The 229,425-nt window shown below is 44.0% G+C and overlaps 4 protein-coding genes across 21 annotated transcripts; 1 reads left to right on the forward strand and 3 right to left on the reverse strand.

The window, feature by feature from the left end:
- Positions 1–241: 241 nt before the first annotated feature.
- Positions 242–37,815, reverse strand: hdc (histidine decarboxylase). Its single transcript, XM_078529903.1, has 12 exons — positions 37,788–37,815; positions 31,040–31,212; positions 24,783–24,896; positions 22,470–22,592; positions 21,422–21,556; positions 14,070–14,213; positions 12,185–12,251; positions 10,973–11,135; positions 6,722–6,812; positions 5,193–5,291; positions 2,881–2,982; positions 242–562 (listed from the first exon to the last, which is right to left on the reverse strand). The coding sequence occupies exons 1-12, from the start codon at positions 37,813–37,815 to the stop codon at positions 242–244; spliced, it is 1,560 nt and encodes a 519-aa protein (XP_078386029.1).
- A 10,804-nt stretch (positions 37,816–48,619) lies between these two features.
- gabpb1 (GA binding protein transcription factor subunit beta 1) lies at positions 48,620–140,106 on the reverse strand. 13 transcript variants are annotated; one of them, XR_013573471.1, is made up of 13 exons: positions 140,079–140,106; positions 129,963–130,070; positions 128,055–128,222; positions 126,225–126,419; positions 115,566–115,710; positions 107,764–107,877; positions 100,893–101,000; positions 97,369–97,551; positions 94,393–94,508; positions 61,297–61,353; positions 53,263–53,406; positions 51,591–52,318; positions 51,022–51,557 (listed from the first exon to the last, which is right to left on the reverse strand). XR_013573471.1 is itself a non-coding variant. In XM_078530162.1 (12 exons), the coding sequence occupies exons 2-12, from the start codon at positions 130,068–130,070 to the stop codon at positions 49,019–49,021; spliced, it is 1,398 nt and encodes a 465-aa protein (XP_078386288.1). In that variant the 5' UTR covers positions 140,079–140,106; the 3' UTR covers positions 48,620–49,018. The 13 variants fall into 13 exon arrangements, 12 of the variants coding, with proteins under 12 accessions (XP_078386288.1, XP_078386289.1, XP_078386290.1 ...); XM_078530162.1 differs by lacking the exons at positions 51,022–51,557; positions 51,591–52,318 and adding an exon at positions 48,620–49,078; XM_078530163.1 differs by lacking the exons at positions 51,022–51,557; positions 51,591–52,318; positions 140,079–140,106 and adding exons at positions 48,620–49,078; positions 134,795–136,879.
- Positions 140,107–140,249: 143 nt separating this feature from the next.
- On the forward strand, positions 140,250–195,495 carry usp8 (ubiquitin specific peptidase 8). 6 transcript variants are annotated; one of them, XM_078530179.1, is made up of 19 exons: positions 140,250–140,353; positions 155,483–155,679; positions 156,842–156,986; positions 169,585–169,670; positions 170,998–171,160; positions 171,479–171,527; positions 173,912–174,080; positions 174,232–174,394; positions 174,794–174,938; positions 176,787–176,998; positions 179,406–179,984; positions 182,681–182,761; positions 183,427–183,686; positions 184,272–184,484; positions 186,303–186,513; positions 188,133–188,366; positions 191,754–191,896; positions 192,482–192,614; positions 194,789–195,495. In XM_078530179.1, the coding sequence occupies exons 2-19, from the start codon at positions 155,576–155,578 to the stop codon at positions 194,972–194,974; spliced, it is 3,276 nt and encodes a 1,091-aa protein (XP_078386305.1). In that variant the 5' UTR covers positions 140,250–140,353; positions 155,483–155,575; the 3' UTR covers positions 194,975–195,495. The 6 variants fall into 6 exon arrangements, with proteins under 6 accessions (XP_078386305.1, XP_078386302.1, XP_078386304.1 ...); XM_078530176.1 differs by lacking the exon at positions 140,250–140,353 and adding an exon at positions 150,194–150,337; XM_078530178.1 differs by lacking the exon at positions 140,250–140,353 and adding an exon at positions 150,196–150,342.
- Positions 195,496–199,518: 4,023 nt separating this feature from the next.
- On the reverse strand, positions 199,519–226,493 carry LOC144668152 (ubiquitin carboxyl-terminal hydrolase 50-like). Its single transcript, XM_078529906.1, has 7 exons — positions 226,474–226,493; positions 210,624–210,845; positions 210,056–210,251; positions 206,066–206,230; positions 201,625–201,767; positions 200,351–200,483; positions 199,519–199,695 (listed from the first exon to the last, which is right to left on the reverse strand). Exons 1-7 carry the CDS (start codon positions 226,491–226,493, stop codon positions 199,519–199,521), a joined length of 1,056 nt encoding a protein of 351 aa, XP_078386032.1.
- Positions 226,494–229,425: the final 2,932 nt, after the last annotated feature.

Genomic DNA, 229,425 nt, shown 5'->3' on the forward strand with positions numbered 1-229,425 from the left:
GAGGTACTTAATCTACCGGGTGTGACCGCCTCCTGAAACAAAGCGCCCAGGTAACTCTCCCCCTCCCGGATGTGCCGCGGCGTCCGGAGCTCAGACTCCAGCTCATCAGTTCTGAGCCGGAGTTCCTCCAGCAACCAACACTTGCTGCAGATGTGGTCACTGCGGCGCGCAATGGGATCTGGCAGCTCCCACATCATACAGCTACAGCACATCACCTGCCCAGCCATCTCCACTTAGATAATTAATTTATTAATTGGCTTTGCAGTGCTTTTTTCACCAGAGCCTTAGCTCCAACACTGTTACAATTTGACTGCATTTTCTCCGGCAAACTTTCCCTCCTTTTGTTGAAAGGGCCATCCTGATTTTTGGAGTGATTCCGTAGAATTTTGACTGCACTTTGCTGAATTATCTCCCAGTCTCGCAGGATGTCTTCTCTGATTGTGAACTGAGAGGTGACAGTGAAACGAATGATGAACTTCTTGCAGATGATGGCTGGTACCAGGTACATGGTGCCCGATTGAGTGAGGTCTGTCAGCAGCTCTTCCGTCAGTCTGTTTGGTCCCTGTTTATTTTAATGATATGTGATTTAGCTCGGTCTCATTAATGAATTACATTTAAAAATACAACATTCTGATTGCATTTTTGACATTATGTATATCTCGAAACCTCAGCTCCCTTCTAAGCAATCCAGCTGGCTTTAAAAGTCATTTAACCTTCTCGATCATCTATCCCAAACCCATAATCACAGAAAGGGGAACAATGGCTTTGCAATCACAAGCATACCAACCCTCCTTTCCCAGTACAACATTTCATTCAATTCCTAATACAGTATCATTTCAAGGACCCAAGGTATTGGGAACAGAACAAGCAACAACCGGACTCAGCACCAATATCTACACATTCTTTTCATCTCTGATTACCAGAGAAAATTACACGTAAACCAACACCAGCCCTCAATTGATCTGTGAACAGATTTCGCATACAGCTTTAAAATAGGGAACGAGGGAGGATCTCATAGAAACCTATAAAACTCTAAGAGGGTCGATGCAGGAAGGATGTTCCCGATGGTGGGGGGAGTCCAGAACCAGGGGTCACAGTCTGAGGATACGGGGTAGACCAGTTAGGACTGAGATGAGGGGAAATTTCTTCACCCAGAGAGTGGTGAGCCTGTGGAATTCGCTACCACAGAAAGTAGTTGAGGCCAAAACATTGTATGTTTTCAAGAAGGAGTTGGATACAGCTCTTGGGGTGAAAGGGATCAAAGGATATGGGGAGAAAGCAGGAGCAGGCTATTGAGTTGGATGATCAGCCATGATCATAATGAATGGCGGAATAGGCTCGAAGGGCCGAATGGCCTACTCCTGCTCCTAGTTTCTATGTTTCTACGTCCCATAAGCAGCACAAAACTACATTAAATATTGCCTGGCAAAGTGCAACATCCTGAGTCAGTGCAGCAGTGCCCCAGAACATCTGCTGAGACAAGACTATCTCCCCAAAACTATCAGATTTGTTTTTATAAAGAGAGTGTCCCTTTTCTGCTGGATTCTTTCCAATATTCAGCAGAGCAGTAAAGCTGCTATGATGGTGCAAGGTAACCCCCCTAGCAACAGGAAAAGCCCCATCATTGGCGTCAGAATACGCCCAAGAGTAATCGACCTCAAGAGAGGTTAGGCCGGAGCCTGTGCAAGGACAACTCAATTAGCGACAATTTCACCTTAGCAACGGAATTGTTACACAGGCAGAGCAGAGAAAAGTCAGGGACTGACACTGAAATTTATACCGATAAACTGACAAAAGTCAGGAAAGATTTCAACGCCGTGCCAAGAAGAGGCTGAGATGCTGAAGTGTGATGGGTATTTCCTGGGCAGCGTGTTACTGGGCTGGGATGGCTGCCTGGCAAACCCACCCCCCTCACCCTCACCCACCAACCCCACTGGGAGCAACATCAGCACGGAGCTGACCCACTCCCCACGCCAGCCCCACAGCCATAGGGGGTTGCGGGCGGGTGAAATGGGGGCAGTATGGGACTTCACCCCTCACTGGGGGGGGGGCCCGGCCTCGGGTGCTACCAGCCAATCCGATTGGCTGGCAGCTCGAGCAATCCCAGCAGCACATTAATGGGCACTGCCGGGTCTGTCTGCAAACAGGTCCGAGGAGAAGGACCCTGGATCCCAGAGCAAGGTGTATCCGGGTAGGGTGGGTTTAGGCAGTTTGGGGAGGGGCGCGGAGGGGGGGGGGGCATGGGGAGTGGCGCGCTTTAAAGAGCAGATGGGTAGGAAGAAGGGGGATGGGGTACTGTCTTAGGGTGGCAGCCCCCCCCCACCCCCCACAAATCGCAAAGGGAACCACCCCCCTGAAGATAGTGCCCCACCTGCCCTCCTGCCTTTTTGAAGAAGTTTTTTCATTAAAGCGGCCTACGCACTCCCACCCGACTGCCCACGGCAACCATGGTACCCGTGTCAATTGGCTGGTTTATCAAGTTCAATGGACCCCTAATTGTTTATTTAAATATGGTGGGCGGGCTGCCAATTTCAGTGCCCACTCCCATTTATGGGGGTGAGCTCGGGGGTTGGCGAGAAGGTGGTGGGTTGGCCCTATTTTACCTGCCACCCTGCTGAAAACACGCCCACTGGGGGCGGGGGAGGGGCACATAAAATGCAGCCCCTTGTATCTATTAGATTTTAACTTGTGTCTTATTTTAATCTACTGTACACCTCTAGGTCTGCTCTCTCGTCGAAAGTAAAGCATCAATGACATGACCGCAGCCAAGTTAAACTGTGTGGACAATCCACAGCCAATTGCCAGGATTAGGACAGGAACCCATTCCTCTCACCAGCAGATGGAGTTCACTATGTGAAACTACTGAGATAATTTCCCCACCTTCAGACGGAAAGTTATCAGTCCGAGGTGTCTCTTCGCTGGGACTTCGAAATTAGAATCACTTTGAACCAAGGACTCGAAAATCTTGGCCATCTCCGTACCCTGTTCATGAAAACAGACACCAGTTAAATTTGGAATTAAACAAGGCAACAAACAGTCAAACTGAGTTCACATCTGGGAGTGAGGGTGTTGGATGTATAACATTGTCGAGCGTTATGCAGAACTGATGCATTTGGAAGGAGCAGATACAGCATAAACTAAATGGTACAATTTTAAAGAGGGTGCGGAAACAGAGAGAGCTGGGGTGTAAATAAAAAAGTTGAGACGGCTGTTGTAAGGCACGTGTGATTCTGGGCTTTTTGAATAGAGGAATAGAGTGAAAAAAGCGAGGGAGCTTATGTTAATCTTTAAAACATTGGTTAGGCATCAGCCGGCATATTGTGCCAATTTTGAGCACCACTCTTTAGGTGGAGGAGCCACATGTAGGCCAGACCAGGTAAGGACGGCAGATTTCCTTCCTTAAAAGACATTAGCGAACCAGATGGGTTTTTACAACAATCGATATCATTAGATTTTTAGTTACAGATTTTTTGTGTAGCTAAACGGGATAGATTTTGAACAGACTGGGCATCCATGAGGCGCTGTGGGCCATCAGCAGCAGCAGAATTGTACTCAAACACAATCTGTATCCTTATAACCTGGCATACACCCGACTCTACCATTACCAACAAGCTAGGGGATCAACCCTGGTTCAATGAAGAGTGCAGGGGGCCATGCCAGGAGCAGCACCAGGCATATCTAAAAATGAGGTGTCAACCTGGTGAAGCTATAACACAGGACTACTTGCATGCCAAACAGCAGAACCAGCAAGTGATAGACAGAGCTAAGCAATCCCACAGCCAATCAATCATATCTAAGCTCTGCAGTCCTGCCACATCCAGTCGTGAATAGTGGTGGACAATTAAACAACTCACTGGAGGAAGAGGCTCCACAAATATCCCCATCCTCAATGATGGAGGAGCCCAGCACATCAGTGCAAAAGATAAGGCTGAAGCATTTGTTACAATCTTCAGCCAGAAGTACCAAGTGGATGATCCATCTCAGCCTCCTCTGGAGGTCCCCAGCATCACAGATGCCAATCTTCAGCCAATTCGATTCACTCCATGTGATATCAAGAAAGGGCTAAAGGCACTGGATACTGCAAAGGCTATGGGCCCTGACAATATTCTGGCAATAGTACTGAAGACTTGTGCTCCAGAACTTGCTGCGCCCCTAGCCAAGCTGTTCCAGTACAGCTACAACACTGGCATCTGCCTGGCTATGTGGAAAATTGCCCAGGTATGTCCTGTACACAGAAAGCAGGACAAATCCAACCCGGCCAATTACTGCCCCATCGGTCTACTCTCGATCATCAGTAAAGTGATGGAAGGGATCATCAACAGTGCTATCAAGCGGCACTTGCTTAGCAAGTGGTTCAAGAGGGCAGCTCATCACTACATTCTCAAGGGCAATTAGCGATGGGTAATAAATTGTGGCCCAGCCAGCGATGCTCACATTCCACGAATGAATGAAAAATGGAGACTGAGAAGCGGGGATCTGGGAGGTTATCAAGAGATTTGTCAGGGGTATTTTGATAGAGTAAATAAGCAGAAACAGTTTCCAGTGTTGGAAGGGTTGATAACCAGAGGACACAGATTTATGAACCAAAGCAAGTTGTGGTCTGGAATGTGCCATCTGAAAGGGTAACATTCAATGGGGAATTGGATAAATACTTGAAGAGGAAATATTTACAGGGTTATGGGAAAAAGGGAAGAGTGGAACTAATTGAATAGCTCTACCAAAGAGCTGGCACACGCACAATGGGCCAAATGGCCTCGTTCTGTGTTGGATCATTCCAAGCTTCAGCTACTTTAATTACTTCCTCCAAAATTCAATTTCAAGGTTTTCAACTTAATCAATTGATTTTTGTGCAAATGAGCAGCACTTTCAACCACCTTGGGGTGGGGGGTGGGGGGGGGGGGGGGTGGGGGGGTGGTAGGGGGAAGGTGGGGAATGCGCAGGAGATTCATTTAAGTGTGTGGTCCCTTTAAGAATTTTGCACAGAGAGGAAACTTTGCTTTGAACTTGGATTTGAATCCAGCCCAGACTAATGGAGTGAAATGGGTTTTGGTGTAAAATGATTTCTAGCCAGTTGTAGTTGTTATTGGGTAATAATCCACATTGAATCTGCAGCTCTGTCTCCTACACAGAAACTGTGCCAGTTCCACTTAGAATCCAGAGCTGGTGTTTGAACAAAAACAGCCAACACTTACATATCTGACGTGTGCCTGGAGTTTCTCCACCCCAAAAGAGCGAATAACAAACCAGAGTTTTAAAGATCTAAACTTGCGGCTCAAAGGTATTTGCCAGTTCTGTGGAGAAAGAGAGACAATCCTTTCATCAGCAAAGTCACAGTCAAATATCTTCAAATAACCCCCTGCACTAAACTGCTGAAGGGAAACTATGTAAATTCCAACAAGTAGCAGAACTTGTCCCAGAATTATCCCCAGTCACTGACAAGAGCCTCGTAGATGTCCTGCTGTCCTGCTCAGTTTTCTGTTGAACGCAGTATTCACTGGGGGTCTGTCAGAGCTGTAACCATGTTACCTGAATAGGTGGGGGACGGGAAAATGATTCTAAAGTGCTGTCAGATGAAACTCAGGTGAGAGCGTTCGTGAGCACAGAAACATCTGAATCTCGGTCTTTAATTAGAAGTTCAATCCTTAAATTGTGCTGTTTGTTTTCTTTATTTGGATTCCTCTGAATCATTCACCTGCTCCTCCCTCCATCTCTCCCTCCATTCTTCCCTCTGTCTCTCCCTCCCTTCATCTCTCTTTCTCTCCCCCCCCCTCTCCCTCCCTCTCCCTCCCTCTCTCCCCCTCCCTCTCCCTCCCCCTCTCCCTCCCTCCATTCTTCCCTCCATCCTTCCCTCCATCTCTCTCTCCCCCTCTCCTGCCCTCTCTCTCTCTCTCTCTCTCCCTCTCTCTCTCTCTCTCTCTCCCTCCCTCTCTCTCTCTCCCTCTCTCTCCCTCTCTCCCTCTCTCTGTCTGACCTTCCTCAGGAAGTGTCTGCCTCCATTCACCGCCTGCTACCAGGCATCTTGCTGCTTGGTTATGCCAATAATCAATATCCTGACTGGATCAATCATTGACTCGCCCACCACTAAATCTCCATACACGTTGTGTCATGGGAATCAGTGACTGACGCTGTGCTGACAGCAAACAGAAAATGCTGAAAATACTCAGCAAGTCTGGCAGTACCTGTTTGGAGAGAAACAGAGTTAACATTTCAGGTTAATGACCTTTCAATAGAACCACCAGATTCACAAGTGAGAGTGAGAACTGGCAGGTGAGATGGAGATGTCTTGACAAAGGTGCTGGGCTGAAGAGTGTGTACAATTTGTATGAAGTGTTAGTGGATGAAACACCTCCCCAAATTGATTCCACTTCTGTAAGACATTCTGGGAAACCTGCCTCTTGAGCCAAGTTGGAGGTTAAAAGCCACCTGGTAACTTTGACCCTGTGTGAAATTTCACTTTCTCACCCAACTCTGAAGCATCCCGGGATGTTTTATTGGTTGATAATAGAGACCCAGAAATGATACCCAGTTGTGGTTTTTGATTTTGATTTTGGATTGCCCTGATTTTGTCAGCTTCCAAAAACATCTACTACCCCTGACCCTGACCTCATTAGCTGGGCAATTGGAATCTCAGCCAAGTTCTTGCCCCAAACCAAGTTCCCTTTCCCACACCCAACTCTACGTGGATGACTTGCAATGAAACTTTCTAAAAGAAGCACCTCACCATGAAGTCAATAGCTGCTCCTGAGTTGGCATGTTGGAGATACACAGGGTTTACACTGAAGGTTTGCTGTAATTTCCATTTATCTTTCACCCTGTGGAAGAGACAATCCTGTCAGATAAATTGCAAAACACACCTGGGGACTGAGTGAGCTGCGGGCATAGTAAACTGAATAAAGCTAAAGGACTGGGAGGAATTAGACTGGAAGGGAAACACAATATAAAGTTCTTAACATGCCTTAGTTCCAAAATCTTAATTCCAGTTCAATTAAATAGTGAATAAAGTCCTGTCGTTTGCAGGGGTTGCATTCCCGTGGGACCTCGCAGTGAAATCGTGAACGCTGAACATGACTCTCACTGGGAATCAATGAGAAAGGTTCCAGCCATGCAAGGACAGTATTGGTTTGTGCAGTTACTCTACAGCAAATTACGGTACAGTACCTGTGTACAACAGCTGGGGGGAGCCTCTGAGCTGAATCTCGTAACAAGAGAATCCAACTACAGACTCATCTGCACTTTTAACATCCAAACATGTGTTGAACATTTTTTAAAAGACTATCCCCATTTAAGAAAAACATGAATCACCTCAAAACTAGCAGACAAGCTAAAGACATAAGATTTAAAAATAGATCATTGCAAAATATTTTAATTTAAAAAATGACAAAGTAACATTCTCTTTGACTCTGGCTATTGCGCATTATCCCTCCTCTTATTCCCAACTGTTACTGAATCAGGTGTTGGTGCATTTACACAAAAGGACAAATAAATCGGTGAACATTTCAAAATTGAACAGAGGCGTTATTGGGCTCTGGACTGAGAGATTCGGACATTTCCAGGTTAATCTCTCCATTTGGGCTGCACTTCAGCTGCAACCATCCCAGGCGCCTCTTCTCACCACTTCAGAAAGGTGCTTAAAAAAAACGAGAAGTAAAATTCCCCGGCCGGGACTAATGGAAGGAATCCCCTTCCAGAGACTTCGACACCATCTCCCTGCTGAAACGTGCCAAGGTCTCGACTCCAACACGCTGCCATCTCCAGAGAAAGAAGATGCAGATTAGTGAACAACACAATGGGTGACCTGGTGTACGAAGGCCTTAGCATTGGCTAAGTGAATACGCAAACAAGGGAGTCACGAAAGGTGGAACTTTACTGTCCTCTATCATTGAGTATATTCAAGACAGAAGTTGATAGATTTAGGGGTGCGAAGAGGAAGTAACAAGGAGGATTGATGAGGATAGCGCAGTGGATGTTGTCTATATGGATTTCAGTGAGATATTTGACATATAGCGAGCAGGTCAGAAAAGTGAGATCCCATGGGATACAGAGGAAGGTGGCAGGTTGAATCCAAAATTGGCTCAGTGACAGGGAACAAAGGATAATGGTCGATGGATGTTTGGCAAATGGAAAACAGCTTCCAGTGGCATTCCACAGGGCTCAGTGTTGGGGCCCTTGCTGTTTGTTGTACATATTAATGATCTAGACATAAAAGTGGGAGGCATGATTGGGAAATTTGCAGATGACCACAAAAATTGGCCCTGTAGTTGATAGTGAAGAGGATAGCTGTCAACTCCAGAATTATATCAATGGTTTAGTTGAGTTGGTGGAGAAGTGGCAGACAGAATTCAATCCAGAAAAGTGTGAGGTGATGCATTTGGGATAGGCAAATAAAGCAAGGGAATGCTCAATAAACGGGAAGTCATTGAGAGAGGTTGAGGAAGTGAGAGACCTTTGAGTACATGTCCACATGTCCTTGAAGGTGATAGAACAGATGGACAAGGTGGTCAAGAAAGCCGATGGAATGCTTTTCCTTTATTGGACGAGGTATTGAATACAAAAGCAGGGATGTAATGCTGGAACTGTATTAAACGCTGGTTAGGCCACATCTGGAATATTGTGTACAGTTCTGGTCACCACATTACAGGAAGGACATAATTGCTCTGGAGAGAGTGCAGAGGAGATTTACAAAAATGCTGCCAGGGCTTGAAAATTACAGCTACGAGGAGAGGTTGGATAGGCTGGGGTTGTTTTCCTTAGAACAGAGGAGGCCGAGGGGTGACCTAATTGAGATGTACAAAATTATGAGGGGCCTAGATAGGGTGGACAGGAAAGACTTGGTTCCTCTACCTGAGGGGTCAATTACCAGGGGGCACAGATTTAAGGTGATTGGTAGAAGGATTAAAGGGGACATGAGGAAAAACTTTTTCACCCAGAAGGCGGTGGGTGTCTGGAATTCGCTGCCTAAATTGGTGGTTGAGGCTGAAACACTCAACTCATTTAAAAAGGTGCCTGGATCTGCATCTGAAGCGCTGTAACCTGTGAGGCTATGGACCAGGTGCTGGAAAGCTGGATTTAAGTGAGCGGCTAGATTCTGTTTTCTCTTTTTGGCTGGCACAGGCACAATGGGCTGAATGGCCTCTTTCTGCACCATAACTTTTCTGTGGTTCTATGGAATTAAAGGACATGAGGATAGTGGGAAGGTAGAGAGGAACATAGGAAGTAGGAGCAGGAATCGGCCATTTGGTCCTTTGGACCTGTTCCACCATTAGATAAGACCATGGCTGATCTGATTGTAACTTCAACTCCACATTCCACCTACCCCCGATAGATTCTGACTACCAAAGGAGTCAAAGGTTATCTACCTCTGCCTTAAAAATATTCATTGACCCTGCCTCCATCGCTCTCTGGGGAAGAGAGTTCCAAAGATTCACGATCCTGAGAGAAAAAATTCTTCTCATCTCCATCCTAAAATGAAGACCCCCTGTTTTTAATCTGCGTCCCCTTGTTCTAGTCTCTCCCGCAAGGGGAAACATTCTTTCAGCATCCATCCTATCAAGCCCCTTAAGGATTTTATATGTTTCAATAAGGTCACCCCTCAATCTTCTAAACTCCAATGGATACAGGCCCAGCCTGTCCAACCTTCCCTCGTAAGATAAACCCTCCTCATCCCAGGTATCAGTCAAGTGAACCTTCCCTGAACTGCTTTGAATGCATTTTATTTATTCGCTGGTGGGATTTATTGCCCATCCCTCATGGCCCTTGTTCAATGTGTCAACCACATGGCTGTGGGTCTGGAGTCACATGTAGGCCAGACCCAGGTAAGGACGGCAGATTTCCTTCCCTAAAGGACATTAGTGAACCAGGTGGGTTTTTAGAACAATCGACAATGGTTTCATGGTCATCATTAGACTTCTAATTCCAGATTTTTATTGAATTCAAATTCCACCATCTGCCGGGGTGAGATTTGAATCTGGGTCCCCGGAGCATTCCCCTGGGTCTGTGGATTACTGTTCCAGTGATAATACCACTATACCTCCCCTATATCCTATTTATATCCTTTCTTAAATAAGGAGACCAAAACTGGACACACTACTCCAGATGTGATCTTACCAACGCATTGTAAAACTGTGGCAAAACATCCTTACTTTTATATTCCATTCCCCTTGCAATAAACACATTCCATTGGCCTTCCTAATCACTTGCTGGACCTGTTTATTAATTTTTGTGATTCATGTACCGGGACAGTCAGTCCCTCCGTACCTCAGAGTTCTCCAATCTCTCTCAATAAATAATTGCTGCTTTTCTGTTCTTCCTGCCAATGTTTTCCCACATTGTACTTCATCTGCCAAATTTTTTCCCATTCACTTAACCTGTCTATGTCCCTTTGCAGACACCTTATGTCCTCTTCACAACTTACTTTCCTACCTATCTTTGTGTGATCAGCAAATTTAGCAACTGTACATTCAGTCCCTTCATCCAAGTCATTGATATAAATTGTAAATAGCAGAGGCCCCAGCACTGATCCCTCTGGCTCTCCACTCCTCACATCCTGCCAACCCGAAAATGACCCATTTATGCATACCCTCTGTTCCTGTCAACTAACCAATCTATCCATGCTAATACATTACCCTCTACACCGTGAGCTCTTATGTTGTGTAGTAATCTTTGATGGGCACCTTGTCAAATGCCATCGGGAAATCTAAGTACACCACATCCACAGGTCCCCCTTTATCCGCATTACTTGTTACTTCTCAAAGAATGCCAATAAATTAATCAAACATGATTCTCCTTTCACAAAACCATATTGACTCTGCCTGACAGCAGTGAGATTTTCTAAGTGCCCCACTATAACCTCCTTAATAATCGATTCCAGCAATTTCCCTACGACAGATGTTAAACTTGTAGTTTCCCCTCTTTCTCGAAGAGCAGCTCTGCCATCTGGTGGTGGCTCAGCAACATTGCCTTTGGTATCACTCACCAGAACGCTGTGCAGTCAAAGTGAACCATCATCCACTTGGAGGGGTTAAAGACGAAGGAATCGGAATATTCGATACCCTGAAGGAAATTTCGGAATTCAGGACACAGGAAAGCAGTTCCTGCATATGCCGCATCGATGTGAAGCCACAGCCCCTCACTGGCACCTAGGCAGTTAAATCCACAGCAATAAAATCATTTAGAATTATCCATTCAGAAACCATCCAACTGTTTTATACAACACCCAGGGCTTCAATGACGTGCTCAGGACTCTGGGCAGTAAACTTGTGAAGTAACCTTGAGGTCCTCATATCAGACATTTCATATCCCAAAAACTCAAACATTCAGAACTGCAAATGCAGTGCCTGTCTGAGCAGGATCCTTGCTTAGAATTCACCCCAGTCACACACATTCTTAAATTTCTTTCCAACCTATAGGCTCTAAACTCAGGATTCTGAGTCTTTCTCTGTTAAAATTCACCTGTGTCTCTAACTCTGAGAAATGTTACATGGTGGGATGTTAAAAAGTGCTTCTTAGGATATTTACTCTCTGCAAAATGTTTATTAACCTCTGTTTTTTGGTCAATGTACACTCTGGGCTGATGTTTAAACCCCAAAAACTGTCTGCTGGTCAAACCCACACTTTATTCTGATTGTTATAAATGTTACTGATAACCTGGGTACCATGATGTCTGTGTGAATATTGGAGTCTGGGTCCTGGGCTGGTCAAAAGGACAACCTTCTCCTTGTAGTCAGTTGCCGTCATGTAGCGAACCTGCTTCCAATCATTCTCCAATCACCAGGGAGACAGAGGGGGGAGGGGGATTCTCACAGACCTAGGGAATGGGGGTGGGGTCCTCACAGCCCTAGGGGGGGTCTTTAAAGTCCTGGGGGTTGGGTGGAGGGAGGGGATTCCTCAAAGCCCCATGTTGGATTGGGCATGGGTTGCCAGAGCCCTGGGCTGTGTCTGTGATACCACTTCCGTCGCTGTGGACTTCAGTCGATCTCTCTCCACAATAGCGAGCAGGAGAAGACTGAAGGAAAATCCATGGTACAGCCACCTCAGTTAAAGGGAACCCGCAGTCTCCTGGAAACATTCGTCTGACAGTCCGATTAAATTCATATTTCACATTGTGAAGAGAGAGGGAAGCCCCAAACTCCAGTCCCAGGACACGGGCAGCACGTCAACAGGAATAATTCAGTAAACAGCAACTCACAAACAGGTCCAAGCTCAGTCAAGCAATCAAAAGCGCACACAGCGGTGGTACCAAGTGTGGCACAGAGCTGAAAGACAAGGAAAGGATGGCATCAGGCAAGAAAAACTCCAAACTACAAACAAATTTTGCGGCAGCAGCAGGGCACTTTAAGAAAAACTGAACCATGAAGAGATGAATGAGCAATCCTTTCTTCTCCACCGATGCTGCCAGACCTGCTGAGTTTTTCCAGGTAATTCTGTTTTTGTTTTGGATTTCCAGCATCTGCAGTAGTTTTTTGTTTTTAAGCAATCCTTCCTGTCGGTGCTGCAAGGAGACAGTGAAGGAACCGCCTCACCGATAATCCCAGAAATTCTTTAATGTCTGTCTGGATCTCCAGGCTTGGTCACTGGACCCTGCGTGTAGTGTCTCATCTGAAGGATGCACCTTCACACCACGCTGCCCGGGAATCTGGGTCCAAGTGATAAACTCAAACTCTTGGTTTCAGACACTCTGACCCAGGGCTGAGAATGATGCCAAACTGGACCAACCTCCCCAGGGATACCCATCACCCCTCATGGACATGGCCTCTGGCACAATGATAGGCTTCAAACTTAGTTCCTATATATATTGCAAAGATCAATTTACCTCAGTATTTAATACACTTCAGCTTTTATTCACTCTTTTAAAAAAAGTACATTTGTGACCAATTAAAAACGCTTGGGTAAAATATTGGGAATCTTAAATAAAAACAGAAAATGCTGGAAATGCTCAACAGGCCAGACAGCCTCTGTGGAGAGAAAACCAGAGTCAACGTTTCAGGGCTGTGACCTTTCATCATTACAAATATTTTGTTGGTATGTCTTTGAGGCTAAACATGAGCATGAATTGTGCTCCTAAATACCGAAGAACACACATTTACTGAAAATGACTCCAGGTGTTCACTAAAGAACTGGAGAAGGAATTACTGGAAGCTGAAATCTGGCAGTTTTATTCAAGGTTAGATAGGTGAGAGACTCTAGAATGTGAGTGACTCTAGAATGTGAGTGATTCTAGAATGTGAGTGACTCTAGAATATGAGTGATTCTAGAAAGTGAGTGATTCTAGAATGTGAGTGACTCTAGAATATGAGTGATTCTAGAATGTGAGTGATTCTAGAATGTGAGTGATTCTAGAATGTGAGTGATTCTAGAATGTGAGTGATTCTAGAATGTGAGTGATTCTAGAATGTGAGCGATTCTAGAATGTGAGCGATCCTAGAATGTGAGTGATTCTAGAATGTGAGCGATTCTAGAAGAGTGAGATATTCCAGAATCACGAGAGAGACTCTCAGATGTGAGTGACTCTAGAATATGCATGACTCTGGAGGGTTGAGATATTCTAGAAGGCCAAGAGACTCTGTGGTGTGAGCGATTCTAGAATATGAGCGATTCTAGAATAGCGATCAATATCCTTTGATTTTGCTGATAAAAAACATTCAGATGGGGAGGTGGTGGTATAAGTGGTATTGTCACTGGGCTAGTAATCCAGACACTCAGGGTAATGCTCTGGGGACCCGGGTTCAAATCCCACCACGGCAGAGAGTGAAATTTGAATTCAATAAAAATCTGGAATTAAAAATCTGATGATGACCACGAAACCATTGTCGATTGTCATAAAAACCATTTGGTTCACTAATGCCCTTTAGGGAAGGAAATTTGAAGTCCTTACCCAGTCTGGCCTACATGTGACTCCAGACTCACAGCAATGTGGTTGACTCTTAAATACCCTCTGAACAAGGGCAATTAGGGGTGGGCAATAGATGCTGGCCTAGCCAGCGGCGCCTACATACCACGAATAAATGTAAAAAATAAGAGACAGAATGAAAATCTTTCCAACTCAGAAGAAATTTGTCCATTTTAAGACTTACAAAGAATGGAACAAGTCCTAATCTTCGATCTTCTTCCAAGGCTTGGCTCAGAGTCTCGCCTCGTAGGCTGAAATCCTCATCAGTCTCAAGGAACCGAATTTTCACCAATGTGATCAGTCCGCCTTTCTCTATCGAGGAATGAGCCTGAAAAGTAACATTCATAAGAACAGAAATAGGAGCAGGAGTGGACCATTCAGCCCTTCGAGCTCGCTCCGCCATTCAATGAGATTGATGGCTGATCCTCTACCTCTACACTGTTTTCCTGCACTATCCCAGTATTTGTTGATGTTTTTAATATGTATAAATCTATCGATCTCAGTCTTGAACATACTCAATAACTGAGCCTCCACAGCCCTCTGAGACAGAGAATTCTAAAGATTCGCCACCTTCTGAGTGAAGAAATTCCTCCTCATTTCACTCCTAAATGGCCTGCCCCTTATGCTGGGACTGTGCCCCCTGGTTTTAACCCCCTGCCCCAAGCCCAGCCAGGGGAAATATCCTTCCTGTATCTACCCTGTTGAGCCCTGTAAGAATTTTGTATGTCTGAATGAGATCACCTCTCATTCTTCTAAACTCCAGGGAATAAAGGCCCGGTCTATTTAATCTTTCCTCATAGGACAATCCCTCCATCCCAAGAATTAATTTAGTGAACCTCCACTGCACTCCCTCTATGACAACTATATCTTTCCTTAAGTAAGGAGACCAAAACTGCACACAATCCTCCAGCTGTGGTCTCACCAAGGTTCTATAGAATTGCAGTAAGACATTTTAACTCCTATACTCAAATCCTCTTGTAATAAAGACCAACATACCATCTGCCGCCTTAATTGCTTGATGTATCTGCACGTTAGCTTTCAGTGACTCATGAACAAGGACACCCAAGTCCATTTGAAGCTCAATATTTCCCAGCTTCTCACCATTTAAGAAATACTCTGTATTTCTGCTTTTGCTACCAAAGTGGATAACCTCACATTTCTCCACATTGTATTCCAATTGCCTGATTTTCACCCACTCGCTTAACCTCTCCAAATCCCCTTAAAACCTCTTTGCATCCTCCTCACAACTCTCACTTCCACCTAGCTCTGTGTCATCTGCAAACTTGGGAATATTACATTTAATCCCCACATCCAAATCATTGATATAGATCATGAATAGCTGGGACCCAAACACTGATCCTTGCAGTACCCACCCCTCCCCTAGTCACAGCCTGCCAACCTGAAAATGACCCATTTATTCCTACTGTTTTCTGTGTGTTAACCAGTTATCTATCCATGCCAGTATATTCCCCCAAATCCCACGTGTTCTAATTTTGTTTACTAACCTTTTGTGTGGGACCTTATCAAAAACTTCCTGAAAATCTAAATACCCCACATCCACCAGTTCCCCCTTATCTATTCTGCTACTTACACCCTCAAAAAACTCCAACAGGTTTGTTAAACATGATTTCCCTTTTACAAATCCACATTGACTCTGCCCAAACCTACCATTATTTTCCAAGTGTCCAGTTATCAGCTCACTATAGATTCTAGCATTTTCCCTTCGACTGGTGTCAGGCTAACATGTCTGTCATTCCGGTTTTCTTTCTCCCTCCTTCCTTAAATATTGGGGTTTACATTTGCCACCTTCCAAACACAGGAACTATTTCAGAATCTATAGAATTTTGGAAGATGATCACCATTACATCCACTATGTCCACAGCCGCCTCTTTCAACAGGGGACATGTCAGGGAATTTTTTGTTTTCTATTTTTAATATTTTTGACAGTGCAGCCGATCTCCCTGAGGCAGCGCTAAGCCTCAGGGAGATGAGTGCGTTCTTTAGTGCGCATGTGTGAAAGAGCGCACTCTCGGGTTTAGGGATTCCCCCCCTTGCCCACACAGGGAGCGCATTGCACTTCCATGCGGACGTTACACTGGGCGGGCCTTAACTGACCCGCCCACGTAAAAAGGTGGCGCGCCCCCAATCGGGGGCACCAATCGGAGGCGTGCCTGTGCGCACCCACACTTCAACTCCCCCCACAACAGGGGGGAAATCCTGCCCAAAGTCTTTGTTTTGTTTCTCTGCCATTTCCTTATTCCCCATTTAAAAATTCTCCTGACTCCACTTGTACTGGACCCACATTAGTTTTTTTGCTAATCTTTTCTTTTATGGAGCTTTCTATAAAAGGTTAAAAAGGAGTGTGTCCCAGGAGCTTGTGGGCAGGTTGTACCTGATTGGGAACAAGGACAAATCACTGGTTTGAAATGATTTGTAATCACCCCCTACGCTGCATTGAACAAGTTCCCCAAATAGACTCCACTCATAGGTAACGTTAATCTGGATTTCTGTTTGTCTGACAAATCAATAACCCCCCCGCCGCACCAGGAGGACTCCAATGCCCTGCCCTATGGTGAGTTTGGAGCCGTGCAGGACATTTAATTGGGCTGGGGGGTGGTGGATGGGGACCTACTGCCTTCTCTTCATTGTGCCAATTAGGTGTGTGGTGAGAAGCCCTATATAAGGCCAATAAATGCCCCCTTAAGGGCCTCACCCCACCACCGCTGAGATTCACTCACCGTGCAGGAAGCCGGAAAAGCAAAACTCGTCAGGGTTGCTTGTGGGCTCCGGAGGTGTGAGGGTGGTGATGGTGGGTGGGGGTCCCAAATTCAAAGTCACCCAGTGTCTGATTGAAGGACCCAACATCAGGAAGTGTAGGGGCTGCTGAGAGCCAGACCCTCATACCCATGTGGCTGACCCCCCCCCAGCCACCATCCCCCTCATACCCGTGTGGCTGACCCCCCCCAACCACCATCCCCCCTCAGCTCACTCCTTCCCTGTGATCCCCATCCAGTCATCACTCACCTGTGGGCCTGGGTCCCTTGGTGATCCCGGGCCATGGGTGGGTGTCATACTGGCAGCAGCCACAGGCCCCTGGTGGCACTGCTGAACAAGTCACAGCTGCTGGCCTCTGATTGGCTGGCAGTCTCAGGGGACAGGATCTGCCCCTGGGTTCTTGATCCTGGGGAAGACCCACAACTACCCAGGGACCAGCCCCCTCACCACCTGCCCCCCAAAAGGAGACGGCGCAAAGATCAGCACCGCCCCAGTCAGAGGGCGGGACCCCCATCACCTCCATTCAATACTGTCCTCTGTTTCCCATCGGAGAAGAGGAGGCAACCTCGATCCTCCACTCAGAGAGGAAGCAGCTCATCACCAAACACGTCACAGAGAAACTCCCTCGAAACGTCAAGAACTGACGTAGAAAATCACAAAAGACCAAGTAAGAAATCACAAACAGCAACGAGATCGACACAACAACTGAGAAATACTTTGTCCTGGACCCGCTCCTTGGTTCATCAGCAACACAGTGATAGACAACAGCATTAGAGCCAGAAACCCCTACTCCCCCGGCAACCCCTGCACCCCCGGCAACCCCGGCACCCCTGGCACCCCCGGCAACCCCGGCACCCCCGGCAACCCCGGCACCCCCGGCAACCCCGGCACCCCCGGCAACCCCTGCACCCCCGGCAACCCCTGCACCCCCGGCAACCCCGGCACCCCCGGCACCCCCGGCAACCCTGGCAACCCCGGCACCCCCAGCAACCCCGGCACCCCCGGCAACCCCTGCACCCCCGGCAACCCCTGCACCCCTGGCAACCCCTGCACCCCCGGCAACCCCTGCACCCCCGGCAACCCCTACTCCCCCGGCAACCCCTGCACCCTCGGCAACCCCTACTCCCCCGGCAACCCCAGCACCCTCGGCAACCCCTGCACCCCCGGCAACCCCTGCACCCCCGGCAAACCCTGCACACCCGGCAACCCCTGCACCCCCGGCAACCCCGACACCCCCGGCAACCCCGCCACCCCCGGCAGCCCCTACACTCCCGGCAACCCCTACACCCCCGGCAACCCCTGCACCCCCGGAAACCCCTACACCCCCAGCAGCCCCTAGACCCCCAGCAGCCCCTACACTCCCGGCAGCCCCTACACCCCCGGCAATGCCTACACCCCCGGCAACCCAAACACCCCCGGCAACCCAAACACCCCCGGCAACCCAAACACCCCCGGCAACCCAAACACCCCGGCAACCCCTACACCCCCGGCAACCCCTACACCCCCGGCAACTCCTACACCCCCGGCAACCCCTACTCCCCCGGCAACCCCTACTCCCCCGGCAACCCCAAGTCGATTTGGCCAACAGGTCTCATTGCTCAGTCTAAAACTTGCAACTTGAGGGAGTCCCCACACTGTCTCACCCACAGTAAACCTCACACAGTAAACATGCTCAAACACAGTAAACCTCAGCCACTGTTTTGCGTTTCTGTCACTCAGGTTGTCGCAAAATGCAGGGTTCCCCCTGTCCAGTGATGGTGCAGAAACTCCAAGGAGCAGAGTTTTACCTTCCAGTCAGCATGGGGCTGAATGTTGAGGTGTCCATGGTAGCAGGGAGGTTGGGGGGGTGGGGTTTGGGGGGGCTGGTAAAATGGGAGGGAAAACCCATTGGGATGCGTTCCCGGGATTCTGAAAGATTCTAAGTGGTGGTAGCACTGGGAGCAGAGCGGGTACTGTCCCCGTGCTGACTGGAGTTTGCAGTTGGTGAATGGGGAACCCATTGAAGCTGTGCAGGTCTGACATCCTCTACCGGGTAGAGCAAACACCCCATTCGGGGCAAGACACCAGGAACCAGCCACAAACCCAGGCAGTGCCTGTTACCAGGGGCACATGGGCTTTCCCCGATTGTCCAACAGCCCAAACACTTTTAACACTTTCTCATTTACCCCTATTTGTGGCTGAAAATGGAGCCCCTCCCAACCTGGAACGGCCAAAACTCCAACTGACCCCCAGAGACAGGAGCCCGCCCACTCTCCCCAGGCTCAGGAACCGCCCACTCTCCCCCAGAGACAGGACCCCGCCCACTCTCCCCCAGAGACAGGACCCTGCCCACTCTCCCCCAGAGACAGGAGCCCGCCCACTCTCCCTCAGAGACAGGACCCTGCCCACTCTCCCCCAGAGACAGGAGCCCGCCCACTCTCCCCCAGAGACAGGAACCCACCCACTCTCCCTCAGAGACAGGAGCCCGCCCACTCTCCCCAGGCTCAGGAACCGCCCACTCTCCCCCAGAGACAGGACCCTGCCCACTCTCCCCCAGAGACAGGACCCTGCCCACTCTCCCCCAGAGACAGGAGCCCGCCCACTCTCCCTCAGAGACAGGACCCTGCCCACTCTCCCCCAGAGACAGGAGCCCGCCCACTCTCCCCCAGAGACAGGAACCCGCCCACTCTCCCTCAGAGACAGGAGCCCACCCACTCTCCCCCAGAGACAGGAACCGCCCACTCTCCCCCAGAGACAGGAGCCCGCCCACTCTCCCCCAGAAACAGGAGCCCGCCCACTCTCCCTCAGAGACAGGAACCGCCCACTCTCCCCCAGAGACAGGAGCCCGCCCACTCTCCCTCAGAGACAGGAGCCCACCCACTCTCCCCCAGAGACAGGAACCGCCCACTCTCCCCCAGAGACAGGAGCCCGCCCACTCTCCCTCAGAGACAGGACCCCGCCCACTCTCCCCCAGAGACTGGAGCCCACCCACTCTCCCCAGGCTCAGGAACCGCCCACTCTCCCCCAGAGACAGGAGCCCACCCACTCTCCCCAGGCTCAGGAACCGTACACTCTCCCCCAGAGACAGGAGCCCACCCACTCTCCCCCAGAGACAGGAACCCGCCCACTCTCCCCCAGAGACAGGAACCGCCCACTCTCCCCAGGCTCAGGAACCGCCCACTCTCCCCCAGAGACAGGAGCCCACCCACTCTCCCCAGGCTCAGGAACCGTACACTCTCCCCCAGAGACAGGAGCCCGCCCACTCTCCCCCAGAGACAGGAGCCCGCCCACTCTCCCTCAGAGACAGGAGCCCGCCCACTCTCCCCCAGAGACAGGAGCCGCCCACTCTCCCCCAGAGACAGGAACCGCCCACTCTCCCCAGTTGGACAGGGCTCCTAGAAGTGGCCAATTAATTCATGTCTCCTCCAAATTCACCTCACGTTCCCACCACTGGTATTTCCAGCTTCCTGATCCGCCATTTATCCCATCATCAGGATGGAAAATTCCACTTGAACTCAGCAAACCCCACGCATTCCCCAAACCCCCAGGGAGAGGTGGGAGGTGGGAACGCTCCAGGCTGAGTTTTGGGAGTTTTCTGTTTTTCTCCCCTCAGAAGGTGAATGAGTGAGAATAATCTGGGGGGGGGGATGGGGGGGGGGAGGGGGGGCGGGGGGAGAGCATTGGGTGAGGTCAGGGTGCGGGTCCAAATCGGGCAAATCTCCGGAAGCCTGAAACCAAGGTATTCGGGGGTTCAGTGACTGTCCGGAGTAAAGGGCTGTGAACGAAGTGACAATAATTCCCCAGAACCGAAGCTGTGATTACACTGACTGCTCTCAATTTACTCCGGGTTTACATTGGGTTTACCTGCTGATGCGGAGCTGGGGTGAAGCTCTACAGAGTTTAAACAGATTCAGCAGGAGGGTCACAGCAGGCACTGCCCAACCTGCCAGTCCCTGCCCGGCCTGTCAGTCCCTGCCCAGCCTGTCATTCCCCGCCCGGCCTGTCAGTCCCTGCCCAACCTGTCAGTCCCTGCCCGGCCTGTCAGTCCCTGCCCAACCTGCCAGTCCCTGCCCGGCCTGTCAGTCCCCGCCCGGCCTGTCAGTCCCCGCCCAACCTGCCAGTCCCCGCCCAACCTGCCAGTCCCCGCCCGGCCTGTCAGTCCCCGCCCGGCCTGTCAGTCCCCGCCCAACCTGCCAGTCCCCGCCCGGCCTGCCAGTCCCCGCCCGGCCTGCCAGTCCCCGCCCGGCCTGTCAGTCCCCGCCCGGCCTGTCAGTCCCCGCCCGGCCTGTCAGTCCCCGCCCGGCCTGTCAGTCCCCGCCCGGCCTGTCAGTCCCCGCCCGGCCTGTCAGTCCCCGCCCGGCCTGTCAGTCCCCGCCCGGCCTGCCAGTCCCCGCCCGGCCTGTCAGTCCCCGCCCGGCCTGTCAGTCCCCGCCCAACCTGCCAGTCCCCGCCCAGCCTGTCAGTCCCCGCCCAGCCTGTCAGTCCCCGCCCAGCCTGTCAGTCCCCGCCCGGCCTGTCAGTCCCCGCCCAGCCTGTCAGTCCCCGCCCAACCTGTCAGCCCCTGCCCAGCCTGTCAATTCCTGCCCAGCCTGTTAATCCCTGCCCAGCCTGTTAGTCCCCGCTGGATTATGCAAATGCTGCAGATGCCATTGGAATTGATGGAGCAAAGGCTCCATCTACTGGAGGACATTATTGCAGCAATGAGGCAACTTCACCTGGACTGAGCTGACTCTACTACCCCCCCCCCCCCCACCCCCACCACCCCCCCCAACCCCCTCTCACCTGGTCAGAAGCATAAGCAACAAGTCGGGAGTTGAGGACAGAATCATCCAGGTTAGAGTCAGTGGATTTCATCTCCATGATCTTGGCTTTTCTTGCAGTCAATAAGGCGATTAATGTGGACTCACTGGCTGTGCTCTGCAACATTACAATGTCTGGGTCAAAATATTCTCTGTTCATTAGATTTATAACTGAATTCCAATAATAAGGTTTCAGATGGGGGATGAAATTCAGGGAACCTTTCTCTCATGTTCGATAGATTACTTTCTCTGAAGTAAATCAAAACTATCACTGGTCCAATTATAAACAATCTGGGATCATTTTTAAAACTGACCAGGTTTTGATTAGTGTCCATCCAGAGAGCACGATCCAGGTTTATGGGATGTCCCCATTTCTCATTCATGTTTTTAATTCTCTGTGTAAATGCAGCAAATTCTTTCCTCACCAAACTGATCAGTTCAGTTCCAGTCTGCCCCTGAGCTGACAACCCTGAAGCAGTTCAAGAGCATTAGACTGCACCGCCCAGGATTTAACTGTTCAGCCAACTCGCCCCACATCAGCCCGACACAGGACATGGCCATGAGGGACACAGGGGAGCCAACAGGTGGGGAATCTCCGACTGAGGCTGGAAACTGTGCTGGGACCAGAGCCCAGGTGTGCAGTGCAGAGATCTCTAGTTACCAAGCTCAACTCTGTTTGCGTATATCATCGTAATCTAAATTACAAAGAATCTCTGAGCACAGGGTTTGGAAACTCTTGCGTGTTGTGGAGCTGTGAGGAATTCAGAGGCTCGGACCTAATAATTAACAGAATGAGGATTTTCTGACAGTATTTGAACAGGATCAGTGCAGTACTTTCAATGACCATAACCCTAACCCTAAAGCTATAATTTCAATAACTGACTCCTGCCTTAGCAGTGACAAGTGTCACTACTAATCAGGGGCAAATGCTGCAATATTATTAAAATTAAAAGTATATTCTGAGACTGAAACGTTAAGAGGGATGCGTCAAAGCATTGCTGCCTGAACAAACTGTGCCCGTTGCTCTGTACCTGCAGGACTCCACCACCTTGGCTACCTGGGTGATGATGCAAGTAGTAATCAGGAAGGCCCAACATAGCTGCCAACCAATCCATCACATTCATCTCGAGCTCAGTGCAGGCTGGACTGGAAGCCTGGAATGGAAAACATGCAGATATAATCAGAATCCGGGATTCATTCGAAACCCCGAGAACCATCAGGTAACCACAAGTCAGACACTTTACAAAAGATGTTGAGGTTTCGGAGAGATTGCAATGGAGGTTTAACAGGATGATACCAGCAATGATGTTGGCATTTATTTCGAGAGGTCTAGAACATAAAAGCAGGGATGTGCTGCTGAGGCTTTATAAGGCTCTGGTCAGACCACATTTAGAATATTGTGAGCAATTTTGGGCCCCGAATCTCAGGAAGGATGTGCTGGCCCTGGAGAGGGTCCAGAGGAGGTTCACGAGAATGATCCCAGGAATGAAAGGCTTAACATATGAGGAATGTTTGAGGACTCTGGGTCTATACTCAATGGAGTTTAGAAGGATGAGGGGGGATCTGATTGAAACTTACAGAATACTGAAAGGCCTGGATAGAGTGGACATGGGGAAGATGTTTCCATTAGTAGGAGAGACTAGGACCCGAGGGCACAGCCTCCGGGTAAAGGGAAGACCTTTTAGAACAGAGATGAGGAGAAACTTCTTTAGCCAGAGAGTGGTGAATCTACGGAATTCATTGCCACAGAAGGCTGTGGAGGCCAGGTCATTGAGTGTATTTAAGACCGAGATAGATAGGTTCTGGATTGGTAAAGGGATTAAAGGTTACGGGGAGAAGGCGGGACAATGGGGTTGAGAAAATTATCAGCCATGATTGAATAGTGGAGCAGACTCAATGGGCCAAATGGCCTAATTTCTGCTCCTATGTCTTATGGTCTTATGGTCTAAAGAGGAGCTTCAGTTATACAGAGAGAATGCGGAGTCTGGGATTGTTCTCCTTAGAGCAGAGTCTGTTAAAGGGGCATTTAATTGAGGTGTTCAAAATCACAAAAGGCTTTGATGGAGGAAATAAGGAGAAACTGTTTCTTGTGGAAAGTGGGTTGTTGACCAGAGCTAAGATTTAAAATAACAAGTAAAATAACTAGAGGGAAATTAGGAGAATTTTTTCACAATAAGCATTTTTTTATTCTTTCACGGGACGTGGGCTTCACTGGTTTGGCCAACATTTATTGCCCATCCCTAATTGCCCTTGAGAAGGTGGTGGTGAGCTGCCTTCTTGAACCGCTGCAGTCCATGTGGTGTAGGTACACCCACAGTGCTGTTAGGGAGGGAGTTCCAGGATTTTGACCCAACGACAGTGAAGGAACGGCGATATATTTCCAAGTCAGGATGGTGAGTGGCTTGGAGGGGAACTTGCAGGTGGTGGTGTTCCCATCTATCTGCTGCCCTTGTCCTTCTAGATGGTAGTGGTTGTGGGTTTGAAGGTGCTGTGTAAGGAGTGTTGGTGAACTCCTGCAGTGCATCTTGTAGATGGTACACACACTGCTGCTGCTGTGCGTCAGTGGTGGAGGGAGCGAATGTTTGTGGATGTGGTACTGATCAAGTGGGCTGCTTTGTCCTAGATGGTGTTGAGTTTCTTGAGTGTTGTGGGAGCTGCACTCATCCAGGCAAGTGCAAAGTATTCCATCCAGGATTGGTATGATCTGGAGTGCACAATCTAATGTTCTGGGTTATGGGAACAAGTTGGGAAGTCAGATTAAATTGGACAGCTCCTTCAAGCAGGTAGTACAAGCATCATGGGCCAAATAGCCCTCTTTGTGTTGTAAGAACCTATGATTCCAGGATAATGAGCCGTGATTTTTCCTATCAGGATCCTACAGTTGATTATTAGGATTTTCATGTTATCCAGTGTTTTCTGCAGCTAGGCTGACTGACTGTCAAGAAATTCAGAGATCTTGTGAATAACATTCCTCAGTTTTGTCACTGGTAAATGAAGGGAGCAGCACTGATTTCAAAAGGACACAAAGGCAAATGAATCAGTGAAGAAGGAGACATTCAGAAAAAATTATAAACCAACACCACTAACTGTCCGAATCAGGCCAGGAAGAGTTTCGCACACGTAGTGGACCTTGGCCCAATTTAAAGAGAAACTGACTTTACCCAGTAGTGACCATGGGCTGACCATCCCAGACACTAGCGCTTTCAATCAGAACTAGACAAGCCACTTTTTGACTGTGGCAATTAGAAACTCACTGAATGTCTACAGATTCTCAACGTCATTCTCCCAGTTTATGGCTGTACATTATTACTGGCAGGTCTATGGTACAACTAGGCATTTCTTACCCAGGTGAATCCCAAACAGTTAATAGCATCTGCCAACATGTCCCCAAGTAGAGATGGCCATGAAGTGAGAGCGGGGAAATAGGCGTGCATGTGAGGGCTCTGCCAGTGAACTACCTGGAGGAACACAGAAAAAGACACATTAACATTTAAAACTGCCCTGACTGCTCAGAGCATCTCCCCTGGAACACAAGGCTCCAAAATACAGTTACAATAATTACCACCCACACCCCAACCTCACCCCCCGCCCCCCCACTCCAGGTGAGGTTCCCCAAAGTTGTTGATCTATACGAGACCTCTCAATTTGTCACCCAATGGCTGGGACACCCCCAAATTGTTATGCCCCAGGTGAGGAGGGATGAACTGGTCTTTATTCAGCCCCCACCCCCACCCCGCTCATTGGTCACAACAAGATTTAACCTAAAAAGGATCCCTTTTTCATTTTGCTCTGGTTTTGAAGAAGCCAATTTGATCAGACTTTCTTGAGTTAAAGGTAAGAGTAAGTTTATTAACTATTAAAGGCAAGAAAAGGATAAAGCACATGCATACACGGTCATACAGGCTAAAAGTAAGAATTTAGCTTGAAGTAAGTGAACATGTATAGACATTTCAAAAAGGGTATTTGAAATAGTCCTTGACTCAATAGAAGTAGGCGATTGAGCATTGCGGCCGTTGTGATTCGAGATTCCAGTAGAATTGACTACAGTAGACGAATAGTCAGATTCAAGGTTCCAGATTGGGATGAATAGTCAATTTCAAAGTTCCAGTAGAGTTGAATTCGGTAGAGAGGGAGAGAGATCGGGATACCTGCAAACTGGTGATTTGCAGGGGCACTGTGTGTGGCTGTTACTTCTGAGTCAAACTTCCAGCACTTGCTCTCTCTCAGAAGACCCACCAACAGACAGACACTGAACAGCTTTCAGCTCACGTTAAGCCCCTTCTTTGTACATTCCAAGTGGGAAGCAAATTCACAAATCTATCTGGGCATTGCTCACAGGATTTCTTGATGAGATGATGCTCATCTCCCATTGTCTCTACCAGAGGGAGCAATTAGTGTCAGGATGTCTTTAGAAGCACCTTGTCTGGCAGCAGAGTGGGGTTCCATTACCTCCTAGGGAGTTACCCTACAGCATTCCAGCCAGTGGCTTGTGTGTATTTTTAAAAACTCAAGTCTTATTTTTAAAGTCCCATATCTCTGGATGCAATTCGCTATTTTTCTTTCATTACCATGACACAATGGATGACCCAGACAAGAGGGTCAGCAATAAAAACAAGATGATCGCTTCAAGGGGTGTGCTGAAAACCTGAAGTTCAGCTTGTTTCTGCCCCATTGCCTTGGGTGTTCACTACATATTGAAGTAAGACAGAGACGGGGGCATAAAGAAAACCTTAAAAGAAAAGATCAATGTTCTCATGGAAGGGACTTAAATTAGAGTTTCTTTTCAATGTTGGGGTATTTTAAGTAAATGTGTAGTCATTCAGGCTTGCAGGAGTGATTGGATCTCCCTCATCCATAACAATCACCAAAATATTATATTTTCAATTAATTACCACCTGCTACCTTCCATTTCTGATGCACAGAGACAAGTTTAAATTGCAAAGAGGAAATGGAAAGAATGAGATTGCTGTGTAGGCATAGGGTTTACTAGATTCTTAGGCATTAGTTATACACTTGATCTTAATACATTTTCTGCTTTCCATTGGGTAGGTTAGTGGGTGTTTTTAATGAAGTGTAATTGTCAGCAATCTCACAGGATAATCTGGTCCAAAGAGTAATGTCTACTGTGAAGGTTTGTCTTATTGTCATGTCTAAATGTGTACCATTAAAATATCAGCTCTGTTAATGTCTGTTTGTATAAATTGTGATTACAGATGTCCTTGTAAAAGTTTGACCTTATATGAGATGAGGTTGTGCGAAAGGGCTTGCTGAATTGCACAGAAATTGGTATTTGACACAATTAAAACAGTCAAGTTAACGGACTTCCCGTTGAACTAGGACAACAGTTAGATTCTTGTAAACTAGATCTGTCTAGAATCCAGATCGAATAGACTGGAGAGACAGCTTGACAGTGAAGCAGGTTCCAGAGTAGTAAATGTTGTAATATGGGTTCTTTAGATGTCTCACTGATGAGATCTTGAGGCTTGCATAATTAAACAGAAACTATTTATTGTTAACCTTTAACTATTTACAGATCCCAGGTCCTGTCATGCATGATGCTGTTACCTCCATGCAGGCTGCTTCCAGAGTGTTCTCTCAGAGTATTACCATGTGACTCCATACATCATACCATGGGCGGTGCTATTCTCCAGTGACATATTAACACTAGCTCTGCCAAGCACCTTGCAGCCACATGCAACATCCCCCTTTCTTCTCCAAAGAAAAGTTTCCTTTCCAACAGAGTATTACTATTTGTAATACAATCTTCACTTGCTGTGCCTGCTCCCCCATCCGAGGTCTCTGACTTTATAAATTCAGACACTCTTGAGGGTTGACAGTTCTTCCAAATCTTGGTCTGTCACGTTTGAATGAATAGTGTTATTACTGTGTTTCTGGTACTTGGCTATCTCCATTTGATTCATTTTTTGCGCTCCTTTGAGTTGCATTTCTCTTTAGTAACAACCTGTCTGCTTTCTTCAGATACTGTTGATCTGTCCTGTTCCTTCCAAGGGGAATGTGTGCTCCATTCATTCCTAAAGTGGACTCCAGTTTTCTTTTTCCGTGGAATCTGCTATGTTCCTGCTGGACGTTCGCATTTCGCAAATGGAACCTTCATCTCCACTTGTTTCACAATCTCAGCCAAACACTTGTTTGCTGTTTTATTTTCAAATCCTTTTGCAAGCTTATGAATCTTTTCATTCAGCTCAGCTTTTCATTCTTCCAGTTCCTTGTGCTTCAGTGTCGGATTTACATTTTCCGATCTCACTTCTGTCTCTTCTTTCTCTGTCTGCAGCATAACTTTGTCCTCATGCTTTATTTTGTTTTCACTGCTGACCAGGTCTGTCTCTGGCAAAGTCTTAACTTGCCTCATTCTGTAATTGTGCTACTCATGGCTTCATTACCTCGTCACAGTTTGCAAAGTTCTATGGCTTTTCCGTTCAACGCCGCCTCTTTTCCATTCAGCTGCTTCTTCAGCTCTTCAGTCTGTTCCTTGTAGATTCTGGCTTCCTCCTGGAACATTGAACATTGCTGAGGTCTTCTCTGCCAACTGGTTCTTCAGTTTGTTCAGAGTAATGTTAAAGTCATTTTGCTTCTCTTCATAATCTTCCAGAGAAATAAACTTTGACCTGTGGGGAATTCTTGTAGCATGTGAAGGTCTGTCAACAGGTTTTCCTTTTCTTTGCGAAGCTTGCTTACTTCATCTTGAGTTTTTGTGTAACTCAGGAAGGTCTCCTCGAGTTTCGTTTGTTGTGCTTCCATTCTGCTGTTTAAGACAGTCTTTATTTTTTCATGTTGCTGGAAGGTTAAGCATTCCTTTTGCATTGAATCTTGAAGGACAATCAACTGCTCCTTCAACTGTTTATTTTCTTGTTGGCCTCCTTCTAACTTATTGGGTGTCAGTGCATCATCTCATTGGCTCAGCTTGAATCTCATTGGCTCAGTTTGAATCTCATTGGCTCAGCTTGAATCTCATGGGCTCAGCTTGAATCTCATGGGCTCAGCTTGAATCTCATGGGCTCAGCTTGAATCTCATGGGCTCAGCTTGAATCTCATTGGCTCAGCTTGAATCTTGTACTTCAAATCTGATGCGAACATTTTCCTGTAGAACAGCTTCATTTACTTCTTGCATGTTTTGCTTCTTTTGAGTTTCCTCAGATAGCTTTCCTTCATTCACAGCCATCTGCTCACTCCGCAGTGCTATCTGCTGTTGCAGTTTTGATACTGTGTCAGCATTTTCAAAAAACTCCATTTCTGAGCCTTTCAGCTGCTTCTCAGCCATTTCTTTCTTCTGCGCTAAACTGTTCAGCTCGTGCATTTGATTGCACTGACACGGTCAGCAACCATCTTGTGGCTTACTTGAGTATAGTCTCCCCCTCTCTGGGATCTTTTGTCCCTCTTATTCTGGGGTTGCTTGTTGCCCTTGGTGCTTTAGAGTACTTTTAAAACTAAGGTTTCAGCACTTCCAAGATGCTTGGAAGGGTTGTACTCGGAGCCTGTTGCATTTCATTGGTACTGCTGGTTGTTATCCTTTGGTCTTTAGAAAACTTTTAAAACTGCAGCAATTTTTTCCTTTGTTCTTTTTTTTAAACTCTGCAGGAACTTTTTTTTTTAAAACTGCAACTCGGCCACCTCCTGTCACATGGTGCCAGCTGGTGTTGCAACTTTCCCCCAGCTCTGCCCGCCTTTTTAACTCTTTTTTTAAAACTCTGCAGGAACTTTTAAAACAGCAGCCAGGGACCAGGCTGAAAAGGATTTCCTTTCTCTTAAACTCTAGGTTTTTCCCTTTTTATTTTAACTGTGCTCTGCAGGTTTCTCTCTTTTCTCTGCCAGCTGATTTCTTTTTAACTTTTTTTTTTAAACTTCAGTGCAGCAAGGCCACCTCTGCTGCAATCTTCTGAGCCCCGGGACTATAATGTAAGTACAGCTTCCTTTTTAAAACTTTGTGCATTGTCTCATAAACTGACCAGGTTCTTTAGCTCTATGGTACTCAGGGTCTTGAAATTTTTGTAGTTTTGTGAACCGTCTCGTGAACTGACCAGTATTCTTTACATTTCGTCACTCAGGGTCTTGCAAATTTTTGTATTTTTGCTCACCCATCTTTCTGATCTGACCAGATTTTTCTTTTTTACTCTGTGTCACTCAGGGGTCTTACAATGGACTTTCACTCACTCTGGTGGATTCCTCAACTTCTAGGTCTGTAGCAAAGCTTCTTCAACTTTTCCTTCTTAGGTGCACGTCTCTCTAGTCCGGCTTCAGCTGCTTTTAGTTTTTCATACCTTGGGATACTGTTCTGGGTCCATCATTCAAAATGCCACCTTTCATATCACCACTGATGTGATATCTTTTAGAAGCTCCCATCGCTGCCAACCATGTTGTAATGAATATGGGTTCTTTACATGTCTCAATGATGAGATCTTGAGACTTGTATATTTAAACATGAACCCTTTATTGTCATCCTTAATCTATTTACAGACCCCAGGTTACAGTCATGCAGTGCTATTACCTCCATACAGGCTGTTTCCAGAGTGTTCTCTCTAGACTGTTCTCTCAGTCTATTACCATGTGATTCTATACATCATACCATGGGCAGTGCTATTCGCCAGTCCCACATTAACCATTGCTCTGCCGAGCACCTTTACATTACAATGGCAAACAGGCACATACAACAGTAGCTACAACTTGCAGTTTAGGTAATGCTACTCCTTTTGTTTATTAATTTATGAGGTGTGAGCATCACTGACCAGCATTTATTGCCTATCCCTAATTGCCCTTGAGAAGGTGGTGGTGAGCTGCATTCTTGAACCGCTGCTGTGCCTGTGGTGTGGGTACACCCACAATGCTGTTAGGGAGGGAGTTCCAGGATGTTGACCCAGTGACAGTGAAGGAACGGAGATACATTTCCAAGTCTGGGCGGTGAGTGACTTGGAGGGGAACTTGGAGGTGTTGTTCCCATCTATCTGCTGCCCGTGTCCTTCTAGGTGGTAGTGGTGATGGGTTTGGAAGGTGCTCTCTAAGGAGGCTTAGTGAGTTCCTGCAGTGCATCTTGTAGATGGTACACACTGCTGCTAATGTACGTCGCTGGTGGAGGGAGTGAATGTTTGTGGATGGGCTACTAATCAATTGGGCTGCTTTGTCCTGGATTGTGTCGAGCTTCTTGAGTGTTGTTGGAGCTGCACTCATCCAGGCAAGTGGAGAGTATTCCATTATACTCCTGACTTATGCCTTGTAGATGGTGGGCAGGCTTAGGGGAGTCATGAGGTGAGTTACTCATCACATTACTTTCTGTGCTATTACCAAAAAGTCATTAAAAACATTTATTAATGTGAGCTTGATTGTCCGAGGTCCAGAACCACAGGATTTCTGCCTTTGCAGATAACAGATTAAAGTTAAATTAAAGGATGAAAATCCCAAAACTATGGCTAGAAAATCTGAAGCACTGAACAGATGAACAACTGTAACCTTCACCAGGATATCATCTGTTCCTGACAATAATATGGACCAATAGTGACCCTGTGACTCACATTAATCAGTTTACAGCCCAGGCTGTGGGCTCCACAGCTGGGAAAGTACAAGGAGGTAGGGGGAGGAAACGTGTCCCTACCCCAGGCATGATGACCCTTTCAATGTCCTCAAAGATGCTGCTCCAGCTCTCACCCTCCTGTGGGGGACTGACTGGGAGAAGGTCCCTCATGTATCCAGGTTTCACATCAGGGTAAATGTGACGTTCTCTCAGAGTACTGAGGTACTTGGCGATATAATCCACCAGTTCCTTCCCTAGGGGAGACAGATAGAACAGTTAATATTGAAATACATCAGACACTTGATACCATGAGACAGAGGCAGAAGAGAAAGTTCAGAAACAATGGTCAGCTACAAACAAGAAATCAAACATCATGCAGATGCTTTCCAACAACAGATGCAGCTGCAGAAATGGCACAGAGTGTGCATCACCTCCCGGACCTGAATCACTGCCTCAGGATTGGACAGTTGTTGCTAGGCACAGCCCCCTGGGGCCAGTGACAGATAAAGTACAAATGGACATACCAACATACAAATTAGGAGCAGGAGGAGGCCACTCGGCCCCTCGAGCCTGCCCCACTATTCAATAAGATCATGGCTGATCTGACTGCAATCTCAACACCACATTCCTGATTACCCCAAAAACCTCTCACCCCCTTGCTTACCAAGAATCTATCCACCTCTGCCTTAAAAATATTCAAAGGCTCTGCTTCCACAGCCTTTTCAGGAAGAGAGTTCCAAAGACTCACGACCCTCTGAGAGAAAAGATTCTCTTCATCTCGGTCTTAAAAGGGTGACCCCTTATTTTTAAACAGTAACCCCTAGTTCTAGATTCTCCCACAAGAGGAAACATCCTCTCCACATCCACCCTGTCAAGACCCCTCAGGATCTTGTATGTTTCAATCATGTCACCTCTTACTCTTCTAAACTCCAGTGGATACAAACCTCATCTGTCCAGCCTTCCCTCATAAGACAACCTGCCCATTCCTGGTATTAGTCTAATAAAACTTTTCTGAACTACTTCTAATGTTTTTACATCCTTCCTTAAATAAGGAGACCAATACTGTACACAATACTCCAGATGTGGCCTCATGAGTACTCTGTATAACTGAAGCATAACCTCCCTACTTTTGTATTCAATTCCCCTCGCGATAAATGATAATATTCTATTAGCTTTCCTAATGACTTGCTGTACCTGCACACGAACCTTTTGTGATTCATGCACCAGGACACCCAGATCCCTCTGCACCTCAGAGCTCTGCAATCTTTCACCATTTAGATAATAAACTTCTTTTTTATTCTTCCTGCCAAAATGAATGATTTCACATTTTCTCATGTTATTCTCAATTTACTGGATCTTTGCCCACTCACTTAATCTATCGATATCCCTTTGCAGACTTTTTGTGTCCTCTTCACAACTTACTTTCCTACCTATCTTTGTGTCATCCGCAAATTTAGAGCGAATCTGATGACACAGTTGTCTCTCACGACAGCCGTACTGAGCTTTCCTTTCTTGACCCCGTGTGTGTGGACACAAGGCTGCCCAGCTGCAACTGCACAGATGTTTTTCCTCAACTGGAGCATTGTGACCAATGCCGGGCCCCTGCCGCTAATGAATTAGTTAACTGGCTTAAACAGGTTTTCAGAAGCTAGATTCAGACAGCATAAAAGCAAGCCATCTACAGTGCTGCTTTTGTCTGCTTTGGGCTGCATTACTGTGCGTAAGTTGGAGTCTGGTGAGAGGGAGGAGAGATCCTTTCATTTTTTACCTTTCCTCAGTAAGAAGAACTGCGGCCTTGGTAAGTAGAACAACCTGGTAAGTATTTCTTCCATCTTTAATATTCTCTAAACTAGTAAAGGGAGTAGTTTAAGGGTAAGTCATGACAGGGCTCGGCCAAGTGGAATGCTCCTTCTGTGCGACGTGGGAAGTCAGGACAGTTACAGTGTCCAGGGCGACCGCGTGTGCAGGAAGTGTGTCCAGCTGCAGCTCCTCAAAATCTGTGTTTCAGAGCTGGAGCTATGGCTGGGGTCACTGTGGAGCATCTGCAAGGATAAGCTCTTCATGGATAATGTGGTCACATTAATGGGAGTGACTGCAATAGTGATAAGGGATTCTATTGTAAGGGGAACAGATAGATGTTTCTGCAGCCACAGACACCAGGACGTATGTTGCCTCCCTGGTGCCAGGGTCAAGGGTGTCACTGAGCGGCTGTAGGACATTCTGAAGTGGGGAGGGTGAACAGCCAGAAGTCGTGGTCCATATCGGTACCAACGACATAGGTAAAAAGGATGAGGTCCTGAAAGCAGAATTTAGGGAGCTAGGAAATAAATTAAAAAGCAGGACCTCAAAGGTAGTAAACTCCCAGTGCCAGGTGCTTGTGAGATCATAAGAACATAAGAACTAGGAGCAGGAGTAGGCAATTCAGCCCCTCGAGCCTGCCCCACCATTCATTACGATCATGGCTGATCTCATTTTGGCCTCAACTCCAATTTCCCGCCCTCTCCCCATAACCTTTCAACCCATTACTGATTAAAAATCTGTCTATCTCCTCCTTAAATTTATCTAGCGTCCTGGCATCCACTGCACTCTGAGGTAGTGAATTCCACAGGTTCACGACCCTTTGAGAGAAGTAATTCCTCCTCATCTCTGATTTAAATCTACCACCCCTTAGCCTAAAACTATGGCCTCTCGTTCTGGAATGAACATATCAGGAATAGGAGAATAGACCAGTTGAATGCGCGACTGGGTAGATGGTGTAGGAGGGGGGGGATTTAGATTCCTGAGGCATTGGGATTGATTCTGGGGAAGATGGAACCTGTACAAACTGGATGGGTTGCACCCCAGCAGGACCAGGACCAATATCCTCACAAGGGTATTTGCCAGGACTGTGGGGGGTTGGAGGGAGGTTAAACTAGATTGGCAGCAGAATGGGAACCTGACCGGGGAGCGACAAGAGAGGGAAACAAAGATAGAAATGAAAAACAGGAAAGTAGAAAGCAGAAGTGGAAGGCAGAGGAAACAAGGGTTAGCAGCAAATTGGGCCTTAGTACAACAAAATTGTATAAAAATGTTAAAAAGACAAGTCTAAAGGCACAGTATCTGAATGCACGGAACATTCACAGTAAGGTAGACGAATTACTGACTAGGGAACAGGCTATCCTAGATTTGGTTTTGTGCAATGAGAAGGGTTTAATCCGCAGTTTTTTGCTTTTAATGAGTAATCTTGTTGTGTCAGGTCCTTTAGTGAACAGTGACCATAATGTGATAGAATTTTTCATTCGGATGGAAAGTGAAATAGTCCGATTTCAAACTAGGGTCCTAAATCTTAACAAATGAAACTACGAAGGTATGAAGCAAGGGTTGGCTGAGATAGATTGGGGAACTCCATTCAAAGGCATGACGGTGGATAGACAATGGCTAATATTTAAGTAACGAATGTATGTATTGCAACAGTTATACATTCCTTTCTGGCGCAAAAAACCCCATAGGAAAAGCGGCCCAACCATGGCTAACAAAATAAATTAAAGAGAGTATTAGATCCAAAGAGGAGTCATAGAAACATAGAAAATAGGAGCAGGAGTAGGCCATTCGGCCCTTCAAGCCTGCTTCGCCATTCATTATGATCATGGCTGATCATCCAACTCAATAGCCTGCTCCCGCTTTCTCCCCATATCCTTTGATCCCTTTCACCCCAAGAGCTGTATCTAACTCCTTCTTGAAAACATACAATGTTTTGGCCTCAACTACTTTCTGTGGTAGCGAATTCCACAGGCTCACTGCTCTCTGGGTGAAGAAATTTCTCCTCATCTCAGTCCTAACTGGTCTACCCTGTATCCTCAGAGTGTGACCCCTGGTTCTGGACTCCCCCACCATCGGGAACATCCTTCCTGCATCTACCCTGTCTAGTCCTGTTAGAATTTTATAGTTTTTTATGAGATCCCCCCTCATTCTTCTGAGCTCCGGTGAATTTAATCCTAACCGACTCAATCTCTCCTCATATTTCAGCCCCACCATCCCAGGAATCAGTCTAGTAAACCTTCGCTGCACTCCCTCTATAGCAAGACCATCCTTCCTCAGATAAGGAGACTAAAAATGCACACACTATTCCAAGTGTGGTCTCACCAAGGCCCTGTATAAAATTGATAGAAAAAGTAGCAAGCCTGAGGATTGGGACTGAGGGAGAACTGCGCTGTCAGAGGGTCAGTACTGAGGGAGCGCCGCGCTGTCGGAGGGTCAGCACTGAGGGAGCGCCCCGCTGTCGGAGGGTCAGTACTGAGGGAGCGTCCCGCTGTCGGAGGTTCAGTGCTGAGGGAGTGCTGCACTGTCAGAGAGTCAGGACTGAGGGAGCGCCGCACTATTGGAGGGTCAGGACTGAGGGAGCACCGCACTGTCGGAGGGTCAGGACTGAGGGAGCACCGCACTGTCGGAGGGTCAGGACTGAGGGAGCGCCGCACTGTCGGAGGGTCAGGACTGAGGGAGTGCCGCACTGTGGGAGGGTCAGTACTGAGGGAGTGCCACACTGTGAGAAGGTCAGTACTGAGGGAGTGCTGCACTGTCGGAAGGTCAGTACTGAAGGAGTGCTGCACTGTCGGAAGGTCAGTACTGAGGGAGTGCTGCACTGTCGGACGGTCGGTACTGAGGGAGCACCGCACTGTCTGTTGCATGAGAGTTTAAGTTTAGGACCTATTTAGTTTCTCCTTCTGGGTGAGATGAGATGTTCCAAAGTGAGGTGACTGGTCACTCAGACAACAGGAGAAATTGCACATGGACCTGTTAACTTTTCTTAATCTTTGCTGAGCATAATATAATCACAACAGTTCAGCAAAAGTGCAAAGTGATTGGTTGTTACTGAAAACCTCAGGGCTTTGAGAAAGTCGTTGGATAAAAGAACTGATTTCAATTTTTTTGCTACAAATTGTTCGTTCCAATGATTTTAAAACAGAAACGCAGTTAACTGGACAAGGGCACATTAATTACCTGTGATCTTAAACTAAAGCCGCGGATCAGGGAATAAAGACGCAGAGTAAAAGTACAACAATGAATCTATAGAAATGAGGAAGATTTGCATTGATACTGCCTGCTGGTCTCAGTGCCTCAAAACATCCAGATCAGAGGGATGTCTGGAGTGAGAAATGGAAACTGATGAGAGATGGAAAGTCGGGCAGAGCCTCGGCCTCAGAGTGATTGATAAAGATACAGAGACTTGCAGCACTCTCTCTCTCTCTCTCTGGGGGTCTCTGGAACCCTGTTAGTCTTTATTTATCTGCTACCAGGCGCCAATCCAGGTGTTTCTGCACAGAAATTGCACCGATCGTTTGCAATCCTGAGGAAATTGAGAAAAGGATACAAAAGCAGAGAGAGAGAATTGTAGGAAGGAAGATGTGTAAATAACATGACTTTTGTCCAGAACAAAAACAAAAATAAAAATACCTGGAAAGACTCAGCAGGTCTGACAGCATCTGCGGAGAGGAACACAGTCAACGTTTCGAGTCCGTATGACTCTTCAACAGACTTATGTCCAGGATCATTCTGGCTGGAAGAATAGATTTCACCCCCACCGCCCCAACTCAAGCATGACAATTATTTTTCTTTGGAATCCGCAAATAAAGCGAGCGAATACTTACCAGCAACATGTTATACACACACAGAGAACATGTAATACACACACAGACATCTCATACACACAGAGAACATGTTATACACACAAAGACATCTCATACACACACAGAACATGTTATACACACAAAGACATCTCATACACACACAGAACATGTTATACACACAAAGACATCTCATACACAGAGAACATGTTATACACACAAAGACATCTCATACACACACAGAACATGTTATACACACAAAGACATCTCATACACAGAGAACATGTTATACACACAAAGACATCTCATACACACACAGAACATGTTATACACACACAGACATCTCATACACACACAGAACATGTTATACACACAAAGACATCTCATACACAGAGAACATGTTATACACACGCAGACATCTCATACACACACAGAACATGTTATACACACAGAGAACATGTTATACACACACAGACATCTCATAAACACAGAGAACATGCAAAACACACACACAGACACCCGACATTAAAAATAAAGGAAAATTCACTGTTTTAACCCATGTTACCTGTGTTCGGATTAAAGATTTACATCTTCGGGAAATTCATTCTGTAAAAAGCAACAAACATCAGAGAGACCCCCCACCCCACAACTCCACCCCCCCTAACCCCCCCCCCACTCCCCCCCCTCACTCCTCCCCTCACTCCCCCTCCCCCCCACAACTCCCCCCCCTCACTCTCCCCCATCACTCCCCCCCCGCCCCCAACTCCCCCCCCCACTTCCTCCCCTCACTCCCCACCCCAACTCCCACCCCCCCAACTCCCCCCCACTCCCCCCCCTCACTCCTCCCCTCACTCCCCCTCCCCCCCACAACTCCCCCCCTCACTCTCCCCCATCACTCCCCCCCCGCCCCCAACTCCCCCCCCCCACTTCCTCCCCTCACTCCCCACCCCAACTCCCACGCCCCCAACTCCCCCCCACCAACTCCACCCCCCCTCACTCCCCCCCGCCCCCAACTCCCCCCCCCTCACTCCCCCCCACCCCACAACTCCACCCCCCCTAACCCCCCCCCCACTCCCCCCCCCTCACTCCTCCCCTCACTCCCCCCCCGCCCCCAACTCCCCCCCCTCACTACCCCCCCCCCCGGCTGCAATCACTGGATTCTCAGAATCATTTTTTGAGCCTCCGCCGATTTCAATCCCAAGTTTTAAACTGAAACCCGTTGAACTCACCGCGTCTGCGATATTCCTCTCGGTCCATCTCCTCTCGCCGGGATCCCCGCTCGATTCAGCCGCTCCAGCGGGGACTTTACATACACTCACCTGGCCACGCCCACTGGCACAGACCCCGCCCAATGGCACAGATTCTATCCACTCGGTAAGTATATGGAGGATTGAGGGGGTGAGAGATGTCCCAGGGGGAGGGCGGGGGGGGGCGGTTAGTGATGTCCCGGGGTGGGAGGGGGGTAGTGAGTGATGTCCCGGGGGGGGGGGTGTGAGTGATGTCCGGGGGGCGGGGGGGGTTAGTGACGTCCCGGGGTGGGGGGGGGGGGGGGTGAGTGATGTCCCGGGGTGGGGGGGGTGGTGGGGTGAGTGATGTCCCGGGGTGGGGGGGGGGGGGGAGGTTAGTGATGTCCCGGGGTGGGGAGGGGGTGAGTGATGTCCGGGGGTGGGGAGGGGGTGAGTGATGTCCCGGGGTGGGGAGGGAGTGGGTGATGTCCCGGGGGGGCGGGGGGGGGTGGGAAGGGGGTGAGTGATGTGCGGGGGGGGTGAGTGATGTCCCGGGGTGGGGGGGGTGGTGAGTGATGTCCCAGGGTGGGGGGGGGTGTGAGTGATGTCCCGGGGTGGGGGGGGGAGGGGGTGAGTGATGTCCCGGGGTGGGGGGGGGGGGGGGGGGTGAGTGATGTCCCGGGGTGGGGAGGAGGTGAGTGATATCCCGGGGTGGGGGGGGTGAGTGATGTCCGGGGGGGGGGGGGGGCGGGGGGAGTGAGTGATGTCCCGGGGTGGGGGGGCTTTGTCTGGTGTCCCGGGGTGGGGGGAGGTTTGGGTGGTGTCCCGGGGTGGGGGGAGGTTGAGTGATGTCCCGGGGTGGGGGGAGGTTTGGGTGGTGTCCCGGGGTGGGGGGAGGTTTGGGTGGTGTCCCGGGGTGGGGGGAGGTTTGGGTGGTGTCCCGGGGTGGGGGGAGGTTTGGGTGGTGTCCCGGGGTGGGGGGAGGTTTGGGTGGTGTCCCGGGGTTGGGGGAGGTTTGGGTGGTGTCCCGGGGTGGGGGAGGTTTGGGTGGTGTCCCGGGGTGGGGAGGGGTTGAGTGATGTCCCGGGGTGGGGGGAGGTTTGGGTGGTGTCCCGGGGTGGGGGGAGGTTTGGGTGGTGTCCCGGGGTGGGGGGAGGTTTGGGTGGTGTCCCGGGGTGGGGGGAGGTTTGGGTGGTGTCCTGGGGTGGGGGGAGGTTTGGGTGGTGTCCCGGGGTGGGGGGAGGTTTAGGTGGTGTCCCGGGGTGGGGGAGGTTTGGGTGGTGTCCCGGGGTGGGGAGGGGTTGAGTGATGTCCCGGGGTGGGGGGAGGTTTGGGTGCTGCCCCGGGGTGGGGGGAGGTTTGGGTGGTGTCCCGGGGTGGGGGGAGGTTTGGGTGGTGTAAGGTACACTTGTTGAACACGGTGAAGTTTGACAATTTAGGTGCTGGAGCTGATAATGACTTTTGGTAAGATAAAAGCAGATTACGCACGATATTGTCGGATGTTACTGTGTCTCACATTGCTCAGTCCCATAGACAGGTGATATTGTGCACAGCTAGATTGAATTTATTAAGGAAAATAACCTGTTTGTTTCTAGAAATTGGCTTTTGTCCTGGTACATATTGAATGTAAATCAGTTTGCAATGGAAATGAGAAACATTTCACTACATTGCTGCCTTTCAGAATAAGGGGTTAAGAAGGACATGAGGTGTCGTTTCGCCTCTCAGACAATCATGAATCTCCGGAATTCTTCAGAACAGAGAGCTGCGGAGGCCGGATTATTACATATATTTACCACTGAGACAGAGTTTTGAACGTGCGGGAGTCAAAGGTTATGGGAAAAAAATGAGGAAAGTGGAGTTGAGACCAAGATCAGATTTGGCTGAGTGTGCAACTCAACAGAGTGTGAGAGTTTGTTGAGCTGAGGGAAGCTTAAATATCTCTCTAAGAATCTGATATTGCTTGTATTTAACATTTAACAGCAAGTACTGTTTAACTGCAAGTGCTGTTGAAATTCAAAGTCTCATCCAGGGGCCTAAGCAGGCAGATAGAAGCTATCCACTGGCAGCAGCTGAGATAGTTAATTAAGGAAACTAGCCTGAACTGGTCTTTCTGTACCTGGGCTCAGCTAGTCTCTTTGTTTAGAACTTATAAATTCAGACATTCTCAGTGCGACCAGCACTGAGTGTGTGACCTCAACAGAGTGTGAGAGTTTGGTGAGCTGAGGGAGTTTGGTGAGGAGGGGGGCGGTGCTCCTATGCTTTCTCTAACTTTTTCACCCTGTAGGAACTGCTTCTTGCTCTACTACAGGGGAAGAAGCTAGCTGTTTGTGAGTATTTGATATGTGGTCGAGGTCTATTCTATCCCTAAGGTTTAAAATTGTACAGGAATTTGTGATAAGAATAATAAATATATAAAAGAAAATAAATTATTGAATAAAATAATTGAATAAGTAAGTAAAGCACATAAGGATGTCAGGACAGGTGATGTGTCATTGTTGCAGCATGTGGGAGCTCCTGGATGCCAGTGTTCTCCTGGGTGAACACATCTGTGGTAAGTGTCTGCAGCTCGAGGAGCTTCAACTCAGAGTCATCGAGCTGGAGGCTGAGCTGCAGACACTGCGGAACATCAGCGAGGGGGAAGGTTACCTAGATGCTTTGTACCAGGAGGCAGTCACAACTATTAGGATAGCGTCTTCTGATTTGGAAGGTGACCAAGGAAAGGAGTGACTGTGAGTGAGGCAGGTAAGGGGACTCAGAGGGCAGGAGTGTCAGCCTCTGCAATTGTCCAACAAGTTTGAGGTACTCTCAGCTTGTTTGGATGGGAGTGGGAACTGCAGGGTGGATGCACTGACTGATCATGGCACTGTGGTACAGGAAGCCATTCAAGTGGGGGGAGCTGAAAGGAATGTAGTGCTAGTAGGGGATAGTGAGGGGGATTGACCCTGTTCTCTGTAGCAATGAGCGAGAGTCCAGGCGGTTGTGTTGCTTGCTCAGTGCCAGAGTTCAGGACATTTGCTCGGGACTGGAGAGGAACTTGCATTGGGAGTAGGAGGATCCAATGGTCGTGGTCCAATGACATAGGCAGGATGAGGAAGGAGGTTCAGCATAGTCAGTATGAAGAGCTAGATGCTAAATTAAGAAGCAGAACCTCAAATGCAATAACCTGTGGATTATTACCTGAGCCACATGCAAATTGGCATAGGTCAAATAAGATTAGTGAGATGAATGTGTGCCTTAAAGGCTGGTGTGGGAGAAGTGGGTTCCGGTTTGAGGGGCACTGGCATCAGTATTGGGGAAAATGGGATCTGTACCGTTGGGACGGTCTATACCCGAACTGTGCTGGGGCTGGTATCCTCGTGAGCGGCCTAACTAGAGAAGTAGAGAGGGCTTTAAATTAAATAATGGGGGCAAGGGATCAGATTTGGGAAGATGTGGTAAACCAAGGAGTAGGGACAGGGCAAGAGAGAAAGGTACTAATATGGGAAATGGTAAACAGACTGTGACACGAAGGGACAGGGAGTACAAATCTAAGAGTAAATCAGCACATAGGGCTAGATGCTACTAAAATAATAAAAACGCAAAACTAAAGGCTATGTATCTAAACGCACATAGCATTCGAAACAAAACAGATGAACTGATAGCGTAATTGGAATTAATAAGTACAATCTGATAGTCATCACAGACACATGGCTACATGTTGACATAGACTGGGACCTGAATATTGAAGGACAGGAAGTTAGGAAAAGGTGGAGGGATGGCTCTGTTAATTAATGAATATTTATTTATTTATTAATTAGCACATTAGAGAGGGATGACCTAAGTTCAGGAAATCAGGATGTAGAAACGGTTTGGGTTGAGATGAGGTAAGAAGTCACTTGTGGGAGTGGTGTACAGGCCCCTTAATTGTATCCACACTGTAGGACAGAGTATAAAAGAAAAGATAATGGGAGCTTGTCAGAAAGGTACAGCAATAATCATGGGGGATTTTAAATCAGATGGGCAAAGGTAGTGTAGATGAGGAGTTCATAGAATGTTTTCGGGATAGTTTCTTGGAACAGCACGTTCTGGAGTCAACCAGAGAGCAGGCTATTCTAGACCTGGTATTGTGCAACGAGATGGGATTAATTAATAATCTCATTGTGAAGGCACCCCTAGGTAGCAGCAATCAGAATATGATTGAATTTTACGTTCATTTTGAGGGAGAAACGAGTACGTCCAAGACTAGCATTTTAAACTTAAATGAGGACAATTATGAAAGCAGAACTAGCTAAAGTGAACTGGCAAATGAGGTTAGGGGATATGTCAATAGAAGTTCAGTAGCAGACATTTAAAGGGGATATTTTAAAATACACAGAAAAGAAGGTTGGGTAATGAATGGTAATGGAGTATGCAGCATTTGCACACAGCTTGTTTTCCATTGGACATGGGTTTCTCTCACATTTGAATTGTGATGTTTTTATTTAGCTAGCATTGAGGCGAGACTTTGGACATTCCGGGCAGACACAGTGGAATCCACAATGTATATCAATGCAAATCCTCTCTCTGGTACAGTTGTGTTGATTGCTTGTACACTCATTAATATCTTCAGAGGCCCGTGAATCCTCCAGTAAGTTGTATCCAGAGGGACATGAGTAATGGTATGAACCTGGCGCGTTCACACAAGAGTGTACACAGAGACGAGCCAATTGGCCGGTCTGAAACAGCTCACACTCATCCACATCTCGACACTGTCTAACATCCTTCCCATTGAGACTGGAAGCCTGACTTGCAGCTGCAGTGTTGTGGGTCTTGGATATCTGTGCACCGTGGCTGGAGACTGAAGGATGGGTCACTCTGCGATGCAGTCCACTGTGAGTTTAAGGCAAGGTGGCAGATATAGCCAGCCTAACCAGCATGGCAAAGACTGGCATATCGGTTTACATCATCCATGCAGATCCAATGAGAAAGAAAAATTCCAAGGAGTGGACCTACCATCATCGGTTAACTAAAAAAGTTAAAGACAATATCAAACTTAAAAGAAAACGCATATAATTACACAAAGACAGGCGGAAGGTCAGAAGATTGGACAGAATATAAAGGACAGCAAAGAATGACAAAAATATTAACAAGGAGGGAAATATTAGAGAATGAGAGAAAGCTGGCTCATAATATAAAGACAGATAGTAAGAGTTTCTATAGATATTTAAATAAGAGTTAACAAAGTGAGTGTTGGTTCTATAGAAAGTGCATCTGGAGAATTGATAATGGAAAGTAGGGAGATGGAGGATGAATTAAACAGGTAATTTGCTTCGGTCTTCAATGTAGAGGACACAAGTAACATCCCAGAAATCCATGGTGTAGGGGTAACATTTTAGTATGGATAGAGAATTCATTAGCTAACAGGAAGCAGAGATAAATGGGCCTCTCTCGGGTTGGCAAGATGTAAGTAGTGAGTGGAGTGCCACAGGGATCAGGTGTGGGGCCTCAGCTATTTACAATCTACATCAAATACTTGGGTTAATGGACGGAAGGTATGGTAGCTAAATTTGCTGATGACACAAAGATAGGCAGGAAGGTAAACTGCCAAGAGGAGGTAGAGTTTGCAAAAGGACATAACAGGTTAAGTGAGTGGGTAATAATTTGGTAGATGGAGTATAATGTGGGAAAATGTGAATTTGTTCACTTTGGCAGGAAGAATAGAAAAGCAGCAAATTATTTAAATGGAGAGAATTGCAAAACTCTGAGGTACAGAGGGATCTGGGTGTCCTGGTACATGAATCACAAGAAGTTAGTCTGCAGATACAGCAAGTGATTAGGAAGGCAAATGGAATGTTGGCATTTATTCCAAGAGAAATGGGGTATAAAAGTAGGGAAGTTTTTGCGGCAGCTGTACAGGGTCTTGATGAGACCACATCTGGAGTATTGTGTACAGTTTTGGTCTCCTTATTTGCAAATATATATAATTACATTAAAAGCTGTTCAGAGAAGGTTCACTTGACTAATTCCTGGTATGAAAGACATCTCTTATGAATAAAGGCTGAACAGGTTGGGCCTGTACCCATTGGAGTTTAGAAGAATGAGAGGTGATCTTATTGAAACATGCAAGATCCTGAGGGATGTGACAGAGTGGATACCGGGAGGATGTTTCCACTTGTGGGGAGACTAGAACCAGGGGACACAGTTTAAGAATAAGAGATCTCCCTTTTAAGATGGAGATTCGGAGAATTCTTTTCCCCAGAAAGCAGTGGAGGCTGGGTCATTGAATTTATTCAAGCCTGAGTTAGACAGATTTTTGATAGACAAGGGAGGCAAGGGTTATGGAGTTGAGACCACAACCAGATCAGCCATGATCTTATTGAATGGCGGAGCAGGTTCGAGGGGCTGAATGGCCTACTCCTGCTCCTAAGTCTTATGTTCCAATGCATTTGATAAAGACTCTCATATAAAACTGCTAGCTAAAGTTGAAGTTCATGGAATTGAAGGCAAATGATTGAGCTGGTTTGGAAATTGGCCAAGCGGCAGGAGACAGAGAGTAGGGATAATGGGCAGGTACTCTCATTGGCAGAATGTGACTAGTGTGTGTCCCACAAGGATCTGTGTTGTGGTCTCAATGATTCACCGTACATGTTAAGGGCTTAGATGATGGGATAAAAAAGCCGAATATCCAAATTTGCCAATGGCACAAAGATAAGTGGAGTTGTAAGCAGTTCAGGTGGAAACATAATCCATCAATATCTTTTTCTAATTTTAAGTAAATGGGCAAAAGTGTGGCAAATAGATTTCATTGTAGGCAAATGTGAGATCATCTACTTTGGACCAAAAAAAGAATAGAACAGGACACTTTCTAAATGGTGAAATGTTCAAAGCAGTGGAGATCCAAAGAGATGTGGAGGTCCAGGCACATAGATCAGTAAAATTCCAAGAACAGGTCGAGAAAATAATCAAAACGGTTAATGACATTCAGGCCTTTCTAACTCGAGGATTAGAATCCACGGGTGCTAGAGGTCATGCCTTGGTTATACAAAACCCTGGTTAGGCCACACGTGGAGTTACTGGGAGCAGTTCTGGGCACCACACATTAGGACAGGTACACTAGTTTTGGAGAGAGTACAGCGTAGATTTACGTAGAATGATATTTGGAGTCCAAGGGTTAAATTAAGAGGAGAGATTAAACAAACTAGGGCTGCATTCACTGGAACTTTGAAGCTTAAGGGGTGATCAGTTTTCAACATATTAACAGGATCAGAAAGGGTAAATATAAAGAAACTATTGGGGAGCTTAGAACGCGAGGCAGATTCAAAAATCAGAGCCAGAGCTTTCAAGAGTGAAATGAGGAAACAGTTCTTCACCCAAAGGGTGGTAGGAGTTTGGAACTCTCTTCAACAAACAGCAACTGATGCTAGGTCAATTGTAAATTTTAAACCAAGATTGATGGATTGATATGCCCTCCCAAAGTATATGGAGTTGGGCCATATCAGCCATGATCTCAATCGAATGACGGAACAGGTTTTAGGGGCTGAATGGCCTCCTCCTGGTCCTATGTTCCTGAAAAGCAAAACTACGTCAGACAACGGAGATCAAACACTCAGGAAGTTTTTTTTTGAATGAGTTGCCCTTTTCCCCATTAATTTCTGTTTGTCCAGGAGTTTGACTGACGCAGGGTGTGGGAATATTTTCAGGTGTCTGCCATAAGAATCAAAAAGGAATCTGTCAGTTTATTTGGAAATGGAAGTTTATTGTATGATGAACAGCGGATGTGTTCTTTCGTCAGCCGGGGGCTGAGATGAATGGAAACCTGTTCCTCTGTATAGGACACTCCAAACAACTGAGGAATAGAAACAACAGGAAATCAACAGCTTTCATTCACCTGGAGTGAGTCACATTCTGTCCCTTTTACCTGAAGTTCTTTTGGCACAAACCTGTAAAAACACAGTTTTTCAGCCCGGGGTAACCCTTCCCCACTTACCTGGGTAACACGGCCATCCAATTGATTAGGACATTGACCCAGGACTATCCAAAGCTGAGCATCCCAGACAGTTGTGCCCCTCTAGCCCCCTCACTGAACCAAATCTGATGGATTGAGCATTCTGAAGCCGTCTGACCTAGATTCAGTTGGACTCCTCCTTCTGGCATTACACCTAAACTCCAAAGAAACCTCACAATTCTTCACTCTCCCCAAAGCAGATGCTCACTCCATAATCATCCTCAAATGGCAAGTATAAGGCGGGAACCAATGCCAGGAAACCTGCAGTCAGTCAATGAGCAACATCTCACACCACAGGATGTGAATACCCTGTAACTGTCCCTCACTATGGGCTGATACATGGACACACATTATACCTGTCGATGAAAAAAGGAGAGGCTCACCTAGATAAGAAGGAATATGGCGCAAATTAACTGGGCAGGAATTTTGCAAACTGTTGACAGATCAGTAGTGAGGAATCTTCAACATGTCTCTGATTTGTCAGGTTGTTTGTGCAGCATCCAGTAATGGATATGGAGCAGGAATTCCCTCTAATTAAATATTGGGAAGGCTGAAGACATGTTCTTCAATCCCTGCCACAATTTCCATAGGGTAACTAGGAATGGGCAATTTATGCTGGCCCAGCCAGCAAAGCCCACATCCCGTGAATGAATAAAATTTTTTTTAAAGATTCCCTAATTCCGGCATCAAGGAGCCCTAGCAAAACTGGAGTCAATAGGAATCAGGGGGAAAACTCTCTGCTGGTTGGAGTCATACCTAGCACAAAGGAAGTTGGTTATGGTTGTTGGAGATCAGTCATCTCAGCTCCAGGACATTAGTGCAGGAGTTCCTCAGGGTAGTGTCCTCGGCCCAACCATCTTCAGCTGCTCTGACCTTCCTTTCATCATAAGATCAGAAGTGGGGATGTTCGCTGATGATTGCACAATGTTCAGCACCATTCACGACTCCTCAGATACTGAAGCAGTCCATGCCCAAATACGGCAAGACCTGGACAATATCCAGGCTCTGGTTGACAAGTGGCAAGTAACATTCGAGCCACATAAGTGCCAGGCAATGACTGTCTGCAGCTAGAGGGAATCTAACCATCGCCCCTTGACATTCAACAGCATTACTATCACTGAATCCCCCACTATTAACATCCTGGGGATTACCAATGACCAGAAAATGAAACGGACTCGCCCATTGAAATACTGTGGCTACAAAAGCAGGTCAGAGTCTAGGAATCCTGACTCCCCAAAGACTGTCCACCAAATACAAGGCACAAGTCAGGAGTGTGATGGAATACTCTCCATTTGCCTGGATCAGTACAGTTCCAACAACATTCAAGAAGTTTGACACCATCCAGGACAAAGCAGCCCGCTTGACTGCACCCCATCCACAAACATTCATTCCCTCCACCACCGACACACAGTAGCAGCAGTGTGGACCACCTACAAGATGCACTGCAGGAACTCACCAAGGCTCCTTAGACAGTACCTTCCAAAGCCACAATCGCTACTATCTTGAAGGACAAGAGCAGCAGTCACATGGGAACACCAGCAACTGGAAGTTCCCCTCCAAGTCACTCACTATCCTAACTTGGAAATATATCACCGTTCCTTCGCTGTCGCTGGGTCAAAATCCTGGAACTCCCTTCCTAACAGCACTGTGGGTGTACCTACACCACATGGACTGCAGCGGTTCAAGAAGGCAGCTCACCACCACCTTCTCAAGGGCAACTAGGGATGGGTAATAAATGCTGGCCCAGCCAGATATGCCCACATCCCATGAATGAATAAAAAAAATTATTGTATCCATCCCCATTGCCTGAGGTTATGAACCAGAAAGTTCTCAGTCTTGACATTCTGTTTGACTCCAGCGTGAGCTTCCAACTCATGTCTTCTCACTCATCAAGACTGCCTACTTCCTCCATAACATCATCGGTCTCCACTTCTACCTCAGCTTATCTGCTGCTGAAGCTTTCATCCATGGATTTGTTATCTCCAGACTTGACCATTCCAATGTTCTCCTGGCTGGTCTCCCACATTATACCTTCTGTTAGCTTGAGCTCATCCAAAACTCTGTTGCCCATGTCCTAACTCATAACAGTTCTGTTCGCCCATCAGTCCTGTGCTTTGACTCCCAGCCTAGTTATGTCTTGATATTAAATTCTCAGCCTTGTGTTCAAATTTCTCCATGGCCTTGTACCTCCATATTGTTGTAACCTTGTCCAATCATGCAACCCTCCAAGATCCTGGCCTCCTCCATTTCTAGTCTCTTGATTATCCCCAGTTCCCATCACAGCACCAATAGTGGTTGTTCCTTTAGCTGCCTTGGTCCTAAGTTCTGGAATTGTCTCCCTAAACCTCCCTGCCTCCTTTTCTTCTTAATTCCCTCCTTAAAAGCTCGCTGTTTGACCAAGTTTTTGGTCATCTGCTCTGATATCTCTTTATCTGACTCATTGTCATTTTATTTGACAATGCTGCTATAAAGGACCTTGGGGTGTTTGACTGTTTCAGACATGATATAGTTGAGATGCACAGTGTTCAAAAACATATATTGCTATATGGTGAAATGGGAATGGGTGAAGAAATAGTAGCATTAATGAACAGAGATATTAAAACTCAACTGAAGCTTAAAAGGAAGACATAGGATAAAATGAGGACTAATAATATTAATGTAGAAAGTATACAGGAAAGGAATGGGAGATGATAAGGTTAAAATAGATTATGCAAAAAGACTAGCAAATAATATAGAAGTAAATAATAAGGACTTTTCGAAGAATATACAAAGTAATAAAAAGGCTACGGGAGGAAAACCTGGCACTGAGATTAATTTTGGATTTCTCTTAACTTAGAACTGGTACAAGTGTGATTGACCAAACAGCCACCTTCTGTGGTGAACATTAATGATTATTTATGTTGACAGAGCATACTGATCAGTTTTGAGATCCTGTCAATTGACTTCTTTTTGTTGATTGATTCATCTTCTCCTGATTCATGCAACCAGCAGGTACAGGTTGCTTAGTATATACTGAATCTTTAGTAACTTTACAACTTCTATTCTTCACTCTTGTCTACATGGTTTGAATTCACTCTGTTGAACTGAGCTTGGAGTGACCAAGTACAGGCTGAGCAAAGAGACAGTTTTACAACCAATGTTTCAGCACTCATTCCTCAACACATTCGTTGGCCTGAGATTTTTTTTCTGTTTTTGTGTGTGATGCTGGATCTGGAATTCACTGTTAATCCTTCAGGGGTCCCAGAATGCACTCTCCTGGTTCACAGCTCTCCTACAACCCTTGAAAAAACTGTGAAAAGTCCATTTCATCAAAACCTTGCAGTCGCTTCACCTAAGTTGTAAAAGAACACAGAGTAGAATACAGGAAAGATACTGTAGCTATGCAATGGTCTTAAAATCCATGATCCATACAAGACCTTAAGTTAACCCAGAGTTTCAACTACCTAGTAAACAGAGCTTACCTTCAAACGTTACAAAGTTGTTCTGTCTGTTAGTTTGAAAAATCTTATGTTGGCAAAATTATATCAAATACAGCATTGGTGTGGTTCTGGGGTCCCATGTAGCCCAGACTGAATGAACACAGCAGATTTCCTCCCCTAAAGAACATTACAGAACCAGTTAGGCTTATATGGCAATTTAACTTCATGGGGTCCCTTTTACTGATAGGAGCATTTTACCTCCAGATTTTTAAAAACTTCAATGCTCAAATTGCTTTGGTGAGATTTGAACTTACATTCCCTGGATTAATAAGCAGTTGCTCAGGTTAGGGTCTGAAACAACCTCACTCTCTCTCACACACACACTCACTCGAAAACAACCTGTTCATGTTTCTTACACAAACATTGAATACTCCTAACATTCAGTTATATTTTTAAAACTTCACTAACGTGAGCGCCACAATTTTCATGAAAATTAAAATAAAACCCAAAGTCTTAAGTAGGAAGAATGGAGGGGGAAATTCCTAACAAATTACTTAGTTGCATTTCTTGACAGTTCAAACATGAATGGCATCGACAGTGTTCAGAGGCTTTAAACCCAGAATCTTGATGAGGAAAAGCAGGGGTGGAGAAGGAGGTAACAGGGAGAAACATTTGGAGAAAAGAGAATTGTGAGGGAATGTCGAAAAATATTGATGGAAGAGAAAAAGAGTTCCATTTTAACCGGGTGAAAAAGCAAACGGAGACTCATACACATAAACAAAGAGACACGGAGACTTCTTTTAACAACCATCTTGTTCATTGATTGATTCATCTTCTCATCCTGATTTATGCAACCAGCTGGTACAAGTTGCTCGGTCCTAATAGACATAAACAGAGACACAGACTCATAGACATAAACAAAGAGACACTGAGACTCATAGACAAAAAATAAAGAGACACTGAGACTCATAGACATAAACAAAGAGACACAGAGACTCATACACAATAAACAAAGAGACACTGAGACTCATACACAAAAAACAAAGAGACACTGAGACTCATAGACATAAACAAAGAGACACAGAGAGTCATAGACATAAACAAAGAGACACAGAGAGTCATAGACATAAACAAAGAGACACGGAGAGTCATAGACATAAAACAAAGAGACACAGAGAGTCATAGACATAAACAAAGAGACACGGAGAGTCATAGACATAAAACAAAGAGACACAGAGAGTCATAGACATAAACAAAGAGACACGGAGAGTCATCGACATAAACAGAGACTCAGAGTCATAGACATAAACAATGAGACACAGAGAGTCAGAGTCAGAGCCATAAACACAGAGACACAGAGCATCATAGACATAAACAGAGACACAGAGAGTCATAGACATAAACAATGAGACACAGAGAGTCAGAGACATAAACAAAGAGATACGGAGAGTCATACATGTAAACAAAGAAGCACAGAGAGTCATACATGTAAACAAAGAGACACGGAGGCACATGAAGAGACACATAAAGCTTTGAAGATGGCAGGAAAAGCTGATGCAGTGTTTTGGAAAGTGTACAGGATTGCAGGAGAAGGACATTTTGTGCCAGATTACTTTCTTTCACAAAATCAGCCTCACTCCTCAATAGCATGGTTTTTAATGGAATCTTGCTGTGCACAAAATGGCTGCTGTGTTTCTTAATCTAACAATCACTGAGTAATGCAGTGTGTGTGAAACTTTGAGAATTTCTCAGTAATGTGAGAAGTTGCTGGGTACAGAGCGGTAATAAGAAGGTGATAATACATGAATTAGTGCCACTATTTTAAACCATAAAATTTAAAAGCGAATCATTACCTAAGAAAGATTTTATTTGATAGAAAATTATACAGTGTACGTTTTGTCAACAACTTCATTTATATAATTACCAGATTAGCGTGAATGGAAAAAAAAACTATAAGGTAAGACTCTGAGTTCGCTGCAGTTTATAATGTAGCTAATTACATTTCAATTTACACAGATAAGTGGGGGAAATGAGTTGTTGGAGCACAGTCTTTCTCTTTCATGCTAACAAATGACAATGTTTAACATAAACAGTATGTCGGCACTATCAGTCCAGCAAATAATCTAATGCTCATTGTGACAACCTTCAATGAAAATGCCCCAACAAAACAGTAAATAAAATTACTGGATATGAATCTAAAGGACAATTGATATCATGTCAGGCAACAGAAGAATTCATGGCTCTTGAAGGTCAGTGAAATGCAATGATTGGCTGCACAAGTGGAATATAAACAGCATTTTTTTTACATTTACACTTCTTCAACAAGCTACAGTATAATGAATTAAGAAAATATACAAGCATGCCCTTCCAGCAGCCGTACAATGCCAAGACCTGCAGTCACCAGCAGCTGCGCAGTGCTGCAACCTGCCGACACCAGCAGCCATGTAGCGCCGAGACCTGCAGACACCAGCAGCTGCGCAGTGCTGCAACCTGCCGACACCAGCAGCCATGTAGCGCCAAGACCTGCGGTCACCAGCAGCTGCGCAATGCTGCAACCTGCCGACACCAGCAGCCATGCAGCGCCAAGACCTGCCGACACCAGCAGCCTGCACTGCAATTTCACATTCTGACGCAAAGAATTATTGTGTTTGGCTAAAACTAGAAGCAGAAATGCTGTTTCATACAGATGGAAAATTATCTAACTCCGCAATCTCAGAACCAAACATGAAGTTGCATTTCACAACGAGGCCCTTGGTTGAGTGATGGATCTTCCTCCACTTCTACTTTCGGCAATGAAGTGTAAACACTGGAAGATGAACCTCTTCCTGGTCTCACAGTATAATCAATACTTCTTAAAATTCTGAGTATAATTTGTTTAAAAAAAAAACTGCTGTAATACTCAGCACATTGGGTTGAAATACATCCTTGGTACGGAGGGGATGTGTCAATATTAGGAGCAACAATGTTGGTTAACGTAACCTATTGCCATTCCCTGGACATGGCATCGCCTCAACAGACCACAGACTTAAGAGATTTATATGGCAGTTGTGATGTTCTCATTAGCCAAGTCATTTCTTCCTGGAGCATTTCTAGCATTGTGCTGTTCCATGTTGAGATCTCTTCTGTTTGCTTGGATTCCTTTACCTGGATTCCTTCACTAACAGGTTTGGCAAAGGACAAGTCCAACCAACTCATTAAAAAAAAATCAGTTACAAGAATTACAAACACTGGTAACATCCTTTTTTTCCTGCATTTTGCTTTTGCTTAAATATATGAATGTTGATTATTTGATTTGGATTTAATATGACATTAACCAGCTTGGTGTCAGCTTCTACTCTTAAATTAGCTCTGGTGGCGAGATTTTGAGTTTTACTAGTCCCAGACTTATTACTGTCATTTCTGATCTTCGGTATCTGAACTTTCAGAACGATTTCAGGAATGTGAAAAGCTACTGGTTCATTCTGCACAGTTACATTTATATTTTGAAAGCTTCAATCCCTTCAGAAAGCACAGCCTGGTAATCCATTCTCAACGCACTGTGGAAAGGAGGTTCTATCTAAATTTTGCCTGTTCACCATCACAGATCAGAACGATTTGTGCTGAAGGTATTAGTCCGCAGGCTGCTTTCATTTTTTTTCTGCCTACACAATATTCTACTTTGCAGAATCTTATACGTCTGATCCAGTAATTAACAATAAAAAAAAATTCAAAGATAACCCCACAACAACCAGAACCTCTCACTATAGTGACAACAAAATGACCAAGATCAGCCAATTAGGAGACTGTGGATAATTGAGGATTTCTAGCTCTTGCAGCAGACTCAAACTTCAGCTGAAATATACAGAATACAGTCTCACCGACTCAGCTCGCCTCACCCTCCTAACCCATCCTTCTCTACATTATTTGACTGCAGTTGAGTCACTATCAGGATTTCAAGACCAGAAGCACGATTTTTCGATGTGTGCTTTAAATTGCAGATCTCAGCGCCCCTGGGGTTGTTTATCAGAGATGGTCATCCTTCCCATAGGCTTTGCAACCAAGGAATAGTTTGTGGTGTGAGTCTACCTTTTCATTTCCGCCTGACAACTTAATGCACCTTTTTGTTGGAGTGCAGATGGCCAAAAGCCTCCAGCTTCTGCCTGTAGGCTTCTGCCTCCTGCTCTTTCTCCAAGAGCTGCTGTCTGTATTTCTGGGCCTCCCGATTTGCTTCTTCCAGCTGTTTCTGCAGCACTTCTTTCTCCTGGAACCAAAACACAACAGTTAACACCAATGCTGGTTAGCAGCATTGGTCTGGGCTGAAGTTGCATTAGCATATCACACAATGACAATTAACCCCTTATACTACGTCCCCCCCCCCCCCCCCCCACCACTCCCCCACCCCCCCCCCCCCCCCCTCCCCCACCCAAAGTCTCTGATTTCAACTTATTTTTTCTAGCAACAACTGCTGTGTGGGTTTCACTAGTCTACCAGAATGGGTCTTCAACTCCTTTGGAGGAGTTTGGGGATTTGAGTCCTGCATGTGGTCCCTCAGATTCTGCTGGGGAGAAGGAGAATTTGTCAATGTATCAGCTTCACTGGTCCGGTAGTCATCTGGATTTCTCGTTGAACACAGCATCTTGGGTCTTTTCAATTGGTAGATGATTGCTCCAACTGTAGAAGGTTGCTTCTGTGACGGAACTCGTGCATGTCTGTTTGACCTCATCGTACTGTGCTCTGTTTGGTTGAGGTAGGCCCATGGATGTGGTGTCTGTTCAACCATTTGTCCGGAGTGAGATCAGTTTCAGATCCAAACTGGCTCTCCTGGTTGGAGGTCTGGTAGGTTGTGTGTTTTGTGATGCTTGTCGTAGTTCCACATCTGGCTGGATTGATACTCATCCTCTTTCTCCCTCACCTTGTCCAAGTCATCAGTGTGAGTGGGTGTGGGAGAGTAGGGAGTTGAGTTCTCAGTCTTCTTCCCATGAGGAGTTCACGTGGTGCTAACCCATTTTGTGGTGGCATTGAATGATAGCTCAGAAGTGCTAGTTAGATGTCACCGTTCTTCTACAGTAATGTTTTCACTCCTCTTTCAGCTTCACCGTTAGTTTGAGGGTGTCTTGGTGAGCTGGTAGTCTGGACAAATCCATATAATGCCACGAACTCTTTAAAGTATTAATTGGCAAACTTCAGTCCATTGTCTGAGATTACAATTTGCTGGGATTCCATGTGTTGCAAATATCGTCTTTAGTGATGTAATCACTGCTTCAGAAGTGTCACCCTGCAGCTACTGACTTCTATCCATCTGCAGTAGTTGCCTCCAATGATCAAAAACATCTCACTTCTGTGTTCAAGGGGGTTCATCGCAAGATGTTCCCATGGTCTTGATGGAAAGGGAGATGCCATCAACAGTTCTCTTGTCTCCTGATGATGAATAGCACAAATAATACAGTTTAATATCATCTCTTCCGATGACTTTGAGACACCTGGCCACTGAATGGAATATCTTGCTCTGGCTCCACATTTTGTTCTGGCCAAATGTCCTCAGTGCAATTGTTGCAGTATGTCGAGTCTCAGAACTCTCCAAATAACCTCTTCCTCATCATAGATGAGTAAATCATCCAAAACACTGAGGTGTCCTCTCTGTTTACAGTCCTGTCTGAGAATGGGATTGTGTGGGGTGTTTGCTGCCCATCCTTTGACACAGTTCTCTCTGATCGGAGCACGTTCTTCATCAGGTTTCTGTGTGTCTCTAATTTGAGTTGTTGCCGGTAGAGTTGTGCTTTTTGTCGAAGCAATGAGTTCTACATCTTTGACAAGGACGACATCACCTAGTCAGGCCTTTCCACTGGGAAATGGGGCAAAGTATCTGCGGTAGTCTGCTTTTCCCCCAGAACATACTTAGCCTTTGCATCAAACCTCAACATCCTCAGTCTGAATTGTTGTACTCGTGGGAGGCATTTTTGCTATCTCCTTAGAGTTTTAAAGGTGTCACTAAGGGATTGTGGTCTGTCTCTATCTTGAAGTGGAGACCAAGAACATTATGTGGAAACTTTTCACAAGCCCATGTAGCAGCTGATGCTTCTTTCTCTTTCACTGCAAATCTCCATTCAGTCTCTGTCAGTGCACGGGATGTGTAGTAAGCTGCTCTACACTTTCCATCCGTCTGTATCTGAAAGAGTATAGCTCCCAATCTGTAGAAGATGCATCTGCAGTGATGACAGTGGGTGGCTGAGTCATAGTGAGCCATAATGTCAGGTGATATCAGCATCTCTTTGATTTTCTCAAAAATCAGTTGTGTTTCTGCCCAGCACCATGTATTGTCCTGTAACAGCTGCTGTAGCGGCTCACTGGCAACAGGAACTTTCTGATTTGGTTTACCATACCCACGAACCTCTGGAGCTCAGTTACGTTCTGAGGAGCTGGAAACTCCTTGATTGCTCTTGCTGTTTGTGGATTGACTCTGACAGTGGATGCATCCACAATATGGCCAAGGAACTTTGGCTGTGAGAATTCCATTTGTTGTTGTTGTGTGTGTGAGTCCTGCTTCCTGTAGGCATCGCAGCACAGATCTCACTCTGGTGTCATGTTCTGTCTGAGTGGATCCATGGATCAGGGCATCGTCCATGTGACATACGACTCCATCCAGACCTTCCAGGGTTCTGGACATTGTCCTTTGGGGGGTTTCTGGTGCTGATGCCAAAGGGTAATCTGTTGAAACAAAACATCCTAAACGGAGTAATGAAGGTTGTGAGTAAAGTGGACTCTTCATCGAGGGGTAGTTGCCAAAAAGTACGAGTTGCATCCAGCTTTGTCTCTGGCCCAATTTTGCTAACTTTCGTCTGCAGATGATACAGGGTGAACTTCGTTCCATCTGCTTTGTTCAGCTGGGTAAGATCTATGCAAATTCTGATTGATCTGTTGGGTTTTGGTACTGGGACCACCCCTGAGCACCAGCTGGTTGGTTCTGTGACAGGTGAAGTAACCCCTTGCTTCAACATAGAGTCAATTTCCTTCTTGACCTTTGGCAAGAGTGGATGAGGAACTTTTCTGGGTGTAAAAAGACTCAGTCGTTTCTAGATGCAGAGTGACATGGTACACTGTCTTCAGCTTTCCTCGTCCTGTCAACAGCCGTGGAAATTCAGCTCTGGAGTTTTGAAGCTGATCTTCTTGGCATTCCCGTTCCTCTGCTCTGAAAATCAGATGCAAGTTGGTGCAGGTTTTCCTTCTTAAGAGTGAACAACTCTGGTTCAGGATCACAATTCAGGTTTCAGTGTTTTTTCCTCTCCCTTGAAGGGTTGCATTAATTGTCCTATGACTTTGAGTTCTACATCTCCCGGTGTAGTTTTTTGCAGAATGGCTGAAGAGAACTTTTCTACAGCCACAGTTCAGCATCAGAAAGAACCAAAACTGTTGCACCTGTGTCTGACTTAAAGCAATGTCCTGGGTCCCCCTACTAGGGCATCAGTACTCCAGTAATTTCTGCTTACTTTCTAGATATCCCCAAGCAAAGGCATCTCACTATCATTGATATCTTCTGTTTCAGGCTTGACCAACCTACAGCCCGTGGGCCAAGATCCAACCCGCCAGTGCCTCTCTATCCAGCCCGTGGAGCCAGTCTTCAAAGTACCAGTAAGTGAAGTGAAAGATTCGGCAAGGAGCTGCTCCTCCAATCACAGGCCATTTCTATCCTGCATTTGCTACTGATAGGTTCACTGGCAAACCTGTCAGCAACAAATGGAGGAGAGAAACAGTCTCTGATTGGAGGAGCAGCAGTGTGCTTCAATCAGCCTGAGACCTGATCACTGGCAGCGGCGACTCTGTTGGGGGGAAGAGAGGATTTCGGGGGAGGGGGGAGAGAGAGTGAGTGTGAACGTGTGAGAGTTTGTGTGCGTGTGTGAGAGAGTGCGTAAGAGAGAGTGAGTGAGTGAGTGTGTGAGAGAGATAGAGAGTGAGTGTGAGAGAGAGAGTGAATGTGTGAGAGAGATTGAGTGAGAGTGAGTGAGTGTGAGAGAAAGCGTGTGTGAGTGAGTCAGGTGTGTGAGAGAGAGAGAGTTGAGTGTTCGAGAGAGTGTGTGTGAGAGGAACGTATGTGTGTGTGAGTGTGAGAGAGTTAGTGAGTGAGTATGTGAGAGGGAGTGTGTGAGAGAGTGTGTGGAGAGTGAGTCAAGTGTGTGTGAGTTGAGTCAGTGATGTGAAAGAGTGAATGTCTGTAAGAGTTTGTGTGTGTGTGAGAGAGCGTGTAAGAGAGTGTGTGAAAGAGTGAGTGTGTGAGAGAGATTGAATGAGAGAGAGCATGTGTGTGAGTGAGAGAGTCAAGTGTGTGAGAGAGAGTTGAGCGTGCGAGAGTGTGTGAGAGGAGTGTGTGTGTGTGCGTAGGTGAGTGAGTGAGTGAGTGTGGGTGAGAGTGTGTGTGTATGAGAGAGTGAGTGAGTGTGTGAGAGTGTGAATATGTGAATGAGTGTGAGAGAGGTAGTGAGTGAGCATGTGACAGAGTGAGTGTGAGAGAGCGAGAGAGTGCGTGCACGAGAAAGAGTGAGTGAGTGAGTGTGGGAGAGAATATGAGAGAGAGTGTGTGTGAGAGTGAGTGTGTGTGTGAACCATAGAAATGTTATGGTACGGAAAGAGGCCATTCAACCCATCAAGTCTGTGCCAGCCATAAAAAGAGAAAAAGGAAGCTACCTGTTCAATTTAAACTCACTTTCCAGCACCTGGTCCATAGCCTCACAGGTTACAGCACTTCAGATGCAGATCCAGGTACCTTTTTAAATGAGTTGAGTGTTTCAGCCTCAACCACCAATTTAGGCAGCGAATTCCAGACACCAACCACCCTCTGGGTGAAAAAGTTTTTCCTCATGTCCCCTTTAATCCTTCTACCAATCACCTTAAATCTGTGCCCCCTGGTAATTGACCCTCAGCTATGGAGAACAGGTCTTTCCTGTCTACCCTATCTAGGCCCTTCATAATTTTTTACACCTCAATTAGGTCATCCCTTAGCCTCCTCTGTTCTAAGGAAAACAACCCCAGCCTGTCCAACCTCTCCTCGTAGCTGCAATTTTCAAGGCCTGGCAACATTCTTGTAAATTTCCTCTGTACTCTCTCCATAGCAATTATGTCCTTCCTGTAATGTAGTGACCAGAACTATACACTAAATTCCAGCTGTCATCTAACCAGCATTTTATTATATCTGTGTTTTTGTATTCAATACCTCATCCAATAAAGGAAAGCATTCCATATGCTTTCTTTACCACCCTATCCACCTGTTCTTGCACCTTCAGGGACCTGTGGACATGTACTCCAAGGTCTCTCACTTCCTCAGCCCCTCCTAATACCCTCCCGTTTATTGAGTATTCCCTTGCTTTTTTTGCCCTCCCCAAATGCATTACCTCACACTTTTCTGGATTGAATTCCACCTGCCACTCTTTCGCCCACTCAATCAAACCATTGATGTCATTCTGGAGTCAACAGCTATCCTCTTCACTATTAACTACACGGCCAATTTTTGTGTCATCTGCAAACTTCCCAATCATGCCTCCTGCATTTATGTCCAACAGGAAGGTCCCCAACACTGAGCCCTGTGGAAGGCCACTGGAAACCGTTTTCCATTCACAAAAACATCCATCGGCCATTACCCTTTGTTTCCTGTCACTGAGCCAATTTTGGATCCAACTCCCCAACTTCCTCTGTATCCCATGCGATCTCAATTTTCTGACCTGTCTGCCGTGTGGGTCCTTGTCAAAAGCCTTGCTAATATCCATGTAGACCACATCCACTGCACTACCCTCATCAATCCACCTTGTTACTTCCTCAAAAAATTCTATTAAGTTAGTAAGACACGATCTTCCCCTGACAAAACCATGCTGACTATCCCTGATCAATCTGTGCCTTTCTAAGTGACAGTTTATCCTGTCTCTCAGAATTGTTTCCAATCATTTGCCCACCACTGAAGTCAGGCTGACCAGCCTAGAATTTTCTGGCCTATCCCTCGTACCCTTTTTAAATAATGGTACAACGTTTGCAGACCACCAATCCTCTGGGACCTCACCTGTATCTTGTGAGGACCGGAAAGTGATCCTCAGAGCATCCACTATTTCCTTCCTGGTTTCCTCCAACAACCTGGGATACAATCCATCTGGCCCTGGTGATTTATCCACCTTCAAGGATGCCAGACCCTCCAGTACTTCCTCTCTCACTATGTTTATTGTAACTAATATTTCACACTCCTCCTCTTTAACTAGAATGTCTGCATCATCCCTCTCCTTAGTGAGGACAGAGACAAAGTATTCATTGAGAGCCCTACTTCTGCATCAACACATAAGTTATCATGTACATCTTTGATAGGCCCTACCCTTTCCTCTTGCTCTTAATGTACTAGTAAAATATCTTTGGGTTTTCTTTGATTTTACCTGCCAATACTTTTTCGTATCCTCTCTGTTTTCCTGACTTCATTTTTTACTTCACCGCTGAGAGGAGTGAGAGTATGAGAGGAATGTGTGTGTATGCGAGAGAGTGAGTATGTGAGAGAGTGAATGAGTGTGTGTGTGTGTGTATGCGAGAGTGAGTGAGCGAGTGTGAGATTGAGAGTGAGCGAGTGTGTGTGAGAGACATTGAGTGAGAGTGAGTGAGAGAGAGTGTGAGTATGTGAGAGTGAGTGTGTGTGAGGCAGAGTGTGAGAGAGTGAGTAAGTGCGTGTGTCTGGCTCACTCCCAGTCTCACGGTTCTCACTCATCCTCGCCCCCACACACCAACACATACTCATACAGCGGGAGTGGGTGAGGTGTGTAGCCCAAGACTGGGAGTGAGCCAGACATACCCAATCTGACCCCCTCCCATTCTGATGGTCATTTTTATTAATTACTCTTTTTTTAAAATTATCAATTTATTGTTTCAACTTTTTTTTTTGCTCAGCAAGTTGTTTCTTTTCTTCATAACTCAAATTTATTTTGAAATTCATGTTTAATGTTGCGCCAAACCTCATCTTTCTGAAATTTGCTCATCTGCCCCTTGAGTGAGAAAAAATATTGAAATGCGGCTTCCCCCACGCGAAAAGGTTAGACAAGACTGGTCTATTTCATGGATCTGGCCATCTTTCGATGGCTTCTCTTTTTGCTTATTCTGAACAGGCTTCTTGCTGTGACACTTAGACCCTTAGTGACCCTTTTTTTCTGCAGAAACGACATTCAACCTCTTTGGCGGGACTATTTTCACACCTGTGTTTTTTCCCACCACGTTGGCTACAGTTAACAGGGGTGATTGATGGACGCTCTTCCTGCCTTCCCTGCTTTTTATGGCCACCTCTCTGCTTTTAAATTTAACATACTCCACTGAGTCAGTTGTTTTTGGGATACGGTTCACCCTGTCACCCCGAATCACTGATCGATTTTGCTTCCTGACCTCAGCTTGTCAGCTCAGTTAAATTACCTTTGTTAATGTTAAATCATCCACTGACTGCAAGTGGTCAGACAATGCCTCATCCAAGACTCAGACAACAATTCTGTCCCTAATTAGTTCACCTTTTAAGCTGCCATATTCACAGTTCTCTGCCAGTCTATACAGATCGTTGATAAATGTATTGCCTTTGTACACTTTGTATGCTTGTTAAATTTAGCCCACTCAAAAATGGTATTCTTTCACAGGTTGAAGTGGGCAGCAAGTGTTTTTATTACTTCAGCATACGTAACTTTTTCTTCATCGATCCCTTGCCTCCCTAGGATATCATCTGTACGGCCACCAATCACAGTTACTGACCAGTTCTCCAAGAGGCCTGAGGTGGTGCAATAAGTGGCAAATTGTTGGTGCCATTTCACCATAAAGATTTACTAATGTTACAAAATTGTTAACTTTAAACATTAAGAAACAACTTCCTGTTGTTTTCTTGTCTACAAGAGAGAACAAGATCAGGAGAGATTGCATCATTCCCTGTGATGATGTATATTGAGCCTCATTGGCATATCACACCATTAGAACCCCTTATACTACAGGTTCCTGCTCCTGATCACTGTCCAGCGATCCCCGGGGTTAGGGAGAGAGGAAATCAGCCAGGGTTCCTGCTCCTGATCACTGGCCAGTGACCCCTGGGTTAGAGAGAGAGAGGGGAATTCAGCCAGGGTTCCTGCTCCTGATCACTGTCCCTGATAAATAAACATTGAGTCTTTACCTCTGAGAATTCCACCATGTGCAGAGTGCAGGTTTCCGGCCCAGAACCCTCTTGTATCTAAGGAGCAAGGAAAAGAAAAAAAAAACAATTCTAAACTGCTCTTTCACAAAATGACATACAAGAAAAAGACAAAAGCATTGGGAAAATAATGAGTTTAATTGCTTCTGTTAAAAGATTATTTCTACAAAACCGGTGTGTTTTGATTTAGCTCCTTCTCACAAATGAGTTAATATATCACCCATAAACGGTGCATTTATTGCAAGCCACTGGAATGAAATAAGATAAGATACGCTTTAGATGAAGTAAATAATATGGTGCTCCTTTACGGTATTATTTCTGTTCCCACACTCCTATCCTGTACCTTCACCTGCCAGATATCTTCAGCCTAGTTAGCAGCATCCAGACTTCATTAATCAATAGCTGGTTGCTGCATGAAGCCATAATCGGATTCACGAACTGTGCAGAAGCACTTAGGGTTGACTCAGACACCCACAGGTATACACCTGAATTTGAGAGCTCACCCTGTACAGAACCATTCTTACCGAACCAAATCCATCAGTCAGTCTTGAAAATTTCAATTCATCCCAGCATTTGCAGCCTTTTGAGGAAGAGGGTTCCTAATTTCTATTACCCTTGAAGAAACGCTGCTCATCTTCACTCCCAAATGACCCAGCTCTAATTTCAAAAGATGCCTCATTGCTCTCGATTCCTCCATCAAAGGGAATAGCTTCTCTGTGTCTATTCTATCAAATCTTTTTATCATTTTAAACAACTCGATCAGGTCACCCTTCAATCTTCTAAACACAAACCAAGTTTATGCAGTGAAAACAAAAATTCTGGAAATACTCAATAGGTCAAGCAGCATCTGTGGAGAGAAACAGAGTTAATGTTTCAAGTTGGTGATCTTTCACCTGAACGCACTTGTTTTTATTTCAGATTTCCATCATCCGCATTATATTACTTTTGCCAAGTTTAAGAAATCTGTCCTTATCAATTGTCCACTTGAAGCCCAGGTATCATTTTGCGAATCTGCATTGCAGCCTACCCCAGAGCCAATATTCCAATATATATATAGCCCACAACTGGACGCTGTTACTCTGGATGGGGTTTGACAAGATTCCTTGTAACTGAAACATCACTTCTTTACTATTCCAGATCTTAAAATAAAGGCAACATTTGCACTAGCTGTTTGGATTGCTTTCTGTACCTGGTGAATTAACTTTCAGTGATTAGTGCACATGGGCAGCTTCTCCACAGGTCTCAGTCTCTCACTATTAAGAAAATCTTCTAGTTAATCTTTCTCAGATCCCGAGTGAATGACCTCACATTGAACTCCATCTCTCCACTCGTTTAATCTGCAGCTATGCATTTTGGTTTGTCAGGGAAACACCCAAGTCATAACAAAACACATTGTTCATTCAAGCAGATATTCTTTGAACATCTGTCCAAAGTAATTTCTCATTTTTATCATCTTCAATTGCTTTCTGCTGATTGAAATTAATATTTAATTCATGAGCCATAAGAGTTGGCAGCCCAAAGCTGAATTCCTGGTAATGGTGAATCAATTGACCTCAGAGATGAGGGCAGGACAATTTAGCTCAGACAATTTAAGCCAAGAAAAACAAGAATTGTCAAAGATCCCTCTCCTGATTTCCATCCTGCCGATGTTGAATTTGCCTGGACTTCCAGGGAGAGAAACAATTAGCTGGGATTTGACTTTCCTCAGCCACTAACGAATTAACTGGCCATTCACTGTCCAAACTCACACCCCAGCACGAGTCCCACTTCAGGACACTAATTGCACTGGAACTTTTTTTGTTGTCGTGTGTGCTGATGATGTCAACGAACTAGATGCTGTCTAAGGAGCCACGGTGAGTCGCTACAGAGCATCTTGTAGATGGTACATACTGCTGCCAGTGTGCGTCGGTGCTGGAGGGAGTGAATGTTTAAAGTGGTGGATGGGGTGCGGATCAAGTGGGCCAGGGCAAAGCAGCCCACTTGATTGGCACCCCAGATTCACAATGCGCTATCTTGGGGGAAACGGTGGTGTAGTGGTAACGTCACTGGACAACTAATCCAGAGGCCCAGGCTGATGCTCTGGGGGCACAGGTTCACATCCCACTGTAGCAGTTGGTGGAATTTAAATTCAATTAATAAAATCTGGAATTGAAAGGTAGTCTCAGTCATGGTGACCATGAAACTATTATCGCATGCCATGAAGTAAAAACCCATCTGGTGCACTAATGTTCTTCAGGGAAGGAAATCTGCCATCCTTACCCAGTCTGGCCTACATGTGACTCTCAGTCCACAGCAATGTGGTTGACTCTTAACTGTCCTTTGAAATGGCCTAGCAAGCCACTCAGTTCAAGGGCAATTAGGGATGGGCGATAAATGCTGGCCTTGCCAGTGATGCCCACATCCCATCAAAACATTTTTAAATAGCTGATTGCTTATTGTGAGATTATGCCTCCTAGTTCGAGACTCTCCAGCCAGTGAAACCCTCTAAGCATCTACCCTGTCAAGCCTCTAAATTTTATATGTTTCAATGAGATAAAAAAGGAAAAATAATCTTTCAGTGATCAAGTGACAGTAAAGCCTGTTGCTAACTTGTAATATCCAATCTAACAGATTTCTATCCAGTCTCATTACCTTCAGGGTGTTTGCACAATCTAAGTAGATGTAAGCTTTTACTGACTCATTCCTGATATGAAGGGCTTATCTTATGAAGAACGGTTGGACAGGTTGGGCCTATATCCATTAGAGTTTAGAAGAATGAGAGGTGATCTTATTGAAACATCAAAAGGGGATTTGACAGGGTGGATGGTGGGAGGATGTTTCCACTTGTGGTGTCATCTAGAATGTGGAGGCACAAGTTTAAAAATTACGGATCTCCCATTTAAGACGGAGATAAAGAGCAATTTCTTCTCTCAGAGGGTCATTAGTTTGTGGAATTCTCTTCCCTAGAAAGCACTGGAGGCTGGGTCATTGCATATATTTAAGGCTGAGTTAGATAGTTTTTTGATCAACAAAGGAGCCAAGAACATGAACTTGAGGCCACAATCAGATCAGCCATGATTTTATAGAATAGCAGAGCAGGCTCGAGGGGTTGAATGGCCTACTCCCGCTCCTAATTCTTGTGTTTTCACAGATAATTTTCCTCAGTGCATGACGGACCAACAATTCTGTGGTCCAAATCTTCAAGCTTATGACGACTTTGAATGATGTTTCATAGCTTGGTTTTAAAATATATTCATATTTGGGTGGGGGAGATGCAGAATGAATGGGCAGGATGGGGGAGGGAACTGCAGAATGGATGGAAAGGCGATGCAGAATGGGTGGAGTGAGGGGAAGGTGACAAGGGTTTGATGATTTGTGTAATCTTATTATAACCTTTCTCTAGAAGCTCTCACTGATCACATTATGCTTGCCATATTTGTAGGTGTTTCCTTTCTCCCCATCCCCACACAGCCAAAGACAAAATATTGCCCTTTTTCAAGACATTCAAATATCCATATGCGCACGTAACTTGATGCAACCTCACTTTATAGGTTGCTTTCTTTCTTCTGTGGCTATGTGCATGTTTCTCCACAGAGGACCTAGCGTTATTGAAACATCTGATGGATTTTAGAGAATATGCTGAAGGAAATCTACACCTTGTGAGGATACTATTTTACATTGGCAGGTCACCCAACGGAGCTGACCACCTTTAACCTTGGTCTCAATTTAAAACCGGCAGTTTGAGTAACTGTATTGTAGCACATACAGAATCCAATCTCTTATCACCGCGGTAAATTCAAAGCCTGATGAAGAGTTGTGCTAACTAAAAATTGTAAGTCTCAGTATGGAACTGGAGGCTGCTGTTGAGGCAAATTCCAGCTTTGGGTGGTAGGTTTGAAGGTAAAAGTCTTTTTTTCTTTCTGCTGTAAGAACCATATTAAAGTTATTTTGATAAACACAAGTTGATCAGGGTCAGTATGGAATTGTGTTAGGTATATCACGCCTGACTAACGTACAGTATATGGATCTTCTGAGGTACTAGCATGGACTCCCAAAAGGCATTTGATAAAGTTCCACACAAAACAGGATAAACAAAAAAGAAAGTGCGTAAATTGGATTCTGATGACACTGGTTGGGAGGTAGGAGACAGGGTAGGAATAAAGAGGCTGTTCAGATTGGTGGGACATGGTAAGTGGTGTTCCCAGAGATCTATATCAAGGCTTCAGCTCTTCATCAAATATAGTGAGCTGGATGAAGGAAGACACAGTTGTACATCTAAGTTTGCAGATAAAAGAAACTTAGGAGGTTCAGGAAATTGGGTAGATAGGAGCATAAAGTTACAAAGGGAAACAGAAAGACTGAATGAATGGGCAAAACTAGCAGATATAGTTGAATATACGGAATTGTGAGGTCCACCCACTTTGGATCCAAAATAAACAAATTGGTGAAAGATTAGGAGCTGAAGGGAAATAAGAGGATGAGAGTGTTCAGATACAAAAATAACAATTATAAGAGCTAATGGAATGTTGCCCTTTATCTTAAGGAGTTTGGAATACAAATGAGGAAGCTATGTTTCATTTGTACAGTGTCTTGCTCAGGCCCCATTTATAGTATTGTGTTCAGTTTTGGGCACCACACCTCAGGAATCATATTTGCCTTGGAGGGAGTGCAGTGCTGATCGACTAGAATGGTTTTGGAGTTAAAAACATGAAATTTGAGGAAAAATTGCATAAATTTGATTTGCATTCCCTTGAGTTTAGAAGCTTGAAGGTGGGGGGGCGGGGGGGGGGGGGGGAGGGGGGGGGGTGTGTGTGTGTGATCGAATCAACGTAATTAAAATGATACAAAAAACATTTATCCTGGTGGGAAAATCTAGAACACAGGAACACAATCTTAAAATAACCAGACCATTTAGGAATGAAACCAGGACGCACTTTTTCCACACAAAGGTTAGTGGAAATCTAGAACTTTTTTCCCACCGGCCAAACAACTGAAACCTGCAAGGCTTGAGATCAATAGATTTTGAATAGGTATGGGTACCAATGAATATGCCACAAAGGTAGGTAAATGGAGTCAAGATACAGTTAAGCTATGATCTAACAGAATGCCAGATCAGGGGCAAGGGGCTGAATTGCCTACACTGCTGTCCTATATCCAAGCAGTCTGCCCAGTTTCTAGTTTGGATGGTCCCACTGTCTAAACTCCTGGCAATTGTATGGTTAGTGTTTGAACTTAAAATATTTACACTGAGTGACAATCAGGAGATGTTCTCATGGGTTAGAGTTATACCTAAAGAGAGACTGCTTGACCCCTGGACAGAAGCGGAGGTGCATCACACAGCCTGATCAAAATAATTTACATAGTAAAATATTCTGCAAATAAATCTCACCACAGTGTACATGAGTAGTTCTCAAGTTACAAAGAATATTTGGTTGTATGCTAGAGGGGGTCAATCCTAACTTTGAAGAGGCATCACTATTAACTTCCAGGCTCACCGCAAAAGGACACAGAGCCAGCAGAAGTTTTTAAAGATGGTTTTGGATTATTGATCATTAAGATACAAAACAGAGATTAAAGGAAAGTAATTTTCATAAGAGGGTAAAGTTACTTGTTGGTGGGGTGGAAACATAATTCAAGCTTTTATCATGGAGGATGAATAAACACTTCTGTTGGTGAGGGTGCAAGTCAGGAAACGATTTAAAAATCACTGATTTCTCCTGCTTGAGAGCCATTAAACCGTTGAACTAACTTTGTAATCTGCACATGAACAAGTTGATGAAGCATTTAAAAAAGGGGAATGGAGATTTCTGATTCAAGGGACATGAATGTAGAGAGAGACAAAAGTTTGTGGGACTCCTGAACACAGGCATAAAACAGGGTGGAGAGGAGGTGCATGATGCCGCATTTGCAGAAAAATCTGAAAATGTCTTCTCTTTAACCAATTTGAAATGTTGCTACAAATAACAAAAAGGTCAAATCTCATTCTCATTTGACTAAGTGGCTTTCTCTCATTCCTATGTTAAATTGAGAATTCCAAAATATTTTTCTAACCACACCTATTTTAGTCATTCCTGATAAACCAAACGCAGTACCTATAGCAGCAGCATTATTACTTTTCTCTTGAATCTTGTTTTCTCAAATTGTACAGTTTCATGTTTATGGCCAAGTCATGCAGACGGCTTCAGTGCAACAGGTTACATAACTGCTTCAACAAGCTACCAAAAATGCAGTGTGAAAGTCAGAATGGGGTGAAATTGTACTTTTAGTTCAGGCTATTTTCCAATTGCTCTCCTGGTGTCCTGGAAGAATCAACACACAATGAGCTGTAGAGCCAATTATAGAAGATGCCAGGTTCAATTCCTGGACAATTTGCTGATTCTCATGGCCTGGCAGTTCAGATTAATGTGGATGGCAAAGGTTAATCAGCCATCTAACAAGTCTATCTAGAAAGAATTAATTCTCCCTCATGATCTCCAGCTGTTTCAACTGTATTAGGGTCTTTAACCTCCAATATTCTACTTAAAAGCACATTCCATGTGTTGAATACGCTTCTTCAAATCAATCCCAAATTTGTCTTTTCCTGCATATTAGAGTTTAGCCAGAAGTAATGTTACAACTCTACAGTTTCTACTTTATAGATCTCCATAAGATCAACTTTGTCATCTTTATGTAAAAAAAAAGCTGTTAAACCCAAGTTTCTCCCATCTTTTCTCATAAAAAGTCTTTTGACTCAAGCAATTAACCCTGTTCTTCATCTCCAGGCTTGTATGTCTTCCTTGTGTCTTAATGATTAGCACTGGACACAGACCTCAAGGTGAGACACAGCCAGAGCTCTGTATCATGATAGAATGGCTTCCTCCCACATGTCCTCTACTGTGCTGCCAGTATAGCTCACCATTCAATAAGGATGCTAGAAATGGCCGAAGGGCTTTGGACTATAAAAAGGAATAAGGCTAATGTTTCCTGTTCTGGCAGGTCTGCATGTTAGGATAGGGTGAATGGCTGAATAGGCTGGCAACACTGACTGTTCAGCTTCACAGAGGACGAATGGCCAATTAGGTGAAGTGTTGGAAGGCTGTTGGCACCCATTAAACTATACCAAAACACCAAAGCAAGGACCAATGAGTTCAGGAGGGAAAGGGTGAAAAATTAACAAAACCGAAAACCCCAGTTAAAAGGACAGGAAATGAACGGCACAATACAAAAATAACAATCCGAATATACCTGATCAATAGAATATTCCAGTGAATTAAATTTGACATGATGATATATTGACTGCAATAGGCCTAGGTCACTAGAATCTAATTTGGTGAAAAAGTCTGCAATTAAGTATTATTTCCTGAACTGACAAATAATCACACATTACTGGCAGCTCTTCCTGCTGACTTGTTTGTGTCACTTTCAAAATTATTGGCAAGAGGTTCATTCATCCAGTATGTTTGACAGCAATCACATTGTCTGAAAGTCTCTTTGCCAAGACAACGCAAAGTTCCTCCCCCTGCTTGGCGATAGGGACATAGTGCTAAAGAGAAACTTCAAATGACAGAAAACCAGGTTCTTTACAAACAGCAATTTGAAATCAAAAACAATGAGAAATAAAGGGAGGACTGAGACAACGCAATAGAACAATTTCCCTTCGAGGTAGAGGTATTTGCAGTTCTATACAATCCTAATTCCTCCCATTTAAAAAAAAATAGGAATTTCAGGCACATCAGACACTAACTCAACAGCAGGACAGTCTTAACTAAAACCGCCCCCAAAGGCACTGAGATCCTGGGAGACAAAATCACCACCAATTAGTAATAATGAAAATCTAATAAAATTGTGGTCAATTTGGATGATCAAAACTGCATTTAGAATCTGTTGCAAATCTTTTTTTAGCCATTCAATCCTAAACTATGACCACAATCCATAATTTTTTTTCATTCAATCATGGGATGTGGACGTCGCTGGCTAGGCCAGCATTTATTGCCCATCCCTAATTGCCCTCGAGAAGGTGGTGGTGAGCAACCTTCTTGAACTGGTGCAGTCTACATGGTGTAGGGACACCCACAGTGCTGTTAGGGAGGGGGTTCCAAGATCTTGGCCCAAATTTTTAATCAGTAAGTGTATCAAGGGAAAAGGCAGGGAAGTGGAGTTGAGGATTATCAGTTCAGCCATGATCTCATTGAATGGCGGAGCAGACTCAATGGGCCAAATGGACTACTTCTGTTTCTACATCTTACGGACAATGAAGGAACAGTAATATATTTCCATGTCAGGATGGTGAGTGGGTTGGAGGGGAAATTCCAGGTGGTGTTGTTCCCACGTATCTGTCCTTGTCCTTCTAGATGGTAGTGGTCGTGGGTTTGGAAGGTGCTATCTAAGGAGCCTTGGTGAGTTCCTGCAGTACATCTTGTAGATGGTACGCACTGCTGCTACTGGTGGAGGGAGTGAACGTTTGTGGATGGGGTGTCAATCAAGCTTTGTCCTGCATGGTGTCAAGCTTCTTGAGTGTTGTTGAAGCTGCACTCATCCAGGCAAGTGGAGAGTATTCCATCACACTCGTGATTCGTGCCTTGTAGACAGTGGACAGGCTCTGTGGAGTCAGGACATTAGTTACTCCCTGCAGGATTCTCAGCCTCTGACCTACTCTTGTAGCCACAGTATATCCATGGCTAGTTCAGTTCAGTTTCTGGTCAATGGTAGCCTCCAGGATGTTGCTAGTGAGGGATTCAGCGATGGCAATGTCACTGAACATCAATGGGCGATAGTTAGATTCTCTCTTGTTGGAGATGGTCATTGACTGGCACTTGTGTGGCATGAATGTTACTTGCTACTTGTCAGCCTAAGCCTGGATTCTGTCCAGGTCTTGCTGCATTTAGACATGGACTGCTTCAGCATCTGAGGAGTTGCAAATGGTGCAATCATCAGCGAACATCCCCACTTCTGACCTTCTAATGGATGGAAGGTCATATAAAACGTGAAAATGGAACAGACCCCTTGGCATGAGAATATGTGGAATTTAATGTTGGAAATGCATAAGATTATAATACACATTGATGGAGTACATATTTTAAAAGCATGAGAAATCTGAAAACAATTAAGGGGTTTATTTACAGGGGTCAGCTTATGAAGGCTTCATAAAGAGAAAGAAGTTCTGGTGGTGAATATCTGCCTACTATAGATAAGCAAAGATCTTATTCTTCATATTTAAAGATGTCAAAAATAGAAAAAAAAGCAAGAGATTCCAAGGATGAAGAACTGTGGCTATGAGGGTAGGTTGGAGAGGTTGGGACTATTTTCCTTGGAGAAAAGAAGGCTGAGAGGAGACTTGATAGAGGTATTCAAGATCCTGAGCAGCATGGACAGAGTAAATAGTGAGAAACTGTTCCCACTCAAGGAAGCATCAAGAACTAGAGGGCACAGATTCAAAATAATTGGCAGGAGTAAAAGTGATGTGAAGAATACATTTTTCACCCAGAGGGTGGTTGGAGTCTGGAATGAACTTCCTGAAGGGCAGTGGAGGCAGATTCAATCGAGGTATTCCAAAGGGAATTGGATTGCTATCTGAAAAGAAAGGACGTGCAAGTTATGGGGATAAAGCAGGGGAGTAGGAGTAGGTAAAATACTCTTTCAGTGAGCCGGTGCAGACTTAATGGGCTGAATGGCCTCCCTCTGCAATGTGAAGATTCTGTGATATATTTATTGCATAAATGCTCCTAACAGAAACATATCAAGATCCTCCTCTTTGTAAACAATAGTAACATGGAAACCAGCTCCTTCCTGACGCAGAGACCACCTCAACATATCCTGGGTACATTATTTCAAACTCCTGAAGTGTCCTCTCAGCAGAGTGTAGTAAGATGCCATTTGTCACACTTCTTCTGCAGCCACCCCCTCCCCTCATTTATGTATTCAATATATTTAAAAAAACAATTGTTACTGATCATTAAATCTCTTGTCAGCTATTGAGAATTCAGGAGATAGCATCTTACTAAAATAACTCAAGGCCTTGCTTTGAAATGGAAAATAATTAGGTCACATGATTTCAGAGCAAATCTTGCGAAAAACAAATAGAAATTTTTTAAAGTTGCATTTTCATTTGTTTCACTTTGAAACAGAAGAGGGATCAGTGTTGAGGACATTTCCTGCTTCATCTCCCACAACTACAGGTGCAGAGCTCAGCCGATTTTGGAACCATTAATATTTGAAACGATCAAGTACAAGAAGTGAGTTTGATTTCAACAAAAGTATTATAAAATTTCTTTTTCCTTCATATTCAGTTACTAGGATAGTCTTTATGAGTATACACCCAAATAAAGTGGGAATTCTGGGCTAATATTGTGTTTATTAAAATAAAATTCAAGTTATTGTATTTTTATCCAGAGAAATAAAAATATAGATTTTTTTTTCCATTTTCAAATGGCATTATAGAGCAGCCTAGCAACTAGGACACTTCATATTTGAACATAATTTATCTTCGTGTTACACAAGCGCATAAATTGACGGGGCAGTTGAGAAACCAGTGTTACATATTTCAACTTTCCCAAATAAATTAGACTTCCTTTCATTGCACAACTTACTCCAAAATACATCAGAGATTTGAAATACTAATGCAAAAGGTCTAGTTTTTAATTCTAAAAAATATTTTATTAGCCTTCCTTTGCTCTGCTTCTTTTGGTAAATCTTGGCATTTAATTTCCTCCATTCTTCTAAGTACATCACTGTGTTTGCTCTAATTCATGCTCCTTTTCCATTAGATTAACCAGGAGTGTTTGTGTATTTAACATCTCACTGTGAACCTAAAACAACAACAAAATCACAAATTAACGTCACATATTTAGTTAGCTTTTACAAAAGCGTCACTGGGGCAAGATTGTGGTCACAGTGAATGCACCCATTTCTTGGTCCTTTCATTCAGAGCTTATTATATTGTGTCTCTAATATAATTTTAGATGGAAAGTTAATTCACTTTAACTGCTTGACAATGTAATGAGTTTAAAAATAAATAAATGTGTTCTAAATTATTTATGACCAGCAGAAAATGCACTAAACTCATCCAAACTGTAAATTTAAATAACACATTTCTGTTTAAAATTCAAGAGGTGCCATCGGAATTTAGTTCTGATAAAAACTATTTTTCATTGCTTTCCATACAGTGTAAACTAGATAAACGTCAACTTATTCAGCTTACCCGATAACTGCTTTGGGAAGATGGTTAAATAGCTTTTGTCCCAAGATGATTGGCTTGGAGGATATTTGCAGTCGGTTAGACTATAAACCGGTGACAATTGGAACAGCAAAGGAAGAGGTCACAACTGGCATGTGTGCTTGGGAAGGAAAGAACAGCCAAGATTCCTGTTCTGTGCCTCCTCTTGGGATATTTGCATGGGTGGGGAGAGGATTACGAAACCATGCTCTCCTCCCCAGTCCTCGCAGCCCAAACTCTCAGCTTGTGGGTGCTTCCAAAGTGCAATTGCCAGTTGTGGAAGCATATACAATGATACTCAGCATACTCAGGAAAAGCTGGTAGGAAAGGGAGGAAAACTGGAAGTAACTCAGAGACCAGGAATTGTGTGCATTTTCACCCTTCCCACCAGAAGGACAGTGATTAAACCCAAAAATCTACGTCTCCCACCTACCTTGCCCCACACCTTATAGCATTGGCTGGTAAGTATGAATGCCCAGTGTACTGGTAACTACAGTTCACTGCAGAAACCACACCAGAGAAAACCAGGCTGTGCATTATAAAGGGCCCTAGTTTGCAAAGAACAGGAGTTTGTTTTGACCTAATGCCTAAATCAAACTAAATAAGCCAATAAAAATTGTTGCCACTGCACGAGTCCAGTGGATAGCTGGCAGTGTGGGGAGCATATTTTCTGGAGGAAAAAGGATGAATATTGCCATCAATCTTTCTTTTACAGATTCCATCCCCTGCACACTGCTGCAGGTGAACCAAGTAGCACCTAAAACAAGGAGAGGTGTTCTTGAAGTTGGGAAGATACTAGCAGCCAGGATTGATTTACTAAAAGTATGGCTACCATATCTAAGTATTGCTTCATTACTCCCTGTGGTGAAAGTGCTGGTGGATGGAATCTACTTCAGAGGTTCTAAAGGGAGTCACTTTAAACACTAGATTTGATTACAATGTATGGTATATTCTATCTATTTGTCAGTTCATAGATCTAGGACGGTCTTGGACTCCAAGACCACATGAGATAAATATGTCACGTATACCAGAGAGATGTGGTCGGTATATTCAGTATATCCTGAACTTTACAAGCACCAATAGGAATAATATTCTATTTCCAATTTGTAAAACTCATAACTTAAATGAAAAAGACTCTCAGCATTCAGCAAAAATCATGCTGAGTATGGAGAACAGCTCAATCAAAACTTTAAACTAAACAAGGCTGAACGACAACCAGTCTGTGTTTCACCAAGTTGGCAATGTGAAGAAGGGCCAGCAGTACACTGGCTGTTCTCTTATGGCAATGCTCAAAGCTGCTGTGGAACATTGAGGGGAAATGGAATAAAAGGGACAATAGCAACGTGGATACAAAATTGGTTGAGGGATAGGAAACAGAGAATAATGGTTAATGGGTATTTTTCGGGCTGGAAGAAGGTTTGTCGTGGAGTCCCCAGGGGTCAGTATTGAGACCCTTGCTTTTCCTGATATATATATATGAATGTTCTAGATCTTGGTGTGCAGGGGACAATTTCAAAGTTTGCAGCCTACACAAAACTTGGGAGAATTGTAAACTGTGAGGAGGACAGTGTAGAACTTCAAAAGGGCATTGACACATTGGTGGAGTGGGTAGATAAGTGGCAGGTAAAGTTCAATGTAGAGAAGTGTGAGGTGATACACTTTGGTACAAAGAACACGGAGAGACAGTATAAAATAAAGGATACTATTCTAAAGGGTGTACAGGAGCAGAGAGACCTGGGTACATAAGTCATTAAAGGAGGCAGGACAGGTACAGAGAGCTGTTTCTAAAGCATACAGTATTCTAGGCTTCATTAATAGGGGCATGGAGTAGAAGAGCAGGAGTTTATGATGAACTTATACAAGACACTGGTTAGACCTCAGCTGGAATATTGTGTACAATACTGCCACACTATAGGAAGGATGTGATCGCACTGGGGAGAGTAGAAGAGGTTTACAAGAATGTTTCCAGGGGTGAGAAACTTCAGTTATGAGGAAAGATTGGAGAAGTTGGGACTGTTTTTCTTGGAGAGGAGAAGGCTGAGAGGAGACTTGATAGAAGTTTTCAAAATAATGAGGGGTCTGAACAGGGTAGATAATAAATGGATCGAGAACCAGAGGGCACAGTTTTAAAGTGTTTTGAAAAAGAAGCAATTGCGAGGTGAGAAAAAACTTTTTCACTCAGTGAGTAGTTAGGGTTTGGAATGCACTGCCTGAAAGTGTGGTGGAAGCAGGTTCAATTGAGGCACTCAAGAGGGCATTGGATGATTATCTAAATAGAAACAATGTGCAGGGTTACGATTACAGAGATGTAGTTGCAAGGAGGTCAAAGCTGGGAACTAAATATTCAGAGGTATGTAACTTTTCAAAAGGACAGGCAGGAAGTAAAGGGTGGTGGAGTAGCTTTGTTACTATGAGATGGAATAAGTACGGTAACAAGAAAGGATCTTGGATCGGAAGATGTAGAATCCATATGGGTGGAGGTAAGAAATAACAAGGGGAAGAAGGCAGCGGTGTGAAAAGTCTATAGGCCCCTGAACAGTAGCTACACTGTAGGACAGGGAATAAATCAGGGGACAATGAGGGCATGTAAGAAAGGCAGTACATTAATCATGGGTGACTTTAATCTTCATGTAGATTGGGAAAATCAAATTGGCAGAGGTAGCCACGAGCAAGAATTCATAGAGTATATTCGGGACAGTTTCCTAGAACAATATGTTGTGGATCCAACCGGGGATCAGTCTATTTTGGACCTGGTAATGTGTAATGAGGCAGGATTAATAAATGATCTCAGAGTAAAAGATACCCTAGGAAACAGTGACCATAATATGGTAGAATTTAGCATTCAGTTTGAGAGTGAGAAACTTGGGTCGGAAACAACTGTGCTAAACTTAAATAAGGGTAATTACAAAGGAATGATGGCACAGTTGGCAGGAGTGAACTGGGATGGGATCTTAGCAAAAAGAAAATGGTTGATGAACAATGGCAGACACTTAAGAAAATGGTTCATGATTCACAACAAAGATATATCCCAGTGATGAAGAAGGATTGTAGGAATAGGATGAACCAACCATGGTTAACCAAGGAAGTTAAAGATAGTATCAAATTGAAAGAAAAGACATCCAAATGTGGCAAAGATTAGTGGTAAGCCAGAGGATTGGGAAAGTTTTAAAAACCAACAAAAGATGACCAAAAAAAAATAAAGAGGGAGAAGATAAACTTTGAGGGTAAACTAGCAAGTAATATAAAAATGGACAGTAAGAGCTTCTTTAAATATATAAAAAGGAAGCGAGAGACCAAAGTGAACATAGGCCCCTTACAGAATGAGGTTGGGGAAATAATAATGGGGAACCAGAAAATGGCAGAGGAGTTGAATAAATACTTTGCTTCAGTCTTCAAGGTAGAAGACACTAATAGCATTCCAATAATAAATAATCAAGGGGCAAAAGAGGGGGAGGAAATAAATACAATAACTATCCCCAGAGAAAAAGTACTAGGGAAACTAATGGGGATAAAGGTCGATAAGGGTTGCATCCTGGGATATTAAAGGAAGTAGCTACAGAGATAGTGGATGCGCTGGTAGTAATATTCCAAGAATCCTTAGATTCTGGAGAAGTCCCAGAGGATTGGAAAACTGACAATGTAACACCCTTATTCAAAAAGGGAGGGAGACTAAAAACAGATAACTATAGGCCAGTTAGCTTAACGTCTGTCATTGGGAAAATGTTAGAGTTTATTATAAAGGATGTAATAGCAGAGCATTTAGAATTGCATAATCTAATCAAGCAGAGTCAGCATGGCTTCATGAAGGGGAAATCATGCCTAACAAATTTATTAGAATTCTTTGAGGAGGTAGCTAGCAGGATAGATAAAGGAGAACCAGTAGATGTAATATATTTGGATTTCCAAAAGGCGTTCGATAAGGTATTGCACGTAAGGCTACTTAATAAGATAAGAGCCCAAGGTGTTGCGGGTAGTATATTAGCATGGATGGAGGATTGGCTAACTAATAGAAGACAGAGTTGGCATAAGGGGGGCATTTTCAGGATGGCAACCTGTATCTAGTGGTTTGCCACAGGGATTGGTGCTGGGGTCTCAAATATTTACCATATATATTAATGACTTAGATGAGGGAAATGAATGCACCATCACTAAATTTGCAGATGATACAAAAATAGGTGGGAAGGCAAGTAATGAGGATGACACAAGGAGTCTACAGAGGGATACAGACAGGTTAAGTAAGCGGGCAAAAAAGTGGCAGATGGAATATAATGTGGGAAAATGAGAGGTTATGCACTTTGGCAGGAAGAATAGAGGAGCTGAATATTATTTAAATGGAGAAAGACTGCAGAAGGCTGCAGCACAGAGGGATTTGGGAGTCACAAACAAAAACAAAAATAGCTGGAAAAACCCAGCAGGTCTGACAGCATCTGCGGAGAGGAACACAGTCAACGTTTCGAGACCGTATGACTCTTCATCAGAAATTTGGGAGTCCTTGTGCACAAATCACAAAAAGCTAACCTATAAGTTCGACAGGTAATAGGGAAGGGATGTTGGCCTTTATTTCAAAGGGACTGGAGTATAAAAATAGGGAAGTCTTGCTAAAACTATACAAGGCACTACTTAGACCACACCTAGAGTACTGTGAACTGTTTGGGTCCCCTATCTGAGGAAAGGTATACTGGCAGTAGAGGCAGTCCAGAGAAGGTTCACTAGGTTGATCCCGGGCATGGAGGAATTTTCTTATGAGGAGGTTCTACCTGTACTCATTGGAGTTCAGAAGAATGAGAGGCGACCTTATTGAAACATATAAGGTTCTTAGGGGGCTCGACAGGGTAGATGCTGAGAGGTTGTTTCCCATTGTGGATGAATCTAGGACCAAAGGGCATAATCTCAGAGTGAGGGGGTGCCCATTTAAAACAGAGGTAAGGAGGAGTTTCTTCTCTTAGAGGGTAGTGAATCTGTGGAATTTGTTATCGCAGAGGGCTAAAGAGGCTGGGTCGTTAAGTATATTCAAGGCTCAGACAGACAGGTTTTTAATCAGTAAGAGAATCAAGGGTTATGGGGAAAAGGCAGGAAAGTGGCAGTGAGGATTACCAGATCAGCCATGATCTCATTGAATGGCAGAGCAGACACAATGGGCCAAATGGCCTACTTCTGCTCCCACATCTTATGGAGATTGGCATTAAGTTAAAATGCTCAGAGAGCTGGTGCAGACACGATGGGCTGAATGGCCTCCTACACCGTAACAACTGAGATTCATTGCATCAATGTTTAGTTTCTAACTTGGTTGGCACTGCTCTTACTGGTCAAAAAATGCACAAATTGGTAGCTACATACATTTCTGAGGGAAATCAATACAATTATTTGTAAATTTCAGGCTCCACATCAATTAATATCTTATACTTGTAAATTTTTTTTATTCTTTCAATGGCTTGCTAGGCCATTTGAGAGGGCAGTTAAGAGTCAACCACATTGCTGTGGCTCTGGAGTCACGTGTAGGCCAGACCAAGTAAGGACAACAGATTTCTTTCCCTAAAGGACATTAGTGAACCAGACGGGTTTTTACAACAATCAACAATGGTTTCTGAGTTACCATTACTGAGGCCAGCTTTCAATTCCAGATTATTAATTGAATTTAAATCCTATCATGGTGGAATCTGAACCCTTGTCTCCAGAACATGAGCCTGGGCCTCTGGATTACTAGTCCAGTGGCATTATCAATACATGTGATACTTTGAAATATGACATGGAATAGATGGATGGATCATGTGCAAGAATGGCTAAGATCTCTTTAATCATATACAGAACCACAGTTTATATTGTTTAATTTCAAGATTGTCGCCCCAAGAAGTTGGATCAAAGAAGTTGGATGAAGCCATGAATATTGGATTGGATATCTCTCAGTTCTTCAAAGATAGAATATAAAGCTCTACCTTTTTGTTTTAAGAAAAACACAATCTGTTAGCATCAGAATCCTGCAGCACAGGAGGAAGTCATTCTGTCTGTTGTGCCAATGCTAGCCTTGAAAGAGCTGTGCAAATTTAGTCCCACACCCAGTTCTCATAACCTGTATACCAGTCTTCAGGTACCATCAATCATCTTTTGAAACTTCCACCAACATATCAGGTTGAATCCACCAACATATCAAGTAGTGTGTTCCAGATCTCAAATGCCATGTGAATACATTTCTTCTCCTTTGCCCTCTTTCTTTTGCCAATTATTTGATGTTTATGATCTCTGGTCATTGACCCACCTGCCAGAGGAAATAGAACAAGTTGGGAGAAACTATCAAAACCTCTCAATTTTGAATACCCTATTCCCCTTAACTTTTTCTGCTATAGAGTGAATAATCCCAGTTTCTCCAATCACTCCGTGACTGAACTCCCTTATCTCTGATATCATCCTGTAAACCTCATCTGTAACCTTTCCAAGGCCTTGACATCCATCCTAACATGTGAAGCCTGGAATTGTACACAATGCACCAGTTGAGGCCTATCCATTCATTCGTAAAGGCTTAAAACAACTTCCTTGTTTTTGCATTCAATACCCCTATTTAGAAAGTTAAGTATCTTATACACTTTCTTAATCATCGCATTAACTTGCCCTGCCATCTTAAAACATTTGACAATATGCATCCCTGGATCACTCTACTCTCTTAACCACCCCCTTCAAAATCATACATTTAGATTATGCTGCCTCCCCATGGTATTCCTCCCAAAGTGCATCATTTCACAATATCTGCATTAAATTGCAACTGCCATATGTCTGCCCATTTTACCAGTCTAGGTCCACCTGATGTCTGTTGCTGTCACTACAATATTAACTACTTAACCAAGTTTTGTATCATCTGCAAACTTGGAAATTGGATTCTTTATATCCAAGTCCAGGTTTTATTTTTATTCACTTGTGGGATGTGGGAGTCACTAGCAAAGCTAGCATTTGTTACCCAATTGCTCTTGAGAAGGTGGTGGTGAGCCATCTTTTTGAAATACTGCAGTTCATGTGGTGTAGATACTGTAGCAGTTTGATATAACTGAGTGGCTTGCTTTACCATTTCAGAGGGTAGTTCAGAGTCGAAAACATTACTGTGAATCTGGAGTCACGTAAAGACCAGAATGGATAATGACTCCTGGACTGAAGGATGTTAGAGATGTTTTTACAACAATCCGCTAGTTTCACAGTCACCATTACTGAGATTAGTTTTTCATTCCACAAATATAAATTGAATTTAAAATTCTCCCAGCTGCCATGGTAGCATTTGAACTCGTGTTTCCAGAGCATTCATTCAGGCCTCTGGATTACTAGTCCACTAAGATTACCACTATGCTACTGTCCCCCTGTGCAGAATGGTGAGAGTTGAAGGGTAGCTTGGAAGTGGGGATGTTCTCATGTGTCTGCTGCATTTGTCCTTCTAGGTGGCAGTGATCACGGGTTTGGAAGGTGCTGTCCAAGGAATGTTGGCATGTTGCTGTAACGCATCTTGTAGGAGGTACTTGCTGCTACCACTGTGCACTGGTGGTGAAGGGAGTGAATGTTTAGGGTGGTGGATGCGGTGCCAATCAAGCAGGCTGCTTTCTCCTGGATGGGGATGAGCTTCTTGAGTGTTGTTGGAGCTGTAATCATTCAGGCAAGTGGGAAGTATTCTATTACACTCCTGATTTGTGCCTTGTGGCTTGTGAACAGGTTTTGGGGAGTCAGAGCTGAGTTACTCGCTCTAGAATTCCCAGCCTGTTACCTGTTCTTGTAGCCACAGCATTTATATGGTTGCTCCAATTAAGTTGCTGGTCAATGGTGATTCCCAGGAAGTGGATAGTGGGGGATTCAGCAATGGTAATGCCATTGAATGTAAAGAAAAGGTGATTAGATTCTCTCTTGTTGGAGATGATGATTGTCTGGCGTGAACATTACTTCCCACTTAGTAGCCCAAGCCTGAATGCTATCCAAGTCTGAATGCTGTCCAAGTCTTGCTGCATGCGGGCATGAACTGCTTCAGTATCCGAGGAGTGGTGGATGGTACTGAACTTAGCAATAATCAGGAAACATTCCCACTTCTGACTTTAGGGAAGATCATTGATGAAGCAGCTAAAAATGGTTGAGCCTGGGGCACTTCCTGAAGAATTCCTGCATTGATGTCCTGGGGCTGAGATGATTGGCTTCCAACAACCAAAATCATGTTCCTTTGTGCTAGGTATGACTCCAACCAATGGAGAGTTTTCCCTGATTCCCACTGACTTAAGTTTTGTTAAGGCTCCTTGATGCCAAACTCGGTCAAATGCTGCCTTGATGTCAAGGGCAGTCACACTCACTTCATCTCTGGAATTCAGCTCTTTTGTCCATGGTTGGACCAAGGCTGTAATGAGGATTGGAGCCAAGCAGCCCTGGCAGAACCCAAATTGAGCAGTGAGCAAGTTATTGGCGAATAGGTCATTTATATAAAATGATGATCCCAATACCTTGCAACTCCACTGCATCTAATTAGAAAAACATCCATTCACCACCACTCTACACCACCTATCCCTGAGCTAACTACGCACCCATGTTACTAATGTCCCTATAATCCCATATGCTTCCCACCACTGACAGATTCACAGAATTTTAACGGCACAGAAAGAGGCCATTCGGCCCATCGTGTCTGCACCATCTCTCCAAATGAGCATTATGACCTAGTGCCATTGCCATGCATTTTCCCCGTACTTCTGTACATTGTTTCGATTCAAATAATCACTTAACGCCCTCTTGAATGCTCGATTGAACCTGCCTCCACCACGCTTCCAGGCAGTGCATTCCTGACCCAAACCACTCGTTGTGTGAAAAGGTTTTTTCTCATGGCACATCTGACGTTACAGGGGTGCAACTTTTGCAACGCCCCAGTCCCCTGACACCACTCCCATATCCAAGATTGTGGTCAGAGTTTTTGCTATCTCCACACTTGCTTTCCTCAGTAACTGGGGATATACCCCATCTTGATCCAGTGACTTGATCATTTTTGAGTTCCGTCTTATTTGCTGTCTAGAAATGCTGTTGCAAAATTTGTATTTTTAATTAAAATAAATCTCACATTTTAAGGAGATACACCGCTGGTCCCATTGTTTACTTTGCAATTTTTGTGCATAACGAGAAATAAAATTAGTGAGAACACAAAATAAAAAAAATTATTTTTAAAATTTGACATTTTAAAAATCACCAACAATTTGTCATCTTCAGGGACGAGACAAAGGTTTAAGTTGTTCTCTTTCTGGGCCAGAGATTGTTCGGCATTGCACCCACAGGGAATAAATTTGGGAAGATATGGTATATCAAAGAAAAGAGGCATGGCAAGAGAGAAAGCTATTAATATGAGAAGTGATAAACAGAATGTGACAGGGAGGGATAGACAATACAAATCTAAGAGTAAATCAGCAGATAAGGCTAGAAGTTATAAAAATATTAAAAGGACAAAACTAAAGGCTCTGTATCAGAATGCACATAGCATGCAAAATAGAACAGAAGAACTGACAGCACAAATAGAAATAAGTACGGACGATCTGATAGCCATTACAAAGACATGGCTACAGGATGACACAGATTGGGACCTGAATATTGAAGGGACATGACATTTAGGAAGGACAGGAAGCTAGAAAAAGGGGGAGGGAGGGGCTTTGTTAATTAATGATGGTATTAGCACAATAGAGAGGGATGACCTAAGTTCAGGAAACTAGGTTTGTGTAGAAGCGGTTTGGGTAGGGATGAGAAATGATAAAGGCAATACATCACTTGTGGGAGTGGCATACAGGCCCCCCGGTTGTAACTACATGGTAGGACAGAGTATAAACGAAGAGATAATGGGAGCTTGTCAGAAAGATACGGCGAGAATCATGGAGGATTTTTATCTACATATAGACCGCAAAAATCAGATGGGCAAAGGTGGTCTAGATGAAGAGCTCATAGAATGTTTTCAGTATAGTTTCTTAGAACAGCAGTATCCAGAGCCAACCAGAGAGTAGGTTATACCAGACCTGGTATTGTGCAATGAGAATGGATTAATGGATTAATTGATGACCTCATAGTGAAGGTGCCCCTACATAGCAACGATCATAATATGACTGAATTTTACATTCAGTTTGAGAGACAGAAGAGTGGGTCAAGGCTAGTATTAAAAAAGGGCAATTGTGAGGGCATGAAAGCAGAACTAGCTAAAGTGAACTAGCAAATTAGATTATGGGGTAGGTCAATTGAGATGCAGTGGCAGACATTTAAGGTGTTATTTCAGAATACAAAGAATAGGTACATTCCAACAAGACAGGCAAATTCCAAGGGGAGAACTCACCATCCATTTACTTAAAAAAGTCAAACATAGTATCAAACTTAATGAAAAAGCATATAGTTGTGCAAAGATGGGCAGGTCAGAAGATTGGACAGAATATACAAAAGCAAAGAATGACTAAAAGATTAATAAAGAGGGAAAAATCATAGAATGAGAGAAAGCTAGCTAGAAATATAAAAAAGGAAATAGTAAGAGTTTCTATACAAATTTTAAAAAGAAAAGAATTAACAAAGTGTGTGTTGGTCCTATAGAAATTGAGTCTGGGGAATTAATAAGGGAAAATAAAGAGATGGCAGATGAATTCAACAGGTATTTTGCATCGGTCTTCACTATAAGGGATACAAGTGACATCCCAGAAATAGCTGTAAATCAGGAAGTGGAAGAGAGATAGGAACTACACTATGACGGCACTGAGTGCTTCAGCTGGGGCAGGATTTTAGGGTTGTTGCCCAGGCACAGCGGGCAGGAGCGGGAAACAGCTGGGAAACTGCCCGCCGCCTGCACTCAGCCTCAGGCCACGATTTGAAAGACGCGCTGAAACGCTCAGGGCGAGCGCGGAAGTCAGTGCAGGCGCAGGGGAGCGCACAGTGGAAAGCTCCCTGAGCACAGAGAGTTGCCTCAGGGAGCTGAAGTATTTTAAATCAATATGAAGTTTTTAAAAATCCAGAAAAACTGTCCACACAGCAGACTCAATCATCCTGTCACGTGGATAACAAAAATGCCGCACAAACATTTTAATTTTATTTTTAGTTGACATCGGAAACCTCATCCCACCCGTGGATCAGGTTTCCTCAAAAATCCAAAGGCTGCTTGGCTGATTCGCCCACCCACCAACCGTAAGGTTGGAAGGGCAGTGAAAAATACAGTGTAATCAACTGATTAACGTCCTTAATAGGCCTCTTAATTGTTGGCGGGCGCGCTGCCGACTAGTGCGCGTGCCCGCCGACAGGAATATCGCGCAAGTGCGTGTTGATGTCGGGGCGCTCGCTCGGCGTCATCACGCACTATTTTCTGCTTGGGCATGTCGGGCACGCGCCAGCACATTGAGCTGAAAATCTTGCCCTTGGAGTTTGGTGAGTGAGGGAGTTTTAAGGGTTAATTTCTATCTACAGTCTAGTTTTTCTTTAATTAAGCAATTAAATAAAAGTTGCCTTTTGGGTTGGGAGGTGGTAAGTTTTCGTCCAGCTTTATAACAGGGCTCTTTCAGGCTCTGCTTGCAGCTAGTTAATTAGTTAACCTTAAACTGATTTTCAGAAGCCAGATTCAGACAGCATAAAAGGAAGCCATCTACAGTGCTGCTTTTGTCTGCACTGGAGTGCTGCTTTGGGCTGCATTTGAGTGCTTCAGTTGGAGCTTGCTGAGTGAGAAGGTTCAGTGAAGAAGGAAGGAGGTGATCCTTTCATTTTCTACCTTTCCTCAGAAAGAAGAGCAGTGGCCTTGGTAAGTAGGACTTGAGTATTTCTACTGTCCTTAATATTGTCTAAACTAGAGGAAGTAAAAGTAAAGGGGGGAATTTAAGGGTAAGTTATGGCAGGGCAGTTCGGCCATGTGGAATGCTCTTCCTGTGCGATGTATGAAATCAGGGACACTTCCAGTGTCCATGGTGACCACGTGTGCAGGAAGTGCCTCCAGCTGCAGCTGCTTGAAATCCACATTTTGGATCGGGATCAGCGGCTGGAGTCACTGTGGAGCATCAGCAGGACTGAAATCTTTGTGGATAGCATGCACAGTGAGGTGGTCACACCACAGTAAAGAGTGCACAGGCGGAAAGGGAATGGGTGACCACCAAACAGAGTAAAGGCACGAGACAAGTAGTGCAGGAGTCCCCTGGGTCCATCTCCCTCTCTAACCAATTTCTGATGCTGGGGGAGATGGTTTCTCAGGGGAATGCAGCAAGAGCCAAGTCCGTGGCACCACGAGTGGCTCAGCTGCATAGAGGTGGAGAAAAAAAAGTGGGATATAGCAATAGTGATAGGGGATTCTATCGTAAGGGAAACAGATACACATTTCTGCGGCCGCAGACGTGACACCAGGACGGTACGTTGTCTCCCTAGTGCCAGGGTCAAGGATGTCACTGAGCGGCTGTAGGACATTCTGAAGCGGGAGGGTGAACAGCCAGAGGTCATGGTCCATATTGGTACCAAAGACATAGGTAAAAAGAGGGATGAGGTCCTGAGAGCAGAATATAGAGAGCTAGGAAATAAATTAAAAAGGACCTCAAAGGTAGTAATCTCAGGATTACTCCCAGCGCCAAGTGCTAGTAAGATCAGGAATAGGAGACTAGATCGGATGAATGCGTGGCTGGAGAGATGGTGCAGGAGGGAGGGATTTAGATTCCTGAGGCATTGGGACCGATTCTGGGGAAGATGGGACCTGCACAAGCTGGACAGGTTGCACCCCAGCAGGACCAGGACCGTTGTCCCGCAAGGGTATTTGCTAGTACTGTGGGGGAGGGTTTAAACTAGATTGTCAGGGGGATGGGAACCTGAGCGGGGAGACACAAGAGGGAGAAAGAAAGATGGAAATGAAAGACAGAAAAGTAAAAAGCAAAAATGGAAAGCAGAGGAAACAGGGGCTAGCAGCAAATAGGGCCATAGTACAAAAAAAATGTAAAAAGACAAGTCTAAAGGCACTGTATCTAAATGCATGGAGCATTCGCAAAAAGGTAGACAAATTAACAGCACAAATAGATGTAAACGGGTATATGATATGATTGTGATTACAGATACATGGCTGCAGGGTGACCAAGGCTGGGAACTGAAGAGCCAAGGGTACTCGATACTTAGCATGGACAGACAAAAAAGAAAAGGTGGTGGCGTGACGTTGTTAGGTAAGGATGAAATCAGTGCAATAGCGAGAGAGGATATTGGCTCAGAAAATCTAGATGTGGAATCAGTCTGGGTGGAACTAAGAAGCAACAAGGGGCGGGAAACATTAGCGGGAGCTGTATATAGACCTCTAAACAGTAGTGGTAAGGTAAGGGACAGTATTAAACAGGAAATTAGTGATGCATGTAACAAGGGTGCTACAGTAATCATGGGTGACTTTAATCTAAATATAGACTGGGCAAAACAAATGAGCAATAATACGTGGCGGGTGAATTCCAGGAGTGCGTACGAGATGGATTTTTAGACCAGTATGTTGAAGAACCAACTAGGGAACAGGCTAAAACCAAAATACTGCAGATGCTGGAAATCTGAAACGAAAACAGAAAACGCTGGAAAAACTCAGCAGGTCTGACAGCATCTGTGGAGAGAGAAACAGAGTTAACGTTTCAAGTCCATATGGCTCTTCTTCAGAGCTAAGGAGAAGCAGAAATGTAGAAATTTCTACATACATAGCGGTGGATAGCCAATGGCTAAGATTTAAGGAACGAATGTATGCATTGCAACAGTTATATATTCCTTTCTGGTGCAAAAACACAACAGGAAGTGTCCCAACCATGGCTAACAAAAGAAATTAAGGACAGTATTTGATCAAAGGAGGAGTCATATAAAGTTGCTAGAAAAAGTAGCAAGTCTGAGGATTGGGAGCAGTTTAGAATTCAGTAGAAGACCAAGAGATTGATTAAGGGGGGAAATTAGAGTATGAGAGTAAACTTCCAAGGAACATAAAGGAGGACTGTAAAAGCTTCTATAAATTTGTAAGTAGAAAAAGATTAGTGAAGGTAAATGTAGGTCCCTTACAGTCCAAAACGAGAGAATTTATAATAGAGAATAAGGGTGTGGCAGAGCAATTAAACAACTACTTTAGTTCTGTCTTCACAGAGGAAGGTATAAATAACTTCCCAGAAATACTAGAGGACCAAAGGTCTAGCGAGAAGGAGGAATTGAAGGAAATTAGTATTATTAAAAGAAAAACAGTGCTGGAGAAATTAATGGGGCTAAAAGCTGATAAATTCCCAGGGCCTGGTAATCTACATCCCAGGATACTAAAGGAGGTGGCCATGGAAATAGTGGATACGTTGGTTGTCATCTTCCAAAATTCTATAGATTCTGGAACAGTCCCGGCAGATTGGAGAATGGCAAATGTAACCCTACTATTTAAAAAAGGAGGGAGGGAAATACTGGGGAATTACAGACCAGTTAGCCTAACATCAGTGGTAGGAAAATGCTAGAGTCTATTATAAAGGATGTGATAACAGGACACTTAGAAAATATTAATGGGATTAGACAAAGTCAACATGGATTTATGAAAGAGAAATCGTGTTTGACAAACCTACTGGAGTTTTTCGAGGACGTAACTAGCAGAATAAATAAGGGAGAACCAGTGGATGTGTTATATTTGGATTTGCAGAAAGCCTTTGATAAAACCCCACAAAAGAGGTTAGCGTGCAAAATTAAAGCAAATAAGATTGGGGGAAATGTATTTGCATGGGTTGAGAATTGGTTAGCAGACAGGAAACAGAGAGTAGGAGTAAATGGGTCTTTTTCGGAATGGCAGGCAGTGACTAGTGGAGTATCGCAGGGATTAGTGCTTGGGCCCCAGCTATTCACAATGTACATCAATTATTTGGATAAGTGAACCAAATGTAATATTTCCAAGTTTGCTGACGACACAAAACTTGGTGGGAATGTGAGCAGTGAGGAGGGTGTTAAGAGGCTTCAAGGTGATTTAGACAAGTTGAGTGAGTGGGCAAATACATGGCAGATGCAGTATAACGTGATAAGTGTGAAGCTATCCACTTTGGTAGGAAAAACCGAATGGTAGAGTATTATTTAAATGGTGATAGATTGGGAAATGTTGATGTACAAAGGGACCTGGGTGTCCTTGTACACAAATCATTGAAAGCAAGCAAGCAGGTGCAGCCAGCAGTAAAGAAGGCAAATGGCATGTTTGCCTTCATTGCATGAGGACTTCAGTATTGGAGCAAGGATGTCTTACTGCAGCTATACAGGGCATTGGTGAGACCACACCTGGAGTATGGTGTGCAGTTTTGGTCTTCTTACCTAAGAAAGGATATCCTTGCCATAGAGGGAGTGCAGTGAAGGTTCACCAGGCTGATTCCTGGGATGGCAGGATTGTCAAAGGAGAGATTGGGCCGGCTAGGCCTGTATTCACTGGAGTTTAGAAAAATGAGAGGGGATCTCATTGAAATGTATAAAATTCTGACAGGGCTGGACAGACTGGAAGCAGGGATAATGTTTTCTCTGGCTAGGAGGGTCTAGAACAAGGGGTCACAATCTCAGGATGAGGGGTAGGCCATTTAGGACTGAGATGAGGAGAAACGTCTTCACTCAGAGGGTGGTGAACCTGCGGAATTCTCTACCACAGAGGGCTGTGGAGGCCAAGTCACTGAATATATTTAAGAAGGAAATAGATAGATTTCTAGACTCTAAAGGCATCAAGGGATATGGGGAGAGAGCGGGAGTATGGCGTTGAGATAGAGGATCAGCCATGATCATATTGAATGGCAGAGCAGGCTCGAAAGGCCGAACGACCTCCCCCTGCTTCTATGTTTCTAACTCAAGAAAACGACAATCACCAGAGAAGTGGTACTGAGCAAATTGTTAGAGTTGCAGGCTGACAAGACCTTGGGTCCTGATGGACTTCATCCTAGGGTGTTATAAAAAGCAGCTAGTGAGATAGTTGATGCATTGGTTTTAATTTTCAAAAATTCCCTAGATTCGTGGAAGGTTGCATTAGATTGGAAAATAGCAAATGTAACTCCTTTATTCACAGAGGAAGGAAGCTAGCAGGCTAGTTAGCATAATATCTGATATAGTGAAAAGGTTAGAAGTTATTATTCAGGATGTCATAGCAGGGCACTTGGAAAAATTCAAGGTAATCAGGCAGAGTCAACATGGTTTTGTGAAAGAGGAAATCATGTTTAACCAATGTATTAGAGTTCTTTGAAGAAGTAGCATGTGCTGTGGATAAAGGGGAACCGGTGAATGTACTGTACTTAGATTTCCCGAAAGCACTTGATAAGGTGCCTCAAAGGTTATGGCGAAAAATAAATGCTCATGATGTATGGGGTAACATAGAAGATTGGCTAGCTAACAGGAAACAGAGAGTCATTTATGGGTCATTTTCTGGTTGCCAAGATGTAACAAATGGTGTGCAACAGGGATCAGTGTTGGGCCCTCAACTTTTTATAATTTATACAAATGACTTGGATGAGGGGACCAAAGGATGATTGCTAAATTTGCTGATGACATAAAGATAGGTAGGAAAGCAAGTTGTGAAAAGGGCATAAGGAGGTTACAAAGAGATATAGTTAGGCAAAGATCTGGCAAATAGAGTATAGTGTGGGCAAATGTGAAATTGTCCATTTTGGCAGGAAGAATAAAAAAGCATATTATCTAAATGGTGAGAGATTGCAGAGCTCTGAGATTCAGGGGGATTTGAGTGTCTTACTAAATGAACTGCAAAAGGTTAGGTTGCAGGTACAGCAAGTAATTAGGAAAGCTAATAGAATGTTATCATTTATTGCGAGGGGAATTGAATACTGGACTAAGGAGGTTATGTTTCAGTTGTTCAAGGCATTGGTGAGACCACGTCTGGCGTACTGTGTACAGTATTGGTCACCTTATTGAAGGAAGGACATAAATGCATTGGAAGCAGTTCAGAGAAGGTTTACTGAACTGATACCAGGAATGGGTGGGTTGTCATAAGAGGAAAGGTTGGACAGGCTAGGCTTATATCCACTGGAGTTTAGAAGAGTAAGAGGTGACTTGATTGAAACATATAAGATCCTGAGGGGTTTGACAGGATGGATATGGAAAGGACGTTTCCCCTTCTGGGAGAGTTTAGAACTGGGGTTCATTGTTTAAAAATAATGGGTCGCCCATTTACAGTCATTGAGTCCGAGTTTTACAGCACAGAAACAGGCACTTTGGCCCATCGTGTCCATGCAGGCCATCGAGCACCTATCGATTCTAATCCCATTTTCCAGCGCTTGGCCCATAGCCCTGTATGCTATGGCATTTCAAGTGCTCATCTAAATGCTCCTTAAATGTTGCGAGGGCTCCTGCCTCTACCATTCCCTCAGGCAGCGTGTTCCAGACTCCAGCCACCTTCCGGGTGAAAACATTTTTCCTCAAATCCCTTCTAAACCTCCTACCCCTTACCTGAAATCTATGCCCCCTGGTTATTGACACCTCCGCTAAGGGGAAATATTTCTTCCTATCTATGCCACTCATAATTTTGTATACCTCTATTATGTCCCCCCTCAGCCTTCTCTGCTCTAAGGAAACCAACCCTAGCCTATCCAGTCTCTCTTCATTGCTGAAAACCTCCAGCCCAGGCAACATCCTGGTGAATCTCCTCTGCACCCTCTCCAGTGTAATCACATCCTTCCTATAGTGTGGCGACCAGAACTGCATACAGTACTCCAGATGTGGCCTAACTAGCATTTTATACAGCTCCAACATAACCTCCCTAATCTTATATTCTATGCCTCGGCTAATAAAGACAAGTATCCCATATGCCTTCTTAACCACATTATCTACCTGTGCTGCTGCCTTCAGGGATCTATGGATATGTACAAAGTCCCTCTGATCCTCTGTACTTCTTAGGGTCCTACATTCATTGTGTATTCCCTTGCCGTGTTAGTCCTCCCAAAATGCATCACCTCACATTTCTCAGGATTAAATTCCTTTGCCCTGCTCTGCCCAGCTTACCAGCCACATCTATATCATCCTGTAATCTAAGGCTTTCCTCCTCACTATTTACAACGCCACCAATTTTCGTGTCATCTGCATCTTATCTAAGACAGAGATAAGGAGAAATATTTTTCCCTCAGACGGTTGTGAGTCTTTGGAACTCTCTTCTGCAAAAGGCAGTGGAAGCAGAGTCTTTGAATGTTTTTAAGGCAGAGCTACATAGATTCTTGATAAGCAAAGGGATGGAAGGTTAGGGCGGGAATGTGGAGTTGAGGTTACAATCAGCCATGATCTTATTGAATGGTACAGCAGGCTCGAGAGGCCGAGTGGCCTACTCCTGCTCCTAGTTTGTATGTTCCTAACAATTATCTTATTGTTAAAAAGGTACTTTTGCAGTTAAGTTCTAACCCTTAACTTTCTGCAGCAAGTTTAATGGCAAGTTCTTAAAAATAACAGAGAGACTAAGGTTCTGGTTGTTTGAAGCAAACAGAGTGGGGAGGGGGTTGCAGAATAAAATGACCAACAAGTGCTGGAGATTCACAACTTTCAGTATATCTCCTAACCCCCTGAACTTGCTGGCCGATATGCACATTAACAATGGCATGCATCAGTCACACATCATTTTTCCAACAGGGCCTTGCCCATTATTACAGATTAGTTTTGCAGTGGCTGTGATCAATAAACCTGGGAGCAAAGTAGGAATGACAATGACCACCTGACACTGACTGGAACCAAAGCGGGCACTGGACTGCACAAGTCATACTGACGGTGGACTGAGTTCTGCATTTCACACCAGTTGGCGGAGAGTCCGGAACTTGTACTGAGTGCCAGTATTGACTCTTACAGTCATGACAAAAGAAAAGGCAGAGGACAACCAGTCTCCCCAAAGACAAACAGGCAAATGAAAATCAGAATCGGGTCTATCATGGTGCCAGCTACATCAAGGTACCAGTAGTCCACCAGTCTCAATTGATATGAAGAAAGTGGAGATTGCCAGCCCCTTCTCCCAACTCTTTACTGATTATTTTGCAGCTATGGACCTGGTTCAATTGAAGTCAATACCAAGCTGCCTCTTCTTTGAACCTATGGTCACAGTTAGATTCTGAAGCTCAAAACTGTCTGATGTCAAAACATCAATGGCACCTCGGCAAACCAAACCCAAACCAAATAAGGAGGCAGATATTTCTTGCCAAGTGCCTTCACTGCCTTCCCTCATCACATCGAATCTGATTCATGCCAATATACTCATGATGTCAAGATTAAAGGCAAACAGTCAATGATGTTGGATAATTGCAGGGTAAATCATGGATCCGAATTCAGACAGGTATAGACAAACAAGAGAAGCTCTATGGAAGTTTCTAGATTCAAGGAAATTTATGCCTACATTGTACAGGTGTGTCCCAAAGAATCATGCAGCATGGGAGATGGAATCAACAGCTATTATTTTAGCACCTGCTTTAAAGCCAATAATAGCTAATTTAAGTAAATGTTCACTCCAATATGCAATGAGTGGGGAAACCAGGCTGTGAAAGAGGCCAAATAAACATAGTGTTTACATTCTCGGACTAGGATTTCCAGTCCTGATTACTATCCAGTGATGTCTGCTGGGGCATCAGGGTTAGAACATCGCAGCCAAGGTAGATCCTGTTCCAAGAGCCAAATACTATATAGAAACTCATGAAGAAAGGCCATGAGCAAACATTGCAAGTCTGCAAGCAATGTGCAACTGCACCCACATGTCATAGTTTATGGAGGAGGAAACGAAGAGAAGAATTTAGGAAGAAACATTTTCGCCCTGAGATTAACCATATAGATACATGGTTCTCAAGATTGGAGAGCTTCACCAAACAGAAGCATGGGCCATTTTGTTTTGATGAAGGGCAGGAGAAAAAAGGGAGAGAGTTGTATTTCTGCTCTGCTCCTTTGGTGATTATTGTGCAAGGACAGAATATTTGAAGCAATTGCTGCCCAGGAGAGCTGGCTACTGTCCTGCAGTGTCTTTTTCTGAAGGAATACAGGTGAAAATATGGACTTGCTTTTACATAAGAGCAAAATACTGTAGATGCGTGAAATCTGAAATAAAAACAAAAAATGCTGGAAAAACTCAGCAGGTCTGGCAGCATCTGTGGAGAGAAAGAGAGTTAATGTTCCAAGTCCAATCTGACTCTTCTTTGGAACTTGCTTTTACATTGTTGGAGGACTGCGCTTTATATAAACAAACCATTAGTAAAATCGTCGAAAGGTCCAACAAAGACAAAACGCTGGCATCTTGGATGAGCCACTGCATAGAAATATGCAATTTATCAATAAAATAGGCTAAAATCTACAGGACAGCCATCAATGGGACAAAGACAGTGAACAGGTGCACCCTGAGGAATGTACATTTTGTACCTAGAATTGCTCACATAGGCAGCTATCTCCCCACCATGCTATACGATTCTATGTTCTATCATCAAGGAACTCACCAAGCCTCCTTAGGCAGCACCTTCCAAACCCATGACCACTGCCATCTAGAAGGACAAGGACAGCAGACACATGGGAACACCACCACCTGCAAGTTCCCCTTCAAGCCACACCCCATCCTGACTTGGAAATATATCGCCATTCCAAAATCCTGGAACTCCCTCCCTAACAGCTCTATGGGTATACCTACACCCATGGACTGCAGTGGTTCAAGAAGGAAGCTCACCACCACCTTCTCAAGGGCAATTAGGGATGGGCAATAAATGCTGGCCCAGCCAGTGATGCCCATATTCCATGAATGAAAAAAGGAATAAAAAGAATAGGTTTGTCAGGATCACAATTACCTTTTCCAATTCCTAAAAATTCTCAGTCTAAGGGGGTGAAGAGGTAATCAGGCACCTTTCAGAGATTAATCAAAGAGCTGAATTTTACAAATATGGCTTGCATTGTGACATGGTTCATGGGTTTGATCGTCGACATTGCCGAACTCCTAATCTCAGCCACACTGTCATAGGGAGGCATGGAGCATATATCAAGTACCTTCACAGGGTGGGGCAGGGGAGGGATTTCCCTAATTTATGCTCCGCCCTAAACTGGATGCCAGAAAACTGCGAAACACTGTTGTCCCCTATTACTGGGGCAAGGGGTGGGAATGCAATTCTTTAATTCAAAAGCCATCAAACAACTAACTGCATTGCTAAAACTAGAAGCAGCAAGGTGGGCATTTTAAAAAAAAAGTTTGATGTTGGTTCTGGAGCCCTCACTGCAGCCATGGAGCTCTTCACCACACTCATTGGGAGCCCAGCTGCACCAGAAACATGGGAGCCCACCCAAATTTTCTATTGTAATTGACCTGACCCCAGAACTTCAAATGGGGCCAGTTCTGCTCCGCTCCAACTCCACCAACCTCACAAAATCTCCCCTGGAGCTCCAGAGCCTTAATGTTCCTAATCAACCACTCTGAACACAACAGAAAATGCCACTCCTTCTTTCAGGAGCCTGCTCACATCATGCAGCAGTTTATGGGAATTATTTCATAAATGGAGGCCATGGTGCTGGGAGTCTTGACTCTTTCCTTTCCCAAAACCTGTTTTCTCAATCCAAGAAATGTGTGCAATATCACTGAACTGTGCTGGTTATGTATAGGATCTGTATCTGTAAATGTGTTACCATAAACAGCAAGTATTTGCAGAGGAGATTACAGTTCCTGATATTTGTCATCACATATTTTGATGGGCAAGACAACAGTTAGCAGTTCCTAATCATTATCTAGCTCTGAAGATAACATTATTGGTAGCAGGTATTTAAGATGGTATTGAAATGAGTCTTGGTTGTGAAGTAAATTATGGTTCAAGGAAGCGGTGTATGTAACAACAGTGATCGCATTCCAGCCAATCTGGCACCATGAGATACTGGTGGAAAAGCACTAGCCATTTGAGTGCTTCAGATAATTAATAAATGTAATGGCTACAGAACAGATCTGGCATTATCCAGAATATGCCTCTTTCTGAAAGAGCTATCTTTTGTGCACTTACCTCGATTTCTGTGGTGCCTGCATGATTTTCAATTACCTCCACACACCGCCTTTTCATCAATGGTTCCTCGGTAACCACAGTCTCTTCAGCAATGTCAGTTGCTGGAACAGTCAAAACTAGAACACACGAAAAAAGGTTAAACGAGACAAAACCAACTTCAGAAATTAAATTCTCAGAAATAAAATTCTCAGAAATATTAGCACTTGATATTTTAAATGGTTACAAGCTGGCATTCAGCTGAACAGTATTGCAGTATATAAAGTATTTAAAGTTAATTATTTAATATGCAAAGCAATCTCTAGCAAAATTCTCTAAAGCAACATTATTTTTGGTGTCAGGAAGTGTAGCCAGACAATTAGGGATGGGGAATAAATGCTAGGGGTTTGGATGGTGCAGAATTTGTAAGGCACATCCAGGAGGGCTTCCTGAGACAATATAGTCCAACTAGGGAAGGGGCAATACTGGACCTGGTATTAGGGAATGAACTCCGCCAGGTGGTCGAAGTTTCAGTAGGGGAGTATTTCGGGAAAAGTGACCATAATTCAGTAAGTTTCAAGATACTGGTGGATAAGGATAACAGGAGTCCTCGGGTTAAGGTGCTTAATTGGGGGAAGGCTAATTATAACAATATTAGGCAGCAACTGAGAAATCTAGACTGGAGGTGGATGTTTGAGGGCAAATCAACAACTGATATGTGGGGGGCTTTCAGTTGATAAGAATTCAGGACTGGCATGTTCCTGCTAGGATGAAGGATAAGTATGGCAAGTTTCAGGAACCTTGGATAACGAAGGATGTTGTGAGATTAGTCAAAAAGAAAAGGGAAGCATTCGTAAGGGCTAGAAGGCTGGGAACAGATGAAGCCCGTGGAAAATATAAAGGAAGTAGGAAGAAGCTTAAGCAAGGAGTCAGGAGGGCTAAAAGGGGTCATGAAAAGTCATTGGCAACCAGGATTAAGGAAAATCCCAAGGCCTTCTATACATATGTAAAAAGCAAGAGGGTAGCCAGGGAAAGGGTAGACCCACTCAGGGACAGAGGTGGGAATCTGTGTGTGGAGCCAGAAGAAATGGGAGAGATACTAAATGAGTACTTCTTATCAGTATTCACCAAAGAGAAGGACTTAATGGTCGATTTGTCTAGGGAAGAGTGTGTAGATAGCCTAGATCATGTTGAGATCAAAAAAGAGGTGTTAGGCATCTTGAAGAATATTAAGATGGATAAGTCCCCAGGGCCAGATGGGATCTACCCCAGAGTACTGAGGGAGGCAAGGGAGGAGATTGCTGGGGCCTTGACAGAAATCTTTGCATCCTCACTGGCAACGGGTGAGGTCCCAGAGGACTGGAGAATGACCAATGTTGTTCCATTGTTTAAGAAGGGTAGCAGGGATAATCCAGGAAATTACAGGCCGGTGAGCCTTACGTCAATGGTAGGGAATTTATTGGAGAAGATTCTTCATGACACGATTTACGACCATTTGGAAGCAAATGGGCGTATTAGTGAGAGGCAGCATGGTTTTGTGAAGGGGAGGTCATGTCTCACTAACTTGATTGAGTTTTTCGAGGAAGTGACAAAGATGATCGACGATGGAAGGGCAGTGGATGTTATCTACATGGATTTCAGTAAGGCCTTTGACAAAGTCCCTCAAGGCAGACTGGTACAGAAGGTAAAGTCGCACGGGATCAGAGGTGAACTGGCAAGATGGATACAGAATTGGCTTGGTCATAGAAGACAGAGGGTAGCAGTGGAAGGGTGCTTTTCTGAATGGAGAGCTGTGACTAGTGGAGTTCCACAGGGATCAGTACTGGGACCTTTGCTGTTTGTAGTATACGTAAATGATTTGGAGGAAAATGTAACTGGGCTAATTAGTAAGTTTTCAGACGACACTAAGGTTGGAGGAGTTGCAGATAGTGAAGAGGATTGTCAAAGGATACAACGGGATATAGATCGGTTGGAGACTTGGGCGGAGAAATGGCAGATGGAGTTTAATCCAGACAAATGTGAGGTAATGCATTTTGGAAGGTCTAATACAGGTAGGAATTATACAGTAAATGGCAGAACCCTTAAGTGCATCGACGGGCAGAGGGATCTGGGTGTACAGGTCCACAGGTCACTGAAAGTGGCAACGCAGGTGGATAAGGTAGTCAGGAAGGCATATGGCATGCTTGCCTTCATCGGCAGGGGTATTGAGTATAAAAGCTGGGAAGTCATGCTGCAGCTGTATAGAACCTTGGTTAGGCCACACTTGGAATATTGCGTGCAATTCTGGTCGCCACATTACCAGAAGGATATGGAGGCGTTGGAGAGGGTGCAGAGGTGGTTTACCAGGATGCTGCCTGGTCTGGAGGTTATTAGCTATGAGGAGAGGTTGGAGAAACGTGGATTGTTCTCACTAGAGTGACGGAGATTGAGGGGCGACTTGATAGAAGTTTACAAAATTATGAGTGGCATGGACAGAGTAGATAGTCAGAAGCTTTTTCCCAGGGTGGAAGAGTCAATTACTAGGGGACATAGATTTAAGGTGAGAGGAGAAAACTTTAGAGGAGATGTGTGGGGCAAGTTTTTTTACACAGAGGGTAGTGAGTATCTGAAATTCGCTGCCAGAGGAGGTGGTGGAAGCAGGTACGATAGTGGTGTTTAAGAGGCAGCTTGACAAATACATGAATAGGATGGGAATAGAGGGATACGGACCCCGGAAGTGCAAAATGTTTTAGTTTGACAGGCAATATGATCGGTGCAGGCTTGGAGGGCCGAAGGGCCTGTTCCTGTGCTGTACTTTTCTTTGTTTGTTTGTAATGTATTGCACACTCTCTAATTCAGTGTGTAACAGTGAATGTGCTACACCTGCTCAATTATCTGGGAATGTTCAGCTTTATAATATTTACCTTACATGAACAACCAAAGAAAGAATACTGGGAAATGATGAATAAACACAATAAGCTTTCACTGACATCAGTACTTTATCAATTAATTGCACTTTACCTTGTTGTCCAGCCTGCATAGTAACAATAATTGGCTGATTCACGCCATCACTGGCTGCCTGTAGGTTGCTCAGTTGAATATCATCAGTTACTATGGTAATCACTTGCTGACCGCCACTGCTGACAACTTGTTGAATAGCACTATCCACCGAGTCCGCTGTTACTACTTCTTCTGTGGCAACTGCTGGAGTAAAATTAATATTTCTCTTTTAATCCTGAATTTTGGAAATTTTTGTTTTCCATTTCAGACTTCAGTACATAGTAAGCAATAACCAAAACCTCGCCATTATTTTAATAAAGTTAAAAGATTTTCCTCTAATCCTGAAGACTGTCAGGTGACCTGCTAAAAAGTCTCAGTCAATCCTGCTTCTAAAGCATTCATTCGGGAGTATAGAAAAGAAGCATGGATTGACTGGAATTCTGATAGTATATGACAAGAATGTTGACTTTACATGTAACGGAAAAACAAAATCAGGGGCCAATGAATCGGCAGGCCCTCCAATCGGCAGGCCCTCCAATCGGCAGGCCCTCCAATCGGCAGGCCCTCCAATCGGCAGGCCCTCCAATCGGCAGGCCCTCCAATCGGCAGGCCCTCCAAGTTGCCACCACTTTGAAGATTTAAAAGAAACTGAAACAGGAGGTTTATGTGAATTCATCAACAAATGTCAAACAGTCATTCACACTTCGACTATTACAGATGTCCTTTCCATTAAGGGTTAATTTTTTAGTGTTTTGCCACCAAGCTTGGGAGAAGCTTGTTCAGATGAAGAGCTTATTTTGATCAATAGTGACACAGTACTTCAGTACACCTTAGCATCACACAATGTACAATAGAATAGCAAGCGATGAGTTTGACCACAATCTTCCCAAACTACTGATGAAAGCACCAAGCAACGCACAATGTTGGCCGAGCAGATCTCACCTCTGTATCCCTGCCTTTCAAAATATTTCACCCTATAGTTGGGAGGCCAGTTGAAATGAACAAACACCAATCACTATATGAAAATGTTAATTCAACATGGCCACAAAAAAGCATAAAAAATAACAATTTCCAAACAGGCCCTTCAATGAGTATACTGCTGATTCTCAACTCATCCAGAAAGCTTGGTGCTGCCATTATAGTTCTGTTGTCATCCACCAAAATTCACAAAATGAATATATTAAACATACAAAAATTCATCTAAATTTTCTCCAGTAAGTAGCTGAAGTGAACAGCCTTTCTATTGAAGTTTACTTTAGACACAAATGCAGATATCAATTCGCCATGCTCTTGAATTGAACGAGAGCTAATCAAACACTTATTTTTAAGGTTGTAATATGTAAAGATAAAGTTCATTCATTCTAAACATTTATTAAAGTACATTTGTTATCCAGACAGGCCATGATCTGTTCTGCACTCCTGTGTTGAGATTAGATGCCTTTTCTAACTTTAAAGTTTCAAAGATTGATGTCAGGTGGAGGGTATTCATCAGTGGGAAATTAATTCTACCATTTTTTACAATACTGGTCTTCCCTTTTACTTTTAATCAGTTATACTCCAATATAACAAACTTCCAGAAAATTAGACGTTTTAGTCCACCTGGAAGTAAATTTCAAAGCTTCATTTACAAAGACAATTGAGTTTTCCCCAGAGATAGCACTAATAACCGCCATTCTGCTGATCAAAAAGCCAGGCAAAGAAATAGGAGCTTTGCAGAGTTTTCAAGCTGCGTTAATTTAACGCAAAATAGTAGTGTTATAATCAAATTCTCCCCAAGCTACAAAAAAATTTTAAACAAAAAAGATACTCATACAAATGTTTTACGCCCTCTCTCACACTTCTTGCATAGGGAGCTCTCTCATTGCTTCGTAACCTGCTACCAGCAGGTGCACAAGAGCGGCCCTCACTTAAAACTTAGCATGTGGCTGAGGCACAAATTAGCAATGCCTGAGGTTAACCCCACTCTCTTCTGAGTTCGATGATCTTAAGGTGGTAAAAACATGACAAAAGCAAAATACTGCTGAAGTTGGAAATCTGAGATAAAAACAGAAAATGCTGGTATACTCAGCAGGTCCGGCAGCATCTACGGAGAGAGAAACAGGGTTAACGTTTCAGGCCTGTAGCCTTTCATCAGAATGGTGAAAAGTGTCAGAGCTTCAACGTTAACTCTGTTTACTCTCCACACTGCTACCAGACCTGCTAAGCAATTCCAGCAGGTTTTGTTTTTTATTATAGTAAAAATATTACAACTGGCCTCAGCAACCTTGTTGGAGGTAGGGAAGGGTTTGCTCAGATGTGAATCTCCTGTGGAGAAATAGCCTGCAAACATTCATTGTTTCAGCTCACAGATGAGGAACTGCTTAGAGGAAAAGCCAAGAGAGCAGTGTTTATGAAAACGTACCCCATATTAAATCAATGCATTCAGAGGGCAAGGAGAAAAAAGTGTCAGAAAGAGCTATTGCAACATTTTAAGGATCTTAATCTGAAGCTGCTGAAAATTACATAATAGAATTCCTGTCCAAGACTGTTATACAATCATAATTTTGTAGTTTACTCCAATAACATTCACTGTCCATCACTATCGCTGGATTGAAATCCTGGAACTCCCTGCCTAACAGCACTGTGGGTGTACCTATACCACATGGACAGGAGCAGTTCAAGGCGGTGGCTCACCACCACCTTCTCAGGGGCAATTACTGACGGGCAATAAATGCTGGTCATGCCAATGACACTCAAATCCCACGGTTGAATTTAAAAAATGGAATTAATATTTCATGGTGCTGCACTCAGAAGTTGGGCAAGGACTCATCGAGTGCCCCATGAAGCAGCTTTCTGACCTTGATCAAAAGTGACATTTGGTGGGGCTGGGTGGGTGAAGTCACTTTGTGCTTATCCTAGTAACCAGATCAAAGCTGCATTGATGTTCAGTTCTGAAACACCTACTGTCCAACAGCCTTAGCAATAGGAGCTTCAAGAGTGGGACATACTTGATCCAGGAGATTCCAGGCTAAAATAGTGGATCACAACTAAAGTATTACTATTTCGCTATGCTTTTCTTCATCATATATTTTGGCATAAGGACTATTGGAATGTCAGAGTCTCCAGTTTGGATCTCACTTCATCCTTTAATTCGCCCTCTGCCCTAGTTCTGCACCAAAACCTCTAACAAACCATTTATTTTTAATAACAATGTAACAAACACTGTTGGGAGAAAAGTTATACTATGCCTAAAGCCATGCAAGTCTCACAAAACTTTATTCCATGTCATTTGATCCCCTCCATTCCAACTCAGATTCAAAATGGTTAAGAGGGACTTCTTTGTTACTATTTTCAGCACTTTCGTAACCAAGTATCTCTCCATTAAGAGGCATTTTGTGGACAACGTGGAAGGTTACATTCATATCAGTCTAGGCTGTTTTTGAACAAAGTATTAGGTAAGCAAGTGTGCTTTGAAAGAATCTCAGGAGCAGGTGAGGCATGTTTGCTTTTAACTTTAAGACCACCCCACTTATTTCTTAAGCACAGAGACTGCCCGTCATATTTACTCTCAAAGTGGGGTCCATTCAGTTCTGAAACAGCAGGCACATAGTTGTCCTCATCATTCCAAACTCTGGTATTCGTAAACGAAAAGCAAGCCCTTCTGTAACTCCTCGCTGTGTAAAAACCAAGGGATGGGTTAGGTCATCTTCAATATGTTATAAGACTATATGAACTAACCTATATTGTTAAGACTAACTATTTAAATAAACTCCTTTTCTAAAGCTATTTAGAGTAATCTCTTCTAGTTAAGCATAACCACAAAACAATGCTACAATACTACCATAGGTTCTCATCTTATACCTACTGGGAATACTACACTTTAAGGCCGTCAAATCTATTAAATGGTACGTGTTAAGTGAAAATTATTTAACAGAAATGGGTGGGAGAGAAAATGACATTAGCAGAAATTGTTTTACTGAATATAGCAATAAAATATCCAACTCAAAGGAGAGAGACCAAGGAGCAGAATACATGAGTCTGAACTCTGTCATTAATATTTTCTCAGATATAGATTAAAATATTGCTCTTTTGTTATATGGATTTGTGCAGAGGAATTAAATCTGGGGAGCTGAGTGAGATAGGTTGTTAATTACACAAAGGTTGAGGTTGCTATCATAGAATATCTGGTCAATTATTTAGTGATTATATTAATAACAAGAAACCCAGTACTGAGTTTTATATATTATATAATTAATATAGATATTACTGATTACTATATATTCTATACATATATGTATAAAGCATCTTAACATTCCATTGGTTAACAGCATAAATTCAGATGTGCCTTTTTTCAAATCTTTCAGATGAAGGTTTTGATAGAATAGATAGAAAAAGGCTGTTCCCCATGGCAAATGACTCAATAACCAAAGGACATAGATTTAAAATCGTTGGCAGAAGTTCTAGAGGGGAGGAGGAGGATAAACATTTTCAGAGTTGTCAGGATCTGGAATGCTCTACCAGAAAAAGGTGGTGGAAACTGATTCCATAAATAGTTTTAAAATGGGAGCTGGACAGGATGAGGAACTTAAGAGTTTTACGACAAAAAGCAGAGCTGTGACTCTAAGTATGGCTTCTCACTCAAAGAGCTACTACGGGCATGATGGGCCATATGACCCCTATAGTTGTCAGTTTCTACGATTCTGTGAAATCTCAGTTTTTTTTGTAATTACAAAGTCCAAAAGCTTTGCATGAACGTATTTCCTCCCCAGCGCCCACCTAAGGCACAAACGTAGCCACTAGAGCTCTCTAATCTGAATAGATTCCAGCACAACAGCTTTTTTTCATTCATTATTTCCTCGAGGAGGTACTATTATTTTATTCTAAATTGCTCATTATCATAGCCAAGAAATAGCGTGAAGGTAACCATGTACAAGAAGCTCTTACCGATGTTAAGCTAGTCTCATACTGACTGTTCTCAGGGAACAAACATTCTGAGAGACACACATTCTGAGATAGAGTGTGTTCTGATTCCCTCAGCATATTGTGGTTACAGTATTGAAGGCTGGCTGTTAACATGTAGCAGGCTGCACTTACTCCATCACCATGAACTCCACTGTACTTTCATTCATTTCTATTGATGGCAACAGCACTTGAACAAGGCAACCCTTACCATCACCTAAGGGATAGGGAGGGGCAATAAATGTCAGACTTGCCAACAATGCGCACATTTAGAATAAAATAAATCCTACAATCAATTATTCATTCACTGAATCAGTAAACCTGAATTATTGTAGCCAATAATATCCATAAAGTCATCCTACTTATAGTAGATGTTTAAGGAAAGAGGCAGTGCTAGCTCTAGTTTGTAGAAATTAATTAGAGGAGCATGATTAGCTTGGATATAAACATTTGAAACAAAGAGGGAACCATCAAAGATCGAAGTTTTCTTTTATTTACCCACCCCACCCCCAATCACATTAGCTCAGCTGAACTGTAAGGCAAAGAAAAGACTATAGATAAGGACAAAAGCAAAAAAACTGCGGATGCTGGAAATCCAAAACAAAAACAAAAATACCTGGAAAAACTCAGCAGGTCTGACAGCATCTGCAGAGAGGAACACAGTTAACGTTTCGAGTCCCTATGACTCTTCAACAGAACTAAGGGAAAATAGAAAAGAGGTGAAATATAAGCTGGTTTAAGGTGGGGGGTGGGACAAGTAGAGCTGGATAGAGGCTGTCAGACCTGCTGAGTTTTTCCAGGTATTTTTGTTTTTGCTATAGATAAGGAAGTAGTGCTAGAAACTAGTGGGACTTGATCTGAAAAAGGCACAGGCCCTGGTGACTGTATTCTAGAATGCTCAGTGAAGTCAGAAACAAAATAGTCGAGGTCTAATTAAAATTCTTCAAACATCCTTGTGTATGGGAGTTGCCCTAGTGATTCGGAAGTTTTGAAGCATTACAACTTCTCTATTCAAAAAGGGAGAAAGGAATGAACCTGTTAACTTATTAGTGGGTAAGCTTCGAGAGCCACAGTAAAGTCCATTTCACCTAGAAAAAGAGATTTGTTAAAAATACATCAGTTTGAGGAAGCAACAGTGTATTAAAGGAAATACAGTGGATGTTGAGTGTGTGGGGGGTTGTTTGAAAAGGTGTTGCAAAGGAAGCTGGTTACTAAAACACACGGCATTAAAAGGAATGTGGCAGTATAGATAGGAAGCTGGCTACAACGACTTAGATAGTGATTAACGGATATAAACAGTGGTCAGTGTTAAGACCATTACCCTTCTTAATATTTAATGATATGGAATACAACATCAAAATTTGCATACAACATAAAATAGGGAACACAATTTTGCTCCCACTAGTGAAACGTTTTTGTGTAAACTCTCAACAAACTGCCCCAAACACAGAGCAGTGTATACAACACATAGGAAGCAGGTTACTTATATTCTTCATTAGTTGTCTGGTAGGATTTATTTTTTAAACTTGTGACTACTGCTTCTGACAAGTTAATAGACCTGCAACCTTCAATATTCCACCAGTGGAAATTTAAAAGGCAAAACAACAGGAACTTGACTAGATTTCCTTTAAACAAATGGGCTGGAAAAACACACAGCAATGGCAAAGGTTCTTTAGGGACCTCACGTTTAAGCACCTCAAAGTAATCAGTAAATTATTTGGCTATAGGCAAAGACCCACCTTTTTGTTATTTTTTCATGGGATGCGGGTGTTGCTGGCAAGGACAGCATTTGTTGCCCATGCCGAATTGCCCTTCAGCTGACCTTGCTAGGCCATTTCAGAGGGCAGTTAAGAGTCAACTGCATTGCTGTGGATCTGGAGTTACATGTAAGCCAGGCCAGGCAAGGACAGCAGATTTCCTTCCCTAAAGGGTATTTGTGAACCAGATGGGTTTTTTACAACAACCGATAATAGTTTCATGGTCATCATCACTGAGACTAGCTTTATATTCCAAATTTATTTTTTTTTAAACTAGCTTTATATATAAAAAGTAGCTTTATATATAAAAAAAGACTAGCTTCATATTCCAGATTTATTAACTGAATTCAAGATCCACCAGTTGCTGTAGTGTGATTTGAACCCATGTTCCCACAGCATTAGCCTAGGTGTCTGGATTGCTAGACCAGTGACATTACCACTACACCACTGTCTCCCCCAGTCAATCATGCATTCGGCAAAATCGGAGTCAACTGCATTATAGGATCTTGAATATGGACATTCTGTTTCTTGTATAATGTACACCTGGAGTTCATCTTGTAAAATCTGATCAGCAAGAATCCATTAGTACCTACAATGGAGTATTTAAGAAGCATTATAGGAACCTTTTTAGGTTCTTCTAGGTTCTTCACTCCTTCATTCCAAAGGTTGACTGTGTGACACAAGCTTGATCATGAGTAAACAACCCACCTGTTAAGTGTGAAATTGGCCATTCTGTACAATGAATCGTCTCCTATTTACAATAATTATCAAGTCCCACAGGAAAACCTGAGTGTTTTCTGTTTGTTTTCCTATGTGCACAATAACTGAGCAACTGTCCCCAAAACCAGAAAGGCAATGCCAGTAATTTCACAGCGAGTTCAGAATCTTCGCCATACATTCAGACCAAACCACTGAACAGAAGACAGGTGCTTCCCTGATGACGTTCAGATAGCTTCCAAGGCTCATGCAGACGGCACTGACAAATGCCTGGGAACTGTAGTTTATCAATTAAGAAATAATGTGTGGTTTCTGAAGCCATTGAAAAAGTTTAAAACTAATAGAAAACATTGACCTTCTTCCATAGGACAAGGCAAAACAAAATCTAAATGATTTATATGTTATTTAATTGGAAATAGCTCCTGCTTCCAAACTTTAAAGGGAACCATTTTCAGCATACGCTAGCACAATGATCTGTCTCTTGATAAAACTTCATTTTAAAACTGAATTTGCCACCAGGACTACAGTCTAATATAACTTCACTACTAATCTGCGACAACTGTTACATGTCAAATTTCAGTGGTGATCTTTGCCACTGGTGTCAAGGAACAGTGAGGAATAATGAAATTTGATACTTTATTTCTTAATTTCTTTTAAAATCACGTAGCTTAATTCTCACTGTTGGTTAACAAAAAAACGTGGATTAACACATCTTTACAACAAGAATGATGATTTCAATAAGCTCCATATAAAAATGAGGCAAAATTAAACTAATGCATTCCCAGACCTTAGCATTAAAGTCTTATAATGTAACACATTGGGGAACGTTTATGGGGCCTGTAAGAGTGGGAAACATGAGGGAGGGCAGGGTGACTTAATTAGGCGGGAGCCAAAATTTCACTTTCCCAATGGCAGGTTGAGATGCAGAGGTTTAGACAGCAGTGCATTTGTGGTGGGTTCAAGCCTCACGTCATCCCACTGTGGGTTCCTACTTGTAATTCATTTGCATCCCATGAATACTCATTCTGTTAAAACTTTTTGTAATTACTTCCTATCTTCAGCATTAAGTCATGGCGCATGAGTATCATGTGGCACCCAGTTCACATTTGTTTAAAGGTGGCATGAGCCAGTTGGCTTTGGTGCAGTTTTCCTTGCTGAACTCTGCAGCACAAGGGAAGGGAGCAGGAGAATGGCAGCTTGCATAGAGGCTCGGGACTGGCAAGTGAGCCAGGGCTGAGCCAGGTGGGTTTGGGGTCAGGTGGAGGTGTGGAAAAGAGATCCAAGTACAGATAGAGGGCACAGTCAGGGGCATCAAGAAGTGGAAGCCTTGGCATCATAGGTGTGGTTGGTTGGGGGGGGGGGGGGGGGGGGGGGGCTGGTGGGGACAGCCAGTGAAGGTAAAAAAAATTATAAGAAAAGTACAGAGTTTGTAGTGTCCACGAGTGGGTCCATCTCAGGGTATTGTCTGGTAGAGAGAACATTCACAGTCTTGGGGTGAGACACTTATGGTAGGACAGGTCCAGTCTGAAGTTGGCATACTCAAAGGTTAAGTGGGGGGGATCAAGGGATCTGACAGAAGCTCTAAAGATGATGTGGGGAGAGTCTAGGGTCAGCGGGGGAATGTTGTCAGGAATGGGCGTAGGCTTGGTGGGGGGTGGGGGAGAAGATGACAATTCCAACTTGATGGTGACTGGGTGCAGGGTAATGGGGGGAAGTTAAAGAGTTATTAAGGGAAGGCGCAAAGTGATTTTGGGAGACTCAAAGTTGATGGGGGCAAGCGTGAAGGTCAAGAAGAGTAACTGGGTTCTAACGTAAACCTGATGATGACCATGTTCTCTATGTCTACAAAAACACAAACACATGCTGTGACAGGTTTGGAGATTGAAGTGGGAGGAGCCCAATGTGCAGCGAGTGGAGTTCTGGTTGTGGACAACACAATGAGTTGAAATTCTCACTGTTCACCAGTTCTGTGGGTGAAATCCATGGATAGAAATGTTCTCATTTCACAGTCTACCTTCTTCACACAGTTCAATTGCTGGAATGCCTATGGGTCTCATACACCCAATATTCCTGCCACACTGGAAGCAGGAGCAGCAGATGCGCAAAAGAAGGCCTCTTGCCAGTCAACAACAGAGGCCGCAACAGCAGCAGCAGGCAGCACCAGAAGGGGAGGCTGGTCAGGATGCAGCCATCCAGCAAAGGCATCATAGAAGACGGGCACTGGCGCATCTGTGTCATCAGGAGGGGAACTAACTACCTGCAGATGTCTGAGAGGCATTAGTTAAGGAAAAATATCCAATCGAGGGATTGCCTGAGATGTACAACTCCAGACTATGGACTCTTACCTGATGCACTCAATATCTTCTGTGTCTGCACTGAAGACACTTTTATCTTCCTGAAGTACCATTGAAAGTAAACATTCCTGCCTCTATAAACCACCGACACTAATATGATTGACCCAATCCTATGCGGACAGGAGTGTGGATATAGATTTCTGTCCATTTAATGGTCTGCCATTGATCTGCTGTATCCAATGGTGGCCTACTAAATATATGGTGAGGGTCAATTCCCAGCCCTGACGTGTCATGATAAAGGTCACTAGACCATGACACTGGATATTTTAGAGATATCAGCAATGTATGTTTTTGTTAAGCAAAAAGATGTAAATGGAGTGTTAAACTCATTGGCTCAGTGCAGGTTCAATGTTTGAATCAGCAATGCTGTGATGCCTATGCAGAACATTGACAAGTTTCCACCTTTCACTGCAAATTTGAGAGTTACATGGGATGAGTAATATAAATGGTCAAGAGTGGTGCATGGAGGGTGTGAGTGCATTGTTCACTCAAGACTCATTAAAACCTCTGCATTAAGTTACAAGATACACAATACTGGGGACACCATTTCATTATTTACAGATTTCCATTTCTCACACATTTTTAATAGCGCATTAATAATAGCGCTCCCCGAATGCTTTAGCAAAATGAACAGCAGCCATTTTCCTAACCTGGTGCTTCAGTTGTATGTGTCAATGGTGCTGATGCCTCTGCCAAAGCAGCTAATGTAGCCAACACTGACGTAGAGGAATTCCCAAATTGTACCGTAGAAATACCCGAAGAGTCTAAAAGTAAAAAAATCAAGCATTACGTGCCATTCCTCAGATAATAGATTACCGAAGATCTACACTTATACACACCATTTTAAAATGCTGTTAAACATTAAAAGCATTATACAAAAATCTTTAGAATGCTGTTAAAAACAAAGCTAAACTTGGCACTTAATTTTATTCCAAGTACTTTTAAAATATAAATAATAATGAACATCTGCAATCAATTTGGTAATCACTTTTATGCATTGAGATGGGTTACTTTAACTGATCAGAATGACATGAGAAAAGTCGGTTCTAGTTTAATACCTTTTGATATCATTAGTGGTATTGTCAAGCAGAAGGGAATGGATGTCAGTGTTGGGAAATGGTACACTCCAATTTAACGGCAACTAGTGTCAGCATTAAACACTTCAGGGTCAGATACGGCCACACGGTAAAGCTCCCTCTTTACTGCCAAGAACACACATTACAATTATATAGTTTAAAAATAAGTTATGCAAAACAAAGATGAGGTAGAGGCTGGTGGGTGAGAAGGAAATCACATGGCTGAAGTCCATCACTGACACCACAGGGATAGGTTCCCCAGCGAGATAAATGAGCAGAGTACAAACGGCCCCAATGAGGGGAGGGTGAGGAAATTCACGACATAGGGGTCCAGATCCCCTTGCAAGGTCTCTACAAGAACTCACAAATGCTGTCATTGGACTCAGATTTTGACTTGGTACCCATTTCTCTTGGATGGGCAGTTATCCAAAAAAATTACCTGTTAAAATGATGCGTGCCTTGAACAGCATGAGAAATTCTCAAATCTAATTATCATCCTACTGTCCATCTCACTCCTGCCAGGACTGGCAAAAATCGAGGTTTAATAAACAGGTCCTTTGAAAGGCCATTAAACCTTTTCTGTCCAAAGTCTAAGAGCATTTCTTAAAATCATAGCACTTCTTAAAATTATTGGAATCAATTCTGAGAGACAGGATAAACTGTTACGTAGAAAGGCATAGATTGATCAGGGATAGTCAGCATGATTTTGTTTGGGGAATATCCAGTCTTACTAACTTAATAGAATTTTTTGAGGAAGTAACAAGAAGTATTTAAGAGGGCACTGCAGTGGGTGTTGACTAAATGGATTTCAGTAAGGCATTGGACAAGGACCCACATAGCAGACAGTGTCAAAAAAGTGAGATCCCATGAGAAGATGGTGAGTTGGATCAAAAATTGGCTCAGCGACACGAACCAAAGGGTAATGGTCGATGGATGTTTTTGTGTGTGGAATGCGGTTTCCAGTGGTATTCCACTGGAATCAGTGTTGGGGCCCTTGCTGTTTGTTGTATAGATTAATGATTTGGACTTAAATGTGGGAGGCACGATTGGGAAATTTGCAGAAGACAAAAATTGGCCACGTAGTTGATAATGAAGATGATAGTGGTTGTCTCCAGGATAATATCAATGGTTTGGCTGAGTGGACAGGAAAGTGGCAAATGGAATTCAATCCAGAAAAGTGTGAGGTAATGCATTTGGGGGGGACAAAGAAAGCAAGGGAATACTCAATAAATGGGAGGGTATGAGGAAGGGTTGAGGAAATGAGAGGCCTTGGAGTACATGCCCACAGGACTCTGAAGGTGCAAGAACAGATGGATAAGGTGGTAAAGAAAGCATATGGAATGCTTTCCTTTATTGGACGAGGTATTGAATACAAAAGCAGGGATGTAATGCTGGAACCGTATAAAATGCTGGTTAGGCCACAGCTAGAATATTGTGTACAGTTCTGGTCACCACATTACAGGAAGGATATAATTACTATGGAGGGAGTACAGAGAAGATTTACAAGATTGTTGCCAGGGCTTGAAAATTGCAGCTATGAAGAAAGATTGGATAGGCTACGGTTGTTTTCCTTAGAATGGAGGACGCTGAGGGGTGAACTAATTGAGGTATACAAAATAATGAGGGGCCTAAATAGGGTAGACAGGGAAGACCTGTTTCCCCTAGCTGAGGGGTCAATTACCAGGTGACATAAATTTAAGGTGATTGGTAGAAGGATTAGAGGGGACATGAGGAAAAGCTTTTTCACCCAGAGGGCAGTGGGCAACTGGAATTCACTGCCTAAATTGGTGGTTGAGGCTGAAACACAACTCATTTAAAAAGGTGCCTGGATCTGCATCTGAAGTGCTGTAACCTGCGAGGCTATGGACCAGGTGCTGGAAAGTGGGATTAAAAATGAGTAGCTAGTTTCTTATTTTACTTTTTCTGACTGGCCCAGACATGATGGGCTGAATGGCCTCTTTCTGCACTGTGACTTTTCTATGGTTTTATTATAGATAACAAAAATATACAACCTCACAAATGGAAAATTAAATCTGGGTAATTGAAGTACTGATATTTTCCCACATATTAGCATAGCGCAGTTGGTAGATTCCTGCCTCCGACTCAGAAGGCTATGAATTCAAGTCTCAATGTGACTTGAGCATTGAGCTTCGGTGCCAACGTCAGAGTTGTTGCCTTTTAGACAAGTGTAAACTCAGGCTTCATCTGCCAACCAAGTGATTCCATGTCACTATCTGAAGAGCAGAGGGGAGTTTGTTTGGTGTCTTGACCAATTGTCATACTTCAACCAGCACCAAACAGATATTTTAAGTATTCATTCATTGACTCTTTGTGAGATCTTGATGTGCACAAATTGACTGTCACATTTACCCACAACAATGACTGCTCTAAGTGAGTAATCTATTGGGTGTAATGCAACTGGGGTGTCCTGAGGATGTGATAAGGCATTATATATAAATACAGTTCCTTTAATAAATGAGAACTAAAATAGGATTACTGTTCCTCATTGATCATAGGCTAAAAATGATTTATGCACTTCATTAGAAAATTACAGAAATGGTTACCTATATCCTGTAAACAACGCAAGTATACACCAGACACCAGTTCCTAGGACTGTTTGAAATCTTAGTTGCTCAGTAAAGTTCATTCACTAAGAGCAATCCACCTAGTGCACTCCACACCTTCTCTCAACAGCCTTACAATTTTTTTCTTGTCAGGTAATGATCCAAGTCTTCTCTGAAAGCCATGATTGAATCTGCCTCCACAACATTCTCAGGTAATGCATTCCAGATCCTAATTCACTGCGTGTTATGGACAGGAGAGGGATTAATTTAAACAGCCCTGATTTCTCCTCTCACTACCCGTCCATAAACAGAAAGATGTTTTTGACTTCTGATTTCCTCCTTTATAAGTGGCGGCGTGTTTTCCCCAACCCTTCAGTTTGAAGTGATCCAATCCTCTATTAATAACTCTGCAGCAAACTCAAAGTATGGCAAGATAAGGAGATTGTTTTTTTACACACACACGCAAAACGTGGGAAGGGGTTTTCGCAATATCTGCCCCTTTTTGCACTCATACAATAAAAGAGGGATAAAGGATAGAAATGGGCAAAGGGCAAGGCCACAACAAAAATAGGAGTTATGGTTTCACATGAGTCAAGTGCCCAGAATCAAAAGGTCCAGTGGTGTATTCCTTCAAAGGTTATCAGGCTGCAACTGTTGTATGTTGATCAGCCTTTCCAGAAGCGAGGATTTCCACAAAGGGAGAAAGCACGTAGAGATGAATTAGTCTTGAAATAGTCAGATACAGAAGTTCCAATGTTCCAGTAGTTCACAGTGTAGATGAGGGCCAGGGACTCTACCTGGGCAGAGCTCTTTCTGCTGCTACCCTGTTAGATGATAATTTGGTAGATTGCCTGGGTCCAGTTCCATACGGGAATATTACAGGTTCTAGCAGCTTGGGGGAGGTCGTGTGACATACCTCCCACTTCTTCTCCTGGGTGTTGGACAAAAGATGTATTTTCCCATAGAAGAATCAGGGTCCCTTTTGTCCTTTGCAGACATACTGTCTCCATTGGCTGGAGCTCTGCGTTAGAAATGTGTTGGTGCATTTCTTTCGAATTTGATTATCAGCAGTCACAGAGGGCATTAGCACCTCTTTAAAGATAATGAGGTCCCTGCTGGTTTCCGATTGCTAGACATTCCTCTGGTATGAGCCATGGCTAGTCAGGGTAAAGTCTTGTCCATTTTCAAAATAAAAATAATAATTTTATAAAGTAGCCAGGAAGTGCAGAAGTATACAGGTATTCTCTCTTTCACATTGGCACATCAGACACACACTTAGCAAGGGAAATAGCAGTGCCTTGCGACATTTTTGTTTAATGGTTTAAACCTGGGACAAGGTGTCAGCAAGGGCATGGCCCGGTCCTGGGATTGGGATAGATTCGAAATTCATCTGCTTGGGGAAAGTTCTGACTTCCCTCTATTGGGGTCAGGCATCCCAGCCTCCTGAATAAGTATCCTCAAGGAGGGTCTGGGGGTTTTACAGGGTGGTAAGCACTTAGGGGGCGAATGACGGCCAAGCTGCTCTGGGCGATCCACAGGGGAGCGCTGGGCATCCCACTCTATGGGTGTCAGGCCCTGGGATCATAGGGCTGAACTGCTCTTGTCCAGCCTAGCTCCTGTCTGTCCACTTTGGTAACCTGTGGGCTCAGGTGTTCGGACCCAGAGGCTGGGGTTAGGCTGAGGGTCAGGTGAGTGGGGTGTTTTAAAGGGACCTTGGCTTCTTTAGGGGATTCTGGTTCAAGCATTAGCACAACTGGAGAGTTCCAGCTTCCAATGCTAGGCGCTTTTGGTTGGCACAGCATCAGGCAGGCAGCTGGCCCCTGAACTTGGGCCAGCCTTTCTGGGCCAGGATGACAGGAAGATGGCCTTCTGGCAGGGGCCTTTCCCACATCAATAGCAGATATAGCTACAGGGCTGTAGCCCGGTGGGGGCTGTTATGGATCATTTTAAAAGGGGCGCTTAACTCTGTCCAGTCCTCTTGCAATTCTGCAAGGTGGTAGGTAAGCATGGGGTCCAATCTGGTTGGGGTCACACTGCTGGTCAGTTGTGTAATAGCTTCAGTGTATTTTAGGACACTACTGTCCTCTGGGGAATGGTCAGCCCTTTGCTGTACCTCTGGATGACTTATCAACTGGGTGAGGCATCACCCTCAGTCTTTCTGGGCCAATTTGGGAACTTTACTGCTCCACATTTAAATTCGCCATAAAGTGGTCAGCGAAGTCAATCACTCGGTTCCTGGCTGGGGCCTTTGACTTTGGATGGGGTGCTCTCTTAACAGGTTCCAAGTCCTCTGGAACACCACTGCCCTCAAGTAGAGGTGCAGCTCCAGCTACGTTCTCTGGGGGCTTTTCGACTGCTTATTGGTTTGGGAACTCCCTTTGTTCCTATATAATGCCAGAAAGAGGGTTCCTGCCATCCATACTTCGGCAAGTCCTTAACCTTTTCCTTTCCGAGCTTAATAATTTGTCTTCTTTCAGGCTCTTTGGCTACATGGGCATCTCCCTCACTATTTCTTTCCCTGCTTTAGGATTTCTCTGGTCCCTATTTAATTTGGGGATATTTGGAGAATCTATTTCAGATTCATGGGGCCTTCTCTGGACCCTGCTCAATTTTACTGGCCTGGCTTCGGCTTTGCTACCTTCTAGCAGCTCTCGCTCGACATCTATAGGTGCTATCGCACCCTTTGGGCCTCTGGACCGTCTCCAGCTTTCTGCCATTCTGCAGATTTCCGCTGCTTGGTCTTGGCCTCTTTTCTTTCACTGGCTAGCACCTGGCTGCCAGTCAAATCATTCCCAAGGAGGAAATCGATTCCTGCTACTGATAGCTTTGGGACAATTCTTTCTGTAACAGGGCCTGAAACAAGGTCACACTCTAGGTGGACCTTATGGAGGTGGGGGCAAACACAGATCCTCCTCCCACTCTACGGATCAGGGCTTTGGCCTTCAGGGAGGACTCAGGGGGTAGGTTTAAGTTGCACTCTAACATTAAGGACTGGGTGGCCACTGTCTCACAGCAGTACCAGACTTGCTCACATTTTGGGCCGGTTAGGGGGACACCGCTCCCAAAAGGACAAAACTCTGGAAGCTCACCGGGAGTTTGTCCGGCTCAGACACACATAGTGCCACCCTCCAATGGATTTCTGTAGCAAGAGGCTCTGCTGCATTACCCATCGAGGGTATTAGTCCCCCCCCCCCCCCCACCCCCCAATCCTTTGGGGGACTACTCATGTGAAGCCCAGCTAGCTTGCCTCGTAATCTCCAGCATTCGGGTCTGGTATGGACTGTTTTATTGCAATAAGAACACACCAGCCTCTGAGAGTTCTCCTTTCGGGGCAAAAAGGGGAGCTTCTTGCACCCTCCTTTGTTTTTCTTTTCTAGGTGGGGGCTCTTTCCTATCTAGATCACCCTGCTTCTCTTCCAATGCTCATGTGTGTAGTTTGGAAAAGGTCTGCCTGAGTTTACTGCCCTGTGGGTGAAGGTCATAGCTGTCTGCTGTGATTGCTGCACCTCTGGCTGTGAGGATTCTCTGCTCCTTTAGGTGTATTCGTAGGTTGGAGGGTAGGCAATTTTTGAATTCCTCCAGTAGTACTAGCTCACGCAACCCCTCATAGGTGCGTGGGATTTTTAGGGATCTTATCCATTGGTCAAGCGCGATTTGTTTCAGTCATTCAAACTCCACACAGGTTTGAATTGGCTTCAAACAAGCGTTCCAGAATTGCTGGCGGTATGCCTCTGGGGCTAACTCATAGGCACTTAGGATGGCAGCCTTAGTCCACTAATAATTCAGGGACACATCAGAAGGCAGCATGGAGTAGACCTCTTGGGCTCTCCCTGGCAGCTCCCCTTGAATTAAAAATGTCCAGATCTTTGAGGGCCACTTTAGCTGTCCTGATATTTTCTCAAAGGTGCTTATAAATTAATTCCACATTACTCTTCAAATTTGGGAATCTTCAAATCTCGCACACTTGAGGCCTCAGAGTGGCTCTGGGTTAGGGGATGCTGCTGGGTAGAGAGAGGTTTTCCCTTGCAGTAGCTAGTTGTCTGCCTTCTCTATCTCTCTCTTTGAGCTGCTAGCTCCATTTTCAATTTTCAGAGCTGGAATTCTCTTTCCTTTTCTTGTTCCCTTGCTCTCCCTCCCCCCTCGTTCCTCTCCTGAAATTTGAGCTCCAATTTAAGCTTTTCCAGCTCAAAACTGGCTAGGGGAGGGGATTGATTGAACTCTTTATCTGACTGCTCTACTGCCAACATCAGAAGTCGTCATATGGACTCGAAACATTAATTCTGTTTCTCTCTCCACAGATACTACCAGACCTGCTGAGTTTTTCCAGCATTTTCTGTTTTTATATAAATATAAAGGGTGTTGGTGCATTTCTTTGGAATTTCATTGTCAGCCATTACAGAGGGCATTAGCACCTCTTTAAAGATAACAAGGTCCCTGCTGGTTTCTGAATGTTAGAAATTCCTCTGGTATGAGTGAGTCATGGCTAGTTAGGGTAAAGACTTGTCCATTTTTAAAATAAAATTTTTTTTATAAAGTAGCCAGGATACGTAGAGATATATATTTTCCTTCCTGTCTTCCGGTCAGAGCACTGTGTAAAAATATTTCCTCATGTCGTTGTTGCTTCTTTTGTCTATCACCTTAAATAAGTGCCCTCTGGCTCTCGATCCTTGCACCAATGGGAACAGTTTCTCGTGAATACTCTGTCCAGATCCATCGTGATCTTCAGTCACAGAAGACCAGGGAAAACAGGAAGAAAGTAGAGGGCTTTTACAGCAATGAAAAACCAAAACAATTATAAAGTGGCCAACATACCTGATGCCTTTGTTGTACCAGTGGAAACTAGTCCAGTTAGGTTGACCACTCCTCCAGGTCCAATAATGAACTGTGGGGCAGCACTGTGTACTGTGATTGCATCAGAGTTGTCTGTGTTTGTATTAATCTGGTTCTGCATTGCCCTCTGTGATGTAACAAGACAAAGAGTTATTGAACAACAAAAGAAGGAGTGTACACTCCTTAAAGAAGCTGTTTATCTGAATTAGACAAAATGCTTTGCACCTTACATTTCAACTAAGATGAGAAATAAATTGACTGTTACTAACTTAGTTGGCTCCACTTACCTCTCATTAGCTGAAGTGGCAGACAGATATGTTGGTCACCGTATCAGTCACAGTTCTCCCTGGCCAAAGTGGCCTTCAATAGATTCAGGCAGCAGACGGTCAAGGGGTCTTTCTGCCTGCCTGCCTCTCTTACGCAGTAACATCCATGCCCAGGTGTCCCTAGAGCGGGAGCACGCAGTGTCCATGGGTATGCTTGAGCCTTCTGCAACCCGTGGGCACCAGGAGGACTGAAATGCATTATCAACCCCAGGAATGCTAAATGAAAAAATTACCCAACCACACAATTTTTGCCTGCCAAATAGGAAGGGTTAGTCACAAGGTTCCATCAATCCCACACCATAGCTGAATTTTACAAGGTGCATGACAGCAGTTTAAGGGCAAAGTAATCCAGATTTACTCTCCTTATTTGTTGGGATATCCACCTTTGCACACAGGGAGAGTAGGCCATTCAGCTCCTTGAGCCTCTTCCACCATTCTATTAGATCATGGCTTATCTGTATCTTAACTCCATCCAGCCGCCTTAGTTCCATAAAACACTAACAAAAATCTATCAATCTCAATACAGACAGATTTTTTAATTGACAAAGCATTCAAGGGTTATGGGGACAGGCAGCAAAGTGGAGTTAAGGCCATATCAGATCAGCCACGATCTTACTGACTGGTGGAGTAGGCTTCAGAGGCCGAATGGCCTACTCTTGCTTCTATTTCTTATGGTCTAATGTTCTAAGACTAAACAGGCTGGGGCTCCTTTCCCTAGAAAACGGAAGGCTTTTTGGTGATGGAGGGCTTTAAAATTATAAAGGGGTTTGAGAGAAGACATAGAAAAGATATTTCCATTTATGGGAGGAAAATAAAACTATAGGCCATCAATATAAAATAGTTACTGATAAATCCAATAGAGAGGCGAGAATGGAACACACTACCACAGGGAGTGGTCGAGGCGAACAATTTAGATACATTTAAGGGAAAGCTGGATAAGCATTTGAGGGAGAAAAGAATAGAAGGTTAAGCTAATCGGTGTAAAGGGTTAACATCAGAAGCATACATGATGCTGACATAATAATGATGTCAGATCACATGACAGAGAAGTAAGAGCGATCTAGGAATAGGAGAAACTCCAACCTCATGTAGAGATCCAAATGTGTAAATAAAGAGTAATGGTTTTGAGAAACTACAGACTCGAGCAACATACTTCGGGAGAATAGACAATCCTCAAAACCACATCTAGATCCTGACTACACAATGAAACATGGTGGCAGCGATTAGCAGACCTTAAAAAGATATAAGACTGGCAAGAAAAGAGATCCTCAAAGGAAGGACAAATGAACAAAAACGTAAGACTCATGAAGATTTTGGAACATCGCAAGTGCAACAGATACAAGCAGAGACAGACCCCGGAGACCGGACAGCAGCTAACAAAGGCTCAAAGCAGCAAGTAGCAGCACAGAAGCAGGAACAATTCCTGGGCTCAGAAGGAATCCATTTTTACCACTCCCAGAAACATTTCAGAGTTCAGAAGTCTCACAACAAGCCCAGAACTGGGACAACTGGAGAAAAAGATTCACAAGGTACAGAACTGGTTCAGGATTACACAAAGAAAATCAAAAAAGACCAGATTGGGACTCTATGCGGTAGAATCTATCGCTGACAACGTGACAGCAAGACAGGGGGTTGATGAGTCTTCAACTTCTTATGAAGAAGTCTTGCAAGTTTTCTATACTTATTTCAGCATCTGTCAGAATTTAATAATAGAGAAGGCTAAATTTAATACAAGAGAGCAAAGGCCAGGTGATAGCATAGATTCATTCATCAATGATCTCTATAGGCTGGCAGGGAACTGCGATTACAGAATCTTAAAGGTTGAGCTGATTCACAACAGAATCAGATTCAGGGTCCCAGATAAAGCGCTATCAGATCTCTTACAGACAAGAGAGGATTTAACTCTAGTAAAAGCAGTGCAGATTGTGAGGCAAACGGAACTCAGGAAACAGAATCGCGGGGAAGGAGAGGTCCTGTGGAGAAAATCAAGTGAGGCCAGTTTGTTGGCCATAAGAGAGAAAGCACACCAAAGGGTGGGGGGACAGAGTGCTACAACTATGGAAAAACAGGCCTCTTCAAAACTGTTTGTCGCTTGAAAACCTGTAAAAAGAGGGAGAAAATTTTAAAACAGAGCCACATGCAAGAAGTTGAAGAATCACAAACAAAGGAACTAACCCTCCTGGGGAGGTAAATGATACTGAAAATAAGCATTGGAATATTAAACTTGAGTGGATGGGCACCCTACAGAGTTTAATTTAGACAAAGGAGCTGGGTTTCTGTTTTATCAGTGAAGTCAAATGGCTCAAACAGACTATGTTGTGCTATGGCACAGTAGATGGTAAATGCTCAGCTGCTCAAATCCCAAAGGGAAACTTGAAACAATTGCCACAACTGCTTTCCAATTTGTATATTTATTTCAAGATGTATGTCTTGAATTCAGTAGTAATAAGTCCACCAAATCTTAGAGGGTTTTTCCAAAACTAAATTAAACATTTATTAATATAAGAAATAATTTTAAGCACATACATTGGTCTACAAATTACTACTATAATAACTCCTAGCTGCCCTTATTAATCTAACTCCCAGTTACACCTCCGTTAAGGCAACAGTAAAATAAAATAGATTCCAAAAGACCCAGGCAAAGCAACACACAATACCCTGGACAGGGGCATTCACAGTGAATTCTCTTCTTCAGTTCTTACAGGCAGCAGCTTGGTACATAGAGGCTGAAGGCTTTACACACTTGTTAGAACTTAGAATGCCTTCTTCCTTGCACATAACCTCGTCTCCTTTATGCATGTTTCTCCTTTTTTTAATGTAATTCCCATTGTTTCAATATGTCTCTGGACTTCACATTTCCAACAATAAAAATCTTTCATAGTGCCAATTTTATCAAGCTTTGGGAAAAATAAACACTGTTTGGCTTAGCCTCTGTTGGCTAGGTGTAACACCTTACCACCTCTTTGAAATTCACTGCTCTGGTTTATCTAAAAATGCAAATTTTTCTTTTACACTTCACATTCTAAAACTTCAATCATGTTTACTTATTTAGCATTTCAAACCTAGCTTCTCTTCTGACAGATCAAAGCCTTCAGACTAGCTGTCTTTAATTCAATTAAGTCCCCCACAGACACTATTCCTACTTTACAATAAATCCCAATAACTTTATAAAAGTTCCTAGGATATTAAAGGAAGTAGCTGCAGAGATAGTGGGTGCACTGGTAGTAATCTTCCAAGAATTCAGAATTAGATTCTGGAAAAGTCCCAGAAGATTGGAAAACTGCCAATGTCCTTATTCAAAAAAGGAGGGAGGCAAAAAACAGGTAACTATAGGCTAGTTAGTTTAACATCCGTCACTGGGAAAACGTTAGAGTCTATTATAAAGGTTGTAATAGCAGAGCATTTAGAAATGCATAATGTAATCAAGCAGGGTCAGTGTGGCTTCATGAAGGGGAAATCACTGCCTGACAAATTTATTCGAATTCTTTGAGGAGGTAACAAGCAGGATAGATAAAGGGGAACCAGTAGATGTAATATATTTGGATTTCCAAAAAGGCGTTCGATAAGGTACCGCACATAAGGCTACTTAATAAGATAAGAGCCCATGGTGTAGGGGGTAGGATATTAGCACGGATAGAGGATTGGCTAACTAATAGAAGACTAATAGAGTTGGGTTAAGGAGGGCGCATTTTCAGGATGGCAACCTGTAACTAGTGGAGTGCCACAAGGGTCAGTGCTTGGGCCGCAATTATTTACAAAACATATTAATGACTTGGATGAGGGAAATGAATGTACTATCGCCAAGTTAGGGGATGACACAAAAATAGGTGGGAAGGCAAGTGATGAGGATGAGAAAGAGTCTACAGAGGGATATAGACAGGTTAGTGAGTGGGCAAAATCGTGGCAGATGGAATATAGTGTGGGAAAATGTGCACTTTGGCAGGAAGAATAGAGGAGCTGAATATTACTTAAATGGAGAAAGACTGAAGAAAGCTGCAGGACTGGGGGATTTGGGGGTCCTTGTGCATGAATCACAAAAAGCTCGCATATAAATTCAGCAGGTAATAGGAAAGGCAAATGGAATGTTGGCTTTTATTTCAAAGGGACTGGAGAATAAAAATAGGGGAGTCTTGCACTAGTTAGACCAAACCTAGAATACTGTGAACAATTTTGGTCCCCTTCATCTAAGGAAAGATGTTCTGGTATTGGAGGCAATCCAGAGAAGGTTCACTAGGTTGATCCAAGGTATGGTGGGATTTTCTTACGAGGAGAGGTTGAGTAGTTTAGGCCTGTACTCATTGGAGTTTAGAAGAATGAGAGGTGACCTTACTGAAACAAGGGGTTGTTTCCCCTTGTGGGATAGTCTAGGACCAGAGAGCAAAATCTCAGAGTAAGGGGTCGCCCATTTAAGACAGGAATGAGGAGAAAGTACTTCTCTCAGAGGGTTGTTAATCTGTGGAATTCTTTACCACAGAGAGCAATAGAAGCTGGGTCGTTAAGTATATTCAAGGCTGAGATGGACAGATTTTTAATCAGTAAGGGAATCAAGGGTTACGGGGAAAAGGCAGAAAAAGTGGAGTTGAGGATTATCAGATCAGCCGTGATTTCACTGAATGGTGGAGCAGACTCGATGGGCTGAATGGCCTACTTCTGCTCCTAAGTTTTATGGTCTTATTACATTTTCACGACAGTTGCAACCCTCATCTATCAAATTACAAGGTTCCTGATGGGGGCAACTTTAAAAGTCAAAGGCCAATTCATGGCACAACTGAAATATACAGTAAAGTCCTACCATTTGCAGGGATTATGCTCCCAAAAAAATCTCGCAAACGGCGAAATTATGATCAAGGAACATGCTTTTTAATGGGACTCAATTAGATAGGTTTCATCCATGCAGGGCAGCATTGGTTTGGGCAGTATTGTGGTGCAGTACCTGGATACAACAGATGGGAGAGCCTCAGAGCAATACACGGGTGAAGATTTCAAATTGAATAGGGTAATTGTTTTGACGAAAGATCTTTTGGTAAATGATATTTTTGGTTAGGGGTGAAGTAGAAGGCACAAAGGATTTGAGTATTATTTCAGCAAGATGGTGTCACCACGAATGACAATTAGGTATTTTGCCTGGACATATTATTATATCAAGAAAGTACTCGAACCCACTATCCCCACCCTTCCGCCCACTTCCAGCCTATCCTACAGGCACACCACTAACCTGTGGTTTCTACTGTCTACTGGCTCAATGTAGCAGCCAGGTGAATTCACTCCCTTCCTGACTTGGAGTCTTTTAGGCAATCGCAGCCTCTTGTTAATGTGGCCCATGTTAATGCAGCCCAACCACCAAGTTGGTTTGAGCTTCTCGTTGATGGTATGTACGCCACTTGCCCAATCACTGCAGAAAACTAAAAATACCTCCCAGTTGTTTAAATATGCTGAGAGTATGGCCGGGATTTTCAATTCTGGGTCGGACCCTGCCTGCCATTTCAGTTCAATGTCCCATCCTCGCATGCCATATCCCAACCATGCCCACCCAGATTTTTAAAGGGTCAGGCCAATTAATGGCAGGGAGGGGTTCACCATCCAATCAAAGATGGCCGGAAGGCTCCCGAGGGCTGAGGGGCCAAAGGGAGGCCCCTCCAGTCCTGACATATCGGCAGCCCCTCTGGTCGAGGTGGAAGCTGCTGATTCATGATGGAGAAAGAGAGGGCACTTCAACATGAAGAAACCGCTCATGCGATGGGCAATGCTGTGTACAAAGAGCAGGTAAGTGAAAACATGAACCAGGAAGGTGCGAACAGTGAGACTTTACTGTAAAGGCCAAGAAGTCATCAGATCTCTGTCATTCAAAATCAAGAGTGCTCTCTACTAAGCAGAAAGACATGCCTAAAACTGAAATTAATCTATACAGTAGATGAAGTTGATGCGAACTACGGCAGTATGTTTAAAAATAAATTTCCAAAATGGTTTACAGGCCAAAGGAAGTTAAAGACCAAGTACCATATCATCTTACGAGCTGGCGCTAAGCCAATTTGCCTCTTTACACTGAGGAAAGTCCCTCACCCACTCTTGGACACAGTCAAGGGTGAAATTGAAAAGATGCAGCAGTGGGTTATTTCACCACGTCAACAAAAAGGTGTTCAGGAATGGTTACGCTCTCAAAGCCAAATGGCTCTATAAGAACATGCGCGGATTTAACTCAACTAAACAAATAAGCGGAGTGTGAGATCTACTCGATAGCCTCAGTGAATGAGAACCTTGCCAAATCAGCTAAGAGTACTTTAATTTGCCAAACTGGATGTGAATAATGGATTTTGGCAGTTGCCTCTAGGAAAAGAATCCAGATTGCTGACCACATTTATAATGCCATTCAGTCGTTATTGTTTTAATTGATTGCACTTTGGCATAGCATCCGCTCCAGAAATTTTCCAGAGACAATGCCTCACACTCTAGAGTCCTGGAAGGAGTAATGTGCCAGATGGTGACATACTTACACTTGGCTCCAAGAGAGTAGAGCATGATCGCAGAGTCAGAGCAGTCCTGTGAGTCTTATAGGGTGCAGGCCTAACATTGAATGAAAAATGTGAGTTTGCCAAACCTATGATCAAGTTTCTAGGTCACATGGTACAAGCCACTGGAATCATAGCTGATCTGCAAAAAGCAAAGTGATCAGAGAATTTCCACAACCCAGGAACATCACTGAGCTTCAAAGATTCCTCAGGGTGGTCAACCAAGTAGGCAAGTTCCTACCAAATTTAGCAGAGGTCAACGTGTACTCAAGACAGTTGTTGAAACAGGGGCGACAGTGGTGCTGAAATGTGGACCAGCAAAATGCTTTTGAAAGGATTAAACAACTTTTAATCTCTCCCGAAATCTTGGCACATTATGACCCAGAACTACTGACCATAATAACAGCAGATGCATTGTCTACAGGTCTGAGGGCAGTTTTATTTCAAGTGCAGAGAGACAGCAAGTGTAGACCAGTCTACTGTGCCTCTAGGTCACTAATAGAAACAGAACAACAATAAGCCACAATAGAAAAAGCAGCATTGGCAGAAACGTGGGCATGTGAAAATTTTTCAGACCATGTAATGGGATTGTGTTTCAAAATCAAAACAGACCATAAGACACCCTTCAGAACATAAAAGAAATTGCAAAGATGCCACCCAGATTCAAGTGGTTCAGATGATGAGATATGACTCAATCACAGAGTATGTGAAGGGGAGTATCAAACAATGGCAGAGACACTGCCACAAATACCATCAGAAGGAACCAAACAAGAGGGTTTACACTTCATCAAGGAGGTTGAAGCATAAACAGCCTTAATCACTCAGCACTTACCAGCTACTGCAAAAAAGTTGCAGGAAATAAAACAAGCCCAGCAACAAGGTGAGGAATGTCCCCAAGTCCAAGAATATTGTCTGGAAGGATGGCCAGACTATATACCCACTAATTTGATACTACGGCAGTACTTTGAACAGCGTGAGCACCTCACAGTTGTTGACAACTTACCTAGTCTTCAACAAGAGAACAGTCATACCGAGAGCACTTCAGCTTGACAATCTTCAAAGACTTCACCCAGGTCATCCAGGAATAATAAAACGTCAGCAATCAGCCTGGAGACCAGGCACTACTCGCTCTATGGGAGAAATGATTTCTAACCATCTTACTTGTGCCGCAAACAGCCAAAAACAAAAAGAACCACTACTACCTTCTACTTCTCCATCAATGCTATGGGAGCTCCAAAGAAGAGTCATACTGGACTCGAAACATTTACTCTATTTCTCTCTCTCCGCAGATGCTGCCAGACCAGCTGAATTTTTCTAGCATTTTCTGTTTTTGTTTCAGATTTCCAGCATCTATAGCATTTTGCTTTTATTTAAGGCTATGGGAACACCTGGGAACGGATTTATTTGAATTTAGGGGGATAGCCTTCCCAATTGTCACTGATTACTATTCACGGTGGGTTGAAGTAAACAGGTTGCATAGTATCACAGCAGAAGAGCCATCCAATCCCTCAAGAGAATTTATGCAATACATGGCATTCCAGACATCATAGTATCCAGCAATGGGCTGCAATTTGCTAATGAGCTACTCCACAATTACACAAACTAATAGGGCTTCATTCATGTAACCAGTTCACTTCACTGTTCTCAGGCAAATGGAGAAACTGAGGGGTATGAACCATCAAAAAATTTTTGAAGAAAAATAAAGGCCCTAATCTAGTTCTTCTGAGTTACTGAACCTCACCTCAATGATTTGTCACCATCAGAGTTACTAATAGGTAGGAGGTTGAGAACACAGCTTCCATCTCTAGAACAAAAAACTCAAACCCAATTTCACCATAAACGACTATGAGAGGGTAAAACAAAAACAACAACGGAGCAACCAGGCTCGGAACTTTAATCACAGGCGCAGAGCACCCGAGTTACCAGTGTTGAAGTCCAGGGAGAGAATATAGGTCCGATTGTGACAAAAGGAAGGGACAATCATTGAAAAGAAACTCCACAACCAAGGTTGTACAGGATTGGGACAGACCCCGGGTACCATAAGGAGAAAAAACAGCACCTTAATATCTTAATAAATATAAGCCAATAGAAACTTGGGTTTACTGTGCAGATCCTAATGAAGAAGAAGAAAGACGTATTACAAGCTGTATAGCCACCCAGGAGAAGAACACACACTGACAGAAGGGGGAGTATGGAATATCCTCCACCTCAGGAGGAGATCAGGGAGATTGGTCAAGGCATCTCAGAGACTAACCCTGTGAAGTCTGGAGACTTTGGGGGCAGATGCAAGAGGCTGCAAATATGTTAGGAATAAAGGCTTGAGGGGAGATGAGAATAAATGATGTAATAATGATGTCAGATCACATGATAGAAGTAAGCAATCTGGAAGGAGGAGGAACTTCAACCTTGTGTAGAGGTCCAAATGTGTAAATACTTGCTGTAAATAAAGAGTAATGGTTCTGGGAAACTACAGGCGCGAGCAGCATACTGTGGGAGAACAGACAATCCCAAAACCCTGTCTAGACCCCGACCACAGAACAAAACAGTGGGGTGAGATAAAGTGGGGTGGGAAGAGACTTGTGTGGAGCACAGCACAAGCATAGACTAGTTGGGCCAAATGGGCTGTTTCTGTGCAGTACATTCTATGTAGATCTCCACTTCTATGAAGAATTGCTCCCTGGCATCACCGTGAATAGCCTGGCTCCAATTTTAAGGTTATGCGCCCTTGTTCTAGACACCACCAGAGGAAATAGTTTCTCTCTATCTTATGAGTTTCATCATCATCGTAAGCACAATTACATTATCATCCCTTAATCTTCTATATAGTCTATGTAATTTGTCCCCATAATTTAACCCTTCAGCTGAATGCTAAAAACAGTGAACCTGTTAGGTTTGGAAATCATTGTGCAAACCCATGGCCTGTCACTGTGTTAGAATGTCAAACCACCCTTCCACCACATAGGCACTGTAGGCTTTCTCTTTGAATTAGTTAAACCTTGAAATCCTGTGGTGCAAAGATAAGCAAACGCAGAATTCTTGTCACATAAAATTCCTTTATCTGCTATTTTAACAAGCCTTAACATGTTTAATACATTTAGACACCTTTCAGAACAGTAATTTTCACATGGGGAGGCAGTGGTATCGTCACTGACTAGTATACCAAAGACTCAGGGTAATGCTCTGGGGGCCCAGGTTCGAATCCCACCACGGCACAATCTAAAATCATGAAAACATTGCCGATTATTGTAAAACCCATCTGGTTTAGGGAAAGAAATCTGCTGAGCTTACCTGGTCTGGCCTACATGTGACTCCAGACCCACAGCAGTGTGGTTCACTCTTAAATGCCCTCTGAACAAGGGCAATTAAGGATGGGCAGCCAGCGACACCCGCATCCCACAAACGAATAAAAAAAATTTTCGAATGCGGAAATGCCTCTTAGTACTCATTTCAAGAATAATTATTACATTAAACAGACGATGTTAAGTAGGATATAGAGCTGCAGTGATAGGAGAAAGTTTATGCATCTTTCAACTTTCACAACCAATTGGGCAAGGTTCAACGTGTCAGGAAGCAGAAGCCAAATTCACTTTCTGAATATTAAGGTGAAAGGACGATTGGAAATATTTTAGTCAATTGACTAAATTTTCTACAGGATGATCCTTCCAATTATATGTCCTCTACTGTAGCAGTTTGCAAGTATTCACCAGACTGTTACATTTCTATTAATATAAATGTGATGCTTGCATTCATATAAATAGATAATCCACTTCCTTCATATTATGTGGTATTACTTCTATTAAATTAATTACCTGAAGCAATAAAATCAATTCTTCATCCTCGTTATCCACTGCAATATCGAAGGCTGTCTTACAGAATTTACTTGGTGTGTGAACATCAGCTCCATATTTTATCAAAAGCTCAACCACATCTTGGTGACTATGCTCCACTGCCCAGTGAAGGGCTGTCATCTTAAGCATATCCTTCGCATTTATGTCCGCTCCATTCTGTCAAGAAAGAAGAGAATGTATGTCAGCATGAACTATATCAGTAGGGAAAAGAGACCATAGATTGTCTTTCTGATTGTACAATTATCCAGATGGAAATGAAGTATCCTGTTTCACCAATTCCAGCTCCTCCTTCTAATAGTTTACAATGACCCTTCCATTTGCTGCGCTTTTCTGCAAGTACACTGCACATATCACTGTAAACACATCAAGCCATAATTTCCAACAGCAGGACATGTACCTGATGTCACAATATGATCCAAAAGCAAATTTAATAATCTATTTATCAAGGGTTACCTCAATCTCAAAATACTGGACTATTGAAAGTTTAAATGATTTTAAAATACTGAACTATATTCTGAAAGAACTGAATATTATAACACAACCAAAATCTTTTTTTTTTAAAATAGTGGTGGGACAAACATCTAAGCAATTCCCTTGGATCAACCTGCTTCTCTAGATCATTATGAGTAACAAATTTACAGATTTTAAAAATCCACTGGAGGCTATTAAAGATTAAATAAAAACAGAAGATGCTGGAAAAACTCAGCAGGTCTGGCAGCATCTGTGGAGAGAAAAACAGAGTAAACGTTTCGAGTCCGAATGACTCTTCTTCAGAGCTAAAGAAAAGTAGAAATGTGCAGGATTTTATACTGTTTAAGAGCGGGTGGAGCAGGTTGAGCAAAACAGAAGGTCGGGGTAGGTGGGAGCTAAGGAGAAATCTCAAAGGAGAGATTAAATCTGGGGTAGCAGCTCATAATTCCAGATTTAACCTCCAGATTTAAATTGTGCAGCAACACAAGCACTTGATGAGAGATGCTGAATTAGAAAATGATATAGTTAAGAGATCTAGAGGTTTAAATAACTCAACACTCAATATATCCAATCTCAGAGCACCACACAGAAAAACCAATAGCCTGCTGGACTATTATGTGCAAAACAAAAGAGCACAAGTCATGCTCAATTCTATGTTACACTGATTAGATCACATCCCGAGAACAGAGTCCAGTTCAACTGTAATCACGAGACAATCTTTCAAACCGAGGAAGCAATTTAGCAAACAACCATGACACTGGTTTTCAAAGCACAAGGAAAGCTGTTGAAACTTGGTTCAGAATGAGTTTGGATAAGATCACAATAGCGTTAGCCCAAATAATGTAAAACCTGCATTTCTATAACTTTAGGACATTCAAAAGCACTTCATAGCAAATTAAGTACTTTTTAATAAATAATCTCTGTTGTAATTAAGAGAAATTTGGCAACCAATTGGCACACAGTATGGTTTCACTATCTGAGAATTTCATTCCTGATGTTTTTTGAGAGGTTGGTCGAAAGGCAAATGTCAGCCAGGATATTTGAAAGAACTTCCCTGCTCTTAACTAAATAATGCCATGAGGTCTTTTGCACCCATCTAAGAGGGCACATGGGGCCTCAGTTTAATGCCTCATCCAAAAGACTGCACTTTCAACAATGCAACACACTCTCGGTACTGCACTGCACTGGGAGCAGCAGCCTAGATTACATGCTGAAGTCTCTATAGGGTGGAAATTGAACCAATGACCTGCTGACTCAGAAGTCAGAATGCAATCACCAAGCCAAGGCTGACATAGTTCACCATCACTTTTCTAACCTTACCTTTACAAGTACCTCTACAATGTTTGTATGGCCCTCTGATGCTGCCATATGCAGAGGCGTTCTGTCCACTTTGGTCCTCGCATCCCGGCTCACTCCAGCTCGAAGCAGCACCTCTGCTGTTGAATAGTGACCATACTGGGCTGCCAGGTGAAGGGGTGATGTTCCCAGCTGTAACATCAACAAGTATAAACTAACTGTAAACCAACCCACAGAAGAATGGCAGTTCCCCACCTATTTTAATTAGTGCAATGTTTTTGAAGTTGAAATGAGGTAATCTAGTATCTTAAATACTATAAAACCAATTGTGTCAAAAATTAAATAAAACTGTTAACTTTGTATTGTGGTTCTTATTTAATTTCTGAACCTTCACCCAATACTTGACTACTTGAATATTTAAAAGTGGATGGCCATGCCATGAAAATTTTGCATTTAATATTCTCATGTAAAACATCAGATGCCATAACTTAAATCACCAGATATGAGCAATTTGTAAAAGTGCTAAAATGCCATATCATAGTTCATTGTTCATGTATTTTAAATACTACTTCAAATTTGCTATTAAGATAGGAAAAGCAAGAGAAGGCCACAACTCATGCATGTCACTCACCTGTTTCAGGCCTCTGTCAGTATGACCCCAGTTGAGTTTAATACTCCCAACATGCTGCTTAATGCTGGATCTAGAATATTTTCTCTTTCTGGATATTTCAAAAAAATTGTTTCTTCTAAGTCTTATCTGGCAACTTATTATTTTTAAAATCATACTATTTTTGGAGTGACAATTTAAGGCGATGATGAGCTGCTGGCTTTCAGCTTATCCCAGGAGTGAGTGTTGTTACCATTGTTACCTTGATATTGGTGCTTACAACTGAAAAATGTGTGATGCTATTGGTCCACTGTGATCATTTTAAACTTGCTTTACAAAAGTCAGTCTGTTTTTGCATAGAGTTAAAAAGAGAGCACATTCTCTTTATTACCAATCCAGGAAAAGAATTCTTTGAGAACATAACCAGGAATGCTCCTCACTGTTTATGATGTATACTGGGCCTTCACTTAATTAAAAGAGCAAAATTGTATCATTTAATAAATGTATTTGTTGCTACTCTAAAGATGTGTGCTTTTACTGTTCTCTTCTCTATGAAGTTGCTCCCCCCAACACTATCACCCCCACAAAAGTGTCAACATCAACCTACAACTAGAAATGAGAGAACTTTTCATCCTTCAGATATTCAGGCTCCAATTAAGCACCCAGCAGCACCCACAGATTTTCTTATTTCTTAAATATATTCTTGGGGCATGGCTAGAGTTGCACTTCCTATCCATCATTAATTGGGGACTGCAGGACATCAGAAACAAATTAGAGTGAAACTCTTTCGAGTTATCAACAGTCATAGATTGCAACTCTTTCGAGTACAATCACAGTTCTTGGTTTCCGAAAGTGGGACATGAACCCACAACCCTCTGATTCAAAGGCGAGGGTGCTATGAACTGAGCCACAGCTGACACCTCCCTAAATTCTTTCGAGTTATCAACAGTCACAGATTGCAACTCTTTCGAGTACAATCACAGTTCTTGGTTTCCGGGAGTGGGACATGAACCCACAACCCTCTGATTCAAAGGCGAGGGTGCTATGAACTGAGCCACAGCTGACACCTCCAAATTAGAGTGAACTAAAATCATGTGGGGCACCTAATTAATTGGGTCATTTTATTGAATTCAATTTAACTACTTGTCACTGGTGGGATTTGAATTCCTGACCTTTGCTGGTTCAATGCATAGCTATTGTACACAAGCTATGCTTTTCTCTCTCCATACAGTACAATGCTTATTTCTGTCTCTGCCGAGGCACTGATTACAAAAAGGAGCAGCTATATTCAATACACAAAAGATACTAACACAGACTCTACTTACCCAGTCTGTTGTGAAAGGAGCACCGTTGGACATTAAGACACGGACCTCATCGTCCTGTCCTGCTCGTGCAGCTTCTAAAAGCTTTTTCCCCAAATCCACTAGAGACATCTAGGCAGAAAACACACAATGTAATTGCAGCAATACCCACCAAATAATAATCATGACGGTATTGATTTTACAGCCTATTTACAGATACATTTTGGATGTTAAGAAATATGCATAAACTTGAGTTCATCCAGAACTCAGTTGATCAGGTCCTAACTCATGCCAAGTTCTGTTCATCCATTACCCGAGCTTGTAACAATTCACAGAATTGTTACGACACAGGAGGCAGCCATTTGGCCCATCTTGTATCCACCGGCTCTCCAAATGAGCAACTCACCTAGTACCATTCCCTCGCCTTCTCCCCATAACCCTGCACATTCTCCCTTTTCAGATAACAGTCTAATTCCCTTTTGAATGCTTTAATTGAACCTGCCTCCACCACGCTCTCAGGCAGTGATTCCAAACCCTAACCTCGCTGCATAAAAATGTTCTCCTCCCATCATTTTTGCTTCTTTTACTAATTACTTTAAAGCTGTGCCATCTCATTCTCAATCCTTTCACGAGTAGGAACAATTTCTCTCTATCTACTCTGTCCAGACCCCTCATGATTTTGAATATGTCTATCAAATCTCCTCTCAACCTTCTTTTCTCTAAGGAAAACAGTTGTAACTTCTCCAATCTATCTTCATAACTTAAGTTCCTCATCCCAGGACTATTCTCGTGAATCTTTTCTGCACCCTCTCTAAAGCATTCACATCCTTCCTAAAGTGCGATGCCCAGAACTGGACGCAATATTCTAGCTGAGGCCAAACTAGTGTCTTAAATAAATTCAACCTAACCTCCTTGTGCATGTATTCTATGCTCTATTAATAAACCCAGGATACTATATGCTTTATAAACTGCTCTCTGTCCTGCCGTCTTCAATGACTTATGTACATATATACCCAAGTCCATCTGCTCCTGCAACCCCTTTAGAGTTGCACCCTTATTTTACATTGTCTGTCCATGTTGTTCTTACCAGAATGCATCACCTCACATTTCTCTGCATTGAACTTCATCTGCCACCTGTCTGTCCATTCCACCAACTTGTCTATGTCCTTTTGAAGTTCTACACTATCCTCCTCCTCAGTTCACAATGCTTCCAAGTTTTGTATCATCCACAAACTTTGAAACTGTGCTCTGCACACCAAGATCTAGATCATTAGTATTTATCAGGAAAAGCAAGAGTCCCAACACTGATCCCTGGGGAACTCCACTACAAACCTTCCTCCAGCACGAAAAACATCCATTAACCACTACTGTCAATCAGCCAATTCCATATCCATGCTGCGACTATCCCTTTTATTCCACGAACTATAACTTTGCTCACAAGTCTGTTCTGTGGCACTGTATCAAATCCCTTTTGGAAGTCCATGCACACTACATCAACAGCAAAACCCTCATCAATCCTATCTGTTACCCTTTCAAAAAACTCCAGCCAGTTGGTTAAACATGATTTCCCCTTTAGAAATCCATGCTGACTTTCCTTAATTAGCGCACCTTTTTTCATGTGACTAATAATTCTGTCCAGAATTATTGTTTCAAGAAGTTCCCAACTATCAAGTTAAACTGACTGGCCTGTAGTTGCTGGGCTTATCTTAACACCCTTTTTTGAACAGGGGTGTAAACTTGAGAGAAAAGTTATTGCTCATGGAATAAAAGGGACAGTAGCAAAGTGGATGCAAAATTGGCTGAAAAATAGGAAGCAGAAATAATGGTCAATGGATATTTTTTAGACTGGAGGAAGGTTTGTAGTGGAGTTCCCCAGGGGTCAGTATTGGGACCCTTGCTTTTCCTGATATATATTAATGATCTAGATCTTTAGTGTGCAGGGGGCAATTTCAAAGTTAGCGGATGATACAAAGCTTGGAAGTGTTGTAAACTGCAAGGAGGACAGTGTAGAACTTCAAATGGACATAGACAAGTTGGTGGAGTGGGCAGATAGGTGGCAGATGAAGTTCAATGCGGAGAAGTGTGAGGTGATGCATTTTGGTAGGAAGAACATGGTCAGACAATATAAAATAAAGGGTAAAATTTTGAAGGGGGTACAGGAGCAGAAAGACCTGGGTGTATATGTGCATAGATCATTGAAGGTGACAGGACAGGTGGAGAGAGCAGTTAATAAAGCATATAGTATCCTGGGCTTTATTAATAGAGGCATAGAGTACAAGAGCAAGGAGGAAATGCTGAATTAGGCCATAGGACATAGGAGCAGAAGTAGGCCATTCGGCCCAACGAGTCTGCTCCATCATTCAATGAGATCATGTATGATAATCCTCAATCCCACTTTACTGCCTTTTCTGCATAACCCTTGATTCCCTTACTGATTGAAAATATGTCTATCTCAGCTTTGAATATACTTAGCGGCCCAGCCTCTACAGCCCTCTGCGGTAAAGAATTCCACAGATTCACTATCCTCTAAGAGAAGAAATTCCTCCTCATCTGTTTTAAATGGGCGACCCCTTACTCTGAAATTATGCCCTCTGGTCCTAGACTCGCCCACAAGGGGAAACAACCTCTCCTACCCTGTCAAGCTCCCTAAGAATTTTATATGTTTCAATAATGTCGCCTGTCATTCTTCTAAACTTCAATGAGTACAGGCCCAACCTACTCAACTTCCCCTCATAGGAAAATCCCTCCATGCCCAGGATCAACCTAGTGAACCTTCTCTGGACTGTCTCCAATGCCAGTATATCCTTCCTTAGACAGGGGACCCAAACTGTTCACAGTACTCTAGATGTGGTCTAACTACTGCCTTGTATATTTTTAGCACAGCTTCTCTATTTTTATACTCCAGTCCCTTTGAAATAAAGGCCAGCATTCCATTTGCCTTTCCTATTACCTGCTGAACTTGTATGCTAGCTTTTTGGGATTCATGCACAAGAAGCCACAAATCACTCTCTGTCGCAGCCTTCTGCAGTCTTTCTCCATTTAAACATTCAGCTCCTCTACTCTTCCTGCCAAAGTGCATACCTCACATTTTCCCACATTATATTCCATCTGCCACGTTTTTGCCTACTCACTTAACCTGTCCATATCCCTCTGCAGACTCCTTGTGTCATCCTCACCACTTGCCTTGCCACCTATTTGTGTCAACGGCAAACTTGGTGATAGTATATTCACTTCCCTCATCCAAGTCATTAATGTATATTGTAAATAATTATGGCCCCAGCACTGATCCCTGTGGCACTCCACTAGTTACAGGTTGCCATCCTGAAAATGCCCCCCTTATCCCAACTCTCTGTTTTCTGTTAGTTAGCCAGTCCTCTGTCCATGCTAATGTACTACCCCAACACTATGGGCTTTTATCTTATTAAGTAGTCTTATGTTCAGTACCTTATTGAACGCCTTTTGGAAATCCAAATATATTACATCTCATGGTTCCCCTTTATCTATCCTGCTTGTTACCTCCTCAAAGAATTGTAATAAATTTGTCAGGCATGGTTTCCCCTTCATGAAGACTCTGCTTGATCACATTATGTATTTTAAATGCTCTGCTATTACATCCTTTATAACAGATTTAGATAAGACACTCGTTAGACCTCAGCAAGAGCATTCTGTACAATACACAGCACAACATTAAATGAAGGATGTAAACACATTGGAGACAATGCATAAGAGGTTTACAAGAATAGTTCCAGGGATGAGAAATATCAGCTATGAGGAAAGATTGGAGAGGATGGTGCTGTTCTCTTTGGAGAGGAGAAGGCTGAGAGGAGATTTGATAGAGATGTTCAAAATCATGAGGGGGCTGGACAGAGAAGATAAGGAGAAGCTGTTCTCGCTTGCAAAAAGATCAAGAACAAGGGGGCACAGATTTAAAGTGATTTGCAAAAGAAACAAATGTGACGTGAGAAAAATGTTTTCATACAATGAGTGGTTTGGGTCTGGAGTGCACTACCTAGAAGTGTGACGGAGACAGGTTCAATCGAGGCATTCAAGGGGGCACTGGATAATTATTTGAATAGGAACAAAGTGCAGGGGTATGGGGAAAAGGCAGGGCAATTGCACTAGGTCATAATGCTCATTTGGAGAGCCGGAGCAGACATGATGGGCCGAATGGCCTCCTTCTGTGCCATTAAAATGCTGTGATTCTGCTTGCAATTCTCCAGTCCTCAGGCACCACCCCGAGTCTAAAGGCGGCTGAAAAATTATGGCCAGAGCCTCTACAATTTCCACTCTCACTTCCCTCAGTATCCTTGGATTGGTCCCAATGAATCATCAACTTTTAAGTGCAGATAACCTATCCAATACCTGCTTTACAAATTTAAACCCATCTTGAGTCTGAATTACATAATCTTTTACCATGGTCAGGGTAGCATCTTCTTCCTTGATAAAGACAGATGAAAAGTATTCATTTAATACCTCAGCTATGCCCTCTGCCTCCGTGTTTAAATCCCCTTTTGGGTCCCAAATTGGCCCTACTCCTCCTTTCATCACCCTTGGTGTAGGTACATTGGTGTAGATAAACTGAGAGTCTTCCTACACCACAGGGACTGCAGCAGTTCAAGGCAACTCACCACCACCTTCTCAAGGACGATTAGGGGGAGGCAATGGCGAATGGGTATTATCATTGGGCTAGTAATCCAGAACCCAGGTTCAAATTCCACCACAGCAGATGGTGGGATTGAATTCAATAAAAATCTGGAATTAAAAGTCTAACAATGACCATGAAACCATTGTTGATTGTTGTAAAAACCCATCTGGTTCACAAATGAGCTCTAGGGATAGAAATCTGCTGTCCTTACCTGGTCTGACTGACTTGTGACTCCAGACGTACAGCAATGTGCTTGACTCTTAAATGCCCTGTGAAATGGCCCAGCAAGCCACTCAGCTGTATCAAACCGCTACGGAAAACTGGATAAGAAAAGAAACCGAGTGGACCACCCGGCATCGACTAGGCACCGGAAACAACAACGACAAACTCAGTCCTGTCAACCCTGCAAAGTCCTCCTTACTAACATCTGGGAGCTAGTGCCAAAATTGGGAGAGTTATCCCACAGACTAGTCAAGCAACAGCCTGACATTGGCTGCAAGGTATGGTTCTGTGAGTATGACTATGTCCCAGACACCACCATCGCCATCCCTGGGTATGTCCTGTCCCACCGGCAGGACAGGCCCAGCAGAGGTGGCGGCACAGTGGTATACAGTCGGGAGGAGTTGCCCTGGGAGTCCTCAACATCGACTCCAGGCCCCGTTTAGTCTCATGGTATCAGGTCAAACATGGGCAAGGAAACCTCCTGTTGATTACCACATATCAGCCTCAGCTGATACCCCCTCCACATTGAAAACCACCTGGAGGAAGCAGTGAAAGTGGCAAGGGCACAGAATGTACTCTGGGTGGGGGACTTCAATGTCCATCACCAAGAGTGGTTCAGTAGCGCCACTACTGACCAAGCTGGCCGAGTCCTAAAGGACATAGCTGCTAGACTGGGTCGGCAAAAGGTGGCGATGGAACCAACAAGAGGGAAAAACATACTTGACCTCATCCTTACCAATCTGCCTGCCACAGATGTATAAGTCCATGACAGCATCAGTAGGAATGACCACCAAACAGTCCTTATGGAGACAAAGGCCCATCTTCACATTGAGGGTGCCCTCCATTGTGTTGTGTGGCACTACCACCATGCTAAATGAGATAGATTTCGAACAGAACTAGCAACTCAAGATTGGGCATCCATGAGGCGCTGTGGGCCATCAGCAGCAGCAGAATTGTACTCAACCACATTCTGTAACCTCATCGCCCAGCATATCCCACACTCTACCATTACCATCAAGTCAGGGGATCAACCCTGGTTCAATGAAGAGCGCAGGAGGGCATGCCAGCAGCAGCACCAGGTATACCTAAAAATGAGGTTTCAACCTGGTGAAGCTACAACACAGGACTACTTGCGTGCCAAATAGCATAAGCAGCAAGTGATAGACAGAGCTAAGTGATCCCACAGCCAACAGATCAGATCTAAGCTCTGCAGTCCTGCCATATCCAGTTGCGAATGGTGGTGGACAATTAAACAACTCACTGGAGGAGGAGGCTCCACAAATATCCCCATCTTCAATGATGGGGGAGCCCAGCATATCAGTGCGAAACACAAGACTGAAACGTTTGCAACCACTTTCAGCCAGAAGTGCTGAATGGATGATTCATCTCGGCCTCCTCCGGAGGTCCCCAGCATCACAGCTGCCAGACTTCAGCCAATTCAATTCCCTCCACATGATATCAAGAAACTGTTGAAGGCACTGGATACTACAAAGGCTATGGGCCCTGACAATATTCCGGCAATAGTACTGAAGACTTGTGTTCGAGAACTTGCTGCACCCTTAGCCAAGCTGTTCCAGTACAGCTACAGCACTGGCATCTACTGGGAAATGTGGAAAATTGCCCAGGTATGTCCTGTACACAAAAAACAGGATAAATCCAACCCAGCCAATTACCGCCCCATCAGTCTACTTTCAATCATCAGTAAGGTGATGGAAGGGGTCATCAACAGTACTATCAAGAGGCACTTGCTTAGCAATAACATGCTCACTGACACTCAGTTTGGGTCCTGCCAGGGTCACTCAGCTCCTGACCTCATTACAGCCATGGTTCAAACATGGACAAAAGAGCTGGACTCCTGAAGTGAGGTGAGAGTGACTGACCTTGACATCAACGAGCCCTAGCAAAATTGGAGTCAATGGGAATCAAGGGGGAAACTCTCTGCTGGTTGGTGTCATACCTAGCACAATGGGAAATGGCTGTGGTTGTTGGAGGTCAATCATCTCAGTCCCAGGACATCACTGCAGGAGTTCCTCAGGGTTGTGTCCTCAGCCCAACCATCTTCAGCTGCTTCATCAATGACCTTCCTTCCATCATAAGGTCAGAAGTGGGGATGTTCGCTGATGATTGCTCAATGTTCAGCACCATTCGCGACTCCTCAGACACTGAAGCAGCCCATGTCCAAATGCAGCAAGACCTGGACAATATCCAGGCTTGGGCTAACAAGTAGCAAGTAACATTTACGCCACATAAGTGCCAGGCAATGACCATCTCCAGCAAGAGAGAATCTAACCATTGCCCCTTGACCATCACTGAATCCCCAATATCAACATCCTGGAGGTTACCATTGATCAGAAACTGAACTGAACTAGCCATATAAGCACTGTGGCCACAAGAGCAGGTTAGAGGCTAGGAATCCTGCAGTGAGTAACTCACCTCCTGACTCCCCAAAGCCTTCCCACCATCTGCAAAGCACAAGTCAGGAGTGTGATGGAATACTCTCCACTTGCCTGGATGAGTGCAGCTCCAGCAACACTCAAGAAGCTTGAAACCATCCAGGGCAAATCAGCCCGCTTGACTGGCAACCCACCCACCACCTTCAACATCCACTCCCTCCACCACCAACGCACAGTGGCAGCAGTGTGTACCATCTACAAGACGCACTGCAGGAACTCAGTGAACCCGCTGCTGGGATCAGACTTTAAGTGAAGCAGGCTGTTTTGGCAAAGGTACCCCTTTGGAGCTGTAGCGTTCTGCTCAGCATGGCCGAAGATCTGAAGTCGTGGCTATAATTTGGAGCATGGGTGCATACTCAGGAATCAGGGGGAACGGAATCTCGGAAGGCGAGATTGAAACCCTGCAAGGTGAGCTGTCGTTCGAGTCCAGCAATTGAAGGGAGCTTGAGGGGAGCCCTGAAAATCCAAGGAGGCAGCTGAAGGTTGGTGGCTCCATGCTGCGGACCGATGAGGCAAAGGTTCCTCTTTGGAGCAGTACTGCTCTGCTTGGCACGGTCAAAGAGTTGAAATTGTGCTTCTAAGTTGATGGTTTTAGCACACTGGGGAATCCAGGGGAACGGAATCTTGGAAGGCATGACTGAAACCCTGCTCGGTGGGCCATTATTAAAGCTGTCCGAGGTGCAGCAATATTTGGAGAGAATTTCAAGGCAAGGTCTTCAAAAGTGAAGACTGGAATTCCTTGTGAGACGGAGTTCCAATGAGATTGTTGACTCAGTGTTACTGACATCTGGGTGCATTGTTGAGAAATCCACAGTCCATTTTGGTCACATTTGGCATTTGTTGTGCAGTGTTGTGCGCTCGAATATAGTTTGCCTGCTAATTCATCTGTACCTCATCTTTACCCTGAATGTTAGAGTATAAGAGAGATATTGTAAATTGTTTTATCTTTCTGACTTTGTATAGTAATGTTTATTTTTGTTTGTTCAAAACCCGTGAAATCTTGTGGCTTTATTCTACTAGCAGGTGTCTTGACCCTCAGACTTTGTCGTCTTTAAACAAAATATTATTGGTCCCTAATTGGATCTTATCAACAACTTGGGGATCTGGCCAAGGATCATAACAATTGTAAAAAAAAAGGGCCAGATCCCATTCAACAAAATACTGTATTGACAAAGCAGGCATTGAACTGGGATGTACTACATCTTTACCCAAAGTAAACAAAGACTTTTGGGATGTGAGTGGCCCCTAGATAATGCATCCTTTTTACTACACTGGAGGCCAGAGCCAGCTCTGATACTGCGAAATATATTATGGTTTCATCCGCAAAAATATCAAACCAAAAATTCAAATTCAATCTCTGATAATCCTGCAAATTTACATAGATAGGGGCTACTGCTCTCTGAACTGGCTAAAATCCAAGGAAACCGATCCATCATAAGAACAAGCTATCTGCTATCAGTTATAACACAGTAAGCTTGTCAAGCACTATATACATTGTGATTCTTAAATTTATTTTTCCAAATTGCTAGTGTTCCAATTGTAACTTTTACATTAGGGTGTTATATTGCAGGCATTGTTTGGTTACTATGGAGTTTTCCCATTTCAGAAAAAAAAGTTTATTATACTTAAACTGTATGTTTAGTCAGCAGTAAGGCTGGATACTTATCTCTAAATAAGAAAGCCATCTCTTGGGTGATGTGGTCAGATTTTTTAGTAGAGGTATTCAGCATTCTTACAGGACCAGATACATGCTATAACTCTGCTAACAGTTTAAGCTTTCCAGAGAAAGATTAGATAGATATAAACTTAAATCAGAGTTGCTGCAACTGTCCTCCTCACCCCAGTCCCAGAGTGGGGGGAAAATAATCAGCAGGAAAGTAAACCAGAGTCCCTTATGGTGATCGCCGCCGAAAAATGAATGATTTGCTGAGCTTTGCCGCCTCTCTCAATTAAACGGGGGACTGGCTCCCAGAACCTAGCTACTTGCACAAAATGTTCACCAGTAATAGGAATGATCACCTGAGCACCATCTCACTGCAACTACTGTCACTAACAAAACAGACACTCCACCAAAACCAGACACTCCACCAAAACCAGACACTCCACCAGAAACAGACACTCCACCAGAAACAGACACTCCACCAAAACCACCTCATGTCCAATTTCTTAAGCTGGACAAGGCAGTGCCTTTGGTTCGGGGGCCGGGGGGGAGAGTTATATTTCTGTCTCGGTTGCTGGGGGGGGGGGGGGGGGACACCCTATCCCATGGGCTCTTTCTGTGCCCCTTTTCCCCAGTTCCCCTCACATTTACCCCTCACCCCCCGGGGCCGGTGCCGGTGCCCCCGGGGCGAGGCAGGGGAATGGGCGAAAGCGGCTTTCCCGGGAGGCCAGAAACAACCAGCCGAGCCCTTCACCGGGGGCGGGGGGTACGGAGCCCCCGCCGCCGTGGCGGCTCCCGCTTCACTGGGCGGCCCGGGGGGGTGGGGGGGGAAGTCACAGGAAGCGGGCGGGCGGCCCGGGGCCTTTCCGGGGGAAGTCCATTCTCCTTTCAGGCGCCGAGAGAAAGATCAACTTCCACATCCGGTAGGCCATCGCCTCAGCGTGACCTGGAAAAGCTTCAACCGTCCGCCCGCCCCGTACCCAACAGAGCGCCGAGTCCGGGCAGCTCCACACCGGGCCGGGCAGCGCCAGGCCAAGGCCAGGGCCAGGGGCCTGAGTCCCGGTCCCCGATCACCCCCTTCCCACCCACCCACCACCATCGGCCCGCTACTCACTCTCGGTCCGTCAATGAGTGAGCCCGGGGGCCCCCCCCATACCTACCTCGACGGTCGGTGCGGTCGCTCAGGCCAAGGTGCCGCTTGGTCGCACAGGCCGGGCCGCTGGCGGGAGGAGGCCCCGCGGAAGGAGCGAGCACAAAGCGGACCGCGGAGGGTGAGGGTGAGCACACGTGACCCCCGGCCCGCGCGCTCAGGCTGCCCGCCGCCATCTTGGTGAAGGAGCGAACAACAACTTGCATTTGGCCAGCGCACCTCGCGAGGTGCCACGCTGAGAGGTGTTAGGGCAGGACAGGGGGGGGGAAAAACATGGTCAATGAGGTAGGGCCCCCTCCAGCCTGCTCCACCATTCATTAAGATCACAGCTCATCTGGTTTTGGCTTTAGCCCACCCAGGATTACAGGTATCTCCGGGACACAGGGAATGTCTACCTTGAGGAAGCTTTGTTTTTCGAATCTCTCTCTTGCCTTGTTCACCTTCATTGCTTTCCACTTCTCTCCTGGTGTTTGACAAGGTGTTTACTAAAACCCGCTTTCACAGCCATATTTCCTTTCTCAGTGACTGTCTCCGTCTCCGACTCACCCCATGTGGATTTCAACTGAAATTCCATCCCTCATGTTTCGAACCCACCCAGGATTACAGGTATCTCCGGGACAGACCGATCGTGTCAGCCTGTTCCTGCCCCACGGAACTCATTTCTCGCTACCGTGACTCCCTTCTCTCTCCCCTTGTCCAGTCCCTTCCCACCTACATCTGTGATCCCTCTGACACCTTACGTCACATCAACAATTTCCAGTTCCCTGGCCCCAACCGCTTCCTCTTCACCATGGATGTCCAATCCCTCTACACCTCCATCCCCCACCAGGATGGTCTGAGGGCTCTCAGCTTCTTCCTCGAACAGAGGCCCGAACAATCCCCATCCACCACTACTCTCCTCCGTCTGGCTGAACTTGTTCTCACACTGAACAATTTCTCCTTTAACTCCTCTCACTTCCTCCAAATAAAAGGTGTGGCTATGGGTACCCGCATGGGCCCCAGCTATGCCTGTCTCTTTATGGGGAACCCCATTCCTTGTTCCAGTCGTACTCCGGTCCCCTCCCACAACTCCTTCTCCGGTACATCGATGATTACTTCAGTGCTGCTTCATGCTCTCGTCGGGACCTGGAAAAATTTATTAATTTTGCTTCCAATCTCCACCCCTCCATCATTTTCACATGGTCCATCTCTGACACTACCCTTCCCTTCCTTGACCTCTCTTGTCTCAATTTCTGGTGATAGACTGTCCACCAATATCCATTACAAGCCTACCGACTCCCACAGCTACCTCGACTACAGCTCCTCACACCCCGCTTCCTGTAAGGACTCCATCCCATTCTCTCAGTTCCTTCACCTCCGTTGCATCTGTTCTCATGATGCTACCTTCAAAAACAGTTCCTCTGATATGTCCTCCTTCTTCCTTATCCGAGGTTTTCCACCCACGGTAGTTGACAGGGCCCTCAACCGTGTCTGGCCCATCTCCCACGCATCCGCCCTCACGCCTTCTCCTCCCTCCCAGAAACATGATAGGGTCCCCCTTGTCCTCACCTATCACCCCACCAGCCTCCGCATTCAAAGGATCATCCTCTGCCATTTCTGCCAACTCCAGCATGATGCCACCACCAAACACATCTTCCCTTCACCCCCCCCGGCGGCATTCCGTAGGGATCGTTCCCTCCGTGACACCCTGGTCCACTCCTCCATTACTCCCTACTCATCAACCCCCTCCTACGGCATCTCCCCATGCAAACGCAGAACATGCAACACCTGCCCCTTCACTTCCTCTCTCCTCACCGTCCAAGGGCCCAAACACTCCTTTCAAGTGAAGCAGCATTTCACTTGCATTTCCCCCAACTTAGTCTACTGCATTCGTTGCTCCCAATGCGGTTTCCTCTACATTGGAGAGACCAAACGCAGACTGGGTGATCGCTTTGCAGAACACCTTCGGTCTGTCCGCAAGCATTACCCAGACCTCCCTGTCGCTTGCCATTTTAACACTCCACCCTGCTCTCTTGCCCACATGTCTGTCCTTGGCCTGCTGCATTGTTCCAGTGAAGCTCAACGCAAACTGGAGGAACAGCACCTCATCTTCCGACTAGGCACTTTACAGCCTTCTGGACTGAATATTGAGTTCAACAATTTTAGATCTTGAACTCCCTCCTCCATCCCCACCCCCTTTCCGTTTCTTCCCCCTCCTTTTTGTTTTTTCCAATAATTTATATAGATTTTTCTTTTCTCACCTATTTCCATTATTTTTAAATGTATTCCACCCATTGTTTATTTCACCCCACCCCCACTAGAGCTACCTTGCTTGTCGTGCTGTCCACTCTTAATTAGCACATTCTTTTAGATAATATCACCACCTTCAACACCTCTCTGTTCTTTTGTCTGTGACATCTTTTGGTTATCTCCTCCTATCACTGCTTGCTTGTCCCAACAACCACCCCCCCCCCCGCCCCCCCCCCCTTAAACCAGCTTATATTTCACCCTTTTCCTATTTTTACTTAGTTCTGTTGAAGGGTCTTGAGGACTCGAAACGTCAACTGTGCTCTTCTCCGCCGATGCTGCCAGACCTGCTGAGTTTTTCCAGGTGTTTTTGTTTTGGTTTTGGCCTTTACTCCATTTTCCTGCTTGTCCCCCATCACACTTGAGCCTCTTGTATCCCAAACTCCACAGCTCTGGGGTAGAGAATTCCAAAGATTCATCCCCTCCAAGTGAGGAAATTTCTCCTAACCTCTGCCTGTCTCTCCTAAATAATATTTTGCTTTTCCGTTCCTCCTACCAAAAGTGGGTAACTTCACATTTTTGCCAAAGTTTTGCCCAGCCGTTTAACCTACTGATATCCCATTGCATACTCCTGTCCCTCGAGGGGATTTGAGTACAAGAATAAAGAAGTCTTACTACAGTTGTACAGGGTTTTGGTGAGATTGCATCTGGAGTACTGTGTGTAGTTTTGGTCTCCACATTTAAGAAAGGATATACTCGTATTTTAGACGGTGCTGTGAAATTGGCCCCTGGAATGATAGGATTGTCTCATGATTAGAGGCTGTGTGAATTGGCTTATATTCTCTGGAGTTTAGAAGAATGAGAGGCGATCTCATTGAAATCTGCAAAATTTTGAAGGGGCTTCATAGGGTGAACACAGAGAGATTGTTTCCATTGGTTGGGGAATCTAAAACACGGGGTCACAGCCTGAGGATAAGGGGCTGATCATTTAGGACTGAGATGGGGAAAATTTCTTCACTAAAAGGATTGTGAATCTTTGGAATTCTCTACCCCAGAGTGTCGTGGATGCTCCATCATTGAATACATTTAAGGCTGGGATAGACAGATTTTTGGTCTCAGGGAATTAAAGGAATAGGGGGGGTGAGGCAGGAAAATGGAGTTGAAGCCCAAGATCAGCCATGAGTGTATTGAATGGTGGAGCAGGCTTGATGGGCTATGTGGTCCACAGCTGCTTCTATTTCTTATGTTCTCCCCTACTTATTTTTGTATCATCAGAAAATTTGGCTACCACACACTTGGTCCCTTCATCCAAGCCATTAATATAGATTATAAATAGTTGAGGCCTGAGCACTGATGCCTGTGTTTGCCAACCAGAAAATGGCTCATTTATCCTGACTCTTGTTTCCTGTTAGTTAGCCAATCCTTAAGAACATCCAAAAGGAGGAAAGAGAGGGAAATGGGTTCAGGTAGGGAATTCCAGAGCCCAGGCAGCTGAAGGCACTGCCATCACTGATGGAATAATGGAAATTGGGGATGGCCAGGAGGCAAGAATTAGAGGAGTGCAGAGATCTCGGAGGGTTGTGCAGATTACAGCGATAGAACAGGGCAATGATGCCTGAATTATTGGACTGTTGGATGAAGGCCTGCATCTGTCATTGTACAACATCACCTCTGCCTCACTTGTTGCTCCAATCCTGGAATTTTTGATCTAAGAATATTATGGATTACATTGATACAAGGACAGCAGTAGCTTGAGGAAAAGGCACACCAGCATGTTCTCAGGATGGATATTAAATATGCAGCGTTGCCTAATTCTGGGGACATTTGAATCTGGGAATCTTCATGTGCGTGGCTTTACATTAAATAATAATGTAGATCTTTTAGAAGCATGTGTGTCCGAGTCATCGCAAGTGATTTGACCTGAAAATCCGATTGTACGGCTCTACATTCACTTACCCTCCCACACCCCCCCTCCACTCCCCTCCCCCCTCCGCTCCCCTCCCCATCCCCTCCCCCTCACTCCCCTCCCCCCCCACCACCCCACTTCCCCCCCACCTCCCCTTCCCCCCACTTCCCCCTGCCCACCTTCCCTCCGCTCCCCTCCCCTCCCCCACCACCCCCCTCCCCCCCCCACCACCCCCCTCCCCTTCCCCCCCCCACCACCCCCCTCCCCTTCCCCCCCCCACCACCCCCCTCCCCTTCCCCCCCCCACCACCCCCCTCCCCTTCCCCCCCATTCCCCCTCCCCACCTCCCCCTGCCCACCTTCCCTTTCCCACCACCCCCTCCCCTTCCCCCCATTCCCCCTGCCCACCTCCCCTTTCCCTCACCCTCCCCTTCCCCCACTCATGGAATGGGAAGATTAATGACAGCTTGGATTTTTTTTAAAATTGGCTTAAGAAAAGAAAGCAACAAGTTGTGATAGATGGTTGTTTTTCAGACTGGAAAATGGTAGACCGTGGTGTTCTCCAAGGTTCAGTACTAGGACCATTGCTTTTTTTAGTATGAATAAGTGACTTGGCTATTGGAATACAGAGTAAAGTTTCAAAATTTTCCAATATTACTGTCAGGGACAGAATTTGAGTTCCTTTTACTGCCCATGATCAGTACGTTTCTATGTAAGAAGTGTGTATTTTCTTACCCTCAGATTGTGGATCCCAAATTAAATAATTTCAGCAGTAAACATTTATGAGTTTAAAAACAGAAGGTCATTTACCCCAAAATTACAATGTTTCACTCACTCACACACAAAGTTCAGATACAGACGAAGACTCTGGGTCATAGTGCGGGGAAAGATCCAGTTAGGGACCAATAATGCTTTGTTTAAAGTAGATAAAGTATGAAATTCAAGATGCTTACTAAGTGAATAAAGCCACACAATTCCACTGGTTTTGAACAAAAAAAATAAACTTTACTATACAAGTTCAGAAAGATAAAACAATTTACAATATGTATCTTATACTCTAACATTCAGGGTAAATATGAGGTGTGTGTGAATGAACAGGTGTGGTCGGACACACCATACTACACAATAGATGACAGATGTGACCGTAACAGATTCCATAGATTACTCAGCATCTCACCCAGACATCTGTCAAATTGTGAGCCAACCAACCTCACTGAAACTCGTCTTTCTCACGAGGGTTTCCAATCTCCACATCTGAAGATCTCGCCATGGAATTCTCTCAAAAGTCGCTCCCACTCAGACGGCTTCAGCAATGACCCACCTCGCAGGGTTTCAATCCCGCCTTCCATGATTCTTTTCCCCATGGATTTACGAGTACACTCAAGCATCCTCTTCCCAGCACAATTTAAGATCTTTGGCCGTGCCAAGCAGAACACCACTGCTCCAAAGGGGTACCTTTGCCCCCGTAGGCCAACAGCACAGAGTCATCAACCTTCAGCTGCCTTCTCAGATCTTCAGGGCTTTTCTCGTATCCATCTCACTTAAAGCCTGCTCCCTGCAACTCTTTTTTGAATTTGGAGCCGATTATTCCACTCCTTTCTTTTAACTTTACTTAAAGGGACCTATTTATGATCCCTGTCTTTGTCCCTTACCTTTTGGGACCTTTCCCTGTTCTCCTCCCGTGTCCTGCTCCCTGGGACACCTACAAGATACTGGCGCCCCACATCAGGCTACCTGACCTGCCGTTTCGCACCATTCTTTTTCTTTCCTGCTGTGCAGGCGCGCAGGGCTGCTCCTCAGCCTGAAGAGTGTTAAATAACCGAACTGCACATAGGCCCGAGGTTCATCGGGAATTGGAGTTCCTGGCCTCTGAAGGCAAGGATAGGTTTCTTAACGAGGGTGATGGTCAGCGGTACAGGAAAATCTCTGTTATCTGGCATTCTCTGGAAATGGGAGGTGCCGATTAATCAAATATGCCGGCTAGCTGAGATATAAGATTAGTTCCGTGTTCTCATCCAATGAGAAAGCTCCAGGGTGATCACACGGGTGCTGAGGTCGCAAGAGGTGCGGGAGTGTGTGAATTGAGTGAGTGGTGCTGAGGGGAGATGGTGCTGCAGAGCAGTGAGAGTCTGAGACCGGTGCGAGGACAGAGCTGATGATTATTACCAGCGAGTTTGACATGCCCAATCAAAAAACAGATCTGACGCCAGAATTCCAGTTAATAGCAAATTCCAGTTGATAGAGTGCCAGATAACAGAAATGTTACTGCATATTGTCTTTAAGCCCCTGTGAGGTGTCTGGATTCTCCCCTTGCACCTTATCCTCAGTGGGCTTGGAAATGAACTGCAGGGTTTAGGTGAATTGAAGTTTTGAACCTGATACGATGGTTCAGTAGACAATTCTACATTAGCTGCCCTTGCGCTTCCCTTCTGGCTTTCACAAGTGAGGCTCATCTTAGGGTGTATTGACTTACCCTTTTCTGTTAGCTTGGGGATTGGTTTGTCCCCAGCCTGCCCCTTGTCCCCTGGGACATTACTGCCCAGAAGCGGCTAGCCAGCTTCAGCTGCACTGCTCTGTGGCACTTTGACTGGGTGAGGCATCACATCACTTTCTGGTTTGGGAATTCTGTCCCTATTTAAATCCTGGTAGAAGATGTCTGATAACGAGTTCAGCCTCTTTAATCTTTTCAAGTTCTACTGGCCTTCCCTTGGCCTTTTTAACTTTTGTGGGCTCCATCCTGACCCTCTTGACCTTGGAAGGCTTGCTCCTCACCTCCGTTAAGTCATCTGGCTTTTTTTTTGTGTCCATAATGCCTATTAGTTCTATTGCCCCTCTAGGATGTTAGGCACTTCCTCAGCACTCTGCAGCTGAGCAGAATTTTGCAGGTTCCCTTCTGTTTCCTCAAACTCTGCACTGCTTTTGACCCATTGGGCACAGTATTTGGTACCCCCACCAAGTCATTTCCCAACAGTAGGTTCAGTCCCTGTAGGTTTAGCTTGGGACAACCCCGACTGTCATCACACCGATGACCAACTTACGTCACTGGTGAGGTTTCTCGAGGGGAACGTTTAAAACATATGCCAGTAAGCCCTTTTACTCGCACTGTGATATTTGTCCTGCTTTTAGGCAGCATCTCAGCAACCTTTGCTATAAACAGTGTTTGAAAACACAGCTCCCCCTAGCGAAGAAACAGTTTTGTTTGACGTGTCCTGGCTTTCCACAAGCACACAGGGTGGGTTCTGGCTTGTTTATTTTCCAGGTTTTTTTTAAAGTTGGGTATTGATCTGACCTACCTTCTCTACTTTCCTTCCCTCTTGAGTCTATGTTTGTTCCATCTAATCTCTCCCTTGCTGGTAGAAGTTACTAGATCCAAATTTGTTTTGGTTTAGGGGTTATGGTTAATTCGAAGTCATCAGTCATGATGACTGTGTCTCTGACTTTTGAAATCCTTTGTTCCCCTATGTCGCAAGACTCTTAACCAAGAGGGTTTCACTAACCTCTAAGGTCCTCACCCCATACTTAGGTATCAATGACACACAACAAACAATGAGTACAATTCCCACTTTATGTGGAAGCCTTTATTAATCCACAAAACAATAGTATATACTTATAACACCAATTGCTTAGTAAGACCCACATGCAGAGGTTCATTCCTGAGTGGTCAGTCCGCTGAATGAATTCCTCCACATAACTTCCAGTAACTGACCAAATCACACTTCCTGGTTCAGCCCCAATGTCCTTGGGAGCTGTGGCTTTATACCCCTTTCTGACCCTGGTCTCTCGGCATATAAGGTAATGTCTTAAATCAAGTCATCCAATTGGGTATCAATCCCACCCTGGCCACAGGAGACCATCTGCATGTGGTCATTTCCTGCTCTCAGCAGGGGTGTCCGCAGGTACCTGCCAGCATTGGACACGATTTCTGTATCTTGGTAAGGCAGGAAGAATGTCATTCACACACATACCCAAGAGACCATTATCTAGTTCAGTTTCTGTAATCAGGGTATCTGATGGTTAGCCACCGTCCCAGTGACATGTCCTGACACGTCTGTGTCTGTCTGTTGTGTGTGTATCTTTGTCTTCAGTCAGAAATCTTCATCAGATGTCCTCTGCACTCCATGTTCCTACCACTCAATTTTAAGCTCAAGATATTGGTCCACCTGACAACTGGTTACATTGTGACACAAGAATAAAGATAATATATATTAAAAAGAAACAGAGAGAGTCTCTGCTCAACGAATGGATGGAATCCATCACACCAGGCAATCAAGGAAACAAAAAGAAAAATGCCAAATCTTTGAATGGCAAGTTGGAGTGTCAGGACCATGTGCACAGGACTGACTGATGACTTGCAGCTAGCTGCTACAAGGCAGCTGTAATCAACATGGAATTAGATAGGCTGAACATTGACATAGCATCCCTAGAGGAGACCAAGCTCACTGAGAGCAGATTACTGAAACAAAAACATTACACATTCATCTGGCAAGGAAAGAGTTCAGAAGAAACATGTAAGCAAGATACAAGTTTGACTGTAAGGAACTCACCGCTCCTGATGATAGAACCCCACCCCCCGCCAACAAATGGTTCAGATATGTTCTCTCTATCTGCCTCTCAACTCAAACAGGGCTAGTTAACTTCATGAGTATCTATGCTCCAACACTGTGCTCCAGCAGAGGTGAAAGACCAGTTCTGTGAGAAGCTTGATACTGCTATCAGGAGAATCCCCAAATCAGAACATTCTTACCTGCTTTAGGATTTCATTACAAAAGGCATAGCTTTCCTGCATTGAACATCATGGCTTGGGAAAGATAAGTAAGAATAACAGAGATTACTTTAGCTTTGCTTCTACCACAAGCTTTGTATAACACCTTCTTTCAGAATAAACCATGCCACATGGTGTCCTGGAGACATCCAAGATCAGAGCTTTGGCACCAGCTGTCTGATCATCACCAGGCCTGACTTCCTGTTTAGTATTCCCCCCCAACACAGGCAGCTACCACAGTGCTGACTGTGATATAGATCACTCCCTAATGTGCACTAGGCTGAAGATGCAACCCTTGAAGATTTTTCATTCAAAGCAGAAATGACGCCCTGGTATCAGCTTCAGCCACACTGCCTACCCAGATAAAAAGCAACAGTTCCTCAGCTCAATTGAACAGGCGCTCTCCGGAATGCCCACACAGTGCAGAAGCAAAACGGAATGTATTCCAAGACACCATCTACAATACCACACTCTCAACATATAGGAAGCAAGAGCAGAAAATTGCTGACTGGTTCAAGGCTAACATCACTGTGGTGGGACCTATCATTGAAGCCAAGCAGTGCACTTCTATTCATTTTCAAGAGAGATCCAACCGAGAAAACTCTGAATGCACTAAGAGCTGCTCGCAGTAAAGTCCAACAGACTAGGGCAGTGCGCCAACGACTGCAAAGCTCAGGCTGGGCCACAACTGGAGTATTGTGTCCATTTCTAGTCAGCACAATTTAAGAAGGATGTGAAGGGTCTTGATGTGGATGCAGAGGAGATTTTCTGGGATAATTCCTGAACGAGGGATTTTAGTTACAAGGTTAGCTTGGAGAAACTGGGGTTGTTCTCCTTGGAGCAAAGGAGATTTGATAAAGGGGTATAATATTATGACAGGTTTAGATGAGATGGACAAAGAAAAGCTGTTCCGGTTAACTTGATGGTGCAAAGGGTTAGAGGATATAGATTTAAAGGAGATGCGGGCTGGGGAATGTGACAAACCTTTTTAGCAGCGACTTGGAACTCAGTGTAAAAGTGGTGGAAGCGGAGATGATACATTTCAAAGGGAAGTTGGTTGGGCACTTCAGTAAAATAAACTTGCAGGGCTGCAAAGAGTTAGTTTAGACTGAATGGCCTCCTCCTGTGCCGTTATGACTGTAATTGCATCCCCCAGGCTATGTTACAGTCCCGTTATAAATATTGGGGGGACGCGCATGCGCCTTGTTAAACTCCTTTAACAAGATGGCGGACGCGCAGGCGCGGTGAGCGGCGTCATGTGATGTGGCTGTGGGTTGTCCGGGAGCCGGGGATCGGCGGTCGTTGCTGTCAGGGTGACGAAGGGACGGAGAACTCGGGCTCTACACCGCTCTCTGGGCCTGCTCTGCCCCATCGCGGGTACGGTGCGTCCTACACTGGCTGTATGCGTGTGGGTGTGGGCAGGGACTGGGGAGTGGCTGAGGCTGTTAACCGGGCCTGGGGCCTACTGACTGACTGACTGACCGACCGCTGCTGCGGGGGGCGGGTCTGGCCTGTTCTAGCTTCAAACCCTGGGATTGGGCTCCCGTTCCCGCTGGCGGCTCGGGGCAGGTTGCCCTTTGAAAACCGTTTGTGTCTGGAGCCGCTCACTTAGGGGTTAAAAGTCTTCTCGGTGCCAGTGTTTCTACGGATTCTAACCCGAGAAATTCTTGTATATTTAACTGTCTAACTGAACCAATTTGCAATGTCTGAATGCAGTGTCAGTATGTTTCTGTTCCATGTCTGTATTGAGTAATACAAATGAGGATTAAAATGATTGGGCTGATGAAAGGGTCTGCTTGTTATAGTCTTCCAGGGAGTTTTCACAGGAGATCCACAATGAGTTGCCAAGAGGGCATGGAGGTTAAGGTTTGTGGAAGATTGTTCCAGTCCTTAATTGTTTCTTTGGGGGTGGGGGGGGGTGGGGCGTGATAAGGAATTAGTAAAGGAAGCATCTTGGCATGTGTAGGGTTGGAGCTGGTGGTTCTGAACTATGAGCTCAGTCACTTTGGACTTAATGCACGGCTTAGAAATATTTAATTGTTCATTCAAAATTACATAGAGGCATGTCGACCCATCGGCTTTTCTTCAGTTCTGGAGACTGCCAGCCTTGTGACATAACCAACACTGAGACATTAGAATCTTGCAAGTAACTGTTTGTAACAAAATGAGCTGCCCAGCATTGAACTTTCTCAAGGTGGGTAATGTTTTCAGAAGCATATGAATCCCAAGCAGCTACACTGTACTCTAGATGTGGTTGAACCAATGTCTGGTACAGCATTTCCTTTACTCCAGTTGAAGAGTGATAGAAGTTCTGTTTCACAAACCCAAGCATTTAGGATACCTTGGAAGCTGCGTGCAGACTTTGTGCATTTCCACTTCAAATTATTTTGGATGTGGATTTCTAAGTAATGGCTTTCTTTAGTAACTTCAAGGGGGGAATAGTGCATTGTGTAGTTGAATACTGATGGACATTGAGTATTGCTGATTCACATTATGCATTTCTCTATATTGAATTTCGTTCCCTATATATTGGCCCATTTGATGAGATTATCTAGATCTTCCTGAGGACTAACCTCATTTGCTTTAATAATGGTTCTGTAGACTAGGCAGTCATCTGCAAAGAGTCTGATCTGGCTTGATATTCCATGCTGGGTGTCTTTTATAAAGAGGCAAAACAAGCATATGCCCAGCTAGGTACTTAAAACTGGTTTCCAGTTTGAGGCTTCCCCATTCACTGTGACTCTTTGTTGCTGTTTGGTAAGAAATGTCCTTATTGATTGCTTAGTATGTCCTCGGACTCCACAATGATCTAGTCTGCCCAAAAGCTGTGTGTGTGATGCACAGTTAAAAACCTTGAATAATCTAAAGTAACTAGATATGTGGTGATGTGATTGTCAAGGTTATAGGCCAGATCATGGAAAGAGAGAATGTGTTGTGATTCTGTTGGTTGAGCTTTCACTAAAGGCATGCATGTCAATAAGGGCATTCTGCTTTTCAAGATTAGCTGAATATCAATGAAGAGTTCTAGTTATTTACAGCAAACATTAGTAAGCGGAATAGGTTAGTAGTTTGCTGGATGGCAAGGGGGTCTTTGTGAATTGGGGAGGCATTAGCTCATAGACAATCGACGGGTAATTCGTGTCTTTACGCATTGTTGAAAGATATATTGTAACATTGGGGGAGACTCACTTGTTGCAGCTTTAAGTGCATGGTTTGGGATGTCATCAGAACCACAAACTTTAGATGATCAATGTTACGGAGGAGTTTTTCAACATCTGTTGTTGTAACATCAAGCATGTTTTTTGCAAGGCTGCCCTCAAACTACAGTTTCATACTCAGGTGCTCTGATTCCTTCCTTGGAAGATGCTCTGAAACTGTAAGTTAAGAGCTTCAGCTTTTTACTTGTCATTCAATAGTAACGTATCCCCTACATGCAGAATTAGTGTTCCAGTATTATCCTTTTTTTTTTGATTTAATATACCTCCAAAATTTCCTGGCCAGTTCAATTTCACATTTATGCTTGGCGCATCAAATCTCCCTGTTGACCACAGTTTAGTACTGTTCAAATTTAATCCAGACTTCCTCTTTCTTCACAGGATTATCATTCCACAAAGAATGTTTAGCTAGGGTATATAGTATCCCCTTCTTGCAGACTTTGTTTTGAGAGAGCCTGTAAACCATGGAGTACTCCCCTTTCCAGAGTAGATTTAGTGAGGAACATGTAGATTTACAAGATGGTTTACATGTTGGTAAACACCTTCTAGTTCTTGTCCACTGAGTTGGTCTCGGGAGAGTTGTTGAGAAACTGTTTTGTTATGTGGAGCTTGGCTCTTACAGGCATCAATATTGATGTGCTGCTCTGCGGCACTTTCCTTGGTGGTTTACGGTGCAGTGTTGCCTTAACGCAATGTTCACCCAATACTACTGAGTGGTCACTTATCCCAGAATGGGGCCTGATAGATCTCATCAGAGCAGGATGTGTAATGAGATGAAGATCCAATATATTCCCAGTTCCATTGGTGTGCCTTCTGGTGGTGAAGTTGACCATCTATGTTAACAGGTGTTTAGTTACTATATTTATTAACTTTTCCTGAAGTGCATTTGTTGCATGTTGGGGGAATGCCTTGATTCCAAGGAAGATTAGGGGCATTAAAATCCCCACTGAATACAATGGAAAGTGACAATGTTGTATTATTGTGTTAGGCTAACATCTAAGTTATATAGTGAATCCTTGGGGCTGCTGAGTATCTAATAATAAGCTCCAACAAAAACATCTACCCCGGAGGTCCAGTTGGTCCCATATTAACTCCATGTTTGTTGAGGACAAATCTAGCCTTGCGAGAATGGGAATTGAATTATTGACTGTGATAAAGACAACTCCTCCTTTAGTAGACTTATCTTTACAATACACTGTGGAACCTTCTGGGAATATTTCTGCAGCGTAAATATTTTCAAGTTTGGATTCAGTTCCTGTAATAACATCAAGGTTTTCTTGGCTGATGAGTAACTCCACTCAAGCTACTTTACCTCAAATACCATTACAATTTATATTTACAATCTTGATAGAGTTTAACTTGGAATGATTGTGAAGAGTAGCTTTGGTCTTTCCTGTGTGTCTTGGTTAGTATTTGAAGATTGCTGGCCTTGGACAGGCCTGGTTACATGTGACCATCATCTTCTGATCCTGTCTATTTGCATCTTAGTGGAGTAATTTATCTTTTCTTTCACCTCTGCTGCTTCACTTTGGATCAACTTGCATTCACCCATTCACCTTTTGTTAATTTTACCTCCACTGGTGTAACTTTCCTTGTATGCACCTTGGCTGGTGGTATATTTGGCTTGTAGGATGATGATCGGTAATCAAATCTATTCCTGGTATCTGGTTTGAATCCGACAGCTCATGTATTCAAACTATCACAGGCAACTGATAGTTAAAAAAGCATGTGATGTCAGAAAAATGGCAGAATCCTACTGTAACATTTGTTGGAGTATACTATTAAATAAATGCTTTGACCAAAATACTGTGCTTAGAACTTGTGCTTCCTGCTGCCTGATATTTGCCAAACTCCTTGAAATGTTGATTAATTCATCGCAGTAGCATGAAGGTGAGATTTTTGTGTACAACGCACCACAAGCTCAATTGGTAATGGATATAGCAATACCTTGGGTGCCTTATTTTTGGGCTACCCTCATGGTAAATTGCCCCTCTCTGGAGACATTAATGTTAATCCCAGACCAACTGAAATTACATGTAGAGGCATGAAGTAATGAGGACTCTGCAATTGGGTCTATAAAACTGACTATATCATGTGCTCCAGTCGCTTGAGGTGGTATGATAATTGTTCAGGAGCATTAGGTAAAATGTTGTCACATCATATTACCTACATTGATGCTGAATGGCTATGTCATGCTTAAGTACCTAGAGTGCACTATGTGGCTCTGCTCCCTCTGCTTTTGATGAAGTATAATAGTTCTGAAGAAGAGTCATATTGGACTCAGCTTTAACTCCTTTCCTCTCCACAGATGCTGCCAGACCTGCTGAGTTTTTCCAGCATTTTCTGTTTTTATTTCAGATCTCCAGCATCTGCAGTATTTTGCATTAGAGGCAGCTTCCCATACCATTGGGAACATTGTGTTAGTGGAATGTCTGTTTTAAGTCCACCTTCAAGTATATGGGCCAACAGTTTCATGAATTTTTTAAAAACAGACTGATAGGCGGTCTCATGAGCTTTAAATTCTCAGTTCCCATGTTGGGGATGTTTCATGCTGCACCTTAATTCTCCCTCCTATTAATAACTACTCAGATTTGTTTCATTTAGCAAGTTATTTCTACTTAATAGTGATCACTGAGCACTACTGCTCTCCTGTCAGTGGGCAAAGATGGAATTGGCTGTACCTTGAGTGGATATGTCCCAACCTTGGTCTAATCTCAGGGCTGCAGTTTGAATTTGGTATGCTGGCCAAAATATGCTTGTGGTTTAAGAAACTCTAGGATGTGAAGTTTTTTTTTCTGTACTTAGCCTATATGAATATATTATGAAAATATTTTTCCCTAAAACTCAGCTTTCTTGCATTGTCAAAACCATTACATTTTTATTTATTGGGATGTGGGTGTCATTGGCAAGGACAGTATTTGTTGCCCGTCCCTAATTGCCCTTGAACTGAGTGGCTTGTTAGACCATTTCAGAGGGCAGTTAAGAGTCAACCACATTCCTGTAGGTCTGGAGTCACATGTAGGCCAGACCAGTTAAGGTTGGTAGATTTCCTTCTGAACCAGATGGGTTTTTATGACAATCGATGATAGTTTCATGGTCACCATTACTGAGGCGAGCTTTCAATTCCAGATTTTATTAATTGAATTTAAATTCCATCAGCTGTCATGGTGAGATTTGAAACCGTGCCCCCAAAGGATCAGCCTGGGCCTCTGGATTACTAGTTCAGTGATGTGATCATTATGCCACCATCTCCCCCTATGTTCTGAGCATTTCCAGTATTATAAATGGCTTTCCTTTTTCCCTGTAGATAGTGTGCAAGTACAGTCGCTGTTTAAAACAAAATATATAGAGGAGAGACAACTTCTGCCCTGAACCAGTTAAGAACCAGAATTTCTTCAAAATGCCTGCAGTATCAAGTGACGTCAAAGAGTTGTATCTGTCCACGTGCTTGGCTGACCTTAATAAGAAAGCAGAAGTGAAGCTGGAAAAGAAAAACACCAAAAAGTAAGGAAATGTGTATTAGCATTGAAATGTCTCCTTTTTAAATCTAAATAAATACCTGAAAAAGCTCAGATATTAGAGGAAAACTGAACCATGCAAACTAGAAATGCTCAAAGAAAAAAGTAATTGAGTTGTGCCAATTGTGTTTTTTCTAAGTTGTGACCGGGAATGCACTGCCTGAAAGGGTGTTGAAAGCAGATTCAACAGTAACTTGCAAAAAGGGATTGAATAAATACTTGAAGTTGGAAAATTTGCATGGTTGTGGGGAAAGAAGATGGAGTGAGACTAATTGCATAGCTCTTTAAAAAGCCAACAGATATGTTTTGCTGAATTTCCTCCTATACTGTACGATTCAATGATTGATTGGTTCCATTAGGGTTTGAGTCCCAAACTGTATTTTATTTTAATTAAATCACATTTTGTGTAAATGTGTTGTGAAATCTGGAGGTTTGTGAGACAGACTGTGCCCAGCACTGCTGGCCTTAGTTGGGTGATTAGAGCATGGTGGAATGTAAAAGTGGGGATAACCCAAAAATTATAATTTATTCCAAAATAAGACCTGGAATGGGATCATCAATAGACTACTTGGTTTGCTCTGTTGTTACCTGTGCTCTGTACAAGCATCTTTTTTTTAGTAGGTATGACATGCTAAAAGTGCAGATTGGCAAGTGCTGTTTGCCAGCTGTTTAAAACATGAGCCATGTTGAGCATAGAGTGAATTTTAGGTAATGGAATGACAGGAACATAAAGTCAGAAAGGAAGCCTGCACTGGGAGGAATAAATTTATTTTAGTATAGTTAAAATTATAGTACAGCAGCTATGGGATGGAACAACAGATATTTGCTTTAAATGAAGTCATTCGATATATAATGCTGCATGATACCATTATTTCAGAGTAATATAGAGCAGATGCCCTGAAGCATCTGGTCCTATATTGTGTAACAGTACTCTGTATTGCTCAGTTGCCTTTGCCTTAATTGAACCATTTGGTAAAGCTTTGATACTACTTGGAGTCCTGATAATGCAGTTCTTTCTAAGTATGCTGTAATGCGTCTGAGCATTTTTGTCACTATTAATGAACAAGAAGATTGTTTGTTTTGACTGTTAAACTTATTGTAACCTATAAGGATTTTCTTTGTCTAAATCATTTTCCTTCATTTTTCAGCTATGTTACCAGTGCCTGTAAAATTTTCAAGGCTGCAGAGGAGTGTAGATTGGATAGAGATGAGGAAAAAGCATATGTCCTTTATATGAAGTACCTGACTGTGTACGACCTAATTCGGAAAAGGGCTGATTTCAAAGTGCAACAGGTACTTGGTTATTCTGTTTTGTGCAGTACCGTGCAGCCTGTACCACAATTACTATTTGTATAGCTGCCAGAGTTAACACACACACAAACAACGGGTATACCCATTCCTGTGACTTATTGCTGACACACTGCTTTTCTCATATTTTCTATAATTAAAAAGGTTCTTTGAGAGTTTTTCAGAAAACTGCCAGATGTTAGCAGCTGTACTCGGTTGCTTGATGTGGAACTTAGTGTGCAGCCTTTTCCTTTAACCATCGGGATACAAAAGGGCACTTTTGTTTCTTTACTATATCCATAGCCACTCTCTTTGGCTGCTGCATCATGAAATCTTTTGTTATTTAAACTCTCTTGTCCTTCACCCTATCACAGAGTTTTCCTTTTGTTCTTCCTTATCCCCCACTGCCCTTCCACTGTTTTAAAAATGCTTACATTTCTACCTTCCTTCAGTTCTGATAAAAGGTAATTTCGACCTGAAACAATAACTACGTTTCTTTCCCCATGGATGCTGCCTGACCTGCTGAGCATTTCCAGCATTTTTTTTGTATCCATTGGGATACATTTTATTGCCAGCTTTCAGTCAAAGAATTATGATTAGCGTTATTATTTTTGCTCTAACTTTTAAAATGGGGTGCTGATGACCTGTTGGGATATGTATGCTGGAGAAGTTGGCAGTGTCATTGATCCCAGTGGTATAGCCATGGACTCGTCAAACAGTTGTACTCTGCCTATATGAACTGCAAAAACATCTGACAGTAGATTCTGGGGTTTGTCCCAAATTGGCTGGTGCATCTTGTATTTTTGAAGTGTAGTTAAAGCACTTTGGAAGCTCCCCACCCCTTTTCTCAGCACAACCCAGGACACTTCATACAAGGAAGTTTTAAAGGTTAATGTGCAGTCACGTTAGCAAGTAATGGTAGCCTATTTAATCTCAGCACAATCTCGCAAAACAGCAAATGAATTGAATGATTAGTTAACCTACTTTTGCTGGTATTTGAGGGGTGAATTTGCTCAAGAGAAAGGTAAAATTTCCCTGTTCATTGAATTGTGTTGTGGGATCTTTCTTTCACCTCAACAGATAAGACACCAAATACATCAAAAACAACATCCTTGTGATGGTGCATTTATTGCATTGACACCTAGATTATTTGCTGAAGTCCTAGAGTGGAGATCTGAAGACAGTGTTACTATATGAGCCAAATTGACCTTTGTTATAAGGTGAAACAAAAACAAAAAAATGCTGGAAATGCTCAGCAGGTCAGGCAGCATCTGTGGGGAAAGAGACGCAGTTATTGTTTCAGATCAAAATTACCTTTCATCAGAACTGAAGGAAGGTAGAAATGTAAGCGTTTTTAAGACAGTGGAAGGGCAGTGGGGGATAAGGAAGAACAAAAGGGAAGCTCTGTGATAGGGTGAAGGACAGGCGAGTTTAAATAACAAAAGATTTCATGATGCAGCCAAAGGGAGTGATTGTGGATATAGTAAAGAAACAAGTGTCCAGATCAGGTGTGAATGCTTACATAGCAACCATCTGAAAGCAACATGAAGGGATAAAGAAAGAAACAAGACCACACCAAGCCAGTAAAACAAAAGCAAAAAAGTAGAACAAAATGAAGGTAGAGATTATAATCTAAAATTGTTGAACTCGGTGTTAAATCCAGAAGGCTATAGAGTGCCGAGTGAAAATAGGAGGAACTGTTCCTTAAGCTTTTGCTATAAGGTGGTTGCATTTTTAAAGCTGGGTGCTGATATACAATGGAACTTTTTCATTCATTCTTGGGGTGTTGATATTTCTGGGAAGGGTGTAATTTATTTTCTGTGCCCAGTTGCCCTGAACTGCGGGACTTGCTGGCCTAGTTCAGAGGACAAAGTGTCCACCACGTTGGTGTGGGACTGGAATTATATGTAGGCCAGACTGGGTAAGCATGATAGCATCCCTAAAAGAAATGAGTGAACCAGGTGTGTTCTTGCAATGGTCTGACAGGTTCGTGGTCACTTACTGATGCTAATTGTTTTCAATTTCCGGATTTTTGAAACTGAATTCAAATTCTCAGACTCATTCTCTGGATTACTTGTCCAGTTATTTGGCCACTGTATTACTGAAGGCCAAATCATTAGACTATAGATCAAATTACTCTTCACAGAATCTTTACAGTGCAGAAGGAGGCCATTTGGCCTATCGAGTCTGCACTGGCTCTCTGAAAAATGCCTTCTCCCCTGCCTTACCCCCGTAACCTTTCACATTCTTTGCAGATAGAAATTCAATCCCCTTTTGAATGCCTCAATTGAACCTGCCTCCACCACCCTCTCAAAGTTTGTTCCAGACTTCAACCACTCTCTGGGTGAAAAGAATTTCCTCATCATTTTTAGGTATGCCTGGTGCTGCTCCTGGCATGCCCTCCTGCACTCTTCGTTAAACCAGGGTTGATCCCCTAGCTTGATGGTAATAGTAGAGTGGGGGATATGCCAGGCCATGAGGTTCCAGATTGTTGTGTACAATTCTGCTGCTGCTGATGGCCCACAACGTCTCATGGATGCCCAGTCTTGAGTTGCTAGATCTGTTCAAAATCTATCCCGTTTAACACAGTGGTAGTGCCACACAACACGATGGCGAGTATCCTCAATGTGAAGACGGGTCTTCGTCTCCACAACAACTGTGCAGTCGTCATTCCTACCCATACTGGCATGGACCGATGCATCTGTGACAGGCAGGTTGGTGAGGATGAGGTGAACTATGTTTTTCCTTGTTGTTGGTTCCCTCACCATCTGCCGCAGTCCCAGCAGCTAAGTCATTTAGGACTCGGTCAGCTCAGTCAGTAGTGGTGCTGCCGAGCCGCCCTTGATGATGGGCATTGAAGTTCCCCACCCAGAGTACATTCTGCGCCCTTCCCTCCCTTGGTGCGTCCTCCAAGTGGTGTTCAACGTGGAGGAAGCACAGATTCATCAGGTTAGGGAGGGTGGTATGTGGTAATCAGCAGGAGGTTTCCTTGCCCATGTTTGACCTGATGCCATGAGACTTCATGGGGTCCGGAGTCAATGTTGAGGACTCCCAGGGCAACTCCCTCCTGACTGTATATCAATGTGCTGCCACTTCTGCTGGGTCTGTCCTGCCAGTGGGCCAGGACATACCCAGGGATGGTGGTGATGGTGTCTGGGACATGATCTATAAGCTATGATTCCATGAGGATGACTCTCAGGCTGTTGCTTGACTGGTCTGTGAGATAGCGCTCCCAATTTTGGCACTGGCCCCAGTTAGTGAGGAGGACTTTGCAGGGTCGACAGGACTGAGCTTGCCATTGTCGTTTCCAGTGCCTAGGTCAATGCCGGGTGGTCCGTCCAGTTTCATTCCTTTTTTGTGACTTTGTAGCGGTTTGATACAACTGAGTGGCTTGCTAGGCTTTTTCAGAGGGCAGTTAAGAATCAGCCACATTGCTGGAGTCACATGTAGGCCAGACCAAATAAGGATGATAGATTTCCTTCCCTAAAGGACATTAGTGAACCAGATGGGTTTTTCCAACAATGAACAATGGTTTCATGGTCATCATCAGACTTTTAATTGCAGATTTTTACTGAATTCAAATTCCACCCTCTGCCATGGTGGGATTCAAATCCGGGTCCCTAGAGCATTACTCTGGGTCTTTGGATTACTAATCCAGCAACAATACCACTATGTCATCATCTCCCCCTTGTTAAACATGATTTTCCATTAATGAATCCACACTGGCTTTCCTTAACCATCCTGCACTTGTCTAAGCGACTGTTGATTTTTCCCCCAACTATAGTTTTCAGAAGTTTCCCTACCACTGAAGTCAAGCCGACTGGTCTGTAGTTGCTGGCTTTATCCTTGCATCCAATTTTGAACAAGGGTGCAACATTCACAATTCTCCAGTCCTCTGGCACCACTGCTTTAGCTAAGGGAGACTGGAAGATTATCAGTAGTGCCTCTGCAATTTCCACTCTCACTCCCCTCAGTAACCTTGGATTCATCTCATCCGGTCCTGATACCTTATCTATTTTAAATAAAGAGAGCCTTTCTTAAACCACCTTCCCCCTCCTCCTCAGTTGTAAACTCATCTAGTGTACCAGTTACCTCCTCTCTCACCTCAGCCTGGGTAGCATCTTCTTCCTTTGTAAAGTACTCGTTTAATATCTCCGCTATTTCTCCTGCCTCCATGTGCAAGTCCCCTTGTTATCCCTAATCGGCCCTACTCTTTCTTTGACCACCCTTTTATTATTTATATGCTTATAGAAGACCTTAGGATTCCATTTTATATTAGCTGACAGTCGCTTTTCATCTTCACCTCTGTCTCTCCAGTCATCCAAGATGCTCTGGATTTATTTGTTCTTAAAGACAAGGTCCTGCTTGTCATTATTCATGATGAAACTCCTATTAAGAAAATTGCAGTCTGTGCAATTTTAAAACGTTACATCGCAAGTATCACGTTAGTGTCTTCAAATTCTCTTTTGTTTGAGGATTTTTTTTCCTCTGGTATTAAATGGGACATGCTGGAAATGGACTTAAAACAGAGGGTCATTCTGAGTTAACTTGCTGGAGCCATTGAGTGGATGATGGTTATGCATCACTTCAACAAGAGGTTCTGTAGAGTCAATAACGGTGTTTCCCAATCTTGATCAGATGGAGGTGGTATTGTTCAGTATCTGCTGGGTGCTGGTAGGCACTCAATTGGCCTTCTCACAAAGGATGGAGTCAATCTGCTAATCTTGGGGGTTGCACAGCTTTCTAAGCTTGAGGCCTAGTTAATTAATTAATAACCTCCTACAACCCTCAGATATCTGCACTACACCAATTCTGGCTTCTTGTGCATCCTGATTCTTAATCACTGCAACATTGGCAGCACTGTCTTCTGTTAATTCGGCCCTAAGCTCTGGAATACCCTCTTGAAAAATATTCACCTTGCTCTTTTCTTCGAAGACATTCTTAAACCCTACTTTTTTGGCCAAGGTATTGGTCACCTATGCTAATAACTTTGTGTTGAACCACATAAGATTTGTGATTTACACTCTAGCGAAGCATCTACAGACCTTTTAATTTGTTAAAAATGCTATATAAATGAAAAGCAAGTTGTTGTTTAAACTATTCCAAATTTGACTGAAAATTATTACAAATCTTGCCTTAAGCCCGACAGTGTGAAATAAAACATTCTAAGTTTGCAAACCTTTTTCAAGTTGGGATTTATTGAGCAATTACTACTTGGAGTCACTTTTAGGTTGTAAGGTTGCAGGAGGGGATGGGGTGGGTAATGGGGTGGTGAAGGAAAGGTATTTTTGCTGCTTATGCCCTAAGCCTGCTTGTGTTGTTGGAAAAGGAGCAAAGTGCTGGCAGCAGTTGCTTGGCAGACTTTGTATACAGGCACACACACTTGATAATGTAAAAGAATAAAAGCAAATGCAGAAATCTGAACTAAATACATAAAATGCTAGGCATGCACATCAGAGCTAATCATAAAAGCAAAATACTGCAGATGCTGGAAATCTGAAACAAAAATAAAAATAGCTGGAAAAACTCAGCAGGTCTGACGGCATCTGCGGATTAGCTTCAGAGCTAATCATCTCAAACAGGTTAATGTTTCAAGTGTGATTGTTCATCAGAGTTATGGCAGGCTGGAAAAGCCCCCTCATGACAGACAAAACTGGAATAGAAAGGAGAGCAACAGGCCGTTTAGGTGTTCAGCCACGTTACTACTTTGACGAATGCACTGCTCTTCACGCATGACCTGCACTTGTTTTCTCCACCTTGTTTCGGTCAACCTAACAACAGGTTTTGACAAACTGGTTCTACCAGTTCTGATAGGTCATAATCAAAGTGACTTGTCTTTCTCCTTTAGACACTGATCTGCAGTGTATTTGCAGCATTTAGGTGTTTGTTTGTAAATGCTGCTGGCTGCAACCATTCTTGCTCAAGGCTGCAAAGCAGTTAACCTCAAAAGGTGGTAAGTTATGGATTATTACCTGAGCTACATGCAAATTGGCATAGGGCAAATAAGATTAGAGAAATGAATGTGTAACTCAAAGACTGGTATGGGAGAAGTGGGTTCTGGTTCATGGGGCACTGGCACCAGTTCTGGGGAACGTGGAGGCTCTACAGTTGGCATGGTCTACACCGGAACAGTGTTGGGGCTGGTGTCCTAGCGAGCCGCATAACTAGGGAAGTAGAGAGGATCTTAAACTAAATAGTGGGGGCAAGGGATCAATTTTGAGAAGATGTGGCCAACCAACCAAGACGAGTACAAGAGCTAGCTAGAAATATTAAGATAAAAGCAAAACACTGTTGATGCTGGAAATCTGAAACAAAAACAAAAAATGCTGGAAAAACTCAGGTCTAGTAGCATCTGTGGAGAGAGAAAAACAAGTTAACGTTTTGAGTCCTTATGACACTTCTTCAGAGCTGAAGAGAAGTGGAAATGTGATTAAATTTATACTGTTTAAGGGGTGGGGCAGGTGGAGCTGGATAGAAGGCCAGCAATAGGTGGGGACAAAGGAGGGACAAATTGACACACATGTCATGAACTAAAGGACAAAGGGATTGTTAATGGTAGTGGTTAGTGCTTAAAAAAAAGTGCTGATAGTGGCGTATAGGTAATAAAACACAATGTGATTATAGCAAAATAAGGGTAGCATTGTGTGAAAGAACAACATGGAGCAAATGACAGATGACCCTGTAAGAGATGGGGTGGTGGTGGGGAAAAAAATGGATAGAAAATGGGATAAAAAAGGGGATAAAACTACGAATAAATGAATAAAAATAAAACAAGTGGATAAAAAGTAAACATGAGTGTAGAAGAAAGGGGATAAAAAGGGGGTGAGGATGGAGGAGAGAGTTCATGATCTGAAGTTGTTGAATTCTCAATGTTAAGTCCAGAAGGCTGTCTAATTGGAAGATGAGGTGCTGTTCCTCCAGTTTGCGTTGGGCTTCACTGGAACGTTGCAGCAGGCCAAGGACGGACATGTGGGCATGAGAACAGGGTGGAGTGTTGAAATGGCAAGCGACAGGGAGGTCTGGGTCATGCTTGCTGACAGACCAGAGGTGTTCCACAAAGCGGTCACCCAGTCTGCGTTTGGTCTCCCCGATGTAGAGGAGACCACATTGGGAGCAGCAAAGACGCATAGTAAGAGTTTCTATCGTTATTTAAATAAGAGAAGAGTTAACTAAGTGAGTGTTGGTGCTACAGAAAATAAGCCTGGGGAATTAATAATGGAAAGTAAGGAGGTGGCAGATGAATTGAACAGGTATCTTGCATTGGTCTTCACTACAGAGGATACAAATAACATCCTAAAAATAGCTGTAGATCAGGAAATGGAAGGGAGGGAGAAACATAGGAAACCAGCGAAGTGGTATTGAGCAAATTGTTGGAGCTGCAGGCTGACAAATTCCCAAATCCTGATGGACTTCATCCTAGGTTCTTGAAAGAAGTGGCTGGTGAGATAGTTGATGCATTGGTTTTAATTTTCCAAAATTCCCTAGATTCAGGGAAGGTGCCAAAAAGGGAGGGAGACAGAAATCAGGAAACTGTAGGCCAGTTAGCTTAACACCTGTCGTAGGGAAAAGGTTAGAAGCTATTATTAAAGATGTTCTAGCAGGGAACTTCGAAAAACTCAAGGCAATCAGGCAGAGTCAACATGATTTTGTGAAAGGGAAGTCATGTTTAACCAATTTTTTGGAGTTCTTTGAAAGATTAACATGTGCTGTTGGTAAAAGGAAACCAGTGGATATGCTGTACTTAGAAGGCGTTTGATAAGGTGCCACACCAAAGATTATTGAGGAAAATAAAAGCTCGTGGTGTAGGAGGTAACATAATGGCATGGATAGAAGATTGGCTAGCTAACAGGAAACAGTTGACTTAAGATGGTCTTTTTCTGGTTGGCAGGATGTAACAAATGGTGTGCCACAGGGATCAGCGCTGGGGCCTCAACTTTTTACAATTTAGTTAAATGACTTGGATGAAGGGACAAGAGGATATGGTTGCTAAGTTTGCTAACTAGAGGCAGGAAAGAAAGAAAGACCATAAGATGTAGAAGCAGAGGTAGGCCATTCGGCCCATTGAGTCTGCTCTACCATTCAATGAGATCATGGCTGACCTGATCTGATAACCCTCAACTCCACTTTCCTGCCTTTTCCCCATAACCCTTGATTCCCTTACTGATTAAAGATCTGTCTATCTCAGCCTTGAACATACTTCACAACCTAGCCACCACAGCCCTCTGTGGTAAAGAATCCACGGATTGACTACCCTCTGAGAGAAGAAATTCCTCTTCATCTCTGTTTTAAAATGGGCGACCCCTTACTCTGAGATTATGCCCTCCGGCCCTAGACTCTCCCACAAGGGGAAACAACCTCTCAGCATCTACCCTGTCAAGCCCCCTGTGAATCTTTTATATGTTTCAATAAGGCTGCACCTCATTCTTCTAAACTCCAACAAGTACAGGCCCAACCTACTCAACCTCTGCTCATAGAAAATCCATCCATCTCTGGAATCAACCTAGTGAACCTTCTCTGGACTGCCTCAAATGCCAGTATATCCTTAGATAAGGGGACCAAAACTGTTCACAGTACTCCAGGTGTGGTCTAACTAGCGCCTTGTATAGTTTTAGAAAGGCATCCTTATTTTTATACTCCATTCCCTTTGACATAAAGGCCAACGTTCCATTTGCCTTGCCTATTACCTGCTGAATTTATATGCTAGTTTTTTGTGATTCATGCACGAGGACCCCCAAATCCCTCTCTGCTGCAGCTTTCTTCAGTCTTTCTCCATTTAAGCAATATTCAGCTCCTCTATTCTTGCTGCCAAAGTGCATAACCTCACATTTTCACACATTATCTTCCATCTGCCACATTTTTACCCACTCACTTAACCTGTCTATATCTCTCTGTAGACTCTGTGTCATCCTCACCACTTGCCTTCCCACCTATTTGTGTGTCATCTGCAAATTTGGCGATAGTACATTCATTTCCCTCACCCAAGTCATTAATATATATTGTAAATAATTGTGGCCCCAGAACTGACTCCTGTGGCACTCCACTAGTTACAGGTTATCATTCTGAAAATGCCCCCCTTATCCCAACTTCTTTTAGTTAGCCAGTCCCTCTATCCATGCTAATGTACTGCCCCCAACACCATGGGCTCTTTTATTAAGTAACCTTACGTGCGGTACCTTATCAAATGCCTTTTTGGAAATCCAAATGTATTACATCTATTGGTTCCCCTTTATCTATCCTACTTGTTACCTCCTCAAAGAATTCTAATAAATTTGTCGGGTATAATTTCCCTTCATGAAGCCATGCTGACTCTGCTTGAGTATATTATGCATTTCTAAATGTTCTGCCATTGCATTTTTTATAATAGACTGTAACATTTTCCCAATGACAGATGTTAAGCTAATTGGCCAATAGTTACCTGTTTTTTGTTTCCCTCCCTTTTTGAATAAGGGTGTCATATTGGCAGTTTTCCAATCCACTGGGACTTTTCCAGAATCTAAGGATTTTTGGAATATTATTACCAGTGCATCCATTATCTCTGCAGCTATTTCCTTTAATATCCTAGATGCAACCCATCAGGTCTAGGTGACTTATCGGTCTTTAGCCCCATTAATTTCCCTAGTACTTTTTCTCTAGTGATAGTTATTGTATTTGTTTCCTCCCCCCGTTTTGCACCATGATTATTTAGTATTTTTGGAATGCTATCAGTACCTTCTGCCGTGAAGACTGATGCATAGTACTTATTCAACTCCTCTGCCATTTCCTGGTTCCCCATTTTTATTTCCTCCCTCATTATTTTCTTGGTCATCTTCTGTTGGTTTTTAAAGCTTTCCCAATCCTCTGGCTTACCACTAATCTTTGCCACATTTTCTGTTTTTTCTTTCACTTTGATACTATCCTTAACTTCCCTAATTAACCATGGTTGGTTTATCCCTTTCCTGAAATCCTTCTTCCTCACTGGGATATAATTTTGTTGCGAGTCATGACCTATTCTCTTAAATGTCTGCCATTGTTCATTAACTGTCTTTTCTGCTAAACTTCTTTCCTAGTCCATTCCAGCCAACTCTGCCCTCATTCCTTTGTAATTATCCTTATTTAAGTTTAGCACAGTTGTTTCCGACCCAAGTTTCTCACTCTCAAACTGAATGCTAAATTCTACCATGTTATGGTCACTGTTTCCTAGGGGACCTTTTACTCAGATCATTTACCTGCCTCATAACACATTACCGGATCCAAAATAGCCTGAGATCCCTGGTTGGATCCACAACATATGGTTCTAGGAAACAGTCCCAAATACACTCTGAATTCTTGCTCGTGGCTACCTCTGCTAATTTGATTTTCCCAATCTACATGAAGATTAAAGTCACCCATGATTGATATACTGCCTTTTTTACATCCCCTCATTATCTCCTAATTTATTGTCGGTCCTACAGCATAGCTACTGTTAGGGGCCCATAGACTACTCCCACCAATGTCGTCTTCCCCTTGTTATTTCTTACCTCCACCCATTTGGATTCCACATCTTCCAATCCAAGATCATTTCTTGCTATCGTACTTATTCCATCTCGCACTAACAAAGCTATCCACCACCCTTTCCTTCCTGCCTGTCCTTTCGAAAAGTCACATACCCCTGAATATTTAGTTCCCAGCTTTGATCTCCTTGTAACCATGTCTCCCTAATGGCTATAAGATCATACCCATTAACCTCTATTTGTGCCGTTAATTCATTTATTTTGTTCTGAATACTACGCGCATTTAAGTAAAGAGCCATTCATTTTGCCTTTTTACCATTTTCCCTCCTATGACCCTATTTGCTGCTTTTTTTATGTTTGTACACTCTGCCCCTTCCTGTCACACACTGGATATCATTGCCTAAGTAGCTGCCCTGCAATGCCGCCATATCCTTTTGCTTTGTAAGCCTACTTAAGGCTTATCCCCTCTCCAGAACCCTCTCCCCGTGCCCCCCCCATTTAGTTTAAAGCTCTCTCTAGTGGTGAAGAGGACATGAGGCTACAAAGGGACATAGGTTAAGTGAGTGGGCAAAGATCTGGCAAATGGAATATAATGTGGGAAAATGTGAAATTGTCCATTTTGGCAGGAAGAATAAAAAATAAGCATATTATCTAAATTGAGAGAGATTGCAGAGCTCTGAGATTGAGGGATCTGGGTGCCCTAGCGCATGAATCGCAAAAGGTTAGTATGCAGGTACAGCAAGTAATTTGGAAAGCTAATAAAATGTTATCATTCATTGTGAGGGGAATTGATTACAAAAGCAGGGAGGTTATGCGTCGGTTGTACAGGGCATTGGTGAGACCACATCTGGAGTACTGTGTACAATATTGGTCGCCTTATGTAAGGAAAGATGTAAATGTGTTAGAAGCAGTTCAGAGAAGGTTTACGTACATAATTCATTGAAGGTGGCAGGGCATGTTGAGAGAACAGTTAATAAAGCATATGGTATCCTATGTTTTATTAATGGGATTATTGAGTACAAGAGTAAGGAGGTCATCTTAAACTTGTATAAGACACTAGTTAGGCCTTACCTGGAGTACTGCATCCAGTTCTGGGTGCCATACTTGAGGAAGGGTGTGAAGGCATTGGAGAGAGTACAGAGGAGATTCACAAGAATGATTTCAGGGATGAAGAACTGTGGCTATGAGGATAGATTGGAGAGATTGGGACAGTTTTCCTTGGAGAAAGGAAGGCTGAGAGGAGACTTGATAGAGGTATACAAGATCCTGGGGGACATGGACAGGGTAAATAGTGAGAAACTGTTCCCTCTCAAGAGTATATCAAGAACTAGAGGGCGCAGATTCAAAATAATGGGCAGAAGTAAAAGTGATGTGAGGAAAAATTTTTCACCCAGAGAGCGGTTCAAGTCTTGAACGATCTTCCTGAGAGGGTGGTGGAGGCAGGTTCAATCAAGGTATTCAAAAGGGAATTGGATTGCTATCCGAAAAAAGAGAATGTGCAAGGTTACAAGGAATAAAGCAGGGGACTGGGATTAGGTAAAATGCTCTTTCATTGCGCCCATGCAGACTCGATGGGTTGAATAGCCTTCTGCACTGTAAAGATTCTGAGACTAATACCAGGAATGGGTGGGTTGTCTGATGAGGAAAGGTTGGTCAGGCTAGGCTTGTATCTGTTGGAGTTTAGAAGAGTAAGAGGCAACTTGATTAAAATATATAAGATCCTGAGGGGTTTTGACAGGGTGAATGTGAAGAGGATGTTTCATCTTGTGGGAGAACTAGAACTAGGGGTCACTGTTTAAAAATAAGGGGGAGCTCATTTGAGGCAGAGATGAGGAGAAATTTTTTCTTTGAGGGTCGTGGGTCTTTGGAACCTTTCCTCAAAAGGCAGAGGAAATAGAGTTTTTGAAATTTTTTAAGGCAGAGCTAGATAGATCCTTGAGAAACAAGGGCGTGAAAGCGGTGGTAAACAGGAATGTGGGCTTAAGGTTACTATCATATCGGCCATGATCTTATTGACTGGCGGAGCAGACTTGAGGGGCTGAATGGCCTACTGCTCCTAATTCATATGTTCGTATGTATGTAATTGGTTAGATCTGCAGGATAAGTACATAAAAGTATAATGTCTTTTATTTCAGGACTACTACCTTTCCATGCTTGGCCCCACAAGCTTCAGAAAAGCCATAGAGGAAGCAGAAAGGCTTTCTGAAAGCCTCAAGTTAAGGTCTGTACAGTTCTGATTCCTGTAGCTTTATAGTAATCGTGACTAGAACAAAATTACCCAGTTGACTTAATGCTTGAAAGGCTCAAGCTAACTGGCATGCCAGCCTCTGGTTAAAATACCCAGGTCCTAATTGTTTTCAACCAGTTAGCAGGGCCTGCCTTCTGACACCACTCGTGCTATATTGCAGATATTTCATCCACCTTGCGTGGTATTTTGCTTTTGTTATTTGCTTTCTAGAAAGGAACCAGTTGTACTTTTTTGTATAATTGCAATCTGTATCGGTTACTTGGATGAAGGGACCGAACATATCGTGGCTAGGTTTACAGATGACACCAGGATAGTTAGGAAAGTAAATTGTCAGAAGGAGGTCTGGAGTCTGCGGAGGGATATAGATAAGTTTAAGTGAGTGGGCAAAAATTTGCAGATGATGTATAATGTGGGAAAATGTGCACTTGTCCACTTTGATAGGGAGACTAGAAAAGCGGTATACTATTTAAATGGAGAGAGATTGCAGAACTCGATACAGAGGGATCTGGGTGCCCTGGTACATGAATCGCAAAACGTTAATATGCAGGTACAGCAAGTGATTAGGAAGGCAAATGGAATGTTGTTGTTTATTACAAGGGGAATGGAATATAAAAGTAGGGAGGTATCACTGCAGCTCGACAGGGCCTTGGTGAGACCACATCTGGAGTACTGTGTACTGTTTTGGTGTCCTTATTTGACAAAAGGATATAATTGCTTTAGAAGCAGTCCAGAGAAGGTTCACTCAACTCATCCTGGGATTGAGGAGCTGATCTTCTGAAGTAAGGTTGAGCAGATTGGGCCTATACCCACGAGAGCTTAGAAGAATTAAGAGGTGATCTTATTGAAACATATAAGATAGTGAGGGGACATGGACAGGAGGATGTTTCTTTTTGTAGGGGAAACTAGAACTAAGGACACAGTTTGAGAATAAGAGGTCTTCCTTTTAAGATAGAGATGAGGAGAATTTTTTTCTCTTAGCACTATTAGTTTGTGGAATTCTTTTTCCCGGCTGGGTTATTGAATTTATTCATGGCTGAGTTTATTAGATTTTTGATGGACAAGGGAGTCAAGGGTTATGGCAGGCTGACAGGAAAGTGGAGTTGAGACCACAACCAGATCAGCCATGAATCTTATTGAATGATGGAGCAGGCTCGAATGACTTCTTAAATCATCATGTTCCTATGTACCCTTCCCTGTACAGAAACATGTCAGTGTATATACAGTTAGTATGTGTTTGGCCTTATTGTCTTTAACTGGGGAATTAATGCAAGAGTTTTAAAGTTTTTTTTTAATCTATTAGATATGAGGAAGCTGAAGTGCGTAAAAAGCTTGAAGAAAATGAAAGGCTGCAGGAAGAGAAAAGAAAACAACAGGAAGAAGCCAAAAGCAAGGGGCGTGACAACAGCTCGAAAGCAACAACCAAAAGTTCTTCAAATGTTGGCATTAAGAAAAGAAACTTAAAGGTCATTATCAAGTTGAATAATTTGCATTTGGAAATTGCCTCAAATTACAGCAACGTTTTATAGTATTCATCTTTAAATTCAGGGGTTAGTATGTCAGCACATTGCACAACTGAAGTAGATGGGTTAAGAACATTCCTTAGGTTTGGGTTCTTATTCAAAAAGGATTTGGAATCAGTACCCAACCTTCTGTGCTGCCGATGAGAAATATCTGATCAAAACATGGCACGTGTGTTTAATGAATTGCTCTTTATTTTAAATCTTTGGGAGGAATAGAGAGAGATTTAAATATTCTAAATAAAGTTTTTGTTTTATTTTTAGGAGGACTGTGAGTTAAACGACATCAAAGAAACAAATGCAGAGTGCAATGGTGAGATTTTTGTCATTTCCCCCTTCACATCAGTCCAATTCCATCTCCAGATTGCATATCAACAACAACATTCAACAGAGATGAAGTAGAGGATGCCCATTCTCTATGTGGTACTGAGAAGGGAAAAAACTGTTTGGATAGGCAGTCACCAAGGGCCATGCTGCACATTTCTTAAAGCAATAGCAGCAGCCTTGGATCCTCTCAACCCAGACATGAAATACAGGCAATTTCTTGTGACAAAGTTTTGTAACAACGTTGCTTTCTCTCTTAATGAATCATCGAATAGTTACAGCACAGAAGGAGGGCCATTCGGCCTGACTGGTCCATGCCAGCTCTGCACAACCAACCCAACTAGTTCCACTCCCCCGTCCTTTCCCCATAGACCTGCAAATTGTTTTCTCTTCAGATAATTATCCAATCTCCTTTTTGAAAGCTAGAATTTGAATCTGCCTCCTTTTATGGAATATCAGCATCACTGTCAAGGCCAGCTTTGTTGCCCATCTCTAATTGCCCTTGAGGGTCAGAAGGTGGTGGTGAGCTGCCTTCTTGAACCACTGTAGTCCATGTGGTGTAGATACACCCAGAGTGCTGTTAAGAAAGGAGTTCCAGGATTTTGACCCAGCAACAGTGAAGGAACTGTAATACAGTTCCAAATCAGGATAGTGTGTGACATGGAGGGAATCCTGCAGGTGGCAGTGTTCCCATGTATCTGCTGCTCTTGTCCTTCTAGGTGGTAGAGATCATGGGTTTGGAAGGGGAGGCATAGTGGTATTGTTACTAGACGAGTATTCCGGAGTCCCAGGGTAATGCTCTGGGGACCTGGGTTCGAATCCTGCCACGGCAGATGGTGGAATTTGAATTCAATAAAAATCTGGAATTGAAAGTCATGATGAAACCATTGTCGATTGTTGTCATTTGTTGTAAAAACCCATCTGGTTCACCTTAGGGAAAGAAACCTGCTGTCCTCAAGTGACTCCAGAACCACAGCAATGCGGTTGACTCTTAAAATGTTGAAAGCCCTCTGAATTAGGGATGGGCAATAAATGCTGGCCTACCCAGTCCACATCCCATGAACGAATAATTCGTTCAGGAGCTGGTAGTTGCTGTAGTGTGTCTTGTATTTAGGTTGGTGGAGGAAGTGAATGTTTAAATTGGTGGATAAGGTGCTGATCGAGTGGGCTGCTTTGTCCTGGATTATGTCAAGCTTCTTGAGTGTTGTTGGAACTGCACTCATCCAGGCGAGTGGAGAGTATTCCATTACTCCTGACGTATAGATGGTGGACAGGCTTTGGGGAGTCAGGAGGTGAGTTACTTACCTTAGAATTCCCAGCCTCTGATCTGCTCTTGTACTCTCAGTATTTATATGGGTAGTCCAGTTCAGTTTCTGGTCAATGGTAACACTCAGGATGTTGATAGTGGAGGATTCAGCAATGTCATTGAATATCAAGGGGAGATAGATAGATAATTTCGTTGGAGATGGTAATTTCCTGGCACTTGGTGAACATGTTGCTTGCCACTTGTCAACCCAAGCCTGATCCTAACCACTTGCTGCATAAAACCTTTCTTCTTGTAGCTGTTGGTTGTTTTGCTAATCACTTTAAATCGGTATCCTCTGCTTCTTTGCTCCCCCGACAATGGGAACAGTTTATTTACTCTGACTGGACCCCTCATGATTGTGAACAGTTCTATTAAGCGTCTTCTCAGCCTTCTCTTTAAGGAGAACAACTCCAGCTTCAATCTATCCACGTAAGTGAAGTTCCTCACTCCTGGAACCATTCCAATGAATTTTTTTTGCACTCTCTCTAAAGCCTTCACATCTTTCCTAAAGTACAGTGCCCAGAATTAGATGCACTGTTTCACTTGATACAACTTCCTTGCTTTTTTATTGTATGTCTCTGTTTATAAAAATCAGGATCCCATATGTCTTTTTAACCATTTTCTCAACCTGCTCTGCCATCTTCACAGATTTGTGCAGATATACCCCCAGGTGCCGTATTCCTGCCTTTTATTTTGTATTGCCTGTCTACCAAAATATATCACTTAGCTCCATGAAATTTAATCTGCTAGTTATCCGCTCATTCCACCAGCCTGTTTATGTCCTTTTGAAATTTACTACTGTCCTCCTCAAAGTTCACAATACTTCCAAGTTTTGTGTCACTGGTCCATTTTGAAACTGTGCCCTATACGTCCAAGTCTAGATCATCAATATAGACCAAGAAAAGCACTGATCCTTTTGGCTTCTGTATTTAATCACAAAGTAAAAGTGAATTTTTGTTTTTACAGATCTCTCCTCTCTGCTCAGCACCTCCCCTCACTTATAATTTTTGTTTGGCTGAACTATTGACTCCTTTATTTATATTATTATATTTCCTTTTGGGAAACAGATTCACCTCGGGGAACAATCACTGCAGAAAAGTTATTTGCAATGTTGCAAGATGAAAACACTGAAGTGATCATTATGGATGCACGAAGCAGCAAGGATTACCAAGAATCTCACATACGCATGGTCAGATCATGCTGTATAAGCGTGCCCGAGGAAGCTGTCAGCCCAGGGTAGGAAATCGATTACAAGTTTGAAATAGTGTTGATAACTATTAAAGTTTGGCAAGAAAATTGAAACATTTACTTTCATTTAAAGTTAAATTGTAACAAAATGTACCTCTGGGAGATGGGACCTAAATGCTGTTAAAACTCTTTCCTGCAGCATTACTGTTAACCAGATAGAGTTGAAACTTCCAGAGGAGTCAAAAGACATGTGGCGAAGGCGTCAGTTTGTTGATTACATTATTTTGTTGGATTGGTTCAGCTCAATCGACAAAGTGCAAAGGGGAACCATTCTTCAGAGCCTCAAGGATGCACTTTATAAGGTTTAGAATTCTTTTTTCTCAAATGTTCTATTGCATCTCGTCCTGTGCATGCGTCGTAACTATCCATCCAAATTTTACTTTTTCCCCTTCCAGTTCCCACAGGGAATTGATGTTCTCTATTTGATGCCTCCCCATAATGTCAGGGTGCTGTAACCCTGCCACTCGCATGCAACATTCCTCACCTGTGCCATGTGGGGAAGCAGCGAAATAATGCCAAGGGCTTCTCTTATTTTTGTTCGCTGCTCGTTTGATTGACGTGAAAATCACAGGATGAGTCACAATTTTATGGAGCTTCTAACAAAGTTGATACATGAGAAGCTTTTTGTGATGGGAGGGAAAATGCAAGATCACTTGCCAAAGAGGTACTGAATTTTCAACTTACAAATTTTTATGCTGCAGTGGGATAGCCAGATAATTCTTCGGAGTGAACCACTGGTATTGGAAGGTGGCTACGACAGCTGGCTTCTCTGCTACCCGATGTATACCACTAATGCCAAAGTGACTGCTCCAAAGGAAGAATCCCATGGAGCTGTCCAAGTGTCCTGTAAGTACTGTTTCCTAAATGTATGAGGGTCTGCTGTTTCTAAATCTTTTTTCCCCCCCTGAGTATATCTTTGAGGAGAGAGATGCAAAGCATACACAATGTAATTTTATCACAAAGTGCAGAGTGAGACGGTCCACTGCAAATATGTGGTGCATGGTTGGTAAACTTTTAAGAGGAAAACTTACTGTTCCACCTGAAGGGGAGATGGAGGAAACACAAGATAGGAACAGCTACAATTTTAGTAATTCTTTTAAAATGTTTCAAGGCATTTGTTGAGCCTTTTCAGGATGAAAGTTGTGGGATAATGTGGTAGCACAGAGTTAGAGTATCAGTGCGCAGTCACACACAATGGGGATGAATGTTAATTGTGTTTAATTTTATGTAGGTAGTGTGCATTCACTTGAGCCCCTAGACACAAACCAAAAAATGAATAGAGACAAACCCACAAATGAAGAGTCATATTGGACTCAAATGTTCACCCAGTATCTCTCTCCACAGATGCTGCCAGACCTGCTGAGTTCTTCCAGAACTTAGTTTTTATTTCTGATCTCCAGAGTCTGCAATATTTTGCTTTTATTTATATTAAAAATGTTCTTGTTCGATTAGGAGGCCTAAGCTTTCTGGAATAAAACAGACACCATCCTGCAAAAGACAGCCCCTGCTTTCTATGTTGAACAGGGCATTGTCTAGCTGAGGTTGGCATCACTTAAAGGGAAGGAAGAAGAGATGGAAGTCTCGTCTGAGCAGTTTCCCCCTAGCTTATTTACAGAGTCTATGCCCCTCCCTAAGTTGTTGAGCTAGGGGAGAGGGAATTAAAATTCGGGGAATAAATGGGGATGACTTACCCCTTAACAAGCACTCGCTTAAGAGAATATATGAAACCTACTGTAACTGAACAGAAGGAGAGACAACAAGAACAGCTCCTATGGTTTTCAGTGACCTTGTAATAGATGAAACTACATAGTCAGCAGTATCATGTGTAGATCTTTCATTGGGTGTGAAAGGGTGATTTTTGATTATGTTTGCACCTTTTCCATCTCCACTTCAGTCCTCTGCCTATGTGCCCAGCCATGTGACAGTGGATCACTCTTTCACTATTTAACAGTGAAAGACATTACAGTCCAGCCCTGCAGGAGGTGGTCACTGGATATTGATCAGAAGACTTGAATTTCCCCTAGCCAATGGCCAGAGAGACTAACCAAGCATTATAATTGCTGCTGCAACTGACATCACCCACTGAGCATTGTGGGAATCAAACTTGTGACCTTCTGACCACTGGTTTGGTGGAGCTCTACAATATGACCTTCACAAATTGTGATCGAGGGAGTGGCCCATATATTTTAATCAGCTTTTGATGAGGGGATTGCTCTATGATGAAAGACTAAATGAATTGGGTTTATATTCCCTGGAGTTTAGAAGAATGAGAGGCAATCTCATTGAAACCTACAAAATTCTGAAGAGGCACGATAGGGTGGGCACGGATTGTTTCCATTGGTCAGGGAATCTAAAACACGGGGACACAGTCTCAGGATAAGGGGCTGATTGTTTTAGGCCTGAGATGAGAAATTTCTTCACTCAAAAGGTTATGAATGTTTGGAATTCTCTACTCCAGAGGGTTGTGGATGCTCCATCGTTGAATACATTTAAGGCTAGGATAGACAGATTTTTATTCTTGCAGGGAATTAAGGGATATGGGAGTGAGCAGGAAAATGGAATTGGAAGCCCAAGATCAGCCGTGATCATATTGAATGGTGGAGCAGGCTCAGCAGGCCATATGGCCGCCTCCTGATCCTATTTCTTGTGTTCTTGAATATAGTACTGTATTTATTCATTTTTTTTTAATGACAGTGAATTTCAGTTATCCATCCTTGGAGGAACCTCCCCCACCCTCTGAAGACCTTGATGAAAAGAAGGCTTTCCAAGAATTGGAAAGTTTTAATGAAAATGCACCTGAACTGGAAGAAACTCCAAAAAATGTCAGCATAAAAACTGCACATGTGCCTAATGGTGCTGGGGTTCCAGCCATTGGGCAGCCTGTTACAGTGAAAACCATTCCACAGGTATGTGCAGTATACTGTCATGTTAGTGCAAAGTGTGCACTGTGCTCCCATATTCCTGCTTCTGTAGTTCTGCTTGCAGTGGTGTTCTTCATTCTTCCCTGCCAGTGCCCATTGCTGGTTAACTTGCTGTCGTTTTACTTTACTTCCTTCCTTGTTAGTGCCTATGTAACTGGTTTTAGTAAAATGGGACCTTGCAACATATGAAATCATTGGACTGGTGGGGAGAAGGGAAGCAGAAAACTGGCAGACTCATCTTTAACATTCAAACACCCGATTTGAGTCAGGTTTGCAAAAATATTTAACATTGGTCAATGTGAATGCTAGCGTTTGTCTAGGAACGCCAGTAGGTGACATCCTAGAATGAAGCAATTACTTCTGGTCTTCACATTTCGCACCCAAAAACTGTCATCAGCTGAGCTGAAGGAAAAGCAAGTGAAGATTTTTATTAACTCCTTATCGAGGTCTGAAAATTGAGCTCAGAATGGGAGAACCCATGTTGGCACATTATGCAACCTACCTAGTATTATTTTGGGTGTCCCATTGTTCTCTCTGGCATGTTTTTGGAAATGTTTTAATTCATTCATGGGTTGTGGGTGTCACTGGCAAGACCAGCATTTATTGCCCATCCCTAATTGTCCTTGAGAAGGTGGTGGTGAGCTGCAGTCCATCCATTGTGTATACACCCACAATGCTATTAGGAAGGGGTTTCCAAGTTTTTAACGCAGTGGTAGCGAAGGAACAGCAATATAGTTCCAGGTCATGATGTTGCATGACTTGGAGGGAAATTTAGGAGGTGGTGTTTTCCCATGCTGAGGTCACAGGTTTGGAAGGTGCTGTCGAAGGAACCTTGGCGAGTTGCTGTAATGCATCTTGTATATGGTACACACTGCTGCCGCCATGAGTTGGTGGTAGAGAGAGTGGATGTTGAAGGTGGTAGATGGGAGTGCCAATCAAGCAGGCTGCTTTGTCCTGGATAGTGCTGACCTTGAGTATTGTTGGAGCTGCACTCATCCAAGCAAGTGACAAGCATCCATCATGCTCCTGACTTGTGCCTTGTGGATGTTGGCAGACTTTGGGGAATCGGGTGAGTTACTTGCAGAATTCCCAGCCTCTGACCTGCTGTTGTAGCCACAGTATTTATATGGCTAGTCCAGTTCAGTTTCTGTCAATGGTAACCCCCCAGATGATGTTGGTGGTGGATTCAGCGATTGTAATACTAATGAATGTCAAAGGGAGATAGTTAGGCTCTCTCTAATTGGCAGTGGTCATTGCCTGGAACTTATATGGTGCGAATGTCATTTTTGATGAATTTTAGGCACTCTTGAGACTATCCAAAGGTGGCACTTGGTCTCTCTATAACTCTTAAAGCAAGCTTCAGTAAAATCACTTGTAAACCACAAAAGAAATTCAGACAATCTATTTCTCGTACAACTTTTTTTCTTTAGAATTTAGGAATATTATCTGTTATGATTACCAGTAGAACATCAATTTTATATTTTTTGAGTTATTTAAAATTGATACTGTAGCTCCATTACAATTAGATTAACGATATTCCTTCTCTCTCCTCTCTTTACCCTCTCCTCTCTATGCCCCCACCCAAAAATAAATAAATTTCTACATCACAAACTTTCTCCATCTTGGTTTCTGTTATTGAGCTGCTTTTTGGCTTTTGCTGATGTGCCACCAACCACTAGGAGGTAGGCAGGAACGGTCAATGGATCATTTGCTACATGTGTATTTTTCCCCTGATTTCTGAAAAAATTATCTGCTGTTTTATATTTTGCATAAATTAAGATTGAAAATATGTGGAGCATTGCAGCTGCTGTTGTCTAGCCATTCTGCTTGATAAAACCGTAGCTTAAGTGGAAGGCCATAGCTCAGTGAGTGGGTAGCACTCTCACCTCTTGAATTAGAAAGTTCTGGGTTCAACTCCCACTCCTGTATTTTGGCACAAAAATGAAGGCTCACATTTCCACTGTGTTACTGGGGGAGTGCTACATTGTTGGAGGATGTCATTTTTCAGATGATATGTTAACCGAGCCCCCACCTACCCCCTCATGGATGCAAGATCTCAAAGCACTATTCCAAAGACGGGCAACACATTCTCTGATCATTGTTACATTGTGGTTTTTGGGAGCTTGCTATGAACAAGTTAGCTACTTTGCTATGTTTCAGCAGTGTTCACATTTTGAAAGTACTCCATTAGCTGTAAAGTACTTTGGGGCATCCTGTGGTCATGAAAGGTGCTATCTAAATATGAGTCTTGTGCACATTTGTGCTCTTGCTCATACTCTTTCACTCTATGTACCTCTAATGTATGTGAGTTGAATAGCTTATCTCTGATTACTATTTTAAGTGAATATCTTTGTAAGATTCTAAATTACCATGCTTTTATGTATTTGAACAGGTTGATCGAACTAAAAAGCCTTTGCTGAAAGTGCCAGATCGGTCTCAACCTAAATTAGAAGTTGCCGGCACTGACGATCTACCTATTCGCAATGGACCAGTGATTCCTGATCGGTCAACAAAACCACCTGTGGAACCACAGAATTTGCTAACCGATGAAGAGAGAAATCAGATCCATGCCGAAGCAGCACTTATTAGTGAGAAGGCCAGAAAGGAGAAAGAACTGCGTGAAAGAAGGCAGGAAGAACAGAGAAAAGAAAAGGAGAGATTGGCGAGAGAAAAGGAAGAGCAAGAGCGCAGAGAAAAGGAACAGCGTGAGGAGGAAGCGAAAGAGCTTGAAATAAAAGCAGAGCAAGAGAGAGAACGCAGAGAAAATGAGGAACAGAAAATGCAGGAACGTGAAGACAGACAACGGAAAGAAGAAGCAGAAAGAAAAAGATTAGCGGAGCAAGAAAAGACATCACCGGAAAAAAAAGGCAAAATTGAAAGCCAGATAAGCAATCAAGTAGAGCCAAGGAAACGTGCTGGTGAGCAATCTGTCTCTGAGCCAGAGGGCACTGGCACAAGCGTAGAGAAGCAGGTACATAACTTGGAAACATTGCATTTTTAAAAAAACACTGAAGTAAGATTGTAATGATAGGACAGGACAGTAATGGTAAGACAGGAATGAAACCGGACGAACCACCCCGCAACAGCTTAGGCACCAGATATGACAACGGCAATCTCAGCCCTGTCGACCCTGCAAAGTCCTCCTTACAAACATCTGGGTGCTTGTGCCAAAATCGGGAGAGCTGTTTCACAGACTAGTCAAGCAACAGCCTGACATAGTCATTCTCACAGAATCATATCTTACAGATAATGCCCTAGACACCACCATCACCATTCCTGGGTATGTCCTGTCCCACCGGCAGGACAGACCCAGCAGAGGTGCTAGCACAGTGGTATACACTCGAGAGGGAGTTGCCCTGGGAGTCCTCAACATCGATTCCGGACCCCATGAAGTCTCATGGCATCAGGTCAAACATGGGCAAGGAAACCTCCTATTGATTACCATGTACCCACCCTCCCTCAACTGATGAATCAGTGCTCCTCCATGTTGGACACTACTTTGAGGAAGCACTGAAGGTGGAAAAGGTGCAGAATGTACTCTGGGTGGGGGACTTCAATGTCCATCACCAAGAGTGGCTCAGTAGCACCACTACTGACCAAGCTGGCTGAGTCCTAAAGGACATAGCTGCTAGGCTGGGCCTGCGGCAGGTGGTGAGAGAACCAACAAGACCGAAAAGCATACTTGACCTCGTCCTCACCAACCTGCCTGCCGCAGATGCATCTGTCCATGACAGTATTGGTAGGAGTGACCACCACGCAGTTGTTGTGAAGACAAAGTCTCGTCTTCACATTGAGGATACCCTCCATCGTGTTGTGTGGCACTACCACCGTGCTAAATGGGATAGATTTAGAACAGATCTAGCAATCAAGATTGGGCATTCATGAGGCGCTGTGGGCCATCAGCAGCAGCAGAAATTTACTCGAACACAATCTGTAACCTCTTTGCCTGACATATCACCCATTTTACCATTACCACCAAGCCAGGGGATCAATCCTGGTTCAATGAAGAGTGCAGGAGGGCATGCCAGCAGCAGCACCAGGCATACCTAAAAATGAGGTGTCAACCTGGTGAAGCTATAACACAGGACAACTTGCGTACCAAGCTGCATAAGCAGCAAGTGATAGACAGAGTTAAGCGATCCCACAATCAAAGAATCTGATCTAAGCTCTGCAGTCTGTCACATCCAGTCGTGAATGTGGTCAGAAGTGGGGATGTTTGCTGATGATTGCACAATGTTCAGCACCATTCGCAACTCCTCGGATACTGAAGCAATCCATGTCCAAATGCAACAAGACCTGGACAATATCCAGGCTTTGCTGACAAGTGGCAAGTAACATTCATGCCACACAAGTGTCAGGCAATGACCACCTCCAACAAGAGAGAACCTGACCAGTGCCCCTTGATGTTGAATGGCATTACCATCACTGAATCCCCACTATCAACGACCTTTGGGTTACCATTGACTAGAAATTGAACTGAACTAGCCATATAAACACTGTGGCTGCAAGAGCAGATCAGAGGCTAAGAATCCTGTGATGAGTAACTCACCCCCCCCCCCCCCCCCCCCCCCCCCCACCTAAATGGTTCCATTCACCAATACAGCCCCATGGACCAAATAGAAACTACTGCTGTACTATCATTCCTATGATTTTTAAAGATGACTCACAGACCTGAAAGTTGTAACATAAACTGGGTAATCATTATGGAATGACAAGTTTTCAAAGTATGTTTGCATTTTATTGAGGTAATTTATAGCAATTGGCTAATTTATAATGAGCTAGTTTAGGCACAGCAATGAAATTGATCAAAGGTGGCAGGAAAATGGAGGCCAGAAACCATCTTCAAAGAAGAAGAAAGAATAAATGAAATAAATTCTCTAGGTAGAATTTGATTTTTACCAATAGCTACTTAAACTTTGTCATTTTGGATATGACAGGCGCACCCAGCCCAGTTAACTCTGCAAAATACTCCTGACTAACATTGGGGACATCTGCCAAATTTGGGAGAGCTGTCTCACAGACTAGTCAAGCAACAACCCAACATAGTCGTATTCGAAGATTTATATCTTTCAGCCAACATCCCAAACTCCTCCATCACTATCTCTGGGCATGTTGTGTCCCACTGGCAACACACTGGTATAGAATCGGAAGGAAGTGACCCCTCCCTGAGTTCTCCCCTTGATTTTTTTTAATATATTGTTCGTTCATAGGATATGAGCATTGCTGGCTAGGCCAGTATTTGTCTTTGTGAAGGTGGTGGTGAGTTGCCCGTGAAGTCTCATGGCATCAGGTCAAACAGGCACTGGCATGAGGATTTAATTGCAGTGTGACTTTTTTTAGATTTATTAATGTGAGCAAAGTAAAAACAAAAAGACAGAATATAGACTTTAAAATAGGAACAGAATGGTGTCTGCGCACCCTAGCCCAGTTATTGCCTACATCATCTGAAGCCTCCACTTGGTCTTGACTCAGTACGTGCATCAACTAGTAATATGTAAATTCCTTTGATTAGATTCTGGATCTCAGTATCTGAAACAGTGCCTATTATTTATACCTTTGGAGCTATGTGTGTGCTTGTTTTGTGAAAACAGTTTTCTGCTTGAGAATGTTTTTCTTTTGGCTATCTGCACAAAACCTTTAAATAAAATTTTGTTTTTTTTAATATAGGACCATAGGGATACATTAATCAGAGCAAGGAGTGAGGAAATGGGCCGGACAGTTCCAGGCTTACCGTCAGGATGGATGAAGGTATAGTGACCAAGTTATGACTTTTGGCCAAAAACAGATGGATATTTTTCCCCCAAGGGATTCATTTGCATTTTTTCTGCCTAATCCTTCTGGAAGGATTTTGTACCTTTTAAGAAAACAAGAATCACACTTGCCCTCCCCTGTCAGACCATGGAGTGCTCTGTCACAGGCACAATAGTGATGGCCAAGTCATCTGTTCCCAATAAGACACTGCTCAGATTGACACTTTCTTCTTGTTTGCATATTCCTCTTTGAAAGTAGCACAGCTGACATAACTCTGTGAAATTGTACCAGCAGCTGTACAGCACAGTTTGTTCAACCAATGTGCTTTGTCTCTGACAGAGTAGTGGTTATGTTTAATTGCATCAGGATTAATATTGAAATGAAGAAACAGTGGCAGTCCAAGTTGTACCTGTAAACTCTGCAGTTAATCCTTTCTCCTTGTGCAAGGACAGTTATTTCTGCCATCTACAACACAGCTTTGAGAAAATAAATAACTCTTATGCATGTTTTGCCAACTTTTTTCCATAATCCAGCAAGATCATATCTTTTATTTTCATAGAATAAGTTTCACTGCAGATGTCTCCTTTTTTGGTATTGCAGTAGAAAAAAGCAAATCTAATCTTTTTAAGTGGAGCTTTCACCTTGTATTTGCTCCTTTTTAGTTTCTTGATGTGGTGACTGGAACCTACCGTTACTATCATTCACCGACTAACTCTGTTCATATGTATCCACCTGAAATGGTCCCGTCGATTACACCTCCTACCACCCCACCAGCTCATAAAGCCAAACCACAAAGTGCAACAGATGTTGATGTTCCCAAGCTCAAACGCTCATTCTCCTCACCGGACATTGCCCAAGCAGTTCAAGATGAACAACACAAAGTGACAACAAAGCTAGTGCCCAGAGTCAATCGGGAAACCAAGTAGGTTCTTTTAATTATCTTCAAAGTCAATAAGCTACAGTGAGTGGTTATTAACTTACTCAAATCATTAATTATCTCTTGTAAAAGTTAAGATTCAATTTACTAATGTTCTGTTCCCAATTTGGGCCAATAATTTGTTCCCAAGTCTTTGTTATTGCCACACTGGACCTGACACCCAGAGAACTCATATTTGGCTGAGGTAAACTTGTTTGCCCATTCTCACCACCCATCTCCAATACAAAATTCTTTGGCAGGCCTCCAGGCTTAAGGGACCCTACAGGATTATGATCTATTGGGGAAACTGTGGCTATGATTCAGTGTTCTAATTACTATGTGATGTAATGTGCTAATATAACCACCTAAATTGTGGAGATGATCTTAAAACCACAGCCACACAATTATAAACAAATTCTTCAGTGAAACATTTACAAAATCTGAGCTGTTCTTCACATTAGTTTACATCATTTCAGACAGGAAATAATATATACATTACAAATTAGTAATTATAATTGAGGACTTTGATAATTTTGAAATTTAGGAGCTCATTGTTCCTTGTCCTAAATGGATTTTTCGCATCTTTTGCAGGCCCCCTGGCTACAGCAAAGCCGAAATCTCCAGCCCCTCTGCTTCTCAAATCCGAAACTTGAACCCTGTATATGGGGGGATGGGGCGAGCACTGACTGGTCTGCGAAACCTTGGCAACACCTGCTACATGAATTCCATCTTGCAGTGTCTGTGCAACACTCCCCATCTGGCAGAGTACTTCAATAAAAATTACTACCAACAAGATATTAACAGGTGAAAGTTATCACTTATAGGCAAGGTCATGATCTCATGAAAGAAAAGTCTTGAATTTATTAGTAGCTCTGTGATCCAAAGTGCTTTACAGTCAGTGAATTACTCTTGAAGCCTAGTGGCTGTTGTAATGTAGGAATTGCAGCAGCCAATTTGTGTACATCAAGCCCCCACAAACAACAGGATAATAATTAGATAATGTGTTGTTTTTAAAATTGACGTTGATAGGGGGATAACTACAGGTCAGGTCACTGGGAATAACTCCTCTGCTCATCAAAATAGTGGTCATGGAACCTTTTACAGCCACCTGAGAGGGCAAGCGGTTTAGTGCGTTTGTTTAAAATCTCATGCAAAAGATGACACCTTTTGACAGTGCATCATTCCCTCAGTACTCCACTAGAGTGTCAGCCTTGATTTTTGCGCCCAAGTCCTGAAGAAGGTTTTAAATCAACAATCTGCTGACTGAGAAGTGAGTGTGCCACCTATTGTTCCACAGCTGGCATTGATTAAGAACAACGCCTGTTGGTACATTAACATCTAGTACCCTACATTGCAACATTCCAACCCATTGAGGGAGCTTTGAATTCACTATTCATTTCTTTTAACTATCTGAAGTTGTTAGTTTTGCTAGGAATGTAAAGATTGAAGCCTATAGCAATGACAAAGATTTGGTTAAACCTAAAGCCAACTCTTCTGACAGCGCCTCATGACTTCTCCAGTGGCTCTCCTGTAGGAATGGTTAAAAACCCAGGCTGTTTGGAAGTCATATTCACCTGCTCTCTCCTCTACTGATTTATATTTAGAATAGTTCTTGATTTTCAATTGGGGATGAGCAATAAATGCTGATCTTATCAGAGTCCACACCCCATTGATGGATTTTTAAAAAAATCTTTGACACCAATTTCACAATTTAGTCTTTTTAGAGCTCCTTTACCTAGATATCCAATTGTTCGGGACAAATTTGCATGCTGTACAGGACCATCCTGGACAAAGTCGCTTGATTGTCATCCATCCACTGGCGGCTTCATCTAAAGAACAAGGGCAACAGTGCATAGGAATGCCACTAAGTTCCCCTTCAAGTTGCATCATCCTGTCTTGGAAACATATCACCGTTTCTTCACGTTGCTGGGTCAAAATCCTGAAACTCTGAACCTAACAGCAGTGGTTCAAGAAGGTGGCTTACTACTGCTACCTCCGGGCAACTGGAGATGGAAAATAAATGCCAGTGTTGACAGCAACATGCACATATCAAGAGTGATTACCTCAAGGCTAATTGTTTTTTAAATATTGGCTGAATTAGTTGATAGAACTGTAGCTTTGGTGTTCCTCTGCAGCATCTGTTTCATTTTTGCAAGAACTGCAACCAGGAATCCAATGTAAGCATCACACCCAGTGTCCCTGCTAAGCTGCACAGGCCTGCAGCTGTGTAGCTGTCTGGAAGGTACCACATGGCCTGGTTCTTGATCAATATTGTGCATGTGCAGTTACTTAACAACAACTTAAAGGACACATTGAAAAATCTGGCCACGCACAGCAACTACGTTTTAAAGGGAACATTGATTGCACCTTCTCATTATGAAGGTCCAAGACTGTTCTGAAGTGCAGAATCAACGATGCTCGCAAGTGCTAACCTGAAGCTGAGTGCCTTTTAATTCACAGTGAACTGAATAGAGCTTTTAAAATGAAAATCTTTGCCTGCTGATTGTAACTAGACTAAATGTTGATGCTCCCTCCACCCCTCCCTAAATGCCCTTCCTAAAGTGTATACATGTTGCGTGGTGTGTAATGTGAATAATATCAATTTCTAAATTTTTTTGATAGGTCAAACATTCTTGGTCACAAAGGTGAGGTGGCTGAAGAGTTTGGTGTGATAATGAAAACTTTGTGGTCAGGTCAATATAAATGCATCAGCCCAAGGGACTTTAAGGGACGCATTGGAAAAATAAATGAGACATTTGCAGGGTATGTACAGCAGGATTCCCAGGAACTGCTGCTATTTCTAATGGATGGACTCCATGAAGACCTTAACAAAGTAAGAGTTGACTGCATGCAGTGACGTTGTTTCAATGAATGAAAATGTTTTGAGGTAATTTGAAGAATGTGTAAATGCTACGTACGAAACAGAATTCTGTGTCTTGGGGATTGTTTAATGCTGACTTTTTTAAAAAGGTATGTGGCTTTAGATGAAATGACACACATGTTATCGGTCAAATGGTTGTCTCCTGTGCTGTAATTTCTGATTTGATAGTTTTAACATTTACAGTAGTCTCCAGTTTATTTTCCCTACCTGTGTTTCTCTAACAATATGTTTACTCAAGTTTAGAAACTCCTTACCAATGCTAAACCTATAAATCCATTAAAATACAGCAGGGAACAGAGTGAAATGGAACAGAATCCTCTATTGGGTTGAATTCTAATGCTGGATCCCAGCTATGTTTACACTGAATTTAATTGAAAAATATTGTTGCCTTTCTGTTCCTGGTATCTTGTCATATCTCAAAGCAACGGAAGACATCATTTGCCTGATGTTTTCTTTCCTTATCAACGAGTAAAGAGGCCAATGTTAAAGCTGTGAATTGGGACAGAGGCAAAGTGACAGGGAAACAGGTGGAAAAGCACTGCGTGCTCACAGCCCTGTCAACTTGCCAAATATACACAGCTGTAAAGCCTTTTCTGTTGCATCAGTAAATGATTTTCTTGTTTCTAAAGGTGGTTACAGCTTCAAGTGAACTTGGCTGCAGCCCACTGAAAATGTTTTGATTTACTGAAGTTTAGTTACCATGGGATTACCATTAACCAGAAACTGAACTGGACCAGTCATTTAAATACTGTGCGGACAAGAGTAGGTCAGAGGCTGGGAACCCTGTGGCGAGTATCACACCTCCTGACTCCCCGAACCCTATCCACCATCTACAAGGCACATGTCAGGAATGTGATGGAATACTCTCCAATTGCCTGGGTGAGTGCAACTCCAACAATACTCAAGAAACTCAATGCCATCCAGGACAAAGCAGTCTGCTTGATTAGCACCCCATCTACCACTTTCAACATTCACTCCCTCTACCACCGATGCACAGTTGCAGCAGTGTGTACCATCTACAAGATGGACTGCAGCAACTTACCAAGGCTCCTTCGTCAGCACCTTCCAAACCCATGACCTCTACCACTTTGAAGGACAAGGACAGCAGATGCATGGGAACACCACCTTGGATAGTCTGATTCTGGTTGTCTTTTGCTAATGAATACAATGCATTCTAGGGTGTTCATAGGAAGATAATATAACTTATGGGTTTAAACCCAGCTTTCACTGTCATTATGGTAATGTAATCCTGACCTCAGTTCCACAGGCCAGATGTTCAGCCACTATTGTTGCTGGTGAATATTCAATTTGATAGTTCTTTGATCAGCTCAATGTGCAGGATACGTACTCCTAGCCTGAAACTATTCCAGATTGAATCAGTTTGGGATTCTAAAATACTCGTGCCCTGTTGAATATTGCCTTTGCAGCTTTAGAAATGGATGTTAACTATTTGTAAAGTGCAATACCCCGTTAAACTGTAAGGACACTGCTGATATCCTTTCTCTTCTTTTCACTTGTAATGTACGCCAAAGATGACATTCTGATTTTTCTCCCTTTCTAATTTCCCACAGGCTGACCGGAAGCGATACAAGGAGGAAGACACTAATGGCTTGGACGACACAAGAACAGCAGAACTAGCTTGGCAGAAGCACAAACGTCTCAATGAGTCCATTATTGTGGCTTTGTTCCAAGGCCAATTTAAGTCAACGGTACAATGTCTGACTTGTCATAAAAGATCTCGAACATTTGAGGCCTTTATGTATCTGTCTCTGCCACTTCCATCTTCTAGCAAATGTTCTCTGCAGGTAAGGTATTTGCATGAGTTTCATAGATTACATTTGTTCGTGGATTGTATGTGTTCAAAATTTATGTTGGTCTCATTTGTGGGAGGGGGTAATTGGCAACTTAATTCTGAGTGCTGCCCCTATGAGTAGGCTCAGCTCTGGCACTTCCATGGTTGAATTGCCTGCCTTCACTCACTTTTTGAATGTAGATGAAGGAGACCCATTTTGTCAAATCATTAGATAGAAGGAAGGGTACCTGTGGAATTGAACTTTGTACAGCCCACCTTCAGGGCAGAAGGGAGAAAACTGTACCTGGGATGGAACTTTCATGTTTTGCAGGCCCCCCCAGTCCCAATGTATTATTCCCTGACCAAGAAGTCAGACATATAAATGCTTGAACTTGTTTTAATGCTGCAGGTTTCACATTCCTTTTTTTTTTTTGCTCCCCTCCCCACCCAGACTTCCAGTAGCCTGGGAGCACCTGTGCTGCTCTGATGGCTTGGGTCTGAGTGTGACTTTGCCTTTTGGGTGACCTGTATCTTATTGCACTAGAAGGTAAGGACCTGAGCTTGTAGGCCCCAGGTCCTGTGTTTAGTTCCATGATCTCTGTCATGGTATAATTAGTTTCAGTGTTTGGAATAATGGCCAGGGTTCCTCCTTTTAGTTGCTATCCAGCAATTCCTGCGGCAAGTGCAAAAGTGATAGAATTGGAACTCAGTTGTAATGACTCTGACATGTGATTTAAGCAATGAACATACAATTACATAGCAACTTATCCTCAGGGCATCCCATATTGCTTTTTACAACTAATGGATTAATTTGGAAGGGTTGTCATTGTTACGTAGGAAGCAGGAGCAATGGCCCCACAAATAGCAGTGAGGTGAATGACCAGCGCTATTGTTTGATGACTAGAGGGGTGTTGGCTGAGAAATTGGAACGGCTCCCTGCTTCTGGTGAGTGCTATGGGATTCTTCGCATGCACCAGAACAGGCAGATGGTGCCTTGACTTAATGTGTGGTCTGAGAAACAACATCTCCGGCAATGCAGCACTCCCTCAGCAGTGTTGCGTGGCTTTAACCTGGAATATGGAATCAACATCTTGGAGGAAAAGGGAGAAAGCTGCTGATTAAAAGGAAAACCTTTAGTGAAAGCCTTTATTCGAGAACATCCCATGAAGTATTTCTGGAGCAGCCGTTTTCCACTTTGGATTTGTGGATATTTTTGTTTGCATTCTCTAGTGTTTCCCAATTGTTAGGTGTTAATGTAGGATTTAAATAAATTAACATTTGAATGTATTCTTCTGAAATGATTAGCAATAGTTGTTACAAGCGGGGTTAGTGCACCAGTGCGTGTGTAGTGGAGAGTTCCCAGTTTGTGGTGCTCTGAGTCTCTTCTGCTTCCTCAAACAGAGGCCCGAACAATCCCCATCCACCACTACTCTCCTCCGTCTGGCTGAACTTGTTCTCTCACTGAACAATTTCTCCTTAAACTTGTCTCACTTCCTCCAAATAAAAGGTGTGGCTATGGGTACCTGCATGGGCTCCAGTTATGCCTGTCTCTTTATGGGGTATGTGAAACATTCCTTGTTCCAGTCCTACTCAGGCCCCCCTCCCACAACTCTTTCTCCGGTACACCGATGATTACTTCGGTGCCACTTCATACTCTCGTCTGGACCTGGAAAAATGTATTAATTTTGCTTCCAATTTCCACCCCTCCATCATTTTCACGTGGTCCATCACTGACACTTCCCTTCCCTTCCTTGACCTCTCTCTCAATTTCTGGTGATAGACTGTCCACCAATATTCATTACAAGCCCACCGACTCCCACAGCTACCTCGACTACAGCTCACACCCTGCCTCCTGTAAGGACTCCATCCCATTCTCTCAGTTCCATCGCATCTGTTCTGATGATGCCACTTTCCAAAACAGTTCTCCTGACATGTCTTCCTCCTTCCTTAACTGAGGTTTTCCACCCACAGTAATTGACAAGGCCCTCAACCGTGTCCGGCCCATCTCCAGCGCATCTGCCCTCACACCTTCCTCTCCCTCCCAGAACCATGATAGGGTCCCCCTTGTCCTCACTTATCGCCCCACCAGCCTCCGCGTTCAAAGGATCATCCTCCGCCAACTCCAGCATGATGCCACCACCAAACACATCTTCCCTTCACACCCCCCGTCGGCATTCCATAGGGACCGTTCCCTCTGGGACACCCTGGTCCACTCCTCCATCACCCCCTACATCTCAACCCCCTCCCACGGCACCTTCCCAAGCAGCCGCAGAAGGTGCAACACCTGCTCTTTACTTCCCCCCCCTCCTCACTGTCCAAGGGCCCAAACACTCTTTTCAAGTGAAGCAGCATTTCACTTGCACTTCCCTCAATTTAGTCTACTGCATTTCCTGCTCCCAATGCAGTCTCCTCTACATTGGAGAGACCAAACGCAGACTGGGTGACCGCTTTGCAGAACACCTTCGATCTGTCCCCAAGCATGACCCAGACCTCCCTGTCGCTTGCCATTTCAACACACCACCCTGCTGTCATGCCCACATGTCCATCCTTGGCCTGCTGCAATGTTCCAGTGAAGCTCAACGCAAACTGGAGGAACAGCACCTCATCTTCCGACTAAGCACTTCACAGCCTTCTGGACTAACATTGAGCTCAGCAACTTCAGATCATGAACTCTCTCCTCCATCCCCACCCCCCTTCCGACCCCTCTTTTTTCTAATTATTTGTATTTTTTTTAATATATTTTTCTTTTCCCACCTATATCTATTATTTTTAAATTTATTTCCATCCATTGTTTTATCTCCACCTTTTAGCCTATTTCGATCCCTTTCCCCTAGCCCGCCCCCACTAGGGCCATATCACTTGCTCGTCCTGCTTTCTACCCCCAATGTCACCATTAGCACATCCTTTAGCTAATATCAGCACCGTCAACACCCCTTTGTCCTTTTGCCTGTGACATCTTTGGCAATCTCTTCTTTGCTTCCACCTATCACTGGCCCTCTATCCAGCTCCACCTGTTCCATCCCCTTCGAACAGCTTATATTTCACCTCATTTCTATTTTTCTTTAGTTCTGATAAAGAGTCATACGGACTCGAAACGTTAACTCTGTCTTCCTCTCCACAGATGCAGTCAGACCTGCTGAGTTTTTCCAGCTATTTTTGTTTTTGTGTAAGAGGATAGTGGAGGTTTGATATTAACCCTGAAATGGGACGGCGCTCATATTTGTCCTAATGTCTAGTTACATTAGCACATTCATCCCCAGCAGTGAAATGTGTGGATCAGAACTCAAATTAATTCCTAAAAACAGTTGCAAGTTTTTTTTCAACAAAAATCTAAAACTTGATTATTGTAGCATATGAAGTTGCTTTTTAATTTTATTAGGAATTTATATTTTCTTTTAAGGACTGTCTCAAATCATTTTCCAAAGAGGAGAAGCTAACAGACAATAACCGATTCCACTGCAGTAACTGCAAGGCACACAGGGACTCGACAAAGAAGTTAGAGATCTGGAAACTGCCACCTATCCTATTGGTACATCTAAAACGGTGCGGTTCTTTTAATAAGATGACAGCTATGATGTGTGAGGAAATGCACTGTGTTCCAGGCTGCTCTGTTTTTCACTGCACCAGCTTTTCAGTCTGGCTTGTTTGAGAGCAATCAGCCTCCATATCCTCATACCGGGGTGGGTTGTGGAGAATTCAGCCAAAATTTGTTCTTTTGATCACTGCTCAAATTGGAAAGCACATGTGATTGTCTGGAGAGAGCAGAATTGTTGGGGCTTTGATACAATTGTTGATGACTGCCAACACTGTGTTTGCTCATGAAGACTGGTTGGGTGGCTGAGGTACTGAACAGCTGATGCATGTGGAATGTGTACTGTAGCATAAATCACAGCCTTCAGGTGGGAGAAGAATTGTGCTTTGTTGATTTCTCTACATGTATTTTTAAATCAAAAAGATGCAGAAAGTATGCAAGAGATGTCCCTCACCCCTCTTATTCCTCTTGTTGTGGTTAGGGAGGGTAAGCACAGCCAAAGTCCTCCGTCTCATCGTACTCATTGGCTTGTCCTGCTAAATGCTGTCTAGTTCTATATATCACACTTTTCCTGTGGTTGATTTTTTTTTCCACAGATTCTCTTATGAAGGGAGATGGAAACAGAAGCTACAGACAAACGTTGACTTTCCATTGGAGAATCTGGACCTGTCCAACTATATAATTGGCCCCAGGAACAATGTGAAAAGATACAATTTATTTGCTGTGTCGGTAAATAGCTAAATTATCACTGCATTTATGACTTAGCAATTTCTGCATTCATGGTTAAGTAGCCCGTAGAGAATAGTGTTCTAAATCTCAGATAAAATACTGTATAAATACTAGAAACTTGTGTCTAATCTGATTTGTAGGTGGTTGAGTGTGTTGGGATGAATTCCGTCTCCTTAAGGTCAGCGACTTAGCCAAATTATTTAGGCACAATATTTCTATCCTCTCTATTTCAGCTTTTTAAAATAAAGCTGCCTGTGGTGGTTGGTATCCCCCTGAGACCAATATTAGATATTGGATAAGTTTTAGGTGGGGTGGTCTTCTGCCTATTGGCAAGAGTCCAGCGTTGCATCAAATGTATGAATGCCTGCCTTGTCCACTTCCAGGGAGATGGTAAGAGATGATGTGAAATAATTGCAATACTCTGTGGCTATTGGGTTGGTATTTTTGTGTTTAAATAGAATTAGATGAGTGTTTAAATATCAGTCGAAGACAAAAATAAAAATCATGGGCGTCTTGAAACGAAATAGAAGGTAAAAGAATTAGAAGAAAATAGTTCACCATTGGCACGTGGCCTGACCTGAGACCCATTACTTTATAGTCAGTCTTTCTGCTGTGGGGTTTAATAATGGAAATAGAGACCAGGTATAGTCTTCAGGCAAAACAGGATTAAAAATCAGGGATACTCAGACATTAACCACATCTCATTTCAAAGTCATCTCTCTGTACTTATTTTGTATATAATTTGATATAGATTGGGAAATAGATGGGTCAAGTTAGTTTGAGCAGAGCTGTTTCTCTACAGTGTAGACTTGGAGACAGGAGAGCTAGCACAGCTGCCTTTGAAAGAGTGTAGTTAGTGCAGCACAGTTACATGGCCAGTTTCCATTTCAAATCTGAATAGAAGAACTTAAATCAGAAGATAAAGTTGACTGGAATTGGATGGAGGCAAAATATTTTTGACACATTACTAATTGATAGCCTATAACATTGCACAGGAATTTGTTAGAGGATATTAGCTGCTGTCTCTATTTCACATTAGTATTTTAAAAGATTGACACCTAATGAGCTGAAAGGTTGCCTTCGTCCAAAACAACCTCTTGAATGTTGCCAGGTTATAACTATCCCTTTATAAACTGGAAGATCCTATATTTTCTTTAGATATGGGACACTTTTTAGGAAGACCCCCCACCTTAAATGAAATAGCTTCTGCACTTACCTTGGAACCTTTACCCACAGGTTTTGCACTAACATTGTTTACCAAAAGGGTAGTCACTTGTACCTGGTCACTGGCAGTCTCACCACAGCCGAGTTTTATTTTTACAGATGGTGATTAGCCAGCTTTGTCATCCTTTTATTCATTCACAGGATAAGGGCATTGCTGGCAAGGCTGGCATTTATTGCTCTGTTTGTGTTGGTGAACCACTTTAGTTTTGGGATGATTTTGGCTCGCCTTAAAGAACAGTTGCACATTAATCACATTGCAGCAGTACTAGGATCACATGGGGTAAACTGGTTAAGGACATCCCTAAAATGAGCAGTTGTTTTCTGACAGCTTCACACTCACTGTTACTAATGATTATTCCAAATTTGAGATGTTGGCATTGCTGGCTAGGCCAGTATTTATTGCCCATCTCTAATTACCCCTTGAAGGTGGTGGTGCTTTGAACTGCTGCAGACTGTGGGTGTAGGTACATCCACAGTGCTGTTAGGAAGGAAATTCCAGGATTTTGACCGACCGACAATGAAGGAACAGTGATGTAGCTCCAAGTCAGGTTGGTGAGTGACTTGGAGGGGAACTTGCAAGTGGTGGTGTTCCCATCTACCTGCTGTCCTTGTCCTCCCAGGTGATTCTGATTCTCAAACTCCCTTAGTGGAATTTGAACGCATGTCTCTGGATTTACTCCTGGGCTCTGGATTGCTAGCCCAATAATATGACCGCTCTGCTACGTATCTGCTCTCGATCTTAGTAGAAACAAAGCAAGGAAAATCAAACCTTGTTACCACAAAATCTATCTAGATTTAATGAAATCTCTTAAACAGAAACTTTCAAAAAGGGGAAATATTCTCTCGTGTTAACTTAAGTTCTGTTAAATTCTGAAAGTGATCAGCTCTGCAGCTGTGTAACATTGACCACCTTGATATTAACCATTCCAGTTTATGTTTGAATTGTACAGAACCATTATGGAGGACTGGATGGAGGGCACTATACAGCTTACTGCAAGAATGCTGTGAAACAACGCTGGTTCAAGTTTGATGATCAAGATGTTTCAGAGATATCTGCTTCTTCAGTGAGATCATCAGCAGCCTACATTCTCTTCTACAGTTCATTGGAGCTGCATGTGGCTGATTTGGCTTCATAGCAGGGTTCAGTGTGGTGAATTTCCAAAGTGACACTCCATATGCACCAATTTTATTACTTATCAAAGTGTATTGGGCATGTGACCAGGAAAATTAGCAGCATATACAGCTGTAAAAAAAAACTTGCTGCATTTCAACACTAGAGCTTAACTATATGATCTGCTCTTGTACTTATCAAAAACTCATTTTCTGGTAATGTAACAAATTTAGCTGCCTGTTTAGAATGAATACAGGAATGTCAGATATCCCATTTACTGAACCGAGTTTGTAGTTGCAACAATTTGAAGAGCCAGAACTCATTGCCCTTCACAGGATCTTTGCTATTTATGAGGTGAAGTAGTAGTCTGATTCTCAAATGACTTGTTCCTGTTAAAATGGCCTTTCTATATTATAGTGAATCTTCCTGTACTGTGAAAATAACCAGGAATAATCTGAACAGATGGGAATGTATCTGTACATAATGATTGCAAAGTTGCACAAAATGTGTATGTGTATATAATATATAAATAGTTTTAAACGGCAATGGTACTATTATTTGAAGTAACCTTGCATATATTTCTACCAAACAGTGCAGGTGCTTAAATGAAGATTCAACTCTGCTGCACTTGACCTTAACTAAAAGTTATTTTGCAAATCAAAATTATTTTCAAACTTCTGCAAAAAGTGTGAATTAAATGTATCAAATATACTTTCCTTTAAGTGCTGAGATCTGAACAGCCTGTATGATTCATTAATGGGGATGATCCTTGACCTTTGCTTATTTTTGGGGTTTTCTACACTAGTGCGGTTACTGTGTAACTGCTCAACCACTTACTTGATCCATCGTTCATTTGCTGTGTGCAATGCCTCTGGTCCTAGATATAAGATGTTTGTGTGGAGATATTGAGAGCTCATTTCTCAACACTTCTACCCTACATTTGCCTGCCTTTCATGGGTTGATATTGAAGGTACTGATGTTTTCTGAGACTTTGAAATTCTTGTCTCTTTCCCTGTGCCTCCTGTGAGAGCAGAAAAAGATGATTACAAAAGTTAATGGAATGTTGACCTTTCTCAAGGGAGCTGGAATACAGCTGTACAGAGCTCTGATCAGAGCCCATCTAGAGTACTCCACCTTGGCTTTAGATGGAATACAGTTCAGATTTACCAAATGATACTGATCTAAAAGAGTTAAATTGCGGACAGATGGCTGGTATTCCTTTGAGCTTAGAAGATTTAATGGGTAACCTAATCGAGGTGTTCTAAAATGATTAAGAAATTGACTGGTAAATAGAGATAATTATCTTCTCCACTGGGAGAGTGTACAACATGGGGGCGTAACAGTAAAACTGGAGCTAGGCCGTTCAGGGTGATTTTAGAAGCGATACCTTCACATGAAGGGCAGTGGACCTCTCTGGCTAGAATTCAAAACCGAGATTGATAATTTTGGGAAAGTACATTAAGGGTTGTGGAATTAAGTCAGGTAAATGGATTGAAGGTGCAGATCAGCCATAGTCCAATTGAATGGTGAAACAGACCCCAGAGACTGAATGTCGTCCTCCCGTTCCTTTTGTTCCAATATCCAATCGTGCCTGTTTCCCTTCTTCCTCACTCTTTACATCGTGGTTGAGCCCTGAAACTCTGTAAGGCGAGGGGTTGCATTGAGTACAGGCCTGACCTTTGACAGCACTGAAACAGAACTTTGTTGCATTCTTCCCCAATTTGTGAAGATTTCTGATGGAGACAATGGTAACTGGTACCTGCAGCTGCAAGTTACTTGCTGTCCGTAAATACCGTGAGGGTCAATGACAATTTCCTTGTCCGTATGCTGATTCCCTTTAAAGCCATTTAGTATATTTGCTTTGCCATTTCCTACATCAGAGTGTGAAATGTAAAATCAATTTCATTTAAATAATCCAAGCATTTAATCTGAAAATGCATACATCAGATTGATTTTCTAAGATAACCCTCTCAGTGGATGTCTGTCTAGAATACTGCAGAATCCATTCAGGTATAAAAAAAAAAGTCACTTTGGTTTGTGAAATACTTGGATAAGCAAGTGCCACAACACAATCGTTTTATTTGATGACTGACTTTCTTTTACTAAACTGACCCTGGCCTGGGCCGAATTATAGCATTCCTACACTAACATTAGAGGGTCAGATCTGCCATCACATCAAGGAGTTAAATTCTGATAAATTTTTACATAACCCAACAAACCTCCTGACTAATGTTCCTGCAAAGTTGCGTGGGCATGCAGTTTGTCCTGTGATAAATGCATCAATGCATAATGATGCAAAAAGGGACCACACACTGAAAAAGTTGGCCATGCACGAAGATTAAAAGGGAAAACTGCTTCAGACTAGATCTAAATTTTCTTTAGAGGCTGTTTCAATTTTCTGTTGCTACTTAACCTCTTTCCTTGAAATGAAAAAAAAGCAGTTCCGTGCATTTAGCTATCAGCAATGGTAAAATTAAATATTTCATTTTATTAAAATACTTGCAAAGCATTCTGTACTGGACTGCAGATTTCTCATTTCAATCAAAGGGGTTAAGTAGGATTTGAATTACTCATTCAAATTCATTAATGGATACATTTGATATAGAAGTTCAATGTCCTTTACTGAATTATTTTCATCTGTTATTTTATAATGGCAGCTGGTTTCATGCATAGTCTCATAATTGGTTTACAAAACATGTACATCTCTTTTCCTCCACCCATCCCTGCATCATCTTGTACTATTTTATTTTCTTTTGAAATTCAGCCACAGTGGCTGTATTTTGATGTTTAATCAACATTGGCATCTTTTTACCTGACTCATGTAATATGATGTCTTTTATTTTGTAATCATTTTAATACTGTCATGTTTTATTTCACATTTCTCTATATTAAACACCGTGATTCAATCACTCATTTGCTAAACTTTTCTGTTCTTTCCTCCATCCTTCTTTGCCAGTCATCTTGTTTTTCCATTCCAGTTAATGCTCATTGTTCTGAATTTCTACATATTTGAGCATGGTTTATTAAACTATACATTTGGATTGCATGGAGTGTGTGCAACTATTGGGTAAGTGGAGCTTGATGCTGTGGGTGTGCATTTGCTGGCAGCCATATGCTTTTATTTTTGTTTGATTTCATCCCTGAACTACGGTGTGCTGGATGAAGGCTGAGGTCCTGGCCCATGTTCATTAGTGCAGGGCTGGTGGGTTGGGTGTGTGTGTGTCTTATGGTGTTTGGCCAGAGTGCTACACCTGACACATTGAGCTACTGTCCCTTCCTGCCAGCAGTTTTGGTGCTTTTATCACATTCCAAGCTTTCTTGCACTTGTCCAATTCTATGTGAGGATAAAACTTCACCTGTTCCACTTGCTGTGTGGACCATGGGGAGTGATTGAACTAAAAGTAGTTTGAAGCATGTACTTTGGTCTGTGTGAAATATTTCACCACGTTTTGAAATGGCTCAGAGGAGGCCTGAGGGAATTTTTTCCCACATGTCTATTGCCTTTGTCCCTTTAGGTGGGTGAATTCACAGGTTTGGGAGGTACTGTTGAAGGAGTCTTGGCGAGTTGCCAAAATGTATCTTGTAGATAATACATACTGCAGACAAGTTGTGCCTGTAGTGGAGGGAATTACTTTTTAAAGTGGTGCCTGGGGTGAAGACTGCTTTGTCCTGGGTGGTGTCAAGTTTCTTTTTGGAGCTGCACTCATCCAGGCAAGTGGAGAGTATTCCATCAAATCCCTAACGCTGCAGGGAGGATTATTGATGAAACAGCTGATGATGTTTGGGCCAAGGACATGGACCTAAGGAACTCCTGCAGTGAAGTCCTGGGCTGAGATGATTGACTTCCCAACAACTGCAGCCATCTTTGTGCTAGGTACTGTATGTCTCCAGCAAGTGGAGAGTTTTTGCTAGTTCCCACTGGCTTCAGTTGTACTGGAGTTCCTTTATGTCACAGTCAGATGGTGCCTTGAGGTCAACGGTTGTCACTCACCACACCTCTGGAATTCAGTTTTTTTTAGTCCATGTTTGGACCAAAGTTGTAATGAGGTCTGGAGCCAAGGATTCCTGATGAAATTCAATCCATTACTACTTTACTGATTGAGAATATCGCAATCACAGAATCTCACAGTGCAGAAGAGGCCCATCGAGTCTGCACCGACAGGTGAGAAACACCTGACCTACCTAATCCTACATGTAATGCTACATCGTGGGCTTTATACCAGCAGGAATACCCTGCTGCTGAATATACCTGAACATTTAGGTGCTCAGCTGTAAATCACACACTTTGTGATGAAAATGTTGTTTGAAACCAAAACCCTACATGTTTTATACCCTGCTCAGTAATAAAAGTACATCTGATTACACACTACACCAGACTCATTGCAGAGGGGAATACCTTTAATCCATGGGACAGAGTCCATTTTAGACAATAACATAAAAATAACTATGAGTTATCAAGTTTGGAATTAATTACATAATTTATATAGTGTGCTGCCCTTTTGGGCAAGTACAGAATGAAACCCAGAATACAGGGAAACAGTTTATTGGTGCAGTCTGTTTGAGATGGTATTATTGTGCCCACTGAAAATTCACGCAATTATAGAAAAGAACATAAGCAGCTGATGACTGGACCTTCTGCTCAGAAATGCTGGTCACTTTTGCATCATTGAACTCATGCCAGTTCTGTGTTACAGGATTCTTGCAGTAGGCAGTGTAGTGACCACTATCTAAAGTGCCTGTGTGATTCTGTGGAGAGAGAAAAGGTCATGGAAATTCACCCCGACTTCATTCATACATTATTAGCAGTAGGGCTTTAGTGAAAGCTTGGCATATAAATTACACTTTTTGAAATAAACACCTGGTACAATTACCTTACGGGGACACGATTCACCTGTGATCAAAAGCAATATGTAACTGATCTATATTAGTTTTATTCCCCATCTTGTGTCAAATGGATGAGAAATCCCATGGCTTCACTTATATCCCTGACTCAAGTGGGGGAATGGTGCTACGCTGCCTCCAACTCAACTACAACCTTTGCTGGCTCCAGTTCCCTAGCTGTGAGAGTTCCCAGCTATGATTCACAGCTCTCATTTCTACAGAAAAGTGTCTAACCTACTCTGTTGCCTCCCCAACTAACAAACCAATGAAGCATTGTATGGCATAGTTGTATCCTGCCCCTTTAATATTCCAGCATAGGCAGTTGTTTGGCAAAAGCCTTTATAAAATGTTGTAATAAACTATTACAATATGGTCAGGAAAAAGGTTTGAGAATACAAAATCTCCAATTCCAGTTTCAAAAAAATACTCTGACTCTTCCACTTCCTCTCAAAAGACTTCTATTTCCTTTCGCAGTCAAATGGGGTCCAATTGCCAGAAATAGATTAATGATGTTACTTACCACAACAGCATAAAGATGATACTTCATCTGCTGAGTTGATGGATTGGTTGTATATTGGGACAAATCTAGATCTTCGAGTGGAAAGGCTACAGTACTGGTCAGTTTTCTATTGCCGTGGTCATCAGATTCAAAGCTAGCAGAAGAGAGGCAATTCTGGATGATTAATTCTATATGATGAACCCTAATATTTGTGTTGCAAATAAATCTACAAAGGCCAGGGGTCAGTCAACAGGACACCCTGCAAAAAGGCCAGGGAATGTCATCCAGATGAGAGAAGCCAGTGGGAAAGACAGATTTCCTCCCAAACTGCTGCAGATCATCTGGCAGTCAGCAAATTGGCTACCTGAAATTTTAGCAACTTCACACATGGAAATAGGGATAATAAAATAAAATGGAACATAATTTCTTAGATAAATTCTTTCATGGGGTGCAGTCCTCATCCTCAGACTTATCAGTCAAGCCAATCTTTGTCATGTTCCAGTTAAGAAAATGACAAGAAGCTATTAAACTGCAGCCATCACATCGTGATGAGACGCTAGGTTGTCATCACATCTGGAAACCCAAACTCATGTTTTCCACTCCAAGTTAGTTTGTTCAGCACAGGCTAATCAATCCTGGGGTCTGTGTGGGCCCTGCTGCCATCCTGTAGGACCACCTCACTACCTAAATCAGACTGGACCCTGAGCCCCCCCCAACCCATTAGTACTGACATCAGGTGTCAATCCTGACTCCATGGCACTCAGTCAGTAATGCAATTCCCTCAAAAACAAAACCCACCTAGAAAACATGGAATGAGCAGGACATGGCTGCTTGGAGCAAGACCCCTACCAAAGGAGTTGGATGGTCCAAGCAGCGGTTCAAGAAGGCAGCTCACCAGCACATTCTGAAGGGCAATTAGGGATGGTAATAAGTACTGGTCTTGATAGTGAAGCTCACATCCCATGAAAGAATTTTAAAGATTAACCCGTGATAGAATAAAAAATTAATCCAATTCATCCCAACAAAAATAATAATCAAAGCTCCATTTATCCTGGACAGTTCAACATCTCATTGTTCTGACTACTGGGACAGTTGGCAGCACTTCCTGCACAGTACAATGAAGTGATTAAGTTTATGTTCGCGTTATAAATGCTGCGATCAGTCCAAGAGTCAATTGTATGTAAATGTTTAAAAAATCATGAAACTGAAAACGTAGGAAGGAAATATTGTCTTTACCTTTGAATAAAAGGGTCTGCTCGATGAATAGTAAATGTGGAACGAGCTGCTATACTCACCGTTTCAGGTGAATGATGATAATATCAGGTGCTTTAAGTAGCTGGATACTCTCTGTCTGGTCCTGCTTCCTTCCACAAAAGGAACAGAAAGGCTGATCCCTCGAGCTCAGAACCTCTTCTTTAAAGAACAATCTGAGGCAATCCTGAGAAATAGCAACCACTTATCAAAGAGTAGGTGCTTGTTGGAAGAAACAGGATCTTTGAAAAATTAAGCGGTATGAGAAAATATTTTGCAGAATTATAAGCCCTAACTCTTGACAACAATTATCCATCCGTTAAATAAAGCATCAGAAATTGGACGTGAAGCCCGGAATACATTTCCACTGTGGGTTCGGGACTGGAAGACCCCCCTGTTCACCCAACAGAACTTCAGCAGAGGGGCCAGAGAGGGTCGGCAGACTACTAGGGAGAACCCCATGGAGATATAACCCCAGGTTTTTGGATTCCCCTTCCTGCTGACCCTTCCACCCACCCCCCAAACCAGGCCAGTCAGTTTACACGTGCTGGTGGGAGAGCTTTCATAAACAATAATCCAAACAAAATTCTTAGACAAGTGTGGATTAATTCAGAAAATCCAACACAGGTTTGTTAAAGGCAAATCAGGTTTAAATAACCCGATTGAGTTTTTTGATGAGATAACAGAGAGTTGATGAGGGTTATGCAATTGATGTGGTGTAACTCATTTGGAGTCAAACAATTAAACTAAATTAACAAAACGAGGGATAAAGTAAACACAGCCCCTAAATTAGGATAGCTGTAAAACCAAAGACAAAGTTTAAAGAAAATTGATGTGGTGTATATGAACTTCCAAAGGCATTTGATAAAGTGCCACAGAGCAGAGAAGTTGGCTGAGTGACAGGAAATAGGAAGTGGCAGTGAACTATTGCTTTTTGGACTGGAGAGCAATAAATAGTGTGCTTCCCCCCAAGGCTGGTATTAGGACAAATGCATTTCTTGATACTTTTTAATGACTTAAACTTGTGTGTACAAGGCACAATCCCAAATTTGCAGATGACAAAAGACTTGGAAGTATTGTGAACTGTGAGGAGGATAGTGAGTGGCTTCCAGAGGACTTTGACAGGACTGTAATAATGATGGACAGTGGCAGATGCAATATTACTGCAGAGAAATGTGAAGTGATACAATAACACTGGACGGATCACCCAGCATCAACCAAGGCACCAGAAATGAAACAACAAACCCAGCCCTGTGACCCTGGAGAGACCTCCTTACTAACATCTGGGGGCTTATGTCAAAATTGGGAGAGCTGTCTCACAAACTAGTCAAGCAACAGCCTGACAAAGCCATACTCATGGAATCGTAGCTTACAGACAATGTTCCAGACCCCACCACCACCATCACCATCCTTGGGTATGTCCTGTCCCATTGACAGGACATACCCAGCAGAGGTGGCAGCAGTGGTATACAGTCAGGACGGAGTTTCCCATTCTTAATATTGACTCTGGGCCCCATAAAGTCTCATGGCCTCAGGTCAAACATGAGCAAGGAAGTTTCCAGCTGATTACCACATAGCACCCCACCTCCCCCCCTCAGCTGATGAATCAGTGCTCCTCCATGTTGAACACCACTTGGAGGAAGCACTGAGGGTGGCAAGGACACGGAATGTACTCTGGGTGGGGGACTTCAATGTCCATCACCAAGAGCAGCTTGGCAGCACCACTACTGACCAAGCTGGCCAAGTCCTAAAGGACATGGCTGCTAGACTGGGGCTGCAGCAGGTGGCGAGGGTACCAGCAAGAGGGAAAAACATATTTGATCTCATTCTCACCAACCTGCCTGCCACAGATGCATCTTGTCCATGACAGTATCGGTAGGTGTGACCACCAAACAGTTCTTATGGAGACGAAGTCCCATCTTCACATTGAGCATACCCTCCATCATGTTCAAGACTGGGCATCCATGAGGTGCTGTGGGCCATCAGCAGCAGAATTGTACTCCAACAAAATCTGTAACCTCATGGTCCAGCATATCCCTTACTCAACCATTACCATCAAGCCAGGGGATCAACCCTGGTTCAATGAAGAGTACAGGAGGGCAGGCTAGGAGCAGCACCAGGCATACCTGGTGAAGCTATAACACAGGATTATTTGTGTGCCAAACAGCATAAGCAGCAAGTGATAGACAGAGCTAAGTGATCCCACAACCAATGAATCAGATTTAAGCTCTGCAGTCCCGCCACATCCAGTCGTGAATGGTTGTGGACAATTAAACAACTCACTGGAGGAGGAGGCTCCACAAATAATCCCCATCCTCAATGATGGAGGAGCCCAGCACATCAGTGCAAAAGATAAGGCTGAAGCATTTGCTATAACCTTCAGCCAGAAGTATCGAGTGGATGATCCATCTCAGCCTCCTGCGGAGATCCCCAGCATCACAAATGCCAGTCTTCAGCCAATTCAATTCACTCCACGTGGTTTCAAGAAATGGCTGAAGGCACTGGATAGTGCAAAGCCTATGGGCCCTGACAATAGTCTGGCAATAGTACTGAAGACTTGTTCTCAAGAACTAGCTGTGCCCCTAACCAAGCTTTTCCAGTACAGATACAACACTGGCATCTACCCGATTGTATGGAAAATTGCCCAGGTATGTCCTGTACACAAAAAAGCAGGGCAAATCCAACTCTGCCAATTACCACCCTATCAGTCTACTCTCAATCATCAGTAAAGTGATGGTAAGTATCGTTAACAGTGCTATTAAGCAGCACTTACTCAGCAATAACCTGCTCATGACATCAGTTTGGGTTCCACCAGGGCCTATCGATTCCTGACCTCATTACAGCCTTGATCCAAACATGGACAAAAAAGCTGAACTCCAGAGGTGAGGTGAGAGTGACTGCCTTTGACATCAAGGCAGCATTTGACCAAGTGTGGCATCAAGGAGCCCTAGCAAAACTGGAGTCAATGGGAATCAGGGGGAAAACTCTCCGCTGGTCGGGGTCATACCTAGCACAACGGGATATGGTTGTGGTTGTTGGAGGTTAATCATCTCAGCTCCAGGACATCACTGCAGGAGTTCCTCAGGGTAGTGTCCTCGGCCCAACCATCTTCAGCTGCTTCATCAATGACCTTCCTTCCGTCATAAGGTCAGAATTGGGGATGTTCGCTGATAGATTGCACAATGTTCAGCACCATTCACGACTCCTCAGATACTGAAGCAGTCCATGTCCAAATGTAGCAAGACCTGGACAATATTCAGACTTGGGCTGATAAGTAGCAAGTAACATTCACATGACACAATTGCCAGGCAATGACCATCTCCAACAAGAGAGAATTTAACCATCACCCCTTGACATTCAATGGCATTTCCATCTCTGAATTCACCACTATCAACATCTTGGGGGTTGCCATTGACCAGGAACTGAACTGGACCAGCCTTATAAATACTGTGGCTACAAGTGCAGGTCAGAGGCTAGGAATTGTGCGATGAGTGACTCACCTCTTGACTCCCCAAAGCCTGTCCACCATCTACAAGGCACAAGTCAGGAGTGTGATGGAATATTCCCCACTTGCCTAGATGAGTACAGTTCCAGCAACACACAAGAGGCTTGACACCATCCGACAAAGCAACCCGCTTGATTGGCACCCCTTCTACCACCTTAAACATTCACACCCTCCACTACCAGCACACAGTGGCAGCAGTGTGTACCATCTACAAGATGCATTACAGGAATTCACCAAGGCTCCTTAGACAGCACCTTCCAAACCCACAACCACTACCATCTAGAAATACAAGGGCAGCAGATAGATGGGAACATCACCACCTGGAAGTTCCCCTCCAAGTCACTCACCATCCTGACTTGGAAATATCTCGCCGTTCCTTCACTGTTGCTGGGTCAAAATCTTGGAACTCCCTTCCTAACAGCACTGTGGGTGTACCTACACCACATGGACAGCAGCGGTTCAAGAAGGCAACTCACCACCACCTTCTCAAGGGCAATTAGGGATGGGCAGTAAATGCTGGCCTAGCCAGCGACGATCACACACACAAAAGAATTTTAAAAAAACAAACATTTTGGTGGGAAGAACAAGATTTGGCATCACTTCAAGGAGAGGATAAATAATAGAAGAGATCACTCCAAGTTAAACACAGCATTCAACTAGAGCATAACTGGCAGCACATTGGAACTGGAGATATTGCTGCCAGTCATAGTGAGTGGGAAAGTTTTAAATCTGTGAGGGAAGATCTGGAGGTGGGAGAAAAAAAACAAAAAAAAGGAGGGAGAGAAAAAGAAAAAAAATATTTTTATTCCATACTTTGATCAACAAGGTGGCCAATGTTTATTGTATATAGACTGGAAAGTGAAGTTGAGAGGCCACAATCAGATTAGCTGTGATCTTATTGAATGGCAGAGAAGACTTGATGGGCCAAATGGCCTACTCCTATTTCTGCTGTTCTTAACACATTGGTGATAATCTTTTACCTGAATGGAACACCTGCTGTCAGGAGGCATCGGCAAAGAGAGGCTTAGGAAATTCTCTGTTTGGCTAGACTTGTGGTAACAACTTAGACACAATTTGACATAGCTTAGTTGCCCCTGAAACAGCTTTGTAACGATTGATGTTTCCATGTTTCTCACTCCTGTAGACTGAAAGGAAATCATTACATTTACCATTTCTGTGAAAAAACCTGGAGTCTACCGTAAACCCTGAGCTATGCAGTACTCTCACTGAGGAACTATCAGTTGTTCAACAACACATTCACCTCACCATCTTTCATAAAATCAGCTTTTCAAATACATTTATAATTTAGCTGGAAATAGCTGTCAGAGCTACAGAACAACCAACATTATAAAATCAATTTTACAACACAAACTACATCAGCAATTTTATTTTAAAAAAACCAACAACTGTAGCAATAATTAAGTGTACAATCAATCATTAATCCACCCAATCCAATCATTGCAAAATTGAATTCCCAGCAGCTTGTAATACTATTTTCATACAATCTAATTGGTTAATTCCAAGCAGTCAACTCATAGAACATAGCAGATGGACCAACAGTCCTAGGTGAAGATGATACTTTATTTTTTGAATCCCCAAGTTCTGATGAGAGAGAGAGAGAGAAAGAGAATGTGGCAGAGTTATAGAGTGGGACTGATTGAGATACAGAAAGATTTTAATTGTCCTGGAGTGTGGAGAGAAGGTAATTTGTTTTTTTAAGCCAATTTGATATTTTCACCTCCCAACATTTCTTCCAGTGAGAATGTTCAATTTACATAATCACTTGTCATCCAATCCATTCCTCAATCATTCATTACATAACAAATGGGAGCAGGATTAGGCCATTCAGCCCATCTCGCCTGCTTTGCCGTTCATAACATCATGGCTGATCTGATTGCGGCCTCAACTCTACTTTCCTGCCTGTCCCCCATAACCCTTGGCTCCTTTGTCAATCAAAAATCTTTCTAACTCAGTCTTGAATATATTCAATGACCCAGCCTCCACTGCTCTCTATGGGAGAGAATTCCAAAGAGTAACATTCCTCTGAGGGAAGAAATTCCTCCTCTTCTTTGTCTTAAATGGGAGACCCCTTATTCTGAAACTTTGTCCCCTAATTCTGGATTCCCTCATGAGGGGAAACATATTCTCAGCATCCACCCTGTCAAACCCCCTCAGAATCTCAAGTGTTTCAATAAGATCACCTCTCATTCTTCAAAACTCCAATGAATATAGGCCCAACCTACTCAACCTTTTCTCATAAGACTACCCCAATCAACATAATGAACTTTCTCCAAACTGCCTCTAGTGCAAGTATACCCCTCCCTATGTAAGGAGACAAAAACTGTATGCAGCACATACCATCACTCCACTTCCCCCCTGCCTCAACAACCCCCATTTCTGCCTTCCAAGCCTCTCCTGTTGACTATTCTAACACATTCCTGGCCCACCTTCCATGTTTTACTCCTCCATACACTTGAACATAGGAACAGGCGGTGGTCATTTCACTCCTTGAACCTGTTCCACCATTCAATTAAATCATGGCTTTTCTGTCATAACTCCATATACCCACCCTTATACCAAGGAGCAGTTCATTCCTTCGCTTAACAACAATCTATTGAGGTCATCCAAAGCTCTGCTGCCCATGTCCTAATTCACACCAAGTCCCTTTCACCTATTACCCCTGTGCTTGCTGACCTACACTGATCCCCAGTTTTAACATTCTGATCCTGGTTTTCAAATTTCTCCATTGTCTCACTCCTCCCTATCTCCATAACCTCCTCCAGCCCCAGAACTTCCCGAGATACCTGCGCTCATGTAATTCTGACCTCCTGCACATCCCTGACTGGCGATCGACTTCTCAGTTGCTAAGGCCACAAGCTGTGTAAACCCCTCCCCAAACTCCTCCCCAAACCCCTCTGACTCTCTTCCAACACAATAGGATTTTGATGTACACATTGTCAAAACAGGCAATTACAGTGAGAAAAGATGATGAGTAAACTAGTCAGATCAGAACTCCGGTATTGGATCGAGTTCACAGGGGCACTTGGTGAACACAGAGCCTGGTCTCCACTGTGAGTATCCGAAAGATTTGCACCCCCAGATTTCTCTGTTCCTGAACCACTTTTAAGTTGCACCGCTTAGTTTATATTTGCCTCTCATTGTTCTTCCTCCCAGAATGTATCACTGGGTGCACTTATTGACATGACGTGTGAGTCTCCCAGCAGGAACAGAGCTGTGATATTCCTACTCATTCAGGCCAGATCAGTGAAGGGCTGGGACCACTGGGACGTTAATGCCCAGTGAGGCAGAACTTTGCATCATTGCCAATGTCAAAGATACATTACCATAGCAATTCTCTCTTTATGTCTTGACCCCGACGATCACAATTGTTGTCCAATTTTAATTTTCTTTACACGGTGATGGGATTACAAACAATTATTTCTTAATTTGGAGTTTGCAATGATGCATAGGGATGGGCTAAATTGGTGGAGAGCAGGACCTTTCTCCCCTCATTGGGGAAACAATCCCGTCCTCGGGAGTTGCCAATCTGATTAACCAGCAGCGCCTGTAGTTTTTTTTTAGTATTTGTTCATGGGATGTGGGCATCACTGGCTACACCGGCATTTATTGCCTATCCCTAACTGCCCTTGATCAGAGGGCATTTTTAAGAGTCAATCACATTGCTGTGGGTCTGGAGTCACATGTAGGCCAGACCAGGTAAGGGCGGCAGATTTCCCTCCCTAAAGGACATTAGTGAACCAGATGGGTTTTTACAACAAATCAACAATGGTTTCACGCAAGCACTCCCAAGCAGTCCCACCCTGGATCCCAGGGTGAGGCAAGTCTGGGGTATTGGGCAGGGAGGGTTTGGCCAGTATAGGGAAGGGGGGCAGGGGTGTGGGTGTGGTGGGTTTTAGAGAGCAGCCAGGTAGGTAGAAAGTGAGGGTGGTACTATCTTAGGGGGGCTGACCCCCGATGTGCAAAGGGCACAGCCTGAATTTAGTAATCCCCTTCCTTCCTAACCTTTAAAAACTTTTTAAACAGAAAGGACTTGCCCACTCTCATCTGACTGCTTAATGCCAACCGTACTTTGTACGTGCAGCATGCTATCCAGGTCAGCTGGCTTCTTAACAAGCTCAATTACCCCTTATAATTTATTTAAATATAGTGGATGGGCTGCCAATTTCAGCATCCCTGCACCTACCATGTTATGGGGGGTGAGCTCAGGGGTGCAGGAAGGTGCTGGGCTGGGCACCTGCCCTATTTTACAGGCCCCCTCCACTGAAAACACACCCAGTGGATGCATGTAAAATCCAGCCCCTTGTCTTTAGGAGTAATATTGGGACACTATTTCACACACACCCTGACCTCACTCCTTTTGGGGCAGTCACCTGGATTCTTTGACGCTTCACTGGACATGTCCTTTCAATCATGTTGACACCGAATAGGTCAAATTCCTACCTTTCTCCTTGTGTCAGTCTCCCCATTGTCACTTGGACCAGGTTTTTCTAATATCTCCTCAGTTCAGTCTCCCACATTCACTCTCTCTGATATCACCAATTCTAGACTGGTTTCCTGGGAGCAATTCCACTTATTCCCAAGGCCAGACTTTCAGAGTCCAGCTTCATACATTTCCCATCAAACACTTCAAAGGACTAAAATGACCAAGTTGAGATGTCCATGTCTGAATGATTAATGAGGTCACTCTCAGTTGGGTTGAAGTCTATTATGACCGGACATGGATATTTGATACTTGCCATTGGAGATTATAGAGACTGATTTCATTAGGGAAGGGAATGTGACTGCAGATGGGAAAAAAAGACAAACATCAGACTGTAAGGTAAATATTTTAACCAAGGGTTGGTCGGTATAATCACTTAATTAGTTCCTTAATCATTAAAAACCTTTGACTTCTTTGCAATAAGTTTGTGTTTTGTGTTGCACTTTCAAGGGTTGCTATAGGTACTTACTCTCTTCAGATCATTATGGAGAACATTTAGGAAGAAAAGCAGCAGCTCTTGGGCATCTTGCTGTGTGCCATCAGAAAAGGAAGCATGCAGTTTTCCAAGTACTCTCTTTACTTCATCAGGAAAGATATAGACACAATCCCCAAGCCACATATCCATCACTAATGCAGAGAATGCATTGGAAAGCTCTCCTCGGCCTCTACACAAGGAAAAACTCCATCAGAACCGAAAATCCGACTGCTTTAATGACACTCATTCTATTCTCTCCCCTCCCCAGCCCTTTTCCCACCCACCCCAGAGACCCAAACAGATGGAGCAGGATTAAAGAGCCTGGTGGTCTTTTCACACGTGCAGAACAATTTCCCCCAACAATTGCCCCCATTGGACAAGGCAACAAATTAATGCGGACCCCAGACATCTGCCTTATCCTCGTCAATGCAACTTGTGAACAGGAAAGAGGCCAGATCATTCCTGTCATCGAAATGATCATTTCTCAGACCCGACTATCACGTCACTTTCACTGCAATTAATTATCTAATACAATTCTCTCACTCACTGTTTATACTCTTACCTGTTTAGATCATCTGCATAAGCCCCAGTTATGAAATACTCAACCAATGGCGTGGTGTTGCAGAGGCATTGCAAAACGCAGTTCATGTAGCAAGTGTTTCCTGAGTTCCCGAGTCCGGTCTGACCAGAGCCTCCTGTGTGTCGCTCGATGCCAGTATTAGACACACTGGATTCCACTAAGGAGCCATTGCTATATTTAGGTACAAGATGGTAGTATCGAGCTCTGAGAGTGAGGGGGTCCAGAAAGAAAATAAAATTAAACCAATTACTATTATTACCATATATCTAGACTAGAGAATGCTGCAGGTTGCTGTGTGAATTAACAGGAGCAGAGTTCTCTCTGGCATTGAGCCACAGGATGAAGTTCACAATACCCAATACAAGTTGCAAAAAAACGTCTTGGATTGGGGAGAGCGGATTTTAGTAAAATAAGGCAGGATCTGGCCAAGGTAGACTGGGAACAGTTACTTGTGGGGAAATCTACAGAGGAACAGTGGGGGGCGTTCCAAAAGGAAATGGGGAGGGTAGAGGCTCAACATGTTCCCGCTAGGGTGAAAGGAAGGAGTAACAAGCCCAGAGAACCATGGATGACCAGAGATATTCAGGATACGATGAGAAGGAAAAGAGAGGCTTTTAGCAGATACAAGGGGAGTAAATCAGCAGAGGCATTAGTGGAGTACAGAAAGTGCAGGATGGAGCTTAAGAAAGCAATTAGGAGAGCAAAGAGGGGATATGAGAAAGCTCTGGCTGGTAAAAGTAGGGAAAATCCCAAGATATTCTATAAGTATATCAATGGGAAGAGGATAACCAGGGAAAGAGTAGGGCCCATAAGGGACCAAGGGAGCAATCTACGGGTGGAGCCAGAGGACATCGCTAGAGTGTTGAATGAGTACTTCACATCCGTCTTCACCAAAGAGAATGGGGATGAAGGTATCGAACTCGGGGAGAGATACTGCGAGGTTCTTGAGCAAATTGACATAAGGAGTGACAAGGTATTGGAGATGTTGGCAGGCTTAACAGTGGACAAATCTCCAGGTCCGGATGATTTGTGTCCCAGACTGCTGAGGGAGGCAAGGGAGGAGATCGCAGGGGCTCTGGCCCAAATTTTTAATTCCTCTCTGGCCACAGGGGAGGTGCCAGAGGACTGGAGAACAGCTAATATGGTTCTGCTATTTAAGAAGGGTTGTAGAGATAAGCCAAGGAACTACAGGTCAGTGAGTCTCACGTCAGTGGTAGGGAAACTACTGGAGAAAATTCTGAAGGAGAGAATCTATCTTTGCTTGGAGAGGCAAGGTTTGATCAGGGATAGTCAGCATGGCTTTGTCAGAGGGAGGTCATGCCTAACAAATTTGATTGAATTTTTTGAGGAGGTGACCAGGTGTGTAGATGAGGGTAGTGTAGTTGATGTACTTTATATGGATTTCAGCAAAGCCTTTGACAAGGTCCCACATGGGAGACTTATAAAGAAGGCAAATGCACATGGGATACAGGGTAATTTGATAAGGTGGATTCAAAATTGGCTTAGTTGTAGGAGACAGAGTGTGATGACAGAAGGATGCTTTAGTGACTGGAAGCCAGTGTCCAGATCTGTGCTGGGTCCCCTATTACTCGTCATTTATATAAACGACATAGATGACTATGTGGGGGTAGGATTAGTAAGTTTGCGGATGACACAAAGATTGGCCAGGTGGTTAACAGTGAGGTTGAGTGTCTTGGGCTACAGGAAGATATAGATGGGATGGTCAAATGGGTAGATAAGTGGCAGATGGAATTTAACCCTGAAAAGTGTGAGGTGATACACTTTGGAAGGAGTAATTTGACAAGGAAGTATTCAATGGACAGCATGACACTAGGAAGTTCTGAGGAACAAAGGGACCTTGGCGTGTGTGTCCATAGATCTTTGAAGGTGGAGGGGCATGTTATTGGGGTGGTGAAAAAGGCATATGGGACACTTGTCTTTATCAATCAAGACATAGATTACAAAAGTAGGGAGATCATGTTGAAGAACCTTGGTGAGGCCACAGCTGGAGTACTGTGTGTAGTTCTGGTCGCCACATTATAGGAAGGATGTGATTGCACTGGAGGGGGTGGAGAGGAGATTCACCAAGATGTTGCCTGGGATGAAACATTTAAGTTATGAAGTGAGGTTGGATAGACTTGGGTTGTTTTCGTTGGAGCAGAGAAGACTGAGGGGTGACTTGATCAAGGTGTACAAGATTATGAGGGGCATGGACAGGGTGGATAGGGAGCAGCTGTTCCCCTTAGTTGAAGGGTCAGTCACGAGGGGACATAAGTTCAAGGTGAGGGGCAGGAGGTTTAGTGGGGATGTGAGGAAAAACTTTTTTACCCAGTGGGTGGTGACGGTCTGGAATGCGCTGCCTGGGAGGGTGGTGGAGGCGGGTTGCCTCACATCCTTTAAAAGGTACCTGGATGAGCACTTGGTACATCATGACATTCAAGGCTATGGGCCAAGTGCTGGTAAATGGGGTTAGGTAGATAGGTCAGGTATTTCTCACGTGTCGGTGCAGACTCGATGGGCCGAAGGGCCTCTTCTGCACTGTGTGATTCTGTGATTCTGTGAATAGGGGTATTGTCTCCAGTAAGTTGTCCTGAAAGGGGCTTCATTGTCTCTCACTCCTCATCCCATTGTTTTATTTCACCAATTTAAAGCCATCAGTCTCTCCATTCTGCGTTAATTTGATTCAGCTCAACTGTGAGCTGTGTCTACATTTCTGGTCAGTATGTGGCAGAAGTGGGGGTAGATGTGGGGGGCAATCTAGGGGGAATGGAGGAGGGGACAGGAATACAAATCATCTAGACTTCCATCATCTTAGTGCATCCAGTCATTTGTGTGTGAGAGATTCAGAGACTTTCTTGTTTTAAGAAATGATCTGGGCTTTGTTATTGGGAATACAATTCCCAGATTTGCACATAATATAAGCTGTAGCACTTTGCTAAATAGCAGACATCAGGTGGACCTAGATTGGTAAAATGGACAGACATATGGCAGTTGCAATTTAATGCGGATATTGGTGAAATGATGCACTTTGGGAGGAATACCATGGAGAGGCAGCATAATCTAAATGTATGATTTTGAAGGGGGTGGTTAAGAGAGTAGAGTGATCCAGGGATGCATATTGTTGAATGTTTTAAGATGGCAGGGCAAGTTAATGCGATGATTAAGAAAGTGTATGAGATACTTAACTTTCTAAGTAGGGGTATTGAATGCAAAAACAAGGAAGTTGTTTTAAGCCTTTACGAATGAATGGATAGGCCTCAACTGGTGCATTGTGTACAGTTCCAGGCTTCACATGTTAGGATGGATGTCAAGGCCTTGGAAAGGTTACAGATGAGGTTTACAGGATGATATCAGAGATAAGGGAGTTCAGTCACAGAGAGATTGGAGAAACTGGGATTATTCACTCTACAGCAGAAAAGGTTAAGGGGAATAGGGTATTCAAAATTGAGAGGTTTTGATAGTTTCTCCCAACTTGTTCTATTTCCTCTGGCAGGTGGGTCAGTGACCAGAGATCATAAACATCAAATAATTGGCAAAAAAGGAAATGAGGAGACATTTGTTCACCAGGAGGTTGTTAAGATCTGGAATGCAAAACCTGAAAATGTGATGGAATCAGATTCCATCGGGACTTTCAGGAGTCAATTCGACATGCATTTAAGGGGGAATCATTTATGGGGAAAAAATTGGGATGTGGCACTAAAATGGTCAAGCTCTTTCAAAAGTGCCAACACAGGCTCAACAATTAACGGGCAGTAAGATCCCATGAACCATTATGAGACCCTCTGGTTAGCAACATAACTTCAGTATCACTGAAAAAAAAAGACTTTTTTGTCAAAGCTTTTCGTCTTGCACTCATCAGGACAATTTGCAAGAAAATACCAAATGAAAAGGGAACAACAATTTATACTGTCTGAAAAGAGAGTTCTGATTGGTTGGCAAGTGGACTCTGATTGGTAGAGATGTTACCATGAAGAATGCATCATTGATGGTGACTGACAGTTAACTGCCAAACATGGTTTTAGATTTAAACCAGGCAGCTTGACTCTGATTGGTTAAGGCATTGCCCTGAAGAATGAAGCAGTGAATGGCAATCACTTATTTTGTTTAGCTAAAACAGATGCAGTGTGTGTACATGATCTTTCATTGGCTTTGAGTCAGTGTTCCCCTTCTGCCAGTGCAGAGATGGAAAGGCTAATCTAGGCCTAAGCAACCCAGGGTTTGCACAAGGCTAGAGAATGTGAAGAGTGTGGGATCTGCAGAGTCAAGTACCCATCACATGTTCCTATCACCCAAAGACCTGCACAGGGAACACGAGTGTCACCTCTATCCACTGAGTCTCGCTGCAAAGCGGGTTTCAAGGTAACAGGAGGTGTAGGCCTCAGCCTCCCTCCTCCATGTTAGAATTCAAATCTAATCAACATTTCACAAAAAAGGCAATCAGGAAAAACTACTTCAGACAATTTTAATAACGACAACTGGAATATTCCGGCAGAGTGAAAACAACACAAATATTAGGAGCCCGTAGACAAAGGAGGAACGTGGGAAAAGATCAGAATAAATCAAAAGCCATTTGCTGAACCCTGATTTGAGGTTCTTTGAATGAGAAACTGGTGAGAAGCTGGTGTGCTACACAACGCTGCTGAAATCAAAGCTCCCCTCTACACTGCACCTCAGTGGGATGGGAATGATCTGAACTCAAAGACCAAATATTTCACCCTTTACACAGACTCCTGCTTAGACAATCAAAGGCTTCTCTATTTTCTTATATATTCATGTGATGTGGGCTTCACTGTCAAGACCAGTATTTATTGCCCAATCCTAATTGCCCTTGAGAAGGTGGTGGTGAGCTGCTTTCTTGAACCGCTGCAGTCCATGTGGTGTAGGTACACCCACAGTGCTGTTTAGGGAGGGAGTTCCAGGATTTTGACCCAGTGACAGTGAAGGAACAGCGATATATTTCCAAGTCAGGATGGTGAGTGGCTTGGAGGGGAACTTCCAGGTGGTGGTGTTCCCATCTATCTGCTGCCCTTGTCCTTCTAGATAGTAGTGGTCATGGGTTTGGAAAGTGCTGTTGAAAGGAGCCTTGGTGAATTCCTGCAGTGCATCTTGTAGATGGTACACACACTGCTGCCACTGTGCGTCGGTGGTGGAGGGACTGAATGTTTGTGGATGTGGTGCCAATTAAGTGGGCTGCTTTGTCCTGGATGGTTTTGAACTTCTTGAGTGTTGTGGGTGCTGCACTCATCCAGGCAAGTGGGGAGTATTCCATCGCACTCCTGACTTGTGCCTTGTAGATGGTGGACAGGCTTTGGGGAGTCAGGAGCTGAGTTACTTGTCGCAGGATCCCTAGCCTCTGACCTGCTCTTGTAGCCACAGTATTTATATGGCTAGTCCAGTTCAGTTTCTGGTCAATGGTAACCCCCAGGATGTTAATGGTGGAGGGTTCAGTGATGGTAATGCCATTGAATGTCAAGGGGAGATGGTTAGATCCTCTCTTGTTGGAGATGGTCATTGTCTGGCACTTGTGTGGCACGAATGTTACTTGCCACTTATCAGCCCAAGCCTGGATATTGTCCAGGTCTTGCTGCATTTGGACATGGACTGCCTCAGTATCTGAGGAGTCATGAATGGTGCTGAACATTGTGCAATCATCAGCGAACATCCCCACTTCTGACCTTATGATGGAAGGAAGGTCATTGATGAAGCAGCTGAAGATGGTTGGGCTGAGGTCACTACCCTGAGGAACTCCTGCAGTGATGTCCTGGAGCTGAGATGACTGACCTCCAACAATCACAACCATCTTCCTTTGTGCTAGGTATGACTCCAACCAGCAGAGAATTTTCCCCCTGATTCTCATTGACTCCAGTTTTTCTAAGCCTTCTCTCAAGTGCTGCTTGATAGCACTGTTGATGACCCCTTCCATCACTTTACTGATGGTCAAAAGTAGACTGATAGGGTGTTAATTGGCTGGGTTGGATTTGTCCTGCTTTTTGTGTACAGGACATATCTGGGCAATTTTCCACATAGCTGGGTAGGTGCCAGTGTTGTAGCTGTACTGGAACAGCTTGCTAGGGGTGTGGCAAGATTGACCCAAAATGAGTATCAGTGAGCAAGTTAATACTGAGTAAGTGCCGCTGGACAGCACCTTACATCACTTTGCTGATGATTGAGAGGAGGCTGGTAGGGTGGTATAATTATTCCAGCCTGTCAACATAATTGCCAATTTGGCAACTAACTGGTCGCAATTTCCAATACACAGTGTATTCTTATATTGCTGACCAATTGTCCAGACACATTCACTGACCTTTGGCACTCTCAATATAACTCTTCAAAAAGGAGTATTGACATGATCCTGCTTCAGAATATTTTACTACTTGATGGAACAAAATAACCTCAGGCCACAATCCAACCAGTGACATCATGACCAAACGTGAAAGATTTTCTCAATGTTTCCGGTAACACAGAGTCACAGCGATTGTGGTTTTACTCATTAAACAGTCTCCATGACACCAACAGACACTAATTATTTTCCAAAAATATACTTTATTCATAAAATATCTAAAAGTAAATTCCAAAACATTTCAAATTGGATATTACAGGAGGTGTAATCATATTCAACTTATCTCTATTGAACATGTTGCACTCTGAGGTGCCACAATACAATTGCATCATGACCAAACGTGAAAGATTTTCTCAATGTTTCCGGTAACACAGTCGTACAGTGACAAGCTTATAGCCCGAGGGGTCGATACAATTCCCAGCCCCTTGGTGCACTATGGCAGAAAGGTCTTAGACAGCAACCTTTCCCCTTGCGCCTTTGCAGCGGCTGCCCCAAGCTTTAGTGCATCCCTCAGCACGTAGCCCTGGACCTTGGAATGTGCCAGTCTGTAACACTCAGTCGGGGACAACTCTTTGCACTGGAAGACCAACAAGTTTCGGGCAGACCAAAGAGCGTCTTTCACCGAGTTGATCCTCCAGCTGCAGTTGATGTTTGTCTCTGTGTGTGTCCCTGGGAACAGCCCGTAGAGCACAGAGTCCTGTGTCACAGAACTGCTCAGGATGAACCTCAACAGAAACCACTGCATCTCTCTCCAGACCTTCTTTGCAAAGACACAATCCACAAGGAGGTGAACAATGGTTTCTTCCCCACCACAGCCACCTTGAGGGCAGCGTGTGGAAGGGGTGAGACTACTGGCGTGTAGAAAGAATCTGACGGGGAGGGCCTTTCTCACCACCAGCCAAGCTACATCTTGGTGCTTGTTGGAAAGTTCTGGCGATGAGGCATTCTGCCAAATGATTTTGACAGTCTGCTCGGGGAACCATCCCACAGGATCCACCATCTCCAGTTCCCTCAGGGCTTCTAGGATGTTATGTGCAGACCACTGCCTGATGGACTTGTGGTCAAAGATGTTTCTCTGCATAGATTTTTCCATGAGGGACAGGTGGTACGGCACGGTCCAACTACTTGGAGCGTTCAGCGGCAGCATGGCCAGACCCATCCTTCGCAACACAAGTCTGACCTGATGGTGAAGGGGACAAAGGATCGGTCAGCCCAGTTCCCCAAGAACATGGCCTCACTCTTCCCACGATTTACCTTGACTCCCGAGGCCAGTTCGAACTGGTCGCAGGTGTGGATCAGTCTGCGCACCGACAGCGGATCTGAGCAGAAGACGGCGACATCGTCCATGTGCAGGGAGGCTTTGGCCTGAGTGCCTCCATTGCCTGGGATCGTCACTCCTCCTACGCCCGGATCCTTCCTGATGGACTCAACAAAAGGTTCTATGGAACACACAAACAGGACAGGGGAGAGAGGGCAGCCCTGCCTGACTCCAGATTTAATAGGAAAGCTATCTGATTCCCACTCATTGATTGAGACTGCGCTACTGATGTTAGTGTAGTGCAGTTGGATCCAGTTGCAGATTCCCTCCCCAAACCCCATTCTGGAGAGCACATCCACCATGTAGGTGTGCGATATCCTGTCAAAGGCCTTCTCCTGGTCCAGGCTGATGAGGCAGGTGTCCACACCCCTGTCCTGCACATAGGCAATCGTATCCCTGAGCAGTGCGAGGCTGTCAGATATCTTCCTGCCAGGCACAGCGCAGGTCTGGTCAGGGTGGATCACCAATTCCAGAGCAGACTTGACCCGATTGGCGATGACCTTGGACAGAATGTTGTAGTCCACATTCAACAGTGAAATACAAACATGTGAATTAGGAGCAGGAGTAGGCCACTCGGCCCCTCGAGCCTGTTCCGCCATTCAATAAGTTCATGGCTGATCTGATTGTAACCTCAACCCCACACTCCTGCCTACCCCCGATAACCTTTCACCCCCTTGCTTATCAAGAATCTATCTAGCTCTGCCTTAAAAATATTCAAAGACTCTGCCTCAATCACCTTTTCAGGAAGAAAGTCCCAAAGACTCTCAATCCTCAGAGAAAAGATTTCTCCTCATCTCTGTCTTAAATGGGCGATCCCTTATTTTTAAATGGTGACCCCCTAGTTCTAGATTCTCCCATTAGAGGAAACATCTTCTCCACATCCACCCTGTCAAGACCCCTCAGGATCTTACATGTTTCAAACAAGCCACCTCTTACTCTTCTGAACTCCAGTGGATACAAGCCTAGTCTGTCCAACCTTTCCTCATAAGACAACCCACCAATTCCAGGTATTAATCTAGTAAACCTCCTCTGTACGGCTTCCAATGCCACCAATGAGTCACCGGTTTCTAAGTTCCTCCTTTTCCCTCTTCTGCTTATTGATGAGGGTGATGATGCCTTTCCTCATGGATTCTGACATGCTGCCGGCCAGAACCATACTCAGGTCTGAGCCAATACAGTCCCACAGAACTGAGTAAAACTCGGCCGGTAAACAATGGCTTTACTCTTCTCAAGGAAACTTTCTCTCAGAGGGTTGTGTGACTTTGGAACTCTCTGCCTCCGAAGGAGGTGGAGTTGGGGGTCATTGAATATTTTTAAGGCAGAGTTAGATAGAGACTTATTAGGCAAGGGAATCAAAGGTTAATCGGGGTTAGATGGGAATGTGGAAATCAAAACACAAGTTGATCAGCCATGATCTTATTGAATGGTGGAGCAGATTCGAGGGGCCAAATGGCCTACTCCTGCTCCTATTTCTTATGCTCTTATGACTTGACAGCCTTTGTCAGCTGGTCCAGAGTTAGCACTTTGTCCAGTCTTTCCCGAGTATTGTCGTCTAAGATCTCTGTGATAGAGGACAGAAAGGACTGGGAGGCCGCGCTGTCTGTGGGCTTCGTGTCATACAATCCGGCTATAAAAGGATTTGCTGATCCTCAAAATGTCGGACTGTGATGACGTTACTGAGCTGCCTTCTTCCTTCAGGCTGCTGATCACAGAGCTCTCTCTCTCTCTCTGTATCTTTTGGAAGAAGAAACGTGAACGTGTCTCATCCTGCTCCACGGAGCGGACTCCGGACTGGAAGATGGTCTTGGAGGCCTCAAGAGGCCAAGAGCGAGGCTTGCTGGCTTTTCACCTCTTGGGAGGTCCTCCTTGACATTGATGGGTTTTTTTTGGAAAAATATAGTTTACTCATAAAATATCTGAAAGAACTTTGCAAAAAATTTCAAAGTGGCCATCACAAAAAGTGCAATCACATTCCAGTTTTCCACATAGATCACAAGGTGCTTCAATACAATCAATGAACATTACAGACATTTCAACATGCTCATTACAGACAGTCAGACAGTGCAATGCTATTCGAGTTAGAGACATAGATCATGTTGCACTCTGAGCTGCTTTAAAACAATTATGATACATTTAGTTTTCTTGCATACATTCCTTCTGAGTCATACAGCCCGAGGCGTCTATACAATTCCCAGCCCCTCGGTGCACTGTGGCAGAAAGGTCTCTAGGCAGTGACCTTTCCCCATTGCGCCTTTGCGGCGGCTGCCCCAAGCTTTAGTGCGACCCTCAGCACGTAGGCCTGGACCTTGGAATGTGCCAGTCTGCAACACTTAGTTGGGGACAACTCTTTGCGCTGGAAGACCAACAAGTTTCAGGCAGACCAAAGAGCGTCTTTCACCGAGTTGATGATCCTCCAGCTGCAGTTGATGTTTGTCTCGGTGTGTGTCCCTGGGAACAGCCCGTAGAGCAGAGTCCTGTGTCACTGAACTGCTCGGGATGAACCTCGACAAAAACCACTGCATCTCTCTCCAGACCTTCTTTGCAAAGGCACATTCCACAAGGAGGTGAACAACAGTCTCGTCCTCACCACAGCCACCTCGAGGGCAACGTGTGGAAGGGGTGAGACTCCTGGCGTGTAGGAAGGATCTGACGGGGAGGGGCTTTCTCACCACCAGCCAAGCTACATCTTGGTGCTTGTTGGAAAGTTCTGGCGATGAGGCATTCTGCCAAATGACTTTGACAGTCTGCTCGGGGAACCATCCGACAGGATCCACCCTCTCCTTTTCCCTCAGGGTCTCTAGGACATTACGTGCCGACCACTGCCTGATGGACTTGTGGTCAAAAGGTAAATTCTTCCACGAGGGACGGGTGGTACGGCACGGTCCAACTACTTGGAGCATTCCGCGGCAGCGTGGCCAGACCCATCCTTCGCAACACCGGGGACAGGTAGAACCTCAGCACGTAGTGACACTTGGTGTTTGCGTACTGAGGGTCTACGCACCGCTTGATGCAGCCGCACACAAAGGTGGCCATCAGTATGAGGGCAATGTTGGGTATGTTTTTTCCGCTTTTATCTAGAGGTTTGTACATCGCGTCCCTGTAAACACGATCCATTTTCGACCTCCAGATAAAGTGATAGATGGCTCGGGTGATCGCCATCGCGCAGGAGTGTGGAATGGGCCAGACCTGCACCATGTACAGCAACAGGCAGCAGCACAGGTAGATAACGCGGTTAAGAAGGCATATGGGATACTTCCCTTTATTAGCCAAGACACAGAATATAAGAGCGGGGAGGTTATGTTGGAGCTGCATAAACCGCTGGTTAGGCCACAGCTGGAGTACTGTGTGCAGTTCTGGTCACCACACTATGGGAAGGATGTGATTGCACTGGAGAAGGTGCAGAGGAGATTCACCAAGATGTTGCCTGGGCTGGTGTGTTTCAGCTATGAAGAGAGACTGGATAAGTGAGGGTTGTTTTCCTTAGAGCAGAGAAGGCTGAGTGGGGACCCGATAGAGGTATACAAAATTATGAGGGGCATAGAAAGGGTAGATAGGAAGAAACTTTTCCCCTTAGCGCAGGTGTCAATAACCAGGGGGCATAGATTTAAGGTAAGGCAGGGGGTTTAGAGGGGATATGAGGGGGGATTTTTTCACCCAGAGGGTGGTTGGAATCTGGAACACATTGTCTGAGGGGGTGGTAGAGGCAGAAACCCTCGCAACATTTGAGAAGTATTTAAATGAGCACTTGAAAAGCCATAGCATACAGGGTTACAGGCCAAGTGCTGGAAAATGGGATTAGAATAGATAGAGATAAAAACAAAAAACTACTGTAGATGCTGGAAATCCAAAACAAAAACAGAATTACCTGGAAATACTCAGCAGGTCTGGCAGCATCGGCGGAGACGAAAAGAGTTGACGTTTCGAGAGAACATTAGTTCTGCTGAAGGGCCATGAGGACTCGAAACGTCAACTCTTTTCTTCTCCACCGATGCTGCCAGACCTGCTGTGTTTTTCCAGGTAATTCTGTTTTTGTTTAGAATAGATAGATGTTGATGCCTGGCATGGATACGATGGGCTGAAGGGCCTGTTTCTGTGTAACTCTATGACTCTTTGACTGAATCTAACATCAAGAGCGTCTCACGCCTGATAACCAGGCTCTTACCTGCAATCGAGAGGGAGCATCGCTCCCACATGCCCAGTTTTCTTTTCACCATAGCCACTCGCTCCTTCCAGTTTCTAACGCGTGCCCTGGTCTCTCCAAACCATATCCCCAGCACCTTCAGGCTGTCTGACCTGACAGTGAAGGGGACAAAGGATTGGTCAGCCCAGTTCCCAAAGAACATGGCCTCGCTCTTGCCACGATTTACCTTGGCTCCCGAGGCCAGTTCTTACTGGTCGCAGATGTGGATCAGTCTGCGCACCAACAGTGGATCCGAGCAGAAGACGGCGACATCGTCCATGTACAGAGAGGCTTTGACCTGAGTGCCTCCACTGCCTGGGAGAGTCTTTGACATCGACCCCCATCGAAAGAGCAGTTCAGCCAATCGTAAAAGATAAAGACAATACCAAGAACATTTCCTTTAGAGTGACAGGTCACTGTTCTGGTATAGGTAATTACAACGTGTAAAATAGAATATCCACCTTCAGCAATTTAAACTGTTTATAAATAAAGAATTAGCAGGAAGATGACAGCACCAACAGTAGGACGCAAAACAAGTGGAAATGTGAGGGCTGCATTGTGGTTACTGGCTCATCCCATGCAACCTTGTGAATTTCTGATTGGGTGAGCCCCCAAGACTGGCACAGATAGCAGTATAACTATGGATTGAAGCTCCAAATGATACATTACCAACAATCTATCAGTTGGTGCTGAAATCAACGCGTGCTTCGCAAATTCAGTGGCTGTTACGTTCAATCTGAGTGAGAGAGTGTGAAAAAAACAGCAACCTGACCAAGAACTCCAAACTGCGGGTCGATCAAACCTGCAGCAAATGCGGCAGAGACTGCAGTGCCAGAGTGCAGCTCCTGAGGGTAAGTTAGTTCCCAAAGGGGCTCGATATAACTGCTGATTTTCACAGAGAAAGGAGACACGTTCGGAACATTCTAGAGTAACCAGAAACGTCCCCGTTTATCCATAATAACAGAACACGGACCATGAAAACTGTCCTCGTCCCTATCACAGACCTTCCCACTCACTCTTCCTCCTCCCTTTGACTTGCTCAGATCCTATCACATTTCAATCTTCCCTTCAGTTCTGCTGAAAGATCATTTTGACCCGAAACATTAACTCGGTTTCTCTCTCCAAAGATACTGTCAGACCTGCTGAGAATTTCCAGCATTTTCTGTTTTTAATTTCAGCTTTTCAGCATCCGCAGTATTTTGTCCTGTACTCAGACTGACTGATCCAGTCTCACCCTCCCCAGTTTGTACCCAGTGTCCAACTGAGACACTCGGGTCGCACCTTTGCCTCTGAGGTCAGATGTTTTGGACTTAATTCCTACTCCGGGACTCAAAACACAAAACAAACAAATCAAGGCTGACACTCCAGAGCAGCACCGAGGGGGCGCCGCACCGCCCGAGGGTCAGCGCCCAGGGGGCGCCGCACCGCCCGAGGGTCAGCGCCCAGGGGGCGCCGCACCGCCCGAGGGTCAGCGCCCAGGGGGCGCCGCACCGCCCGAGGGTCAGCGCCCAGGGGGCGCCGCACCGCCCGAGGGTCAGCGCCCAGGGGGCGCCGCACCGCCCGAGGGTCAGCGCCCAGGGGGCGCCGCACCGCCCGAGGGTCAGCGCCCAGGGGGCGCCGCACCGCCCGAGGGTCAGCGCCCAGGGGGCGCCGCACCGCCCGAGGGTCAGCGCCCAGGGGGCGCCGCACCGCCCGAGGGTCAGCGCCCAGGGGGGCGCCGCACCGCCCGAGGGTCAGCGCCCAGGGGGCGCCGCACCGCCCGAGGGTCAGCGCCCAGGGGGCGCCGCACCGCCCGAGGGTCAGCGCCCAGGGGGCGCCGCACCGCCCGAGGGTCAGCGCCCAGGGGGCGCCGCACCGCCCGAGGGTCAGCGCCCAGGGGGCGCCGCAACGCCCGAGGATCAGCGCCCAGGGGGCGCCGCACCGCCCGAGGATCAGCGCCCAGGGGGCGCCGCACCACCCGAGGGTCAGCGCCGAGAGGGCGTCGCACCGTCCGAGGGTCAGCGCCGAGGGGGCGTCGCACCGTCCGAGGGTCAGCGCCGAGGGAGCGCCGCACCGTCCGAGGGTCAGCGCCCAGGGGGCGTCGCACCGTCCGAGGGTCAGCGCCGAGGGAGCGCCGCACCGTCCGAGGGTCAGCGCCCAGGGGGCGTCGCACCGTCCGAGGGTCAGCGCCGAGGGAGCGCCGCACTGTCCGAGGGTCAGCCTATCCTCTCAGGTGGATATAAAAGATCTCATGGGCATTACTTTGAAGAAGCGACGACCTGACCATTCAATCACTATCACAAAAACAGCTAATCTGGCCATTATTATATTGTTGTGAGTGGGAGGTCACTCTGCACAAAATGACACCTGCATTTATTATTTTACAACAGTGATTACACTTCAAAAACACTTCACCATTTCTGAAATGCTTTGGGACGTTTGGTGGTTGTGAAAAGCTCTATAAAAATGCAAATCTTAGTAACCCTGTTACATCAGAGCCAATAACAATGGCACAGCCCCGTTACATCACACACGCCTGTTCCACTGATAGGAACAGTCAACGTGAACAGAAATACTTCCAGCCAATGGAGTGAGAGCACATCCCACCCCCACTCCCTGTGTGGGACATCCCAGACCCCATCCACGACCCCTAGTGTGGGACATCCCAGACCCCATCCACGACCCCTAGTGTGGGACATTGTCATCCCTGGACCCCAACCCTGATCCAAATGAGACACACTGGACACTCCACCAACCCCATAATCCCCTGTGTGGGACACACAACCCGACTCCTCCCCTTCACATGAGACCCACACCAACCCATAGCCTGGGACCCTCCGCACCCCCCCACCCCCACCCCCCCTCCATGCCACCTCCATCCCCCATCCAAGGACCACCCCACCTCACCCCACCCCACCACCCACACCCCCCAATCTTGGGACTATGCCAACCCCCACCCCCCACCCAATCCTGGGACTATGCCAACCCCACCCCCCCATTCCAACCCCACCCCCCCATTCCACCCCATCCCCAAAATCACACCCATCCCCCCATATCTACCCCCATATCTCCCCCAACCATCCCCCATATATACCCCCATCCCCCATATAATCCCCATCCATCCCCCCATATCCACCCATCCCCCATATAACCCCCCATCCCCCATATATACCCCCATCCCCCATATATACCCCCATCCCCCATATATCACCCCCCGTATCCCCTCATCCCCATACATCCCCCACCGTATCCCCTCATCCCCCATATATCCCATCCATCCCCCTCATATCACCCCCATATCCCCCATCCTCATATATCCCCCTATTTCCCCCCATATATCCCCCCAAATATCCCCCCATCATCCATGTATCCCCATCCCTCATATATCCCCCTCATCCCCCATATATCCCCCCACATCCCCCCACATATCCCCCCATCATCCATGTATCCCCCCCATCATCCATATATCCCCCCATCATCCATATATCCCCCCCATCATCCATATATCCCCCATATATCCTCATCCCCCATATCTCCCTCCCCATCCCCCTATATCACCCTCGCCACCCCCTCCCCCAGCATGACTTAAACAACATAAAAGAATGCAATGTAAATGAAGAGCAGCGATTGGACCAATGGCCTAGATTGGATAACAGAGGCCCTTCCAGTGAGGTGCTCTTCCATCTGTTTCTTATTTGTGTTAAATAAAAAGTATCAATTAATCTAACTCAATTTTTTAAAATCAAAATTCAAAACATTCAGCTTGATTTTTAAAATGTAAGATTATTACTGCACAAAGGTGACCATTCAGCCCTTCATCTCTATACCAGCTCTCTGTAGAGCCATCCAGTCAGTTCCCCTCCCCTGCTCTATTCCTGTAGCTCTACAGGTTTATTTTTTAAGTGCAACCTGTAAGAGGCCGTCCCATTCTAATTAATAATCAGCTTTAGCAGCTGCCCCAATAAACCTGAGAATCTGATCATGAAAACAGAGGCCCATGCAGATGAAATCTTACCTGCTATTATTATCCTCCATGGAGATGTGTCATCATTACAAAGCTAAAATGGTAAGAACTCTGTGACCTGATCCCTTCCCATTAATCTTCAGTAACCACCAGCTCCCATGATATCATTGCCTGAAATGACATCACAAAGTAGCAACAACAGAGGGTGCAATCAAAGTAAAGGATTTGTGTTTGCACCCGGTCCCCATGGGTGCAAATTCACTCTGCAAATGTTTTAAATGAGGGGCGGTTGACACGGTGAACAAGGTAAAGGAAACTCCGAGAGGAGGTGTTAATGAGGCCTCCATTCAAACAGGTCCGACCATTAGGATGTGAGTCATGAGATCAATCAGCAAGCAATAGGTAGATGTTGCTTACTGACCTCAGCTTTCTGATTGGCTACACAAATTCTTGAGTACAGTCAATCATCACAATCTAGTCAGCCAATCAGAAATAATGGGTGAGGTCGAACACTTCACTTCAAAGAACTTGCTGCAAAATGTTATTTTTTGTTTTGATTGATGTTGAAAACTCAGATGTGCCCTTTGACCTCTGAGGTCTGGAATTCATGACCTCCCAGATTGACCGTCTATCCACCTGTCAATTATAATGACCATTAGTGTTTGGGAAGTTTCAACTCAGCTTGTTGTGCTCTCTGGGATTAAATTAGCAGGTGAGCAGCCGAAACAAAGAAAATCTCTGAAAACATGGGAAAACAGGCCTAATTCCACACGCTCTGGTTGGAATCATACCTAGCATAAAGGGAGATGGTTGTGGTTGTTGGAGGTCAATCATCTCATTCCTCCAGGAGTTCCTCAGGTTAGTGTCCTCAGCCCAACCATCTTCAGCTGCTTCATCAATGACCTTCCTTCCGAGGTTCGGGGAAGGTTCCATTAGATTGGAAATAGCAAATGTAACTTCATTATTCAAAAAGGGAGGGAGACAGAAAGCAGGAAACTACAGACCAGCTAGCTTAACATCTGTCATAGGGAAAATGTTGGAAGCTATTATTAAAGAAGTTAAAATTCAAGGTGATCAGGCAGAGTCAACATGGTTTTGTGAAAGGGAAATCATGTCTAACCAATTTATTGGAGTTCTTTGAGGAAGTAACATGTGTTGTGGATAAAGGGGAACCGGTGGATGTACTGTACTTAGATTTCCAGAAGGCATTTGATAAAATGCCACATCAAAGGTTACTGCGGAAAAGAAAAGCTCATGGTATAGGGGTAACATATTGGCATGGATAGAAGATTGGCTGACAAGCAGGGAGTGGCATAAATCAGTCTATTTCTGGTTGGCAAGATGTAACAAGTGGTGTGCCACAGGGATCAGCGCTGGGACCTCAACTGTTTACAATTTATATCAATGACTTGGATGAAGGGATGGATGGGATGGTTGCCAAATTTGCTGATTACACAAAGATAGGTAGGAAAGTAAGTTGTGAACAGCACATGAGGCTACAAAAGGATATAGTTAGGTTGAGTGTGTGGACAAAGATCTGGAAAATGGAGTATAATGTGGGAAAATGTGAAATTGTCCATTATGTCTGGAAGAATAAAAGCAAGGCATATTATCTAAATGGTGAGAGATTGCAGAGCTCTGAGATGCAGAGGGATTTGGGTGTCTTAGTGCATGAATTGCAAAAGGCTAGTGTGCGGATACAGAAAGTAATTAGGAAAGCTAATAGAATGTTATCATTTATTGTGAGGGGAACTGAATACAAAAGTAGGGATACAGGGCACTAGTGAAACCACATTTGGAATATTGTGTACAGAATTGGCCACCTTCTTTGAGGAAGGATTTAATGCATTGGAAGCAGTTCAGAGGAGGTTTACCAGACTGATAACTGGAATGGGTGGGTTGTCTTATGAGGAAAGGTTGGACAGACTAGGCTTGTATCCGCTGGAGGTTCGACGAGTAAGAGGCGACTTGATTGAAACATATAAGATCCTGGGGGGTCTTGACAGGGTGGATGTGGAGAGGATGTTTCCTCTTGTGGGAGAATCTAGAACTAGGGGGGTCACTGTTTAAAAATAAAGGATCACCCATTTAAAACAGAGATGAGGCGAAATTTTTTCTGAGGGTCCATGAGTCTTTGGAACTCTCTTCCTGAAAAGACGGTGGAAGCAGAGTCTTTGAATATTTTTAAGGCAGAGGTGGGTAGATTCTTGGTATGCAAGGGGGTGATAGGTTATCGGGGGGTAGGTGGGATGCAGATTTCGGGTTACTATCAGATCAGCCATGATCTTATTTAATGGCAGAGCAGGCTCGAGGGGCCGAATGGCTTATTCCTGCTCCTTGTTTGTGTGTTCGTATAAGGACAGAAGTGGAGATGTTTGCTGATGATTTAACAATGCTCTGCAACATTTGCGATTCCTTAGATACTAAAGCAGTCCATGTCCAAATACAGCAAGACCTGGACAACATTCAAGCTTGGGCTGGTAAGAAGCAAATAACATTCATGTCACACAAGTGCTGGGGAATGACCATCTCCAACAAGAGGGAATCCAACCATCACTCCTTGGAATTCAATGGCATTACCATTGCTGAATCCCCCACGATCAACATCCTGGGGGTTACCATTGACCAGAAACTGAACTGGACTAGCCATATAAATACTGTGGCTACAAGAGCAGGTCAGAGGCTAGGAACTGTGTGATGGGTAACTCTCCTCCTGACTCCCCAGAGCCTGTCCACCATCTACAAGACACAAATCAGGAGTGTGATGGAATACTCCCCACTTTCCTGGATGAGTGCAGCTCCCACAACACTTGAAGCTTGACACCATCCAGGACAAAGCAGCCCGCTTGATTGGCACCACATCCACAAACATTCGCTCTCTCCACCTCTGACACAGTATCAGCAGTGTGTACCATCTACAAGATGCATTACAGGAATTCACCAAGGCTCCTTAGACAGCACCTTCCAAACCCATGACCACTACCATCTAGAAGGACAAGGGCA

Source organism: Cetorhinus maximus, chromosome 26 (assembly GCF_964194155.1).
Source record: "Cetorhinus maximus chromosome 26, sCetMax3.hap1.1, whole genome shotgun sequence".
Classification (NCBI taxonomy): Eukaryota; Metazoa; Chordata; class Chondrichthyes; order Lamniformes; family Cetorhinidae; genus Cetorhinus; species Cetorhinus maximus.

Excerpts from the sequence above, each read along its gene's own strand:
- hdc (XM_078529903.1), bottom strand. The coding sequence starts at position 37,815 with ATGGACCGAGAGGAATATCGCAGACGCG. Across the intron at positions 24,897-31,039 it reads AAAGGGTCATCATGCCTGGG|GTAGTTCACTGGCAGAGCCC; the intron begins GTAGGGACACGT and ends GTGTTCCTCCAG. Across the intron at positions 12,252-14,069 it reads TAGGACTTGTTCCATTCTTT|CTCTGTGCCACACTTGGTAC; the intron begins GTAAGTCTTAAA and ends CTTGTCTTTCAG.
- gabpb1 (XM_078530162.1), bottom strand. The coding sequence starts at position 130,070 with ATGTCTCTAGTGGATTTGGGGAAAAAGCTTTTAGAAGCTGCACGAGCA. Across the intron at positions 101,001-107,763 it reads ACATACAACTGAAGCACCAG|CGAGGAGTTACAGAAGGGCT; the intron begins GTTAGGAAAATG and ends GTTTTTACACAG. Across the intron at positions 94,509-97,368 it reads TATGCAGGCTGGACAACAAG|TTTTGACTGTTCCAGCAACT; the intron begins GTAAAGTGCAAT and ends CGTGTGTTCTAG.
- usp8 (XM_078530179.1), top strand. The coding sequence starts at position 155,576 with ATGCCTGCAGTATCAAGTGACGTCAAAGAGTTGTATCTGTCCACGTGC. Across the intron at positions 155,680-156,841 it reads GAAAAGAAAAACACCAAAAA|CTATGTTACCAGTGCCTGTA; the intron begins GTAAGGAAATGT and ends TTCATTTTTCAG. Across the intron at positions 174,939-176,786 it reads TGGAGCTGTCCAAGTGTCCT|TGAATTTCAGTTATCCATCC; the intron begins GTAAGTACTGTT and ends TTTTAATGACAG.
- LOC144668152 (XM_078529906.1), bottom strand. The coding sequence starts at position 226,493 with ATGGAGGATAATAATAGCAG. Across the intron at positions 200,484-201,624 it reads ATCATCATTCACCTGAAACG|CTTTGAATCTGATGACCACG; the intron begins GTGAGTATAGCA and ends CTCTTCTGCTAG. Across the intron at positions 199,696-200,350 it reads ATCATCTTTATGCTGTTGTG|AATCACACAGGCACTTTAGA; the intron begins GTAAGTAACATC and ends CTCTCTCCACAG.